Genomic DNA, 288358 nt, shown 5'->3' on the forward strand with positions numbered 1-288358 from the left:
CCTTCTTGTAATAAATTTGGGGGACATATAGCTTCTATTGGAGAGATCCATTCTGGCATTACTAAAAAAATGTTTTTTTAAATCTCATTCCATTCGTTCAATAAGGCCTTTCTAATTGTATGTCTCTTAAGGTAGGAATGTTGTTTGTAGTTATCGTACCAAACAAAAGCATGCCAACTTAACATTAGGTCGTGTCCTTCTAGATTTAATAATCTTCTATTTTCCAAAATTAACCATTCTATTATCCAGGATAAGGCTGCTGCTTGATAATATAGCTTCCAGTTTGGAAGGGCAAGGCCGCCCCTCTCCTTCAAATCTTCTAGTGCACTTTGTATTCTTAGTTTTTTCCCTTGCCATATACATTTTTTTGTAATCTTAGTCAATTATTTTTTAAAAAATACTCCCTGGTTAATTGGAATTACCTGAAATAAAAACAGTACTTTAGGGAGAATGTTCATTTCTATTGTAGATATTCTTCCAAGTAATGTTAATTGTAAATTATTCCATATTTCTAAATCTTTTTTAATTTGACCTAATTTGCACATTTTTCAATGCCAAATTGCATTTTGATATAAATTTTTTATTGTTTTTTCCTTCATACATTTTAATACAATGCCAAATATCTTCTAATTCCAGTACAATAAAATGCAGTATTTTGTTAGTAACTCTTTTATAATCCCAGAAAAAAAATTCATAATACAAAATTATTAATTTCTCTATAAATCATTTATCCCTTATTGCAAAAAAAAATTTCATATAATCTTGTCCTCCAGTAATCACAATCATCATATATTACCTCTCTTCATTAATGTTCCCTCAAATATATACTGACAAATAAACAATATTTCTAACGTAGTGCCTCCTATTTCTCTTTACTCATTTTACTTAAATCTAGAAACCCCTATATAGTCTATCAAATTACAAACATTGAAAATATTAAAAAAGAAAAAAAATACAACCAATTTCATTTTTTCAGTGCACCATAAATCATCTATTCACTAATTCCATTTTTATAAATCTTTCAAAACCATCTCTGTTGTTATATTCCAATTTTACTTATTGAATTTGACTTGCTTTATTAATATACTTCATTAAAACAAATTAAATCTATTTTGGTATAATCAACAAACCTAATATTCTCTTAATATATTTCATTAAAGTTAGTTAAGCCTGTTTTAATATGAATGAATAAAATAGAATTCTTTATTGGCCAAGTGTGATTGGACACACAAGGAATTTGTTTTTGGTGCAGATGCTCTCAGTGTTCATAAAAGAAAAGATATGGTTTGTCAAGAATCATAAGGTACAACACTTAACGATAGTCCGAGTACAAATAAGCAATTAAATCATATTAGGAGCCAGTCAATATAAACCATAAGGATACAAGCAACAAAGTTACAGTCATACAGTCATAAGTGGGAGGAGAATAGAATATGGAATGGAACGGAACCGAACGGAACAGAACAGAACAGAATTCTTTATTGGCCAAGTGTGTTTGGACACACAAGGAATTTGTCTTGGTGCATATGCTCTCAGTGTACATAAAAGAAAATATAGATTTGTCAAGAAACATGTGGTACAACACTTAATGATTGTCATAGGGGAGAGATGGGCTGCCAAAATTTTTACTGCCACACTTTGGGCGTGGCTTATTTTCTGAGTATGGCTTGATGGTCTTGTGATCAGGCAGGAGTTGCCTGGCAATCATGTGACAGGGTGGCTTAAAGGTCATGTGACTGGGCGGGAGTGGGTTACCGACCAAGATAAGTTTTCATATAGGTGCTTGGACTCTTTTTTTCAGTTGATTAAGTCACATTATTTGAATAGCCACAAAAAGGACAAATCATAGACAGCATCATTTGTTGAGGAGCACAGTAACATTTTCAGGGTTTGTATTGAACCCACAAGGTTCAGTATGATAACAGATTAGGCAAGTAGCTTGATTTTCTTGAATTGCTTTAAAAGTTCAGTCCTAGATAATGATTAAAATTATTAAATAGTTTATGGGTAAAACATACTATTTATTTCCTATTTTAAAAGTCATTAAGGATCATACTAAGGTACTAGAGAAGGAAGGACAATAAAAAACCATTACGTATTCAATAAATAGTGCATAAAGGTACTACCCCCCACTGCATTCCCCCCCCATGGGGGCGCAGCCCATCACTGCCTTTGGGGCAGTAGAATAAGATATTAACATCACACCACAACTTTTTACTTTTACATAATAGTTTTAATTGCGATGATCTGGAGGAAAAGATACCAGGTGGCAGATTCCCCCTTCCCCAAAATGGAGGGGAATCTGCCAGCTGGCATTTCTTTCCTGCAGGTCTTTGTATTTCAGGCACCCTTTCTGCAATCGGAATGGGGGAATCTGGTGCCTGAATTGTAATGATCTGGTGGCAAAATACCAGGTAGCAGATCCTCCCTCCCCCCAAATGGAGGGGGATCTGCCAGCTGGTATTTCTTCCCTGCAGATGTTCATGTTTCAGGCACCTTTGATGCAATCGGAATAGGGGAATCTGGTGCCTGAATTGTGATGATCTGGAGGAAAAGATACCAGGTGGCAGATTCCCCCTCCCCTAAAATGGAGGGGGATCTGCCACCTGAAAATGTCTTATTAAATACTTTGCTGTTTCTGTGGGTTGCCAGAGGAATGGAAAGAGAGAGGGAGATGGCAGTTTGGTCAGAGGGGTTTGGGCAGCAGTTTGGTCAGAGGGGGTGAGGCTTAAACTGCCACCTGGCAATCCACGCCACACGTTTAAATGTGGGCAGCGGAGAAGAGCAGGGTAGTTTCCACATAATCCCATCCAAAACTTTTTCCTCAGCTAGTCTTTCTTTCCTCTGTCTCCAGGTTTTTCTCTCTCCTCCTCTCCTAAGGTTCAAAGCACGATCAGCTTCCCAAGGGTGCCATAATCCTCAGAAAAGCAGGGGGGAAGCAAGGGGGCAAGAGAGTGGGCTCAGACGAGCACCTGTCAGCATCAGAGATGAGAGACTCTCCCGTGGACCCAGGGGAAAGGGTGGGGAAAAAGAACTCCTTTCGGAGGAAAACCTTCTTCCCCTCAGTTTTGCGCCCTCCTGTTCCTCGGCAGCCCCACAGCCAAGACTCACTAGAACTCTGTGTTTATTTGGTTTTTTTTGTTTCTCACTTTCACGTGTTTCTGCCATGCCTCCTTGGCACTCCAGCTAATGGATTGGAGTCGGCAGAAGCCAAGGAGCCGCGAGCTAAGATAGCAGGCAGATGGGAGAAAGGTGTGGGGGGAGGGGGTAAAGAGGAAGACTGCTTGGAGAGAGGAAAAGCCTAGCTTGTCCAGTGCCACCTCACAAGAGTAAGGCTTTGAAAATGAAAAGGTTTTGACACGGCTCCCCACCACCCGCTGCTGCTGATCGCTTTCTTTCCTCTTTTTTCCTTCCTGGCCCCGGGAGGTGGGGAAAAGGAACTCCTTTGGGAGGAAAACCTTCTTCCCCTGAGTTTTGCGCCCTCCTGTTCCTCGGCAGCCCCGCAGCCAAGACAAGGGGAGCCGGGCAGAAGAGAGTGAAGCTCGTCTGAGACCAGGAAGGAGGAAAGAGCCAAGGAGCACAGACAGCAGCAGCAGCAGGGGGGGAAAGGAGAGGCAGCCCTGTATTCACGGAAGTGACTGCTGCTAATCAGCTGGAGCTGAGCACCAGCTTCATTTTTGCTGGTGGAACAGTGTTCCACCCCGTGGTGCCTGTTGCCCGCCCCTGTAATAGGGGAAGAATAAGCAGTTAAGAAACAATCAATATTAATAAAAATCTTATGATACAAGCCACAAGTTACATACAGTCCTAAGTGGGAGGAAAAGGATGATAGGAATGATGAGAAAAAAACTAGTAGAAATGGAAGTGCAGACTTAGTAAAAAGTTTGACAGTGTTGAGGGAATTATTTGTTTAGTAGAGTGATGATGTTTGGGGAAAAACTGTTCTTGTGTCTAGTTGTCTTGGTGTGCAGTGCTCTGTAGCGACATTTTGAGAGTAGGACTTGAAGCAGTTTGTGTCCAGGATGTGAGGGGTCAGTAAATATTTTCACCGTCCTCTTTTTACTCATGCAGTGTACAGGTGAACAAACCAAATATTTCCCTAAATTCTAAACAAAAACTTACTTATTTAGTGCATTTCATTAAATTCAATTAACCTATTTTTATATAGTCAATAAACCTAATATTTAACCAATTTCATTCATTTTAAACAAGATGGTTTGAACCTATTTTAGTATAGTCAACGAAACAAATATTTCCCAAAATTCTAAGCATACATTTCATTAAATTCAATTAAGCCTATTTTAATATAACCAATAAACCCAATTTTTCCATATATTCTGCACATCAAATCCTAAATAATACATCTAATAAAAGCTGATAATTAGAAATTAGTCTAAACCTAATCAACCATTTTCATAATCCCAACCCTTCTCATAATCCCAAATCTCTTGTGTATATCCAAATTTAAACTTCTTTCTAGTCATTTTATATCCTTATTTCCTTCCCTTTGTTTTTTATTCTATCTTCTTTGCTTCCTTCAGAATCCCAACAGATCAATTTCATTTTTGACTCCTCTTTTATTCTGGAAATTCCAGTGCTTCTGATCACATCTTTTCCTTTTGTATTTGTGTTTATCTGAATGTGCTCATAGTAAAATCTGTGATCATCAACCCTTTCCATATCCAGGCAATTCTTAAAATTTTTTGTTATATCATCACTCAAAATTTGATAATCAAAGTATTTAATATCATGTCCATTAACTAGTACAACTTCATTTTTATCATTGTTTAATTGTCCATAGTATCTTGTTATTTCCACCATCTGCACATCCATTATTATAATATTTCCATCTTCAAATGTCTCCTTTGATTCTGTCACGTCCTGTAGTTTTCTATTAGCTTCAATTGTAAGCTCCTTAATAGTTTGAAAAGATTCATTCATCAATTCTCTCAGCTCTTTAAAGTCTCCAGCCAGGTCTTTACACAATTCTCTTGTCTCTTGAATTTCAATTTCCATTTTGGCACGGTCTGCAAGGGCCCCTCTGGTATCTCCAGCTGTCCCAGGTTCTTCCCAACAGCCTAGTTATATTTTGCAAAACAGTTCAGCCAATGTTCAGGCTCACACAAGATTTGCAAATCCTCCTTCCATCTCTTCTTAGTCTCCTTTGCAGACAAAATATCAATAATCCAGATAGTTTCTCTTTTCCAAGACCAGTGCTGAGATATCAAATTCTCTAAGTAAAAGAAGATTCTCATAACAATAAAGCTTTGACCAGCAGGTGGCTCCACCAATTCGTTCTAAAAAAACACTTAAAAATCATTTAAAACCAAAAAGATTCCATTTTAATTATTTAAACTCTTAAAGTTCTTTTTTTTCTTTAAATCCAATTTCAAACCCTCAGACCATCCAATTTTTATACAAATGGGTTTTAAAGTCGCTTCCTTATTCTCCTTAATTTTTGCAAGTTAGAAAGTTTTGGTTTCAATTTAGCTGCTTAACCCAATTAAACAGAAAGTTTCTTTATCATAACACAGTTCTTTAACAAAATCTCTCTTCCGGCCCAAGTGCATGTCTCAGTCAACAATTTTCTGTTTATCTTCCTCCAGCACAATACTTACTTTCCTTTTTCATTCCAGATGACATCCATCACTTTCACTTCAATCTTCCTGATCGTAGTCACCGCGGCTAAAGGCACCAAGCTGCTTCCACTCTGCTGCTGGTGGACGCTCTTAGACAATGCCTGTGGGGTGTGCAGACCCCAAAACAGACACCAGACCGGATCCCCTTCTTCCCCTCCCCTTCAGACAGTGGGGATTCGGCAATTCCCCCACGGGAGGAGAAAATGCCGTGGATGACCACACCTTTGCCAAATTGCATTTCATTGTCTCTGCTAAACTCCTCAGTGCTTTTCAAGAGTGAGCTCAATTCAGCTTTGTTTACCAAACAATTTAAAATCATCCATGTAAAGCAAGTGGGAAATTTTCAACCCCCTTTTAGCCAATTCAAAATGCTTGTTAGTTATGCCATGAAAAGTACAAATAACAGAGGTGACAATGAGTTACCTTGGAAGATCTCTCATTTGATTTTAACTTCACCAAGCTCTTCTCCACAGGCCATCAACTTAGATTGCCATAGTTTCATCGGAGTCTTCAGGAATTTCTGGTTGTTGCTGCTAATTCCAAAAATATCTAAGTATTTCTCAATCCAGCCATGTGGAACAGAATCAAATGCTTTCTTATAATAAATTAAGGCCATGAACTTACCGGTTTATCTTTTCTCTGAATTCTTCAAAATCAGTTTATCAATCATCAGTTGGTCTTTGTTTCCTCTTGAATTTTTGCAGCACCCTTTTGTTCTACAGGCAGCAAACTCTTGTTTTCCAAATATCCATAAATTTGGTTTGCAATAATGCCTGTAAGAAATTTGTATAGTTGGCAAGCAAGTTATTTGTCTATAATTTTCAGATTTATTTCCCTTTTATGCATCCTTCTGAATCAAAAACGTTCTTCTGGTTGTAAGATATTTTTCACTTTCTGGTGTTTTCAGAACCTGGTTTATCTGGTTGGCTAATCTTGCATGCAAAAGTGCATAAACTTACTACTGCCCCTGCGTCCCTCGCCCTGTGGGGGCAGCAGCCCATTACTGAGGATGCTGCCATTCTAGTGGGGTCTATGTTTAACCTTTTATTGCCTATACTTTGACTTACTTTCCTGGGAATGTAAGAAGGAGGGATTGAATTGAGGGACATCTGTTTTGTCTGAGCACCGGAGCCTCCAGCAAGCAATGCCTGAGAATAACTTATCACTTTCTCCGCCTGAGGTTCTCAAAACAACTCAGAACTCCAGATCAGACAGGAGAGATGCGACTCTCCTCGACCTCACAGGGTGTCCCTCTTTGCTTCACTACCCCTACAAGGCAGCTTTGACTCCTCTCAGAGCTCACCAACAGCACAGGGAATGCGTAGACCCATTCCTTGTGTCTAATATTGCTGTGACGTCAGCCGTTATCACCTTCTCAGCCTGAAGTTCTCAAAACAACTTTGCACTTGTCCTACAACAGACTGAGGGAGGGGTTCTATCTTTTTAACTTAATGGAATTACATGGGAATCCTCACATCCTGCTTTCTTAGTTTTTCTATCACTTTCTCTCAATAAAAGTTTCCTTTTGAAATGCCAATCATTTCACTACTTCTACTTTCTTGAGTACAGAGGAGAGGCAAGTCCTTACAGGCACTCCAATTTTTTTTTTAAACATTTTTTTTATTTTTCTCCACAAACAATTAGAAAAACAGATTGGCCTGCTAAAACAAGCAGGGTGACCAGTAAAGGAACTGGTATGGGAATTCAGACAGGCTGCAGGGAAGCTGAGAGAATGCCCAGAAAGACTTTTAGTACATACTTTTAAAAATGCCCTTGACCCAGAATTAAGAAGGGCTTGTGAAAGCCCGAGAGTCCCCTGGGCCATTCAGAACAGATATGTCATGGCTATTTAGATTTAGATTTAGATTTAATTGGATTTGTATGCCACTCCTCTCCGAGGACTCGGGGTGGCATATACAGAAAACAGGAAACAATAATAACAATCCAATTTGTACCACAAAAAAACAATCTTAAAATTCTAATTAAAAACTATCAATATCATTCATTCAACAGTCAAACTAAAGCATTCATTGGTCAGAGGGGAAGATCTAAGGAACCCCAGGCCTGGCGACAAAGATGAGTTTTTAAACTTTTTCGGAAAATGAGGAGGGTGGGGGCAGTACGAATCTCCGGGGAGAACTGATTCCAGAGGGTCGGGGCCCCAACAGAGAAGGTTCTTCCCCTAGGTCCCGCCAGCTGACATTGTTTGGTCGACGGGACCCTAAGGAAACCGACTCTGTGGGACCTCACCGGTTGCTGGGATTCATGCGGCAGAAAGCGATCTCAGAGATAGTCTGGTCCTATGCCATGTAGGGCTTTATAGGTCACTTTGAATTGTGTCCGGAAACAAATTGGTAGCCAATGCAGTCCGCAGAGTGATGGTGAGATGTGGGCATTCCTTGGAAGTCCCAAGACTGTTCGCGCGGCTGCATTTTGGACGAGCTGAAGTTTCTGAACACTCTTCAAAGATAGCCCCATGTAGAGAGCATTGCAATAGTCGAACCTTGAGGTGATAAGGGCATGAGTGACTGTGAGCAAAGACTCCCTGTCCAGATAGGGTTGCAACTGGTGCACCAGACGGACCCGGGCAAACGCCCCCTCGCCACAGCCAAAAGATGGTGTTCTAATGTCAGCTGTGGATTGAGGAGGACACCCAAGTTGTGAACCCTCTCTGAGGGGGTCAATAATTCCCCCCTCAGGGTGATGAACGGACAGATGGAAGTGCCCTTGAGAGGCACTACTCACAGCCACTCTGTCTTGTCTGGATTGAGTCTGAGCCTGTTGGCACCCATCCAGACCCTGACAGCCTCTAGACACCGGCACATCACTTCCACTGCTTCGCTGAGTGGACATGGGGTGGAATGTACAGCTGAGTATCATCAGAGTACTGATAGTAACTCACTCCATGCCCTTGGACGATCTCAAACAATGCTTTCATGGAGGTATGGAACAGCAGAGGGGAAAGGACTGACCCCTGAGGAACCCCACAAGGTAGAGACCTAGGAGTCGACCTCTGACCCCCCGCTAACACTGACTGCGACCAACCAGAGAGGTAGAACCACCTTAAAACGGTGCCTCCCACTCCCAACCTCTCCAGTCGGCACAGAAGGATACCATGATCGATGGTATCGAAAGCCGCTGAGAGGTCAAGAAGCACAAGGGCAGAGGATAAACCCCTGTCCCAGGCCCACCAGAGATCATCCATCAGCATGACCAAAGCAGTTTCCATGCTGTAGCCAGGTCTGAATCCTGACTGCCGAGGGCATAGATAATTGGCTTCTTCCAAGGACCGCTGGAGCTGGAGCGACACTGTTGGCTTGTCTCGGTTAGCTAGGCTATGAAACCTTCGACAATACCGAGCAGAGAATTTTAACAGAGCGTGGATGTGTGATAAAGCCAAGACACAGACTTAGTTAAATAAGTATTATTTACATATAAACAAAATATAAACAATCCAGAATAAGCACGAAGCAAATACAGAATAATACGCACTGAGCAATTACAAGATTAGCACAAAGCAAAACACAATATAGATAAAAGCACAAAGCTTATACAATATAGATAAAGCACGAAGCTAATACAAGCACAACTCCCCTGTCTCAGGCAAAAGTAAAGTAAAGGAAATGACCAAGCAAAATAATGAGCTTTTATAGCTTAAATGAGGAAGTGATGAAACAGCCTTGAATATTAATTCTTCAAGTACAAATTAACCCTTTAAGTGCACATTAACCCTTTAAGTACAAGTTTGGTACAGTGTACAATATGCAGTTTACAATGGCAATCCCTAACAACCATGTACCCTGTACTAACAATCTCCCCCTTAGGTGTTGACATTTAAACACAGTCCCATTTAAGGTTTCAGGTTATACCTAGTACAATTATCAATATGCGGTTTAGTCCCCTGCACCTTGGTGAAATTGTCAGCAAGATTATCAGAACTTTCACAGTATTCTAAGTGAATTAGGCCATCTTTAACACACTTTCTTACATTGCAATACCGTAAGTCTGTGTGCTTCGAGCGTGTTTTTACAGCTCTACCCTTTGCCATGGCCAATGCTGACTGGTTGTCCTCATAAACAACAACTGGTTTATGACATTCCACCCTGAGATCCATTAACAATTGCCGGTATAGTATTAGATCCATACACAATTGTGACAAACTAGCAAACTCAGCTTCCATCGTAGACATACTGATGTGCTGCTGTCTAATGGATTTCTACCCTACTAAGGCACCTCCAAATAATATTGCTAAACCTGTAGTTAACTTCCTGGTCACACAGTCCGAGGCAAAACTAGCATCCGCATAAGCCACCAGTTTCAAACTATCATCTGGCTCTAAAAACAAACTATGATGCATAGTCCCTTTCAAATACTGTAGAATCCTCTTAACAGCCTTCCAATGATATTCCATTGGCTCCTTGCTATACCGCGCCAACTGATTAACGCTAAAAGCAATATCAGGCTGTGACCAAAGTCCCAAATACGACAAGCTAGCAACCAGTGAACGGTACAGTTCACTATCAACAGCCTTCCCTTCTGCATATCCGTGCACAAAGCTACTTTCCATTGGAGTCCTTGCAACCTTAAAGCTCTCCATGTTATACTTTTTCAGTAGACTGTTAATTTTCCTAGCTTGTGACAACTTAAAACCAGTCTTGGTTTTCTCAATGTCAATACAAATAATGGCTAATTTCTCCAAGTTTCCTGATCCTAAATCACTTTTGCAGATCCCATTCAATCCTATGTACAGCTTCAACAGCTAGCTATAATTGCAATGTCGTCTGTAAACAATAACTACATTTCCTTGGAATCTTTCCTATTTCTCAGGAACATACAGGGATCAGCCTTACTCGCACAAAATCCCATACTTTCTAATGTTTTCACAATCATGGAGTTCCATTCAAAACCAGATTGTCTCAATACATATAAGCTTTTCTTAAGCTTCCAACATCGACCCTTGTCATGCTTGACACCAGGCGGAATGCTCATAAAAATTTTATGCTGCAACGGCGCGTGCAGATATGCCGTTTCCACATCAACGTGGTACACACAATACTTGTGTTTCGCAGCCCACACTAATGCTGTCCTCAGAGTTGCCGCTCTCAAACTTGGAGCAAATACTTCATCATAGTCACCCTCCATCTGGGAAAAACCCTGCGCTACTAATCTAGCCTTATACTTCAGAGCACCACTGGACTCAGTCTTAACTTTATATACCCATCGAGATCCCACCATATGCTCTCCAGGAGGTAACTGTACTTCTTCATAAACATCCAACTCCTTCGTGGCAGCTAACTCTTTATCCATAGCAGCATGCCAATGCCTCTTCTCTTTCTCTGGAAACATTTTAAGTTCTCCATAATGCAATGGTTCCACACCTGCACAAGCTACTAAAGCTATCCGGCTCTTTCCTAATCCTAGAACCTCTCCTTGGAACAACAACATCGCTAGTACATGGCATTGGTTCCTCTCTCACTTCACTCTTAACATCCACTGGATCACTTTCACATATACCAGGAGTTTCCTCAGATACTAACTCCTCACTACCTGACCCATCAGATTCATCTTTAACATTGCAGCTATCCTCCTTCTCTACAAACAAAGGAGACTGAACAATAACTTCTTTCCTTATTTCTTCACAATGTTCTACTCTATTCCATCCGGTCTGTTCTAGGAACTTGGCATTTGCACTATACCTGCAAACACCAGTATTCCTATCCCAGAATTTAAAAGATCTGTGGTTATTATGATAACCAACAAAATACAACAACCTTGCTCTGTGTTGTCCTTTCTTTCTGATCTGAGATGGAATATGCACCCATGCTGGTGCTCCAAATACATGAAGGTAGCTCAAGTCAGGCTTCCTACCATACCACCTAGTAAATGGTATCTCTCCAGTAGTTGAGTGAACTACATTGTTCAAAACCACATTTGCACATAATAGTGCCACAGACCACACCTGTCCTGGCAAACCAGAATCCCTAATCATGGTTCTCATCATGGCCTGTAAGGTCTGGCGTCTCCTCTCAACAAATGCATTGTGCTGTGACCTATAAGGTGCAGACAGCCTGTGTTCTATTCCACAATCCTTCAACAAACCAACAAATCTCTTGTTTGTGAATTCTGTTCCATTATCAGAGACCACACTAATAACCTTTCCACAAATTTCCACAAATTTCAGCCAGTCACTAAACAACTTATAGACATCTGCCTTTGTCTTCATTGCATACACAAAACCAAACCTCGAATAATGATCCACAATGCTTAAAATAAACCGTGAACCATCATAACTAGTTACTCTCATTGGACCTATTACATCAACAAACACTAGCTCCAAGATAGCTTTAGTTTTAAATCCTCCATAACGGTTTGCAGAGGTAACCTTGCTTTTCTCTTCAAGACAAATATTACATTCTACATATTTAGAACATGGTTTAAGTTTGATACCATCAACAAGCCCAATTGTCTTTTTTACCAATTGAAAATTCAAATGCCCCATTTTTCTATGCATAAGATGAATACAATTATCATGAGGTTTTACATTACTAAGCATGGCATTTGCCTTTGCTTGTTTCTTCACATTAATTACATATAAACCATTTTAAACTCAGCAACAATTTTACACCCCACTTTTTCAACAATGCAATGATCATCTGTAAATAAAACAATGTAACCCAATTTTGTCAGAACACTTACAGACAGCAGATTATACCTTGCTTGAGGAATATACTGTTCCTTTAAGAAATAAACAGTGTGCATTCCCTTCCCCAGAAGCATTAATTTTCCAGCCATTAGCTAAACAAATGCTTTCCCTATTGGCATTTAGCTTCTCAAAACATTTCTTATCATTGACTAAACAATGGGTCGCTCCACTGTCAACAACCCACAAACCTTCTTTAACATTCCTGGTTTGTAGATTTTTGGTAGTCACTGAGACCTCACCAGGTTTCTTCTTCTGTTGACAAAACCTTGTGATATGACCTTTTTGTCTACATATATAGCAGGTCCTAACAGAAATGTTTTTAGCCACAAAAGTCTTTTGCTGAGGCTTTTTGTCCTTGAACTGCAAACGGTCTCTACAAAGATTCTCTTCTTCCAGTAAACGCCCTGGAACCTCATGCACAATAAGTTCATCTTTGGACAATTGTAGATGTGCTCCGACACTGTCTTGCACATATCTCAGTCGCAAAATTTCCCAACACTTGGCAGCTGAACTCTCACCACGAATGTGAGCTAATTGCTGGTCTGCGAGTGTAAGTCCAATCATACTGCGAGCTCTTAAATTGTCCTGGTTAAAGTACCTTCTTGGCATCCTCCTCAACCTCAGGATCAGCCACATTGGGGGGTTCAGCAACAATATCCCACAGTCCCTCACATTGCAACAACATAGAGCATCTTTCAGCCCATATGCTGTAGTTGCTTCCATCCATCTTAGCAATGGAGAAATTTTTAGAGGACTGAAACGTTGCCATTTTTTTCTCTTCTTGTTTCTTCTCCAACAATACTTGCAACAACAACTAACCTTCTCAACAATCTTTCCCATAAAGGGGAGGTTGGACACAAGACAATAGTTGTTAAATATGGCTGGGTCCTTGTGCCTCCTTGTATGGAGCTGGAAAGGACACCTCCCTCAGAGAAGCATTAGTAATCTCCTGGACCCAGCTCCGTGTCACCTCCCTGCTGGCCGAGACCAGCCAGAAGAGACACGGGTACAGCAAACAGGTGGTGGAACTCACAGCTCCAATGGCCTTGTCTACTTCATCAAGTGTCACCAGATCAAACTCACCCCAAACAGATGGACTAAGACGGTCTCCTGTCACCTCAACTGACTCATTGTCAGCCGACTCTGTACTCCAATTGGAGTCAAAGTCAGTCCGGATATGAGTGATTTTATCTGCGAAAAATTGATTAAAAGCCTCGGCACTACCCTGCAAGAGCTCCCCAACTCCCCCCTGATTAAGAAGGGAGTGAGTCACCCTGAACAGGGCAGCCAGGCAGGATTCCATAGATGCAATCAGGCCAACATTATATGCTTGTCTTGTCGACCTGATCGCCACTTTGTAAATCTTAATATGAGCTTTTACAAGTGTTCAGTCAGATTCAGATCTGGTCTTCCTCCAATGCTTCTCTAGACATCTCTTCTGGCATTTCATTCCCCGGAGCTCCTCAGTGAACGAAGGAGACCTCTAGGGTGTTTTGCCAGAGAGAGGTCGCAAAGGTGCAATTTGGTCTAGAGCCAAAGAAGGATTTTCTTGGCTAATTGCCACTCCCCTCACTTCCCTGGGGTCGTGGCTGGTGCCACACCTGAAACCCGGCTGGGCACATTTCTGAGAGAGGAAATCCTCCCTCTGTGCCCAGCCAGGTCTCAGTCACACATGCCAGGTCTGCCTCCTCCTCCAGGAGTAAATCCTGGATTAGGGGAGCTTTATTTAAAGCAGACCTGGCATTGAGCAGCAACAGCCTGAGCCCAGGGTCTGGATTTCACTTGTCACCAGTTCTCTGGGTTTTGTCCATGGGGCCGGAACAAGGAACTGCTTTCAAGCAGTGGTCCCTTCTTCCCCGCGAACAGCCTACCCCATTACTTTGGATGATGTTGTTTGCACTGAAAATAAACCTCCCCTCCCCCGCCTACCTCACACAGACCTTCAGGACACCGCCCTTTCTCTCACCAGCTGGGGCTTTCTCGTTTAGAGGTAATGAGGGGAACTAATTACTATCAATGCAGTAAACCAGGCCATCAAGCATCTGAATGCGTGGCCCCAGTCCCCATCTCTCTCCCAAGAGCCAAATCTCGCTCAGTGGCAAGGAGAAAACCTGGAAGAGCCTCAGAGCCAGGTTGAGAGACTTTCCAAGCAACAGAGCTGTTCCCTCCTGAGGATCCTCCTGAAGGCAAAGAAGCCATTCCTTCAGACCCAGCCCAGAATGGAATGAGGAACCCGGTGGAGAAGACGGCCCAATGGTGAGTGAAACCATCCCCCCATTCCTCTTTAAGGTGAAGATTAAAGTAATCACCACAGAAGAGGAGGGTGAAGTACAGGCCCTGATTGACACGGGATGCTCAAGATGCCTTATCAGCAAAGCAGTGGTGCAAAGATTAAGAATCCAAACCAGACCTTTAGCCAACCCCATCCATTTCCAGCAAGTGGATGGTTCCCTTGTAGGCAGAGCTCCTGCCACACTCTGACAGAACTAGTTGAATTGCAAATAGGCTGACATCATGAGCTCCTGCAATTCATAGTCACCCCCAGTATATCAGAAGCAATCATATTGTGGTTGGCCTGGTTGGACTAATGGACCCCCACTATCAAGTGGGAGGATGGATATCACAAGCTTGTCCTCCACATATGACCTACCCCTCCCACAGAGACTGGCAGGAGGGATCCCTTTCCTGGGTGAGAGCAGATGGCCCATTAGTAGCAGCTACGATGAAGGAGAAAGTAACACTACCTGGCCTCCAAAAAGTACCCCTCGAATACAGAGACTTGGAAAAGGTTTTCACTGAGGAAGATTGCAATGAACTGCCCCCTCACAGATCAACAGACTGTGCAATATAATTTGAACCAAGGGCAACTCTCCCAAAACCTAGTATGTATGCAATGTCATCAAGGGAATTGGAAGAGCTGAGAAAGTGCATAGACACCAACCTGAGGAGGGAATTCATTCAACCTGCCAATTCCAGGACAGTAGCCCCAGTTTTCTTTTAACAGAAGAAGGACGGAGGGATCCATCTAGTAATCGATTTCCGAAATTTAAACTGCTTGTGCATGCAAAACACTTATCCCCTCCCCCTTATGAAGGACTTATTCAAGCCAAGAGGAAAATATTCACCAAACTGGATTTGAGACAGGCTTATTTAAAAAAAAAAATTTTTTTTATTAAATTATATACATATTAAAAACACAAAAACAGAGCATTGTATTGTCCATTTGTAAGTATAACTGTAAGATGTCTGTTATATGACAGTACAACATATATCCCCTTCCCTCCCCCCTCCCCCACTGTTTCTTCTACAATTTGTGTTGTTGTATATTCGCAGTCAATCGTATCAGCGTAATTATACACATCTTATTAATAGTAATAATGATAATAATACAAGTAAAAAGAATCTATCAGCAAATAAATAAAGTGTTGGATTTGGATTATATTTGTATTTGTAAATATTTGGATTATATTTGTATTTTCTTTTGCTTTTTATTTTGTACAGCTATTCTTTTTTCAGTTTTTGACCCAGTTATAAAAATTTTTCCATGTGTCTTTATCTCGTATTTGTTTATTGTTTTTAAGTTTTTGTGTTAGTGTTTCATATTCTGCACAATCGAGTATTTTTTTAATGATGTCTCTTTCCGTTGGTACATCTTCTTTCTTCCAATTTTGTGCTATAGTAATCCTGATTGCCGTAATTAAGTGTTGTATTAAATGGTACTCTTCTTTTTTGATTTTCATATCTATGATACCTAGTAGGAAGATCTCTGGTTTGAGTTGTAGTTTAACTTTGGTAATTTCATGTATCCATTTTCCCAGACAAGACGGAGTGGCTGTGGGTTTTGCCTCCCAAGGACAATTCTATCTGTCCGTCCATTACCCTGGGGGGGGAATTATTGACCACCTCAGAGAGGGTCCGCAACTTGGGCGTCCTCCTCGATCCACAGCTCACATTAGAAAAACACCTTTCAGCTGTGGCGAGGGGGGCGTTTGCCCAGGTTTGCCTGGTGCGCCAGTTGCGGCCCTATTTGGACCGGGAGTCATTGCTCACAGTCACTCATGCCCTCATCACCTCGAGGCTCGACTACTGTAACGCTCTCTACATGGGGCTACCTTTGAAAAGTGTTCGGAAACTTCAGATCGTGCAGAATGCTGCTGCGAGAGCAATTATGGGCTTCTCCAAGTATGCCCATATCACTCCAACACTCCGCAGTCTGCATTGGCTGCCGATCAGTTTCCGGTCACAATTCAAAGTGTTGGTTATGACCTTCATGGCACCGGACCAGAATATCTTCGGGACCGCCTCCTGCCGCACGAATCCCAGCGACCGGTTAGGTTCCACAGAGTTGGCCTTCTCCGGGTCCCGTCGACTAAACAATGTCGTCTGGCAGGACCCAGGGGAAGAGCCTTCTCTGTGGGGGCCCCGACCCTCTGGAACCAGCTCCCCCCTGAGATTAGGATTGCCCCCACCCTCCCTGCCTTTTGTAAACTCCTTAAGACCCACCTTTGCCGTCAGGCATGGGGGAACTAAAACACCTCCCCCTTGCCCATGTTGTTTTGTTGATTGATTGACTGTGTGCCTGTTTTTTATATATACTGTTTTTTATGAGATTATTAATTTAAATTGGAACTGGATGGGTGGGCATTGGATTTGGTATTGTGTACTGTACTGTTTTTTATTATTGTTGTGAGCCGCCCCGAGTTTGCGGAGAGGGGCGGCATATAAATCCAATAAACCTAAAGCTAAACCTAAACCTTCTGATTTTATTCCATATTTTTTTAATTTTTGGATAAGTTCACCACATGTGAAAAAACGTTCCGTTGGTGTTAGAGCATCTCCAACAAGTTGGTTTTAATTTAGGATAAATTTGGGCTACTCTTGATGGTGATATATGCCACCTGTAGAACATTTTTATGATGTTTTCTTTGTATGCTGTTGATTTGGTTATTTTCAATTTTTTTCCATACTGCCTCCCATTGATCAATGTATATGTTATGACCGATGTTTCTTGCCCAGCTAGTCATATTCCCTTTCACCAGTTCTACTTCCATTTCATAATGTATTAAGAAGTTATATATTTTTGTTATACATTTTTTTTCTCCTCATAGTATCAATATATCAAAGTCTGTGTCTTTTTCTTGTATCCCTACGTTTTTTAAAATCATTTTGCCATTTTGAATATATTAACGTATAAGGCCACCATTCAATTTTGATGTTTTGTTCTAATAAACGTTCTCTTGTTTTAATATTCCCTTCTGCATCTAGTATTTGATTGTAGGTTACCATTTTTTAAAATTGTGTTGTGTTAGGATGTGTCAAGGCTTCCATGCTGGAATACCATCTGGGAATTTTTATGTAATGTTCTTTTTTTATTTTTAGCCATGTTGCTAACAGGGAGTCTCTAATCAAATGATTTTTGAAATATGTTGGGATTTTTTTGTTTTGGTTCCAAAGCATATTATGCCAACCGGTTAGCATGTCGTGGCCTTCCAATGTTAGTAATCTTTCATGTTTAATTTCTATCCAGTCTTTGATCCAAAGAAGATTGGCTGTTTGATAATAAAATTTAAAATCTGGTAGAACCAATCCTCCTTGTTTAGTTTTATCTTGCAGCCATTTCATTCTTATTTTAGGTTTTTTATTATTCCATACAAATTTGGAGATTATTTTGTTTAATTTGGAAAAAAATTGGTAATCTAATTTTATAGGTATCGTTTGGAAGAGATAGAGGAATTTTGGCAAAATTGTCATTTTTATTGTTGCTATTCTTCCTAATAAAGAAATTTGAAGTTTATTCCAATCAGTTAATTGCTTCTCTGTTTTTTTCAATAATGCCTCATAATTATTTTCTTTAATTGTACTACATTTCTTTGTTAATGTAATACCTAGGTATTTAACCTTTTTGGCGATTTTAATTTCCAACATATCTTCTAATTTCTTCCCTTGTTCCTTATTCATATTTTTTGTTATAATTTTAGTTTTTTGCATGTTTATTCTTAATCCTGCTATATTACCATATTCCTTTACCACCTCCGTTATATGTTTTCCTGATTCCATCAGGTTTTCTAATATAAAAACTAGGTCGTCTGCATATGCCTGCAATTTAAATTCTTGTTTCTTAATTTTCAGACCTTATATTTTTGGGTTTGCCCTAATCTGATTTAACATTGTCTCGGTGGATAAAATATACAATAATGGACATCCCTGTCGGACCCCTTTTTCAATTTGGAATTGCTCGGTTATATCCCCATTAATTGTGATTCTTGCCTATTGTTTTTGGTAGGTAGATTGATTCAATCATTGTAGTAAATTTAGGGCCCGAATTTCATTTGTTTTATCAGTTCTTTCATAAATTCCCAATTCAAATTATCAAACGCTTTTTGAGCGTCTAGAAAAATAAGGGCCATTTGTTTTTCCAGATGTTTCATAAAATTCTAGTATGTCCAAAATTGTCCTTGTGTTGTTTCTAATAAATCTACCTGGTAGGAAGCCATTTTGGTCGATGTGTATTCTGTTGTTTAAGATTGGTTTTAGTCTATTTGCCATAATACTCATAAATATTTTGTAATCTACGTTCAGTAGGGATATGTGTCTATACAGTGGTCCCTCGAGTTTCGCGATCTCGATCTTCGTGAAACGCTATATCGCGATTTTTCAGCAATTGCTACCATCTCGTTTTTCGCGAACGCTATATCGCGATTAAAAAAAATTTTTTAAAAAAAAAATACGTGCTTGGCGGCGCGGAACTAAAAGCACTATCTGAGCATGCGCGATCTTTTTTTTTTTTTTTTTTTTTAAATGGCCGCGCATGCGCAGATGGTGGGGCGACGGCAGTTCGGAGGCTGGCAATGGTTACTTTCCATGCCGGCCACCCCCCCCCGCAGCGCCTCCGGGCTCCTCGGCGCTACAACCCGCCCGCCAGATTCGCCCCTCTCCCCGATTCGCCCCGTTTTTTTGCCCTGTCCAAGTTGCTGGCTCTCAGTGAGAAGTCTTCATTTTGTGTTTGCAAACTTATTTTTTTAACGGGGGGGTTTGTCCTAGCCAAGTTGCTGGCTCTCAGTGAGAAGTCTTCATTTTGTGATTGCAAACTTATTTTTTTAACGGGGGGTTTGTCCTAGCCAAGTTGCTGGCTCTCAGTGAGAAGTCTTCATTTTGTGATTGCAAACTTATTTTTTTAACGGGGGGTTTGTCCTAGCCAAGTTGCTGGCTCTCAGTGAGAAGTCTTCATTTTGTGTTTGCAAACTTATTTTTTTAACGGGGGGGTTTGTCCTAGCCAAGTTGCTGGCTCTCAGTGAGAAGTCTTCATTTTGTGATTGCAAACTTATTTTTTTAACGGGGGGGTTTGTCCTAGCCAAGTTGCTGGCTCTCAGTGAGAAGTCTTCATTTTGTGATTGCAAACTTATTTTTTTAACGGGGGGGTTTGTCCTAGCCAAGTTGCTGGCTCTCAGTGAGAAGTCTTCATTTTGTGTTTGCAAACTTATTTTTTTAACGGGGGGGTTTGTCCTAGCCAAGTTGCTGGCTCTCAGTGAGAAGTCTTCATTTTGTGATTGCAAACTTATTTTTTTAACGGGGGGTTTGTCCTTGCCAAGTTGCTGGATCTCAGTGAGGACAGTTTTAGTTTGTGATTTCCAATTTAGTTTTTAAGCAGCTTTTTTGGGCTGGCCAAGTTGCTGGACCTCAGTGAGGACAGTTTTAGTTTGTGATTTCCAATTTAGTTTTTAAGCAGCTTTTTTGGGCTGGCCAAGTTGCTGGACCTCAGTGAGGACAGTTTTAGTTTGTGATTTCCAATTTAGTTTTTAAGCAGCTTTTTTGGTCTGGCCAAGTTGCTGGACCTCAGTGAGGACAGTTTTAGTTTGTGATTTCCAATTTAGTTTTTAAGCAGCTTTTTTGGGCTGGCCAAGTTGCTGGACCTCAGTGAGGACAGTTTTAGTTTGTGATTTCCAATTTAGTTTTTAAGCAGCTTTTTTGGTCTGGCCAAGTTGCTGGACCTCAGTGAGGACAGTTTTAGTTTGTGATTTCCAATTTAGTTTTTAAGCAGCTTTTTTGGTCTGGCCAAGTTGCTGGACCTCAGTGAGGACAGTTTTAGTTTGTGATTTCCAATTTAGTTTTTAAGCAGCTTTTTTGGTCTGGCCAAGTTGCTGGACCTCAGTGAGGACAGTTTTAGTTTGTGATTTCCAATTTAGTTTTTAAGCAGCTTTTTTGGTCTGGCCAAGTTGCTGGACCTCAGTGAGGACAGTTTTAGTTTGTGATTTCCAATTTAGTTTTTAAGCAGCTTTTTTGGGCTGGCCAAGTTGCTGGACCTCAGTGAGGACAGTTTTTTAGTTTTTAAGCAGCTTTTTTGGGCTGGCCAAGTTGCTGGACCTCAGTGAGGACAGTTTTAGTTTGTGATTTCCAATTTAGTTTTTAAGCAGCTTTTTTGGTCTGGCCAAGTTGCTGGACCTCAGTGAGGACAGTTTTAGTTTGTGATTTCCAATTTAGTTTTTAAGCAGCTTTTTTGGTCTGGCCAAGTTGCTGGACCTCAGTGAGGACAGTTTTAGTTTGTGATTTCCAATTTAGTTTTTAAGCAGCTTTTTTGGGCTGGCCAAGTTGCTGGACCTCAGTGAGGACAGTTTTAGTTTGTGATTTCCAATTTAGTTTTTAAGCAGCTTTTTTGGTCTGGCCAAGTTGCTGGACCTCAGTGAGGACAGTTTTAGTTTGTGATTTCCAATTTAGTTTTTAAGCAGCTTTTTTGGTCTGGCCAAGTTGCTGGACCTCAGTGAGGACAGTTTTAGTTTGTGATTTCCAATTTAGTTTTTAAGCAGCTTTTTTGGTCTGGCCAAGTTGCTGGACCTCAGTGAGGACAGTTTTAGTTTGTGATTTCCAATTTAGTTTTTAAGCAGCTTTTTTGGGCTGGCCAAGTTGCTGGACCTCAGTGAGGACAGTTTTAGTTTGTGATTTCCAATTTAGTTTTTAAGCAGCTTTTTTGGGCTGGCCAAGTTGCTGGACCTCAGTGAGGACAGTTTTAGTTTGTGATTTCCAATTTAGTTTTTAAGCAGCTTTTTTGGTCTGGCCAAGTTGCTGGACCTCAGTGAGGACAGTTTTAGTTTGTGATTTCCAATTTAGTTTTTAAGCAGCTTTTTTGGTCTGGCCAAGTTGCTGGACCTCAGTGAGGACAGTTTTAGTTTGTGATTTCCAATTTAGTTTTTAAGCAGCTTTTTTGGTCTGGCCAAGTTGCTGGACCTCAGTGAGGACAGTTTTAGTTTGTGATTTCCAATTTAGTTTTTAAGCAGCTTTTTTGGGCTGGCCAAGTTGCTGGACCTCAGTGAGGACAGTTTTAGTTTGTGATTTCCAATTTAGTTTTTAAGCAGCTTTTTTGGTCTGGCCAAGTTGCTGGACCTCAGTGAGGACAGTTTTAGTTTGTGATTTCCAATTTAGTTTTTAAGCAGCTTTTTTGGGCTGGCCAAGTTGCTGGACCTCAGTGAGGACAGTTTTAGTTTGTGATTTCCAATTTAGTTTTTAAGCAGCTTTTTTGGTCTGGCCAAGTTGCTGGACCTCAGTGAGGACAGTTTTAGTTTGTGATTTCCAATTTAGTTTTTAAGCAGCTTTTTTGGTCTGGCCAAGTTGCTGGACCTCAGTGAGGACAGTTTTAGTTTGTGATTTCCAATTTAGTTTTTAAGCAGCTTTTTTGGTCTGGCCAAGTTGCTGGACCTCAGTGAGGACAGTTTTAGTTTGTGATTTCCAATTTAGTTTTTAAGCAGCTTTTTTGGGCTGGCCAAGTTGCTGGACCTCAGTGAGGACAGTTTTAGTTTGTGATTTCCAATTTAGTTTTTAAGCAGCTTTTTTGGTCTGGCCAAGTTGCTGGACCTCAGTGAGGACAGTTTTAGTTTGTGATTTCCAATTTAGTTTTTAAGCAGCTTTTTTGGTCTGGCCAAGTTGCTGGACCTCAGTGAGGACAGTTTTAGTTTGTGATTTCCAATTTAGTTTTTAAGCAGCTTTTTTGGTCTGGCCAAGTTGCTGGACCTCAGTGAGGACAGTTTTAGTTTGTGATTTCCAATTTAGTTTTTAAGCAGCTTTTTTGGTCTGGCCAATTTGCTGGACCTCAGTGAGGACAGTTTTAGTTTGTGATTTCCAATTTAGTTTTTAAGCAGCTTTTTTGGTCTGGCCAAGTTGCTGGACCTCAGTGAGGACAGTTTTAGTTTGTGATTTCCAATTTAGTTTTTAAGCAGCTTTTTTGGTCTGGCCAAGTTGCTGGACCTCAGTGAGGACAGTTTTAGTTTGTGATTTCCAATTTAGTTTTTAAGCAGCTTTTTTGGTCTGGCCAAGTTGCTGGACCTCAGTGAGGACAGTTTTAGTTTGTGATTTCCAATTTAGTTTTTAAGCAGCTTTTTTGGTCTGGCCAAGTTGCTGGACCTCAGTGAGGACAGTTTTAGTTTGTGATTTCCAATTTAGTTTTTAAGCAGCTTTTTTGGGCTGGCCAAGTTGCTGGACCTCAGTGAGGACAGTTTTAGTTTGTGATTTCCAATTTAGTTTTTAAGCAGCTTTTTTGGTCTGGCCAAGTTGCTGGACCTCAGTGAGGACAGTTTTAGTTTGTGATTTCCAATTTAGTTTTTAAGCAATGACAGAATAAAAACCCCCAGCCCTCACCTGTGTTTGAATTTCATTCATTCACTCAGTCAGTCATTCATTCATTCTTCTCTATGCCACTCAGTCCCAACACTTTCAACCCACAAATTACCATTTCCCATCCCCTTAATGTACTGTACTGTACCTCCACCTGTACCTGTACCTGTACTGTACACATTTAATAACACACTTAGTCATCCTGATAGAAATAATAAAAATATTTATTTACTGTACATTTTTTTGGGGGGGGGGTGTAAGCATAACTAGGATAAATCGGGATCTTCTTCTATCACCATGTCTACAATGGACGCTGCAGGTGATGGTGTGACAGACCTCGCGGTTTTCGTGACAAACATAGTTATGGGCAGTTGTTGGCGCTTTTTCTTTTCCTTGGCTAACATGGCTCTGTATGGTGCAATGGTGTTGTCAAGGGAGGCCTTAAATTGTAAAGAGCGAGTCATGTGGGGATCCCAAAGTTCCACCATGCGTTGGAGATTTGCAGCAGCTCTGTTCACTTCTGCAAGCCGCTCAAGCGTTAGGCCAACATCTTCTTCTTCCTCAGCTTCTTCAGCTCCCTCCTCTTCTTCACTCGCTGACCTGGTCAGCTCCTCCAGATCTTTGTCTGTCAGCGGTAGGCCATGCTCATCAAGCAAACCATTGACTTCCTCTGGTGTCATGTCAACGAAGCCTTCTCCACCCACTGCCTGTGCCAGCTTCACAGAGTTCTGGACTGCAGCATCTTGAATTTCTTCGGGAGCAAATCCCCTGTGAGCATGCACCACTTCTGGCCACAATTTCTTCCAGCAGGCATTCATTGTCTGTGTCTTCATATCTGTCAAGGCACTCTGAATGTTCTTCAGACAAGATGCAATTGTGTACTGACGCCAGTAGGCCTTCAATGTGAAGTTTTGATCAGCTTCCATTGCTTCCACAATGCTTGCAAGAGAATTGTGCGTGTACAGTGCCTTAAATGCGCGGATAACACCTTGATCCATCGGCTGGATAAGCGATGTGGTGTTTGGTGGCAAGAATTCGACTTGCACCCCATCACGTTCATGTTCCAGGTGATCATGGCCTCCAGCATTGTCCATTAGGAGAAGCACTTTGAAATCAAGTCCTTTGCCAGCCAAATACACCTGCACCTGTGGGATGAAGCACTGGTGAAACCAGTCCCGCGTGAGGGGTTTTGTAATCCATGCTTTAGGATTATGCATCCAGTACACTGGCAATGAATTCTTGTTTCTGTTCTTGAGGGCTCTTGGATTTCGTGACTTATAGATTAGCCCTGGCTTCATTAAAAAGCCTGCTGCATTCCCGCACATGATCAAAGTCACTTGATCTTTCATGGCCTTAAAGCCAGGGGCTTTGGCTTCATCTTGCATCAAGAAAGTCCTTGAAGGCATCCTCTTCCAGAACAGGCCTGTTTCGTCCATGTTGAACACCTGTTCTGGAAGGTAGCCCCCTTCTGCAATTAGGTCTTTAAACGTGCGCTGGACAAAGTTTTCTGCTGCACCTGTATCTGCTGAGGCAGCTTCTCCGTGCAATGACACACTCTTCAGGCCATAGCGCCGTTGAAATTTATCGAACCACCCTTTGCTTGCTGTGAATGTGGCTGGGGCTGAGGCTGAAGAAGCAGAAGATGTTGACGGCTGGGGGTCTTCAGGGTCATCAGCGCCTTCACCTACAGAGAATGACAGGAAAGGGAGAGAGAAGTGACTTGAATGAAAGCATACAGTCCTTCCCTCCATCCCTCCCCCTCTCCTTTCTCCCCTCCCCCCTCCTTTATCTCCTTCTTTCCATCCTTCCCTCCCCTCCCTCCCCCCCTCCTTTCTCTCCCCCCTTCCCTTCCCTCCCCCCCTCCTTTATCTCCTTCTTTCCATCCTTCCCCCCTCCTTTCTCTCCCTCCTTTCTCTCCCCCCTTCCCTCCCTCCCTCCCTCCTTTATCTCCTTCTTTCCATCCTTCCCTCCCCTCCCTCCCCCCCTCCTTTCTTTCCCCCTTCCCTCCCCCCCCTCCTTTATCTCCTTCTTTCCATCCTTCCCCCCTCCTTTCTCTCCCTCCTTTCTCTCCCCCCTTCCCTCCCTCCCTCCTTTATCTCCTTCTTTCCATCCTTCCCCCCTCCTTTCTCTCCCTCCTTTCTCTCCCCCCTTCCCTCCCCCCCTCCTTTATCTCCTTCTTTCCATCCTTCCCCCCTCCTTTCTCTCCCCCCTTCCCTCCCTCCCTCCTTTATCTCCTTCTTTCCATCCTTCCCTCCCCTCCCTTCCCCCCCTCCCTTCCCCCCTCCTTTCTCTCCCTCCTTTCTCTCCCCCCTTCCCTCCCTCCTTTATCTCCTTCTTTCCATCCTTCCCTCCCCTCCCTCCCCCCCCCTCCTTTCTCTCCCCCCCCTCCTTCCTTTAAAAACACTTAAATATAAAAAACACCAGCCCTTACCTGGGTCTCCCCCATCTGCATCTTCAAGACGGTTGTACAATTGCTGCGCCTTGGTTCGGATAGTGTTCGTATCCAAAGCAATGCTTTTTTTTCTGCAGTCTTCTACCCACACAGACAAAGCAGCTTCCATCTTCATAAGCCGTTTGTTTCTAGGCGTCACCATTCTTTTTGCAGCCTTGTTGAATGATATCAGAGAAGTTTGCCTTATCTTCTTCTCATCTTTCTTAATGTATCGCACAGTCGATTCGTTGATCCCATAATGGCGACCAACCTCTACATTAGACTGTCCCCGCTTTCAGCATGTCCAACAGTTCAATCTTCTCCTTGATTGTCAGCATTTTCCGGGTCTTTTTAGCATCGCTGCCTCCACTAAGCATGGAACGTTTAGGTGCCATCTTCAGAGAAGTCTTCACAAACACCTCCAAGACACAGATCCAAGAAACAGATCCCAGACACAGATCCAAAACACAGATGCAACACACAGCAACACCAAGACAGAGATGCAAGAAACGACTCGAAGAAACGGCTCGAAGAAACGGCTCGAAGAAACGGCTGCAAAAGTTGCAAAACTTTCAAAGCAAAGCACTCTGAGCAAACAACACTGATTGGCCGAGATTTCTGCCCATCAGCAATCTCAACGCTGATTGGCTGAAAATTTGCTGTATCACCATTACCGGGCAAACTGATTGCAATGGCAAAGCTGATTGGCCGAGATTTCGGCCAACCAGCAATGCTACACGTCAGTTTGTGTGACGTCATCAAGGCAGGGCCAAAAAAGGAAAAAAAAACCCGTTAAAAAAATAAGTTTGCAATCACAAAATGAAGACTTCTCACTGAGATCCAGCAACTTGGCAAGCCCAAAAAAAGCTGCTTAAAAACTAAATTGGAAATCACAAACTAAAACTGTCCTCACTGAGGTCCAGCAACTTGGCAAGCCCAAAAAAGCTGCTTAAAAACTAAATTGGAAATCACAAACTAAAACTGTCCTCACTGAGGTCCAGCAACTTGGCCAGCCCAAAAAAGCTGCTTAAAAACTAAATTGGAAATCACAAACTAAAACTGTCCTCACTGAGGTCCAGCAACTTGGCCAGACCAAAAAAGCTGCTTAAAAACTAAATTGGAAATCACAAACTAAAACTGTCCTCACTGAGGTCCCAGCAACTTGGCCAGCCCAAAAAAGCTGCTTAAAAACTAAATTGGAAATCACAAACTAAAACTGTCCTCACTGAGGTCCAGCAACTTGGCCAGCCCAAAAAAGCTGCTTAAAAACTAAATTGGAAATCACAAACTAAAACTGTCCTCACTGAGGTCCAGCAACTTGGCCAGCCCAAAAAAGCTGCTTAAAAACTAAATTGGAAATCACAAACTAAAACTGTCCTCACTGAGGTCCAGCAACTTGGCCAGCCCAAAAAAGCTGCTTAAAAACTAAATTGGAAATCACAAACTAAAACTGTCCTCACTGAGGTCCAGCAACTTGGCCAGACCAAAAAAGCTGCTTAAAAACTAAATTGGAAATCACAAACTAAAACTGTCCTCACTGAGGTCCAGCAACTTGGCCAGACCAAAAAAAGCTGCTTAAAAACTAAATTGGAAATCACAAACTAAAACTGTCCTCACTGAGGTCCAGCAACTTGGCCAGACCAAAAAAGCTGCTTAAAAACTAAATTGGAAATCACAAACTAAAACTGTCCTCACTGAGGTCCAGCAACTTGGCCAGCCCAAAAAAGCTGCTTAAAAACTAAATTGGAAATCACAAACTAAAACTGTCCTCACTGAGGTCCAGCAACTTGGCCAGACCAAAAAAGCTGCTTAAAAACTAAATTGGAAATCACAAACTAAAACTGTCCTCACTGAGGTCCAGCAACTTGGCCAGACCAAAAAAGCTGCTTAAAAACTAAATTGGAAATCACAAACTAAAACTGTCCTCACTGAGGTCCAGCAACTTGGCCAGACCAAAAAAGCTGCTTAAAAACTAAATTGGAAATCACAAACTAAAACTGTCCTCACTGAGGTCCAGCAACTTGGCCAGACCAAAAAAGCTGCTTAAAAACTAAATTGGAAATCACAAACTAAAACTGTCCTCACTGAGGTCCAGCAACTTGGCCAGACCAAAAAAGCTGCTTAAAAACTAAATTGGAAATCACAAACTAAAACTGTCCTCACTGAGGTCCAGCAACTTGGCCAGACCAAAAAAGCTGCTTAAAAACTAAATTGGAAATCACAAACTAAAACTGTCCTCACTGAGGTCCAGCAACTTGGCCAGACCAAAAAAGCTGCTTAAAAACTAAATTGGAAATCACAAACTAAAACTGTCCTCACTGAGGTCCAGCAACTTGGCCAGACCAAAAAAGCTGCTTAAAAACTAAATTGGAAATCACAAACTAAAACTGTCCTCACTGAGGTCCAGCAACTTGGCCAGCCCAAAAAAGCTGCTTAAAAACTAAATTGGAAATCACAAACTAAAACTGTCCTCACTGAGGTCCAGCAACTTGGCCAGACCAAAAAAGCTGCTTAAAAACTAAATTGGAAATCACAAACTAAAACTGTCCTCACTGAGGTCCAGCAACTTGGCCAGACCAAAAAAGCTGCTTAAAAACTAAATTGGAAATCACAAACTAAAACTGTCCTCACTGAGGTCCAGCAACTTGGCCAGACCAAAAAAGCTGCTTAAAAACTAAATTGGAAATCACAAACTAAAACTGTCCTCACTGAGGTCCAGCAACTTGGCCAGACCAAAAAAGCTGCTTAAAAACTAAATTGGAAATCACAAACTAAAACTGTCCTCACTGAGGTCCAGCAACTTGGCCAGACCAAAAAAGCTGCTTAAAAACTAAATTGGAAATCACAAACTAAAACTGTCCTCACTGAGGTCCAGCAACTTGGCCAGACCAAAAAAGCTGCTTAAAAACTAAATTGGAAATCACAAACTAAAACTGTCCTCACTGAGGTCCAGCAACTTGGCCAGACCAAAAAAGCTGCTTAAAAACTAAATTGGAAATCACAAACTAAAACTGTCCTCACTGAGGTCCAGCAACTTGGCCAGACCAAAAAAGCTGCTTAAAAACTAAATTGGAAATCACAAACTAAAACTGTCCTCACTGAGGTCCAGCAACTTGGCCAGACCAAAAAAGCTGCTTAAAAACTAAATTGGAAATCACAAACTAAAACTGTCCTCACTGAGGTCCAGCAACTTGGCCAGACCAAAAAAGCTGCTTAAAAACTAAATTGGAAATCACAAACTAAAACTGTCCTCACTGAGGTCCAGCAACTTGGCCAGACCAAAAAAGCTGCTTAAAAACTAAATTGGAAATCACAAACTAAAACTGTCCTCACTGAGGTCCAGCAACTTGGCCAGACCAAAAAAGCTGCTTAAAAACTAAATTGGAAATCACAAACTAAAACTGTCCTCACTGAGGTCCAGCAACTTGGCCAGACCAAAAAAGCTGCTTAAAAACTAAATTGGAAATCACAAACTAAAACTGTCCTCACTGAGGTCCAGCAACTTGGCCAGACCAAAAAAGCTGCTTAAAAACTAAATTGGAAATCACAAACTAAAACTGTCCTCACTGAGGTCCAGCAACTTGGCCAGACCAAAAAAGCTGCTTAAAAACTAAATTGGAAATCACAAACTAAAACTGTCCTCACTGAGGTCCAGCAACTTGGCCAGACCAAAAAAGCTGCTTAAAAACTAAATTGGAAATCACAAACTAAAACTGTCCCTCACTGAGGTCCAGCAACTTGGCCAGCCCAAAAAAGCTGCTTAAAAACTAAATTGGAAATCACAAACTAAAACTGTCCTCACTGAGGTCCAGCAACTTGGCCAGCCCAAAAAAGCTGCTTAAAAACTAAATTGGAAATCACAAACTAAAACTGTCCTCACTGAGGTCCAGCAACTTGGCCAGACCAAAAAAGCTGCTTAAAAACTAAATTGGAAATCACAAACTAAAACTGTCCTCACTGAGGTCCAGCAACTTGGCCAGACCAAAAAAGCTGCTTAAAAACTAAATTGGAAATCACAAACTAAAACTGTCCTCACTGAGGTCCAGCAACTTGGCCAGCCCAAAAAAGCTGCTTAAAAACTAAATTGGAAATCACAAACTAAAACTGTCCTCACTGAGGTCCAGCAACTTGGCCAGACCAAAAAAGCTGCTTAAAAACTAAATTGGAAATCACAAACTAAAACTGTCCTCACTGAGGTCCAGCAACTTGGCCAGCCCAAAAAAGCTGCTTAAAAACTAAATTGGAAATCACAAACTAAAACTGTCCTCACTGAGGTCCAGCAACTTGGCCAGACCAAAAAAGCTGCTTAAAAACTAAATTGGAAATCACAAACTAAAACTGTCCTCACTGAGATCCAGCAACTTGGCTAGGACAAACACCCCGTTAAAAAAATAAGTTTGCAATCACAAAATGAAGACTTCTCACTGAGAGCCAGCAACTTGGCTAGGACAAACCCCCCCGTTAAAAAAATAAGTTTGCAAACACAAAATGAAGACTTCTCACTGAGAGCCAGCAACTTGGCTAGGACAAACCCCCCGTTAAAAAAATAAGTTTGCAATCACAAAATGAAGACTTCTCACTGAGAGCCAGCAACTTGGCTAGGACAAACCCCCCCGTTAAAAAAATAAGTTTGCAATCACAAAATGAAGACTTCTCACTGAGAGCCAGCAACTTGGCTAGGACAAACCCCCCGTTAAAAAAATAAGTTTGCAATCACAAAATGAAGACTTCTCACTGAGAGCCAGCAACTTGGCTAGGACAAACCCCCCCGTTAAAAAAATAAGTTTGCAAACACAAAATGAAGACTTCTCACTGAGAGCCAGCAACTTGGACAGGGCAAAAAAACGGGGCGAATCGGGGAGAGGGGCGAATCTGGCGGGCGGGTTGTAGCGCCGAGGAGCCCGGAGGCGCTGCGGGGGGGGGGGTGGCCGGCATGGAAAGTAACCATTGCCAGCCTCCGAACTGCCGTCGCCCCACCATCTGCGCATGCGCGGCCATTTTTTTTTTAAAAAAAAGATCGCGCATGCTCAGATAGTGCTTTTACTTCCGCGCCGCCACTTCGCGAAAAATCGATTATCGCGAGGGATCCTGGAACGGAACCCTCGCGATAATCGAGGGACCACTGTAGTTCTGTATTTTGTGTTTTTCGGTCTCACTTTTTGGTATTAAGCTCATTGTTGCTTCTGTCCAGGATTTAGGGATTAGTCCTTTTTCTAATACCTCATTGTATACAATTAATAGAAGTTGTCCTAACATAGTATTAAATTCTTTATAGAATTTACTTGGGATGCCGTCGGGCCCTGGTGATTTGTTGTTTTTCTGATTCATTATTGCATCTTCTAGTTCTATCATAGTAATTTCCTTATTTAGTATTCTTCTGTCCATATCCACTAATTCTCCTATATCCGTTTTTGTTATATGTTTTTTGATCTTCTGTTGGTTTGACTTCTTTTTTATATAGTTCTTTAAAGTAGCTGATAACAATTTGTTTTTTTGCTTCTATTGTGGCTTGTTTGTTTCCTTTGTCGTCTTCTAAAAATTGTATATATCATTATTCTTTTTTAAGTTTATAGCCTAGCCATATACCAGGTTTGTTAGCATTTTCAAAATAGTTTTGCTTGGCCATTTTTTTTTTCCCAAATATTTTTATTAATTTTCTTTAAAATGACAAACAAACTTACAAACATTTAACATACAATGTAGGGATGTATCATCCCTGCTCTTCTCAAAAGTATAATTGCAGATACAGAAAAAGGAATACACAATTGAATATCTAATTCAATGCTACTAATACAAAAAATATCTAGTAAAAAAATTTAATGTCATATAAAAATTTCTAATTAATTTCAAGTCAAGAAAAATCTTTAGAAAAAACAAATTTCTATTCTATCTATGTAAACTAAATCTAATATAAATCTTAATAAGGAAAAATCATCTAAAATATCTATACTTTTTGCTACTCTTCTTTCTTTATTTTTTTATTCTTATCTATCCATTCATAAACATTGTTCCATGTTGCGTAAAATTTGGTTTCTTCCTGTTCATTCAAGCGTCTTGTCATCATGTCCATTTCCGCGCAGTCTAATATTTTTGCAATAACTCCCTCTTCTTTGGGGATATCTTCCCCTTTCCAGTTTTGCGCGTATATAATCCTTGCCGCTGTAAAAATATGTATAATCAAGTACAAAATTTCTTTTTTATAATTTTGGTTAGTAATTCCTAGCAAACAAAACTCCGGGGTGAAATCTATTTTCTGCTTTGTAATTTCTTTTGTCATTTTTTCTATCATTTTCCAATACATTTTAGCTTTATTACATGTCCACCATTGATGGTAATAGGATCCTATTTCTTTCTTACATTTCCAGCACAGAGGTGATGTCTTTGGGAACATTTTTGCTAATCTACTTGGTGGGAGATGCCATCTATAAAACATTTTAATTTGGTTCTCTTTCAAAGAAACTGATTTTGTCATTCTCCAGTTACACATCCAAACTTTCTCCCATGTATCTAAATCAATTTCTTTACCTATGTTTCTACACCAATGTATCATACTATCTTTTAATGTTAATTCAATATTCTTGTGGGTAATCAAATATTTATATATTTTTCCAATTACTCTGTTATGGTTTTTAGTGATTAACTCACTTAACAGGTTTTTACTTTTGTTAAATATGTAGAGTGTACTATCTTTCTGATATCTGGATCTAATCTGTGCATAATGCCACCAATCAATTTGTATCCCTTCATCTTGTAATTTAATTCTAGATTTTAATTTCATTTGATTGTTTAACAAGTCTTTATATCTTATATTTCTTGTGTCATTAATGGAATTTGGATGTATTATTGCGTCCAAGGGGGTAACCCAATCTGGAGTTGTTAAAAAGTGGTTTTTCTTTATGTCTTTCCAGACATCAAATAAGTATTTTCTCAGCGTGTGTCTTTTAAAGTAAGAATGGTTTTTATCTTTATCGTACCACACAAATGCATGCCAGCCAAGCATGAGGTCATGTCCTTCTAATATTGATGTTCTCATGTCCTCTAAAGTTATCCAATTTTTAATCCATGTTAAAGCGGCTGCCTGATAATATAATTTCCAATTTGGGAGTGCAAAACCCCCCCTCTCTTTTATGTCTTCTAACATATTTATCTTAATTCTTGCCTTTTTCCCTTGCCATAAAAATTTTTTAACCACATTTGTTAAGTTTTTAAAAAAGTTGGCCCCTGGATTAATTGGGATCACTTGAAATAAAAATAATACCTTAGGGTAAGATATTCATCTTGATCGTAGCAATTCTTCCCAAAAATGATATTTTTAAATTGTTCCATATTTCTAGATCCTTTTTAATTTCATTAATTAATTTTATATAATTATCATTTTTTAATGTTATTGTTTTGGCTGTTAGCCATATTCCCAAATATTTTACTTTTTTAACTATTTGCATTCCAGTAATACATTCTAGATTGCTTTCTTGTATTTTACTCATGTTTTTAGTTATAATTTTTGTTTTATTTTTATTTATTTTCAAACCTGCCACCTTACCATATTGTTCTATTGTTTGGATTAATCTTGGTGCTGTGACTAACGGATCTTCCATTATAAAAGTCAAGTCATCTGCAAAGGCCTGGACTTTGTATATCTCTTTTCTAACTGTTAAACCTTTTATCTTTGAGTCTGATCTTATTTTTATTAAGAGTGCTTCTAAATCATAATGAAAAGAAGAGGTGATATGGGACATCCTTGCCGCACTCTTGCTTGGCCATTTTTAATTTAAATGCTATTTCATCTTGTGTTATTAGATTTATTTTGTTTTTAAGTTTATCTTTTTCTTCTTTTAATTCCTCATTTAATATGTCTTTTTGCATATCTAATTCTATTTGTTTAATTTTTGTTTGATAGTCTTTTAGCTGTTGAGTTTTAATTTTCTTTAATTTAACTGAATGTGATATTGTCATTCCTCTTATATATGCTTTCGTGGTGTCCCATAAATTTGGTATCAATGTTTCTTCGTTCCAATTGTTTTGGGGGGAAAAGTTTAATTTCTTTTCTTTGTGCTCAATATATTCTTTTTCTTTGAGGAGTGTCTGATTTAAAGACCATTTGAAAAAATCTTTTTTAGGTTCTTTTATTTTAATTATAATTGGGTGATGGTCTGCCCATATATTGGGTCCAATTTCGGCTTCTTCTATAAAATTATCAAAAACATTATCTCCCCAAGCCTTGTCAATCCTTGACCACGATTTTTGAGGTGGTGAGAAAAAAGTGTAGTCCATTTCTTTTGTGTGTCTTTCTCTCCATAAGTCTAAAAGTTTGAGTTCTTTCACCATTTCAAAAAAGTTATTTAGTAAGATTTTCCTTTCTTGGGTCTTTTTGTTAGCTGTTTTGTAGTCTTTTTGTGTGTTGTGTATTGCGTTGAAGTCTCCTATAATACACATATTTTTTCCTCCTGACTGTGTTATTTGATCTGATACTTTTTGATAAAATTCTGTCTGGTTTGTATTTGGGGCATAAATCACCATCAAGACTGCTGTTTTATGTCTAATTTTAATTTTCACAAATTCTTATTATTATTGTTTTTTGCTGCCACTCTTGTTGTTACTCTTTCTTCCTTTCTTGATCTATTATTTTTCTCTTTTTCGTCGTTTGATTGCCTTTCTTCTCTCTCTTCCTGTCTGGTCTGAGATCTCACTTTGGAACCGCTTTCATTATCTCCTTCTAGATGTTGAAATATAAAGTTATCCGTTTTTTCAAATGAGTCTACCTTGATTTTTTCCCCTTTCCAGGTTATCAGCAGTCCCTCTGGTATTAACCACCTAAATGGCATCTCTCTTCTCATCAATTTTGCCATTAGGTAATGGAAATCCCTACGTCTCTCTCTGATTCTTTTTGGTACTTGTTTTAGTGTGATTATCTCTTTGTCGTTACACATTATCTGTTCATTTCTCTACATCTGTAGATTTTTTTGGTAAAGCATATGTGTACCTCTCTCGGGACTTCTGGGGGCGGGGCGAAGCCGTTGCAACGTGCAGAATAGGGGCTCCTGATCTGCATTCGAAATTTTCTGTTTTGTAACCGTGATAACGGTGACAGTTCCTCACGGTCAAGAGAGCTAACCTGAGGGGAAGTCTTGAGTGGTGGGTGATTGTGCAAACACCCCCAGCAAGAGACACAATCCCCGTGACCAGACGGAGAAAAAAGCTGAGGTTCTCCATCAGCCCAAAGGCCCAGCACGCCGAGCGAAACATCGGGGAAGTCAAAAAAGAGCAAGCAGTAGTATCAGTGAGCGTGGCAAATACAGCTATAGAAACATAGAAACATAGAAGACTGACGGCAGAAAAAGACCCCATGGTCCATCTAGTCTGCCCTTTTACTATTTCCTGTATTTTATCTTACAATGGATATATGTTTATCCAAGGCATGTTTAAATTCGGTTACTGTGGATTTACCAACCACGTCTGCTGGAAGTTTGTTCCAAGGATCTACTACTCTTTCAGTAAAATAATACTTTCTCATGTTGCCTTTGATCTTTCCCCCAACTAACTTCAGATTGTGTCCCCTTGTTCTTGTGTTCACTTTCCTGTTAAAAACACTTCCCTCCTGAACCCTATTTAACCCTTTAACATATTTAAATGTTTCGATCATGTCCCTCCTTTTCCTTCTGTCTTCCAGACTATACAGATTGAGTTCATTAAGTCTTTCCTGATACGTTTTATACTTCAGACCTTCCACCATTCTTGTAGCCTGTTTTTGGACCCGTTCAATTTTGTCAATATCTTTTTGTAGGTGAGGTCTCCAGAACTGAACACAGTACTCCAAATGTGGTCTCACCAGCGCTCTATATAAGGGGATCACAATCTCCCTCTTCCTGCTTGTTATACCTCTAGCTATGCAGCCAAGCATCCTACTTGCCTTTCCTACTGCCCGGCCACACTGCTCACCCATTTTGAGACTGTCAGAAATCACTACCCCTAAATCCTTCTCTTCTGAAGTTTTTGCTAACACAGAACTGCCGATGCAATACTCAGATTTAGGATTCCTTTTCCCCAAGTGCATTATTTTACATTTGGAAACATTAAACTGCAGTTTCCATTGCTTTGACCATTTATCTAGTAACGCTAAATCATTTACCATATTACAGACCCCTCCAGGAATATCAACCCTATTGCACACTTTAGAGTCATCGGCAAATAGGCAAACCTTCCCTACCAAACCTTCCCCTATGTCACTCACAAACATATTAAAAAGAATAGGACCCAGAACGGACCCTTGTGGCACACCGCTTGTAACCTGTCTCTGCTCAGAATACTCGCCATTAACAATAACTCTCTGATGTCTATGCTTCAGCCAGCTTGAAATCCACTGAACTATCCAGGGATTAAGTCCAATCTTCACTAATTTATCTATCAGCTCTTTATGTGGAACCGTATCAAAGGCTTTGCTGAAGTCCAGATAGGCAATATCCACGGCACCACCTTGATCCAACACCTTTGTGACATAGTCAAAGAACTCAATGAGATTAGTCTGACACGATTTGCCTTCAGTAAAGCCATGCTGATTTGGGTCCAATAAGTTATTGTTTTTTAGATGCTGATTTATCCTCTTTTTGAGTAGAGTCTCCATCATTTTAACTACAACTGATGTCAAGCTAACTGGCCTGTAGTTTCCAGCTTCTTCTCTACTGCCCTTCTTGTGGATAGGCACAACACTGGCCATTCTCCAATCCTCAGGAACATCTCCTGTTAACAGGGATTGGTTAAACAAATCAGTCAGGGGGGTAGCAATGACAGATCTGAGTTCTTTAAGAACTCTGGGATGGATGCCATCTGGACCCATTGCCTTATTTATCTTTAATCTTTCAAGTTCTTCTAAGACATCGGCTTCTAAGATCACTGGAGCTGAATCCGTACAGCTGGAAGCAATGCTATATCCCTCTATAGTATTATTTTGTAAGGTGTCCTTTGAGAAAACTGAACAGAAGTAGCTATTGAAATGGTCAGCGATCTCCTTATTCCCATTAATGCATGTATTATTCCCGGTACTAAGCTTTGTGATGCTGCAGTTTTTCTTCTTCCTATCACTAATATATCTGAAGAAGGTTTTATCCCCCTTCTTTACAGATTTTGCTATTTCTTCCTCTTTTGAGGCTTTAGCAGCATATATTATCTGTTTCGCCTCCTTCTGTCTCATTTTATACACCTCTCTATCAGCTATACTTCCAGACTCTTTATACCTCCTATAGGCAGCCTTTTTTTCATTGACTATAGCCCTTACATCATTGCTAAACCATAGCGGTTTCTTCTTCCTTTTACCTTTAGTTACTTGCTTTACATAAAGTCTTGTGGCTTTTAAGATGGCCTTTTTTAATACAGTCCACTGGGTGCTCGCTCCTGCCATTTTATCCCTCCCCTTTAATTCATTATTTAAATATTCCCCCATTGCATTAAAATTTGTTTTTCTGAAATCCAATACTTTGGTTGCAGTATAGGATTGCTCACAATCAGTTTTTACATCAAACCACAAACATAGATGGTCGCTGCAACCTAAATTTTCTCCCACCTTGACCTCTGAAACCCGATTCCCATTTGTAAAAACTAAATCTAGAATATTCTCCCCTCTAGTTGGTATCTTAACTAGCTGTGCCATAGCTGCTCCTGTAAAGGCCTCTACTATATTCTTACTTTTGCATGTAAGGGCACTGGGGATATTCCAGTCAACATCAGGCATGTTGAAATCACCCATAACCACAATATCTCCCTTTACTGCCATTAGGGTAATCTCATCCACCATCTTGTTGTCATGTTCCTCAGATTGCCCTGGAGGCCTATAGATCACCCCAATTCTAATGACAGAACCGTCTTTATTTTGCATGCAAATCCAGAGGGTCTCCAGATCTTTACATGTATTTTGAATTAGTATTGTTTTTAGACTTTCTTTAACATAAATGGCTACTCCACCTCCCCTTCTCTCTATAACCTACTTACCCAAACCAGATGAAAGTGTAAATTTGGTGTTGGTTTTCTTTTGGGAAAACTGTGAGCCTCCTGAATTGTAAAAAAGCGGCAAGCGTTGTGAGCAGAGCAAAGACACGAGAAAGGAAAAGGAAGTTGAAGTTGGTGAGCGGAAGTGAATGGCGGGCGGCGGGAGAAGGAGAGTGGAGAGTGGAGAGTGGGGTGAGAAAACAAAATGACAAATCCCTGAAAACGCCCTGTGTTTCCTGGTGTTGACCTGTGGAACCGGTGGAACATCGATCAACGCCAGAAGGTGGGAGACGGAGTGATGGAGGGACTGAGATTGGTGCGACGGTTGGAGGCAGCAAGGGATCCAGAGAAAGATCAACACAGCAGTGTGAGAGGAGGAATTTGCCAATTTGTTTTGCCTTTTGGAAGGAATTGGAAAGAAAGTCGGGTGTGTGTGTGAAAGTGTGGAAAGTCAGCCAGGAGGGATGACAAACAGCCAGAAGGGACGACGAACAGACTGAACAGGGACGATCGACGACGAGAGAACAGCGGGAGCACAGGAAAGATCGGAGACACCAGCGCCACGTGAAAAGTGGAAGATTTCTTCTCTCTTTCTTTTTCTCTTATAAACTCAAATATAACTTAATTTTATCTCGTTATTAGAGAGTTAATTTAAATCAATTTATAATCCATTTATAATCTATTAGCCGCTTAAATATCTCTATACATTAATCTATTATTAGAGTACCTGACGACTTGATTACTATATCTATCTTATTTCATTATTTTATTAGAGTTACTTTGTTTAATTAGATAATACATAAAGCTTATTTTATAACTATTTTATACTATAGTTATTTATATCTACAATAGTGATAAGCTGATAAATTGGTTAAGCTGTTGATAGACAATTCGTTTAATTGTCAAATTAACTACTTGATCAATTGGAAATTTGATAATTTGATTGCCTGATAAAGTGATTATTGATTATTGATTATTGAGCATTTGACTATCGGAAGTGATAGACTGATAAATTAATATTTGAATTGTGAGAGCGTATAGCTATTATCATCTACAGTATATTGCTATATTTGAGATTTGAGATTTGATACTTTTAGATACCATAGTATGAGGAAATAGGAAAAAAAAGATTGGTCTGAGATAGTATTGAGGACGGTCCAAACATAAAGATAAATATAATTTAAATTTAAATATAATTAAATACATTCAGAAATATATTTAATATTTAATATTAAGCACATTTATATGAATTTGTGAATATTATGTGATATTAGTGATAGTATACAGTGATCCCCCGTTTATTGCGTCCCCAACCATTGCGAACAGGGTACTTCGCTATTTTTCAACCCGGAAGTCAAAATACCATCTACGCATGCGTGCCCGTGGGCACGCATGCGTAGATGGCAACCGGGAGATCAGCTGCTGGGCGCTTCCCTGAGTCTTCCCCTCTTGCTGGCGTCAGCAAGGAGTTTCCCCACCGCCCACGCAAACTCCTCGCTGCCGCCCGCCCTTCGCCCGCCCACGCCGTTCATTCTCGCCGCACGGGCCCTGTCCACGCTGTCTCTCGGCGCTTTCGAGCTGAGTCCGGGAGCGAGTTCGCTCCCGGACTCAGCACGAAAGCGCCGAGAGACAGCGCCAAGGAACGGGCCTGTCCACGCTGTCTCTCGGCGCTTTCCAGCTGAGTCGGGGAGCGAGTTCGCTCCCGGACTCAGCACGAAAGCGCCGAGAGACAGCGCCAAGGAACGGGCCTGTCCACGCTGTCTCTCGGCGCTTTCCAGCTGAGTCGGGGAGCGAGTTCGCTCCCGGACTCAGCACGAAAGCGCCGAGAGACAGCGCCAAGGAATGGGCCTGTCCACGCTGTCTCTCGGCGCTTTCCAGCTGAGTCGGGGAGCGAGTTCGCTCCCGGACTCAGCACGAAAGCGCCGAGAGACAGCGCCAAGGAACGGGCCTGTCCACGCTGTCTCTCGGCGCTTTCGAGCTGAGTCCGGGAGCGAATTCGCTCCCGGACTCAGCTCGAAAGCGCCGAGAGACAGCGCCCCCCGGACCCCCAACCCGGGTTTGGGGGGCTGCTAGGAAGCCCCCCATGCCGGCGGCAAACAGCCGCGCCGCCCCCAATCTTCGGCTCCTCGCTAGCGCTGTGGGAGTAAAAACACCATCTGCACATGCGCAGAAGGTGTTTTTACTTCCGCATCGCTACTTCGCGAAAACCCGCTCGTTGCGGGGGCTCCTGGAACGGAACCCTCGCAACGAGCGGGGGATCACTGTAATTGATATTAATTTGCATTAATAACTTTACTATATGTGTATATAATACATATTTATATATTATTTAATATTTATACTTGGGTTTACTACTACGAATATTACTTATATTGTTGATGATATTGTGTAGTCAGGTGGATAGGATAAGAACAGCATAGAATAATTGTCTCAAAGTATTTATACCTAATTGACTCATAACTGATCAAGTTTAGACCCAACTGTTATTTATTCTAAAACTCTTGAAGAGAAGCACTAAGTACTAAGAATAAGATACTAAGAAAGCATGGAACATTTCTTTAATTATGTCAACAACCTTTACTAAAACACTAAAAAAACCAACTCCATCAGGAAGCCCAAACGTCTCAAGCTCTAAATTAAACACCGAGATGGCAACCACAGATAAACAGGGTCAGCTACCTACCTTACATTCGATTCAGGCCTCACTAGAACTCATACAAGAATTTATGGCAAGAAGCCAAGAATCAGCAGCTATAACACAAGAAACAATGAAAAAAATCAGGAAGAAACTAACAAAAACTTTGACAAAATGGTGGGGAAGATCGAGGGATTGGAGGCTAGAATGGAAGGGGTCCAAGAAGGTATTAACAATCATGAACAAAGGATCAAAAATATGGAAATTAACACAGTTAAAATAGATGACAAGAATGAACACACAGAAGAAAGACTGAAGGCGGCAAATAAAGAGCTAGGTGGTGCAATGGTGGTTTTAGAAATGGAAAAATCCTCGTATTTTCTCTGTTTTCAAAATATGCCAGAGCAAGCAGAAGATCTACCAAATAAAATGGTGAAGATATTAACAGACAATTTACAATTAGACGAAGATGAAGTTAGAAACCACATAGATGAAGTCTACAGAATCCAGACTAATTATGCAAAGAAAAATTGAGACAGGCTTATTAATGCACCAGAATAAAGGAAGCGGATGAGTGGAAAACAGTTTTCAACTGCCTGTTGGGGAGTTTCCAATTCTGTGTCATGTTGTTTGGCCTAAAAGAAGCCCAGCGGTATTCATGCAGTACATAAATTAAGTCCTACATAACCACCTTTACAATGGAGTTTTGGTGTATTAAGATGGCATTCCTATCTACAACCAGAATCTGTCTGACCATGTCAAATTGGTGAGACAAGTTTTGAAGAAACTTTTGGCTGCTAAGTTCTATGTAAAACTTTCCAAATGCAAATATCACAAAACATCAGTAGACTATTTGAGATACCACATCTTGAACCGAGGCATAGAGATGGATCCAGCCAAGATGAAGGATGTATTTCATTGGCAAGCCCCCTGCACAAGCAAATAATTGCAGTTTCTTAAGATTTGCAAACTTCTACCGACAGTTCATTCTAGCTTTCGCTGAAGTTGCTTTGCCCCTAACTGAACTACTAAAGACTAGGTCTATCCATACGAAGGCCAAACTTTCTCAGTCTATTAGGTGGACAAGGGAATGCCAGAAGGCTTTCAAAAGGCTCAAAAGACTTTTTGCCAAGGAGCCAATCCTGCAACACCGTGACCCAGAGTAAAAGTTTGTGATTCAATCAGAGCCAGTGATGTGGCAATAGTGACTGTGTTGTTACAGGAGAATGGGAAGGGACAGCTCTTATCATGTGCATACCTTTCCAAAAAGCTGACCCCCACCGAGAGGAGTTGGGTCATATGGAAGAAGGAAGCTTTTGCTATATGTGAGGCAGACATGGAGACATAGAGGCATTTCCTAGAAGGGGGGACAATTCCTTTAGAGGTTTGGACTGATCATAAGATCAGGCATTAAAGACCCCTCAGAAACTTTCTCCTAAGCAAGTATGATGGGCCCAATACTTTAAACGATTCAACTCCACACTGAAGCATATCCCAGCCAAAAAGAATCTTCTTGCTGATGCAATGTCATGTAAACCCCAGTATAACAGCCACAGAGAGGAAGAAATCCATCCGACCATTCCATGTTTTCCCCTCCCCTTTGGAAAGTACAGAGAAAGGTGCTCCGGTCCACACCAGAGGTCAGACTAGGAGACAACCGTCACCAAGAGAAAGGCAGTGGGAAAACTAATTGAAGTCTGCCTTGCCAACTGACCCGTGGTTCATCGACCACAAGGAAATCCTAACACTGAGGGAAGGCTTAGCTTGGAAGAGAACAAAATTATATGTGCCAGCCAGCCTGTGATTAGAGATTCTCCAATGGAGTTATGACTCCAGAATAGGGGGTTACTTCAGGTTCCTGAAAACATTGCACCTAGTGAGGAGGCAGTTCTGGTGGCCTAGAATGTGAGCAGAAATCGAAGATTATGTGAGAAGTTGTGCCACCTGTGCAACCAGGAAACATGGACCTGGAAAACCTCTAGGGTTGCTGCAGCAAGTTGCCAATACTAGCAGACCCTGGGAAGAAATAGCAATGGATTTCATCGTAGAACTCCCCGAGAGCAAGGCCAACACTGTTATTTGGACTGTCATCGATTTATTTTCCAAACAACTTCATTTCATCACTTGTTTGGGTCTACCCACAGCCAGACATCTGGCTAAGTTGTTCCGTCCGCACCATTGGTTCCACCCAAGAACTTAGCTCTGCATTCCATCCTTCTACAAATGGAGTAGCAGAGAAGGCTAATGCCCTAGCGGAACAATACCTCAGATGTTATGTGAGTTACCAACAACCAATTGGGCTGAACTACTACCTTTCACAGAAGTAGTGTACAACAACTCTGTACACAGCAGTATGGGACTAACTCCTTTTCTGGTCACCAGTGGACAAGATTTCGTTCCCATGCCGAAACTACTGACAGAACTCCCTCGTCCATCACATTGGTGGAGTGGATGGAGAAATTAAAGAGAGGATGGGAGGACACCAAGAAGGTGCTGGCAGAAGTAGTGCAAGCTTACAAGAATCAAACAGACAAACACCGATCTCTCCAAACCCCTTTTAAAGTGGGAGATAAAGTTTTCCTATCAACCAAACACATTTGACTAAAGCTGCCTAGCAAAAAGCTAGGTCCTAAATTTCTGGGCCCTTTCCCAATTGTGAAAGCAATCAACCCAGTAATGGTGCAGCTTGCATTGCCTAGAATCCTAGGGAGTATACACCATGTATTTCACTGCAGCCTGCTTAAGCCAGTGATCAGGTTCAACATCAGACCACGTGCACAATTGCGCCTCTCTGTTCTGCTGAGCTCAACGGCACGAGCCCCAAATTAGGTGCAAAGATATGAATTCAAACACATACACTTGAAAAGTCAAGACAAAGTTTTTATCGAAAATAAAAGGAAAGCAAAACATCCTTTTTGCAGTCAAAGGGCACACTTTCAAAACAACAGACTTGAAGGCAGTGAAAAGCAATAAACAAACACAAATCAATTAGCAAGCAGCTGTGAAAATGTCACAGCTACCCTTCTTCAACCATTGGCAACTCACACATGTAACTATGATTTAATGTCCAAGTCCTGGGATCGATGCAAAGAGAGTCCTTGAGATGAAAGCCACTTCCTCTTTCTCTGAATAGATAATCTTCCACACTGAGAGGCTGGCACCAGTGTTCCCTCTAATTTTTTGGGGGGGTGGGCGGAAAAGTATAGTGTCTGAGCGGCAGTCCCTTTGGGACTGGGCGGCACAGAAATAATAAATAAATAAATAAATAAATAAATACTGTGTGTCTATAAGTGAGCTCATAATAGGGCAACTCTATCAATATCAAAATGCCACTTAAATAGTTGAGCTAGTTTCAAACTAGATTTTGATTTTCTTTCTCTCTTCCTTACTCGCATTCTTTTTCTTTCTCTTTTCCTTCCTCTCTTTTTTCTATCTGTTTCTCTCCTTCCCTCTCACTCTTTCCCTCTCGGCTTCTGGGCAGGTTTGGAAAACTCTGAGTTGATGATGATTTTAAGTGAGCGATTGCTCACTGCTCAGCTTAGAGGGAACTATGGCTGGCACTCTGCCCATTTAACAGCAGCTCTAATTAGTTTAACCACACCCAACCACAGGTGAACTCTCTTATCTCTTGTAATACCGACGTAGCTGCTCCTTTCTATTCATTGCCCTGCGCCTGCTTGAATGAATGCTTCTTCATCTGAGTCCAGTGAAGAAGATAAGGAGGATGATGAATTGCTTCCTAATTGGCTGTCTGCCAGGCTCTCCTCTGAGGATCCCAGTTCACATTCACTCCCTGTGTCGCTGTCAGCAGCAGACGGCAGTAACACTGGCCTCTGACACTGCGAAGATTCACCCACATCCACCCCCACAGTCCTTAGGGCAGGAGCTGGCCCAGAGCTAACCACAACACTTCCCCTGTAGCAATACAGGAGGAAAACCATTGTGAAGTGAATAAATATTTGGATTCCCACATTTTCCAGGGTAAATTGCAGTACCTAGTTCATTGGAAGGGATACCCTCTGTTGGAGGTCACCTGGGTTAAGAGTCGGGATGTCACGGCTGATAGATTAGTTAAGCAGTTCCTTGAAAATTACCCAACCAAACCAAAGTGTCCCCCTGGGGATGGAGGGTCTAAGAGTAATACTAACTCCTATGTTTTATTATATGTTACAGGAGATGGTCCAGGCCAAAGCCACAGTATTTTAGCATTAGGGGCTTTGGGAGGAGTAATGAGAGGGAAAGTTACTAGACACAACAAATTCCTTTCTTCGAGCAAAGGTAATCTTTTGTTCTGCATCAACTGAAGAAAAGAGGAAATTGGTGAAATCCCTGCACACGGACTGGGTCTTGTGGGTGTGGAGGATGAACCTGAAACTGGGTGGGAACTGGGATCTTTCAACCATATTAATATTGCTGCTTGATAATACAATTCAAAATTTGCTAATCCAAAACCTCCTTGTTTCCTATTGTCTTGTAAACATTTTAGTTGGATTCTTGGCCTTTTCCCTACCCATATAAATTTATTCACCATTTTAAAAAAATTATCAAATATTTTTTTATTTAAGGTAATTGGTATTGTTTGAAAAAGATGAAGTATTTGAGGTAGGATGGACATTTAATGAAATTACTAATTTATTCCAGTTCTCTAATTTCTTTTTTATTTGTTTAATTAGTTCTAATTTATTTATTTATTTATTTGTTGGATTTTTATGCCGCCCCTTTCTGGGAATCAGGGTGGCTCACAACATATAATAAAACAATGCGTAATATCCTAAATCCAATTAATTAAATAGGAAATCTAAAAAGTCTAAAAAACCCCAAAACCATTAAAAGAAACCCCAATCATTCCTATTCGATCAACTTTCTCTCACACATTCATCGGCCAGGGGGCAAGGATCTAATGGTCCCAAGCCTGGCGGCATAAGTGAGTCTTAAGACTCTTGCGGAAGGCAAGGAGGGTGAGGGCAGTATGAATCTCCAGGGGGAGCTGATTCCAGAGGACTGGGCCCCCCACAGAGAAGGGTTTCTCCCTAGACAATCCCTTGTCTAGTTGACAGGATTTGGAGAAGGCCAACTCTGTGGGACCTGACTGGTCCCTGGGATTCATGTGGCAGAAGGCGGTCCCATAGATATTCTGACCTGATGCCATGCCAATTATTTTCCTAATTGTTATGCATTTTGATGATAGTTTTATACCCAAGTATTTAACTTTTTTTACCCTTTAGATTCTTAAATTCCCTTCTAGAGTTTGATTTTGTATGGTTTTTGGTTATTATTTTGGTTATTCTTGGTTATTATTTTGGTTTTCTGCTTATTTATTCTTAAACCTGTGACATTTCCGAATTTGTTAATTTCCTCAAATAGTTTTTTCCCTATTTCTAACAGTTCCTCTATATTAAAGACTAAATTGTCCACAAATGCTTGCTGTTTATATTCTTGCCCTTTAGTCCTATGACTTTTAATTTCTTTGTTCATACATATTTGTATCAATAATATTTCTAATGCTGTGATAAATAACAGGGGAGATAATGGCCAACCTTTCCGAACTCCTTTCTCTCTATTGATATTTTCTGTAATTTCTCTGTTGATAATAATTTTGACTACCTGTTTAGAGTAAATGGTTTGAAATATTCTAATATTTTCCCCAAAATTCATTTTAATTGATTTATTTAAAAATTCCAATTAAGATTATCAAAAGCTTTTTCTGTGTCCAAGAATATGAGTGCAACAGGTTTGTCTGGGTGAATTTCACAATATTCTGGGATACTCAATATTATTCTCACATTGTTTTGGATGTTTCTATTTGGCAAAAAACCATTCTAGTTGGTATGTATAATCTCATTAATTGTATTTTTTAAGGGTTCTGGATTATTGTGGCAAAGATTTTATAATTTGTGTTTAACAGTGAGATTAGCCTATAGCACCGAATCTTGTGCCTAATAGAATTGTCTTTAGGGATCAATGTAACCAGTGCTTCTCTCCATGATTGTGGCATTTTGACTTTAATACTTTGTTAAATGTTTTCAATGGTAAATTTAAAAAAAACTTCTTGCAGCTCTTTATAATATTCTGCTGGAATTCCATCTGGTCGTGGTGTTTTATTATTATTTTTTTGGTTTTATAATTGCCCTTTCCAATTCAGTTAGGGTTATCTCTTCTTCCATTATATCTTTATTAAATTGTGATATCATTTGGTACATTAGCTTGGTCCATATCTTGTTGGTCTATTCTAACTTCTTTATATATATAATTCCTGAAAATATTCCATTGCTATTTTTTTCCTTTCTATATCAAATTGTCTAATTCCTGGTTTATCTTCCAATTGCTGAGTGTATCTCTTTTCCTTTCCTTTTCTTACTTTATAAGCTAATCATCTACCCGGTTTGTTAGTGTGTTCGAAATAATTTTGTTTAGCTGTTTTAATTTTGAGAGCTATTTCTTCTTGTGTCACTAAGTTCATTTTATGTTTGAGTATTTTTCTTTCTTCACTGAGTCTCTTATTACCTTATTCTTTTTGCATTTTACTTTCTAATTCTTTAATTGTATCCCAAATATTTTGTATCTTTGTTCCAATTTACTTTTAGGAAAAAATATTTCCTTCTCCATATATTGCTTATATACTTTTTCTCCTATCACCCTTTGATTCATTGTCCATCTTTTTCTTTTCTTTTGATCTCATTTAAATGTTACCATGGTAGGATTATGATCAGCCCATGTGTTGGGTTGAATTTCCACTGTTTCAATATTTCTTTCCAGTTCTGTTGGTTCAGACCATATCCAGTCTGGACCATGATTTGTGTGGTTTGAGTAGTATGTATACTTTCTTGTTGAGGATGTCTTTTCTCTCCATAAATCTTTTAATTTAATTTGAATCCAAATATAATAGTTATATAATTCAAAAATCATTAAGCTCAAATTCATCTTCTAAATTCCCATTTACATAAACCTATTATTCTATAGATTTATCATGTAAAAAGTCACCTAGTTCCAATCCACTAATTGCCCCAGGTTCAGTTGGCCATAATGACTGTTTCTTTTCTTTATTTATTGGGTAGGTGCCTCTGATCCCTCAGTTCCCCCCTGCTGCTCTTTCGCAATCAGCAAGAGATCCTTTCTTTGTTAACTCTCCAGGGTGACGTTGGCCCCTTAGGGACCCCCAATGAAGAGGCATTGGCCAGGATTTCATGGAGCTCTGCTATCCTGACAGTGTCACCACATGCCAGTGTGTGAAGAGCAGGGGGAAAGTTCAGAAACTCAGCTTTGGGGGAAAATTCCTTCCTTGGCTTTCTGGTGATTGCAATGGCTGCCCAGAGCAGGTAGGCAGTGACTTAGAGGCCATCCCAGAGAAGCTGCCACGTCTAGCACCAGCAAGTCCTTCCACATCTCAGGGGCTCTTGCGACACTTTCCCAGTGCTTCTACCCTCTCCTTCTGAGGCCTGGGCATCTCTCAGTACATCAGGTAGCCTAAGGAGAAGCAGCAGTGCCTCCCTGTGCTCAATTGAGGATTTCCTGCCACAAATCCTCCTCCCACTTACAGCCATGTCCTCTTCCAGCAGCCCAGTTACCCTCCAAACTCTGCCTACCCCAGGAGCCATGTGCCTCCTTGCCCAGGATGGCTTAGCTGCGGACCAAGCATTGCCTCTGTGATCCAAACATAAGCGGTATGAAGGATTCTCCTGCAAGATCTGTTCTTTTCCCCAAAAAAAGGAAGGCAAAGGGCACCCACAACCACTCAGTCCCCATTGGCCCTGTATTTCTCTGGTGACCAAGTGGCTGCATCTTTCCAGTTACAAATCAAATCAAATCAATCAATCAATCAATAAACAAATAAAACAAACAAACAAAATAATAAATATAAATAAATTTTATTTATTTTTATTTAGTCAAAACATGTACAAGATAGCAGGTACAGTGATCCCCCGCTCGTTGCGAGGGTTCCGTTCCAGGACCCCCCGCAACGAGCGGGTTTTCGCGAAGTAGCGCTGCGGAAGTAAAAACACCATCTGCGCATGTGCAGATGGTGTTTTTACTTCCGCAGCGCTAGCGAGGAGCCGAAGATTGAGGACTCAGCTCGGAAGCTGCACGGGTGTTTTAAAAGGTCTCCGCCGGCATGGGGGGCTTCTTAGCACCCCCCCAAACCCAAGTTGGGGGTTCGGGGGGTGGTAGGAAGCCCCCCATGCCGGCGGAGACCTTTTAAAACACCCGTGCAGCTTCCGAGCTGAGTCCTCAAGCCAAGCGCAGAAGTTAGCCTTGAATCCCTTTGAATCCCGCCGCTTCTGCTGGATACAGGCGATGGGGGGGCGAGCTGCCACAGCCCCTGGCTTCCGCGCCGCTCGTCCCACCCACCGCCCGTATCCAGCAGAAGCTGCTGGATTCAAAGTGCTGCTGGGAGCCGCAGGCGAAAGGAGCTCGGGCATCGGAGCGCGGCGCCAGGCATTGTTCTCCGGACCCCGCCCGCTCAGCCCCGCGGCGGCCCTTTCCCTCTCCAGGCTGCGGGCGGGGTCCGGAGAACAATGCCCGAGCTCCTTTCTCCTGCGGCTCGCAGCCCACCGCCTGTCTCCTGCTGCCCGGTTTAGCCAGGACACGAGCGGCGAAATGACTTGGAGGAATGTGAAGCTGAAACCGGCCGGTTTGGACTTCCCATTATTCCAAGTCACTTCGCCGCTCATGTCCTGGCTAAACCGGGCAGCAGGAGACAGGCTTTGAGTTTTGGCTGCGGGGGGGAGAAGTAGGACTTTCCTATCTGATTCCCTCTCTGTGCTGATTCGCTCTCTGTGCTCAAGATAGCCGCTACTGCAGCTTCAGCCCCTGCGGGCTGCCGAGGAGCACCCTGCTCCTTCGCCCCTTCTGCCTGGCAGCCACTCTGTGCAGCGGCTGAAGCCTCTCTGCCCCGCGTGCTGCTAATCCCACCCAGCTTGCATCCCCCGGCCCCCACTTGCCCGCAGCAGCCACACTATGGCTGTGAGTCAACAGGGGCCATGGGGCGCAAACCAGATGGGCGGCAGCTTGTTTAAGGTTGCGGCCGATTCCACCGGGATTGGCGGGGCGCCGCTCCTGATCCGGCTTTCCACGCGAAGGTAGCCTCTGCTGCAGACGGAGGCAGAGAGACGAGAAGTAAAAAGAGAGGGGGGAAGTGCAGCAGCGGCAAGGCAAGGAAGGCTTCGGAGGTGAAACCATGACTTTCCCATTGGGCGCCCGCGAGCCTGCTCGGGTGGCCTCCAGCCAGCTGCTAAAGCTCCGAGCCTGCTACACCGGGCGGCACTCAATTTGCAGAAGTTTCTCCTTTGTTGGGGAAGTCGCGCGGCTTCCAGGAGAGGGTACATTTTTCCCCCTCCCCCCAAAAAGCAGATTGCAATCTTTCTGATAGGATTGCTTCCCAGAAAGCTGTGTTTTGCTTAAAGTATTAAATCTGGACGGACTCCTGGCTGCTGGGTTAGTTCATTGCTAGCTGCGGAAACGATAGAAATTCAAAACTACAAAAGGATATGCTGTCTTCCGTTAATATAAATGAGAGATTTGGGCCACAGAGAGTGCTGCTCCGGACTACGTACAGTACAGGAAGTTTTGGCTGCGGGGGGAGAAGTAGGACTTTCCTAACTCCCTCGCCCCGCAGCCAAAACTCAAAGCCTGTCTCCTGCTGCCCGGTTTAGCCAGGACACGAGCGGCGAAATGACTTGGAGGAATGTGAAGCTGAAACCGGCCGGTTTCAGCTTCACATTCCTCCAAGTCATTTCGCCGCTCGTGTCCTGGCTAAACCGGGCAGCAGGAGACAGGCGGTGGGCTGGGAGCCGCAGGCGAAAGGAGCTCGGGCATTGTTCTCCGGACCCCGCCCGCAGCCTGGAGAGGGAAAGGGCCGCCGCGGGGCTGAGCGGGCGGGGTCCGGAGAACAATGCCTGGCGCTGCGCTCCAATGCCCGAGCTCCTTTCGCCTGCAGCTCCCAGCCCACCGCCTCGCTGGTTGGCTTCTCCTCCTGCTCAGCCTCGCCACGGCCTTTGTGCGCGGCTTGTCCCGACAGCCCCCCACCCCAGCACTTTGAATCCAGCAGCTTCTGCTGGATACGGGCGGTGGGTGGGACCAGCGGCGCGGAAGCCAGGGGCTGTGGCAGCTCGCCCCCCATCGCCCGTATCCAGCAGAAGCGGCGGGATTCAAAGTGCTGGGGTGGGGGGTGTCCTGACAGCCCCCCACCCCAGCACTTTGAATCCAGCAGCTTCTGCTGGATACGGGCGGTGGGTGGGACCAGCGGCACGGAAGCCAGGGGCTGTGGCAGCTCGCCCCCCCATTGCCCGTATCCAGCAGAAGCGGCGGGATTCAAAGTGCGGGGGGGGGGGGTGTCCCGACAGCCCCCCACCCCAGCACTTTGAATCCAGCAGCTTCTGCTGGATACGGGCGGTGGGTGGGACGAGCGGCGCGGAAGCCAGGGGCTGTGACAGCTCGCCCCGCCCATCGCCCGTATCCAGCAGAAGCGGCGGGATTCAAAGGGATTCAAGGCGAACCTCTGCGCTTGGCTTGAGGACTCAGCTGGGAAGCGGCACGGGTGTTTTAAAAGGTCTCCGCCGGCATGGGGGGCTTCCTACCACCCCCCGAACCCCCAACCCGGGTTTGGGGGGGGTGCTAAGAAGCCCCCCATGCCGGCGGAGACCTTTTAAAACACCCCTGCCGCTTCCCAACTGAGTCCCGAAGCCAAACGAACCCGGGTGGCCGGGCGAGCAGCGAGCAAATGGCGGGTGGCCGGGCGAAGGGCGGGCGAAGGGCGGGCGAGCGGGTGCTGGGGGGGGCTTCTCGCCCTCCCGCCAGCAAGAGGGGGAAGACCCAGGGAAGCCGCCCAGCAGCTGATCTGCCCGGCGGGGAACACCATCTACGCGTGGCCATAGGAAAAAGGGCGCATGCGCAGATGGTGTTTTTACTTCCGGGTTGAAAAATCGCGATGTAGCCCGTTCGCAATGGTCGGGGACGCAATAACCGGGGGATCACTGTATTGCTATAAACATAAACAAAAGCGAAGCATGTACAAGTAAATTTGGACAATAGAACAGTATGATAGGGACGATAGGCACAATGGTGTGCTTATGCATGCTCCTTACAGACCTCTTAGGAATGAGGTGAGGTCGACTGTAGACAGTCTAGGGTTAAAGTTTTGGGGGTTGGTGGAAGAAACTACCAAGTCAGATAGTGCAGTCCAGGCACTGATCACTGACTTGGGATAAAGCTACTGTAAGCACCAGATGACATTGGTTAAGGTACAATGTTCAAATACACATAAACTAAATTTTATTTTCAAAGTAATTGCCACTCAAAAATGTAAAATAAAAATGGACTGCAAAAACCTAAAGCCCTTATTATATTTGAACAGGAAAAGATACTGAAGATCTGAGATTTAAATATATCCTCATAGAATTGCCATGAGTCTAAGAAGTTATCTATATGAGACTATTTGTTTTAGCATTAACCTCAAGAGGTTGAAACACTCCATAAATCCAATTTTCACTATGAAAAAATCTGAATTTTACTTAAAATTGTAAATTAAAAATAGGTTTTTTGAATTTGGAAAACATATGCTTGAGAAAGTGAATCATGCTTGAACCATCAATCCAAACTATTGGTAAAAGTCACTGCACTACTAATCAAGGAAGTTTCATTGGAAATGCTAGATGTTTAATATGCCTCTATTTATTTATTATTGATTGATTGATTGATTGATTGATTGATTGAGTTGGAAGGGGCCTTGCAGGTTTTCTAGTCCAATCCCCTGCCAGTGCAAGAAACCCTACACCAACCCAAACAAATAGTCCAATCTTTTCTTGAAAATCTCTGGTTGATCACATTCACCGTCAGAGAGTTATTCCTTATATCCAGGCTGAATCTCTCCTTGGTCAGCTTTCATCAGTTGCTCCTTGTCATGCCCTCTGGTGCTCTGGAAAATAGTGTGAACCCCTCCTCTTTGTGGCAGACCTCAAGCCCAGTTCCTGCAACCTTTCCTCATATGTTTTAGTTTCTAGTCTCTTGGTCATCCTGGTTGCTCTATTCTGTACTTTCTCTACAGTTTCAATATCTCTTTTGTAGTGTGGTGCCCAAAACTGAATGCAGTACTCTAGGTGTGATCTAACTAGGGCATTATAGTGTGGTGTTAGTCCTTCCCTTGTCCTGGAGTGTATCCCTGTTTATGCAGCTCAGGATTGTGTTGGCTTTTTTAGCTGCTGCCGCACATTGCTAGCTCATGTTTAGTTGGTTGTCCACCAAGACTCCAAGATCTCTCTCACATTCATTGCTGTTGAGTGTGCTTTCACCCAGTTACTCTGTATGTTTTGGGTTTTTCTTACCTAGGTATAGGATCCTACTTTTTTCTGCATTGAACTTTATTTTGTTTGCTTGGGCCCATTGTACTAGTCGGTGCAGAGCCCTCTGTATCTTGAGCCTATTCTCTGGGGTGTTGACCACTCCTGCCAGATTGGTGTCATCTGCAAATTTAATTTGTTCCCCTTCTACTCCCTCATCTAGGTCATTGATGAATATGTTAAAAAGTACTGGGCCTAGGGTTGATCTTTATGGTACCTTGCTACTTACTTCTTTCCATGTGGACATTGACCCATTTAGGACCACTTGTTGGGTGCGATTGATAAGCAATTTGTCAATCTTCCTGGTTGTGTTGCTGTCTATTCCACTTTTCTCTAGTTTGTGGAGAAGTAGATTGTGGTCGACCTTGTTGAATGCTTTACTGAAATCCAGGTATACTAAGTCCACTGTGTTGCATTGGTCAATTTATTTGGTCACAGTATTGAAGAATGGGATGAGATTGGTTTGGCATGATTTGTTCCTGACAAATCCATGTTGGCTGTTAGTTATTACATTATTTGTCTCTAGGTGGTGGCAGATATGTTTCTTGATTATTTTTCTTCCATTTTCCTGAGCATTGACATAAGGCTGATCGGTCTGTAGTTTTGGGGATCAGGTTTTTTGCCTTTTTTGTAGATGGGGACTACACTGGCTCATTTTCAATCATCCTATAGTTATCCTGTGAGCCAGGCTCTTTGGTACAGTGGTTTGGTGATGACCTCTGTTGGTTCCTTTAGGACTCTGGGGTGTAGTCCATCTGGTCCTGGTGATTTATACTCATTGAATTCCAACAGGTGATCTTTTACTGAGTTTTTGTTGATGTGGACCTGAGTTCCAATTCTATTTCCTGCAGCTGTGTAAGAGGTTTGCTGGTTTACAGTTTCTTTATGAAGACAGATGCAAAGAATGTTTTGCGTAATTTTGCTTTGTCTTTGTTATCTGTTACTTCCTTGCCATCTGCTCATTTTAGTGGGCCAATTGGTTTTTTTTGTTTTTTTTAGGTTGTTTATGTGTTGGAAGAAACTTTTTTTTTATTGTCTTTGATTTTTGTTGCTAGGCTTACTTCGTACTGGGCCTTTGCTGCCCTGATTTTTTCTTTGCAGAATCTGGCTGTCTGTTGGTATTCTGCCTTAGTGTGTCCTTCTTTCCATTTTTTGTGTTTGTCTTTTTTCCTTTCAGTTTATCTATGAGGTCTTTGTGTAGCCATGCTGGTTTCTGTTTGGATTTTATGTATTTCTTTTTCATTGTGATAGTGTTGTTCTGGGCTTCTATGATTGTGACTTCTATGACCAAGCTTTTTGCCCTTTAGGGCTTCTTCCAAAGGACTGCTTTCAGGTTTCTTCTAAGTTTGTTGAAGTCCGCTTTTCTAAAATCTGGGACTTTGGTGTTATTGGGTCCTATTGTTTATGTTAGCATTATGTTGAAGTTTATAATGGTATGGTCGCTCTCACCTGTTCTGTCTGGGTTCCCCCAGACCTCAACACCAACTGGAAAAAACAGCCAGACACTCTGGTAAAAGCAAAAGTACTTTATAGCTGGAAAAAATAAACACAGAGGAAAACCTGTTCTTCCCAACAGACAGGCTATAATACTTTACAGCAGAGTCCTGATGTCCAGACAATACAGCAAGCTTCTTGCTGGCACACCCACCCCAAGGTTTCAGTAGTCAAAGGCACAAACCAGGATTCCAAGACGCCAAAGTTCACAGCCAGGTCCCAAAACTCTCAAAGATAAAACTCCACAAGCCAGGAAGGGTGGGTCTGCCTTTTAGCCTTTCCAAAGAGCACCACACCTAAACCCAGCTGTTGCCTCTTTAATGCTGAAAGTACCTAGCCAATTGGTCCCTTCGCTGTGTAGCTCTTCTCTGTCGCAGATCAATTATGGCTTGTGCATTTTCCTCTAAGGAATCCAGGCTGCTTGCTGGGGAGAGCTCCCTCTGGGGGGACTCTGGCTGTCCTCCCTCTTCTTCAGCCTGGGATTCCTCCTCCTCGTCTGCCTGCACCTCCTGTTCCTCATCCTCTCCCTCTGAGCTGGAAACCGACAGAAGATCAGCCGTTCCCTGAGGGGCCTCAGACGGAGCCACAACATCACCCAGTGCCCCTTAAGTTTTGACTCCCTCTATCGCTTCTTCTCCTCTGTGACTATTAGCTCTAGTGTGGCTGCCTCTCTTGTTCTTTCCTCCACTTTTTGGACAATTAAATTGTCTGCAAGGCTGGTTAGAAATTTGTTTGGGTTTTCGCTTGGTGAAGAGTTGGTTTTCCAATTGATGTCTGAGTAATTGAAGTCTCCCATTGTTACTGTGTTGTTTTTCTTACATATGTGTGTTAGCTGGTTGGTAAAAAGGCTGTCCATTATTTATGTTTGGTTTGGTGGTCTGTAGTATACTCCTATTGCTCAATAGAAAACTACAGACCACCAAACCAAACCATTGAACTATTATTCAATGCTCAAATGTGAATTTGCATAGTTAAATGAATCAGTGATTTTGCTCAAATAATCACAACTTCTCTCCAATCACAAGGCAATTAATTAATACATTTGTTCAAATGCAAAAAAAATGTAAAAAGTTGAATTTAGGCCAGTTCACTTTTGTTTTTTTCATTTCCCAATGAATGACGAAAATTAGATTCTTCTACTTCACTTGATTTTCCCTTGGGATCAAAACGACCCATTTCTTGGATTTCCAGAGGCATTTTCCTCTTGGCAAATGCCTGGTTGATTTCAGCAAGTGTTTTCTTTTTTGTTTCAGGTAAAACACAGAAAAGGAAAGTGGCTCCAACAAGACAGATGACAGCAAAAACCAGGAAACAGTATGTTTGCAATCCTTCCTAAAAACATAAAGCAAAATGAAACCTGGATTATCAGGATCCTTACACAGATATAAAACCAGTCTTGGTCTACAAATGTATAAGAACATCTTCCTTTGACTAAACACATGCCTTCTATTATCAGCATTTCATGTGCTTTGAAGCTGAGCACCACATTTTGATCTCTAACTTGAAAAAAATAAAATAGCCCAAGCTATTTTGGATTTCCCCCCACAAATTCTTAATCACTAGCTCTGGTCATATTAAAACTATGCTATTTAATTGCATACAAAATTATGTAGGAAAGTTGATCAGAACTGGTCACAAAAATTAGGGTGAAAAATGGGTACAAGTTGTAGTTAAATGTAAGGAAAAACTTTCTAAATTAACATTTGTATAAGTTACCAAGAAAGCTTGTGGGTTCTCATTTTTGGATGTTTTAAAGGGTTTTAACCTTTGTGTATTTTATGCAAACTGGCACTTTTTTACATTAAGTTGCCTCATAAACTGGAACAGATCAACATGCTCTATATCTTTTCAGAGCCTCATCTTTTCCTGTGTATTTTTCAATTAATTCTTCTGTTAATTTTTCTTTACATTACCCTATGTTTTTATTTTTATGTCCCCAACCCATGGTGTTATTACATGATGTAATGATTTAAAGTTATTCTTTTTTGAATAAATAAATAAATAAATCATAAATTTTAAAACACTAAAAAAAGACACTATAAATAGATCAAGAGGGTTACATATTGATTTCACTGAAAATCATACTTTACCCTTTTTAAAATGTTCTGGTACCATCTGTAATTCGAAGCCCATACCTGAATGAAAGGGAAAAGGAGTCCAACTATGAAATTGCAGAGCCAGTTGGTTATTCCTGCAATCATAAACGCTGCTGGCCTTTGAGACTGTGGAAAGAACTCTGCGGTGAGGATAAATGGAATTCCACCTGCAAGAAAGAGACAAAAATTAAATGTTTCCTAAACCTATTCCTAACAAGAAAAACAAAGACTTGAGGCCAGGAACCTATTGCTAAAGAATATTCAGGAGTGTGCTGCCATGAGGCCTTTCATCCTCTTGTAAATAAGATCAAATCTGATTAGACATATTGGATATTTTGTTAGAAAAGATGAAATAATATGAAAATAATAATATGAAAAAAGGAGCTGTGATGTTTCTTCAATATACCAGGGTGATTCGACAAAAAAACCCATGTAACTCTTCCCTGGTGCAGAGCTGAAGGGATTGGATACTGTAGCCTAGAGGTAAATTATCTTCCTTACAAGGCAAAGGTTGCAAGTTCAAATCCCAGTGAGGGTATGGCTAGCTGATGAGGCCAAAATAAGGCCGAAATAGATCTATCCTAGTCTCTCTTAATTTTCAAATTCAGCAAAAACATGTGACACATACAGAACATAGTTTGTCGGCTATGAATAAATTAACTGTCTTGGAAATGGCCCTGGGTTGTGCCGAGAGGCAAAAAAGGAGCTGTAATGTTCTTTCAATATATATATTATATCACGTTTTTGCTGAATTTTTAAAATTAAGGGAGACTAGGATAGCGCTATTTTGGCCTTGTTCTGGCCTCATCAGCTAAGCATACCCTTACTGGGATTTGATCCTGGGGCTTCTGCCTTGTAAGGCAGAGAATTATATATATTATTAATTATAAATATTCAGCAAAAATATGTGACACACACGTACACACACACATATATATTTTGTACACATAGCAATCATCATTCTTTTTTTAACATTATTTTTATAAAGAGAATTTTATTTCAAATATATATATATTTAAAGGACATTTTCTCGATCATTGCATCTTCACATTCATCATCAAAACGGGAAAAAAGGGGTAAGTGAAAGAGAAAACCATAGACAAGACAAAAACAGACTATACATAACCCACCCCACCCCTGCTTTCTCATTGATAGCTTAGTTTAAACTTATCAGTTTTGAGGACTTCTGGTGGCAGCGGAGCCACCGGGGATGGGGACAAAACTCCATCCCTGGACCTCCGTTTTCGCCCTGGCGGTCGCGCCTTAGCGATCTGACTGGACCTGGAGAGTCCAATCTGAGAACAGTAGGTTTGCTGGCACCCGGGGGGTATTTCGCCACTACCCCAAAGAGAAAGGATTGCCCCACAGAGTCAGGAGCAAATATCTGGGTCCTGGCGATGTCTGGTACCCGGCCATAGCGGCACGTCCACAAAGAAGGGAGGAAAAACATCAAAAGAAGTATATAGATCATCGGAGAAGAAAGGAGGTAAAGAGATTAAGATATTCCTACAAGTTCAACTAATATGAGAAATATATAACAGAATTAAGGCGAAGAAGAAAGCTATAAGCAATTTGCTAGTGTGAGCGGATCTTTTTTTTTTATAGAAACTTTATTGATTTTTCATAAAAATCACACACAAATATACAAACATTTAACACATAGTAGGGGTTACAATTACCCCTCTCATCTTAGAAGTTAATTTTTAATACAGAAAAAGAATATATTCTTGATACATTAAATCAACATATTAATCTAGGTGAAAAGAAGAATTTTGTTCAAACCTTATAATAACATAAAATTAAGTTAATAAAGAAGAGAAAATATAAAGTCATTTTGATATATTCTTCTTTTCTATTGTCTCCTTTTTCTGCAATGCTGAAATTATTTCAAATTTTAGTTCTTCTTCTTGTTGTCTTCTTTGCTTCCCACTGGTGAGGTCGGGCTGCAATGGCCGATACCTCTAAAATAGAGGCTCAGTTCTCCGCTCTCCAAAGCCGCGGGGTGGTCCTTTCCCTCCGGAACCTTGGCGATGGCTCCTCGGGTGCAGGAAAACCCCATGTTCTAGGACCGGTCCATCCGGGGCCGATCCGATCGCTAGGGGCGACCTTTGGAGGGGTAAAGGGGGGCCTCAGGGACAGAGCCCTATCCCGGAGCCTCCACTGCAGCCCCGGTCCAAACTGGAAGTTTTGAGCGATCTTAATAAGCTGGAAAAAGCCTTAGATCACATGATTACTGAGACTATATTAAAAGAATAAGATCTAATTTGCCTTAAAACAATTCGTTGTGTGACTTTATTCCTGGAAGGTTTTATCAAATATATTAGAAACGAGGGGAACTGAACTTTATTTCTATAACTAAAGAGAACCAAAATAAATTTAAAATTACCGGCTCCCTTTTTTTTCTTTTTTTTTTGGAATCTACGTGGTGGTTGTATTTAAAGCAACAGCAGGAAAATATTTTACAAGATGGAGGTTTAATGCTTAATGAAGACAAAGGACTAGGCACATTACATTACATCTGGATTTACTAAAGAAAACAGGATATTGTGACTGAAGTATTTTAAATTAGGTTTATCATGGACTGAGCTATATATGCTTCTGAAGAAATTCTTTATCCTGAACAGAGCATTATTTGGACATTATTTGGACTTTACTTTTGGATTATAATTTGGATTATTTGGACTACAATTAATTGGATTACATTGTACTACTTAACTGGACATTACAGGACTAATTAATTATTGGAACATTGATTTATTTCTGAACAACAACAGGACTGAATTGGTTTACTTTTAACTATTTTTAACTACTAGAAGAAGACAGGATCGCTCTGGACTTTACAGAAAAATTGACTTAAGTACTTTTAATTATTGTGGTAGAAATTCTTTTAATCAAATCAATTTAAAGCACAAATGAACTGCTAGATTTTCTTTCCTCCCTCCCATTCTGGTATGCCCCTATTCCTCATTGCATTTAGGTTGTCATATTGTCTCTCTTTTATAATTTAGTATTATATAAATATTTGTCTAATTATTTCCTCTTGCTTTGTTTCACCCCTTTCCCTCACTTTCTTTACTTTCTCTTTCTTTTAATTTTTCTTTCTTCCCCTTTTTTCCCTTTGAAAATATATTTGAGCAGATAAGTTTGATTGATTGCACAATATTTGATTAATTATATTGGATTAATATCAATTGCATAAATAGTTTTAATATAGTAATTTTTATATTGAATAAGCTGCATATTTTGAAAGAAAATTCTCATATATATTTGCTATTTTAAGGGTTTTTGTTATATTTTCTGCTTTCTTCTTGATATATTTTGATATGTTTTAAGTCTTTTCTTCTTTCCTTACATTTTTAAGAAGAGAGCAGTATTTTTAAGTAATTAGAAGCATAAAGTATTTGACTCATATTTTATATAAATTTTATTATTCCTTTTTATACTCATATATTTAGTATATCTTAGCATTTTATTATATTTAGCATTTTTATCATATATACTAGATTATGTGTCAAGTCAAATAGTAGTGGTTTGAATAATTGATTTTAAAGTATTAAGTAAAATAGAAGACAAAGTATTTTTCAATCTTTAAGCTGTTAAGTTGATGTCATTTTGGAAGAAGATAAATTTTACAGGTGTTAGGAAACTTAGAAATTCTTTTAAGATGTCTACTACGACTGCTATCATAAAAACTTAAAAAAAACAGACTTTAACTCCATCTTCCACCCCACAAAGGTCTCCATCTCCATCACAACAAAGAACAATAACAAGTATGTTGGGCAAAGAGAAAGAAAAGGAAAAGGAGAAGACTTTGACACAACCAACTCTGCAGACTATTCAGGATTCTTTAGCTGTCATCCAAGATTTTATGCAAAAAACTCAGATCTCAATTGATACAAATAGAGAAGCACGAGAAGAAGCCAAAAAGCATTATGCAGATATAAAAGCAGAAATGGGAGATCTGAAAATTGAAATGGGAGACGTGAAAGGAAGCATGAAAGCAATGGATGGGAAAATAGAAGTTGTACAACAAACTTTAAAAGAAAATGAACAAAGGATTAAAATGGTGGAAGACAAAATGAAGAAAGCAGAGCAGAAAATGGAAGAATTTGAAGATCATAGTAACATAATTAATAGAGGGTTTGACGAAGCAATTACACATTTAGAATTACAATGTGCTTCTTACGGATTGAGATTTCAAAATGTGTTAGAAGAAAAAGATGAAGATCTGTGCTTAAAAATGGCAGAGATAATAGGGGAGATTCTAAAGACAGATCCACAAGAATTAATAAAAGAAATTGATGAAATCTACAGAGTACAGGCCAGCTTTGTCAGGAAGCATAACCTGCCGAGAGAGGTCCACATTAAATTCATCAGGAAGACTATAAGAGATGATATTTTAAAATGGACAAGAAATCAAAATTTGAACTACAAAGGAAAAGACATCATAATATTAAATCAAGTTCCAAAAAGAGTATGGGAAAGCTGGAGGAAATACTATTGTTAAACCAGAATTTTAATTAGTGAAAATATAACCTTCTGTTGGCTTATCCCAGAAGGTATCTCTTTATATTGGCAAGGATTCAGAATAAAATTGGAGAAGGTGGATGAAGCTAGGGCCTTTTTTTGAAGACACTGGCCTGAATAGGTCAGAACAACCTCACAAAGAAATTAAAGAAAGAGAAGAGGAACAGGGGGCTGCCTGTAAAGAGAGGAAGGAGGCCCAAGGTGCTAAGAGAAAACAACCACAAATACAACAAGAATTGGTGCTAAGTAGCAGACTACGAGAACCCAAAGAAACCAAGAAATACTACAAATAGATATGTGGTCCGATATAAAAAAAAATTATGTTAACATAAATGGATTAAATAACCCAAGAAATCAAATATTTTCTAAACTTAAAAAACAAAGAGCGTAAATTATTATTATTATTTATTATTATTATTATTATTATTATTATTATTATTTTTATTATTATTATTATTATTATTATTTATTTATTAGATTTGTATGCCGCCCCTCTCCTCTATAATTTTACAAGAAGTCCATATCAAAAAATTGAATAGAAAACTATTATGCAACCCAAAAACTAGGTAATATTTTTAACAGTTTAGCTGACCAAAAAAAAGAGGCATTGCAGTTTATATAAATGAAACAATTGAGAGTGCCAGGCGGTGGCAACGGACAGCACTAAAGAGATCTTTCTTTCCCCCAAGGACTCATTATTTAAAGACTTGGACATTTTATGCTGGACTTTTTCCAGAACTTAATTGACTCAGAGTCTGGCGCCACCTAGCTGTTGATGATCTAAGAACTGCTAACTACTTGATTTTTAACTGATTTTTTCCCCCTGTAATTTGGTCTTTAAAAATATTTAATAATTTGACATCCAGTACTAGTTTTAGAGTAATTGATAATTAATTAGTACATTTAGGCTATTTTTATATTTCTGGTATATGTATTATGTATTTTTAATTTTTTAACTATTTTTTAGGGATTAATGTATTTATGGTATGAATGAATGGGATTATGTTAGTAATTATTGGAATGAATGGAATATTGTGAATGGAAATGAATGGGAAGGGGGTGATAGATGGAACAGGGTGGGTGGGTGGGATTATAATATGTATGAAATGAATGAATATGATATGAATGAAATTTCAGGCACACCTGAAACTGGAAGGGCAGGAGGTGGGGGAACACTTATCTCTGGGGTGGCGGAGGGTCAAAATATCCCGGTCTTGCTGGGGAGAGGCAGATATGGCGGAAGCCATGGAGCTAGCCGTTCCAGGGGAAGGAGGGATCACTGCTTAATAACAATCCCTTGTTCCGGCCCCATGAGCTTAACTCAAGGCACTGGTGATGAGTGTAAGTCTGGCCCTGGGCTCAAGCTGTTGCTACTCAATGCCAGGTCGGTAGTAAATAAAGCTCTCCTCATCCGGGATTTGATCCTGGATGAGGAGGCCGACCTGGCTTGTGTGACCGAAACCTGGCTGGGCCCGGAGGGAGGAGTTCCTCTCTCTGAAATCTGCCCAGCCGGGTTTCGGATATGGCATCAGCCTCGACCCCAGGGAAGGGGGGGGGAGGAGTGGCTATTATAGCCAGGGAGAGCCTGTGCTTGCGTAGACTCACTGCTCCAGAGATTGCGGGTTGCGAGTCTCTCCTGGTGAAGTTGGACCTAGGGGTTCAGGTGGGCTTGTTACTCACGTACCTGCCTCCCAGCTGCATGTCAACAGCCCTGCCTGTGCTGCTGGAGGAGGTGGCCGGGCTGGCGGTGAGGTTCCCTAGGCTTATGGTCTTGGGGGACCTCAACCTGCCGTCGCGCGGCGGATCCTCTGGGCTGGCACAGGAGTTCATGGCCACCATGTCAGCCATGGATCTGACTCAAGTAGTGCAGGGTCCGATTCATAAGGGGGGGCACGCACCTGACATGGTATTCCTCTCTGAGCAACTGAGTAATGATCTGAGATTAAGGGGCTTAGAGGTATTGCCTTTGTCATGGTCAGACCATTTTCTACTGCGGCTTGACTTCCTGGCTCCAATCCTCCCTCGCAGGGAGGCGGAACCGATTAAGTTGTTCCGCCCCAGGTGCCTGATGGATCCAGAAGACTTTCAGAAGGCGCTTGGGGCTCTTCCAGATGCACTCGTCCACAGTTCGGCAGAGTCTCTGGCTGAGGCCTGGAACAAGGCTGCAGCAGAGGCCCTTGACCGAATTGCACCGCTGCGACCTCTCTGCGGCACTAGACCCCGTAGAGCTCCATGGTTCAATGAGGAGCTCCGGGAGTTGAAACGCCAGAAGAGACGTCTAGAGAAGCGATGGAGGAAGAGTAAGTCCGAATCCGATCGAACACTTGTAAGAGCTCATATTATGACTTACAAAGTGGCACTCAAGGCGGCAAGATGCGCGTATCATGCCACATTGATTGCATCAGCGGAATCCCACCTGGCCGCTCTGTTCAGGGTAACCCGCTCCCTTCTTAACCAGGGGGGAGTTAGGGAGCCCTTGCAGAGTAGTGCCGAGGATTTTAACACGTTTTTCGCTGATAAAATTGCTCGGATTCGAGCGGACCTCGACTCCAATTGTAAAACAGAGTCAACTGACAACGAGTCAGTCGAGGTGACGGGGGCTAAACGTCTTTGTCCATCTGTCTGGGAGAGGTTTGACTTGGTGACACCTAAGGAAGTGGACAAGGCCATTGGAGCTGTGTGTTCCGCCACCTGTCTACTGGATCCGTGTCCCTCTTGGTTGGTTTCGGCCAGTCGAGAGGTGACACGGAGCTGGGTCCGGGAGATTGTCAACGCCTCCTTGGGGAGTGGGTCCTTTCCGGCTCCTTATAAGGAGGCACTTGTGCGCCCCCTCCTCAAGAAGCCTTCCCTGGACCCAGCCATACTCAATAACTACTGTCCAGTCTCCAACCTTCCCTTTATGGGGAAGGTTGTTGAGAAGGTGGTGGCACTTCAGCTCCAGCGGTCCTTGGAAGAAGCCGATTGTCTAGGTCCTCAGCAGTCTGGATTCAGGCCCGGCTACAGCACGGAAACTGCTTTGGTCGCGTTGATGGCTGATCTCTGGCGGGCCCAGGACAGGGGCTTGTCCTCTGTCCTGGTGCTTCTTGACCTCTCAGCAGCTTTCGATACTATCGACCATGGTATCCTTCTGCACCGACTAGAGGGGTTGGGAGTGGGAGGCACTGTTCTTCAGTGGTTCTCCTCATACCTCTCTGGTCGGTCGCAGTCGGTGTTAGTAGGGGATCAGAGGTCAACCTCTAGGTCTCTCCCTTGTGGGGTGCCTCAGGGGTCGGTCCTCTCCCCCCTGCTATTTAATATCTACATGAAACCACTAGGTGAGATCATCCAAGGGCATGGGGTGAGGTATCATCAATACGCCGATGATACCCAGTTATACATCTCCACCCCATGTCCAGCCAACGAAGCAGTGGAAGTGATGGGCCAGTCCCTGGAGGATGTTAGGGCCTGGATGAGTGTCAACAAGCTCAAACTCAACTCAGACAAGACGGAGTGGCTGTGGATCTTACCTCCCAAGGACAACTCCATCTGTCCATCCATTACCCTGGGGGGAGAATCACTGGCCCCCTCAGAGAAGGTTCACAACTTGGGCGTCCTCCTCGATCCACAGCTCACATTAGAGAAACATCTTTCAGCTGTGGCGAGGGGGACGTTTGCCCAGGTTCGCCTTGTGCACCAGTTGCGACCCTACTTGGACCGGGAGTCACTGCTCACGGTCACTCATGCCCTCATTACCTCGAGGCTTGACTACTGTAACGCTCTCTACATGGGGCTACCTTTGAAAAATGTTCGGAAACTTCAGATCGTGCAGAATGCAGCTGCGAGAGCAATCATGGGCCTTCCCAAATATGCCCATGTTACACCAACACTCCGCAGTCTGCATTGATTGCCGATCAGTTTCCGGTCACAATTCAAAGTGTTGGTTATGACCTATAAAGCCCTTCATGGCACCGGACCAGATTACCTCAGGGACCGCCTTCTGCTGCACGAATCCCAGCGACCAGTTAGGTCTCACAGAGTGGATCTTTTTCCGGGTCCCGTCAACTAAGCAATGTCGCCTGGCGGGACCCAGGGGAAGAGCCTTCTCTGTGGCGGCCCTGGCCCTCTGGAACCAACTCCCCCCAGAGATTAGAACTGCCCCCACCCTCCTTGCCTTTCGTAAACAACTTAAAACCCACCTCTGCCGCCAGGCATGGGGGAATTGAGATCCTCTTTCCCCCTAGGCCTTTACAATTCTATGCATGGTATGTATGTATGTTTGGTTTTTATATTAATTGATTTTTAATCATCAATACCAAATTACTATTGTACACTGTTTTATTGTCGCTGTTAGCCGCCCCGAGTCTCTGGAGAGGGGCGGCATACAAATCCAATAAATAAATAAATAAATAAATAAAAAACTATACAGTGATCAAGAGGGTAGAATCTTAATGTTACAACTAAAATTAGAAACAGAACCTCTCGTCATTGTATCAATCTATGCACCAAATGAAAATCAAAAACAATTTTATAAGAAATTAAATGACAAAATAATCAAGTTATCTATTGAAAATATGATAATAGTTGGAGATTTTAATGCTATTTCTAATAGTCAAATGGACTATTCAGGTAAAAAGGTAAGAAAAAGAAAACAATTTTACCAACAACATTCTGGAAAATGATTTCAGAATTATTATTGCACGACATTTGGCGTGAACATCATCCATCAAATAAACAATACACTTTTTATTCAAATCCTCATAAAATTTGGACCAGAATAGATATGGCATGGGCCCCAGCACACACTTCAGAATATATCGTGAATACTGAAATAGAAACAAACAACCAGGCAGATCACAATCCATTAGTAATTTCATGGAAAAGAAATAAAAAACCTAGCAACTGGTGAATAAATAGAAATATTTTACGAGATCCCCAATATACAGAATGGATAGAAAGAGAATTAGAAATATTCTTTAATATAAATAAAAATACAGAAACACCACCACAAAATTTGTGGGACACAACAAAGGTATGTATATGCGGCCTGACAATTTCTTATACGGTAAAAAAAAATTAAGAGAAAAAGAAACAATTCCAATAATTAGAAGACGACTTAAAAGATTTAGAAGCAGTATCACAAAGTAACCAAGATGATAACACAGTTAAAAGGAAAATGGATTTAATAAAACATAAAATAAATTTGATAGAACAAGAACAAATAGCTGAAAAAATAAAAAGCGCTAAACAGGAATATTTTGAACATGCAAATAAACCGGGATGTTGGTTAGCATACAAATTAAGGAACCATAGAGAATCTAAAATAATAAAGAAATTAGAAGATAGTAAAGACATAATTAGATATAGAACAGATGAAAAGAAGGAGATAGTGTCGGAATTTTATTAAAAATTACCGTATTTTTCGCTCTATAAGACGCACCTGCTGATAAGACGCACCTAGATTTTAGAGGTTCGGGGGGGTGCTGGGAAGCCCCCCAGGCCGGCTGCGATCTTTTAAAACAGCCGCGCCGCTTCCCAGCTGTCTCCTGAAGCCAAACGCCAAAGGCGAACTTCCGCATTCGGCTTCAGGAGTCAGCTGGGAAGCGGGTTCGGGGGGGGTGCTGGGAAGCCCCCCAGGCCGGCTGCAATCTTTTAAAACAGCCGCGCCGCTTCCCAGCTGACTCCTGAAGCCAAAAGCGAACTTCCGCGCTTCAGGAGTCAGCTGAGAAGCGGCGCGGCTGTTTTAAAAGATCGCAGCCGGCCTGGGGGGCTTTCCAGCACCCCCCCCGAACCCCCACCTCGGAACCGCGCGTCCCTCCCGCCGCCAAGCCCCGCCCGCCGCCAGGCTCCTTCCATCCACTCGGCCCGGGCGGCCGCTTTCCCGGGACGCAGGCGGAGCTGCTGCTCCAGTTCGCTGCCAGTACTGTAGTATCCAGCTTGCACGCATTAATCGCTTTTCCATTGTTTCCTATGGGAAACAATGTTTCGACATACGAGCTTTTCGACTCACGAGCCTCCTTCCGGCACCAATTAAATTCGTATGTCGAGGTTCTACTGTATATCGCTGCCCCCCTCTGCTCCAGCGCCTCCCCCCCTCCCTGCCTGCATCTTCGCTCCATAAGACGGGGCTGATTTTTCATCCTACTTTGGGAGGAAAAAAACTGCGTCTTATGGAGCGAAAAATACGGTATACCAAAAAGAAGAAATAGCAGAAGATAAGGCCTTTGAATTTTTAAGTTCAATAGATTTACCAATAATAACAGTACAGTAATACCTCATGATACGAACTTAATTGGTGCAAGGAGGAGGTTCGTAAGACGAAAGGTTCGTAAGACGAAACATTGTTTCCCATAGGAAACAATGTAAAGTCTATTAATCCGTGCAACAACAACAACAAACCCCCCCCCAAAAAATGCTGCCGCCCGGCTGTCACCTTTTAAAACAGCCGGGGGGGTGGGGGGGCAGCAGCTGCCACAGCCACCAGCTTCCCCGCTGCTCGCCCGCCCAGGATGCTGACCTGCTGCCTCGCGGGGAAGCCGGGCAAGAGCGATCTTCTGCCCGCCATGGGCGACTCCCCGCCGCTCGCCCATGGCCGGCAGAAGATCGCTCTTGCCCGGCTTCCCCGCGAGGTTTCCCCCCCCCCGCCGCCCGCTGGCTGCGAGCGCTCTGCCAAGCGGCCAAGAAGCATTCAGGGCGAAGTGACGTGGAGGAATGGGGAGCTGAAACCTGGCGGTTTCAGCTTTCCATCCCTTCACGTCACTTCGCCGCTAAATCGTGTGGCAGCAAACATGCTTTGGGGTTTTGGCTGGGGGGGAGGGAGTTAGGAAGGTCCTACTTCTCCCCCCAGCCAAAACCCCAAAGCCTGTTTACTGCCACACGATTTAGCCAGGACAGGAGCGAAGTTTGGGTTTGGCGTTGGGCTTCGGGAGATGGCTGGGAAGACGCGCGGCTCTTTGGGGGGGGCTGTCGGGACAAGGAGTGAGGGGGCTGCGAAGGGGTGCGCGGCAGAGCTCCGGCGGAGGAGCCGCGCACAAAGGCTGAGGCGAGGCTGAGCAGGAGGCGAAGCCAACCAGCGAGGCGGTGGGCTGGGAGCCGCAGGCGAAAGGAGCTCGGGCATTGTTCTCCGGACCCCGCCCGCAGCCTGGAGAGGGAAAGGGCCGCCGCGGGGCTGAGCGGGCGGGGTCCGGAGAACAATGCCTGGCGCCGCGCTCCGATGCCTGAGCTCCTTTCGCCTGCGGCTCCCAGCCCACCGCCTCGCTGGTTGGCTTCTCCTCCTGCTCAGCCTTGCCTCGGCCTTTGTGCGCGGCTTGTCCCGACAGGCCCCCACCCCAGCACTTTGAATCCCGCTGCTTCTGCTGGATACGGGCGGTGGGTGGGACGGGCGGCGCGGAAGCCAGGGGCTGTGGCAACTCGCCCCGCCCACCGCCCGTATCCAGCAGAAGCGGCAGGATTCAAAGTGCTGGGATGGGAGTGTCCCGACAGTCCCCATCCCAGCACTTTGAATCCAGCAGCTTCTGATGAAGACGGGCGGCGCGGAAGCCAGGGGCTGTGGCAGCTCGCCCCGCCCACCGTCCGTATCCAGCAGAAGCGGCAGGATTCAAAGTGCTGGGATGGGGGGTGTCCCGACAGTCCCCATCCCAGCACTTTGAATCCAGCAGCTTCTGATGAAGACGGGCGGCGCGGAAGCCAGGGGCTGTGGCAGCTCGCCCCGCCCACCGCCCGTATCCAGCAGAAGCGGCAGGATTCAAAGTGCTGGGATGGGGATGTCACGACAGTCCCCATCCCAGCACTTTGAATCCAGCAGCTTCTGATGAAGACGGGCGGCGCGGAAGCCAGGGGCTGTGGCAGCTCGCCCCGCCCACCGCCCGTATCCAGCAGAAGCGGCAGGATTCAAAGTGCTGGGATGGGGGTGTCCCGACAGTCCCCATCCCAGCACTTTGAATCCAGCAGCTTCTGATGAAGACGGGCGGCGCGGAAGCCAGGGGCTGTGGCAGCTCGCCCCGCCCACCGCCCGTATCCAGCAGAAGCGGCAGGATTCAAAGTGCTGGGATGGGGGAATCCAGCAGCTTCTGCTGAAGACGGGCGGCACGGAAGCCAGGGGCTGTGGCAGCTCGCCCCGCCCACCGCCCGTATCCAGCAGAAGCGGCAGGATTCAAAGTGCTGGGATGGGGGAATCCAGCAGCTTCTGCTGAAGATGGGCGGCGCGGAAGCCAGGGGCTGTGGCAGCTCGCCCCGCCCACCGCCCGTATCCAGCAGAAGCGGCAGGATTCAAAGTGCTGGGATGGGGGGTGTCCCGACAGTCCCCCACCCCAGCACTTTGAATCCAGCAGCTTCTGCTGAATACGGGCGGTGGGTGGGACGGGCGGCGCGGAAGCCAGGGGCTGTGGCAGCTCGCCCCGCCCATCGCCCGTATCCAGCAGAAGCGGCGGGATTCAAAGTGCTGGGGTGGGGGGTGTCCCAGACCTGCTGCCTTTTCCCATGCCCGCCGCCGGCCCGATCCTGCGCCTCCTGCTTCCCCCCCAGCCAAAAATACAAAGGGGTCTCCGGCGGCACACCGTCTTTGTGTTTTTCACTGGAAGGGGGGAGCAGGAGGACCTTCCTGACTCCCTCCCCCAGCGCCGGACCTCCTCCCCTCCCTCCCAGCCAAAAAACCAAAGCGGCCTCCCGAACGTTTTCAATCTTACGAACCTGCCGCCGCCGCGGAGAAGCCCCGCCGCCCGGCTGTCACCTTTAAAACAGCCGGGGGGCTTCCCAGCAGCCTCCCGAAGCCGAACGCCAAACCCGAACTTCCGGCTTCGGCTTCCGGGAGGCTGCTGGGAAGCCCCCCGACTGTTTTAAAAGGTGACAGCTGGGCTGCGGGGCTTCCCAGCAGCCTCCCGAACGCCGAACCCGGAAGTTCGGGTTTGGCGTTCGTAAGACGAAAAAAGTTCGTAAGAAGAGGCAAAAATTTTCTGAACCCCGGGTTTGTATCTCGGGTTGTTCGTAAGACGAGGGGTTCGTATCTTGAGGTACCACTGTACTTAAGAACCAGAAAAATAATAAAGCTACCGGACCCAATGCTATACCGGTGGAATTTTATAAATTAAATAGTAACATACTTACTACAAATATGTTAGAGATTTTTAATAAGATAATTGCAGATGGCAAAATACCAAAATCCTGGTCGGAAGCCTTAATAACTTTAGTACACAAACCAGGAACAGAGAAGGAAAAAAATTCAAAATTATAGGCCAATTTCCTTATTAAACGTAGACTACAAAATTTTTGTCTCTGTATACGCCTTCAGACTTAAAAATATTATGAATGGAATAATACATGAAGACCAAAATGGATTTTTACCGGGTAGACAGATTAAAAATAATTTCAGGACAATTATAAATATGCTAGAATACTATGAACAACATCCAGAAAAACAAATGGCATTAGTATTCTTAGATGCAAAAAAAGCATTTGCTAATGTTGATTGGTCCTTTATGAAACTGCAATTAAACAAAATGAATTTTGGTACCAAATTTTTTAGTATATTTGATGCTATATATTCAAATCAAACGGCTAAAATTATTTTGAATAACGATCAAACAGAAAAGTTTGAAATACAAAGAGGAGTTAGACAGGGTTGCCCAATTTCACCACTGTTATTTATTTTAACATTAGAAACTTTATTAATAAAAATAAGAACAAATAATAATATTAAAGGTCTATAGATTAAAAAAGAATCCTATAAAGCACAGGCATTTGCGGATGATGTTGCTTTTATAATAGAAGATCCCTTAACTTCAATATCAAAATTAATAGATTTAATAGAAGAATAGAAGGAGCATAGCAGGTTTGAAAATTAATAAAAATAAGACACAATTATTGACCAAAAATATGATGGATTTTCAGATAAAATAATTAGAAAAAATGAAGATTACAAAGAAAGTAAAATACAGTGGTACCTCAAGATACGAACCCCTCGTCTTACGAACAACCCGAGATACGAACCCGGGGTTCAGAAAAATTTTGCCTCTTCTTACGAACTTTTTTCGTCTTACGAACGCCAAACCCGAACTTCCGGGTTCGGCGTTAGGGAGGCTGCTGGGAAGCCCCCCGGCTGTTTTAAAAGGTGACAGCTGGGCGGTGGGGCTTCTCAGCGGCCTCCCGAACGCTGAACCCGGAAGTTCGGGTTCGGGAGGCCTCTGAGAAGCCCCGCTGCCCAGCTGTCGTCTCCCCCCAGCACTTCTCCCAGGACAACAGGCAGGGCGAAGCAGCATGGGGGCAAAGGGAGGCTGAAACCGCCGGCAGTTTGTGTTTTGTTTTTTTGTGTTTCTTTGTGTTTTTCACTGGGGGGGGAGCAGAAAGACCTTCCTGACTCCCTCCCCCCAGCCAAAAACACAAAGACGGTCTGCGACGGGCGCGGGGCGAGGCAGCAGGTCAGTATCCTGGGCGGGCTTCCTTTTTTTATCTAATATCTATGAATATCTGACCATTTTATCTAAGCCTATGGTATTGGGATGTATTATAACCTCCATTCCTGAGAACCAAACTGGGACTTCTCTATAATGTTGTCTTTTAATTTTGTTCCATGTTTCTAATAACCATTCTTTAATTTTATGGTTCCTAAAATATGAATGTGTTTTGTGTTTCCCATCCCAATGAAAGCTGTGCCACCCCGTCTGCAGATTGTGCCCTTCAAGCACCAGGAGTCTGGTATTCTAATATCAATGGTTTAAATTCGATAATCAAAAGAAGACAAATAATAAATAAATTACAAAAAAAAATGTGGATATAGTTTGTTTGCAAGCAATCATCATTCTTGATCATTATATATTGAAATTAATTTTATTTTACCATGATTCCATTAAAAAATGATAAACACAAAAAAGATCTAATAGGGTGGATTCCTTGTAAATGGTATGTGGTATCCTGCTATGAGTATGAATACTTGGCATACTGACTTGATATTAATAATTCAATGACATCATACTAATAATAGTAATAATCCATGCACCCCTCACCTGCTTATCTTAGGACCGCCACAGACAGGCCTCCCACACTCCAAAACCTGTCCACGCCTGCCTGATTTCTTCTGCAACCATTTGCAGCTGGACACCATGTGGCACTGTGCAGTGCTGCTGCTCACAGCAGGAGGCTGCACAGCATGTTGAGCCAGTGCCATTGCTTGAGGCAGGCATGTGTCGCTTGTGGCTGGATACCACTCCCGCTCTTGGAAGGAGACCACATGACTTATTGCACTAGTGCCTCTGCTCACAAATTCAATATCTCAACATGCCATGTGGCCTGCCAAGTGTGGCAGTACAGCAGTACTAAAATATAATGGGATCTTGATTCTATTCCTCTATTGATGCAACCCAGAACTGAATTGGCATTTTTAGCAGCTGCACACAGTTTACTCATATTTAAGTGACTGTCCACTAGACTACTGGATCTCTCTCATAGTTATTACTCTAGAACCTATTCTATACCTGCGCATTTGGTTTTTCTTTCCTAAGTCTAAAACCTTCTTGCCACTGAATTGCATTTTGTTACGTAGGGCCCTGTCACGCTGAGGATTGACAGCCTCCAAAGACATTAAGAAACATCCTGTAGTTAGATAGTTAACTCTGTTTATTAATGTAGCTCCTCCCTCTCTATGATGTAACTGCTTTTCTCACTTCCTCCTCCTTGCAGGAAGAGAAGCTGGCAGACGTTTTATTGTGGTCTTTGTCTTTAGAGATGTAGACACACTTTCAGCCGCTCCAGGCTAAACTTATTTTTTTATACTTTTCTAATAAAAAGTTTGATTCATTTTAATATGGATGCTTGTGCTTTAATATCCATTGACCTCCGGAAAGCCTTACTTCAGTTCTAACGGACTGAGTTCTCTGCTGGTAAGATTTTCTGATCCAACATGGTACTGAGAGTTTGGTTCCTAATTAAAGCAACAAGAGCTTACACTCCGTAAGCACACTGGCTGTTTTCCCGATGCCGGCAAAAAGGAAGAAGAATCCTTTAACTCAGAGTTACATCGATGCAATTTCAGAAGGGCAGCTAGCTGACCTCAAACAAATCATCTGTATCACGGAAGAGAAAAGGAATTTCATCATGTCTCAGCAGCGAATGCTGGAAGTCTCTGAGGCCGACAACCCTCCTCAAATCGTAAGTCATTCTTACTTATTTGAAACCGGGAATGAAGAAGATGTTAGAATGGTCCTTGGGGTCCCCATAGACACTACTTCTACCCAGCCAAGTGACGACGAGGTAGAGGATAAAACTCTAACCCCCTCCCAGACTCAAAGCCATCAGTCATCAACTCTGCCGTCTAAAGCTACTGCTAAGACAAAGCACATTGATGATAAGGGTTCTCAAGCTTCCACCAGAAGTAGAACCCCCCCCCCCCCGCCTTTGGATAAAATCGAGGGCATAATTGATAAGCTTGAATCTGAAATCCGGAGTTTAGAATCATTCTGTGTTCACCTTGATAATCTACCTTGTGGCAAAACAATAGAGCAGCAAGATTCGTATCTGTGTTATTTGCAACAAGTTACTGAATCCAGAAAAGAGTTACGGGAATTAAAGAAATTGCAGTTTAAATTGCTAACTGAAAACATGGAGTGTGTTTCTCTGGCAAATCGCACGCATGCGCCATGCAAACAAGCTGATAGCGATGGAATTCTATTGTCTAACCCAGCCGATGGCAGTCATGTGCACCACAGTCAAACCACCCACTCAATTTCTGCGGATGACCCAGTTAATACTGCGCATGCCTCAATAATTTCCCATTACTTCCCAGCTGCCACGTTGCAAAGAGAAAATTCTTTGTTTCAAGCCAAAAGAGAAAGGGGGGCAGAATCACCCAGAGAAGCTGCAAGCAGGGAGGCTAGTCAACCCACCGCAGCAGCAGATTATGCAACAGCGGCCTCTAGTGGATGGTATGCTCACAAAGCAAAGGCATTTCCTGAAACTAGAACACATGAAATGTTTCATTTTGATGCTAAACCAAGTTTCTCACAAGCATTTCAGGCTGCACAAATGCAACGGGACCCACCTCCTCAAATTCCAGGAACCTCTGCATCACAACAGAGACCTCCAGTCCTGACTCCACAGATGCCAACCCAGCTTCCCCAGCTATCTCAACCTTCACTTTGCCAGTGGGTGCTGTGGCCCAACCACAGCAGCCGCAAGCAGCAATGCCAGCTGCATCTACAAGGCAAGCTATCACCTCATCAATCCTGAAAGGTGAGTTCATGTTGAAGGGGAATGGGCAGAACTATAAGATTTGGCTCCATAGGATAAGATTGCTCCTACTGGCCCATCAGATAGATCAGATTGCTCTGAATCCTCCAGTAAGGCGCTGGACTGAAGAAGAAAGAGAAGATGACATTAAAGCAACACTTCTCATTCTTATGAGCATAGACTCAGAATTATCAACCAGGTATTCACCTGACATTACTTCTTCTGAGCTGTTAGAGTCATTAGATGGCATGTTCAGGCCAATTTCAGAAGAAGGCAACTTCATTCTGCTATCCAAATTTCATAGCATCAAACTTATTACTGGGAATGAATTTGCTCCACACTTGTCCAAGATGTTATCTATACATAAGGACTTGGAGGAGAGAGGATATCACATGGATTTTGCTCAAGTCAATGCTGCTATCATAAATTCCCTTGGCCCTGAATGGAAGGAAGCAATTTACAAGTTTAATACCTTCCCATTGCCTCTTAGAACTACTCAGAGACTCTGTAACATGCTAACTGAAGAACAGTTGCTGCACACTAACTTTAGGCCAATGTCAGCAACGTACAAACCTAGCTTGGCCAAGAGCGGTCAACAGAAAACCAGTACACCGAGATACACACGCCAGAAGCAATCCAAGAAGGATGACACTCGTAAGTCTGCCGATTTGCAAAGTGTTCAATCTGGCGAATCTGATTCTCCCACATATCCAACTCAACCCAAGGCGGCACAGAATAAAGGATCCAGAGGAAAGAGTTCTGGGACTGCAAAGCCAACTCCCAAAGACTCCAAAGGTGAGAAACGTGCTTATGTTAGCACTCTCCTCCTCAAAGCTGTTCCTGACAAGAGTCCACTCTACGACATACGTCAATTATGGACCCTAGACAGCGAAGTGGCCGTGCACATCACATACCAGAAGGAATCCTTCACTGAGCTACACCAGACGGACGTCAAAGAGGTGATTGGAGTTGCAGAATGCCTCTGCAAAGTGGAAGGAGAAGGAAAAGTCTACGTCAAAGAACTGGACTGCCACATCTCAAGTGTTTTCTACGTTCCAAGTGCCAAGAACAACATTCTTAGCGTGTATCGCCTGAGAGAAGAATTAGGGACTGTAGTAACCCATGACCTTTCAGAGACTTACATTACCAAGAATGGCAAAATTCTTGCTACTGCCATTCCCATTAGAGGTGTTTTTTATTTAAAACCTAAACCTCCAACCACAGGTGATGTAAGTATAAAAGTTCCAATGGGTGAAAGCACAGGTCCAGAGAGACAACCTGGTGCAACCATAAGTTCAGAGGCTCCTAAAGCCAATGAAGTCTCCGAGGTTCCTAATACTGTTACAAATGTTAAACATGTATTAACAAACAAATCTTTTCATTCCAGGTGTGTTCACAGATGGCACCGTCGCTTGGGGCATGCTTCTTACCCCGTTTTAGCAAAGATGCCTGAGTTTGTTGATGGTTTCAAAGTCGATGGGGCTTGCAAAGTTCACCTAGACTGTAAAATTTGTAACACAGCAAAATCTAAGGCAGCTCCTATACGTAGGTTTGCTCTTAGATTGTCGACACGCATCTTTGAATTGGTCCACACCGACGTTGTCGGTCCATTTCGGCCTACTAAAGGTAACTGTAAGTATTTCTTAACTGTAGTTGACAGTTACTCACGCTATGGCTTTATTTTTCTAATGAAGCAGAAATCTGAGGCGTTTCAGGTCTTTAAAGACTTTGCTGCAGAGGTACTTACCCAATACGATGTCTGGATCAAGTGAATTCAAAGTGATCGTGGAGGCGAATTCATGTCGCAACAGTTCCATGGATGGATGACCAGGAATGGAATCCGTCAACAGACCTCAGCACCCTCAACGCCTTCCCATAACGGTATTTGTGAACGGAGGAACGGAGTTTTGCAGACAATGTTTCGTTGTCTCCTTGAGGATGCAGGCATGGACTTTTCATACTGGGGCGAAGCTTTAAGGTATGCTAATTACATTGTTAACAGAACATGGAGTAGCGCAATACAAGAGACTCCTTATTACTTGCCTCATGCTAAAAAGCCTGATGTTCAAAACATCTACATTTTTGGTTGTTATGCCACTGTTAACATTCCACTTGATCAAAGAAGAAAAGGAGGTCCTGTGTCAGAAAGATTGAGATTCATCGGCTTTGATGAAACCTCTAAGTACTACAAATTTGCTGATACTCACCATAGAGCGTATATTTCTAATTCAGCCAAATTTGAGGAAGACACAAATTGGTCCAGTATACATAGTAATGATACTTCAGTTTATTTTCCTAAGGATGGTATGGCGGAACCTGATTCTCAGGCAGCTGTTCCAGATGATCCTGATGTTCCAGATGATGAACAGCCTTCGACAGTCGCAGAGGAAATCCCTGACGATGAACTTGAAGGTAGAGATGATGATGAACAATGGACCAACGTTCCAAGGCATTCAAAGAGAACCACCAAAGGAACTCCTCCAAAGAGATTTGCACAGCAAGTATCTCAATCTCCTTTTCCTTTCTTGTGTAACAATCTTACACTACCACCTGATCCTTTTCATCAGATTAGACTTTTGCCTGAATCTGAACAAGAAAAATGGTATGAGGCTATGGAACGTGAACTGGACTGTTTAAAGAAACTTAAGGTGTTCCAACAGGTGGAGCCTCCAAAAGACAAGAAAGTCATTGGCACACGTTGGGTGTATAAAGTCAAACAAAAACCTAATGAAGGAAAGCTGTACAAAGCTAGACTTGTAGCTCAAGGATTCTCTCAGATTTATCCAGATGACTACACTGACACATTTTCACCCACAGTCAGAAATGAGTGTCAAAATTGCTCTGATCACTGCTACTGCTTTGAACTTAGAGGTTTTTCAGTTCGATGTAGAGACTGCCTATTTGAACGCTGATCTGAATGAAGAGATCTACGTCAAGGGTGCTCCTGGGTTCCAGGACCGAGAAGGTGATGTCTGGTGCCTGCACAAGTCTTTATACAGCCTGAAACAGAGTGCCCTCATGTGGTACCGCCTCTTAACCCAAAAGCTAAATTCAATGGGCTTTATTAAGTCCGTCTCAGATGAATGCGTGTTCACAAAAGGGCAAGGTAAGACTTATGAAATTGTTCTTGTTTATGTTGATGATATTGTTTACATTGGTCCCAATGAACGCATGAGTCAAACTTTTGCAAAGGGTCTTGAGAAACATTTCACTTTAAAAAGCCTAGGGCATATTAATGATTATCTAGGTGTTCAGTTTGAAAAAACTGAGAAGGGGTTCTCTCTTTCACAAGAAAGTAAGGTTGACCAGCTTTTGCAGAATTGTAACATGTCTGATGCGAACACTTGTTGTTCCCCTATGCAGACTGATTTTTACAGGTTAACCCGAGAACATCCTGAATTTGACAACCAAACGCTGTATCGGTCAGTGATTGGATCACTACTGTACATCAGCAGTTGGACAAGACCTGACATTTCACTGAGTGTGAATCTACTGTCCAGATACGTTGGAAAGGCAACTATGTTTCACTGGTCTTGCATAAAGAGACTGTTGAGATACATGAAGCTTACTAAGGACATGAAGTTGTTCCTTGAGCCGAAACATGATAAGTACCCTGAAGTGATTTGCTACGCAGATGCTGACTGGGCAGGTGATGTAGAAACACGAAAAAGTACTTCTGGTTACATACTGTTCCTAAATGGTTGTCCTATCTTTTGGAAAGTTAGGAAACAGAAGTTTATTTCTTGCTCTTCAACTGAGGCTGAATACGCATGTGTTTCTGATTGTTGTAATGCATTAACCTCTGTTTCTGCTCTCATTGATAGTATTGGGAATGTCCAAAGAAACCAATTGTTATCATGGAAGATAATGTTTCAGTCACATATATTGCTGAAGCTGAATGTGTTGGAGCTTGTTCACGGCACATTGACATCCGGTATAGAAATACCAGAGAGTGTGTGAAAGCAGGATTCGTGAAAATCCAGTATGTGCCTACTACTGAGCAGATCGCTGACTTGCTGAATAAGCCGTTGCCAGCTGATCAACATGAATACCTCTCCAACAAAATGTGCCTTAAATGAATTGATGCCTTGATGTCTTGATGTTCCTTATGTCTCTGATGACTGCCAAAGAAGGGGTGTCACGCTGAGGATTGACAGCCTCCAAAGACATTAAGAAACATCCTGTAGTTAGATAGTTAACTCTGTTTATTAATGTAGCTCCTCCCTCTCTATGATGTAACTGCTTTTCTCACTTCCTCCTCCTTGCAGGAAGAAAAGCTGGCAGACATTTTATTGTGGTCTTTGTCTTTAGAGATGTAGATACACTTTCAGCCGCTCCAGGCTAAACTTATTTTTTTATAATTTTCTAATAAAAAGTTTGATTCATTTTAATATGGATGCTTGTGCTTTAATATCCATTGACCTCCGGAAAGCCTTACTTCAGTTCTAACGGACTGAGTACTCTGCTGGTAAGATTTTCTGATCCAACAGGCCCAGTATTCAAACCCATCAAAATCTTTCTGGATCTTATCTTTAAAGATCCCATCTTCAAAATATTGGTTATTCCTCCTAACTTGGTGTCATCTTCAAATTTGATGATTCTCATTTTATTCCCTTATCTAAATTGTTTATGGAGATGTTGATGGGTATTGGGCTTAAGACAGAACCTTGGGCCTTTTTCTATTGCATATGTCCCTTCATGTAAATTGAAGACCACAAGTTGAGTACAATTTGTCAGCCAGTTAGGAATCCACCTGGTGGTGATGCTATCCCACATTTTTCTATCTTACCAAGAAATAAGTTATGGTCTATTTCTTCAAATGCTTTATTGAAGTCCAAGTATATTGTGTCCACATCTTTTCACTTGTCCACTAATTTAATCACTTTATCAAAGAATGCAATAAGATATATTTGGTATGATCTGTTTTTGACAGGCTCATGGTCAATGTTCCCTCTAATATTTTTTTTGCTGTGTGCGAAAAAGTATAGTGTCTGAGCGGCACATTTTCATATCTGAGCACCTGAACTTTTTTCACAGATGTCACCCAAGACAACAACAAAATCAGTGTTATTTGAAACTCAAAATTATGTTTATTCAATGTACCCATTTTATTATTATTATTATTATTATTATTATTATTATTATTATTATTATTTAGATTTGTATGTCGCTCGTTATATATCAGTATCACTTATAATACTGCAAATCTGCAATGTTATAATACTTGTATGGTATTTAGGGTAATGTGCATGGTGAGTCACTGAAAGTCTGTCTCATCTTACATTGGCTTGTCAGAATATCAATGATTGCATAAATGATGGCACATCTATTTCTAATAAACAGTAAAGAAAGCAGACAGAAATTTTAGACCAAGGTGAGATAAGTAAACAGCCATTAAACACTGCTGCTCTGTGTTGTTCATTTCAGTGGGACCTTAATTGGTTTGCCTATGAAATGAAATAAAAGGTTCAAACATCATTTTTGGCCTATTTATATATATTATGCCACCCTTCTCAACATTCATATACAGTGGTCCCTCGATCATCGCGAGGGTTCCGTTCCAGGACCCCAAGCGATGATCGATTTTTCGCGAAGTAGCGGTGCGGAAGTAAAAACACCATCTGCGCATGCGCAGATGGTGTTTTTACTTCCACTGCCGCCCGCCCTTCGCCCGCCCACCCCGTTGCTCGCGCCTGGGGTTTCCCCGCGCGCGTGCCGCCCGCCCACGCTGTTGCTGGGGCCGCTTCCCAGCTGGGGAGCGGAGCTGGGGTTTCCCCAAGCGCGCGCGCGTTGCTGGGGCTGCTTCCCAGCTGGGGAGCGGAGCTGGGGTTTCCCCAAGCAAGCGCGCGTTGCTGGGGCCGCTTCCCAGCTGGGGAGCGGAGCTGGGGTGTCCCCAAGCGTGCGCGCACCGCCCGCGCCGCCCACGCTGTTGCTGGGGCCGCTTCCCAGCTGGGGAGCGGAGCTGGGGTTTCCCCAAGCGTGCGCGCGTTGCTGGGGCCGCTTCCCAGCTGGGGAGCGGAGCTGGGGTTTCCCCAAGCGCGCGCGCACCGCCCGCCCGCCCACGCTGTTGCTGGGGCCGCTTCCCAGCTGGGGAGCGGAGCTGGGGTGTCCCCCGCGCGTGCCGCCTGCCCGCCCACGCCGTTGCTCGCGCTGCCGCTGGGGTCTTACCGGGGCAAGAGGGGGAAGACCCAGGGAAGCCGCCCAGCTTCCCAGCTGGGGAACTCCACCATCTACGCATGCGTGGCCATAGAAAAAAGGCACGCATGCGCAGATGGTGGAGTTTACTTCCGGGTTGAAAACTCGCGAAATAGCCCTTTCGCGATGCTCGAGGACGCGAAACTCGAGGGTTCACTGTATATTCTATTTATATATATTCTATGCCGCCCTTCTCAACAGACTCAGGGCGGCATACAAGATAATTAATACAATACAAAGTGTACCGTGGTCCCTTGACTTTCGTGGGTCTGACTTGCGTGGAAAGTCTATACCACGGTTTTTCAATAAATAAATAAATAAATACAAATTTTGAAAACCCGTGGTATTTTTTTTATTTTTAAAATTTATTTAAAGAAGCCGTCTTTAAATAAAAGCTCTGCTTCTGCCCCAGCCTCTCGATCCTTCCCCTTTAATTTTTGGAGCGTTGGTATGCTCCACTTGAAGCCAAGCCTTATTGCCGCCCGCTTCAGCCAATTTTGCTGCCATTGATTTTGCCGCCGCAGGGCCTCTCAGCTGTTTGGCGGCACAATTTTCTTCTGTCGGCCACGGCGGCGGCAGGAGGTGCAATCTGGGCAGCAGCGGCCAAGGCTGGACCCCCTCGCTGAACCCGTCTTCTTTCGGCTCTGGCCCCGCTCGGGGAGGAGCCGTTGGTGGCCATGGGCTAGCCTCCGGATCCGGAGGCACAAGGCAGCCTGACGGATGGGCGGCTCCCCACCCGCAGCAGAAAAGGGGGCCGACGATGATGGGCAAGCTGGAGGGATATTCCGGGATCTGCTACTCTGCTTTCGGGATGCCGAGCCACTGGGGCATCGTCATGTAATAGAGGCAGCACTTTGCAAGGAAGCGCTTGGAGCAGTTCAAGGCAAGGAAGTGGACTTCCAGCAGACGTGGTTGGTAAATCCACAGTAACTGAATTTAAACATGCCTGGGATAAACATATATCCATTGTAAGATAAAATACAGGAAATAGTATAAGGGCAGACTTGATGGACCATGAGGTCTTTTTCTTCCATCAGTCTTCTATGTTTCTATGTTTCTATGAGGGTTCAAATGGCTTTTTTTTCTTCATGAGGGAAATCAGGCCGAGCGACCCCCGCCCACCCTTTTCTTTTTCTCTTCAGCCCGGGATGCCCGATTTCGGTGCTGGTGGGCCTCTCAGCTGTTTGGCGGCCCAGTGTTGGCCGTCGCTGTGCAGATTGCGTCTTCTGCAGCCGCGGCAGCCGACAGAAGACACGTGGGCCGCCAGAGAGCTGAGAGGCCCAGCGGCAGCAAGATCTGCAGCAGTGGTGGCGGCAAGGGTCCCATCAGCCACCAAACAGCTGAGGGGCCCAGCAGTGGCAAAATCGGCGGCGGTGGCAGTAGCAGGTACATGTGGGTTGCCAAGCAGCTGAGATGTGTGGCCACCACTCCAGCCTCTGCCACCACCCACCACATGCACCCTAGAGCACAGCAAAGCCCCCAGATAACCACCCCATTGCCCCTGCGGGTTCTGGGGTTAAGTAAAACCAGGAATGGAGGAGGGAGGGGGAGGAAGAAAGGAAGCATCTCTACTTTGCGGAAATTTGACTTTTGCGGGATGCCTCGGAACGCATCCCTCACGAAAATTGAGGAAACACTGTATAACAAAATCTAATATTAAAAATTTAAAAATTCTAAAACCCCATTTATCCTAAACATAATTATCCACATTCATCCAGCTAGGTCTAGCCACTCATAACATCGGCCGGAGGTAGCTCTCAACACTCATTTGCTACTAGAGTCATAAATCCTTTAAAAGAGTAAATGTGAAGATTAGAATGTTCATTGATTTACAACTAAATAATTGATTTCAGTAAGATTAACACTGTTGGATTATGCTTTGATTTCATTGTCTCTGTAATTATACATAATATTGCATTATACTACTGTATATATGCTGCAGAAATCCAGATGAACACCAGATTTTTGAAATTACAGACAGTGTAGGCATGATCTTTTGGCACTTTAAAGGCTTGGGCCTGTTGTCACTTGGAAGACCCTCTATTCCAGCCCACATTTCTTCTTTGATTCTATGTCCTATATCTACTTAGAAGAGACTCTTCCATTCAGTAAATGGAAAATATTTCTCTATTAACACCAACTGCAAACATATCTTAAAAGAGTCATTTATCCTGACATATACAAGAATAAAGCCATTAAACTGAAGGAATAAATTACACACATAAAATATATTGAATAGAGTTAAGTTCAAAGTCTGCATTAATTTGCACTGAAAATACCAGCGGCAGAGCCGCAATGCCTTTTTTAAAAGAGTAATCATCAATCCTACAAAGCAAAAGGGCACCCACACTTTGCTCTCTTTGTGTGTGTTGCATGCGTTCCCACTGTGATATGAATCAAAAGATAAAAATAATAAATAATAAACTATATCCAGTATTTGAATTGAATTGTATTAAAGAAATGTGGATCTCATACCTGATTGCTCAATACGTTTCAGTCTTCAAATATTTTAATTTTCAAATAGCTTTTTCAAGTGTCTAACTTGAAACAAATTACATGCTTCAGAGTTTTCTATCAAATGTGATATTTTAAATTGAAAGGAGTTTAAAAAAAAAAAAAGACAACACCTAGCCTAGACAACACAAGAAGGGATTTAATTCATGATAGAAGAATACAATAGTTTATATTGCCATCTTAATGAGTATATCCAGGCCTGGGGTAAGGGTGCGAGTCCCTGTTAAGTCTTCTTTTTTTTTTCTATTTACAGACTATTGCCCTTTTAAAAAATATGCAATTATCATTTGTCTTCACTTATGTAATAAAAGAAAGAAAAATGGGAAACTTACTTCAATCCAAAAAGAAAGATATTAAAATAGAAAAAAAATTGTGAGTACAATACATATGTATTTACAATAAGCCATTTGAAGAAAAGGTTGTCAAATATTTCGGTACACCTATAGTCTGAAGTTAACTATCATTCTATCTGGTGTCTTTTTTGAATCCCTTTGGGCCATTTCTCCCATATTTTATTTTTTTTTAAATAGTTTTTATTAAATTTACAAAAATATACAAAGGAAGGAAGAGTAAGTACATCGTATTTTACATCATTATGTCGACATATATTCACCATGCCCTTATTATATTTATATCATATACCGTATATACTCGAGTATAAGTCTCTCCGACTATAAGTCGAGGCGCCTACTTTTGCCACAAAAACTGGGAAAATTTATAAACCCCTGTATAAGTCGAGGGTGGAAATTGCAGCGGCTACTGGTAACTTATAAAAATGGAAACCAATAAAATTACATCAATTGAGGCATCAGTAGATTAAATATTTTAGAATATTTATTTCAAAGAAAGCCAGTAAACTAGCTCTGTAAGTTTAAAAGAGGGTAAACAGGTATATATCCCCCAAGGCAGGTATAGGCAAAAAAAATGCAAGTACCTAGGTACTTACCTCAATCCCCTGCTCCTGCTGGTTTGGGTTAGGGTTAGGATACTTGACCTCTCCTTGCCTCAAAGAGATACAATTTCCCTCTATATTTACAATTACTGAACATCCAAAATATACTTAATTCTATGTATATATGCCATATGTGTAAATAAATATTACACACAGGCACACAAAAATATACTGTACATTATCTACTATATAAACTGTATGTGTATATACAGAGAGAGAAAGAGAGAGAGCTCTTGTAAAATTATATATGGTACATTCAACCTCACTTACTGTAATAGGAAAACAAACCCAGAGTCCACTTTCTGCCACACAGTTAACCATAACTAGAACATTACACATGTCTTCAGATGTACCGGTACTTCCCTAGCTTGCACATCACTGTTAGAGCTAGGAAATGTCATGGATTGAGTAAAATGTGGTGATTTTCACTTAACAATGCTTTTGCTTAACAACAAATTTTGAGCTCAATTGTGGTCATAGGTCTCTGTCTGTCTGTCTGTCTGTCTGTCTGTCTGTCTTCCTTTCCTGTCTGTCTGCGCCCCCCTCCTGTCCCCTCCCCGGGTAAATTACAGAGTCAATACTGTATTGTTTTTTTATTTAAGGTTACAAAGCAAATGAAGAATCATTTTGAGTATTCTTTAAAATTTCTTCAGTGAGATCCATAGCTAATCTGGCAAAAAAAAATTCACCTGGCAAAAATTTTTATTGTTGACATTAGGCACAGCCAGAGAGATGTCTTAAAAGGCAAACAAACTGTCAAAAAAGTATGTTTTTTAAAAATATAATATTTTGGTTGTTGAATTTAATTCTGCCTTGGCGCGGGGCAGCCCCCGCAGATGGGTGGCTGGCGAGGACCACGCATCCCCATCTTTGTGTCCGCTGGGGTTAAAGGAAAGTTTAGGGACCCCCGCCCCTTGGAGAAATGCCTCGTTGGTGACATTCTGAGCGTTTTTGCCTCCCCACTCCGAAAACCCCACTTCTCGGCAGCTTGCCGAGGCTGAGAGGAGAGTGATTTTAAAAGGCACTCTCAGCTTCGGGTTTTCTCCCCGCTGAAATGTTGCTCGCCCGCCGCCCTCAACACCCGCTTTGTCCTCGACCCGGCAGAAGAAAACCGCGTCCTTTCCTGTTGCTCTCTTCCCGAGAGGTGGGGTGAGGGGGTGTTGAGAAGACAAGCAAGAATCCACCACCCCCCACACACACCTCATCGGCTTTCCCCCCCTCTAGCGCGGCATTGGAGTGTTTGGCTGGCTCCTTTTCTTGCGGGGAGAGGGGGAAAAAGCTGGGGGGGTGGATTCTTGCTTCTATCTTTTCGCCACCCCCCACCACACCTCACCGGCTTAGGAATGTCGTTGCCTCCCACAGCCACTTCCCCACGCGCTTCGGATGTGCCTGCCTTTCCTACAGCGAAGACAGGCGGCACCTTCCCGAAGGGCTCAGCTAAGCGGGTGGGGGAAGGGCTGGCCATTTGCCGCCTCTCTCCGCTGTAGGAGGGGCAGGCGCAAGCAAAGCAACGTTCCAAAGCGGTCTCCAGGAAGCGACCGAGGGAAAGGCAATCGTCTGCCTTTCCTTCAGCTCCAAAGAGGAGGCAAATGCCCTGCCTTCCCCCAGCCGGTTAACCGAGCGCTTCAAGTTAACCGGCTGGGGGAAGGCGGGGCATTTGCCTCCTCTTTCGGGCTCAAGGAAAGGCAGACGATTGCCTTTCCCTCGGTCGCTTCCCGGAGACCGCTTTGGGACATCGCTTTGGGAGAGGGGCCAACTGCTCCCGGTTTAAGAAGCAAGAATCCCTCCCCCCTAGCCAAACGGCTTTTTTCTTGTTTAGCGCGGCGTTCGAGTGGTTGGCTCTTGCGTGCAAGCAAAGGAACCTGCCAACCACTCGAACGCCACGCTAAACCAAATATATCAGAGCTAAGAGTTAAATTTAAAATGTTCTGTCTAAATAAATTGTTATCTTATGACTCTTCCTCCCCCCCCCCCCAGTGAACTGTTGCTAACAGTTCTAAGATACATTAGATTGAATGTTGAGCGGCATATGGTTGCCGCGGTTTTTCCAATATTTCCCCCCCCCCTACACTTGAATTAAGGTCCGATTGAATTGAAAAAAGATGTTAATAACGATCCAATAAAAATATTCAGAGCTTTATAGTTGGTCAGTAGTAATCCTTTTTTTCTCCTTATATATTAGCCTATCTTTAGTTTACATTTTGTCTTTTTTCTTTTCGTTACCCACTCATAGAATTTTTCCCAAATCTTGTAGTATGTTGAATCTTCTTTGTTTTTAAGTTTTTGGGTGAGTCTGTCCATTTCTGCACAGTCATATATTTCCTTAATAGTTTCTCTTTTGGTTGGTGTGTCCTCATTTTTCCAATTCTGCGCAATTGTGATTCTCGTGGCTGTAATTATGTGTTGAATCAGATAAAAATCCTCTTTTTTACATTCTAGATCTATTATGCCCAAAAGAAAAATTTCTGGTTTTAGTTTTAATGTGATTGCCGTGATCTCTTGAATCCATGTTTGGATTTTTTTCCAAAACTTTTTTATGCGTGGACATGTCCACCATAGGTGGTAAAAGGATCCAGTTTTGTTGTTACACCTCCAGCAGTTTGGCTTCAGATTGGGATAGATCTTAGCCAATCTGGCTGGAGCTAGATGCCACCTATAAAACATTTTTTGTGAGTTCTCCTTATATGATACTGATTTTGTTAGTTTCAAATTTTTCCACATTTGCTCCCATTGTTCTACATAAATATTATGCCCTATGTTTTGAGCCCAACTAATCATATTTTCTTTTACTATCTCGGTTTCCATGTTATATCCCATTATATAATTATACATTCTGGTTATAAATTTTTTTCCATGTCCTAGTAGTAATTTATCAATTAAACTATCTTTTTCTTGAATTCCCTCTTTGTTTTTATCTTTGTTTCATTTTGTCCAAATTTGGGCGTAGGACCACCAGTCAATATTAATATTTTGGTTTTCTAATTGATACCTAGTTTTTATGCTTCCCTTCTCATCCAATATGTTAAGTCTTCTTTTTTACTGCTGTAAAAGCAAAGGGCACCCACACTTTGCTCTCTTTGTGTGTGTCGCATGCGTTCCACTGTGATATGAATCAAAAGATAAAAATAATAAATAATAAACTATATCCAGTATTTGAATTGAATTGTATTAAAGAAATGTGGATCTCATACCTGATTGCTCAATATGTTTCAGTCTTCAAATATTTTAATTTTCAAATAGCTTTTTCAAGTGCCTAACTTGAAACAAATTACATGCTTCAGAGTTTTCTATCAAATGTGATATTTTAAATTGAAAGGAGGTTTTTTAAAAAAAGGGAAATCAGGCTAAACTGAAAAAATCTTTAAAAAGTCATGTTAGATAACTTCAACATATATAGGCAGATTTTCATAAAAAATTGATGGTAGGTAGCATTCACTATGGATTACCTACAGTAAGGAACACTCCGTTCCTGCCTCCAGTGATAAATAAGGGAAGAGAAGCTAGTCCTGAATATCTGGTGTTAGCTATGATTAGAACACTTGAAACCTTACAAGCTTTGTTCTGACAGAACTCAGAACCCAAGGAAAACCATTTTGAGTTTTCATGAAACACATTTTGAGAAAAGCAGTATCATTCCCAGTTGGAAATACAGTAACACTCTTTTTTTGTTCTGTCCACATTCCTAACAATTTCTAACAATCCCACAAGATTGATCACTGCTAGCCTCCATGCAGGCAGTGCAGTAAGATCAGTGCCTAAAGTTGTGGATGATGATTCTTCTCACAAACAGGGTCCCCTCACCTCTGCTGTATCACTTCATACTTGAATGTCTATGAATGTTTAACTAGCATGAGGTGCCATTGGTGAGGTTGCTCTTCTGCCCTTTTACTCTTCTAAGCATAGTGCTGAGCAAAATGATGCTCCATCCTATGCTGCTGCCTGGATGTATTTAGTCCTCATTCATGAGTCTGTATGCTAAATATACAGACTGCCCTCCTAAATATTTTAGAATTAAAAAAAAAGATTCACAGACAAACCAACTGGATTATACCCCTTTTTAATCATATCTCTTCACTATCCACTTAGCCATATTTTTTTTTACTCATCTGACTTTCCTTATGGCAGTGCTTCTCAAATAGTGGGACGGGCCCCTAGGGGGGCACAGAGCGATGCCAAGGGGAGCTTGTGACCCCAGTGAATGTGGGTTTTTTTGCCACAGCGAGTAGTGGGTTTTTTTGCACCAAACAATAGCACACAGCACAGAGCAGGAGATATGAAGTGCAGATAACAAACCCTTAAGAGACACCATGGGAAAGTATTAAACAAGAATGAAAAGAAAGGAGGAGACAGACAGAGATCATGAGACAAACGTAAGTCTCCCGAAAGCTAAGAGGAGGAAATATGACAAAGAAGCATAGGTAGTGCTTGGCTTCATTGTGACTACGGTGGGAGATCAGGAAAGACCAGTAGGTTGACTGGGTCTAAAAATGTTGGCAGCGGACAGCATGAAGCCAAATAAATTAAGGCATCACTCAAACATGTTACAACCCACTCATGCTGATAAGCTGCTTGAGTTTTTTCAGTGAAAACGTGCCGAATATTGCAAACAATCGTCCTGGCGGAGAGTTGTTCACTTCTTCCTGGGGGAGGGGTAACAGAAAATAATTGAGAAGCACCTGTCTTATGGGAAAAGGTTTCAGCATCCTTTAAGTTTATTTATTTTGAATCAGCTCTTTTGACAATAATGTGATCTATAAGTATCAGCAACTAGATTTATCTTCACATTTTGAGAAAAATTAAAAGCTGTGCTTGTTGATTTTTGCATACTGGGACACAGCAGAAAATTATAGTAATTATTTTCTGATTAATATTATATTTTTGTGTAGATAAGACTGTGCTCCAAGGTCTGTTTATTGATCAATGTATTGTTATTTGTCTCCATATCTTACTTTTTTATACAGCTTAAGGTGCTCCCGAATATTTTCTTCCTTAACATAACTTGAGATATGGTTAGTTGCATTTCTCCTCCAACTTTGTTTTCAATTGTCCAAGTAAATTAATTTTACAATTTTAGAAAGTAAATTAATTTGACAATTGAAAAAGGGAAAACATTTGTACACATACTTGTTGTGGTTGGCTCTGGCCCAGCTCCTGCCCCAAGGGATGTGGATGTGGATGTGGGGGAAACATCCACATGCCACAGGTCTGTTTTGCTCCCGATAGAATCTCCCGACGAAGGCTCCTCTGACGAAGGAAGCAGGGAAGGGGGGAGTTTGGAAGACAGCCCAGGAGGAGATCAATCATCCTTATCATCCTTGGATTCTGAACAAGAACTTATGACAGATGCGTAGAGTGATGCATAGGAGAGAACAACTGGAGGATTATTACAGGAGATAAGTGAGGCCACTTGAGGTTGTGTGGGGCTGCTGTAATTAGTGCTACAGATAAAAAGAACAGTGTGCTGGTTTAGCCTTGTGGAAGTTTATCTGATTCATAGTTTGTCAAGATCGTGGTTTTGCTGTTTCCCTGTTCAAGATTGTGTGTGTACTTTCTGGACTTTGGAATTTGGACTCAATTTCCCAGTTACTGGGTGAGAAATTGGATTGCATTTAACCTGTGCCTTGTGTGTACCAGAAAATCCCTTTGACATTTAAAAAGGGAGTTTTTTCTGCTTTTCTGTTGATAAAGACTTTTGGTTTTCTTTCTATTGTGTGTTGTGTGTTGTTCTGGACTAATTACCCTGTAATTATGGGTGGTTGGGACACGCCGGCAGAACACATACTAATCTATTCAACTATTATATGAGAGGGAGATGGTGCTGCAGTAGCTATTTTTTCTGACCTACAAACATTTCTCCCTATAATAAATTATTTATAAGTAAATAAATTATTTTTATTTATAAACAAAAATAAATGTATTGCCAGAATTTTAAAACGCTGGTGTGAGAAGCAATTTTGCAGCTTTAAAATAGCTTCAACCATGACACTTTCACAAATGCAAGCTTCTATTTGCCATTTTCCTCAACCAGACACTTCAACTGCTTTTCTCCAGCCTCCCCACTCCCCCCAAGGTTTTTAGCTGTAGTTGGGAAAACAGGTATTTAAGGAGTATTGGAAACATTGAGGGCTGCAATCAGAAAGAAATCCATATATTTTGGACAGCAGAAGCAGTCCCCCCCCCTCACTGTCCCCTCCTTTGTGCGTGCTTGGATGGGCTTGCCTGGTCCACAGTGATAGTGAGAGCTGCCGCAGTGGCAAACAGGCTGGCAGGAGTAGTGGGCAGCAGAGCCCCACAGGGTTTGTGAGCCCCTTCCCTCTCTCCTTCTGTTGAATACTCTAACTATAGCTGTTAAACTGTATCCAGGGAAAATATGTAAATAGGTTGCGCCTGATTGGTTGAGGCGCTGACAGCTCGTTTTGAGCGGGGGGGAAAATGTATAAAAGGAGCCGAATATCCTTTGCCCAGCTGAGACGCGTTCCAGCTGGTAGTCACTTCCTAAAGAGCTGAAAATAAAGAACCGTCTCGTTTACTCTCTGTGTCAAGACTCTTCACCTGGCGACGACGGAAGAAAGAGCCTTCGCGTGCCGCTATGGATTCCCTGCCTGTCGGGAGAGCTCCGGAATTCTTCGACCCGGAAAAATCTACCTGGGATGCCTACCTCGCGAAATTCGACATATTCCTCGAGGCTGCCGGCATGAGAGACGCCGACAACGATCGGAAGAGAGCAATCTTCTTAAATTACTGCGGCTCGGAGATGTTCGATCTCGCCCAAACATTGACCGACCCAGTACCGGCAAATACCATCGCCTGGGATTCACTGAAGATGAAACTTTCAGCCCATTTCAAACCCACGAAGCAGGCGATCGTTTTCAGACACCAGTTCTCGCGAATGGGACAGCTGGAGTCGGAAAGCATCAATCAGTACGCTACGCGCCTACGGACCGTGCTGTCAAAATGCCGTTTTGACAACCTGGAAGCACGCCTCATTGACGCCCTCATCTTTGGAATGAGAAATTCTACAGTCAGGAACAAACTCCTGACCGAAGAGGAACCTTCACTTCAAACGGTCATCAAATTAGCCCAGACCGCCGAGGTTGCTGAGGCAGCTGCAAAAGAGCTTAAACAAAACGACAAGCAAGAAGTCGTGGCTCACATCACATCGCCTACTCAACGTGCCGAGTCGCCAATCAAAGTGAGCCCATCTACAACCTCCGAAGACGACTGCTTCTTGATCCACCAAGACCAGTCTCGCTCCCTGAGGCAACCTCGCTCAACGCTTCCGTGCTCGGGCTGCCGGGGAAACCATCCGCGCCACCGTTGCCCTTTCCGTGATGCCAATTGCCACCGTTGTGGCCGCCGGGGGCACATAGCCGAAGCATGCAGAGCCCCCATGCCGGAAGAAACATTCTCCAACCAACGGGCACCACGATTTCAGAATCAACAGCGCGAAAACTGAGAATTCAAGTCTTTCGGCCGAAATAATCACTCCAACTTTAACAGCGACTACTTAAGAGGTAACCGGGACATTTCAATTAATAACACAATAACGGCCAACAAAGCCAAAATCAATATTTCCTTACTTTTAAATTCAAAACCATGCCAGATGGAACTGGACACTGGTTCTAGATATAGCATAATGCCTTGGAAAAAGGTCAAGTTGTATATGCCACATATTGGCAAAACTGATTTAAGGGATTCGAATTTAATTATTAAGGATTTTCAAGGGGGGTTAATTCCTGTACTGGGTATATTGACTGTACCAATTGTTTTTAAACGTGTTAAAGCTAATCTTCCATTAATAGTGGTGTCAGGGCCAACTCACTCCCTTTTAGGCTTAGAGTGGATGGCTCCCCTTGGTATAGAAGTCTCGGGCATTCACAAATTAACACATACTGTCATTCCTGATTTTGTCAAAGAATTTCCAGAAGTTTTTAGCCCAACTCTGGGGTCCTACAAAGGACCACCAATATCATTTTCACTTGACCCTACAGTGCCTCCTGTCCGCCTCAAACCAAGGAGAGTCCCCCTGCCACTACTTCCTAAATTAGATATTGAATTAGATAAACTCATCCATCAAGGCATCCTGGTCCAAGTTGACCAAGCACCATGGGAAACACCAATAGTAACTCCTCTCAAACCAGATGGCTCCTTGCGAGTCTGCGCAGACTATAAATCTACCCTAAATAGAGCCTTGCAACATCATCCATACCCCATACCTGTCGTACAACACCTGCTTCACTCCCTAGGGGAGGGGAAAGTATTCGCAAAAATCGACCTCGCGCAGGCATACCAACAACTGCCTGTAGATGAGCCAACATCATTGGCACAAACTATCGTCACCCATAGAGGGGCTTTCAGATGCACCCGGTTGCAATTTGGCGTAAGTGTAGCCCCGGGGATTTTTCAGAGTCTAATGGAGAGGTTATTAACAGGTATCGGGGGAACCATACCCTACTTTGATGATATTTTAATTTCAGGGAAGGACCAAACCCAGTTAAACACAAGGATAAGGGAAGTTTTAACTAGACTGCAGGGCAAAGGACTCAGAGTTAAACCAGGAAAATGCGTATGGGTGTACCAAAAGTGTCAACTTTTTGGGGTATACAATAGATGGCGAAGGAATCCATCCCACCAGTGATAAGGTCAAGGCAATCCAGGAGGCCCCCGAGCCCAAGAGTAAGGCAGAATTGCAGGCCTTTTTAGGCCTACTAAATTTTTACTCTGTTTTTTTGAGACAGAAGGCCACAGCAGCAGAACCTCTACACCGGCTGCTTCAGAAAGAAGTTCCTTGGAAATGGGGGAGAATTGAAAGTGAAGCTTTTTCTCGAATAAAGAACCTGTTAACTTCTAAAAGCGTAGTGGTACAGTACAGTACATTACTCCCCCTACGTCTTACGTGCGATGCTTCTCCCTATGGGGTGGGTAGTGTCCTGGCTCATGTGCTGCCTAACAGCACAGAGGCCCCTATAGCGTTCTTCTCAAGAACGTTGTCCAGCACAGAAAGAAACTACAGTCAGCTGGACAAAGAGGCTTTAGCCTTGGTAGCAGGGGTAAAAAAGTTCCACAATTACATTTTCGGGAGAAAGTTTGAGTTGGTTACCGATCACAAACCCTTATTAGGTCTTCTAGCCCCAGACAAACCAACTCCGCCCTTCATGTCCCCACGGTTAATTAGATGGGCTATATTTTTGTCAGGATACCAATATGAGCTAACACATAGGGAAGGAACAACCATAAACCATGCGGATGGCCTTAGCAGGTGCCACATCCCTGAAATGGTAGAAGACCCTGCCCCTTCTACTGATGTCTTACTGATAGAGTTAGAAGATAAACCCCTGACAACTGCCAAGGAGGTGGCTGAGCATACCAAAAAAGACCCTATTCTCATAAAAGTTATTAATTGTGTTCTAAAGGGATGGAATAATGAGTATAATGGAACAGATTTGTCTGAATTTAAGACTAAGAGATTGGAGTTATCCTATGTTAAAGGTTGTCTATTGTGGGGTGACAGGGTAGTAATTCCGGAGAGTCTGAAGTCTAAAGTTTTGAATATGTTGCATGTGGGGCATCCAGGCATCGTGAGGATGAAGGGGTTAGCAAGGGGTCATTTCTGGTGGCCAGGACTTGATGCCGAAATTGAGAGGTGGGTGGCCAAGTGTGACCCCTGTCAGGAATCAAGGCCCAAACCTCCTAAAACTACACCCATGGATTGGGAGCAACCCAAGGGGCCATGGTCCAGGATTCACATCGATTTCGCTGGTCCCATTGATTCAAAATATTTCTTAATTGTGGTAGACGCTTATTCTAAGTGGGTCGAGATAATTGTAATGCATAATATCACCACATGTGCAACTATAAGAGCTCTGCGCCATCTCTTTACCACACATGGCTGTCCAGACGTATTGGTATCTGACAATGGGCCCCAACTGACAGCCAGACAATTTGAACTATTTCTAGACCAATTAGGGGTAAGGCACGCCCTCATCTCTCCTTTTTCGCCATGGGCGAATGGGTTGGTAGAAAGATATGTTCGTGTTGCCAAGGAGGCCTTAAGGAGAGCTGGCCCTGGAGAGGTGCAAGAGCATTTAGACAAATTCCTATTGGCCCAACATATAACTCCAAATGCAGTAACCCATAGAAGCCCAGCAGAAATCCTGATGGGCAGAAAGCTCAGGTCAACTTTAGACAGGTTAAACCCTATGTTTTGTACAAATAATTACATGTCTGAAAATGCTGAAAGACGTATGTTTTTGGGGCAATGTGTGTTTGCAAAAAATTTCAGTGGGGGCCTTAATTGGCTTAAGGGCACCGTGGTGCAACAAAAAGCACCTAAAACTTATGAAATAATGTTAACCGATGGCCGAGTATGGACTAGGCACATCGATCATTTAAGGAGGTGCCCTGAAACAGAGCCTATGGCTAAACGACCTGATGAAAAAACCCAAAACCCAATTGTAGACGACGCAATACCAACGTTAATGGAATTGAACTTAGACTCACCGCAACGAAGCTGCTCTGCCAGCACCCCGGAGCCATCTTCGTCAGCAGAGGTCGGTGATGTGCCAGCCAGCTCGACTCTGGGGGCCGGAGCTCAGCCTCGGCCCTTAGAAACCAGAGGAGGTACCGACAAACCGACCTCCTCTTCTGCCGACATCGAAAGACCAACTGAACTGCGCAGGTCGGCAAGAAACATACAGAGACCGCCCCGATTGGACGACTACGTCACATGGCTCTCTGATTAATATGTATTTTTTTTTCTAGAGAGGGAGGGGTGTTGAATACTCTAACTATAGCTGTTAAACTGTATCCAGGGAAAATATGTAAATAGGTTGCGCCTGATTGGTTGAGGCGCTGACAGCTCGTTTTGAGCGAGGAAAAAAATGTATAAAAGGAGCCGATTTTCCTTTGCCCAGCTGAGACGCGTTCCAGCTGGTAGTCACTTCCTAAAGAGCTGAAAATAAAGAACCTTCTCGTTTACTCGCTGTGTCAAGACTCTTCACCTTCCATTGCCACTGTCTGTGAGCTGGAGGAGTCAAGCTAGGTGGCAGAATTGAAGAGCAGATGCAAGAGAGGGTGGGGCGAAGGTGACTGACTAGAAACGGGTGTGCAAAGCTCAGCTGCAGGGGAAATGAAGTGAGTCATCAAGACTGCACAGCACTTGAAAGTGCTGCATGAAAGTTTGATTTCATGTGCGTGGCCGTGCAGCTGCGCAGCCTAGAGGGAACAATACCCATGGTTTGTCTTCATGGCTTGCTTACTTCTAGGTGTTTGCAGTTTGGTTACTTGATTACTTTTCCCAGGATCTTCCCAGGTATTGATGTCAAGCTGATAGGTCTCTAGTTTCCTGGATCCATTTTACACCCCCCCCCCCATTTTTTAAAAAAATGGGAACCACATCAGCTCTTTTCTAGTGCCCTGGGGCTCCAGGTTCTTTGAAATATATGGTTTATCGTTCTGAAACCATATCTGCCAACTTGAGAAATGTGGTCCTGGTGATTTGAATTCTTCTTAGGTGGAAAGGTATTGTTTTACTATTTTAACTTGTACACCTAGTCTGCCTACTAACTTTGGTAGATTAGGTCACCTTAAACACAACCTAAGCATAGCCCATAAAATCATCTGCTACAATGTCCTTCCTGTCAACAACTATTTCAGCTTCAACCCCAACAACACATGAGCACACAATAGTTACAAACTTAAACTACTCTAAACTCGACTGCAGGAAATACCACTTTAGTAACCGAATAGTTGATGCATGGAACTCATTGCCTGACTCTGTAGTATCATCACCTAACCCCCAAAACTTTACCCTTAGATTATCCACTGTTGACTTCTCCCGATTTCTAAGAATTCAGTAAGAGGCATGCATAAGTGCACCAGCATGCCTTCCATCCCCTGTCCTGATGTTCCTTTCTTACTACTATCATATATATAAATATTGCTATATCTTTGTATACCACCAATATGTACTTGATAAAACAAATAAAAAATAAAAAATAAAACTTCTGATTTGCCTATTGGGCCATTTTTTGCACTTCGGGCCTCAGTAAAGCTTCCCTGAAGCCCGTGGAGGGTGAAAGAGCCTTTATTGTTTCTTTCATATGTTGTAAGCTGACCTGAGTCCTCAGAGAGGGGCGGCATATAAATCCAATAAACTTAAATTTCCCCAAGGCTGAAAACCAACTGGCCAGCATGCATATGCGCTGAAGCTAACATAGGGCAATGCCTTGCGTGCCCTCTGAAACGGCTCTGCATGCCTATGGCATGCATGCTATAGGTTTGCCATTACTGGTATAGATCTCCTGCTTAAGTGGAGGATTGAACTAGAAGACCTCAAAAATTCCTACCAACTCTGTTTTTCTGCCTTCTGTAAATAATATAATAAATTTTAATTTATATATTTAGATTTATAATCATATAATATATGATTACAAGGGCAACGGGTACACCATTGCAAGATCTGAAGGACCAAGTGGGTGATTAGTCATCCTAGGGAAGATCTACAAGCTGACACTCTCAAAAGTCTACAATAATCTAATCATTAAAATAACATAATATATAGAATTTGCATCAGTATTGGGTTTCTACTGGTATAAATCATTCTATAGTGTGTGAGAAAAACATGGAGATTTGGATTCTACGTATGTGCAGGAAGTGAAATCTTGCGCACGAAAGATTTCACCGATTTTTGGCAATTTTTTTGCTTCTGCGTAAAAAAGCAAAAAACTGCCAAAATCTCCCACGAGATTTCACTTCCTGTGCATGTACAGAATCCAAATCTTATGGGGCATGCATCTGCCCGCCGGTCACATGGAGCTACACACACAACCACACCAGTAGAGGCTGTGATGGGGAATTCTTGCCTGATTTGCATATAATGTTATACAGTACACATATATCCTTAGATATAGGTAACCTAATAAGTATGTTTTCTCAACTGCCCCAATATATATCTATTATCACCTGTAGAACGTACTAAATACTATTTCAGAGATTTATGAACCACGGTGGCACAGTGGTTACAGTGCAGTACTGCAGGTTACTTCTGATGATCGGTTTTCCGTCCTTCACCAAGCTAAGCCTTCCGTCCTCCTAAAATGAGGACTCAGATTGTTGGGGATAATATGTTTACTCTGTAAACTATTTAGAGAGGGCTGTAAAGCACTATGAAGCGGTATATAAGTCTAAGTGATATTGCTATATTATTATTTACCCCAACCTAATCCAACTTTACAGGACATATGAGCGGTTTAATTATTTTAGAAAAACCATCACAACTCTTTGTCAGAGCATCTTTGAAAAGACAGTTATTACAGTTTTGAAAAGACAGTCATAATTGAAGAATTTGGCGAAGTAGCGGGAGTAAAAATTAATAAAAATAAAACAAAAATTATAACAAAGAATACTACTAAAAATCAAATTGGACAATTGGACAAATTGGATAAATTATGGATAATTAACAATCTAAACTTTTTTAGAACTATCACAGTTCAGTGGGGGGAAGGGGATGGGAGGAAGACCCAGAAGACTTAAAGGATAACGAACTATAAAGATATCGTATTTCAGCCATAATAGGTTATGATTCTGATATGTATATTGATTAGACAAAGTGTAACTGAATAGAATAATCATATTATGCCCGCGGGTATATGTTATCATAATGTTATCAATTAAGATGCATCTTCCTCCCTTTGTATATAACTCTTTGTAAATTAATAAAAATTATTAAAAAAAAGTTATGGATATACAAATAGTTAAAAATTCAAGTACTTAAGAATATGGATCATGGCAAAATCTATGACCCTAAATAAGATAATTATACTAAATTATTAGATCAATTAAAAAAAGATTTGCAAAGTTGGAAAAATTTACAACTATTGCTATTGGGAAAAATTAATTATATTAAAATGAATGTCCTACCAAAGTTACTTTTCTATACCGATAAATGCATGTAAGACCTTTTTCAAAGAACTGATTAAATAGTAGCAAATTACATTTGGTTAGATTAAAAAAATCTAGAATAAAATTGAAATCACTAAAGGACGTAAAAGAAAGGGGAGGCTTAGGACTGCCAAATTGGAGATTATATTATAATGCAGCTGCATTAACATAGATTAGTGACTGGATTACATTAGATAACAGAAGGATATTAACCCTAGAAGGGCAGGACCTTCTATTAGGTTGGCATGCCTATTTGTGGTATGAATAGTATAACACACATACGTATTTCAAAAAACATATATTAAGAAATTTGTTGATCCAAATTTGACAAGAAATTAAAAAAACAGCACCACTGTTCCCTCTAACCTGCGCTATGTGCTATAGCGCAGCAGATTTGAGAGCTCAGCACACGAATTTTAAATTCTGGCACCGAGGTCTCAAACCTCTTCCCCCCCGCCCCCGCACCCACCGGTGTTCTGCCGGACTCTCTGATAGGAGCCTCCCGAAAACTCAAGGATACAAATTTCAGACACACACACGTTTGAAAATTCAAAACAATGTTCTTTATCACAAAAGTCAAAATAAACTAAGCACTCTTTTGTATTGCAAAGAGCACTCTTCCCAAAACAACCAGGTAGTCTGTACAATTTCCCTTAAGCAGTCATTAAGTACTTAGCCAGCAGCTGTGGAGAAACTTCACACCCCTTCTTCTTCCAACGAAGGGACACACACACACACGCACACGCTGCTCTGCTTTGGTTTCAAAGGCATGAAAAAGCAACAAAATCCAGCACACAAGATTCCTGACGAAACTGCAACAGATATTCTTCCACAATGGCCAAACCCACATGCTGCTATTTATAGCAGCAGCCCTAATTACTGGAGCCCCACCCAAACACAGGTGGCTTCCCTTATTTCCTGTAATATGTTCTTACTTGGTCTCTTCTATGCATAATTCTGTGCTTGTGTGGGTCCAAAATGTCATCATCTGAAGCTATAGAAGATAAGGAAGATTGACTGCCTTGGCAGTGTGCCAAGCCCTCCTCTGCCGAGTCATTCCCACCTTCCTCCTCGTCCGAGGAAACTAAACTCTGAACTGATTCTGTCGGCAATAACACAGGCCTGTGACACGTTGAATTTTCCCCTGTATCCACCTCCCCATTCCCTGGGGCAGGAGCTGGGCCAGGGCCAACCACAACAGCCAGTGTCTGGAAAAATTTGGAAGGTGCGAAGAAGGAAGCTCAACTTCCAGTCTCACAACTTTTTGCTGAGGGCGCAAAGAGCAAAAAGTTCCGAGACTGGAAGCTGAGCTTCCTTCCTCACGCCTTCCAAATTTTCCCAGCTACCTTGTTCCTCCATAGAAAACCACTGACAGAGGGTGGAGGGGGGGAACAGAAGGAGGGGGATGGAGCAGTCACTCCTCCTCCAAGATGGCCGAGGAGATGCCACTCCTCCATTCCCAGAGCGGCAGCTGCCGCCGCAACAACAACAACAACAACAATGTCACCGTGGCGGCCGCTGACACCAAAAGCCACATGCCTGCTCTCAAGTGTCAATGCTGGGCTTCGGCTGAGGAAAGCCACACAGCAGCGACGGGAGCCGGGGGGAGGCAGATACGGCGCCTCTGTCAGGAAGGGCTGTCGAAGAGGCCATGAATGGGGACAGGTTGGTCCCCACCGCCTGTTGAGTGGAAAGTGGCACCCACTGGTGAGGCCTGGTCCGGGAGGAGCCACCGCTGTAGCCGCACCAATGGCAGCTGTCACGGGGCCAGAGCCAAGTGGAGGGCGCGGAGACGGTGCCGCCGATGGCTGTCTGTGGGGGGCGGATCCACCGATCACCATCCGTGGGGAGAGGGCGGATCTGCTGATCACTGTCCATAGGGGGGAGGGCAGATCCACCGGCCCATCGCCAGCCCGATGTCTGTCCATGGGGGTGGCGGATCCGCTGAAGAAAGAAAGAGAAGGAAGGAGGGAGAGAAAAGTGAGAAAGAGAGAGAGAGAGAGAAAGAAAGGGGGAGAGATAGAGAGAGAAAGAGAGAAAAAGGGAGGGAGAGAGGGAGAGAGAGAAAGAAAGGGGAGGGAGAGAAAGAGGAAGAGGGGGAGAGAGAGAGAAAGAAAGAAAGGGGGAGAGAGAGAGAGAAAGAGAGAAAAAGGGAGGGAGGGAGAGAGAGAAAGGGAGGGAAAGAGAGAGAAAGAAAGAAAGAAAGGGGAGAGACAGAAAGAGAGGTAAAGAGAGAGAGAAAGAGAGAGAAAGAAAGGGGGGAGATAGAAAGAGAAAAATGAGAAAATGATGGCGGGAAGAAACGAGGGAGAGGAAAAAGAAACAAATGAGAGAGAAGGGGAGAGAAGGAAAAAAAGGGAGAGGTAAGGGAGAAGGGAGGGAGGGAAGGAAAGAAGGAAGGAAGGAAGAAATGGACGGAACAAGGAAGGAAGAATAAAATGAATGGAGGGACGGAGGAAGGAAGGACTTTGGGGGGGAGTGTAAATTTTTTAAAATTTTCTCTCAACATACATTCAAACAATACAGTGTACCATCTAATTTTCCATGAATAAAATGCAGTATTTTATTAGTAACTAATATCAATCATCAAAAAAGTTGCAAAAGGTTTTTTTTTCTAATTTTGTCATCCAGGTACATAATTTTCTTTTAATTAAATTCCCTCCTTAATGTTCCTTCAAAAAGTACACCACCAATTATATTTCTAACTTGTTAACCATTATACCAAAGTGCTTTCTTCTTTCTATATACATTTTTCTATAAACCAAGAAAACCTTGTATAGCCAATCAGATGTTAACAAAATAAAATTAAAAACAAAACATAAATCTATAGGAATTTCAGACTTTTACCTCCCTCTCTAAATAGCACATTTACCTAATCCCAAATTTAAAAATTATTTCAATCCATCTAACATTTAGCCAATTAATATTTATCTACATTTCATACTTAATTATTAATCTTAAATTTCAGTCAATTTGAGAAAAGAAAAAAAGGAAATAAAATCTAAGTATTCTCCATTTTCAATCAATTAAAAATAATTAATATCATTAATCTCCCCAACAATTCTAAATTCAATTCCATTTATGCATTAATCCAAATCAGTATCACCTACTACATATCTTATTATAATCAATACTTCTAACTTTATTAAAACAGATCTGCAATTCCTAAATTCATATATCTAAATAGAAAAAATAATTAAAGTTAAAAAAGAGCAAACAAAACAATACAAGCAACCTCCAATTTCTTTAATCTGAGCAGAATTTTGAACCAAGCCCTTTTCTTTTTTCTTTTTTTTTGTATCCCCTTTTAATCTCCTTTTCCATTTTATTCTTTCTATTCTTAATCTCCATTTATGCATTTTATTCTTTCTATTCTTCCTTCTAGGAAGGAAGGACTTTGTTAGAAAAATAAAGCGGTTATTGGATCAAACTTTGGACACTTGACAACGTAGTTATAATGGTGGCAATGTCCCAGGGTTATGTGAACATCTTTTGGGATCTTCTGACAAGGAACTGTAGGGATTTACTTAACGACTGTGGCAGGAAAGGTGGTAAAGTGAGGCAGAACTCACTTAATAACCGTCTTACTCAGGAGATAGAAACATTGGCCTCCATTGGGGTCAGAACAGAAGTCGACCAGTGCACTTTTAGAAGCAGACCAGGAGTCGATTTCGAAGCTCCACAGAAAACATCTAGGGGGGAAGGCAGGTTGTCCTTGATTTACAATGGTTCATTTACTGACCGTTCAAAGTCGTAACGGCCCTGAAAAAAGTGACTTATGTACCCTTTTCACACTTAGGACCTTTGCAGGACCGATGATCGCAGGATCAAAACTTGGCTGCCATTTCATATTTATGACCGTTGCTGTGTGTCCTGAGGTCACGTGACCCCCTTTTGTTTCTAACCGATCCAAGCCAAGGCATGAAAATGGGCCACTCAAACATTATATTTTTCCGTCCACACCGGGGGGAAAAAATAGAGGGAACATTGAACAGCACTATTCAAAAATACCAGAATAGATCTCACCAATAGAACTAAAATGTCAGCCAAATGTAATACGATCAGAAAATACAATTAGATATAAAGAATTATTGAACTATTAAATTTGAGATCCAAGGATGAATTGGAAGAAAAAAGCAAATTATTGGATTGGTGGACCTACCTTCAAATAAAAGATATCTTTCAAAAAGATAAGAAAGGACAAGGATTTCAAATGGGAAGGGGAGGCCTAGATAGGACACTCATGGGGAGCGAGGAAAAACTAATTGGTAAAACATATACTTTTTAAATTAGATTTGAAATAGAGACGGATATAGTAAAAGATAATATAATTAGTTGGGGGGAAAACTTTAGGCAGTCAATAAAATTAGATAAATGGGAAAAACTTTGGTCTGTTAACTGGAAAATTACTCGATCTAATGCATTCAAGGAAAACCAGTGCAAGATGTTTTACAGATGGCATTTAGCACCAGAAAGATTATCAAAAATGTTCTCGAATTTGTCTCCCAAGTGTTGGAAGTGTAAAAAGGTAAATGGAACATTTTACCACCAATGGTGGATCTGCCCAGAGGCAAAAATATACTGGAACATGATAGGAGAATGCCTAAAAGAAATCACCAGAGAAGAAGTTGAGAAAAAAATAGAATTATTTTTATTGGGTATTTTTAAGAAGTATTTTTAAAAAATCCATATTTGATTATCCACATCTTAACAGTGGCAAGGATCATATATGCCCAACACTGGAAAAGTGAAAAGATACCTGAAGAAGGGGATGGTAATTAAAAAGGTGATGGATTGTGCAGAGATGGATATGCTGTTAAGAAAACTAGAAGGGAAGGAGGATTCGGGCTATTATGAAATATGGAAGAATTTCTATAATCGGGTAAAAAAAAGAAAGAAATAAGCTAAAATAAGCTAAAATGTATATCTGACTGAAATTCTGAATGAGAAGGGGATGTAAATATCCCAAATGTATGTTTTCTTTGTGTCTGTTTTTTCCTCTTCTCTCTTATTTGTTTTTGGCTTTTCTTTTTCTGCTCTGTTTTTTATTTTCTTAGCATTTATAATGTTTACAAATTTATTGAAAGTTTAATGTGGTTGTTGCTATTTAATGTTTAATTTTCTTTTTTAAAATTCAATTAATTTTTTTTTAAAAAAAGATGGTCATTACCTGGTCCGATGCAAAATGAGGCAATGATTGCAAGAATGCAGACTATACTGAGATATCGAAGCCAGACTGCTTGATCCTGAAAAATATATGATGACATTAAAAATGATAAATCTACAGTAATTTAGATGGTGTTTTATTTTATATTTTATTGTTTATCAAATTATATCTTTTTATTATGCTTGATTTTAAATCATCCAGAATAGTTATTGGGCAATTTAAAAAAAAAACCACAAATCAAATACAAAGAGATCCTCGGACTGCTTGTAGAAAGCAAGAATATTTGCCAAGTGATACAAAGACCACTTTGCTGATATCTTATCTTTGGAAATTAATACCTGCTTAAAATAATAAACTCTAGTTATTAATAGAAACATAGAAGACTGATGGCAGAAAAAGACCTCATGGTCCATCTACTCTGCTCTTATACTATTTCCTGTATTTTATCTTAGGATGGATATATGTTTATCCCAGGTATGTTTAAATTCAGTTACTGTGGATTTACCAATCACGTCTGCTGGAAGTTTGTTCCAAGCATCTACTACTCTTTCAGTAAAATAATATTTTCTCATGTTGCTTTTGATCTTTCCCCCAACTAACTTCAGATTGTGTCCCCTTGTTCTTGTCTTCACTTTCCTATTAAAAACACTTCCTTCCTGAACCTTATTTAACCCTTTAACATATTTAAATGTTTCGATCATGTCCCCCCTTTTCCTTGTGTCTTCCAGACTATACAGATTGAATTCATTAAGTCTTTCTTGATACGTTTTATGCTTAAGAGCTTCCACCAATCTTGTAGCCCGTCTTTGGACTCGTTCAATTTTGTAAATATCTTTTTGTAGGTAATATGTCATTGGTAGCAAATAAATTACATCTTCATTACTCAGATTAAAGGAACAATAATCGAAACACTCCCTATAGACTAATCAGTGGAAGAAATTTGAAGGGAGCAGACAGGCCCCTTTTAGTTCAGTGGCATCCAAGCTCTGTCTCCTACTGTCAAAATCAGCCAAGGTCATACCTAATCATAGTCTCTGATTACCCAGAATTAAGACTGTTGGACTGCTTAGCAGTTTTAATTATAGTTCCCCCCCTTGTTATTCAAAACTGATGAAAGTGCTCTGACATTCAAATGTCATAAAAATATGAAAACAAATCAATATTCACAGGCAAGAATGGCAACTCGCTAACACAGCATGTCACATGTTTGTTAAGATTTGTACAATCAGGCCAAGGGCTTTTGGGCAGACAGCTATGCAGAACAGTCCTAGATCTTTGGAAAAGTGGAACAAATATATATGCTTCAAAGCAGTTTTCACTATGCAGTGAAGCAAAAAACATTGCCTGCATGAGCATCCCTGTGTGCGCTTTTGCTACCTACACAAGTGCGGGAAGCGTAATTGCGCTCGATCCTGCACACACATTCCAGAGCCACAGAGCTATGCTCAATTAGACGTTTTGGCATCAGCCAACCTCTGGGTGGAACACTTCATTTTTATACCTCAGTTTGTTACACTACATATCCTGAAAACTACAGTAATATTTTTAAGTTTGGACTTGATTCTTAAATGCAGTTCACAAAAGAAAATTAGTATTTGTCCATTATTCTAATTCAAGGTTGCACTGAAAAGATCTAATATTTGTTGCATGTAAGAATGATTAAAAATAACTTTTAAACCTGATGATTTCACATATTTAAAAGAAAATAGATCACTTAACATTTACAGACCTGTAAACTCATACACATAGTAAGTATGATGAAGAAGAAAACCATCAAACCAAATCCCCCAATCAAAAGAGGTCTGCGTCCAACTCTTTCAATCACTAAACCCTGAAAAAAAAAGATGGTATTATTACAGTATTGTGGATGGATTTATCCTAAGACCCTAGTAGAACAGAATCATCCTTAGACAACTCATTGAATTCACAGTACTAAGCTTTTTACAAGGCAAATAAAGAGTACCGTATTTTTCGAAGTATAAGATGCACTAGAGTATAAGACACACCTTAGTTTTTGGGGAGGAAAATAGAATCTGCTTACCAGATTCTGTTTACCAGAATAGATGCTAGCCAGATGCTATCATCTATTCTGGTAATATTGAATATTCATATGGCTAGCATCCTTAATCTGGTCAGTTTAAGCACATTATTTTATCCCCTGGTTAGGACTTTAAACAACCTTATTTGGAGAGAGTAACAATGAAAGAGCTTGCAAGCCAGTACAAGCTGGGAGCATCATTAGCAGCTGGTTAGGGCTGGAAAGAAACATTTGCAGCAAGTAGAGCCATGATAAAAACCTTCAAAGACTTAGGGCTTGGAAAAAATTAGTCGCAAAAAGTAACAATGAAAGAGCTTGCAAGCAGGTAAGAACTGGGAACATCATTAGCACCTGGTTAGGGCTGGAAAGAAACATTCGGAGCAAGTTAAAGCAATGAAAAAAAACCCTGAAAAGGCATAGGGCTTTGAAAATATTCTTTGCAGAGAGTAACAATGAAAGAACCTGCAATGAAAGGTCATTAGCATTAAGTTAGAGCTGAAAAAAAAAGCTTCAAAAGAAAGCTACATTCAAATTATAAGAAGCACCCAAATTTTCAGCCTCTTTTAGGGAGGAAAAAGGTACATCTTATATGCCAAAAAATATGGTAGTTTCCATATATAAACTGAAAACCTATCTGCTCTTAAATCAATGTATAAACAGAATGCTTGGAATTTTGGTTTTCTAAATTTATTCCTGCTTTAGCAGAATCTGTTTCCTAAATCAAATATTATTATGCACTTGGTTCAAAATTAGAATTTACTTTGAGCTTCTAATTTCCAATTCAATGTATAAGAGTTCCAAAGGCTTTCATATTCCAACCTCTATTGTTTTGTAATATAGAATATATCACTAACTCAGTTGCATACTGCAGAGTGGGTGGGACACCATAGGGCAGTGATGACGAATCTATGGCATGGGTGCCACAGGTGGTACACAAAGCCATATCTTCTGGCACACGAGCAGTTGCCCTAGCTCAGCTCCAACGTGCATGTGTGGGCCAGCCAGATGATTTCTGGCCAACACAGAAGCTCTGGGAGGGCATTTTTGGCTTTCAAAGAGCATCCAGGGGGATGGGGGGGGCTGTTTTCCTTCCCCCTGCTCCAGAGAAGGCTTTGGAGCTGGGGAGGGAGAAACACGAGCCCACTGGACAAACCAGAAGTTGAGAAACAGGCAATTTCCAGCCTCTAGAAGGCCTCTGCGGGGGCAGGGGAAGCATTTTTTGCCTTTCCCAGGCATTGAATTATGGGTGTGGGCACTCATGCCTGTGCAATAGCGCACACACATGCTTTTTCGGCACCCAAGGAAAGAAAGATTTGCCATCACTGCTATAGGGGTTAATGGCTAATAAGATTGTGCAAGGCTTTGATTTAGAATAAATTTGATCATAGCTGTTTGAATCAAGTCTGAATAACTTAATCAATGTGATACATCAAATTTAACTAGGTACATTATTCAGTAAATTAATGTGCTTTTACACTTTCATGCTTCATCAAAATGAATCAAATTTGTGGATAAAACTGATCTGATTATTTGAATTCATCACAGCAAAGCTCAGAGTCAAATATACTAAATCAGAACAAAATTCTAATTAAATCTTGGCTACTTTTGCATGCTTGCAGTGCTTAAAACCAGCAAGTTTACAACCAGCAGCAGACCCAAACTAATATCAAGTACTGTATATACTCTAAAAATAGATGATCTTTTAAAATTTCTTTTTGCTCCTACATACTCATAACTTCACATTCCATCTTTACCTACATTATTATAATGTACACTGTATATTAATACTTTATTAGAATAGCAATTATAATAACAATGTATTAGTAGCAACATATAACATATTTTTCAGACTATAAGATGCACCGGAATATAATATACACCTAAATTTTCAGAAAGAAAACAAGAAAAAATTGGTTTTGGCCTCCATGCATCTTATTTTCACCACTCCCTAGCCCACAGAAGCACTCTGCAGTGCCCCGCACAGCCCAATTTTATTAAAAAATGCACCTGTTTTTGACCTGCAGATTACTTTCTGGGGAGGGCAAAAACCTGATGCATGGAGAGCTTGGGAGCCCCCAGAAGTCCGTATTCAGTCTATAAGATACATCTAAATTTTCACCACTTTTAGGGGAGGAAAAGGTACACCTTATACTCTGAAAAATATGATAATTATTTTTTGTAAGTAGATTGAGTTGTCAGTGGCAACCTCAATACATATAAAGAAGTTAAGTGTCAGCATTCAACAAATGGCAGTTTCATACGAAGTACAGTGATACCTTGTCTTACGAACTTAACTGGTTCCAGGACGAGGTTCGTAAGGTGAAAAGTTCGTAAGACAAAACAATGTTTCCCATAGGAATCAATGGAAAAGTGATTAATGCATGCAAGCCCAAAGTTCACCCCTTTTGCCAGCCAAAGCGCCCATTTTTGCACTGCTGGGATTCCCCTGAGGCTCCCCTACCTCCAGACTTCCGCGTTTTTGCGATGCTGCTTACACATTTCTTTGGGTTTTCCAATCCACTATACACTTACTGAGAAAAGAGCAGCCAAGATCTCCACAGCTCCTGTGCTTAAGATAACATATGGTATCATTTCAGGACTTAGGCCAGCTCCCTTGAAAATGTCATTCGTGTAGAACCAAATCTGGAAAAGAAACCACCTTCCAGTTACTGGGTTTCAAAAAAATTATTTGGCCATATCAAATTCTAAGTTCTACATATATACATACATTTAATAATGATCTAAAAAATGTCGAAATAGTTCTCCTTAACCTCCAGACGCCCAGCCTATGGAGCCTCAATTGTGCAGTGGTTAGAGTGCAGTACTGCGAGCTATTTCTGCTGATCACCAGCAGTTTGGCAGATCGAATCTCAGTAGGCTCAAGGTTGACTCAGCCTTCCATCTTTCCAAGGTCGGTAAAATTAGGACTCAGATTGTTGGAGGCAGTATGTTTACTCTCTGTAAATCACTTAGACAGGACTGTAAAACACTGTGAAGTGGTATATAAATCTAAATGCTATTGCTATTGCTATCACACTGTTGAAAACATTTGTATCTGGGTATATTATTGAAGACTGTGAAATATTTATCAGGTTGCTTCAAAATAGCATCAAAATGAATAGAAAAAATACTATTCACTCTAAGCTTGAGTTTTTGTTTTTGTCCATTTTCCAGTGTCAGCACATTGATGTCCCCCCCCCCCCCAAAAAAAGTAAGTGGCTCTTCTTAAAGGACATTTTTGTGAGATGCTACCCTTATTTTCTTTTTTAAAGTTTTATTTATTGTGTTTTATACATTTAAAACAGAAAACATCTATTTACAGATCACCCATTTTTAGTATACAATTACATAACAGGAAAGTGAGAAACTTACTTTGATTCAAAAAGAAAGATATTAAGATAGCAAAAGTTGTGAGCGTATACATATATTTACAATAAGCCAATTGAAGAGAAAATTGTCAGATATTTTGGTACACCTTTAGTCTGAAATTAACTGTCATTCTGTCTGATATCTTTTTTGAATCTACTTGTGTCATTTCTCCCATATTTTAGCAGTTTCATTATGTTTTGTTTCCTTAATATCCCTTGTCATCTCATCAATTTCTGCACATCTGTATACTTTTTCTATAATTTGACCTTCTGAAGGTATGTTTTTATTTTTCCAGATCTGGGCATGAACTATTCTAGTTGCGGTGATTATGCATGTGATTAAATATAATGTATGTCTTGGGTATTTTTTGTTCCAAATTCCAAGTAGGAAGCCTTCAGAGGTAAATTCTATTTCTGTTTCTGTGATTTCTGTCAACCACCTGTGTACAGTCTTCCACATCAGTTTTACTTTAGAACATGTCCATCATATGTGGTAATAAGATCCGATCTCTTTATTAATTTCCAACATAATGGTGTGGATCTTGGGACATTTTTGCAATTCTTGATGGAGAGAGATGACATCTATAAAATAATGTATAAAAATTTTCCTTATAGGCTGCAGATAGTGCAATTTTAGTGATATTCCATGTTTTCTCCCATTCTGTTAAATGAACGTTACGGCCTACATTTTTAGCCCATGCAAGCATGGGTCCTTTTACTACTTCTTCTGGGTAATCATTTTCCAGGAGATAATTTTATATCATCGTTATATTTTTCCTGTCTGATCCTATAAACATTTTATCTAGTCGATTAAAGTAATACATATTAATCACTGCTTGAACACCAACTGTAAAAGTCCTGGAGGCCTTTACCATCCAGGTGAGACAAGGATCCAACTGGCAGATGGTAACACTGACAGCATCAAGGATCCTGTTCATCGTGATCAGCAGAATAAAACTGTCCCCAGATAATTAGGCATAATTATGAGATGTTCCCCAGACATCTCATAAGGACCTGCCTCACATGGGTCTCAAACTGAGAATGAATCTGAATGACTTTGTCCATCAGGTGTTGAACAAATTTTTCTGTATGGCCCTAAAGATGACCACTTGAGTCCCCCCCCCATCCCAGGAGGGATTGCATGATCTGGAACAGGTCTACTGAGAAACACTATGTGGACATAAGAGACATGAGAACAGAGAAATAATGCTATTTTGCCATTCTTGCTGCATTCGATGGGCATGGTTAGTAACTCTTAAGTTGTGCCTTGTCGGCATCATCCTTCATTATCCTCCAGTAATGCCCTAGGCATTTCTTAACCCTTTTCAAAACTCACAACTCTTCCCTGAACCACAGGAAAAGTCAGAAATGATGGGTGAAGAGAGGTTGAATAGAAGCGACCTCTGTCCAAACCCCCGGTGGCCTGTTGGTTTCAGGAAATAACCAAGGCTTTGACAGGGCTATGAAGTTGAGCTCCTGAGATATCTCTCAGTTCACCTGGAAACCAATTGGGTCCATCAGTCATTAGGGATGAACCATAAAAATAGCCCTAGTTTCCCTGTATAGGGGGGTGGAGACAGCAACAGAGAATCTCAGGGACATCAGGGCATGATCTGACTATGACAAGGGGGATAATGTTAAATCCAACCCAGATCATATTGCCATTGCTGCAACAAGAAAATCGTATCTGACATGTGACCACTGTCCTTGAGCCAGGTCTGAGATGATCTGGGATAGGTCCATGGCTGCCTTCGAGCCATGATCTCCTGGGTTGCTTCTGAGCACATACCCAGGTGTGCCAGGTTGAAATCATGCAGAACTATAAGTCTGAGAAATTCCAACAACCTTAAGATGGCCTCTAACAGATCAGGCAGGGAAGTTGCCACAGAGCAGGGAAGGTGGTATACTAGCATCAGTCCCAACTGATCTCATAAGCCCAGCTGCAGAATCAGGGTCTCACAGAACCATGGGGAGCAGGGTTCGATGGCCACTAACACCCCATCTCCCCTGCCCTGGGGACTCAGCTGGTGCCAAACCCTAAACCCTGGACACATCTCTGTAAGGGAACTTCCCCCCTCCCTTCAGATTTAGCCAGGTCTCAGTAATGCATGCGAGGTTAGTTCATTCATCCTCAATGAGATCTTAAGGGGAGTCTTATTATTGACCAATCTGGCATTCTCCAGCATCAATCAAATCTCAGGTTCTCAGAGGGTGTGCTCTGAAGGAACTAGGAATGAGCTCAGGGGTCCAGAACATGCCACTGATAATACATCTTCCCCTGTAATGGACTGTCCCCGATAGTCTGATGCTTTGTCCTACTCTACATCTCCCAAGAATATCAGCCCTCTCCTGCCCAGCCTCCCTTTTTCCAGAGTCAGGGGCTGTGCCATTCCATTCCACCCATTCTCATTCACCTGGAGGGTAGGAGAAGGGAACCCTTCAGAGCTATAGAATTAGTAAGATAGAAAAATCTGGGTTAGAAAACTTCACCACCATATGGATTTGTAACTGGCTAACAAACCACACTCAACATGTAGTCCTTAATGGAACTGCATCTACATGGAGGGAAGTATGCAATGGGGTACTCCAAAGCTCTGTCTTATGCCTGGTACAATTAAATATCTTCATTAATGATTTAGATAAGAGGACAGAAGGGGGACTCATCAAATTTGCAGACAAATTTGGCAGAACTAGCCAATACTCCAGAAGATAGGTTCCAGATACAGATACAGTTTGATTTACTTGAATGCTAGCCCCTATTTAACAATGAAATGCAATGTAGAGAAAAAGAAGGTTTTACTAGCACACAGACATATAACAGATGGCACCTGGCTCAATAATAGTAACTGTGAGAGGGATTTGGGGAGTCCTAGTGAACAATCACTTAAGTATCAGCCAGCAGTGTGCTGCAGCTACCAAAAAGGCCAACACAATCCTAGTCTGCCTTAAGAGGGAAGGGTCAGTAAAATGAGGACCCAGATTGTTGGGGGCAATATGCTTGTTCTCCATAAACCACTTAAAGAGGACTTTAAAGCACTATGAAGCAGTACATAAATCTTATTGCTATTGCTGTCAAGGTTACATGAAGTGTTAATACTACCTTCTAATGGCTTGGTAAGTCCACATTTAGAATATTGCACCCAGTTTGGGTTGACAAAATATAAAAAGATGTTGAGACTCTAGAAAGAGTGCAGAGAAGAGTAACAAAGATGATTAAGGGATTGGAGGATAAAACATGTGAAGAATGGTTGCAGGAATTTTTATTTATTTATTTTATTTATTTATTTACTAGAGATGGAAGGGACCTTGTAGGTCATCTAGTCCACCCCCCTGAACCCTACATCACCCCAGACAAATGGCAGTCCAATCTCTTCTTGAAAGTCTCAAGTGTTGGAGCATTCACAACCTCCACAGGCAAGCCGTTCCACTGGTTGATCGCTCTTACCATTAGAAATTTTGTCCTTGTTTCCAGGTTAAATCTCTTTGGTCAGCTTCCATCCATTGTTCCTTGTTTAGCTTTCTGGTGCTTTAGTAAACAGCCTGATCCCCTCTTCTCTGTGGCAGCCCCTCATGTATTGGAAGACTGCTATCATGTCTCCCCTGGTTCTTCTCTTCGCTAGACTATCCATGCCCAGTTCCTGCAACTTGTCTTAATATGTTTTAGTTTCCAATCACCTTATCATCCTGGTTGTTCTCTTTTGCACTTTTGCACAACTTGGTATAATTTAGTTTAATGAAAAGGAGGACTAGAAATGATATGATTGCAGAATTCCAATAACCAAGGGCCTGCCACAAAGATAGGGTCAACCTATCTTCCAAAGCATCTGATGGCAGGACAAGAAGCAATGGATGGAAACTAATCAAGGAGAGGACTAACCTAGAATGAAAAAGAAATCTCCTGATGGTTAGTACAATTTAATCAGTGGAATTACTTGCCTCTAGAAGTTGTGGGTGCTCCAATATGAGATATTTAAGAAGAAATTGGATAATCATTTATTTGAAATGCTATAGAGTTTCCTGCTTGAGCAGGGGATTGGACTGGAAGATATCCATGGTCCTGTTCAACACTGTTATTCTGTTAATTGCAGATTTGCAGTTCATACATTTTCAAGAAGAGGAGGGGGAAAGAGGAAAAACAGAAACAATTGAGGATTTGTATGTTCAGTGGTTTAGAGCTGGAGTAAAAACTGGAAGGGACAGGTATCTTGGCCAACTGAACTCCCACATTTTGATATTGAAGGAGCGCTATTATAAATTACTTGAGATTCTAAAGAAAAGGGGAGCTGTGAAAGCAATAATTAAATATATATTTTATATAATGACTTACAGCATTAAGGCCACAAAGTTGATAGCAAGCCATGGTTACAACTACAGTGAGAATTTGCCACCGCTTAGTGTTGTCACACAAAAGTTGAAATACAGATGCTACTTGAATGTTTCTCTGTACTCGACTCTCTTCCAGAACTTCTTCTATTTCAAGTGACACATCAGATTTTCCAAGGAATTTCTGAAATGCTGCAAGTCCACAGTTCATACAATTTATACACAATTATTATTATTATTATTATTATTATTATTATATGAAACTATACTTTACACCAAATTGTACATCAATTACACATTTTACGCATCAAATTGTAATTTACACCAAACATTTATCTTTTTATCTTTCAAAAACAGACCCTTCAGCAAAATATGCCAGCTTCATGTTTGGTTTTACTCAAATAAATTCCACATTACTCAATAATACTTACTTGAGGAACTTACTATTTCACATTATTCAATAATAATTCCACAAATATTTACAAATTTCATTTCAGGACCAACATATTGCAATTTTGTATATTTTAAATCTGCTGCTCTTGTTCATGCATTTAAAATAACAGCATATGGTAAATATTATGTTACATATCCTATTTCCAAAATATTTCTAAATATTACTAACTGTACACATCTCATTCACATCTTTTTCATTATTATGCAGCAAAGTAACATGATTTTATATCTTTATTTGTTGGCAAAATCAGGTAATATAATAACTAAGATGGTCCCTTGTAAGTAGAAATGTCAAAGCACAATGAAATTCAAACTACATTCTTATATTTACTTCTCCTGAAATTAAATTAAAGACATTTATTTCTGACTAGATTTACCATATTTTTCAGAGTATAAGATGCACCAAAGTATAAGACATACAAATCTAATAAATTATTATTATTATTATTATTAGTTTTGGGGGAGGAAAACAAGGAACAAAGGCCTCCCTCCTTCCTGGTCTCTCCACAACACACTTTTAACTATCTGCCCCCACCCCCCATGGCTTTGTCGGCTGTTCTTCCCACCTCCATTCCCCCTCTCCTTGGGTGATACTGCCCTAATAATGGAGGCTTTTGTGCTGCAGCATTACCATTTCCAAAACCTTCCCCTTTAAGAAAAACTTGTGGAACAGCTGCAGCACTTTAAAAAAAATCTAGCATCACATGCTGCTCCCCCTATAGCCCTGCAATTGCCAAATCTACACTAACCCTGCAGCACCATTGCTTCTGCCTGCCATTCAATTGGCTGGGGGCTATTTGTTCTGTGCAACCAAAGGCTTGGGTCAAACAGTGTCTGGGCAAATGTGCCAGGCCGAAGAGTGAGGGATGGAGGGCCAGGGGCCATTGACTGTGGAGAATGGTCAGAGAAAGATGACCAGCAGAGAAGGAAAACTGGCTGTGAATAGGCTGAAGTGGGTGGCTGGAGGTGAAGGAGGTGTGGCCAAGGATCCGTGCCTAAACAGCTCATTCCGCCTTTGGGACAACCATGACCTGGATGACTGAGAATCTCCATAGATAAAAATAAGGGATTGTTTCCTACAGGAGACAATATGCAAAAATGCCATAATGCAATGACAATCTCCTTTTCCTTTAGGCAGACCAGGGGTAATTTTTAGCATGCCAGTGCTGTTTTATTGTTGATATTCATATCTAAAACCTAACCTAAAAGATTGGCAAACCACCCTAGAGGCCAGATATCAGCATGTAGTGCTTCTGAAGACTGCCACCCATAACAATATTGTATTTGTGCTTATGATCTTTGCATTTAAACCAGGCGAACCAGGATCAATTGAGATAAAATATGAATGTGACCTGTTTCTGCTGCTTTTGTGTCATTTTTTTCAAGTAAGAGGAAGTGAGGACTTTCTGGAAGAAAAGGCAGGACTCCAATTTGGAGAGTTGATGGAACAATAATCATTGCAAACAGATAAGGCCACAGGAACTCCTGTAATCAGTCAAGAAATTAGTATTGGTATTGCTGCATTTCATGTAAAAATGTGATACTAAAAACATGAGCAAAATTCACAGTTCAGTAATATAACAGATGCTCTATAGGCAGAAGAATGCCAATGTAACACAAATTTTGTTCCCAGCTTTTAAATGTTATATTCCAATTGTTTATGTCTAAAACAAATTAAAAATTGCTTACATCCATCATAAACTTCATTTTTGTGACCACGGCAATGAAAATTATGCATTTTTACTATAGAAACAGATGGTTTTGCATCTTCTCATTTATACAGTTAGACTAAGAACACTATATGCATTGCAAATTTACACAGATTACCAAAAACTGTTCAGAAGTGTGCGGTTTTCTGAGATTTATCACTGCAAATCAGTTTCACGAATCAATCCCCAAATATAGTCACCCATCATGTTTTCGTTATATTGTCCTTGGTAACGGCGTTCAAAGTTCATAATGTCCTGGTGAAAACGCTCACCTTGCTCCTCTGAATAAGCTCCCATGTTTTCTTTGAACTTATCGAGATGAGCATCAAGGATATGGATTTTGAGTGACATCCTGCAGCCCATTGCAGCATAGTTCTTTATCAGAGTCTGAACCAGTTGTACATAGTTTTCATCTTCCTCTGATCTGTGACTTGGACGCTTTCATCTAATAAGTTCCATTGCTTGAGCCTTGATGTCAGAAGCTCAGCGTTAGACCAAGGTGAGACCAAGGTCTCTGATCAGATCGTTGAGGTCTTTTTGGTTAGGGTAGTATGGCTTCCGCTCCTCATCTGAATATGAAGAGAAATCATGATCTTCAACGTCTTCCATGGTGTCTGACCTGCTGCTTTCTTTTGAAGGTGGTGTAGCTCTGTCTGGAGTTGTTGGTACAGGAAGTTCAGGGCAGTGTGGTACTGGGAAGGAATGTCAGGATACGTTACAGGTGGTACATTTTTGCCAGTGTGACGTTTGGAAGGCTCCACCATGCAGAAGTAGCAATTTGTTGAGTAATCAGTCAGTTCACGCCAAATTCTTGGGATAGCAAAATGCATGGCTCTCTTCTCTCCTCTGTACCAACCTATAAGCCAGTGTTTCCCAACCATTTTTGAGCCGTGGCACATTACTCACATTTTACCTCCGGAACTGCCTGCTATCGCACGAATCCCAGCGACCGATAAGGTCCCACAGAATTGGCCTTCTCCGGGCCCCGTTGACTAAACAATGTCGTTTGGCGGGCCCCAGGGGAAGAGCCTTCTCTGTGGTGGCCCCGTCCCTCTGGAACCAACTCCCCCCAGAGATTACAAATGCCCCCACCCTACCTGTCTTTCGTAAACTACTCAAGACTCATTTATACCGCCAGGCATGAGGGAGTTGAGATATTTCTTCCCCCTAGGCCATTACAAGTTATGCATGGTATGTTTGTATGTTTGGTTTTATTATAAGGGTTTTTAGTTGTTTTATTATTGGATTGTCACATGCTGTTTTTATTATTGTTGTTAGCTGCCCCGAGTCTACGGAGAGGGGTGGCATACAAATCCAATAAATAATAATAATAATAATAATTATTATTATTATTATTATTATTATCATTATTATTATTATTATTATTTACAAAATCCTGGGGAACATTGAACGGGGGGGGGGCTAAAAAAAGTTTGGACAAAAACCCCCTCTCTCTTCCTCCCATTCACCCTATTTTTCTCTCCCTCCCTCTTTCTCCCTTTCCCTTCCTTCCTCTTTCTTTCCCTCTCTCTCCATCCCTCTTTCTTTCTCTATTCCTTCCTTCCTCTCTTTTTTGCTCTTTCTCTCTCCCTCCTTCCCTCCCTCTATGTCTTTCCCTCTCCCTCCTTCCCCCTCTCTTTCTCTCACTCTTGCTTCCTCTCTCTCTCTCTCTTGCATTCTTTCTCTCTCTCTCTCTTTCTCTGTCTCTCTTGCTATCTCTCTTTCTCTCTCTCTTTATTTTATTTATTTATTTATTTATTCGATTTTTATGCTGCCCTTCTCCTTAGACTCAGGGCGGCTTACAACATGTTAGCAATAGCACTTTTTTAACAAAGCTAGGCTATTGCCCCCACAATCCTCTCTCTCTCTTTCTCTCTCTTGCTTTCTCTCTCTCTTGCATTCTTTCTCTCTTTCTGTCTCTCTTGCTCTCTTTTTTTCTCTCTCTCTTGCATTCCCTCTCTCTCTTTCTCTGTCTCTCTTACTAACTCTCTTTTTCTCTCTCTTGCTTTCTCTCTCACACACACTCTCTCTCCCTTGCTTTCTCTCTCTCTCTTGCTTTCCTTCTATCTTTCTCTTTCTTTCTCTCTTTCTCTCTCTCTCTCTTCCTCTCTTGCTTTCTTTCTCTCTCTCTTTCTCTCTTGCTTGCTTTCTCTCTTTCTCTCTCCCCTCCTTTCTCTCTCTCTCTCTCATACACCACGCCGGCAACAGAGAGAGAAAGAGAAAGAGAGCAGAGAGAGAGTGGTGGGCAGCTTGCCGGTCCGCGGTCCCCTGGATGAGCGGCCCCACATGGCCCCAGCACGGACTCCGCCATCGCCTTCGTCTCTCTCTCCGCCTCCGTCCGGCTATGCAACTAAGAGGCAGCAGCCACATCCACCTCTTCCCCCTCCCAGGCATCCACGGCGCCCAGCACCCAGCCACGCGCTGCCTTCGCCTCCCGGTAGCGCGCCCAACTTCTACCTGCAGGAACGGGTGGTGGGGCGCCATGAAGGGCAGCCCTTAAAGGCCGCCAAGGTGCCATTGTTGTCGTCACGGCGCAAAGCCACGCAGTCCCAGATTGCTCACTTCGCTGGCAAGCAAGCTGGCTGCCCGGGAAAGCTGGGCGCTTTTTAAAGGCGCGCTTTTCAAATGCGGTGCTTTCCTGGGGAGCCAGCTTTGCTGGCTGGAGAAGGGAGCAATTTGGGACTGTGTGGCTTTGTGCCACTTCAAAAGTTTCTGCAGGGGGGGGGTTCCTAATGGCTGTGCTGGTGCACGCCCACTCAGCTTAGAGGCAACAGTGGCCGGCGCCCTCCCACCGGGCCCCAAAGCTCACTTGCCGTCACCGCCAGGGAAGCTCCAGCCTGGCTGGGCTCGCGGCACACCTGACCATGTCCTGTGGCAAACTAGTGTGCCGTGGCACACTGGTTGAAAAATAATGCTATAAGCAAACAAAATAAAATTTGGATTGAGAATTTGATTTAGGCCTATTTTACACTAATGACTAGTGATATTTACAATATTAACACAATTCATCTGCTATTTAAGAGAGTAGCATTTATCCACTTACCTTCAAGAGTTTTCTTGCAGTGCTCACATGTGAAATGAGGAGCCCATGGTTTGTCTTGGTCACCAACAGGCATGCCGAAGTATGCTTTGTAGGCCTCACACATCTAAGCAGATGCTTCCACAGAGTACTTTTTCGCTCTTGTCTTTATAAACTGGCCACATATGTAGCAAAATGCAACCTCTTGATACCATCTAAATTGACTAAGTTGCTGTGTACTGTAAGGAAAAAGGATTTCTCTCCAAACTTGACAAAAATGGTCTTTATTCCATGCAGTATTAAAGTACAAGAGTGTACTGAGGATTCAGCAGAGCAAGATTGATCACCCGGTACCAGAGTAACACACAATATATACATTTACATTCGTAAGCTCCCCCTGTAATGGGTGTGCAGTGAAGTGTGAATACCGTCGTTATCAGAATCTGAATCGATATTGAATTCACACCTGTCTATCTAGGTCAATTCCCCTTTGTCTGTGATGGCCATTGCCCACTTGCTGCTGCTTAATGCCAGGAGCTCCGGGAGTTGAAACGCCAGAAGAGATGTCTAGAGAAGCGATGGAGGAAGAGCAAGTCTGAATCCGATCGGACACTTGTAAGAGCTTTTATTAAGACTTACAAAGTGGCGCTCAAGGCGGCAAGATGCGCGTATCATGCCGCCTTGATTGCATCAGCGGAATCCCGCCCGGCCGTTCTGTTTAGGGTGACCCAGTCCCTTCTTAATGAGAGGGGAGTTGGGGAGCCCTTACAGAGTAGTGCCGAGGATTTTAACACGTTTTTCGCTGATAAAATCGCTCAGATCCGGGCGGACCTCGACTCCAATTGGAAAACAGAGTCGGCTGACAACGAGTCAGTTGAGGTGACTGAGGCCCGTACTTGTCCATCTGTCTGGGAAGAGTTTGATCTGGTGACACCTGATGAAGTGGACAAGGCCATTGGAGCTGTGAGTTCCGCCACCTGTTTACTGGATCCGTGTCCCTCATGGCTGGTTTCGGCCAGCAGGGAGGTGACACGGAGCTGGGTCCAGGAGATTATCAACGCTTCCTTGGGGAGGGGATCCTTCCCATCATCCTATAAAGAGGTGCTCATGCGCCCCCTCCTCAAGAAGCCTTCCCTGGACCCAGCCGTACTCAATAACTACCATCCAGTCTCCAACCTTCCCTTTATGGGAAAGGTTGTCGAGAAGGTGGTGGCACTCCAGCTCCAGCGATCCTTGGAAGAAGCCGATTATCTAGGTCCCCAGCAGTCGGGTTTCAGGCCCGGTTACAGCACGGAAACTGCTTTGGTCGCGTTGATGGATGATCTCTGGCGGGCCCGGGACAGGGGTTTATCCTCTGTCCTGGTGCTTCTTGACCTCTCAGCGGCTTTCGATACCATCGACCATGGTATCCTTCTGCACCGGCTGGAGGGGTTGGGGGTGGGAGGCACTGTTCTCCAGTGGTTCTCCTCCTACCTCTCCGGTCGGTCGCAGTCGGTGTTAGTGGGGGGGTCAGAGGTCGACTCCGAGGTCTCTCCCTTGTGGGGTGCCTCAGGGGTCGGTCCTCTGCCCCCTGCTATTTAATATCTACATGAAACCGCTGGGTGAGATCATCCAGGGGCATGGGGTGAGGTATCATCAGTACGCTGATGATACCCAGCTCTACATCTCCACCCCATGTCCAGTCAACAAAGCAGTGGAAGTGATGTGCCGGTGTCTGGAGGCTGTTGGGGCCTGGATGGGTGTCAACAGACTCAAACTCAACCCGGATAAGACGGAGTGGCTGTGGGTTTTGCCTCCCAAGGACAATTCCATCTGTCTTTCCATTACCCTGGGGGGGGAACTATTGACCCCCTCGGAAAGGGTCCACAACTTGGGCGTCCTCCTCGATCCACAGCTCAAATTAGAGAACCATCTTTCAGCTGTGGCGAGGGGGGCGTTTGCCCAGGTTCGCCTGGTGCACCAGTTGCGGCCCTATCTGGACCGGGACTCACTGCTCACAGTCACTCATGCCCTCATCACCTCGAGGTTCAACTACTGTAATGCTCTCTACATGGGGCTACCTTTGAAAAGTGTTCGGAAACTTCAGATCGTGCAGAATGCAGCTGCGAGAGCAGTCATGGGCCTACCTAGGTATGCCCATGTTTCACCAACACTCCGCAGTCTGCATTGGTTGCCGATCAACTTCCGGTCACAATTCAAAGTGTTGGTTATGACCTTTAAAGCCCTTCATGGCACTGGACCAGAATATCTCCAAGACCGCCTGCTGCCGCATGAATCCCAGTGACCGATTAGGTCCCACAGAGTGGGCCTTCTCCGGGTCCCATCAACTAAACAATGTCGGTTGGCGGGCCCCAGGGGAAGAGCCTTCTCTGTGGCGGCCCCGGCCCTCTGGAACCAACTCCCCCCGGAGATTAGAACTGTCCCTACTCTCCTTGCCTTTCGTAAGCTCCTTAAGACCCACCTGTGTCGTCAGGCATGGGGGAACTAAGACATCTCCTCCGGGCATATACAATTTATAAATGGTATGTGTGTATGTATGTGTGTTTAGAAAATGTGTTTTTTAAAATGTTTTTAGTAGAAATTTAGATTTGTTGTAAATTGTTTTTCACTTTGTTGTGAGCCGCCCCGAGTCTGCGGAGAGGGGCGGCATACAAATCTAAATAAACATAAACAAACATAAACAACACTTACTATGCAATCCCAATCAATTAGATCCTGACTCTCCATCTCTCAGGAAGAGCAATAGTGGCCCTATATGACTGTAATTATACAGCTACCTACAATTCTGTACAGTCCCAGAAAGTTCTAGATAATTCTGGACAGTTCTAGAAACTTCTTGATAGTTCTCACAATTCCAGAAGCTTGAAATATTGCGAATATCCTTAAAAATATATCAGTTTCAAAATATCATTGTGCTGACCACAAAAGCAAAGTTTACAGGGATTAATAACTTTTTTCTATTAATTTAAGGTACAAACAATCAGGAAAACACACATAACAACTGGGAACAATTTTTTTTGAAAATTGTTACATGATAGTAAGTACTTTTAATTGTGAATGTCAACACCAACAATAAGTGTAAAGTTAGGAATGCAGATGTGTGTAGTTTCTATCCTTACCTTCTCTCTTAAAAATTGACAGGAAAAAGAAATTTTATTTTTTTTAACAAAACTCATGGCTTATCAAACATTCTCCAGCAAAAGTGAACAAAAGTTGTTCAGCTTCTACTTATTTACACAAGACTGTGTTATTTGATATTATAATAAAGAATATCTAGACATCATTTATCTGTTTATAATTAATGGGTTTTCAACCTCAATTTATACAGTGCAAAAATGAATAAATAATTCAGAATTATTACAGACCTTTCCAAATATCTCAGGTAGACCCAAAACCTGGCCACTAAAAACCCCAATACAGATGAAAATTGCTGTAATTTGTCCTAGTGACCCACGGATCTGCTTGGGAGAAATTTCATTCAAATACATTGGGAGTGCACTCAGAGATACTCCTGTGTAAAAGAAAAACATTGAAAGAATATTTACCAACAACAAAAGAAAAATTGTAGGCAGACAGACATATCCTGGAAGAAAATATTTGCAGGCTCAGGGTCAAACTATGGGATTCTTGGTGCTCTTGACCTTGGTTGTTTACTTGCAGACATTTCATTAACAAACTACGTACCATCATCCACATTAGAGGGAAATTTGCTCTCATTATATATATTAGTGGTTTATCCTGTCAGTATTATTGGAAGTGGTCTTAGTAGATCCTTGATTGGGGTATTGTTTATTTCTTGATTGTTGATCTACTGTTAATCTTGGTGTTAACGTCTGCTCATCTGGCTGCTGCTACTGGTAAGGTGGTGTTTTGGTCTTTTGGATTGCCTCCTTTGAATAGTATGTAGATGTTGAATAGTATATTCCTGTTGGTGGCTGCTTTGTGTGAGTGTCTGTCTTCTAGGAATTCTCCAGCATTTTTGGACTTGACTTAGTTAGAATGCTCATTTTCCCAATTAAAACTATGGTTAAGTCTGTCCATATATTGCAAAATTAAGGAATTTTTAATGTCTTCTGACTACTAATTGGTATTCATGGATCCACTCTGCTAGTCCTCTTATCTTGTTTCTCCTACATAATGGCTATTGCAGTTCTTACACTATTGTAGATAACTGTTTTTTCTTCTGAAGTTGCTAGGTCTTTTGGTTTACCTATGTTGTTTTGGAGGGCTTGTTTGGTTTGTGTGGTACTTTGATATCATGTGATTGTAATTGTCTATTAGTGCCTTCTGATATATATTTTATGTATGGCAGTGTTATGCTCAGGGCCGCCGATACGGCGGTACTACTGGGAGTGGCGTCACGGGCCCCGCGAAATTGACCAATGAGGGGGGCCCGGTTTTGCCCGCCGGCCTCCTGGCGCCTACAGTAATTTGTGCCCAGTGAGCAGCTCCTCGCACATACGCAGTACCAGCCCTATCTTGCTGGCCGCCTGCCTCACCAACGAAAAAGGCGGGCCCTCTGGCCCTCGCGAGGCAGGACTCGAAGCCCCGACGGAGCCTTTGGCAGCGCGGTCCTCCAGTCCCAGAATAAAGCGTGCGGCGAAGGTAGGAGCCCCTTCGGGGTAGCGGTTGCGCTTGTGTTAGTTGCGCTTGTGTTAAATTTTGTTTCTTTCCTAAGCAGCCTTCTGTGTAAAAAAATCCATTTGGGAACGAGTCGTTCCCAAATGGATTTTTTTACACAGAAGGCTGCTTAGGAAAGAATCAAAATTTAACACAAGCGCAAGTTGTAGGCTTCGCACGTGTGCGCCAGCGTCCCCCAAAAGGCCCCCCCGCGCCCCCTTTTCCAAGGGCACGCACGAAACCGCGGCTGCCCCGGCCCCCCCTCGTGCCTCTAGCCCCCTCGCGCCCCCCCTGGCTACTCGCCGCTGCCCTTGCCCGCCCGCCCGCTCCACCTCTCTTTCTTCTCTGCAGGCATTCTCACAGCGGGGGCCACCGGCCGGCGAAGGCGATTTTCAATGTCGGCCGTGCGGGCTGACACGCGCTCTCTCCATCTCCCTGCTAGCCTGCCCGGAACATTCAAAGTAAGAGCGAAGGTTTTTCTTACTTTGAATTTTCCGGGTTGGGCTGGCAGCAGGGGGATGGGGACAGCGTGCGTCAGCCCACGCGCCTGACATTCCAGGTGCCATCCCGGTGCGACGCCCCAGAGACCCCTGACCCCGGATTCCTGGATTCCTGGTGGCAGCGACCAAGCCCTGACCAGCGGGCTCCCGACCGAGCCCTGCTGCGGGAACGAAGCAAGTGGGGCGCTCCCTGCCCGGCTGCGGCTCTTTTAACTCGGCCCGGGATGGGTGTGACTCTACGGGCTGCCCTCATCGGGGAAAGGGAGGGGAGGGGAAAAGAGGGCCAGGAGGACACAGAAGGGAAGGAAGGAAGGAAAAATAGGGAGGGAAGGAAGGGAAAGACGGAGGGGAAGGAAGGGGAAGAGGGAGGAGAAGGAAACAGGAAGAAGAGATAGGTTGGTTGGAATGAAGGAAGAAGGGAAAGAAGGAGAAAGGGGAAGGGAAGGAAGGAAAGGAAAAGAGGGAGGGGGAAAGGAAGGAAGGAGAGATAGGTTGATTGTAATTGAAAATTACAATTGAAAGTAATTGAAAATTACTTTTGCCAGCCTCCGGAGAACGAGAGAGAGTGAGAGCGACGACAGAACAAGATAGAGAGAAAGTGAGAGAGAGAGAGAGAGAGAGAGAAATGGGAGAGAAGGAGATAGCAAGAGAAAGAGAACGAGAGAGAGAAAGAGTGTGAGAGAGAAAGCAAGAGAGAGAGAAAGAAAACAAGAGAGGGAAAGTGAGAAAAAGAGAGAGTGAGAAAGAGGGGGAGAGATAGAGAAAGAAAGAGAGAGAAAGAAAAGAGAGAGAGATGAGAGAGGAAGGAAGAGTGAGAGAGAGGAAGAAAGCAAGATAGAGAAAGAGAGAGAGAAAGAAAATAAGATATGAGAGAGGAAGGAAGAGTGAGAGATAGGAAGAAAGCAAGATAAAGAGAGAGAGAGAAAGAAAGAAAGAGAGGGGGGAAGAAAGCAAGAGAGAGAAAGAGAGAGAGATAGAAAGAGAGAGAGAGAAATGAGAGAGGAAGGAAGAGAGTGAGAGGAAGAAAGCAAGATAGAGAAAGAGAGAGAGAGAAGGAAAGAAAGAGATGAGAGAGGAAGGAAGAGAGGAAGAGAGAGGAAGAAAGCAAGATAGAGAAAGAAAGCAAGAAAGAGATGAGAGAGGAAGGAAGAGAGTGAAAGAGAAAGAAAGAAAGAGATGAGAGAGGAAGGAAGAGAGTGAAAGAGAGGAAGAAAGAGAGAGAGAAGAGTGGAAGGAAGAGAGAGAGAAATGATAGAAAAAAGGGGAGAAAAAAAGAGAAATGAGAAAATAATTGAGGCAGAGAATGACAGAAAAGAGAGAGAAACAGAGAGAGAAGTGATTCTTGATTTAAAGCATATGGTAAAAGCACTTAAATAATAACAGAGAAAAAAAACCCAGCCCTCACTTGTTTTTATTAATAGTTTTGCTGGTTGTTTTAGTTTTAATAGTAATGGATTTTGGTTTTTTTTAATTATTATTGACAAAATTGAACGGGTCCAAAGACGGGCTACAAGAATGGTGGAAGGTCTTAAGCATAAAACGTATCAGGAAAGTCTTCATGAACTCAATCTGTATAGTCTGGAGGACAGAAGGAAAAGGGGGGACATGATCGAAACATTTAAATATGTTAAAGGGTTAAATAAGGTCCAGGAGAGAAGTGTTTTTAATAGGAAAGTGAACACAAGGCAAGGGGACACAATCTGAAGTTAGTTGGGGGAAAGATCAAAAGCAACCTGAGAAAACATTATTTCACTGAAAGAGTAGTAAATGCTTGGAACAAACTTCCAGCAGACGTGGTTGGTAAATCCACAGTAACTGAATTTAAACATGCCTGGGATAAACATATATCCATCCTAAGATAAAATACAGGAAATAGAGGTCTTTTTCTGCCATCAGTCTTCTATGTTTCTATGTTTCTATTAATTTATTTTAATAAAAAAGAAGGGATTTATTTATTTATTTATTTATTATTTATTTCTATGCCGCCCAGTCCCAAGTTTTTCCTTATTTCCAGATTGCATTTCTTCTTGGTGAGGTTCCACCCATTGCTTCTTGTACTACCTTCAGGTGGCATGGAGAATAAATAGATGCCATCTGCTCTGTGGCAGCCCTTTAAGGATTGGGAAACTACTATTATATTCCCCCTCAGTTTTCTATTTATTGAGCTAAACATACTAATTCTCTTAGCCCTTGTTCATAGGATTTAGCCTCTAGGCCAGGGGTGTCAAACTCAATTTCATTGAGGGCCACATCAGGGCTGTGTTTGACCTCAGAGGGCCGGGGGAGGGCTTGCCCAGGGTGTGTGGCCATGGTGGGCATGGCACGGGATTTGGGGGGCAGTAGTTTTAAAATGGCCGGGGGGGGGCAGACACTTAGGCTGTATGGGGCCCCAAAATTCCTGATGGTGGCCCTGGTTATGCTTATGGAAAAAGTTGTGCTATATTGGGTTGAATCAGGAGTGAAATGCTATATGTTCGGCTTGGTTTCCCCGAACTGGTAGTAAATGCTTCCAGTTCATCGAACCAGTACTAAAAATGCTTTTAAAAAGTAAAAAAAAAAATTCCCATTGGGTGGCACAGTTGATTGTAATGGCTGATGAAATGCTTTAAAAAGCATTTTTACCACTTATTTGCCCAACTATGGCCCTGTAAGATTCCTGCTTGTTGCCTGGGCCATTTTGTGTGAAGGCCAGCTTCTTCTGCGTTGTGTGTCAGTTGTGTAGGAGTAAGTTGTGCAGCTTTTGTGTTATTTGTATATGAAGTATGAAAATTGTTTTTTGAGCTATTTGTGGCTCTGTTCTTGCTTGTTGCAGGGGCCATTTTGTGTGAAGTCCAGCTGCTTCTGCATTGTGTGTCAGTTATGTAGGACAGTGATTTTCAACCTTTTTTGAGCCGCGGCACATTTTTTACATTTATGAAACCCTGGGGCACATTGAGCGGGGCAGGGGGGGGAGGCTAAAAAAAGTTTGGAGAAAAAAATTCTCTCTCTCCCTTCCTTCCTCTTTCTTTCTCTCTCTCCATCCCTCTTTCTTTCTCTTCCTTTCTTCCTCTCTTTTTTGCTCTCTTTCTCTCCCTCCTTACCTCCCTCTATGTCTTTTTCTCTCTCTCCTTCCCTCTCTCTGTCTTGCTTTCTTTCTCTTGTTCTCTTTCTCTCTCTCTTGCTTTCTCTCTCTCTCTCTCTCTCTTGTTCTCTTTCTCGCTCACTCGCTCTTTTTCTTGCTTTCTTTTTCTCTCTCTCTTGCTTTCTTTCTCTTTTTTTCTCTCTCTTGCTCTTTCTCTCTCTGAGCTTCGCGGCACACCTGACCATGTTTCACGGCACACTGGTTGAAAAACACTGGTGTAGGAGTCAATTGTGTAGGTTTTGTGTGTGTGAAGATTGATTTTGAGTTTTCTGTGAGGTTCCTGCTTATTGCAGGGGCCATTTTTTATGAAGTCAGCTGCTTCTGCATTGTGTGTGAGTCAGTTGTGTAGCTTTTGTGCTGTTTGTGTATAAAGTGTAAAAATTGGTTTTTGAGCTCACCTGGTCACATGACCATGACCACCAAGCCACGCCCACCAAGCCACTTTCATAGAATTGGTAGGGAAAATTTTTAGATTTCATCACGGAGTTGAGTGGACTTTAATTCCCCAGAGGGCTTCAATTTGGACCAGAATTGATTTTACCTGTCCATTTTGCTCCAAATAAATGAGGTTTTGTTCTGAATTACTTACTGGAATCATATTTCAACTACATTTGGTGCACAGCTGCAGCTACTGCAAAAATAGTTCATATTTTTTCTAAATACCTTAGAAAATAACAGAATAACAGAGTTGGGAAGGCTCTTGGAAGTCTTCTAGTCCAACCCCCTGCTCATGGTGGAAACCCTATACTATTTCAGACAAAATCCAATCTCTTCTTAAAAACTTCCAGGGTTGGAGCATTCAGAATTTTTGGACACAAATTTTTCCACTATTTAATTGTTTTGTCAAGAAATTTCCCCTTAGTTTTGGATTGAGTCTCTCCTTAACTATGATAAAGTGTATGTTAACACGAAGAACCATTAGAAGAACCATGCAAGAATATTTTACTTTCAAGCATTTAATTAAATATAGGCTATTTAGGGGAAGGCTGCTGATGACAATTTTCCTTCATTTGTGTTACCTAACACCAAGGGACCATACATGTACTACAGAGAGATAAAAGAGAAACCTGAAGACACAGCGGGTGGGTATTGGTGAAACAGAGAAAGAAGACTATTGGAGAACTAAAGTAATCATTTGTACTTAGGTGGAGGAGGTGAAACAAAAGCAGATGATGAAGTAAGCAAAGAGAGTCAGAAGCTACTATACCTGAAAAAGGAATAATAGTCTTAAAATCTTCCAAAGGTGGATACTAACTGCAGCTGCAGCGAATAATTATTTTCTCTCTTTCAAACTGATAAGGACTGAGAGACAAAGAAACAACTCAGTCAAAGGGAGCAATGACCAGGCTACTTCAACCTCCAGCATGGCCTACTGTAGTACAAGGGCTGAGAAAAGAGAATAATATAGGTAAGCCTTGAATTATAACCACTTGTCTAACAACCAATTAGATCATGATTATTCTAAACAAGATAGACTTACAACTGTTCACCATTACAATATTATACTGAGCTGCAGTTATGTGATCACAATTTCCAACATTCCTTGCCAGCTTTCAATATGCAATTTGAAGTCTCTCATGCCCCTTTTGTGCTACAAAATGCTTTCCCAAAGCCCCCGTCCCACCTGCTGACTTCCTTGCCTGGGACTCCTGCCTCTTCCTGGAGTGGTGTGATCATGTAACTTCAGGACTATCAGTGTACAGTTAAATGTAAGGTAAAAAGATATAAACTCTCATTCCTTAAAGGGAAAAATGAGAAATTCAGTCCTAGGCTATAGCAACAGAGAAATAGTATCAAATCATATGAAGTCTTAGTACTACTATACAGTGCTTTGGTAAGATGACTTTTGGAATACTGTTTTAGGTTTTGGTTATCATGACACAGGAAAAAAAGATGTCGAGACTTTTAGAGCACAGAGAAAAGCAACAATGATGATTGAGGGCTGGAGACCAAAATATATGATGTAGGATTCAGGAACTGAGTATGATTAATCTAATGAAGACAAGGACTAAAGGTGACATGCTGGTAGTCTTTCAATATTTCAGGGGTTGTCAACCCAGGGCCAAAGCACTTGACAGTAGGACAAGATATAATGGATGAAAATGTATCATTGGATGAAAATGTATCAAGAAGAAATTCCACCTGGAATTAAGAAGAAATTTCCTAAAAATGAGAACAATTAATCAGTGGAACAGCTTTTCTCCAGAAGTTGAGAGTGCTCTGTCACTGGAGGTTTTTAAGAACAACTGAACAGCCATTTGTCTGGAATGGTATAGGGCAGTAAAGGGCCCTATACTGTTTGGCACTACCAGTGCGCTTCCTGAGACCGGCGTGGGCGCAGGTGCATCTGACGTGGGCACGCATGCATCGGTGCAAGATTTGGCTTCTGCTCATGCACCACAAGTGATATATTGTGCGAGGACACTCATGCGCATGACATTTCCACATATGCACAGTAGCAAAAAAACCACAGAAAATAGGTGAATCTCATGCGAGCATCCTCACGCGAGATTTTGCTTGCGGCACATGGTCAGAAGGGGGCTGACTGCTTGCCCTTTCCTCCCCCCAAACCCAAGCCATGCTCAGTAGCAGAATGAAAACTGGAGAAGCCTCAGAGCCAGGTCGCTGGGCCTTTCAAACCACGGAGCCGTTCCCTCCTGAGGATTCTCCTGAGGGCGAAAAAGCCTTTCCTTCAGGACTCAGCCCCAACTGGAATGAGGAGCCCAGTAGAGTAGATGACCCCATGGTGAGTGAACCCATCCATCCATTATTCATTAAAGCAAAGATTAAAGTAATGGCTATGGGGGAGGAGGAAGAAATATGGGCTCTGATTGATACAGGGTGCTTGATATGCCTTATCCGCAAAACAGTAGTAGAGAAATTAAAAATCCAAAGCAGACCTTTAGCCAAACCCATCCGTTTCCAACAAGTGGATGGCTCACTAGTAGGTGGAGTTCCAGCTACACTCCTGACGGAGTTAGTGGAGTTGCGAATAGGCCAACATGGTGAATTTCTAAGATTCATAGTCGCCTCCAGGATGTTGGAACCAGTCATATTGGGTCTGGCCAGGGTGGACAAATGGACCCCCACCATTAGGTGGGAGGATGGATATCACAAGCTCCACATTGTTCCTCCTCCTCCTCCTCCAGAGACTGGCAGAAGGAATTCCCCACTTCAGGAGGAACCAGATGCCCCCACACCCAGGTCTCCAAAAAGTGCCCCTTGAATACAAAGACTTAGAAAAAGTTTTGAGGAAGATTGCAATGAACTGCCCCCTCACAGACCAACAGACTGTGCAATAGCATTTGAACAAGGGGGAACTCTCCCAAAGCCTAGAACGTACACAATGTCACCAAAGGAATTGGAAGAGCTGAGAAAGTACATAGACACCAACCTAAAAGGAGGATTCATTCGGCCAGCTAATTCCAGAATAGCAGCCCCAGTTCTCTTTAAAGGAAAAAATATGGAGGGAGCCGTCTAGTGGTGGATTTTAGAAATTTAAATGCATTGTGTGTGCAGCACACTTACCCCCTCCCCCTTATGAAGGACTTACTCAATCATCTAGCCAAGGGGAAAATATTCAACAAACTGGATTTAAGAGAAGCTCATTACTACATCAGTATAAAGGAAGGAGATGAGTGGAAAACCGCTTTCAACTCCGAGTCTTCGGAGAGGGGCGGCATACAAATCTAAATAATTAATAAATAAAAATAATAAATAAATTGGGGAGTTTCCAATTCTATGTTTGGCCTGAAGGGAGCCCCAGCTGTGTTCATGTAGTACATAAACAAAGTCTTACATGGCCACCTTTACAATGGAGTTTTGGTGTATTTAGATGACATTCTTATCTACAGCCAGAATTTGTCTGATCATGTCAAATTGGTGAGAGAGTCTTGAAGAAACTTTTGGCTGCTAAGCTCTATGTAAAACTTTCCAAATGCGAATTTCATAAGATGTCAGTAGACTATTTGGGATACTGCATCTCAAAGGAAGGCATAGGAACCCCACTAAGGTGAAGGCTGTGATTGATTGGCAAGCTCCCTACACATGCAAACAATTACAGAGTTTCTTAGAATTTGCAAATTTCTATTGACAAGTTAATTCCAGCTTTCACTGAAGTTGCTTTGTCCCTAACTGAACTGCTAAAGATTGGGTCAATCCCTACCAAGCCCAAATCATCTTGGCCTATTGGGTGGACAATGGAATGCCGAAGGGCTCAAAAGGAGCAAATCCTGCAACACCCTAATCCAGACTGAAAGTTTGTGTTGTTACAAGACAATGACCCCCACCGAAAGGAGATGGGCCATATGGAAAAAGGAAGCTTTTGCTATATGTGTGGCACTGGAGACATGGAGGCATTTCCTAGAAGATGGAACAATTCCTTTCAAGGTGTGGACTGATCATAAGAACCTCAAGATATTAAAGACCCATCAGAAGCTTTCTCCTAAGCAAGTACGATGGGCCCAATACTTCAGATGTTTCAACTTCACACTGAAACATATCCCAGCTAGGAAGAATCTCTTTGCTGACGCTTTGTCACGAAAACCCCAGTATAAAAGCCAAAGAGAGGAAGAAAGCCATCCAATCATCCCATGCCTTCACCCACCTTCGGGAAGTAAAGATAAAGTTGAACCTGTCCACACCTGAGACCAAACTAGGAGACAACCCTCACCAAGGGAAAAGGAATGGGAGAATAAATTGAAGTCAGTGTTGCCAACTGACCAGTGGTTCAACAACCACAAGGAAATCCTAATACTGAGGGAAGGGTTGGTTTGGAAGGGAACCAAATTATATGTGCCTTCCTGTCTGAGATTAGAGATTCTCCAACAGAGTCATGACTCCAGACTAGGGGGCCACTTCAGGTTCCTGAAAACATTGCACCTGGCACAAAGGCAGTTCTGGTGGCCTAGGATGAGAGCAGAATTCAAAGATTATGTGAGGAGTTGCGCCACTTGTGCCACTAGGAAACATAGACCCGGAAAACTCCCAGGATTGCTGCAGCAAGTCGCCAACTCTAGCAGACCCTGGGAAGAAATAGTGATAGATTTCATTGTGGAATTCACGCTGCTAGCTATTGTGGGAGGGGGGATAGTGAAACTGATTCTTTGACAGCTGAAAAGGCTCTCCTTTTACCCCCGGTATCCCAGTAGGCAAAGGCAAACCGCAAACTTAAAGCTCTAGCAGTTACTGAGAACTCCAATGAAAACTAGGGAAACCTCCCAAGACCCCTTCCAATTCCCTCCAGCTGGTTTTTTTCCTTTTTTCTTTGTGATTTCGGGAGAGCACTGGAGGAAAGAGAGGAGGGAAGTAATGTCAAGCGGCTATAGAGAGACTCAACAAACAGAGTATAGGTCTCTCTTTGAGCACAGTGTCTTGATTACTGTGAAACATTTCGTCTAACATTTATTCCCCTCAGGGAAACTAACGAAATCTCTTTAATCTTAATTAAAGTATTAATTATTAATTAATTCTAATTAATCATCTATTAGAGATCTGTGATTCAGATTATCACCTTTTAGCAACCCTATAGGAATTTGTATAGTTAAAATAAAGACTACAAAAACTTCAGAAGAATACCAAAAAGAGCCACTGAGATTCTCAGGAATTGCTACAATTACTTTATAATCTATAAGGTTTTACAATTTGATATAATTGATTTCATAAGGTGAATTTAATCAATAAGTACTTATATGGGCAAATAATAATTAATAATTAAGATTTGCTAAGAACTATTATAATTTACAACTATAGTATTAGGAATCTATATAACCTGTTAGAATAATTTTACTGTGTATATTTTATAATTTAATAATTATAAGCTAAACTAGTAATTGGTGTCATTGATAGTGCTTGATATGTATTGCTTCTATTTATTAAATTTTTGATTGATAGATATAAGAGTCTCACTTTACCATATTTAAAGCTTATTATAAATTAATTGTTTAGTGAAATAATATACATTATTATTAAGATAATATAATCATTATTTTAGAAAAGAGCAGTTAGAAAGCAATCTAGTTTGCTGATTTAACTTTAAGTTTAAGGATTCATAGAATATACATTAAGGATTGTAATTCATTTTATATAATATTTTTTTTTATAATTTACTTACTTACTTACTGTAATTTACTTTAAATTGTCACCCATATTATTTTCCTTTACTTCTTCCTATCTTTGCCTCCTGCTCAAGGTTTAACAACTTCTTTCTTTCTTTCTTTCTTTCTTTCTTTCTTTCTTTCTTTCTTTCCTTCTTTCTTTCTTTTCTTTCTTTCTTTCTTATTGATTAACCCTATCCTACCCTACCCTACCTTACCTTACTCTATTCCAATCTATTCTAATCCAATCTATTCCAATCCATTCAATTCATTCTAATAGTATGAATTTTGGCATTAATCATTTGTAAATATATTCAAATCATTAATAATTTGAATATATTTACTTTTTTTTTAGGAGTGTGGTTTCTCTTTGTACAAGATAAATGTCTTCTTGTAGAAGAAAGATTTTACAATTAATGATTGATTAACCCCGAATTGTTATTTAGTGTTCTATTGAGATAGTAATGATTTTAACTTATGGAATATGTTTTAAATGGAAAATCTGAATATTTATCATATGGAGTTTTGATTTAAGCAATTGTTTTGAAATAATGTATGAAATCCCAATTATTAAGAAAATTATAATGATATTGTAATGAAGATGAAGATAACAGGTTTGATTACATACCTAAAGATATTTTTAGAGGTTTTTGGTTATACCGTGTTTCCCCGATAGTAAGGCAGTGTCTTACTATCTTTTTACCCCCAAAAGCCCCACTGTGTCTTACTTTGGGGGTATGTCTTACATTGTCCTGGGCACCCGGGGCCGGCTCGTCTTCGGGCTTCGGCCCGGGCGAGGCCTCTTCTCCTCCGGGCGGGCGGCGTTAGGCGGCGTTGCGCGGCGTCGGGCCTGGCCTCCATCCCTCCTGCGCCGCGGCGGGGCCGGTCCGCGATGCGCGTCCTGGGGGCGCCCGGCTGGCCGGCTCCGGAGGCTGCAGCTCCTCCCGCTGCTGCCCAACACCGAGAATGCCCCGCGCCCAGGCAGGCAGGCAGCCCCAGGCGCGGCGGGGAGAGCAAAGGCGGCTTCGGCCCGGGCGAGGCCTCTTCTCCTCCGGGCGGGCGGCGTTGCGCGGCAGGCGCGGCTGCCTGGAGGAGAAGAGGCCTCGCCCGGGCCGAAGCCGCCTTTGCTCTCCCCGCCGCGCCTGGGGCTGCCTGCTCTCCCCGCCGCGCCGAAGCCGCCTTTGGTCTCCCCGCCGCACCTGGGGCTGCCTGCCTGCCTGCTGCCGTAGCCGGGCTGGTCGCGGGGCATCCTCGGCATTGGGCAGCAGGCAGGCAGGCAGCCCCAGGCGCGGCGGGGAGACCAAAGGCGGCTTCGGCCCGGGCGAGGCCTCTTCTCCTCCGGGCGGGCGGCGTTAGGCGGCGTTGCGCGGCAGGCGCGGCTGCCTGGAGAAGAGGCCTCGCCCGGGCCGAAGCCGCCTTTGCTCTCCCCGCCGCGCCTGGGGCTGCCTGCCTGCCTGCTGCCCAATGCCGAGGATGCCCCGCACCCAGCCCGGCTACGGCAGCAGGCAGGCAGGCAGCCCCAGGCGCGGCAGGGAGAGCAAAGGCGGCGGCGGGAGTAGCGGACGCCTCCCTCGCTTTTAGTACCGTGTTTCCCCGAAAGTAAGACATATGTCTTACTTTCGGGGTATGACTTATATTAGCCGACCCCCCTGAAACCCCCCATATGTCTTACAATCGGGGGGGTCTTACTATCGGGGAAACACGGTAATAAAAGAAGGAATTAAAAAAGGTTACAAAAGGGGATCATATAACCCCTGGACACTGCAACTATCATAAATATGAATGAGTTGCTAAGCATCTGAACTTTGATCATGTGAGGATTCTGCAATAGACTTAAGTGTGAAAAACAGTCATAAATTACTTTTTTCTGTGCAGTTGTAACTTTGAACAGTCACTAAATGAACTGTTATAAGTCATATTGTAAAAGTGGGGCAAGTTTATATAAAGTGTGCTGGAAGAAGGGAGAGATAGAGAGGGAGAGGGGGAGAGAACCATAGAGAAATGTAGAAAGGAGGAAAGATACAGAAAGAGGGGGAGAGAGAGGGGGGAGAGAGAGAGAAACAGAGGGGGAGAAAGAGAAATAGATAGAAGGGGAGAGAGAAAGGGGTTTTGTGGTTCCCAATACTCTGTCCTAATGATTGGCTTGGTAGGCGTGGCTGGGGAGGTTTCATGTGACTGGGTGGGAATGAGTGGTGTTGAGTTGCCACGTCCACTCAGGTTTTGTGGCTCCCGGTGGTTTTTTTCTGTGGGAAACGGGTCCAAATGGCTCTTTGAATATTTAGGTTTGCCTATCCCTGCCCTAGTGGAACAATACCTCAGATGTTATGTGAGTTACCAGCAAAACAATTGGGCTGAACTGCTGCCATTTGCAGAAGTAGCATACAACAACTCTGTACAAAGCAGTACGGGACTAACTCCTTTCCAGATCACCAGTGGACAAGATTTCATTCCCATGCCAGAACTACCTACAGAACCTCCCTCATTCATCCTGTTGGCAGAGTGGATGGAGAAACTAAAGAGATGATGGGAGGACACCAAGAAGGGGCTGGTGGAGGCAGTGCAAGCCTACAAGAAACAAACAGACAAACACTGATCTCCCTAACCCCCTTTTAGAGTGAAATATAAGGTTTTCCTGTCAACCAAATGCATTCGGTTAAAGCTGCCTAGGTCCTAAATTTCTAGACCCTTTCCCAATTGTGAAAGTAATCAACCTGGTCACGGTGCAGCTTGCATTGCCTAGAATCCTAGGGAGGATCTACCCTGCATTTCACTGCAGCCTGCTTAAGCCAGTGATTGGGTCCAACATTAGGCCATGTACACAGTCGCCTCCCCCCCCTGTAGTAATACACAGAACTATGAATTTGAGTAAGAAAAGGAGGAGAAAGGAGGGAAAAGGCCATTCTCCAATCAGTTTGAATTTACAGAGGCTGGGGAAAGAGCAACTGGCTGAGAACTGTGGATTTGAGTAAGAAAAGAAGGAAAAAGGAGGGGAAAGGGTAGGGGGAGTTCTTGTAGTGAGCAATTCAATTATTAGAAATATAGAGAGATGGGTTTGCGATGGAAGTATTGACCACATGGTAAACTGCCTGCCGGGTGCAAAGGTTGCGGACATTAGGTTGCTAGGTAGGTAGAAAATTAAAGTCCAGGACCCCCAAGGTTGCATTCTCAGAAATGCTACCTGTTCCATGCACAGGGCCAGCTAGAGAGGCAGAGCTGAGGAGCTTCAATGTGTGGATGAGGCAGTGATGTCAAGAGGAAGGTTTTAGATTCATTAGGAACATTTTGGGACAAGCCCCACCTGTACAAAAGGGACGAGTTACACTTGAACCATAATGGAACCAGACTGCTGGCGATTACTATTAAAAAGGTTTCAGAGCAGCTTTTAAACTGATCTGTAGGGGCAAGTTGACAGGAACTGGGCAGCTTCTGGTTCGAGAAGGCACACTGCCAAATATGGAGGGTGGAAGTTATGCACACATTGGTTAGTCAACAGGAAAACTAAATTTTAATAGTCAACAGAAGGACATGGTAGACCATCTATAAGTTCTACAGTCAAAATCTACAATCAAAGTTGAAAGTGCACCAGAAAATTACATATAAATGTCTGTACACGAATGCTAGAAGCCTTCGAGCAAAAATACGGGAAATAGGGAGCTTTTGAGGAGCATATAGCAAAGAATATTTAAAATAATAACAAAACCTTTTTTAAGTACATCAGAAGCAGGAACCCAACCAGAAAAACAGTTGGGTCACACAATGACAATTGTCAGAAAGGGATAATCAGAGAAGGCAAAGAGATTGCTGAGAGGATAAATGACTTCTTTGCCTCCGTTTTCACTGAGGAGGATAGAGAGCATTTGCCTGCCACTGAATTAGTTTTCCCATGGAGTGAATTAGAAGAATTAAACCAGATACCTAAAATAAATAAAATAATTTCTAAATTTATCTGGTGCAATAAAAAACCAAGAATAAACATGAAAGCCCTACAAGATTTAAGAACAAGAGGAGGATTCGGTTTACCCAACTTAGAAATATACCACCAAGCCACTAAATTACTGTGGATTAAAGAATGGGTCAACCTTGAAAATCCTAGAATTCTAACAATAGAAGGCCACGATATAAATGAAGGATGGCACGCACATTTGTGGGAAAAAGAACATTCAAAACATTCTCAGTTTAAACAACACCAAATTCGGAATACACTATTGACAGACTGGCGGAAAGTCAGGAAAAAACACTATAATGAAATAGCCAGATGGCTATCCACTCTAGAAGCTCAAATTCATCCAAATATAATAAGCCAAGAACAAAAAATAACCTACGAAGTCCTATTAAATACTAAAGGAAGTCTTAAAACTAGAGAAAGACTTAAAGAGGAAGGCATAGTAATAGATTGGCTTCCATATTACCAAATTCAAAGTAGATATAAAAGGGACTTGGTAAAATTTGGAATATGTAATAAACAAAATGAAATAGACAAAATATTGACAGGATCTGACAAAAAATGTATAACCAAAATGTATATTTATCTATTAAACTATGAAAACGTCGAAGAAATTGTTAAACCTAACATGATATCTTGGATGACTAACTTTGGATATGCAATTCAGCTAGAAGACTGGGAAAAACTATGGTCAGTTAATTATAAGATGACTTTGTCAACACCATATAAAGAAAATCTTTATAAAATGTTCTTCCGATGGCATTATGCGCCAGCGCGCCTAGCCAAAATGAATGTAAACATTAGTAACAAATGTTGGAAGTGTAAAAAAGAAGTGGGAACATACTACCACATATGGTGGCAATGTAACTAATTTGGATTCAAATTAGGGCATGGATGGAAGAAATATTGGGCTATAAAATTGAAATAAAACCGGAAATGTATTTATTAGGCATAATTAGAGGCAAACATAGCAAAGAAAATTACTACTTAATAAATCACTTACTTACTGCTGCAAGATTAGCATATGCACAAGTCTGGAAACAAGATAAGATTCCAAACAAAGAAACGGTAATTAAAAAAATATTAGACTGCGCCAAATTTAGCAAATTAACATATGAAATTCAAAACCAACAAAATAAGGACTATTACAAAGTGTGGGAAAAAATTTACAACTGGGTGGAAATTAAGAAAAAGGTATAGTAAATAGAATTGTTAAAAAATAAATTTTGTAAATATATCAAGTGTATATGTTTAATGTTGTATTGTTTGATGTCTAAATGTTTGTAAGTCATATAAAATAAATAAAAATATTAAAAAATAAAATAAAATAAAATAAACCAGATAGAGATAAACAAGGAAGATGTTCTTGCATGCCTCTCTAAACTAAATGTCAACAAATCACCGAGTCCAGATGGCATCCACCCTCACTCAAGTGTGAAATTGCTAAACTTCTAGCTAAATATATATAATCTTTCTCTAAGATCAGGCACTGTACCTGAGGATTGGAGGGAGGCAAATGTAACCCCAATCTTCAAGAAAGGATCCAGAGGTGATCCAGGAAACTATAGACCAGTCAGTTCCAGATAAAGTGATGGAAACCATTATTAAAGATAAAATTACTGGGCACATAGAAAAACAGGTATCACTGAAAGAAAATCAACATGGTTTCTGCAAAGGCAAATCATGTCTTACTAACTTGTTAGAATTATTTGAGGGTGTAAATAAACACATAGATAAAGAGGACCCAGTTGATATTATATATCTTGACTTTCAAAAGGCTTTTGACAAAGTTCCTCATCAAAGGCTCCTAAAAAAGCTCTTCAGCCATGGAATTAGAGGACAGGTCTTGTCCTGGATTGGTAACTGGCTCAATTGTAGGAAGCAAAGTGTGGTAATAAATGGACAATTCTCTGGATGGAAAGAAGTGAGAAGTGGTGTACCCCAAGGTTCAGTTTGGGGACCTTTACTTTTTTAATTATTCATAAATGATCTGGATGTACAAGTAAATAGTGAGGTAGCAAAGTTTGCTGACACTAAATTGTTCTGGATAGTGAAAAGTGAAATTGATTGTCGGGAGCTCCAGAAGCATCTCTCGAAATTGAGTGAATGGGCAACAAAGTGGCAAATGCATTTTAACCTAAACAAGTGCAAAGTTATGCACATTGGGGCAAAGAACCCCAATTATACCTACCAACTGATGGGGACCAAACTTTCTGAGACAACCCAAGAAAGGGATCTTGGGGTTTTAGTGGACGGCGCAATGAAGATGTCAACCCAGTGCACAGCAGCAGTAAAAAAAAAAAAATCAAATTACATGCTTAGCATGATTAAGAAGGGAATCGAAAATAAGTCAGTAAGCGTTGTATTGCCTCTGTACAAATCAATGGTGAGACCACACTTGGAGCACTATGTACAGTTCTGGTCACCGCACCTCAAGAAGGATATAATGGAACTGAAAAAGGTGCAAAAAAGGGCAACAAGAATGATCAAGGGAATGGAGCATCTCCCATATGAAACCAGGTTGCAACGCTTTGGTCTCTTCAGCCTTGAAAGATGGCGTTTAAGGGGTGACTTGATCAATCTGTATAAAATCATGCATGGGATAGAAAAGGTGGCTAGAGAAAAATTCTTTTCTCTATCACACAATACTAGGACAAGGGGGCACTCCCTAAAGCTCATAGGTAAGAAAGTGAGGACAAATCAAGGGAAATATTTCTTAACCCAGAGGGTCGTTGGTTTATGGAATTCACTTCCAGAAGAGGATGTGACAGCTGTCAGCCTTGATAGCTTCAAGGCAGGATTAGACAGATTCATGGATGCCAAGTGAATCACTGGTTACTGAAACTGATGTCCACGTGCCGCCTCTATATTGATTGAGGCAGACAGGATTCCCTTGAGTACCATTTGTTGGGGTCGAGGAAAAGGGAGTGTCTTGCCTTCTCTTTCTGCTCAAGATCCCCATGGACAATTGGTGGGCCACTGTGTGACACAGAATGCTGGACTCAATGGGGTTTGGCCTGATTCAGCACTGCTCTTCTTATATTTTTATGTTCTTAGCCACACACATGGAAAACAAACCAACCACACACTTGGAAGACTTACCAACCACGCACATGGAAGACAGACCATGTGCGTTCTATGTACACACTTCTGCCCTCAAACCTCCTAAACATTACATGCAACAAATGTAAATTAATCTAACTAATTGAGGAAAAAAATAGAAAACCTAGAGAAAAACCTAAAAACCTTGAAGCACAAACATCAAAACAAGAAAGACCAACAAACTCCTAGTAGAACCAACACCTCAGAGGAGCAAAACAGAATCAACTCCCCAGAGCAGGGGTCCCCAAACGTTTTACACAGGGGGCCAGTTCACTGTCCCTCAGACTGTTGGAGGGCCGGACTATAAAAAAACCCCCTATGAACAAATCCCTATGCACACTGCACATACCTTATTTTAAAGTAAAAAACAAAATGGGAATGTACTATTTAGAGGGAGGGAAGAAGTCTGAAATTCATATATGTTTATGTTTTGTTTTTAATTTTCTTTTGTTAACATCTGATTGTAGGTTTTCTTGGCTTATAGAAAAATGTATAAAGAGAGAAGGAAGCACGCACTTTGGCATAATGGTTAATAAGTTAGAGTTATAATTGGTGTACTTTTTGAAGGAACATTAAGGAGGGAAGTTAATTAAAAGAAAATGAATGTAACTGGATGATAAAAGTAGGGAAAAAAACTTTTGCAACTTTTTTGATGATTGATATTAGTTACTAACAAAATACCACATTTTATTCATACAAAATTAGATGGAACACTGTGTTGTGTCACTTACCCGTGGGCCGGATAAATGGCCATAGTTTGGGGACCACTGCCTCAGAGGATGAAAAAGACACATGTCACACAAGGAAGGAAAAACAAACCAAATACAAAACTGCTACCAATTGCAACCCACCTCTCCCAACCCCACTGCAACAAATACCTGGGACTACTAACACAAGAGAACCCAGAGATACCGTGTTTCCCCGATAGTAAGGCAGTGTCTTATTTTCTTTTTACCCCCAAAAGCCCCACTGTGTCTTACTTTGGGGGTATGTCTTATATTGTCCCGGGCACCGGGGTCGGCTCATCTTCGGGCAGCCTGGTGCCAGCTTTCTCTTTCCGCGGTGGCGGCGGCAGGCTCCGGAGGGAGCTCGGGTGGTGGCGAGAAGACGGGATTCCGGGTGCCGAGCGCCACCTGCCCGCCATTCACGCCAAGGACAGGCAGCCCCAGTTCCAGCGCCTCGGCCTGCTCGCCCAGCGGGGAGAGCAAAGGCGGCGGCGGGAGTAGCGGAGGCGAGGCGGAGAAGAAAGAAGCGGCGGATAGCTGGCGAGGTGCCGGCTAGAGGGCTGGACCCCGCCGCTTTGCTGGGGTCGAGCGCCACGCCCGGCGGCAGGAACTGCGGGGGGTAGCCGGCGTGCGCTCCGGCTAACGAGCCCTTGCCGCAGCTATCCGCTTCTTCTTTCTTCTCCGCCTCGCCTCCACTACTCCCGCCGCCGCCTTTGCCTCTTGCCCGGCGGGGAGAAGTACAGAAGGGCCGGGTGTGCCACGTAGACGGCAAAGAGCCCCACTGCCAGCCCCGTCAGCAAGCTGCGCCTCGGCAGCATCGCTCCCCAAGACTAGCACCGCGGCCGCCACCGGCATCGACCACCCCGCCACGGAGAGCAGCGTACGACACCGAGCGCTCCGAATCCCGGGGCCGTTGCCCGAGACAAGCGCGATCACCTCCCCGGCCGCTTCGCTTCTTCGGATCTCCCTTCTTTCGACAACGGAAACGGAGGCGGGCCGCGCGGAGAGTGCTGGGAAATGTAGTCTCTTAGAGAACAACGGCATATCATGGTGAACGCGTGCAGGAGTAAGCTGGCTGCAACGCGAGCGCTAGAAGTACATCAGCAAGGTAACAGGAATGCTAATCTTAACAAGCTACCGTGTTTCCCCGAAAGTAAGACATATGTCTTACTTTCGGGGTATGGCTTAAATTAGCTGACCCCCCTGAAACCCCCCATATGTCTTACAATCGGGGGGGTCTTACTATCGGGGAAACACGGTAACTGACAAAGAATCACCAGAAAGAAAGCACAATAAAACAGCACTACCAGATGCCATCACCACAACAAAAAAAAGACCCCCCACACCAATCCAATCAAAAATAAAAGGAGAGTGCTGGTGATTGGTGATTCAATTCTCAGGGGAACTGAACCTACCATCTGCAGACTGGACAATCAAACCAGAGAGGTGTGCTGCCTCCCTGGAGCTAAAATCTCAGACATAACCTAACAAAATAATAAAACCCACGAATTACTACGCCCTGCTGCAGCAGAGAAAGCCAACACTATAGTGGAATAGTACCTCAGATATTACGTGGACTACCAACAGGACAACTGGGCGGAATTGCTGCCTTTTGCAGAAATGGCTTATAACAACGCTGTCCATAGCAGTACAAGACTAACCCCTTTCCAGGTCACCAGTAGCCAGGATTTTGTTCCTATGCTAAGTTACATACAGAACTTCCCTCTTTGATGTCCCTAACCGAGTGGCTGGAGAAGCTAAAAAAAGGGTGGGAAGACAACAAGGCATTTGTTGAAGAAGCAGAAGCCTACAAGAAACAAGCTGACAAACATTGGTCGCTCCAACCTCCTTTTAGAGTGGGGGACAAAGTCTTCTTATCACCCAAACATTTAATTGAGAATGCCTAGCAAAAAGCTAGGAACCAAAATTTTGGGCCTTTTCCCAATAGTGAAAGTGATAAACCCAGTCACAGTGCAACTTGCATTACCTAGAATTCTAGGGAAAATTAACTCTATATTTCATTGCAGCTTGCTTAAGCCAATAAATGGGTCCAATATACCCAATCACCACCTCCCCCAGTAATAATACAGGGGGAGATGCACTATGAAGTGAAAAAATTTTTAGACTGACGTATATTTAGAGGTCAATTACAATATTTAATTCATTAGGTTAAAAGCTGGAATGTAAAAGCTGGCAAACAGATAAACAGTTCCACGAAAAATGCCCAAACAAACCAAAGGGATACCCTGGGGGGAGAGAGGGGGTTGAAGATTATATTAACCCCCTGTGTTCTCTCCTTTTGCAGGACACAAGTTTGTCTTGGGAGGGGGGGGGGTGTCATTGTTTTGAATTAGAAACTTTGGCCTGCCACAAGTAGAATAGTACCAATTAGACTGATAGATCCTTATAGAAATGGCTAGTTTATATTATTTATTATATATTATTATTGTTATTATCGTTATCATCATCATCATCATTATTTATTAGACTTGTATGCCGCCCCTCTCCTTTTATGAAAAAAAATGTAATTTGATGTTAATGCCTTATTTTACTGCAATACAGTCGGAAGTCAATGCTTCTTTTTCTTAATCCTTCCTCAATTTTCTCTCCCCTTCCTCCCCATTATTTTGATATTTTCTTTTGTATTTTGTATCTTATTTTATCTTATAACTCAATAAAAATGACAATGAGAAAAAAATACAACAAAACATTTTTAAAAATTCAGCCTATTTTTCCAGGTTCAGTTGAGACATTAAAATACTAGAGTGCAGGGACTGCAGAACATTCACTAAATATCAGTATCTTGCACTAATTAAATCATACCTCCATTAATGCCCATCATGAATCGGCCCAAAACAATCATTTCCAAGATTCCTGCCAGCAGTGAGAAGGCCATTAACAATGCAGCCACGATGGCAAATATATTATTTAGCAGCAGTGTTCGCTTTCTGAAAAGAAACAAATTACTTATTGCCAGATAAACAGTTTTTCAGAAAAATAATTTTAAAAGTTGTCACAACAGATAGAGTAAAGCAAAAGTATGCCCATAATGCCAAAATTAAGTATATATAAATATACTTCAAACTGCTTAGGAGAAGGCAGTGGAAAACAGACAAACTTAAAATCCATGGATAGAAAGGATAAAGATAGTTAAAAATCATGGATAAAAAATACTTGTCAACTCAATTGTCGATTAGAGTATCTATCAAAACATTGACAATACTGTAGATCAAATGAGCCTGACTGAAACTCTCTTGCCAGGGACTGTGCAGGTTTCAGAATAACAGTTGTAAGGGATGTTGGAAGTCTTCTATGGGGGTAGAGGATGCAGTGCAGACTATCCCCCAAGTCCCACTTTTTGTCAAAGTAAATCCCTGGTGCTGCGCTGCAATGGACAGTGCAGTTTTTGTCTGAAGGTGGAGGAGGAGCAGGGAGAAGAACGCTGGAAAGTGGTTGAGTGAGAATGCCCCACTGGCTAGGCACTGAAGCACACCACCAGAAGCCCTGGTATAATTCTATTTATTTATTATTTTATTTATTTATTTTGTCCAATACACAACAATACACAATGAAGGTTATAGAGGTTATACTCAAGTAAAGTATATTAGAGAAAGAATAGAAGTGAAAATTTATTTTATTTTTATTTATTTATTTATTTTGTCCAATACACAATTAGGGTTTTAGTGGGTATATATCTATATACACATAGTAAAATACATGATGAAGGTTATAGAGGAGATACTCATAGTAAAATATATCTAAGAAATAATAGAAAAGAAGGTATAGTAATAGAACATATCAATGAAAGAATAGAAGAAGAGATATAGGAATAGAAGAAAGGTATAGGAGATATAGGAGAGCAATAGGACAGGGGACGGAAGGCACTCTAGTGCACTTGTACTCACCCCTTACTGACTTCTTAGGAATCTGGATAGGTCAACAGTAGATAATCTAAGGGTAAAGTGTTGGGGGTTTGGAGATGACACTATGGAGTCCGGTAATGAGTCCCACGCTTCGACAACTCGGTTACTGAAGTCATATTTTTTACAGTCAAGTTTGGAGCGGTTAATATTAAGTTTAAATCTGTTGTGTCTCTTGCGTTGTTGTGGTTGAAGCTGAAGTAGTCACCGACAGGCAGGACGTTGCAGCATATGATCTTGTGGGCAATACTTAGATCTTATTTAAGGCTTCTTAGTTCTAGGCTTTCTAGGCCCAGGATTGAAAGTCTAGTCTCGTAGGGTATTCTATTTCGAGTGGAGGAGTGAAGGGCTCTTCTGGTGAAGTATCTTTGGACATTTTCAAGGGTGTTAATGTCTGAGATGCGATATGGGTTCCAAACAGATGAGCTGTATTCGAGGATGGATCTGGTGAAAGTTTTGTAAGCTCTGGTAAGTAGTGAGAGATTGCCAGAGCAGAAGCTACGTAGGATTAGCTTTACAACTCTTGAAGCCTTTTTGGTTATGTTGTTGCAGTGGGCTTTGGCACTTAAATCTTTTGTTATTAGTATACCGAGGTCTTTAACCGAGTGGGGATTATCTGTGATAATTTGATTATTCAGTTCGTATTTGGAGTTCAGATTCTTCTTCCCAATGTGTAGGACAGAGCATTTGCTAGTTGAGATTTGGAGTTGCCATGTGTTAGACCACTCAGAAACAGCGTCAAGGTCTTTTTGGAGAATAATTTAGGAATAGAATACTGTATATCAATTAGAGAATAGAAGGATATTATGAGAGTAGTATAAGAGGATTAGAATAGAAGAATAGCAGATATAGTGTATGAGATATAGGAGAGACAATAGGACAGGGGATTTGCATTTGCTAGTTGAGATTTGGAGTTTCCATGTGTTAGACCACTCAGAAACAGAGTTCAGGTCTTTTTGGAGAGTAGTTGTGTTATCGGTGGTGTTGAAGAATTTTACATTGTCGGCGAAGAGGACATAGTTGCTTGTGATGTAATCGCAAAGGTAATTGATGTAGAGAATGAAGAGCGTTGGTCCCAGTACACTATCTTGGGGAACACCGCTTTTAACTGGGACGGGGATGGATATGATGCTTCCTATTTTGACCACTTGTTGTCTGTTTGACAGGAATGCTGTAATCCAGCTGTGGAGGGATCCTGAGATGCCATAGGATTTGAGTTTTAGGAGTAGTTTGTCGTGGACCACTGAATCAAAGGTTTTGCAGAAGTCTATATAAATTGCATCTATAGATTTCCTTTGATCTAGATGAAGTGGACAAGGCCATTGGAGCTGTGAGTTCCGCCACCTGTTTACTGGATCCGTGTCCCTCTTGGCTGGTTTCGGCCAGTCGAGGGGTGACACGGAGCTGGGTCCAGGAGATTGTCAACGCCTCCTTGGGGAGGGGGTCCTTTCCGCCACTTTATAAGGAGGCGGTTGTGCGCCCCCTCCTCAAGAAGCCTTCCCTGGACCCAGCCGTGCTTAATAACTACCGTCCAGTCTCCAACCTTCCCTTCATGGGGAAGGTTGTCGAGAAGGTGGTGGCACTTCAACTCCAGCGGTCCTTGGATGAAGCCGATTATCTAGGTCCTCAGCAGTCTGGATTCAGGCCCGGCTACAGCACGGAAACTGCTTTGGTCGCATTGATGGATGATCTCTGGCGGGCCCGGGACAGGGGCTTTTCCTCTGTGTCCTGGTGCTCCTTGACCTCTCAGCGGCTTTCGATACCATCGACCATGGTATCCTTCTGCGCCGGCTGGAGGGGTTGGGAGTGGGAGGCACTGTTCTTCAGTGGTTCTCCTCCTACCTCTCCGGTCGGTCGCAGTCGGTGTTAGTGGGGGGTCAGAGGTCGACCCTGAGGTTTCTCCCTTGTGGGGTGCCTCAGGGGTTGGTCCTCTCCCCCCTGCTATTTAATATCTACATGAAACCGCTGGGTGAGATCATCCAAGGGCATGGGGTGAGGTATCATCAATATGCCGATGATACCCAGTTGTACATTTCCACCCCATGTCCAGTCAACGAAGCAGTGGAAGTGATGTGCCGGTGCCTGGAGGCTGTTGGGGCTTGGATGGGTGTCAACAAACTCAAACTCAACCCAGACAAGACGGAGTGGCTGTGGGTTTTGCCTCCCAAGGACAATTCTATCTGTCCATCCATTACCCTGGGGGGGGGAATTATTGACCCCCTCAGAGAGGGTCCGCAACTTGGGCGTCCTCCTCGATCCACAGCTCACATTAGAAAAACACCTTTCAGCTGTGGCGAGGGGGACGTTTGCCCAGGTTCGCCTGGTGCGCCAGTTGCTGCCCTATTTGGACCGGGAGTCATTGCTCACAGTCACTCATGCCCTCATCACCTCGAGGCTCGACTACTGTAATGCTCTCTACATGGGGCTACCTTTGAAAAGTGTTTGGAAACTTCAGATCGTTCAGAATGCAGCTGCGAGAGCAATTATGGGCTTCTCCAAGTATGCCCATATCACTCCAACACTCCGCAGTCTGCATTGGCTGCCGATCAGTTTCCGGTCACAATTCAAAGTGTTGGTTATGACCTATAAAGCCCTTCATGGCACCGGACCAGAATATCTTCGGGACCGCCTCCTGCCGCATGAATCCCAGCGACCGGTTAGGTCCCACAGAGTTGGCCTTCTCCGGGTCCCGTCGACTAAACAATGTCGTCTGGCGGGACCCAGGGGAAGAGCCTTTTCTGTGGGGGCCCCGACCCTCTGGAACCAGCTCCCCCCTGAGATTAGGATTGCCCCCACCCTCCCTGCCTTTCGTAAACTCCTTAAGACCCACCTTTGCCGTCAGGCATGGGGGAACTAAAACACCTCCCCCTTGCCCATGTTGTTTTGTTGATTGATTGACTGTGTGCCTGTTTTTTATATATACTGTTTTTTATGAGATTATTAATTTAAATTGGAACTGGATGGGTGGGCATTGGATTTGGTATTGTGTAGTGTACTGTTTTTTATTATTGTTGTGAGCCTCCCCGAGTTTGCGGAGAGGGGCGGCATATAAATCCAATAAACCTAGATTCCTAAGAGGTCAGTAAGGGGCAAGTACAAGTGCACTAGAGTGCCTTCCGTCCCCTGTCCTATTGCTCTCCTATATCTCCTATACCTTTCTTCTATTCCTATATCTCTTCTTCTATTCTTTCATTGATATGTTTTATTCCTATATCTTCTCTCCTATTCTTTCTTAGATATATTTTACTATGAATATATCCTCTATAACCTTCATTATGTATTCTACTATGTGTATACCTACTAAAACCCTCATTGTGTATTGGACAAAATCAATCAATCAATAAATAAAATAAATAGAATGAGTTGAGGAGGTTAGCTTTAGATGAATCATCATGGTATTCTTTGTTGTTGGGACCTTTGAGAGGTGGAATAGGTCTAGAGTCTTTTAGTTTGTTGTCGACATAGTTGTAGAAGGCTCGATTGGATTTGGTGCGTAGGAGGTTTTCCTCTTGTATGCTGTGGTAGTGAAAACATTCTGCTTTTATTTGGTTGCATATACTTTTATAATGGTTTTTGAAGTTTGCTACTTGTCCTTTTTTGTTTTTACGCCAGAGGGATTTTTTCTTTGTAATTTTCTTATTGAGATGGGGAGGCTATTTTTCTTGATTGGGGTGGATGTTAATGGTACATAAAGTCTGATTATTGTTTTCATCTCTAGCATGATTGTGTTGTAGAGGTCATCAGTAGAGTGGCAGTTAGAGAATATAATTTGCCTGTTTAATGTTGAGAGATGGGCATCAATGAGTTCATAGCTTTTTTGAAGTTGAATTTCGATGTCACATTGTTTGGGTGGATCTTAGTGTGGCTTAGGTTGAGATTGAAGTTGATCATGCAGTGGTCACTGTTGGAAAATGGTTCTTTTAGTTGTAAGCCATATATTGCACTCTTGCTGTTGCAGAAAATGAAATTCAGACAGTTATCTAATCTAGTATTGTTAGTTACTAGTTGGTCAAGTCCCAGACTAGTGATGGTGTTATATATAGTAGAGTGGATAGGTTCGGTGCTACATTCATTTAAGGTCCAGTTAATGTGTGGTAGGTTGAGGTCTCCAAGGATGATGATGGGGTGTGGGCAGTGGGTAGCCCATATTAGTAGTGCTGATAATTTGTTTGCATGTGCAATGTCATAGTCAGGAGCTCTGTAGAAGAGTAAGAAGCAAACTGTGGTATTTAGGGATAGATCGCAGACAATGGTTTCAGGGAGTAATAGATTCTGCGCAACTTTGATGTTTTTTAGATTCAGAGATTTTGTGTAGAATATAGCTACTTCACCTCCTTTGTGGGATTCACGGTCATAACAAGAAACAAGATAGTTCCTTGTTTAAATAATGGAGTCTGGGTAGATGCATTGAACCATGTTTCACAAACAAAGATGATATCAAAGACTAATCCAAGGTTGGATAGCATCTCTCCTCCCTCCCTCCCTCTCTCTCTCACACACATACAGGAGGACAATCACAATGCTGATCTAGTCCTCAATGAAATCCAGTTTGACACCCCTGACCTAAGAAGTAAACAAAGTTATAACCAAAAGCCAACATGCTTTTGTCAAAAACAGATCATGCCAAACAAATTGTTTAGTATTTTTTGGCAAAGGGACTAAATTACTGGAACTGTGAAATGCCATATACTTAGATTTCAGTAAGGCATTTGACAAAATAGACCACAACCTACTTCTTGCTAATCTAGAAAAATGTGTGACAGCATTACTACCAGATGGATTTGTAACTGATAAACAAACCATATTCAACATGTAGTCCTTAATGGAGCTATGTCCGTATGAAGGGAGGTGGACAGTGGGGTACCCCAGTATTCTGTTTAGGCCCAGTACTCTTCAATATCTTCATAAATGATATAGATGAAGGAATAGAAGAGAATCGTCAAATTTGCAGATGACACTAAGCTGGCAGGAATAGCCAATTGCACAGATACAGACTAGATGAAACTTGGCCAGCAACTATGAGAGGGATCTTGGAGCCCTAGTGACCTAGATGGCCATTTAAATATAAACCAACAGTGTGAGACAGCATACACAAAGGCCAATGCAATCCTAGGCTGCATTAATAGAGGGATAGAGTCAAGATCAATACAAAAGATGTTAAGAGAATAGAAAGAATTCAGGAAAGAACAAGAAAGATGATTGGGGGTGGAGAGGTGGAAGCTAAAATTTATGAAAAATGGTTGCAGGAATTAGATATGTCTAGTTTAGTGAAAAGAAAGACTAGGGGAGACATAATACCAGTGTTCTAATACTTGAGGGGCTAGCACAAAGAAGGGGGGGAGGGTGAACTTATTTTCCAAAGCACCAGAAGGCAAGACAAGAAATGATGGATGGAAATAATCAAGTAGAGAAGCCACCTAGAAATAAGGATAAATTTCTTAACAGTGAGAACAATTAACAAGCTTTTTTAAAAAATAAATCCTCCATAAAATATTCTTTATTAAGTATTAATATTTAAAAAGGCTTTTAAGATGGGACTGGACTTGTCTGAAATGTTATATCTCCTGCTTGAGCAGGGGATTGGACTATACCTCCAAGGTTCCTTCCAACTCTATTATTCTGTTGGGGTGCAGTGGTTAGACTCCAGTGCTGCAGGCTAAGTCACTGCTCACTCCAGGAGTTCAATTTGACTCAGTCTTCATTCCTTCTGAGGTCAGCAAAATGGGGACCCAGATTGTTGAGTGCTATATGCTGACTCTAAACTGCTTAGAGAGGGCTGTAAAACACCATGAAGCAGTATATAAGTCTAATTGCAGTTGCTATTCTATATTCTAGTACCTGTACCAGTAGAGCCTGTGAGAAGGACCTAGAAATCCTAATGGATACCTGCTTAAGTATGTGTGAGCAATGTGATGAAGTTGCCAAATAAGTCAATGCAGTTCTAGGCTGCACCAACAAAATCAAAATCATGAGAAGTGATAATACTACTCAATAATCAATATTATTCAAATGAGGCTACACTTGAAATAATGGGTCCAGTTCTGGTCACCATGATTCAAAAAAAGATGCTGAGGCCTAGAAAGTGTAAATTGTAGAACGAACTACTAAGAACTAGGTGCATTTATCCTAACTAAAAAAGGCTTAAGGGTGATAGCCAAATCTGACTCTAGATCATGCTTCAATGTATCTTTTCCAACATGCAACCAAGTCAGAATATCTTTTAAAAGCAATTTACTAGAGTACTCTTATAAAATGGAGTCTCCCTATAAAGGATAAACTAGGGAAAATGGCTTATGTTTACTTTTATATTTAGTACAATGAAGAATTTCAAAGCAAATGTTGATTGGTTTAGAAATAGCCATCTGTCCAGTTACATCACAAGAATTAAAGCCTCAAAAACATGTGAGCATAGCCATAGAAAAGCCATACAGCATTTATTCTAAGTAAAAGTGAAAAAAACATTTGCAAAGAAAAAACATAAAAATGGGTATGAGTAAGATACATTTTCAGCGCTTCCCAAAGTTAGACTAATGCAATTCCCAATCTGGTAGCCCCAAGCCACCTCTATTTTTAGAATTTTGCAATGTTTTCAAACTTATCGTTGTTTATTTCCCCCTTGTCAAATATATTTTAATATTGTCTTATTTAATTCTTCGAAGTATTTTTTCCAGTTTTATTGATATTGTTTGAAATAAATATAGTAATCTTGGCAAGATATATTTTCCTAATTAGATCTTTTTTCTGTATTCTACAACACTTTTAACTATTCTTTTGGTTTTTCCTTTATTTTCAATCCTGCAACTTCCCCATGTTCTTCTATTTTCCTAATTAGTTTAAGTTCATTTTCTTGTGGGTCTTCCAAGATAAAAACAAAATTATAATTTCTATATTTCTATTTAACACTTCCAATCTCAATATAAATAGTAGTTAATGGAGAAAATGTGAGAGAAACTGTCTATATTTGGTATAGGATATAAACCAATCCTCCTGCATTTGGTTTGAGGAAAATTATGGGTTCATATATCAGCTCATTCTTGTTGGATTTATAATATAAATACTATAATCAATTATGATTACAAAATAAATACTGTAATCAATTTCGTCATAAACAGAACTCCTATAACTAGATGGCCAATAGATGGCAGCAAAGAGTTGCAAAAATGTCCGTCCCAGATTGCTACTTTAGACTTCTAAACAATATTTTTTAAAGTGCAAGAACTTTTTTTTTAAAAGCCTAATTTATACAAAATTGTATTGCATACATTATTACTTACATTACATACATTATTACATACATACTTAATCACAACTGTTTTATCATGGGAAGTATCCTATTTGATATTTTAAATGCAGGTGCAAAAATATTATAAGCTAGAGGAAAAGAAAAGAAATGCATAGTATTGTTTTCAATATAATGCTTACCGACCAAAATTCTTGACAGCTGGAGTAACAATTAATGCACCCACAAGTCCACCAATAGCAAAAATGGAGACAGATAAAGTCCACAGCAAGGTAAGTGACTGTTCAGTGATTGACTGATTATATCTTCTTTCCCAGGTTTCATTGTAAAACTTCTTAATAAACTACAAGAAATCCCAATAAATACATAATAAGTAAGTAAGTAAGTAAGTAAGTAAGTAAGTAAGTAAGTAAGTAAGTAAGTAAGTAAGTAAGTAACTAAATACCTATCAGTGTAGACAAATATAATTACAAATTAACATTCATTTAAAAAATCACTACAAGGAGCTTTTTTTTAAAAAGGGGGGGGGGTGCATTTTACACCTACTATTGCCTATTGACAGAGTGTTATGCAACATGTGGAATGGGAACCCCCTCCTTGGTCGTATTTTTGAAAGTTTAAAGGTTGGTATTGTTTGTTTCTTATGTTTGTGTAGGAAAGCCCACTCCCACTCCACTAGTCATCAGGGGAAGGGACAGAAGGGCACTAGGCTCTGTCCTTCACCTCTGTATGATCATTACAACATTTGTAGAGACTACAGACAAAAAGAATTCAAAGGTTCCTGATTAGTACCTGCATCCTCCTTCCCAGTTTTCACATGATCATTATTGCAGTGAAAATAGCAGGAGAAGCATTATGTACACTATCTTGGGTTGAATAAAATAGAGGTGGGATATGATGATAATAACGATGAATTGCTCCTATTCTACTGTGCCCTGGACCAATAGGATCTCTCAGTGTCATAGATTTTCCTATAACCCTCTATTTTCAAGGACCTTAAATAGTTCCTGAAATATTGAGTCTGAAAGTTGGTCATACACTATGGCCTCAACTACAATCCTTCTCATGGATAACATCAACTCTCTAAAAGTGCTCCAGAAGCAATGCAGGTAAACATGCAAACTCTTTTATCATTAATTATATAGTGGTACCTCGGTTCCCATCAGTAATCTGTTCCGTAAGACATGCCAAATATCCAAACCAACTAGTAGTGAGAAAACCATGTGACTTATCATTTCAGTTGGAAGAAATAGTGAGACTGTCTTCTACCGCATAGCTCCCAGCAGGGTCCACAGGGTTGGCCTTTTCCAGGTTCCATCGACTAGGCCAGTGTTTTTCAACCAGTGTGCCGCGAGCCCGGCCCGGCTGGAGCTTCCCTGGCGGTGACGGCAAGTGAGCTTTTGGGGTCCGGTAGGAGGGCGCTGGCCACTGTTGCCTCTAAGCTGCGTGGGCGTGCGCCCGCACAGCCATTAGGAACCCCCCCCCCCGCAGAAACTTTTGAAGTGGCGCAAAGCCATGCAGTCCCGAATCGCTCCCTTCTCCGGCCAGCAAAGTCAGCTGTCCAGGAAACCGCCATGTTTGAAAAGCGCGCCGCTTTCCCAGGCAGTCGGCTTGCTAGCCGGAGAAGTGAGCGATTCAGGACTCTGTGGCTTTGTGCCGTGATGACAACAACAGTCGAGGGGTGACACGGAGCTGGGTCCAGGAGATTGTCAACGCCTCCTTGGGGAGGGGGTCCTTTCCGGCCCTTTACAAGGAGGCACTCATGTGCCCCCTCCTCAAGAAGCCTTCCCTGGACCCAGCCGTGCTTAATAACTACCGTCCAATCTCCAACCTTCCCTTCATGGGGAAGGTTGTTGAGAAGGTGGTGGCACTTCAACTCCAGTGGTCCTTGGAAGAAGCCGATTATCTAGGTCCTCAACAGTCTGGATTCAGGTCCGGCTACAGCACGGAAACTGTTTTGGTCGCGTTGATAGATGATCTCTGGCGGGCCCGGAACAGGGACCTGTCCTCTGTCCTGGTGCTCCTTGATCTCTCAGCGGCTTTCGATACCATCGACCATGGTATCCTTCTGCGCCGGCTGGAGGGGTTGGGAGTGGGAGGCACTGTTCTTCAGTGGTTCTCCTCCTACCTCTCCGGTCGGTCGCAGTCGGTGTTAGTGGGGGGTCAGAGGTCGACCCCGAGGTTTCTCCCTTGTGGGGTGCCTCAGGGGTCGGTCCTCTCCCCCCTGCTATTTAATATCTACATGAAACCGCTGGGTGAGATCATCCAAGGGCATGGGGTGAGGTATCATCAATACGCCGATGGTACCCAGTTGTACATCTCCACCCCATGTCCAGTCAACAAAGCAGTGGAAGTGATGTGCCGGTGCCTGGAGGCTGTTGGGGCCTGGATGGGTGTCAACAAACTCAAACTCAACCCAGACAAGACAGAGTGGCTGTGGGTTTTGCCTCCCAAGGACAATTCTATCTGTCCGTCCATTACCCTGGGGGGGGGAATTATTGACCCCCTCAGAAAGGGTCCGCAACTTGGGCGTCCTCCTCGATCCACAGCTCACATTAGAGAAACACCTTTCAGCTGTGGCGAGGGGGGCGTTTGCCCAGGTTCGCCTGGCGCGCCAGTTGCGGCCCTATTTGGACCGGGAGTCATTGCTCACAGTCACTAATGCCCTCATCACCTCGAGGCTCGACTACTGTAACACTCTCTACATGGGGCTACCTTTGAAAAGTGTTTGGAAACTTCAGATCGTGCAGAATGCAGCTGCGAGAGCAATTATGGGCTTCTCTAAGTATGCCCATATTACTCCAACACTCCGCAGTCTGCATTGGTTGCCGATCAGTTTCCAGTCACAATTCAAAGTGTTGGTTATGACCTATAAAGCCCTTCATGGCACTGGACCAGAATATCTTCGGGACCGCCTCCTGCCGCACGAATCCCAGTGACCGGTTAGGTCCCACAGAGTCGGCCTTCTTTGGGTCCCATCGACTAAACAATGCCGTCTGGCGGGACCCAGGGGAAGAGCCTTCTCTGTGGGGGGGCCGACCCTCTGGAACCAGCTCCCCCCTGAGATTAGGATTGCCCTCACCCTCCCTGCCTTTTGTAAACTCCTTAAGACCCACCTCTGCCGACAGGCATCGGGGAACTAAAACATCTCCCCCTTGCCCATGTTGTTTTGCCATTTGATTGATTGACTGTGTGCCTGTTTTTTATATATATTGGGACTGTTTTATGAATTTATGAATTTTAAATTGTAATTAGATTGGTGGGCATTGGATTTGTTATTATGTACTGCTTTTTATTATTGTTGTGAGCTGCCCCGAGTTTGCGGAGAGGGGCGGCATATAAATCCAATAAATCTAATCTAATCTAACAGTGCCATGGTGGCCTTCAAGGGCAGCCCTTCGTGGCGCACCACCACCCCTTCCTGCAGGTAGAAGTCGGGCGCGCTACCGGGAGGCAGAAGTGGCATGTGGCTGGGTGCTGAGCGCCGTGGACGCCTGGGAGGGCGAAGGGCTGCTGTCTCTTAGCTGCAGAGCTGGATGGGGGTGGAGGCGAAGGCGATGGCGGAGTCCACGCTGGGGCATGCGGGACCGCTGATCCAGGGGGCTGCGGACCGGCAAGCCACCCTCCACTCTCTCTCCGCTCTCTCTCCGCTCTCTCTCTCTCTCTCTTTCTCTCTCTGTTGCCGGTGTGGTGTACAAGAAAGAGAGAGAGAAAAAGGAGGAGAGAGAGAAAGAGAGAGAGAAAGAAAGCAAGAGAGAGAGAAAAAGAAAGCAAGAGAGAGAGAGAAAGCAAGAGAGAGAGAAAAAGAGAGAAGAAAAGCAAGAGAGAGAGAAAGAGAGAAAGCAAGAGAGAGAGAAAGCAAGGGAGAGAGAAAGAGAAAGATTGTGTGTGAGAGAGAAAGAGAGAGAGAGAAAGAAAGCAAGAAATAGAGGAAGAGAGAGAAAGAGAAAGAGAGAAAGAAAGCAAGAGAGAAAGAGAAAGAGAGAAGGAAAGCAAGAGAGAGAGAAAGCAAGAGGAAAGCAAGGGAGAAAGTGTGTGAGATAGAAAGAATAAAAGAGAGAATAAAAGAGAGAGCAAGAGAGACAATGAAAGAGAGAGAGAGAATGCAAGAGAGAGAGAGAAAGCAAGAAAGAATAAGAGGGGGGAAGGAGGGAGAGGGAAAGACAGAGGGAGGGAAGGAGGGAGAGAGAAAGAGCAAAAAAGAGAGGAAGGAAGGAAGAAATAGGGATGGAGAGAGGGAAAGAAAGAGGGAGGGAGAGAGAAATAGGACAAAAGGGAGGAAGAGAGGGGTTTTTTGTCCAAACGTTTTTTAGCCCCTTCACCCAACGCTCAATGTTCCCCAGGATTTTGTAAATGTGAATAATGTGCCGCGGCTCAAAAAGGTTGGGAAACACTGGACTAGGCAATGTTGTTGTTGGTGTAATGGGGAGGGCCTTCTCTGTGGCAGCACATGCTCTCTGGAACCAACTACCTCTGGAGATTTACACTGGCTTTCTGGAGACCATTGAGCAACTGATACATCTCCCAGATCTGGCCACAAGAAGTGTGAATGTTTTTATTAGGGGTTTTAAATATGGTGCTTTAAAATTGTTTTTAGTGATGATATTTTTTCTGTACAATGCACAGAGTCCTTCAGGAGTTGGGTGGCATATAAATCTGATATACAAACAAACAAACAAAAAACAAATGTCACAAGGTAGCTGACATCAGCAAGTTTTTTGCTTGCATGCTGACTACCAAGAGAAAGATGAGCACCTGGACAAGATTTCTGCTTCAAAACATGGCAAATACTAAATTTGAGAGTTTTGAACTAGTTGAGTGCCAAGGTATGACTGTACTGAGATTCCAGCTGGAATGTAGTGAATCTATCATTACTAAAACCAAAATTGGTTGTCAGACTGTCAAGACTGAGCTGCTTTGCTTCTTTCAAACCTAATACTTTTCAACTTGTCAATGAACTGGGGGTAGGGAAATGGAATGTGGAGAATGTATTCAGAGATTGTAAGAGACTGGAGCTAGCAAGGTCACCACTGTAGGTGCTTGAAACAAAACTCTCATAATTGGACAACGTTATCAATGAGAGGTGGGGAGTAGGAGAAAGTATTGTTTAATAGGGAAACTAAAGCTGGTTTTGTTTCTTCAGTATGTATCAGGACTTCCCCCCCCCCTTTGCTAAACTAGGCATGGAGGGGACAATAACATGATCCATCTGGCCTGCAAGTCACAAGTTTGACACCCCTGCTATAAAGGAAGAAAGGAATTGAATTTACAACAATCTCCAAGTTAGATTATGTTGTACTAATGGAAGAATATGAGGTAAGAGTTAGAGATAATTACAGGGTGTCCAGGGGAAAACATTTTGAAATTCCCTGATATTCCCCTGACATTTCCCTGTAACTTGCAATCTAGTTAAGGCGCGGTCATAGATGATGTCGTACCAAACAGCTAAGCCGTGGAGAAATAACAGTAGCTGAGGAAGCAAGTTGTTGCCACAGTTATGCTCATTTTTACTTGACTCTGCCAGGCAGTGCAATCCGTTGTTGTTGTTTTTACATGATTTTTTTTAAAAAACATTTTAATACAGTTTGGTTTTTTCTCCTGATTTATTCTGTTTTTTTCACGAATTCCCTGATAATTCCCTGATATTTCCCAAACTGCAGATTTCCCTGATAATTCCCTGATTTACCTGTTTTCCAGGTTTGCTGGACACCCTGTAATTAATTGATTCAATCAACCTGAAGAGAAGAAAAAACATCAAATCCTATTCAGGAGGACAGAAGTCAATGAGCAAAGCAGTAATTTTAGACCAGAGTGGAAGTGATGTATTTTTTTGTCTTTGGCACCTACCCTACAATTTATTTACTTGCTCTACCTGGGAAGATCAAACTGGATGAAAATATCACAACTGGGTGCCAAGATTGGTTTCAGAAATGAAAAATTCCTTTCTGTTTTTAAAGGTGCTTTTAAAAAAATATTTTCTAAGCAAGTAAATGCATTTTGAATGTTTTTAATATTAAATAGTGGGCTAAAATTACATAAATAAAATTCCTCCAAACTTCTGAAAAAAAGAAGTTGATTCTTCCTTTAGTTCCAAAAAGCAGAATTTCTAAGAAACTAAGAAAGACTTTGAGAGAGTATTTCAACATTGTCATTCCCATCCATACTTTTCTTTTTCAATGTGCCATAGTTACATAGCCTGTCTTTGTTGATTCACAGAGGCCCTTTTAAAGTCACCAAGATTCTGAGATTGTCCCATGAATTCTGCAATTTAAACAGGTAATGCTTGCACTGCAGACTTTGAAAAAGTTGGAATCGCAATTGTTTTTACATTTCAGAGGAATTTCCAACATTTGAGATAAACCTGTTTTTCTCCCTCTTCTCTTTAACATGTATTTATTATGTCACTGAAAATTCAGTAATTAACTTCCCTTGGAAGAGGTAAATTTTTAGTTGCTCTTTTTTTATTTGCAATGTACAAGTAGTACTCGGCTTACAACTATTTGTTTAGTGACTATTTTAAATTACAAAAGCATGCTGAAAAAAGAGTCTTATGACCATTTTTTGCACTTAAAACGTTTGCAGTATCCCCATGGTCATGTGATCAAAATTCAGACCATGGCACTGGCTCATATTTATAATGGTTACAGTTTCCTGGTATTATGCAACCATCTGGCTGGCATTTCTTTTTATTTCATCGCAGGAATAAAATACCTACTTACTTTAAGCATTATATAAGAAAAAAAAATCTAATAGAATCATGGCAGACCATTAAAAAAAACCATTATATACAAATAACAAGGTAAAATACCAGATGTTACTGCCTTTATATCCCCAATAAAGGCAGTAACATATCTAAACACACTTGACCCAGGTAAAATACTAACATACAATCAAATATTGGATGACCAAAACCAAGTACAGTGATCCCCCGTTTATTGCGTCCCCAACCATTGCGAACAGGGTACTTCGCGATTTTTCAACCCGGAAGTCAAAATACCATCTACGCATGCGTGCCCGTTTTTTCTATGGGCACGCATGCGTAGATGGCAACCGGCTTCCCTGGGTCTTCCCCCTCTTGCTGGCGTCAGCGAGGAGTTTCCCCACCGCCCACGCAAACTCCTCGCTGCCGCCCGCCCTTCGCCCGCCCACGCGGTTCATTCTCGCCGCTTTCGAGCTGAGTCCTGAAGCGAATTCGCTCCAGGACTCAGCTCGAAAGCGCCGAGAGCCAGCGTGGACAAGCCGTTCGCTAGCGCTGGCTATCGGCGCTTTTGAGCTGAGTCCTGGAGCGAATTCGCTCCCGGATTCAGCTCGAAAGCGCCGATAGCCAGCGTGGACAAGCCGTTCGCTAGCGCTGGCTATCGGCGCTTTTGAGCTGAGTCCTGGAGTGAATTCGCTCCCGGACTCAGCTCGAAAGCGCCGATAGCCAGCGTGGACAAGCCGTTCGCTAGCGCTGGCTATCGGCGCTTTTGAGCTGAGTCCTGGAGCGAATTCGCTCCCGGACTCAGCTCGAAAGCACCGATAGCCAGCGTGGACAAGCCGTTCGCTGGCGCTGGCTATCGGCGCTTTTGAGCTGAGTCCGTAAGAGAATTCGCTCCCGGACTCAGCTCGAAAGCGCCGATAGCCAGCATGGACAAGCCGTTCGCTAGCGCTGGCTATCGGCGCTTTTGAGCTGAGTCCGGAAGAGAATTCGCTCCCAGACTCAGCTCAAAAGCGCCGAGAGCCAGCGCGGAGGAGCCGTTCGCTAGCGCTGGCTATTGACGCTTTTGAGCTGAGTCCGGAAGAGAATTCGCTCCCGGACTCAGCTCGAAAGCGCCGATAGCCAGCGTGGACAAGCCGTTCGCTAGCGCTGGCTATCGGCGCTTTTGAGCTGAGTCCGGAAGAGAATTCGCTCCCGGACTCAGCTCGAAAGCGCCGAGAGCCAGCGCGGAGGAGCCGTTCGCTAGCGCTGGCTATCGGCACTTTTGAGCTGAGTCCGGAAGAGAATTCGCTCCCAGACTCAGCTCGAAAGCGCCGAGAGCCAGCGTGGACAAGCCGTTCGCTAGCGCTGGCTATCGACGCTTTTGAGCTGAGTCCGGAAGAGAATTCGCTCCCGGACTCAGCTCGAAAGCGCCGATAGCCAGCGTGGACAAGCCGTTCGCTAGCGCTGGCTATCGGCGCTTTTGAGCTGAGTCCGGAAGAGAATTCGCTCCCGGACTCAGCTCGAAAGCGCCGAGAGCCAGCGCGGAGGAGCCGTTCGCTAGCGCTGGCTCTCGGCGCTTTTGAGCTGAGTCCGGAAGAGAATTCGCTCCCGGACTCAGCTCGAAAGCGCCGAGAGCCAGCGCGGAGGAGCCGAAGATTGGGGGCGGCGCAGCTATTTTAAAATGTTGCCGCCGGCATGGGGGGCTTGCCAGCACCCCCCGGACCCCCAACCCGGGTTTGGGGGGCTGCTAGGAAGCCCCCCATGCCGGCGGCAAACAGCCGCGCCGCCCCCAATCTTCGGTTCCTTGCTAGCGCTGTGGGAGTAAAAACACCATCTGCACATGCGCAGATGGTGTTTTTACTTCCGCAGCGCTACTTCGCGAAAACCCGCTCGTTGCGGGGGGTCCTGGAACGGAACCCTCGCAACGAGCGGGGGATCACTGTAATCCCAAAACCAAATTTATTAGAAAAAAGGAATTAATGTAGATTGGCTGCATTACCTCCAGATTAAATCTAAATACAACAATGATAAAAACAACACGGTTTTCAGGAAGCAAATCAGTTAGATAAAATACTATTGGGCCCTGAAGAAAAAATAATTTCCAAAGTGTATAAATACCTTTTACAATATGAAATGGTTGAAGATGAAGTGAAAGGCAACATGATAGTGTGGGCAAAAAACTTCGGCCATATAATAAATCTATCAGAATGGTAGATTATGGAGGCCAATTATGGAGTACTAACTATAAATTAACCTTGTCAACATCATATAAAGAAAATATTTATAAAATGTACTACCGTGGCATTTACCCCCTGCCTGCATGGCCAAAATGTATCCAAATATTTTCCCAATTTGTTGGAAGTGCAAACAGTCTATAGCAGGGGTGGGCAATTAATTTTGCCATGGGGCCGCGTGAGAAATTGGGATGGTTTTAGAGGGCTGGAGTAATATATTTAACTCAGTTCTACCCAATACTGTATGTAGTGTACATATGCTATCTTTTCATAAACAAACAGTATGTTAAACAATGCAAAGATTTACAAAACAATGAAAATATGGAGGATCTAATTACATCATTATTTAATGATGAGATGATGAACTGCAACCAGCAGGGGATACAAAAAAAGAAAAAAGAAAAGGGTTTGGTTCAAAGTTCTGCTCAGATTAAAGAAATTGGAGTTTAAGAAAGGTTGATTAAGCTTGGAGTATTGTTTTGGTTGCTCTTTTTTAACTTTAATTATTTTTTATATTTAGATATATGAATTTAGGAATTGCTGATCTGTTTTAATAAAGTTAGAAGCATTGATTATAAGATAAGTAGTAGGTGATACTGATTTGGATTAATGCAGAAATGGTATTGAATTTAGAATTGTTAGGGAGATTAATAATGTTAATGATTTTTAATTGATTGAACATAGATAATATTTTTTTAAATTTCCTTTTTTTTCTTTTCTCAAATTGACTAAAATTTAAGATTAATAATTAAGTAAGAAATGTAGATAAGTATTAATTGGCTAAATGTTAGATGGGTTGAAATAATTTTTAAATTTGGGATTAGGTAAATGTGCTATTTAGAGGGGGGAAGGTCTGAAATTCATACCGTGTTTCCCCGAAAGTAAGACAGCCCCACTATGTCTTACTTTCGGGGTATGTCTTATATTGTTAAAGGGGCACTGACAGCTAAAAAAACCTGTGTAAAATGTGTTTTTTTAGTGTATATGCATTTTACCTTCTGTGACGGGCGGGGGGGGAGGTTTCTTTGGAGTAGGGACGTGCCCGAGTAAATTTGCAGAGGCGGCAGTGACAAGTGCAGGAGACGGCGCGGCGACGTATGGAGAGGGGGACGGTGCGGACGTGGGCAGGAGGCGTCGCGCAGCTAGATGAGAGGGAGGCGGCAATACCCCCCCGTGTTTCCCCGAAAGTAAGACATATGTCTTACTTTTGGGGTACGGCTTATATTAGCCGACCCCCCTGAAACCCCCGATATGTCTTACAATCGGGGGTGTCTTACTATCGGGGAAACAGGGTATATGTTTATGGGGTTTTTTTAACATCTGATTGGCTATACAAGATTTTCTTGGTTTATAGAAAAATGTATAAAGAAAGAAGGAAGCACTTTAGTATAATGGTTAATAAGTTAGAAAGATAATTAGTGGTGTAATTTTTGAAGGAACATTAAAGAGGGAATTTAATTAAAAGAATATGTATGTAACTGGATGACAAAATAAAAAAAGACCTTTGCAACTCTTTTGATGATTGATATTAGTTACTAACAAAATATCACATTTTATTCATGTAAAATTAGATGACACACTGTATTGTTTGAAAGTATGTTGAGAGAAATTTTTTAAAAAAATTACCCCCCAAAAAAGTCCTTCCTTTCTCTGTCTCTCCATTCATTTCATTCTTCCTCCTTTCCTTCCTTCCTTCCTCCTTCCTTGTTCCCTCCATTTCTCATTCCTTCCTTCCCTCCCTCCCTCCTTCCTCTCCACTTCTCTTTCCCTCTCTCTCTTTCCCTTTTCTTTCTTTCTCTCTCTCTTTCCTCTCTTTTCTCTCTCTCATTCTTTCCCTCCAGGTCTCTCTCATTTCTGTGTATTTCTCCCTTCCCCCCTCCCTTCTGTCTCTCATTTGTTTCTCCTCCCTTTTTGCTCTCATTTCTCTCACCTTAATTTCTGTTTTTCTCTCCTCTCCCTTTTTCTTTCTCTTGTCCTAATCCAGAAGCTGCAGGACCCAGAAGAGGCAGGCTCTCTTTGGGTGGAGGGGTGCAGCTGCGGTGGCAGGCAAAGAGCCATTTTCTTCAGGGAGGGCCCATGTGCCTCGGGGGGGGAGGTTGAGCATGAGCTTTAAAAATAAAGGCGGAGGGAGGGCGAGGAAAGAGCTCAGGTTTGGGCTGTGCTGTCACCCGAGTAATGGGAGTGACTGACCCTTTTGCCCCACAGGTTACACACACACACACACACACTCACTCCTATGGCACTGCCCAAACCGGAACTCTTGCCTTGCCCGCCCTCTGCCTTTCTCTTTAAAGCTTGCGGCGGAGTGCTCAGCTTTCTTCCCCGCCGCACATGGTGAGGCGCAGAAGTTTGCCCTGAGGCAGAAAGCCCACGGGGGTTTCTCCCCAGCCAACAGCTTGAGAGGGGCAGATCAGCTGTTGGGTGGGGAGAAATGGCACCGGCTCCACTGCGTGGGGGTGGAAAACCCCACGCGGTATTTGTTTTTTTGCTTGCGCAGCCCCAGATAGTGGATGGGTCGGTCACAGACAGCGGGCGGACCACCCCTTGGCCAGGTCTGGTCTATAGGAACATACTACCACCTTTGGGTTAAAGGTTAAAATTTTTTGGATTAAAACAAAAAATTACTTGGAGCAAATTATTCACAAGCAAATGCCATACAACCCAGAATTATTTCTCCTGGGTATTTTCAAACAAAAAATAATAAAGATAGATATTTGATCATACATATATTAATGGCTACAAGATTAATCTACACTCATGGAAAACAGACAAGATATCATCAACATTAAATTTAATTAATAAGGTACAAGAAACAACCGAAATGAATAAGATGACATTAGCGTTCCAGGACAAAGACGAAACATAATAAAACATGGAACAGGTGGTACAATTGGTTGAAGCAAAAAGGATACTCAAAAAATATAAAACAGATTTTTTTTTATTCCACATGATTCAGAAGAAATTATGAATGGAAATATAGATATGTAATCTTACTATCCCAAAGAGAACAAACTATAAAAGAGAAGATAAATTGTTGTTAAATTCAAATTATATCAACTCAAAACCTTTACAATAAGGAACAAAGAGTATTGAATAGAAATATACAGGCTGTTCAAAAGCAATAGTCATAATTGACCCATTTTTGTTAATTGTTATACTTATGATAAGATAAATATATATATATATATATATATATATATATATATATATATATATATATATATATATATAAAGAATAGTCCTAAAAATGCGAGTTCCAGGTACATACGTGAATGATGAGGCAGCAGCCATCTCGATCACTGGAACATAGAAACTTTAATAAAACCACTTAGCTTTCGTTAGCGTGCTGCTAACTTCGTCAGAGTATTAAAATGCCGTGGGAGACAAACATCTTTATAAAGCATTACTCAGTTTGCTCATTGCCCGCGTCACGGGGCCACACCCTTCCCTCCCCCCTGCGGTAAGCCTAATTGTGGGTTTAATCCTGCTGGCTGAAGGGAGATCTACCGCTTTTGCTCGTGTTTGTTGCCTTTTTCCCTCCCCAAGGGAGGGGGTGGAATTGTGAGGCTTAATCCTGCTGGCTGTAGGGAGATCTACCGCTTTTACTCGTGTCTGTTGCCTTTTTCCCTCCCCAAGGGAGGGGGTGGAGTTGTGAGGCAATGCTTCGGAGGTGTTTGGTATTCCTTTCTTCCCCCCATTGTCGTTGTTACTTTCTATAGTGGTACATGTCTGCTCTTGCAATTTTTTTACCCATGTCCTCGTCCTAGGTCTACACTGTTCTAATCCACCCTTGTCCTCTATGTTAGACTTAAATTGTGCCCCTCCACCTCTACCTCCGTAGTGCTCCAGTATGTTCCCTTGTTTCTCGTGGGGGGTTATCCCACCCTCATTTGGCTGGTTTCTATGTCTGGCCTGGGGAATTCTGCTGGGGGCTGTGTCCAATCTTAATGACCCATCTCCTTTAAGCCGTTGTTGGTGCCTTAAAGCCTGGTATGCCGATGGCATATCGATGTGTCTATTTAAATAATTTTCATTCGAGAACCAGGCTTCTTTTAGGAGGCGACCTCCCTTGGTTTCATCCCGTGCCAGAATCTCAGTTCCCTGGAAATCGAAGCCATGACATTGCTCCTCCATGTGTATCCAAATCTGGGAGCGCTGTTCCTGACGCCGGACCGCTAATTTGTGTTCGTGTACACGAGTTCTCAACCTTTTAGCTGTTTCACCCACATGGTGGTGTGTACAATTACTGCAGTTTATACGGTAAATTACCGAGGAAGACTCCTCCTTCACTAGGGTTTCCTTCGGGCGCATTACTGATTTTCTCAAAGTTTGATCAGGCCTATGCGCTACTTTGACCCCGTGGGGTGCCAGTATGCGTGCAGCTGTTTCGGATACCCCTTGTATGTACGGGAGTACCCTCCACGCTGATGTTTCGTTTGTGCTTTCAGTAGGCTGCCGGAGTCTAGGTGTAACGCACCGTTGGATAAAATCCCTCGAGTAACCATGACGTATACAAGTTTGGTAAAGATACGCTCGTTCTTTTTGTTTGGCTGCCCGTGTACTACAATGGGTATTTATCCTGTTGAATAATGTCCGTATGCAGCTGACTTTATGTGCGTTGGGGTGGTTGCTTTCGTTGTGTAACATGCGGTCCGTGCTGGTGGTCTTGCGGTACACCTCCGTGTCGATGCTTCCATCCGGGTTCCGGTTAATCTGTACATCTAGAAAGGCCAGTTTGCCATTGGCCTCCTCCTCCGTAAACTGAATATCCGGATATATGGAATTAAGAATTCCCATGAACTTGATTTTATCCCGTTGTTTGATGATGGTAAACGTGTCATCGACATAGCGTGTCCAGAACTTAGGTTTGTATATTTCCATGGCTTCTCTTTCCAATTGCTGGAGAACTGCTTCTGCAATCAGGCCCGAAATTGGGGATCCCATCGGCGTGCCCTTTACTTGTTCGTATATCTGGCTTCGATTTCCAGGGAACTGAGATTCTGGCACGGGATGAAACCAAGGGAGGTCGCCTCCTAAAAGAGGCCTGGTTCTCGAATGAAAATTATTTAAATAGACACATCGATATGCCATCGGCATACCAGGCTTTAAGGCACCAACAACGACTTAAAGGAGATGGGTCATTAAGATTGGACACAGCCCCCAGCAGAATTCCCCAGGCCAGACATAGAAACCAGCCAAATGAGGGTGGGATAACCCCCCACGAGAAACAAGGGAACATACTGGAGCACTACGGAGGTAGAGGTGGAGGGGCACAATTTAAGTCTAACATAGAGGACAAGGGGGGATTAGAACAGTGTAGACCTAGGACGAGGACATGGGTAAAAAAATTGCAAGAGCAGACATGTACCACTATAGAAAGTAACAACGACAATGGGGGGAAGAAAGGAATACCAAACACCTCCGAAGCATTGCCTCACAACTCCACCCCCTCCCTTGGGGAGGGAAAAAGGCAACAAACACGAGCAAAAGCGGTAGATCTCCCTTCAGCCAGCAGGATTAAACCCACAATTAGGCTTACCGCAGGGGGGAGGGAAGGGTGTGGCCCCGTGACGCGGGCAATGAGCAGACTGAGTAATGCTTTATAAAGATGTTTGTCTCCCACGGCATTTTAATACTCTGACGAAGTTAGCAGCACGCTAACGAAAGCTAAGTGGTTTTATTAAAGTTTCTATGTTCCGGTGATCGAGATGGCTGCTGCCTCATCATTCACACACACACACACACACATATATATATATATATATATATATATATATATATATATATATATATATATACACACACATATATATATATATATATATTTCTATGTGTATGTTTTTTATGGTTTGTATCTGTGTGTGTGTCTGTCTTGTCTGTCTTGAATGTAAATATTTAATAAAGACTACAAGGGTCGCCCAGAAAGTAATACACCATGTTTTTTTTCTCATCCTACAGTAATGGTATGAATGCAAAACTTTAGATATACTTTATTTGGATTGTCAGGAGTGCATGTGTAAATTTTGCGTTCTTCAGATAGATAGTGTAGTGTTTCGAAATGGCATCTCTAAGTGATGCACATTACAAGGCTCACCCAGAGGGTAATGTACCACATTTTTTTTCTTCAACAATTATTTACTGAACACAATGAAACTTACACACAAGAAAGAATGATGTTTCTTTTACACTCCCTATGTTTCCACGTAATCTCCATCCCGTTCTATGGCCTTCTTCCACCAAGACACAAGGGCATGTATGCCTATCGATACCACTCCTTGTTCTGGTCACGAAGTCATTTCTGCACTTTGCGAACCACCTCTTCCACACTTCCTTTGCTGATTGACAGCTTCAGCACCAACTTCCGAGTCGTTATTCATCAATCCTCGCGAATGAGCACATCAGCAAGCTGCATATTGTCAGGTGTGATAGCCATGGCTGGCCACCCGCAATGCTGCAAATTTTGAAGCTCTGCTGAACCGTCTTCTAATGGCCTCACCCTCTGTGCCTGGCAACTAACCATACTTCTGTTGACTGCAGATTCTCCATAAACTGTACACAAACGTTTGTGAATGTTCCCAACAGTTTCTTTCTCCACAGTGAAAAATTCAATGACACGCTGTTTGTAACATCACTTACAGACACCATTTCGAAACACTATTGCAGCTATGCTATCTGTCTGAAGAAATGCAAAATTTACACATGCACTCCTGACAATTCAAATAATGTATATCAAATAATGCCTTTGTACCATTACTGTAGGTTGAGAAAAAAAATGTGGTGCATTACTTTCCAGGCAACCCTCATATTAAGAAAAAAAGAAAATGTGACATGACAATTTTTTGCACTTAAAACAATTGCAACATCCCTATGGTCATGTGATCAAAATTCAGACCTTGGTACTGGCTCATATTTCTGATAGTTACAGTTTCCTGTAACTTACGACCTTCTGACAACCAAAGTCAACAGGGAAGCCAGATTCATTTAACAACTATGCTACTAAGTTAGCAACTGCATTGATTTACTCAACAACTGTGATAAAAAAATATTATAAAATGGGGCCAATCTCACTTTACAACTGTCTTACTTAGCAGTGGAAATGTTGGGCTCAGTTATGGCCATTAGTCGAGGACTATGTATATTTTGAATAGTTCATTTCCAAATTAAAGAACTTAATTACCTCTTTGTTATTTGAGGGGAAAAATAATTGACACAATAGGTCAATTACCATTTAGGAACTGGTTTACACTCATCAAGCACAATACACACAATTTTTTTCCTTCAGAAGACATTTCTGAAGTCACGTTTGAATAAAATGTCTTGTCAGTGTTGACAAGATCAATTGCTGAAGCATGTAATGGATTTCATCAGTGACCAAAGTGCAAGTAATGGGGTCAAAGGTGCAAGATAAACACAACTTTACCGTGACTAATTTAGTGCTCCAGTGAAAAATAATAACCTGCACTTTGAATGACTGTCATGAACAACCCTCAACAATTTTGGAACACTACTATGAAATAACTATGTAACAAATACTCATTTCTCCTAAAAACTAAGGTACGTCTTATAAAGCGAAGGGCTCCACTTACTTTTTCCTACTGGTATGGGATCCTGAGGCCAGTGCGTGTGTGCCTGACATGTGTGCGCATGCCCCAGTGCGATATTTCACTTTTGCACCTGAAGTGATATCTCACACGAGGATGCCTGCGCGGGTGAGATTTCAGTAATTTTTGCCCCTTTTTTGCTTCTGTGCAAAGAAGAGGGGGAAAATTGTTGAAATCTTACCCACGCAAGCGTCTTCACGCAAGATTTCGCTTCAAGTGCATGCACAGAAGCAAAATCTCGTGCAAAGGCACCCGTACACATGTTGGGCGCACGTGTGGCTGGGCCGGCCGCCAGAACCCATCAAAAGTGCTAACGCTTTGAAATGAAATGAACAGATACAAATGGAAATGGAATGGAAGAAAATGAAATGGAAGAAAACATGGATAGACTGTAAATAATAAGGTCCAGCAAAACAGCTGGCATTTATGTTATTCATTAGAAGTTCTGATACCAATGTAAATTATAGTATAAAGCAGTATGCTTTATTATGTTACGTTGTTTGCTTGTATATTCTCGGATTTCTTTGTTCATTTTTTCCCCTTTTTTGTTTTTTCTCTCTGTGTGTCTATGTTTTCTTTTTGTTGTTTTAAATGTAAATAATTAATAAAGATTTTTTTTTTTTTAAAGCGCTAATGGATCTCCAATCCCATCCGTACCGAGTGGGGCCCATCACTGGTCTTATACTCTGGTGCATCTTTTACTCGGAAAAATATGGCATATAAACAATGTTATATCCATGTATATTACAAATATATACTTGACTAAACAAACAAACAAAAGATTTTGAGTGGTTCAGAGAATCGGCAAATACCACCTCTGGCTGGCCCCAGAGTGGGGTGGGAATGGAGATTTTGCAATATCCTTATCCCAGGGGTGAGGAGGGAGTGTGGATTTTGCAGTATCCTTCCACTGCCATGCCCACCACGCCACACCACACCCATCAAGCCATGCTTATAGAACAGGTAGTAAAAACTTTTGGACTTCACCTCTGACCTGGACTCAGCACAGCAACTTTGTAAGGGCTCTGAGAAATATGGTTGCAATGTACCTTCAAGGTGGTCCATTTGTAGATAACCATGACACTGATAAGTATCAGAATTTTTTTCCCTCAGACTTCTGACTGTAGTGACTTTTTTCTTTTCTGTTTAAGACAAAATTCCTTAACCTTTAGTTCTCATGACCCCTTCCTGATTTTAAAAATGATGGAGGACCCCATAAGAGCTTTTATTTTATGGGTTGATATCTGTCATATTAAAAATTAAAATTGACATATTTGTAAAATATTTACTGAATCAATCATGTTATAAATCCACTAGATCAGTGATGGCGAACCTATAGCATGTGTGCCACAGGTGGCACATGGAGCCATATCTGCCAGCACACAAGGGAAGCCTCTGCCAGCACACAAGGGAAGCCTCTGGAACCTCAGGAGAAGGAAAAAAAGGGCTTGCCGGGGCCACCAAAAGTCAGGAAAAAGACAATTTCCAGCTTCCAAAGGGCCTCCAGGGGGGCAACAGAGGCCATTTTTGTCCTCCCCAGGCTCCAAGAAAGCCTCTGGAGCCTAGGGAGTGTAAAAAACAGGCCTACTGGGTCCACCTGAAGTTGGAAAATGGGGGAGCGGGGGAATCGTGCGTGCATACACAGTGGGCATGACAGCATGGGGCGGGGGTCATGCATGAATACGTAGGGGTTCAGGGGACATTGAATTATGGGTGTGGGCACTTGTACCTTTGCAATAAAGCGTGTGCACACACTTTTGGAACGGGGGAAAAAAAGGTTCGCCATCACTGCACTAGATGTTAGCATAAATAAAAACCCTATATATTTTTTTTTAAAAAAACAAGAACTGTTTTAAATTTTTACAATTATCTTCAATACCTAGCAAATAATTTTGATTTCCTGAAGAGTCTATACTTTAAGAAATTCTTGTCTAATAGGCCCTTTCTAAAAAGTCATGATCATTATGACTTGCTATTTGTTCAAATAGTTCAAATCTAAATCTTTGCTTAATGCCAAACTTTGTTAATAATGTTAAGAGTAAGAGTTTATGTCAACTTTTCTTTTATACCTGTTTACATATCCAAATGATATTGGAACTATCCATGATTGGTGATGGTACATTAACCTCTTTGGACAACTGTCAGGTAGCTGTTATTATACACAACCTCAGTTGAACCGAACATTTCTATTACTAAACAAGATCATAGTTAAGTCAATTTTGCCCCATTTCACAAATTTCCTGCCCTAGTTGTTAAGTGAAGTGAATGACAGCACTGCAGTTAGTAATAATTCTGGCTTTCATATTCTGACTGATGTCAGAAGGTTGCAAAAGTTTTCTGAGGACACTGCAATCATCATATATACATACCAGTTGCCAAGTGTCTGAATTATGATCACATGAACAAAGGAATGCTACATAATGTAGCATAAGGTAAAAACAGTTGTAAGTCACTCTTTTCATTGCTGTTGTAACTTTGAACTATCACTAAATGAATGGCTGTAAGTCAAAAACTGCTTGTCGCCACAGTCTGTTTAAGAAAATTTCAGTTAATTTTAAAGATTATCTTGAGAATCAGATAATCTGTATACCTGGTATTTCTAAGCATCTGCCTAATTTTAAATGTATAAGATATCTAGTCAATGTATTAAAGCACTTAGGTGGAGAAGGATTTCAGCTTTAAAAAAATGAGAAGCAGGTGAAGCCAAGGAATTTCTAGCAAGCCACCTACAAATAAATAAAGCTTGTGTCTTCCCATCGAAACAGCTACAGTATTCATATCCAAAGTGTGAACTCAGTATATCTATAAATAGCAATAATACTAGACTTATATACCGCTTCACAGAGCTTTACAGCCCTCTCTAAACAGTTTTGAGTCAACATATTGCCCCCAACAATTTGGGTCCTCATTTTACCCACCTCTGAAGGATGGAAGACTGAGTCAACCTTGAGCCTGGTGAGATTTCAACTGCCAAATTGCAGTCAGCTGTCAGTCAGTAGAAGTAGCCTGCAGTACTGCACTCTAACCACAGTGCCACCATGGCTCATCTATAAAGATGAAACATATGGAACTTGATTTTCCCTGTCCAACAAATATTTTTTGTTATAGCTACAATAATGTGTGAAGCTTACTGACCATATCACAATTTATGGACTTTTATTTCAAAATGTTAACAGGTAGAGGTAATCCTTGAGTTACAAATATAATAGAGCCAGCCAATTACATTTGTAACCTGAGGATTAATTAACTGGATCACGTTAAATGAATGTGATCCTTTCCTGCTTTACCCATTGCATTCGTTAATCAGAGGCTGTTAAGTGCACATGAGATATCTCAGGATGGGGAAGACCATGGGAGGGTCTAGTGCAGGGGTCCCCAAACTTTTTACACAGGGGGCCAGTTCACTGTCCTTCGGACAGTTGGAGGTCTGGACTATAAAAAAAAACTATGAACAAATCCCTATGCACATTGCACATACCTTATTTTAAAGTAAAAAACAAAATGGGAACGTACTATTTAGAGGAGGGGAAGAAGTCTGAAATTCATATATGTTTATGCTTTGTTTTTAATTTTCTTTTGTTAACATCTGATTGGCTATACAGGATTTTCTTGGTTTATAGAAAAATGTATAAAGAAAGAAGGGAGCACTTTGGCATAATGATTAATAAGTTAAAAATATAATTGGTCTTGTACTTTTTGAAGGAACATTAAGGAGGGAACTTAATTAAAAGAAAGTATGTACCTGGATGACAACATTAGAAAAAAAAACTTTTGCAACTTTTTTGATGATTGATATTAGTTACTAAGAAAATACCACATTTTGTTCATGGAAAATTAGATGGTACACTGTATTGTTTGAATTTATGTTGAGAGAAAAATTTAAAAAAAATTAGCCAAAAAAAAATAGCAAAAAATGTTTCTCTCTCTCTCTTTCTCTCTCTTGTTTTCTTTCTCTTTCTCTTTTTCTTGCTCTCTTTCTCTCTCTCTCTCTTCCTTTCTTTCTCTCCCTTGCTCTGTCTCTCTCTCACACTTTTCCTCACTTTCTCTCTCCCTCTCTCTTTCTTTTTCTCTCGCTCTCTGTCTCTTGCTCTATCTGTTGCTCCCTCTTTCTCTGTCTTCCTTTCTTCTCTCTCTCTCTATCGGTGGCGGGCTTCCAAGGCGGCGCCGACCCAGAGGAAGAAGAGCACACTCAGTCGCTCCATTGGTGGCACTGGGGTGAACGCTCCCATCCTGCCATGTGCCGGGGGGGAGGGTGAGTCTCTCACAGCAACCGCAACTGGGAGGCTCAGCAGCGGGAGCGGCCACTGCTCCCTCTCCTCCTCCTACCGCCTGTGTCAGGGAGCGGCAAGGAAAGTGCAGAGGCTGGCGAAGGTTTTTCTTGTTCTGCCAGCCCGCCTGGAGGTGTGGGCAGGGAGGCTCGGCAGCGGCCCATCTGTGGTGGGCAGGGGTGGCCGCGGCTCCCTTTCCTACTCCCACAGCCTGTGTCTACTGCCGGAGCCTCCTACCAAACTAGCGGCCGTCACTGCGGGTTCCTCGGGCGGGAACTGCCACTTCCCTCCGGGCAGCCCAGCCAGGCGCCCATAGAAAGTGCAGAGATTATTGCTGCCGCCTCTGCCTCCACTCAGGGAGCCACCGTCGTCGAGCTGAGCGAGAGGAAAAGGCATGGCAACCACGGTGGCTCCCTGAGTGGAGGCAGAGGTGGCGGCAATAATCTCTGCACTTTCTATGGCCGCCTGGCTGGGCTGCCAGGAGGGAAGTGGCAGTTCCCGCCCGAGGAACCCGCAGTGACGGCCGCTAGCTTGGCAGGAGGCTCCAGCGGTAGACACAGACGGTGGGAGAAGGAAAGGGAGCCGTGGCCGTCCCCACCAGCCATGGACGGGCCGGTGCCAAGCCTCTCGGTTGTGCCCGCCCCCCTCCCGGCAGGCTGGCAGGGGGATGGGGAGCGCACGCACACACGCATGTGACATTCAAAACAACAGAAACCTTTGCCAGCCTCCACACTTTCTTTGTCGCTCTCCGATCCCAACTCTAATGCCCAGCTCCTTTGTGTGGCCTTGGAAAAGACTTGACGGGTAGTTGTTTTTGCTTGCACAACCATGTGGCCGCACGTCTGAGAAGACGCATTCTGTGCTCCTGTCACTCACCCGCAGGCCAGATAAATGGCCTCAGTGGGCCGTAGTTTGGGAACTGCTGGTCTAGTGCTACTGACCATTCAGGGCTCCCACAACCCACTGAGATATCTCATGATTCCTCTTCCCCCATCCTGCCGCACCAGGTCACTTACCTTTCAAAGATATCTATGATCAAGCGATCTGTCTCCCCTCCAGCCTCTCTGCTATGGTTTCTTTGTCTACTCAGGCCACTTGACATTGAAGCAGTGAGAGCAGAGGCAGAGCAGGAGGAGCCTGCCCTGCTCAGCTTGGCTGATCCACTGAACTGCCTATGCAGGATACCCAATTCACTTTTGGAATGCCAGGCAGCCTCGGTGAGTCTGAATGCGTACAAGACCAAGCCCCATAGACTTCTCTTCTCTGTGCCAAAAGCTTTTGCAAAAGGATGGAAGGCTTCAGGAGAGCAATCTCGCACTGCTTGAAATCTCCCCTTCCTCTGTGAAAGCTTTTGACATGGAAAAAAGAAGCCTAAAGGACCTTGAGACCATGTCTCAAAGGCTTCTCCACTCTGCTCTAAAAGCTTTTGCAAAGGAGTGGAAGGTTTTGGGGGAAGCAATCTTGTACTGCTTGAAGCCTTCCATTCCTTTGCAAAAAAAAGAAGCAAATCGAGTATCCTGCACAAGCAGCCTTGGCAAGTCAGCCAAGCTAAGCAGGGTGTATTTGTCCTGCTCTGCCTCTACTCTCAGCTCCCAGCACCATGCTGATGCACAAACAGTGAGACAGCTCACTTGAGGAGAGAAATTGGGAGTTCTCGGACTGTGTCCTGGAGCCAGTCCTTAACAGATCTTCCTGACTGTTTTGGATGCCTACCTGTAAGTGGAACGCTCCCTAAGCAAGGTTCCCAGGCCCATGAATGGGCATTGAAGGCCCCTGGGGATCCTTATACTGGACAGCAACAATGAGAACGAGTGCTGCCTTCATCTGACCAGCTGCCTTCCCCTTCCAGCAGAATGGGACTGAGACGAAGCCTCAAAAGACTGCAGGCATGTTTTTTTGGTGTGGATAAAGGCAGCAATCAATAGGAAGCCTGAGCTTCTGAAGGAAGCTTTATGGCTTTGGCCTAATGCCATGGTAGCAATCCCTTGGCCATTTGACAGGCTCCAAAAGGAAGGCTTGAAAAAACCAGTCTGATCAAGGAATGGCCAAGGATTAAATTGGAAGGGTTAGGCAAACCATGAATGGTGCCCAGGGCCGTTTCTCAAGTAGTGGCCAGAGCTCCCGAAGCTAAGGCCTGCCAGACTTATCACTCTGCATTACCACCATCCATTGTGAAGCTATTCTTCTCCAAGCCAAGCGTCATCACATTTCCCCCTATCTCACAGCCGGCATTTGGCAGTAACGAATGTGCGGGCCTTCGGCTGAAGTAGTGAGCAACAGCTGGAATTCCAAATCCCACGTCTGTCTCAACCCAACTATAGGCCAGATTAGTGTTGGGGAAGCTCGCAAGGGGAAGGAACTCATGAGCAAAGATGGTAAAAATAGATGACAGGAAGATGCAGAAAGGAACTCTTGACTGAAGTGATTGCTGGAAGCAAAGGCACGCATCCTGGGCTAGGATTGAGTTGAAGAGGGGGAATATAAGATGGAGGGTGCCATTTATATTTTTCTAAGACTCAATCCTGATTCCTCCTACTATGCAGAAAGGGTTTTCAGTGAAGAAGATTACAATGAACTGCCCTCTCACAGACCAACAGACTTTGCAATAGAAATTGAACCAGGGTAACTCTTCCAAAGCCCTGAATATACATGATGACACCAAAGGAATTGGAAGAGCTGAGAAAGTACATAGACACCAACTTAAAAGGGAGATTCATTCAGCCTACTAATTCAAAGATAGTAGCCCCATTTCTCTTTAACCTTCGTGTTCTGTTTGTGTCTAAATGACCTGAAATGAAATTTGAGATCATGTACATTATTTTTCATGCAGATCTAAAACTTGTGATTAAATGACTTTGCCTCATTTGAGGGTTCTTACTAAGAGTGTTTTTGGTTATTTTTTAAAAAAAACCTTTTTGCTGCATGCTGATTGTTACACTTGTACTGTTCGGTTCAATATGACCCAAACAGTTTTATAGGTCTGAAACTTGTGATTAATTGACTTTTACAAGTCTGAAACATCTGATTAATTGACTTTTCCTCATTTGGGGGGTTCGTATTATGAGTGTTTTGGGGTTTTGGGGGTGGTGGTTACTTTTTGCTGCACGCTGATTGTATTACTTTTTGCTGCAAGCTGCACACCTGTACTGTTCAGATCAATATTGATCTGAACAGATTTACAAGTCACTAATTATTTCTGCCTGCAAAATGTATTTGTTTTCCTGTGTACTTCATCTCATTATTCAAAAGGTTGAATAATGTAAAGTCATTTTGGATTACTGTGCCATGAAGTAAGCTGATGCTTGCTGCTACTACCTTGAGCAGTTGTAACATTGTCAGAACTGAGCAAGCCAGCCGGATCCTCGCCATTGAACCGGATGGTCCTGGGAAGCCATAGCACCAGATGGTGGGGGCGCCCGGTATCAGAGGGGCCATCGGAATAGGTGGACTTACAAGGAAGGAGGGGACCGGGACGGAGATTGAAGCTCATCCTACTGAGACCACATGGAGTTTGTATTAAAATCATATAAGACTGCAGAGGGACTGGAGACTTAGAAATACCGTAAGAGCAGAGGAGCAAAAGTGATTGTGGATCCACAGAAAGACCTGAGAGTGCCAGCCAGTGGAAGAACAATATGCTAGGACTTCTCCTTGGTCATTGAATCTTTCTCTCCAGAACTCACTTTTTAGAACTGGTGCTGTATTGTTTGTCGTGCTGGAGATTGCCAGCCTCCAAAGACATTGAGAAACATCCAGCAGTTAGATAGTTAACTCTGTCTAGTAATGTAGCTCCTCCTTTGTGATGTAACCTGTTTGCTCACATCCTCTCTTCTTGAAGAAGAAGGCGGTCTCTAACTTTAGAGATCCACCATTACGGTTCATCTTCTCTAGCTATAAGATGTGCCATCTTGTGTCTCTTCAGACATTTTCTATTTTTATACTTTTCTAATAAAAGTAATTTGTTCATTCGAACATGCTCTGTCTGTACTTCAATAACCATCACCTCCGGAAGGTCCTGGCTCAATCCTCACGGGCTGAGCGCCTTGATAAGGTAACGGTTCTTCTAATCCCAACATTGTTGATCTGATGGAAAATCAATTTAATTATTTCCTATATTTTCTGCACTCTATAACTTTAGCACTTTATAATTTTAACAATCTTTTAATAATTATATGTTATTCTATTAAGATCTTGAGAATAACTTAGTATTAATTGGTATTTTAATATTAGTGTAATTGATGTTTATACTGTTTATTAATAGAATTTATATGGAGTTTTTAATAATTAACATTTAAGCTAATTTAGTAGAAGGGGGTTTCAAAACTGATGAATTATAGGGGTGGGTGTGACAATATGTATGAAATGAATGATTGCTATGGGTGAGCTGGATGGGACTTTGGTATGGATGAAACAAATGGAAATGGTATGAATGATTTGATTAGCCTACCTGAAACTGGAGAGGCAGGAGGGGAGGGGGCACCGATATCTGGGGTGGCAGAGGGTCGGAATATTCCGGTCTTGCTGGGGAGAGGCAGATATGGCGGGGGCCACAGAGCTAGCCGTTCCAGGGAAACGAGAGATCGCTGCTTAATAGCGATCCCTTGTTCCGGCTCTGTGAACCCAATCCTGGGTACTGGTGATGAGTGTAATTCTGGCCCTGGGCTCAAGCTGCTGTTACTCAATGCCAGTTTGGTAGTAAAAAAAGCTCTCCTTATCCGGGATCTGATCCTGGATGAGGAGGCCAACCTGGCATGTGTAACTGAAACCTGGCTGGGCCCAGAGGGAGGAGTTCCTCTCTCTGAAATTTGCCCAGCTGGGGGTTTCAGATATGGCATCAGCCTCGACCCCAGGGAAGGGGGGGGAGTGGCTATTATAACCAGGGAGAGCCTTGGCTTACGTAGACTCGTTGCTCCAGAGATTGCGGGTTGCGAGTCCTCCTGGTGAAGTTGGACTTAGGGGTTCAGGTGGGCTTGTTTCTCACGTACCTGCCTCCCAGCTGCGTGTCACAAGCCCTGCCTGTGCTACTCGAGGAAGTAGCCGGGTTGGTGGTAGGGTTCCCCAGACTTATTGTCTTGGGGGACTTTAACCTGCCGTCGCTCAGTGAAACCTCTGGACTGGCACAGGAGTTCATGGCCACCATGACAGCCATGGACCTGATGGATCCGCCCGGCTGCTCTGTTTAGGGTGACCTCCTCCCTTCTTAATCAGGGGGGAGTTGGGGAGCCCTTGCAGAGTAGTGCCGAGGATTTTAACACATTTTTCGCTGATAAAATCGCTCAGATCTGAGCGGACCTCCACTCCAATTGGAATACAGAGTCGACTGACAACCAGTCAGTCGAGGTGACTGGGGCACGTACTTGTCCACCTGTCTGGGAAGAGTTTGATCTGGTGACACCTAATGAAGTGGACAAGGCCATTGGAGCTGTGAGTTCCGCCACCTGTTTACCGGATCCGTGTCCCTCCTGGCTGGTTTCGGCCAGCAGGGAGGTGACACAGAGCTGGGTCCAGGAGATTGTCAATGCTTCTTTGGGGAGGGGGTCCTTCCCAGATCCCTACAAGGAGGCACTTGTGCGCCCCCTCCTCAAAAAGCCTTCCCTGGACCCAGCCATTCTCAACAACTATCGCCCAGTCTCCAACCTTCCCTTTATGGGGAAGGTTGTTGAGAAGGTGGTGGCGCTCCAGCGGTCCTTGGAAGAAGCCGAATATCGAGGCCCTCAGCAGTCAGGAGTCAGGCCTGGCTACAGCACAGAAACTGCTTTGGTCACGCTGATGGATGATCTCTGGCGGGCCCGGGACAGGGGTTTATCCTCTGTCCAAGTGCTTCTTGACCTCTCAGCGGCTTATGATACCATTGACCATGATATCCTTCTGCGCTGGCTGGAGGGGTTGGGAGTGGGAGGCACTGTTCTTCAGTGGTTCTCCTCCTACCACTCCGGTCGGTCGCAGTCAGTGTTAGTGGGGGGTCAGAGGTCGACCTCTAGGTTACTCCCTTGTGGGGTGCCTCAGGGGTCGGTCCTCTCCCCCCTGCTATTTAATATCTACATGAAACCGCTGGGTGAGATCATCCAAGGGCATGGGGTGAGGTATCATCAGTACACTGATGATACCCAGCTTTACATCTCCACCCCATGTCCAGTCAACGAAGCAGTGGAAGTGATGTGCCGGTGCCTGGAGGCTGTTGGGGCCTGGATGGGTGTCAACAGACTCAAACTCAACCCGGATAAGATGGAGTGGCTGTGGGTTTTGCCTCCCAAGGACAATTCCATCTGTCCGTCCATTACCCTGGGGGGAGAATTACTGACCCCCTCAGAGAGGGTCCGCAACTTGGGCGTCCTCCTCGATCCACAGCTCACATTAGAGAAACATCTTTCAGCTGTGGCGAGGGGGGCGTTTGCCCAGGTTCGCCTGGTGCACCAGTTGCGGCCCTATCTGGACCGGGACTCATTGCTCACAGTCACTCATGCCCTCATCACCTCGAGGTTCGACTACTGTAATGCTCTCTACATGGGGCTACCTTTGAAAAGTGTTCGGAAACTTCAGATTGTGCAGAATGCAGCTGCGAGAGCAGTCATGGGCTTACCTAGGTATGCCCATGTTTCACCATCACTCCGCAGTCTGCATTGGCTGCCGATCAATTTCCGGTCACAATTCAAAGTGTTGATTATGACCTTTAAAGCCCTTCATGGCAGTGGACCAGAATATCTCCGAGACCGCCTCCTGCCGCACGAATCCCAGCGACCGATTAGGTCCCACAGAGTGGGCCTGCTCCGGGTCCCGTCAACTAAACAATGTCGGTTGGCAGGCCCCAGGGGAAGAGCCTTCTCTGTGGCGGCACCGACTCTCTGGAACCAACTCCCCCCAGAGATTAGAACTGCCCCTACTCTCCCTGCCTTCTATAAACTCCTTAAAACCCACCTCTGCCGTCAGGCATGGGGGAATTGAAACACCTCCCCCGGGCATGTTTAATTTATGCATGGTATGTTTGTGTGTGCGTCTGTTAGTATATGGGGTTCTTTTAAATCTTGTATAAATTTTAAAGTTTTCTGATTATTTATGATTTGTTCTATCTTGTTGTGAGCCGCCCCGAGTCTTCGGAGAGGGGCGGCATACAAATCTAAATAATAAATAAATAAATAAATAAATAACCTCGAGGCTCGACTACTGTAATGCTCTCTACATGGGGCTACCTTTGAAAAGTGTTCAGAAACTTCAGATCGTGCAGAATGCAGCTGCGAGAGCTATCATGGGCTTTCCTAAATACGCCCATGTCACACCAACACTCCGCAGTCTGCATTGGTTGCCAATCAGTTTCCGGTCACAATTCAAAGTGTTGGTTATGACCTATAAAGCCCTTCGTGGCACCGGACCAGAATATCTCCGGGACCACCTTCTGCCGCACGAATCCCAGCGACCAGTTAGGTCCCACAGAGTTGGCCTTCTCCGGGTCCCGTCAACTAAACAATGTTGTTTGGCAGGACCCAGGGGAAGAGCCTTCTCTGTGGCAGCCCCGACCCTTTGGAACCAACTCCCCCCAGATATCAGAGTTGTCCCCACCCTCCTTGCCTTTTGTAAGCTCCTTAAAACCCACCTCTGTCATCAGGCATGGGGAAATTGAGACTTTCCCTCCCCCTAGGCTTATAAAATTTATGCATGGTATGTTAGTATGTATGATTGGTTTCTAAATTGGGGTTTTAAATTAACTTAAATATTAGATTTGTTTACATTGTATTATTATTGCTGTTAGCCGCCCCGAGTCTGCGGAGAGGGGTGGCATACAAATCTGATAAATAAATAAATAAATAAATAAATAAATAAATAAATAAATAAATACATACATACATACATACATACATACATACATACATACATACATAAATAAATAAGATATGTGCCATAGTGCAAAGTAGAGTGAATGATTATTTAGGAGGGGGTGTATTCTCACTGCTGGGATATATTGATTGCACGGATGAGCTTTGAGCACAGATTTGAACAAGATCTGTTTCAGGGCCCCATCACACACATATAGATGCACCCTGCAATTGTGATGCAAGTGGAATATGAAGAAGAACATGGTACCCAGAAAACTAGTCAGATGCAAGAAATCCATTCTAAAAACAAGGATGTAATTTGGAACTTGCAGCCTAGTCATGTGTGCAGCCTCCACTTTCACAGCGCCCCCCCCCCCCCCGAGAAGGAGGGCTGCGTGGACAACTGTCGGTTCAGGAAGATTACATGCAGTTGAGCAAAAAAATAACAATTTTGATCTCTCTGTATCAAATTCCTATAATGTTCTTGCGGATTTAAATAGTAAGAATGTTGTAGGTATTAGCAAGGCCCCTCAGGCGGAGAATGAGGGGATGTTCAAAGGAGAAGTTGTTGTAAATGAGGTGCATAGTGTCACCAAACCATCAAGTGCAGTTAGTAGAAATAAAAAGAGGACACATTTTCTTGTGGGTGACTCAGTCGAGGTGTTGATTTGGTTAGAGGTGTTGATTTGGGACAGAGTAAGGATGTGGTGAAGCTGATGAGGTGTCTCCCAGGGGCCACTGCCAGCAGGGAAAGTAGACAGATTACAAACATTGTCAAGGCTGTGAGTAAAGGTAATAATGGTGGTGCATCTTGGCACAAATGATTTGTGCCAGAGAAATGTTAATGTAGTAAAAAGAGATTTTCAATCTCTAAGTGTGGAGCTGGGTAAAATAACTGATTCAGTGACTTTCTCAGAGATGTTACCGGTTTGTGCCCAGGAGGATAAAACAACTTGTATCAGAGAGTTTAATGTGTGGTTAAGGCAGTGGTGTAAAGCTGAAGGTTTTGGCTATGTAAGTCATGATGTCAGTAGGTGGTCTAATAGGGAGTTGTTTAAGAGGGATGGTTTGCATCCATCATACAGAGGTACCCAGGTGCTCGGTGAGGAATTCAGAACTATTTTGGACAGGCATTTAAACTAGGTAAAGGGAACAGCGATGTAACTGATGTGGATGATTTCTGTCCCCGACCAATGAGGATAAATCAGTTTCTGGAAGCTTATGAAAAGGGAGCTGTAAATAAAAAAGAAGTAGTTGTTGATGATAAGGGGCAAACTAATAATGAAAATAATGTTCTTCGGGTAATGCTCTGTGAGTTAATGGCCATAATATCTAGAGATAATTTGGATCTGGTTGCCATAACTGAGACATGATTTAAGGATTCTAATGAATGGGAAATATCCATACCAGGATATACACTGTATAGGAAGGATAGAATAGAGAGAAGGGGAGGTGGAGTAGCCATTTATGTTAAAGAAAGTCTAAAAACAACACTAATTCAAAATACATGTAAAGATCTGGAGACTCTCTGGATTTGCATGCAAAATAAAGATGGTTCTGCCATTAAAATTAGGGTGGTCCATAGGCCTCCAGGGCAATCTGAGGAATATGACAACAAGATGGTGGATGAAATTACCCAAATGGCAGTAAAGGGAGATACAGTAATACCTCATCTTACAAACTTAATTGGTTCTGGGAGGAGGTTCGTAAGGTGAAAAGTTCATAAGATGAAACAATGTTTCCCATAGGAATCAATGGAAATCAATAATGCATGCAAGCCCATTAGGAAAATCCAAAACATTAAGGCTTTAAAAAAAAAAAGCGGGGGGGGGGGCAGACTAAGCTGAGGCGAATGGAGTGGGGGGAGGGACAGCGAGAGGTGGCAAGAGGTGGCAGTCCCAACAAAGCAAGGCAAAAAGAGCCTCTCTTGAGCTCCATGGGTCTTTCCCTCCTGTTTTTGCCCACCCCGTTCTGCTCATTTTCCCCACACCTTTCTCCTCTTGAGCTCCATGGGTCCCTCCCGTTTTTGCCCACCCTGTCCTGCTCATTTTCCCCACACCTTTCTCCTCTTGAGCTCCATGAGTCCCTCCCGTTTTTGCCCACCCCGTTCTGCTCATTTTCCCCACACCTTTCTCCTCTCTTGAGCTCCATGGGTCCCTTCCTTTTTTGCCCACCCCGTTCTGCTCATTTTCCCCACACCTTTCTTCTCTCTTGAGCTCCATGAGTCTTTCCCTCCCGTTTTTGCCCACCCCATTCTGCTCATTTCTCCCACACCTTTCTCCTCTCTTGAGCTCCATGAGTCTTTTCCCCATGCAGTTTGGAAGGGGGGAGTTTGTCGCTGGGATTCAAAGCAGCGCTGGCAAAAATGAAGGGAATCGAGGAGCCTCAGGGAAAAGGTGGCTGCTCGGGTTCATAAGGTGAAAATACTTCGGAATAAGAGGCAAAAAAATCTTAAACACTGGGTTCGTATCATGAAAAGTTCGTATGAAGAGGCATTCGTAAGATGAGGTATCACTGTATTGTGGTTATGGGTGATTTCAACATTCCTGATGTTGACTGGAATATCCCTAGTGCCCTTACATGCAAAAGTAAGAATATAGTAGAGGCTTTTACAGGAGCAGCTCTGGCACAGCTGGTTAAGACACCAACTAGAGGGGAGAATATTCTTGATTTAATTTTTATGAATGGGAATTGGGTTTCAGAGGTCAAGGTGGGAGAAAATTTAGGTTGCAGTGACCATCTATGTTTGTGGTTTGATGTAAAAACTGATTGTGAGCAATCCTATACTGCAACCAAAGTATTGGATTTCAGAAAAACAAATTTTAATGCAATGGGGGAATATTTAAATAATGAATTAAAGGGGAGGGATAAAATGTCAGGAGTGAGCACCCAGTGGACTGTATTAAAAAAGGCCATCTTAAAAGCCACAGGACTGTATGTAAGGCAAATAACTAAAGGTAAAAGGAAGAAGAAACCGCTATGGTTTAGCAATGATGTAAGGGCTATAGTCAGTGAAAAAAAAGGCTGCCTATAGGAGGTATAAAGAGTCTGAAAGTATAGCTGATAGAGAGGTGTATAAAATGAGACAGAAGAAGGCGAAACAGATAATATATGCTGCTAAAGCCTCAAAAGAGGAAGAAATTGCAAAATCTGTAAAGGGGGATAAAACCTTCTTCAAATATATTAGTATAGGAAGAGGAAAAACTGCAGCATCACGAAGCTTAGTACGGGTAATAATCCATGCATTGATGGGAATAAGGAGATCGCTGACCATTTCAATAGCTACTTCTGTTCAGTTTTCTCAAAAGACACCTTACAAAATAATACTATAGAGGGATATAGCATTGCTTCCAGCTGTACGGATTCAGCTCCAGTGATCTTAGAAGCCGATGTCTTAGAAGAACTTGAACAATTAAAGATAAATAAGGCAATGGGTCCAGATGGCATCCACCCCAGAGTTCTTAAAGAACTCAGATCTGTCATTGCTACCCCTCTGACTCATTTGTTTAAACAATCCCTGTTAACAGGAGATGTTCCTGAGGATTGGAGAATGGCCAGTGTTGTGCCTATCCAGAAGAAGGGCAGTAGAGAAGAAGCTGGTCACTACAGGCCAGTTTACTTGACATCAGTTGTAGTTAAAATGATGGAGACTCTACTCAAAAAGAGGATAAATCAGCACCTAAAAAACAATAACTTATTGGACCCAAATCAGCATGGCTTTACTGAAGGCAAATTATGTCAGACTAATCTCATTGATTTCTTTGACTATGTCACAAAGCTGTTGGATCAAGATGGTGCCGTGGATATTGCCTATCTGGACTTCAGCAAAGCCTTTGATATGGTTCCATATAAAGAGCTGATAGATAAATTAGTGAAGATTGGACTTAATCCCTGGATAGTTCAGTGGATTTCAAGCTGGCTGAAGCATAGACATCAGAGAGTTATTGTTAATGGCGAGTATTCTGAGCAGAGACAGGTTACAAGTGGTGGTGCCACAAGGGTCTGTTCTGGGTCCTATTCTTTTTAATATGTTTGTGAGTGACATAAGGGAAGGTTTGGTAGGGAAGGTTTGCCTATTTGCCGATGACTCTAAAGTGTGCAATAGGGTTGATATTCCTGGAGGGGTCTGTAATATGGTAAATGATTTAGCTTTACTAGATAAATGGTCAAAGCAATGGAAACTGCGGTTTAATGTTTCCAAATGTAAAATAATGCACTTGGAGAAAAGGAATCCTCAATCTGAGTATTGCATTGGCAGTTCTGTGTTAGCAAAAACTTCAGAAAAGAAGGATTTAGGGGTAGTGATTTCTGACAGTCTCAAAATGGGTGAGCAGTGTGATTGGGCAGTAGGAAAAGCAAGTAGGATGCTTGGCTGCATAGCTAGAGGTATAACAAGCAGGAAGAGGGAGATTGTGATCCCCTTATATAGAGCGCTGGTGAGACCACATTTGGAATACTGTGTTCAGTTCTGGAGACCTCACCTACAAAAAGATATCGACAAAATTGAAAGGGTCCAAAGACGGGTTACAAGAATGGTGGAAGGTCTTAAGCATAAAACGTATCAGGAAAGACTTAATGAACTCAATCTGTATAGTCTGGAGGACAGAAGGAAAAGGGGTACATGATCGAAACATTTAAATATGTTAAAGGGTTAAATAAGGTTCAGGAGGGAAGTGTTTTTAATAGGAAAGTGAACACAAGAACAAGGGGACACAATCTGAAGTTAGCTGGGGGAAAGATCAAAAGCAACATGAGAAAATATTATTTTACTGAAAGAGTAGTAGATCCTTGGAACAAACTTCCAGCAGACGTGGTTGGTAAATCCACAGTAACTGAATTTAAACATGCCTGGGATAAACATATATCCATTGTAAGATAAAATACAGAAAATAGTATAAGGGCAGACTAGATGGACCATGAGGTCTTTTTCTGCCATCAGTCTTCTATGTTTTATTGTCATGCTGATAGATTGGACATTGAAAATATCATAAAAGCTACTCATGGTCCTACTACATACACTATATCAAGAATATCTGATGTAGGATAGGTCAGGTCATATTGACCTGAAAAAGTACATGGTACCCAGACAACTAGTCAGATGCAAGAAATCCATTCTAAAAAGAAGGATGTTATTTGGAACTTGCAGCCTAGTCTATGTATAAAGTGAACATAATTGCAAACAGCCCGTGTTACCTTTTTCTGAAAAAAATAAAAATAAAAATTAAGTTTTATTTTTATTTTTCATTTGTTTATGATCAACCATCTTCACATACAGTTTAATAATGAAATAGGTATTAAATTTTTTTTAAACAGTATCTAACATCAACATTTTAATAGGTTGGGTCATATAGACCCAAAATAATACAAGTGTATAGTAAAAGGAAACAGAACAGCAAGGATAGAAGCAGCCGTCTAGTGGTTGATTTTAAAAACTTAAATGCATTGTGTGTGCAGAACAGTTATCCCCTCCCGCTTATGAAGGACTTACTCAATCCTCTAGCCAAGGGGAAAATATTCACCAAACTGGATTTGAGAGAGGCTTATTACCGCATTAGAATAAAGGAAGGGGATGAGTGGAAAACCACTTTCAACTGCCCAATGGGGAGTTTCCAATTCCATGTTATTCCATTTGGCCTAAAGGGGCCCCCAGCTGTGTTCATGCAATACATAAATGAAATCTTACACTCCCACCTTTACAATGGCGTTTTTGTGTATTTTGATGATATTCTTATCTATAGCCAGAAAATCTGCATGACCACGTCAAATTAGTAAGGCAAGTTTTAAAGAAACTGTAAAACTTTCTATGTAAAACTTTCCAAATGTGAATTTCACAAAACTTCAGTAGACTATTTGGGATATCGCATCTCAAATGAAGGCATAGAGATGGACCCAGCTAAGTTGAAAGCTGTGCTTGATCAGCAAGCTCCCCACACGTGCAAACAATTACAGAGTTTCTTAAGATTTGCAAATTTCTATCGACAGTTCATTCCACCTTTCACTAAAGTTACCTTGCCCCTAACTGAACTACTAAAGACCGGGCCAATCCCTGCCAAGCTGAAACCATCTCAGCCTATTAGGTGTACAATAGAATGCCAAAAGGCTTTCAAAAGACTTTTTGCAAAGGAGTCTTTTTTCAAAAGACTTTTTGCAAAGGAGCCAATCCTGCAACACCCTAATCCAGAGCAAACCTTTGTGATCCAGTCAGATGCAGCGATGTGGCAATAGCAGCTGTGTTGGAAGGGGACAGCTATTACCATGTGCATTTCCAAAAAGCTGACCCCCACCGAGAGAGGGTGGGTCATTTGGGAAAAGGAAGCTTTTGCTGAATGTGTAGCACTGGTGACATGAAGACATTTCCTAGAAGGCGGAACAATTCCTGGACTGATCATAAGAACCTCAAGGCATTAAAGAACCTCAGAGGCTTTCCCCTAAGCAAGTACGATGGGCCCAATACGTCACACATATCAACTTCACACTGAAACATATCCCTGCTGGGAAGAATCTCCTTGCTGACGCTTTGTCTCGAAAAGCCAGTATAACAATCAAAGAGACCAAGAAGTCCATCCAATCATCCCATGTCTCGCCACGCCTTCTGAAGGAAGAAAGAAGGCCGCACCTGTCCACACCCAAGGCCTGTCCACACCCAGACTAGGAGACAACCCTGACAAGGGGAAAAGGAGCGGGAGAACAAATTGAAGTCAGCTTTGCCAATTGACCCATGGTTCAATAACCAGAAGGAAATTCTAACACTGAGGGAAGGGTTGGTTTGGAAGGGAACCACTCCCTTCTTAACCAGGGGGGAGTTGGGGAGCCCTTGCAGAGTAGCGCCAAGGACTTTAACTCATTTTCGCTGATAAAATCGCTCGGATCCGGGCGGACCTCGACTCCGATTGGAAAGCAGAGTCGACTGATAATGAGTCAGTCGAGGTGACTGGGGCACGTACTTGTCCACCTATCTGGGAAGAGTTTGATCTGATGAAGTGGACAAGGCCATTGGAGCTGTGAGTTCCGCCACCTGCTTACTAGATCCGTGTCCCTCCTGGCTGGTTTCGGCCAGCAGGGAGGTGATACGGAGCTGGGTCCAGGAGATTGTCAACGCTTCCTTGGGGAGTGGGTCCTTTCCAGCACCCTATAAGGAGGCGCATGCAGGCTGGGAGCCACCTGGCCATCCTCCATGTGTTTGCGATGCCGCTGAGAAAGGTGCCAATGACCCAGTAGGCCTCTATCTCTCTCCCTTTCCTCCTTGCATTCTGGGAGAGTGAAGGCACCACTTCCACAAAGAAACAAGTCAGTCTTTATGACTTGCTTAACTTTCTTCCTTGACTTGCTTCCATCCTCCCCCTGCTCACACACACACAGCTTCAGCAAAGGAGCCCAAGATGGCCACCTCTTCTGTCGCTTGTTCCCACCCAGAAGATAGGCATGGAAGGGGCACTGAAGAAAGGGGGTGGATGCATCAAACTAGAGGCCTTTAGGAAACGTGCATTGTTTGGAGGCGGAAAAGAAATGTGGCCAGGCATTACTCTTGTGTTTATTCTTTCACTTTACTGGGGCTGGAGTTGCCTTGAGTCGCATTCCTCACTTTATCCAGCAAGAGAGATGGTACCCTAGGAAGCCATATTTTAATTACAGCATTCGGCACATGATGGAATCTTGTTTTTCTCATCACTTTTCTTGGGGGAAGGAAAGGCATCTGGGGGGTGGGGGGTGGCGCAGCCTCTGTGGCACAGCACTGCACTGCAATGAAGAAATGGGCAACAGAGCGGCCAGTGCAAAGGAAAGAGGAGGCCGCTTTCCTTCTTTATAGAAAGAGGTTCCTCCTTCCCTCATGCAATTTCTCTAGAATCCACTTTGATATGTGTGTGTGTATGTATAATTTAACAACCAGTTCACCCAGTCAGGTTGACCATTGCAGGAGGCTCGTCCCACATGTGTGGCAGAGCTGGAGGATGGGGATGGGCCAGGCCTGCCATGACAGCCAACCTGATCCTGGGCAAACTGGTTGTTAAATTATTTGAATCCCCTCTTGCCTGAAAGCATCTTCTTTGGTCTTCTGCTGACAAAGAGCCAATTTACAGTTGGACAAGGAAACAAGGAACACAGAACAAGTGTAGACTAATGCTGCAAAATTTTTCTCTTACTACATCCAATTGCTGCACCAAACTGATTTTAGATTTTAAAAAATCATTTTCTCACCACTGTTGGAGCATTCACCACAGACAGATTATAACCATAAAGGAAGGAGGATCCAAAGGCTCCAGCCAAAGATGCTGTTATAAGACTAATAGACCAGTCCTGAAATGAAAAAAGAATACTGTTAAGAGTATAGAGAAACAACAGAAATATTAAGGAAACACTACTTGTAGAAATAGAGGTTGGAAAATCTTATTTTTCTAAACCAAAAACAGAGAGAAATTGTCTTTCTTAAGGAATTTACATTCCTTAAGAAATCAAGCAATCTATCTATTCCAATCTGTTTATGCCAGCCTTCTCCAAATTCTCCAGCTTGAAGAACTATTGATGGTCTAAGTCAGGGGTGTGAAACTGATTTGCCAGTGGGCCTGATGCGTCACACACGACACACTCACCCCAGTTCCACAAATGGAAAAAAATGTCAGAAAACATTATGTGACAGCAATCTAACATGGCAAGTTTGACACCAGTGGTCTAAGTCTACAGTTCCCCCAAAAAATCAATTCAGATGTTCATGATGGGCTGCTTGAAATTCTTGGAGTTGTACCTGGGGGACAAGATATGGGAAAAGTTGAAATATGAGTCAGAATCAGAATTCCTGAAATATGCTGTTATATGCTCTCTATAGCATTTTTTCTTAATCATTTCCAGAAAATCATTTTCTTATTTTAATTCTTAGGGAAAAAGATTCAGTTTCTAGCAAGTGCACCAACTTGTAACAATTCATATTTTAATAATTTTGGTCAGCCTCCACACAATGCCCACAGGTACAAACCCCCTCACTTCTAGATACATGAACAAGTGTCACTCTCTCCTAGTATAGTCAAAATCTAGAGCAATTATAGAACTCTTTGCACAGTAATGGGTCTCAATTAAAACAAAAACAGAACAGAATAAACTAAAAATGGCCAGGGTTAAATTACTTATTTACAATTACAAAAAATAATGAATTGCCCTATTCTACACTAAGCCTGAGCCCATCCTTGACACTGGATGATTATTTGATTATTACCCATTGGATATTCAGATATTCACACCAGAGCCAAGGTGGACCAGTGGATAGAGTGCAGTACTGCAGGCCACTAAAACTGACTGCTAGATCTGCAGGTCAGCGGTTCAAATCTCATTACCAGCTCAAGGTTGACACAGCCTTCCATCCTTCCAAGATGGGTAAAATGAGTACCCAGATTGTGTGGGCAATATGCTGGCTCTGTTAAATAGTGCTACTGCTAACAAGTTGTAAGCTGCCCTGAGTCTAAGGGCAGCATAAAAAATTGAATGAATGAATGAATGAATGAATGAATGAATGAATGAATGAATGAATGAATGAGATGTTCACAAAATGCAGATTTCCAGTAGGGTGCTAGACTGTGGTAGTGGTGGTGATGGTGGGGTAAATCTCATTAATTAACTAATTAACTAACTAATTAATTAATTAATAACAATGCTGCTCACTGAGCTCAAAGACTGAGTAGCTGTGGGGTAAGGATAAGTGAACATTACCTAGGGATAACATTTTGGTTGTTTTGATCCAGATCTAGTCATCATTATATCCCACTGATTACTCAATTGTGTGTAGGAAACCCTATTTTTTCTTTTATGTTATATTTTATGTAACTTCATAATTATTCTCAAGTGTACCCAATGTGCCTATATTTTCACACTACTTCAGCTTCAACCACAACAACACAAGAGCACACAACAGATTTAAACTTAATATTAACCGCTAATCCTATGTAGCTTCTGCTCTGGAAATCTCACACTACTTACCAGAGCTTACAAAACTTTCGCCAGACCCATCCTCGAATACAGCTCATCTGTTTGGAACCCATAGCGCATTTCAGACATTAACACCCTTGAAAATGTTCAAAGATACTTCACAAGAAGAGCCCTTCATTCCTCCACTCGAAACAGAATACCCTACAACACTAGACTTACAATCCTGGGTCTTGAAAGCTTAGAACTACGACGCCTTAAACATGATCTAAGTATTGCCCACAAGATCATATGTTGCAACGTCCTGCTTGTCAAAGACTACTTCAGCTTCAACCACAACAACACAAGAGCACACAACAGATTCAAGCTTAATATTAACCGCTCCAAACTTGACTGTAAAAAATATGACTTTAGTAATCGGGTTGTTGAAGCGTGGAACTCCTTACCGCACTAACCCCCAATATTTTACCCTTAGACTATCCACGGTTGACCTCTCCAGATTCCTAAGAGGTCAGTAAGGGGCGTACACTAGAGTGCCTTCTGTCCCCTGTCCTATAGTCTCTCCTATATCTCCTATTTCTTCTCTACTATATCCTCTATAACCTTCATTGTGTATTACTGTGTATTGGACAAAATAAATAAATAATAAATAAATAAATAAATCTCTCTTTCTCTCTCTCTCTCTCTCACTTTTTCTTGATCTCACTGTCTGTTCCACTCTCTCTCTCTCTCTCTCTTGTTCTCACTTTCTCTCTCTTCCCTTCTTCTCTGCAGAGGCCGATGAAGGTTCTTCTTAGTTTGAATGTTCCGGGCGGGCTGGCAAGGGGATGGGAAGCACGCGCGCACGTGCATTCAACATTCAAAATCACCTTCGCCGGCCTCCGCTGTGAGTAGAATGCCTGCCCCACCTTTCCTGCAGCCCTTTCACTGACAGCTTGGGACGAAAGCGCTCTCGGCGAAGGGAGGGATGGTGCAGGCATTCCCAAAGCGCTTGGAGCAGCTAGTGGCCGGATCAGGAGGACGAGAAGCCGCAGCCACCAGCGCTGCTGCAGCCACCACTGCGGGAAGAGCCGCACCTCAAGAAAGCCAGAGAGAGGGGTGGATTGGGCGGGTGGGGGGCAGTGGTGAGAAGCCAGAGGTGCGAGGGGGCCAGAGGCGCTGGGGGGGCAGAGTTTAAAGTAACCTTCGCCCACCTCCGCACTTTCCTTGCTCCCCGCCCCCAACTCCAACGCCCGGCTCCTTGCGTGGCCTTGGAAAAAAGTGTGGGGGGGTAGGTTTTGGGCACGCGGCCGCATGGCTGCACACCTTAGAGTGAACATACGCCCAGTGTCCAATTTTTATTCATAAAACTATGAGGATGCTACAACAGTTATAAGTGAAAAACAGTCAATTTTTTCAGTGCCACGGTAGCTTTGAACTGTCCCTAAAACAAATGGTTATACAGTGGTACCTCTACTTAAGAACTTAATTCATTCCATGACCAGGTTCTTAAGTAGAAATGTTCTTAAGTAGAAGCAATTTTCCCCATAGGAATCAATGTAAAAGCAAATAATGCGTGCAAAGCCATTAGGAAAGAAATAAAAGCTCAGAATTTGGGTGGTAGGAGGAGGAAGAAGAAGAGGAGGAGGACAGTCACTGCTGAAGGAAGAAGGTGAGGTGAGGTGAATAAAAAAACCCCAAAACTTTAAGGCTTAAAAAACAAAAGAGGGACTCTGAGGCGGCGAGGAAGAGCACACGCCTCCCATACACCTGGCGCGAGGCTTCCTCCCATACACTGTGCCAGAGAGAGAAATGGTAGGAAGCTGGCCGGGCCTTCGTGCCACTCAAATTTCCTGGGAAATTTTCCCAGGCTCGGGTTCTTAAATAGAAAATGGTTCTTAAGAAGAGGCAAAAAACTCTTGAACACCTGGTTCTTATCTAGAAAAGTTCTTAAGTAGAGGAGTTCTTAAGTAGAGGTACCACTGTACATTGAGAACTATCTGTAGTTCTTTCTGCTCTTCTATTAGCATTGCTCATTACTATACATGTCCTTGCTCAGCCTGGAGACCATGACACTCCACCTAAAGAAAGAAGTTTCTCCCATAGTTGGAAGCAAATGTAAAAGATAAGGGATAGCTCTCCCATGGAATAATAAATCCATTTGCCTCTGCTTTAAAACATGTTTTCTGAATCTGGGATTTATCAGGCATACTTCCTCAGCTACTGCCCCCCAAAAGGACAGAACACCTGTATGATTTCACTTTTCATGATACAGATTCATTTTTATGTGAAACTGAAAATGAAGAGAATTAATGAAGATAATTGGATTGTCATTTAGGCCCCTGAAGAAGTTTATGTGGGAAGAATATGAGAAGGCTTTTGCAAGGCTACCTGAAGAATTCTTAGGATAGCAAAGAAAAAGCAGTATGTCTTGTAATACAGAGATTGGGCACTTTTAGGACTGATAATCATGTATACCCACTCCACTCAAGAATGATTAGGACTAGCAAGATTCCCTTTCCAAACAATGATACTTGGGTGGGACTTGGGAGGGAGAGAGAAGGGAGCTAGGGCTGCAGAAAGTGAAGCTAGAAGGCCAGAGGGCCAGGGGCAGGCTGACATTCAGGCTGGGATGCAAACCATAGCTTCCACCGCTGTCCTGAAAAATGCAGACAGAATACTGTAAGGCAGTACAGGGAGTCCTCGAATTATGATCATAAATGAGCCCCAAATTGATTTTGCTAAGTGAAACATTTGTAAAGTGAATTTGCCCAATTTTATGACTTTTCTTGCTACAGTTGTTAAGTTAATCACTGCATTTGTTAAGTTCGTAATGTTAAAAATCTGGATTCCCCATTGACTTTGCTTGTTCAGAAGTTCACAAAAGCTGATGACTTGAGCCCCAGGACACTGTAATCATAATTAAATATGAACAAGTTGCCAGCTATTTGAATTTTGATCATGTGACCATGGAGATGCTTCAACAGGAGCAGTTGCAACAGACTGCTGCAACACTGGTAAGCCTGAAAAATGACCATGTCACTTTTTTTCAGTGCCATTGTAACTTTGAATGGTCACTAAGTGATCTGTTCTAAGCTGAAAACTACCTGTATTCTGCAGGGCTGCCTTCTCCCCCTTTCCATCCAGCCAATAACCCTGGATCACCTTCCTGGAGATCTTCAATACTGTAAGTTGGGTAGTATTTTTAGCTATGAAACCAAAAGCTGCAGTACAAATTTATCTTAAACTTTGCTGCTCCCTCTCTAACCCTCCTTTAACCTCTCTAACACCCTTCTTTCTGCTCCCTTTTTAACCTCCTCCCTTCTTCTATCTGGAAGGTAGAAACTCAATTCTCTGAGTGTTGGTCAGCCGTAAGACCCTCACCCCGCGTGCGCGAGTGCCAGCTGGACTATCACTGTATCTCCCCGTTTTCCCGGTAATCGGTCCCGCGATTCCGAAAGGGCAGTCAAGCGTACGTCCCGGAGTCGAGCGGACACAGAGCCTGCTCTTCTCCTTCCTGGCACTTGAGAGACCCCGGCCTCTTGCAGAGGAAGGGGGCGAACCTGCGGGTCAAGAGGAAGAGGAAGCGGCACCTGCCACCGGAGACTCCAACTTTGTCGCCAAAGCCGGAGCTCTCAGCTTCTTTCCCAGGAAAAAGCGAATGCCGTCGGTCACCGCTTCCTTGGGAGCGATTTCTGGACGGCTCACTTCCGAGGAAGCGGGCGCGTACAGGTTGCGCTGTGCAGCCAAGCCACGTGGATTGCTGCGCAAGATGGCTCTTTTCCCCCGAGATTCGCGCTTAGTTACTCACGTTTCTCCCTCTTTGGCTATGCCGTGCGACAAGGGGCACTAGGCTGGCCATGTTGGACGGCTACTCTGGCCTCGGTTGTCGGCACCCGCGACTGCCAGCTCCTCTACCTGTGCCCCCGGCGTACGGGCGGGGCGCCGAAAAGGTGGAGCCCGGAGCCAGTTGCCGCCAGCTACGAGAAAGAGCGCGGCTCGGATCCCAGACAGAGGTCGCAGGCCTCTATTGCTGAGGTGTCGAGTAGAGAAAGGCAAGCCGCCGCCTTATTAGGCAGTTTGGCCAGGAGAGAGTGTTTTCTTCAGAAGATTGGGATTCTCCCAGCTTGAAAAAGAGTTTCAGTGTCAGAATTTCTTTGCACTTGGCTTCTACATTGCTTTCATTCACCTAAAATTTGCCACTTTAAATACAGACCATAGGAGCATTCCAACTGCCAATTGTTCATCGAATCCCAAAAATCTGAAATATAAGATGAAAATCATACCTATGCTAGCTAGTGATGAGTGGTGCATTGCCTCTTGTGGACTGTAAGGTACCCAAGTTTGCTGACAAAACCAAATTATTTGATGAGTTTCAAATTGAGACTCTGAATACTTCCAGAAGACGTTTTTTAAGAATATGGCACATATTGGCACACAAACAACTTTAAAATTGACTCTTAATTTCCTTAGTAGTTTTTAATTTTAAATTAAAACTTCAATCAACGATAACAAGAAATTTAAAGTTCATGCTAGTCACTTTTGGCTGATGTGCCAATTTCCACTTTCTTGACTACTACCAAGGAAATTTAAGAGCCAAAGGGAAAGTATGTTAAGGAAAGTAAGTATGTTAAGGAAACGAAACCTTAAACTTTGAAAATCAAAAGAAATAGATGAGGAAGGACTGAAATGTAACTGGTTAAAATTAAAAATGATTTCTATTTTGAGTGTTAATTATCAGTAATTGTGCTTGTAAATTAAAAGAATTCCCACTTTACTCAGGCCTGGCACCCTTAATTAATCCTTTTATCTATGGATGTTTAGGCACTACCATGAAAAATCCAGCAACATTTTATCAAATAAATTGTTCTTTATCTGTGAAAACAAAATGCAACAAAACTTTCATTACGACCTATAAAGCATGTTAATAAAGGAAAGATAAACAAAGGAGTTATTGAAATGATCTGAGGATGTCTCAACTTCCCTTCAAATATGTCTCAAAGGAGTTTTTCCCCTAGAAGAAATAAATATTAAGGAAGCTATAAGGGAAGTTTATTTCATTTTGGATAGTGTAGCTGAAAGTAGTGGAGGTCTCTGGTTGCTGCCATCTCATTCAGATAAAATTCTCTTGTACAGCTACCCCAGTGTTATTCTCACTCCAGTGTGCATTGTTATCAAGCACATGAAATCTGGTCATATATGTGCGTGTTGGTCAGAAAATGATGTTTTACATTGCTAAGGTAGTTATTAAATGAGGCATGAGTATACTATAATTGTTATGTCCTGAGAAGCTGGGAGGTTTTCACTCCAGTCTGACTGGAATGTTGAGCAGGGAAATTCTGACTGGCTCCTTCCCAAAAGGGCTCCCTATTTAACCCCCTGCCAAAAGCAGGCAGATGCTGATGTTTGCTCACTGTAACCAATAAAGAGCTGAAGTCACACTACCAGTCTCCTGCATCTTCAGTATCGGAACACAACATTGGTGACAAAGGTTGGATGCTAAAGAGGATTTTAAACAAAGACAGTCCAGCCTGGATGGAAGGAAGCATCAGAACATGAGGCACCAGATTCAAACCAAACAAAGAATAAAGCAACCAAGTAGAGCATCATGACCCCATTTGATGGAGAGAATGAAACTTGGGACAGCTATATGGCAAGATTCTTCTGCTTCCTGGGAGCTAATGATTTGAAGGATCTTTCAGATAACAGGAAGAGAGATATGTTCCTGAGTCATTGTGGGCCCAAGGTTTTGGTAGGTTAATGGACCCCAAAACAATAGAAAGAGTTTATTTATTTAATAATAATTAATTTAATAATAATAATTTATTAGATTTGTATGCTGCCCCTCTCTGAAGACTTGGGGCGGCTCACAACAGTATTTATTTATTTATTTATTCATTCATTCATTCATTCATTTATTAAATTTGTATGCCGCCCCTCTCCGTAGACTTGGGGCAGCTCACAACAGTAATAGAAAAAACAATGTACAATACAAATCTAATAATTAAAACTCAAAACGCATAATTTAAAAAACATGCACACAAGATACCATACATAAACAATATAGGCCTGGGGAAGTTATCTCAGTTCCCCCATGCCTGATGGCAGAGGTGGGTTTTAAGGAGTTTACGAAAGGCAAGGAGGGTGGGGGCAGTTCTAATCTCGGGGGAGCTGGTTCCAGAGGGTCAGGGCTGCCACAGAGAAGGCTCTTCCCCTGGGACCCACCAAACGACATTGTTTAGTCGATGGGACCCGGAGAAGGCCAACTCTGTGGGACCTAATCGGTCGCTGGGATTTGTGTGGCAGAAGGCAGTCCCGGAGATATTCTGGTCCGATGCCATGAAGGGCTTTATAGGTCATAACCAACACTTTGAATTGTGACCGGAAATTGATCGGCAACCAATGCAGACCGGAGTGTTGGTGTAACATGGGCATACCTTGGGAAGCCCATAATTGCTCTCGCAGCTGCATTTTGCACGATCTGAAGTTTCCGAACACTTTTCAAAGGTAGCCCCATGTAGAGAGCATTACAGTAGTCGAATCTTGAGATGATGAGGGCATGAGTGACTGTGAGCAGTGAGTCCCGATCCAAATAGGGCCGCAACTGGTGCACCAGGCGAACCTGGGCAAACGTCCCGCTCGCCACAGCTGAAAGATGGTTCTCTAATGTAAGCCGTGGATCGAGGAGGACACCCAAATTGTGTACCCTCTCTGAGGGGGTAAATAATCCCCCGCCAGGGTTATGGATGGACAGATGGAATTGTCCTTGGGAGGCAGAACCCACAGCCACTCCGTCTTATTTGGGTTGAGTTTGAGTCTGTTGACACCCATCCAGACCCCAACAGCCTCCAGGCACCAGCACATCACTTCCATTGCTTCGTTGACTGGACATGGGGTGGAGATGTACAACTGGGTATCATCTGCGTACTGATGATACCTCACCCCATACCTCTGGATGATCTCACCCAGCAGTTTCATATAGATATTGAATAGCAGGGGGGAGAGGACTGACCCCTGAGGTACCTCACAAGGGAGTAACCTTGAGGTCGACCTCTGACCCCCCACTAACACCGACTGCAACCGACCGGACTGGTAGGAGGAGAACCACTGAAGAACAGTGCTTCCCACTCCCAACCCATCCAGCCGGTGCAGAGGGATACCATGGTCGATGGTATCGAAAGCCGTTGAAAGGTCAAGAAGCACCAGGACAGAGGATAAACCCCTGTCCCGGGCCCACCAGAGATCATCCATCAACACGACCAAAGCAGTTTCCATGCTGTAGCCGGGCCTGAATCCTGACTGTTGAGGGCCTAGATAATCAACTTCTTTCAAGGACCGTTGGAGTTGGAGCACCACCACCTTCTCAACAACCTTCCCCATAAAGGGAAGGTTGGAGACTGGCCGATAGTTTTTAAGAATGGCTGGGTCCAGGGAACGCTTCTTGAGAAGGGAGCGCACAAGTGCCTCCTTGTAGGGATCCAGAAAGGACCCCCCTCCCCAAAGAAGCGTTGACAATCTCCTAGACCCAGCTCCATGTCACTTCTCGGCTGGCGGAAACCAGCCAGGAGGGACATGGATCCAGTAAGCAGGTGGCGGAACTCATAGCTCCAATGGCCTTTTCCACTTCATCAGGTGTCACCAGATCAAACTTTTCCCAGATAGGTGGACAAGTACAGGCCCCAGGCACCTCAACTGACTCATTGTCAGTCGACTCTGTTATCCAATTGGAGTCGAGGTCTGCCCGGATCCAGGCAATTTTATCAGCGAAAAACGTGTTAAAATCCTCGGCACTTCTCTGTAAGGGCTCCCCAACTCCCCCTTGGTTAAGAAAGGTCACCCTAAACAGAGCGGCTGGGCGGGATTCTGCTGATGCAATCAAGGCGGCATGATACGTGCATCTTGCCACCTTGAGCGCCACTTTGTAAATCTTAATAAAAGCTCTTACAAATGTTCGATCGGATTCAGACTTACTCTTCCTCCATCGCTTCTCTAGATATCTCTTCTGGCGTTTCAACCCCCGGAGCTCCTCATTGAACCATGGAGCTCTACGGGGTCTAGTGCCGCAGAGAGGTCACAATGGTGCAATCCGGTCAAGAGCCTCCGCTGCAGCCTTGTTCCAGGCCTCAGCAAGAGACTCCACTTAACTGTGGATGAGTGCATCTGGAATAACCCCAAGCGCCTTCTGAAAGCCCTCTGGGTCCATCAGGCATCTGGGGCGGAACAACTTAATCAGTTCCGCCTCCCTGCAGGAAAGGATTGGAGCCAGGAAGTCAAGCTGTAGTAGAAAATGGTCTGACCATGACAAAGGCAACGCTTCTAAGCCCCTTAGTCTCAGACCATTACTCAATTGCTCAGAGAGGAATACCATGTTGGGTGCGTGTCCCCCTTGGTGAGTCGGACCCTATATTACTTGAGTCAGGTCCATGGCTGTCATGGTGGCCATGAACTATTATTATTATTGGATTAAAAATCAAGTGAACAGAGCCAAGCAGAAGGGAAGAAATCTTATTTTTGCAGGCTTATATACTGATGTGGAGAAACAATGATGGGAGCGGTCGCTGTTTCATCTGCGTTGCTTCCGCTTTTCTTTTCTGCTGAGCTTCAGGTCATGGAAGAATTAAGAATTAAGAACTAAGGAATATTGTACCACCCAACCTCTTTTTTTTTACAGGTTCAACTCTACTAAATTCATTGAACTGAGTATGGTGAGATTTATTTCTATTTCTCTTGGAGAAGGGGATTGATGCAAAATTGGACTGAACTGGATTGAACTTTGATTCTGGAACTAAGAATACAAAACTAGATGTAAATTGGACAGAAAGAAAGAAAACCTTGCTGAACTTTAATGAATTGAACTTTAATGAACTGAATTTTGATATTTTTATTACTTTATTACTGATACTAATATCATTTCCCCTTCCTATTAAAAGGCCAACTTTAATTAATATTGACTAACTTTAATCAACTTTAATTAACTTTAATTGAAGATATAAAGTAGAATTTATTAGATTGACCTTAAGAAAGTTAAAAATTTGATGAACTGTAAAATATTAAATAAGAAATCATTATTCTTTCTGTACTATAATTATACTATATATTTGTTGACTATTGTTGACTATTATAGTTTTTTATTTTTTTCTCTATCCTTTTTGAAATTGATATCTACTGCACATATCGGTTTTACTGTTAATCAACTGTTAAATAATTAAGTGGAATTAGATTTTGTACTTCCTCTGACATATATATATATATATATAAATTGTAAAGGTATATTAATTAATTGGTGGCATATTAAGTTATAATAGGATATCTGTTAGTTGATTTGGGATTAGTATAATAATTAATATAATAATTGAGCTGTGATTGAGAGTGAAATATCTGGGTAATATTTTTTAACTATAGAAGAAGGAATGGCAACTCAACAAATGATAACCAAGTCTATGAGAAGGGGTAATTTAACTCTATCATCCCCAGTAGTTCATAAATCATCTTCAGCTTCAGTTATTTTATTTATTTATTTTATTTATTCATTTGTCCAATACATAATACATATGGAAGAGAATAGACATGAAGTAATATATATAAAGATAATATGTAAAAATAGAGGAGAAGATATATGAAAGGAAGAAAATATATATGATATATGAGATAAAGGAAAGACAATTGGACAGGGGACGAAAGGCATACTAGTGCACTTATGTACGCCCCTTACTGACCTCTTAGAAACCTGGAGAGGTCAATCGTGGATTGATATTGCTACAACAGAAGGTAAAGAGCAGACCCCCACTTTACAAACATTACAGAACTCTTTAGACAAAATTCAGGAGTTTATGCTCAAACAACAAGAGGCCACTAATAAAAGCCAAGAAACAATTTTGTAAAACCACCAGGAAACAAAAAAAAAATTTTAAGAGGTGTGTGAGAATTTTATTAAACTTAATGCTGAATAAATTCTGATTGGCTCCTTCCCAAAAGTGTTCCCTATTTAAACCCCTGTCAAAAGCAGGCAGATGCTGATGTTTGCTCACTGTAACTAATAAACAGCTGAAGTCACACTACCAGTCTCCTGCCTTTTTGGTATTGGAACACAACAATAATGATCTCCATTGACTAATAGTATCATAATTTATATTCACATTCTGAGCTAATGTAACACAAGTCTCAACATTCAGAATAACAGAGTTTGAATGAATCTTAGAGATCTACTTTCTCAAGCATGAAACCCTATAACATTTTTTCAACATTCTGAATGTTGAAGAAAATTACCAATGTTCTAGGTTGTGCAACACTTTTGTTGCCCTTGTCATCAAATCAAAGCAACCTTTATTATGATCAAAGACCAGTATAAGAGGGATGGGATACAAGGAAGTTAAAAGCATAAAATATAAAACTAAAATTATATTAAAAGCTAAAAAAATATTTTTAAACCTTTTTTTTTAATTTAAGAAAAGTTAAAAGCAGGGACAAAAACAATAGGTTTATAAAAACATGGCAAAGTAAATTTGTCTTAATACAAATAACACAGTAAGTTTAATATAATAAACTAATAAATAAATAAACTAAACAGTCTAGATCAGGGGTCCCCAACCTTTCGGACCTCAAGGACCACCAAGGTCATGATTTTAAATCCCACAGACCACCAAATTCATAATTTTAAATCCCATGGACCCTAATTCATAATTTTAAGTCCCGTATGCCACTAATATGAATTTGTAAAAAAAGATAAATACATTTGTAAAATAATAATCAGAGAACTTCAATTTTATAAATGTGAAATGCACCTTTTTAATATAACAAAATTGTAAATGTTTATTTAATCATTACAAAATGTAATAGTAACAAAATTATTAAAGGTAGTGTAATTATTACAAAATAATTGTATCTTATCTGATGGTGACTTGCTGATGTTGTTGGGAAAGTCATTCCCATATTCTTTTTTTTCAGGCAAGATTTTTTTTTAATTTTTCACTCCAATCACATATGCAAATTAACATACCATCAATCTTGAAATACATTACAATAATTATTTCTTTTAACTTTGGTATTCATGATCCATCTAATGCTGCCTCCAATACAATTGATATCTGGACAAGAATAATTACTCAAATTTCTTAAGTGTGTTTTTAAATGCTATTAACTAATACAATTTTTAAATTGCTTCTTTTCTAATCGAATCTAATCATTTCAGCCATAGTCCTTCAATCTTCTCCATATATCCTTAACAACAATTTTGTAATATTTATTAGTTACTTTTATAATAATTGCCCTTAAAAAAGAAACAAATATTCCCAATCATGACAACTAAATTCTAATAGCTATCAACTTTTACATGGATCAAGAGTATATTGTACATTGTTTTATTATTGTTGTGAGCTGCCCCGAGTCTGCGGAAAGGGGCGGCATACAAATCTAATAAATAAATAAAATAAATAAACATTAATTCAAAGGGGGAAAAGAAAGGTCCAAATAATTTATCACATATGTCCCAATTAGCCCAATTAATAATAATTCCTTTTAAAAGATAAAACAAAAAATAAAAAAATTGAAATGGAAAAAATAGAAAAAGAAAGGAAAAAAGTAAAAAAAAAATAAGAAGAAAAGCAAAAAAATGAAAGAACAGGTGAAAAAAACTTTTTCCCCTTTCTTCCATCTGTCCCATATAGTACCCAAATCTTCATATCCCATGTATCACTGTAAGCTCGGTGAAATCATCAAACCCTACTCTTATTTATATCACTGCAAACCCAGTGGAATCTTCATACGCTACTCTAAAAAACCCCCACTGTATTTATTTTTTTAAAAGTTTTCTTTACAATTATAAAACAAAAAAAGACAATACAAAACATGGTACATCAAAAACACATAATAAAATGTAAGCGAGTACAAGATCAGTCTATGTATTCTTTCAAAACTGTGTATATTTTCTTTAGCCCAGTTATAGTTATTGTCAGAAATCAATTTATCTCTTTTAGATAACACCAAAAAAAAAATAGAAGCAAAACATATATGTGCTGTCCCCAGAGACAGAGATAGTTGGACTGTATTTAGGCATGTCTCTTTAAGATATTGCATTAGGGGAAATGTAGTGAAATTGCACTCTGGGTAATGTGCACATTTGTGTATTCCTATTGGCTCTGACTCAGGATGAGGGGTAATTGGAGAGAACATTCCAGAGGGTCTTCACCCACTAAGCCACTAAGCCACCACCCACTAAGCCAGCCAGCATGTAGATGCTACACCAAGAGCCCGGGTCAATTCAACCTCTTTTTACCTGCACAATGGGAAAGATTATACTGCAGAAGAATCGCATCATAACTGTGAGTTATTGTGAGAATTCCTGTAATAAAATTATCTGTGATACCTTATTGTGCTGAGTTATCTGACTGGGAAAAGTTGATTTGTACCAGAACAGTAAAAAGAGGTTGTAAAAAGAGGTTGAAAAAGAGGCAGTAAAAAGAGGGGAAATTCATGTCCCCTGGCACAGCTGCAAGCCTTCAAAGCAATCACTGCTGCCTTAAAGAAGTAATCAGCCTACTAAAAAGGATTAAACCTCCCTCTGGCTCCCGGCAAACTTAATAGCAAGAAAGAGGTCTGATCCCTCTTTTCCTAATGACCAGAAGCCTTAAATTCTCATCCTGAGGGTGCTGCATGCTATGTTACTGCCTTCTGAAGCCTTAAGAATAAGAGAAAAGAAATCCCCACCAATTCTTTCCCCTCAGTTACTGCCTTGGAAAAGTATTGCTCTAATCTGTTCAGCATAAGGGAAGAAGGGAGGCATTAAAAGCCAAACTCAGAGTCTTTGCCTCTCTCCACAACACTAACTAAGAAGTCTATATTCAAGTTATGCCTGAGAATTGAATGCTTGTTCTAGAAAACAGCATGTGGCTCCCTTTAGACAAAGGAAGGGCCAGTGCACCTAAGCCTTTACTAGCAAACGGCGCCATCTACTGGTTGAAGTGGAAATCCACTTGAATACGCCCAAGTCTTAGCAAAGAAGCAGCGCCATCTGGTGGTCACACTCTGAATCTCAGTTAAAATACGCCAAAACTTAGAATACGCTTGCCGCCTCCCTCTACTGGCCACCAGCTGAATTTTGCTAAAGACACTAAAGCCAATAAACCAAGTGTAGCCCACTACCAAGCCTATAGCGCGCCCTGTTGTTCAAAGCAAGCCAAGCCAAGCCAGAGCAAGCGAAGCAAAGTAAACCAAGCCTAGCAAAGCAAAGCAAAGCAAGCTCAGCATAGCCTAACAAGCCAGTACGGCAAGAAGCAAAGCAACAGCAAGCAGCGGACAGCAAATAACAAAGCCCAAGTACCTCCCACTCTCGAACACCAACAGCACCTTCTAGTGGCTGTGGACAAACAACTAACTATGGAGTGGGAACAATTCAACTCACAGCAGAGCCTATATGAGGAGGGGAACAAGTACTACCAAAACATGGAAAAACTTTGGAAGAAATTGTTATATCTCTCAAACATCAAGAAAGAAGATCTTTCTTCATGTCGCATTCGGTCACTACATGAAAAGTGCAAGGGAACTCGCATACTTTGGAAAAACTGTGAATGGGAGCTAATCGACATTCAGCAGAAGTTACAAGATGAGGACCTTCTGAAGGACACACAAGCTATCCAGCAGAAAAACAAAGAACGAGTGAAGTTCCTCCTACACAGATTTCATTTTTTCAAACCCATCGAAGATGAAGAGGCACAACTTGAAGCAAAATTAGCCACACTAAAGGAAGAAAAGGCCAGATCATGGGCTAACCATGAGAAAGAAATGGCCAGAGCACAGGCCAATCATGAGGCACAAATGGCCAAACTAAAAGAAGTAGCCAAACAAAAGAAAGAAATAGCCAAACTTGACCATTTGATGAGTAAGAAGACAGGCCCAAACAACAGTGGCAAGGCCTATGAAAAAGAACAAGATTCGCTACAGCAGGGAGGTGAATCTCAACATCCAGAAATACCAAAAAGTCAGGCATGTGACATCGCACACTCTGTATCACAAGATCCCTCCCTCACCATTACAAAACATAGCCTGATGGACCAAGACACTAAGGGTAACCAAGGTGATCCTTCAGCAGCGGTGAAGGAGTCCCAGCCAGAAAGTTCACAAGCAATTGTGAAGTGTAACCTCAATGCTGAAACTGAGACATTCCCGTCAAACCTGCAAGACCCCTTGAATGTGGGACACCAGATATATCCAGAGGTATGTCTGGAAAAGGCCGTGAAACCATATGCAATGATAGACACACAAAGCAACCAATCATTATCTAGGTCTGCGTTTCTTGACCTCTTTGACATCCAGACCGAGGAAGCCTGCTACACGATGTCAGCATGCGCTGGATACCAGCGCATGGCGGGGAGGAAAACCACTGGATACTGCGTAGAATCATCAGATGGGAGTGCAACATTCACACCACCACCATTGTCAGAATGCGACACGTTGCCAGGTGATCGCAGCCAAATCGCGTTGCCTGAAGCCCCACTTGAAGCCATGCCAAGAAGAGCTCATAACTTTCAAAGACAATCCTGTCCTAAAAGTGACAGTACTCCAGACCAACAAGGAAGACAATGATGTAGACATATCAATAGAGGACAACAAGGAGGACAATGACTTAGCCACCTCAATAGAGGACAAATGTTCTCCACAGCTCATAGAAGGAGAATTTAAACAAGACACTAGCGGAAGCTGGGTTGCACCACTGCCCTTTCAACACTCTCCTAACAACCATGAGCAAGCTTCCTCTCACCTTTTTAACTTGAGAAGACTTATGAACAAGAAGCCTGAAATCAAAGCTCATCTAGTGGAGTTCATGGACAAAGATGATCCAGAATGGACATGCTCAACTTACCCCATCTCCTAAAATGAACAACAAATGGTGGTACTTGCCATTCTCTGGAGTGTACCTTTCAAAAAAGCTAGAGCACAAACAAAAAAGGGAGTCAAGACATACCTCCCTGAGCAGTCTTCAAGGCATCAGTGTACAATGTCCGCCTGCCACCATGACAAAAAGAGAGCTGCATGCTTTCTCAGATGCATCCACGTAAACAATAGCAGCCATGGCATATACCAGAATCTACAGCGGGGAGCATAACTTCCAAGCCCCTTTTCCAGCTTCTGTTCCTACTCCTGCTCCTGTTCCTATGGAACCTTTTCCACTTTCTCTTCTAGTTTCTATTCCAGGTCCAGGTCCAGGTCCAGTCTCTGATCCTGATCCTGGTCCAGGTCCAGGTCCAGGTCCAGTTTCCGATCCTGATTCTGTTCCAGTTCCTACGGCATCTGCTCCTGTTCCTGATCCTGTGGAACCTGTTCCAGGTCCAGTTTCCGATCCTGATCCTGTTCAAGTTCCTATGGCATCTGCTCCTGTTCCAGTTCCTATGACATCTGCTCCTGTTCCTGATCCTATGGAACCTGTTCCAGTTTCTCTATTCGGTCCTGGTTGCACCTGTTCCTTGTCCTGTTGCAGGACAAGAACACATCTCCAAACTCTTGGCACATGGGACTTGTGCTCCAAGTTCTGCCCAGCGCAAAAGATGTTCACCAAGAAGATCTATGCCATACCAATCACTAATCTAGTCTTGCTGAAAAGACAGATCGAGCTTCAAGACTGAACCTCAAGCTTTGCATGCCTCGTGTCTACCTCAGTGTTTGCATTGTTTGATGATATGCTTCATTTACCTTTGTCATTTAGTTTGGATAGACTGTTATTCTATGCCCTTTATTTAGTCAATTAGATAGTTATATTACATCGCTTATGCTATGCATTGTTTACCTTAGTAAGATAGTTAAGCTGCACTATTTAGCCTATATCTTTGTTTATTTCAATTTATTCGCTAGTTAGTAGTGGAATTTTACAAATTCCAGGCGGGTAGTTTGCTATCCCCAGAGACAGAGATAGTTGGACTGTATTTAGGCATGTCTCTTTAAGATATTGCATTAGGGGAAATGTAGTGAAATTGCACTCTGGGTAATGTAGTTCTACATGTGACCACATTTGTGTATTCCTATTGGCTCTGACTCGGGATGAGGGGTAATTGGAGAGAACATTCCAGAGGGTCTTTGTCTTCACCCACTAAGCCAGCCAGCATGTAGATGCTACACCTAGAGCCCAGGTCAATTCAACCTCTTTTACCTGCACAATGGGAAAGATTATACTGCAGAAGAATCGCATCATAACTGTGAGTTATTGTGAGAATTCCTGTAATAACCCACCTCTGTCGTCAGGCATGGGGGAATTGAAATTCTCCCTTCCCCCTAGGCTTATAGAATTTATACATGGTATGTTTGTATGTATGATTGGTTCTTTAAATTGGGGTTTTTTAGATTATTTTTAATATTAGATTTGTTTACATTGTCTTTTTATTGTTGTTAGGCACCCCGTGTCTGCGGAGAGGGGCGGCATACAAATTTGATTAATAAATAATAATAATAAATAAATAAATAAATAAATAAATAAACTTATCTGTGATACCTTATTGTGCTGAGTTATCTGACTGGGAAAAGTTGATTTATACCAGAACAATATAATTAACATGGAAAACAAATAATAGTCTAACTTGATAGTTCATAACTTTATTTTATTTACTCTATTAAGCTTTCATCAGGTATAGTTTTTTTTACATAATTAAATGTTCCCAATGTACTTAGCAAGAATTTTTTCTATTTTCTAACCAATGGTAGAGTAAATTCCAACAATCATAAAATTGTGATTCATCTTTGCCTTTGATTTCAAGGGTAAATTTAGACATTTCCGCGCATTGAGTTATTTTTTCTAATACTAACTCTTCTTGTGGGATTTCTTCTTTTTTCCACATTTGGGCAAAGGCTAGTCTTGCTGCAATGGTAATATGAATAATCAGATAAATGTAATTTTGATCAAACTGTTGGTGAATAATCCCTAATAAGAAGCATTGTGGAGTTTTTTCTAGATTTATCTCTAAGATTTCATCAATCCATGTCCCAATTTTTTTCCAGAAAATCTGGGCTTTTTCACACTGTCACCATATGTGGTAGTATGATCCGTATTCTTTTTGACACTTCCAGCAAAGGGGTGATAATTTTTTCTTGATTTTTGCTAGTTTAGTTGGCGTTATGTTCCATCTGTAGAACATTTTGATTAGATTTTCTTTATAGGACGTTGCCAAGGTTAATCTGTAGTTCCTACTCCATAGAAGTTGTCATTCTTCCATTTTTATCTCAGATTTAAAGTTAGAGTTCCAATTATCCATATTGGTTTTTGTTTCGGGTAAGTTTGTTTTGTTATTTAATAGACAGCAGTATACTTTTTTATTAATTTGTTTTGTGCCCCTAGTAGAACTTTATCTAAGGGTTTTTCTTTCTCTATTCCTGTTGAGTTTTTATCTTTAGCAATTCTTGATTGAATTTGCAAATATTCCCACCATTCTGTATTGAAACCCTCATCTGCCATTTCTTGCCTTGTTTTTATTTCCTCGTTTGTTTTGATTATATCTTTATATCTAATTATACTACTTTTTTTAAGTTTGGGTGAACGAGAGCCTCTAGAGGTGCATACCAAGTTGGTATACCCTTGTAGAATTGATTTTTAATTTTCAGCCAAGTTATTAGCAAGGATTTTCTTATAAGATGATTTAAAAATATTTATGGATTGTTGTTTTGTTTTTCCATTTATCCCATTTCTCTATATCTTTTTTAATTTTGATTACCAATTTGTTGTAATTGTAAAAATACCAACCGAATTGGAGGTCATGTCCTTCTAGAGTGAATAGATAGTTGTATCCAGTCTTGGATCCAGGCAAGAGATGAGGCGTGATAATAGTCTTCCCAATTTGGTATTGCCAATCCTCCATCCTCTTTTTTATCTAACATATATTTTAAGCGTATCCTGGGGCATTTATTTTGCCAAATGAATTAATTTGTTAAGTTTTTTTATTTTTTTGAAAAAATATTGAGTTAAATAGATAGGAATTGTTTGAAAGAGGAGGTTTATTTTTGGTAGAATGTTCATTTTAATTGTTGCTATTCTTCCAAGAAAAGAAATTTGTAATTTATCCCATTTCTCTTTATTATTTAAAATTTTGATTACCAATTTGTTGTAATTGTCCTCTTTCAGGCTTGGGATCTTCGCCGTTATGTTTATCCCTAAGTATTTAATGTTTTTAGCTATTTTTAAATTTAATTTTTTGGTGAGAATTGTTTTTTGTATATTGTTCATATTTTTTACTATCATTTTTGTTTTTGTTTTGTTAATTTTTAAACCTGTCACTTTGCCAAACTCTTCCAATACTTTTAAAAGATTCAGTCCTGATTCCATCGGGTCTTCTAGCATAAACATCAGATCATCAGCGAAGGCCTGGAGTTTATAAATTTCTTTTTTTACATCTTAGCCCAGTTATTTCTTCATTGTTTCTAATTATTCTGGTTAAGACTTCTAGAGTCAAGATAAAAAGGAGGGGCGAAAATGGACAACCTTGTTGAATGTTAATTTTTGTCGAAGCGTCGTCATTTATTATAATGTGGGCGTATTGTTCTGAATAAATTGCTTTAATTGCATTTATAAATTTTGTACTAAAATCCATAAATTCTAATTGTTTCACCATAAATTTCCAAGAAACATTATTAAATGCCTTCTGTGCATCTAAAATAATTAGGGCTATTTGTTTTTCGCTATGCAGTTCATAATATTCCAAAATATTTAGGATAATTCTTATATTGTTTTTTAATTGTCTACCTGGGAGAAATCCGTTCTGATCTGAATGAATGAATTGATTTAAATAAATTTTAAGTCTGTTAGCAAGAATAGAACTAAAAATTTTGTAATCCACATTTAGAAGGGAAATGGGACGATAGTTAGCAATATCGGTTGAATCAGTATCTTTTTTGGTATTAAGGCTAGATTAGCATCTTTCCATGAAGATGGAATTTTTCCTTCTTCCAGAACTTCATTATAAAGCTCTAAGAGAGATTCTACAGCTTCTTTTGGAAGAACTTTATACAATTCGTTTGGAAGGCCATCTGGGCCAGGTGCCTTGTTATTTTTTAGCCTTTTAATTGATTCTTCTAATTCTGTCATTGTAATCTTTTTATTTAGTAGCATTTTTGTTTCCATTGGAATTTTAGGGAGGTTTGCTCGTGTAAATATATCCTGTATCATTAAATACTGAGCCTCATCAAATCACTGTAAGCCCAGTGGAATCATCATACCCTACTCTAATTATATCACTGTAAACCCAGTGGAATCATCATGCCCTGTTCTAAAAAAAAATCATTGTGAACCTTTTTTTTCTTTTTCTTTCATGTATCCCTTATAAAACCCAAATCCTCCTACCCCATTTATCATTGCAAACCCAATGGAATCCTCATGCCCTATTCTAATAAGTTCACTGTAAACCCAGTGGAATCCTCATGACCTACTCTAATTATATCACTGTAGATCAGTGGTTCTCCATCTGGGGGTTGGGACCCCTTTTGGGGTCGCACGACTGTTTCACAGGGGTCACCTAAGAGCATGGGAAAAGACAAATCTCCTATGGTGTTAGGAACTAAAGCTTATATTCTGGCGCCTTGGAACATATTTTTACAAACCGACCAATCAGGTGTTTACAGTGGGGGTTCCCTCTGACCTTCCTGCCAATCAGCTTAAAGCTCTATTGGGAGAATTGGCACTAGACTTATGGTTGGGGTCACCACAACAAGAGGAACTGTATTAAGGGGTTGTGGCATTAGAAAGGTTGAGAACCACTGCTGTAGAAAAATCCAATGAAATCCTCATAACCTAATCTAATGTATCACTGTAAACCCAGTGGAATCCTTGTGCCCTTTTCTAAAAAAAAATCATTGTAAACCCAGTGGAATCATCAATAAAACCTAATCTATTTTATGGGACAGTAAACCCGGTAGAAACCTCATATCCTAATCCAAAATAGATCACTGTAACCCTAGTTGAGACATCATGCCCACTCCATTTTATATCAGCATAATTTATATCTTTCTGCACATTTAGAGAAACCCATAAACTATATATTATAATCCAAAATCTTACTTAAATTTTGTAGTTGTAAAATTTCTAGAATCAATATTACATATAATCATTAATAAACTTTCTTAAAAGAAAGGGGAAAAAAGATAAAAAAACATCCATTACAATTATCATTATTTCTTACATTTGTAATTCTATTATCCCATTATATTATAATTCATCCATATAGACAATTCTCATGAAAAGTGCTTATCTTATAGTTAAACCTAAACCAAATTTTGTATTAATAAACTTAGAGAAAAAAAATAAAAGTCATCCATTATAATCATCATTATTTCTTATTTTGATAATAGAATTTTAATAATCCTATTATTGCATTATATCATAATTCACCCAAATACATTATTCTTATAAACTTAACCTATCTTATCAACTATCTTATCTTATAGTTAATCCTTCTCACATATGAAATTCCTTCTCAAAATTTTTCACCTTTGTTCTGCTAATATTAAAAATAATAAGAATATTAATCATCCAGAATAATTATGACCATTTAAATTTTTCACTTCCTTATTCTACCATTCCAGTTTTACATTGTTTACCCTTAAAATAATAATAATAAAAAACACATCTTGATTGAACATTGTTACATACATCACATAGTTCTTACTCATTAATTTTCCTTCCAAATTTCCCAATACTATCACCCATTCTATATTTGTTTCTTTTTCCCCATATATTTAATAATGTATTTAATAAATTCCAAGTAAATTTCAGATTCATAATTTAGTTCCCATAATTCTAATTCATCATTTTGCATAGTCTTATTCTTTTGTAGATTTATAACTTTATGGTAAGATTCAGTCTTCTTCTTTTTATCAATACTGCTGCTATCTGTATTTTCCATATCCATATTCTTTAATCTATTGTATCATAAACTTCTTTTCTAGTAATATTATCCAATATGTCCTCAGTCAGTTCAATTATCTCATCTCTCAAAAATTCTTTCCTTCCAAGCCAAAGCTGATGACCTCCTTTCTTCTCAAAAGTAAATATGTAACAAAAACATTCTTGTCTTCGGAGAGGGGTGGCATACAAATGTAATAAATTATTAATATTATTATTATTCCATCTTCATAGCAAAAACAAAAAAGATACTCCTCCACCAAGGCCAGCATCTATTAAAAACATGCTTAAAATAACTCTTTGCAATAACTCCTCCAACCAAAAGATGGCAGTCTTTCACATCTTCCACTGTAAAATATTCCTCTTCATTTAATGTAAAAAAGAAAGAAAAAAACAGCTTTCATAAAAATAAGAATATAATAAAAATAAAATAATTTATTATTTTGACAATCCAGATGCAAAATCATTAAGAATAGAATAGAATTTTATTGACCAAGTGTGATTGGACACACAAGGAATTTGTCTTGGTGCATATTCTCTCAGCATACATAAAAGAAAAAGATACATTTGTCAAGAATCATGTAGTACAACACTTAATGATTTTCATAGGGGTCAAATAAACAATGAAGAAACAATCAATATTAATAGAAATCTTAGGATACAAGCAACAAGTTACAATCTTACAGTCCTAAGTGGGAGGAAAAGGATGATAGGAATGATGAGAAAAACTAGTAGAAATAGAAGTGCAGATTTAGTAAAAAGTCTGACAGTGTTGAGGGAATTGACCTGGCTGGGCCCAGAGGGAGGAGTTCCTCTCTCAGAAATGTGCCCAGCTGGGTTTCAGGTGTGGCACCAGCCAGCACCAGGAAGGGATGGAGGAGTGGCAATTATAGCCAAAAAGACCATCAAACTGCGTAGGCTTGCTGCCCCTGAGATTGTGGGTTGTGAGTCCCTTCTTATGAGGTTGGACTTAGGGGTACAGGTGGACTTGTTGCTCACGTACCTGCCTCCCAGCTGCGTGTCAACAGCCCTACCTGTGCTACTCGAGGGGGTGGCCGGGCTGGCGGTGGAGTCCCCCAGACTTGTTGTCTTGGGGGATTTTAATCTGCCGTCACTCGGCGGATCCTCTGGGTTGGTGCAGGAATTCATGGCCACCATGGCAACCATGGATCTGACCCAAGTAGTTCAGGGCCCGACCCATGATAGGGGGCACACTCTTGACATGGTTTTCCTCTCAGGACAGTTGAGTAATGATCTGATATTAAGGGGCTTAGAGACATTGCCTTTGGCATGGTCAGATCATTTTCTATTGCGGCTTGATTTTAAGGCTCCAATCCTCCCCCGCAGGGAGGCGGAACCGATTATGAGGTTCCGCCTCAGATGCCTGATGGATCCAGAAGGCTTTCAAAAGGCGCTTGGGGTTTTGCCGGATTCACTTGTCCACATCTCAGCGGAGTCCCTTGCTGCAGCCTGGAATAGGGCTGCGACGAGGGCTCTTGACTAAATTGCGCCTTTGCAACCTCTCTCTGGCAACAGACCCTGGAGGTCTCCTTGGTTCACCGAGGAGCGCCGGGGAATGAAACGCAAGAAGAGAACTCTAGAGAAGCGTTGGAGAAAGACCAGATCCGAATCTGACCGAACACTTGTAAAAGCTCATATTGAGAATTACAAAGCGGCGATCAGGTCGACAAGGCGTGCATACAATGTCGACCTGATTGTGTCTGCGGAATCCCGCCTGGCCACCCTGTTCAGGGTGACTCGCTCCCTTCTTAACCAGGGGGGAGTTGGGGAGCCCTTGCAGGGTAGTGCCGAGGCTTTTAATCAGTTTTTCGCAGACAAAATCACTCAGATCCAGACTGATCTTGACTCCAATTGGAGTGCAGAGTCGGCTGACAATGAGTCAGTTGAGGTGAAAGGGGCCCGTCTTAGTCCATCTGTTTGGAGCGAGTTTGACCTGGTGACACCTGATGAAGTGGACAAGGCCATTGGAGCTGTGAGTTCCGCCACCTGTTTGCTGGACCCGTGTCCCTCCTGGCTGGTTTCGGCCAGCAGGGAGGTGACACGGAGCTGGGTCCAGGAGATTATCAATGCTTCTCTGAGGAAGGGGTCCTTTCCGGCTCCGTACAAGGAGGCACTTGTGCGCCCCATCCTCAAGAAGCCTTCTCTGGACCCAGCTGTATTCAACAACTACCATCCTGTCTCCAGCCTTCCCTTTATGGGGAAGGTTGTTGAGAAGGTGGTGGTGCTCCAACTTCAGTGGTCCTTGGAAAAAGCTGATTATCTAGGCCCTCGGCAGTCAGGATTCAGACCCGGCTACAGCATGGAAACTGCTTTGGTCGCGCTGATGGATGATCTCTGGCAGGCCCAGGACAGGGGTTTATCCTCTGTCCTGGTGTTTCTTGACCTCTCAGTGGCTTTCGATACCATCAATCATGGTATCCTTCTGCGCCGACTGAAGGGGTTGGGAGAGGGAGGCACCGTTTTACAGTGGTTCTCCTCCTACCTCTCTGGTCGGTCGCAGTCGGTGTTAGTGGGGGGGTCAGAGGTTGACTCCTAGGTCCCTACCTTGTGGGGTTCCTCAGGGGTCGGTCCTCTCCCCTCTGCTGTTCTATATCTACATGAAACCGTTAGGTGAGATCATCCAAGGGCATGGGGTGAGTTACCATCAGTACGCTGATGATACTCAGCTGTACATCTCTACCCCATGTCCACTCAGCAAAGCAGTGGAAGTGATGTGCCAGTGTCTGGAGGTTGTCAGGGCCTTGATGGGTGCCAACAGGCTCAGACTCAATCCAGACAAGACAGAGTGGCTGTGGGTTCTGCCTCCCAAGGACATTTCCATCTGTCCATCCATCACCCTCAGGGGGAATTTTTGCCCCCCTCAGAGAGGGTCTGCAACTTGGGCATCCTCCTCGATCCACAGCTGACATTAGAACATCATCTTTCGGCTGTGGCGAGGGGGGTATTGGCCCAGGTCCACCTGGTGCACCAGTTGCGGGTCTATCTGGACTGGGAGTCACTGCTCACGGTCACTCATGCCCTTATCACCTCAAGGTTCGACTACTGCAATGCTCTCTACATGGGGCTATCCTTGAAGAGTGTTCGGAAACTTCAGCTCGTCCAAAATGCAGCTGCACAAGCAGTCTTGGGCCTTCCAAGAAATGCCCATATCTCACCATCACTCTGCGGACTGCATTGGCTACCAATTTGTTTCCGGACACAATTCAAAGTGTTGGTTATGACCTATAAAGCCCTACATGGTATAGGACCAGATTATCTCCGAGACCGCCTTCTGCCGCACGAATCCCAGCGACCGATGAGGTCCCACAAAGTTGGTCTCCTTAGGGTCCTGTCGACCAAACAATGTGGGCTGGCGGGACCTAGGGGAAGAGCCTTCTCTGTGGGGGCCCTGGCCCTCTGGAATCAGCTCCCCCCAGAGATTCGTACTGCCCCCACCCTCCTTGCCTTCCGAAAAAGTTTAAAAACTCATCTTTGCCGCCAATCCTGGGGTTCTTAGACCTTCCCCCGACTGATGAATGCTTAGTTTGACTGCTGAATGAACGATATTGATAGTTTTTAATTACAATTTTAATTGTTTTTAAGGTATAATTGGATTGTTATTATTGTTTCCTGTTTTTCTGTACATGCTGTGAGCCGCCCTGAGCCCTCAGAGAGGGGCGGCATAGAAATCTAATTAAATAAATAAAATAAAAAATAAATAAATTATTTGTTTAGTAGAGTGATGGCTTTCGGGAAAAAACTGTCCTTGTGTCTAGTTGTGCAGTGCTCTGTAGCAACGTTTTGAGGGTAGGTGTTGAAACAGTTTATGTCCAGGATACGAGCGGTCAGTAAATATTTCCCCGCCCTCTTTTTGACTCGTGCAGTATACTGGTCCTCAATGGAAGGCAGGTTGGCAGCGATTGTTTTTTTTTTGCAGTTCTGGTTATCCTCTGAAGTCTGTGTCGATCCTGTTGGGTCGCAGAACCAAACCAGACAGTTATAGAAGTGCAGATGACAGACTCAATGATTCCTCTGTAGAACTGTATCAGCAGCTCTTTGGGCAGTTTGAGTTTCCTGAGCTGGCGCAGAAAGAACATTCTTTGTTGTGCTTTTTTGATGATGTTTTTGATGTTAGGTGACCATTTTAGGACTTGAGATATGATAGAACCTAGAAATTTGAAGGTCTCTACTGTTGATACTATGTTGTCTAGTATTGTGAGAGGTGGAAGGGTGGAAGGGTTTCTACTAAAGTCTACCACCATTTCTACGATTTTGAGTGTATTCAGTTCTAGATTGTTCTGGTCACACCACAAGGATAGTTGTCCAACTTCCCATCTGTATGCGGATTCATCGTTGTCTTGAATGAGTCCGATCACTGTTGTATCATCTGCAAACTTCAGTAGTTTAACAGATGGATCGTTTGAGATGCAGTCATTAGTGTACAGAGAGAAGTGGTGAGAGTACACAGCCTTGGGGGGGCACCTGTGCTAATTGTACATGTATTTGATGTGATTTTTCCTAGCTTCATCTGCTGCTTCCTGTCTGTTAGGAAGCTTGTGATCCACTTACAAGTGTGTTCAGGTACCACTAGCTGATTTAATTTGGTTAAGAGAATGTCCGGTATAATGGTATTGAATGCTGAACTGAAGTGTACAAAGAGGACCCTAGTGTAGGTAATTGGAAATTCAAGATGTTGAAGGATGTAGTGTAGAGCCATAACAGCATCATCTGTTGATCTATTTGCTTGGTATGCAAATTGCAGGGGGTCTAACAGTGGATCCGTGATGGTTTTCAAGTGGAACATCACTAGCCTTTCAAAGGTTTTCATAACTACAGATTTTAGAGCAACTGGTCCGTAGTCACTGTTTACTGTAAGCTGCGCACGTGTGCGTGTGCATGCTCCAAAATACCCCCCTGCACGCCCCTTTCCTTGGGCGCGCGCTCCCCATCCCCCTGCCAGCCCGCGGGGGGGCGGGCGGGGAGGCGCGGGCAGTAGAAGGGAGCCGTGGCCACCCCTGCCTCTCCATAGTCCCTCTTCCTGGAGCTTCTCACTGTTCCCAGCGCTTCCTGCGCTTACCGGAACTTCCTGCTCACCGGCTGGGAGGACGCTCGTGCCCCCCCCGGCTGAGAATCAGCATGGCCATACTGCCTGGGAGGATGCTCACTTCCTTGGCCAAGAAATCACATGGGCGCGCTAGCCAAGAATATACACAGCTTACGGAGAACGGTGCTCCGGCCCCCTCGCGCTCCTGGCCTCTCGGCCCTGCCTCGCCCACCCGATCCGCCCCCTCTCCTCCTCCTCCGCCTCCTGCCTTGGGGTGTGACTTCTCTCGCGGTGGCTGTGGCTGTGGCTTCGGCTTCTCGGGATGAAAGAGCTCCCAGCCAGGGGGCTGGGAGAGGGGCGGGGCGGGCTTTCCCGAAACGGACGGAGAAAGCCCTTTCTCGCAGTCCCCTGGCTGGGAGCGCTTTCACTGCGAGAGAAGGCTTTCTGTTATTGGAAATGGTTCAAGAGTTCACACACACACGCACACACACACACATAAGGGGGAAGGAGACAGGGATGGAAAAAGAGAAGATAGTAATAATAGTAATAGATTTTGGTTTTGTTTTATTATTAATTTCTTTTAATAAAAAAGGGAATTTTTTCTTATTTATTTATTTATTTATTTACTTACTTACTTACTTACTTACTTACTTACTTACTTACTTACTTACTTATTTATTTTTTTATTTGTACTTCTATGCCGCCCAGTCCCAAAGGGACTGTCGCTCAGACACTATACTTTTCCGCCCACACCGAAAAAAAATTAGAGGGAACATTGTCCGTAGTCATTCATTTCCTTGATGGAGGACTTCTTCAGCAATGGGATGATAGTTGAGCATTTGAAGCAGAAAGGGACATAGCACAACTCTAGTGATTTGTTGAAGATTTGGGTGAAGATGGGGGCCAATTGGTCAGCACAGAATTTTAAGCAAGAAGGAGTTATCTTGTCTGGGCCTGGTGCTTTTCCAGGCTTCTGTCTGTGAAATAGATCTTTCACTTCCTTTTCTGTGATCACTAGGGGTTGTAAACCCAATGGAATGGGTTCAGTTGTGGAAGATTTAGCTATTGTTGGTGTGTCTGGGATGGAGATTGTGCAGATAAGTGGTTGTGGGTTTTTTTCAAACCTGCAGTAGAACACATTCAGGTCATCTGCCAATTGCTGATCTCCTTCAGCTTGGGAAGGTGGTTTGCTGTAACCGGTGATGTTTTTGAGAGTTTTCCACATGTTTGCCGGTTCATTTGTTGAGAATTGATTCTTTAGCTTTTCAGAGTAGTTCCTTTTTGCTGCTCTGATCTCCCTTGTTAATATATTTCTGGCCTGATTGTACAGCATTCTATCAGCCTCTTAGTAATCCAATCTTGGGCAATTTGCTGAGCTCATAAGCTTTTCGCTATTTGCCCCATTGCCAAACAGCTCCTTCTGCTTTCATTTCTGGCAACTTTAGTTCCATTGAAAATAAAAATCAGAAAAAAATAAATTTTGAATCCCTTCGGCTGTCCTCACTCACCAGCACATCGTTCGATCCTTTCTTCATCTTGCCAGCGCTTTGAACCATCCTCTTTCCAGGTGTTACCACTCGTCTTCCATCCCTGCATTGCCTTGTCTCCACGGCTGGTGCCTTCTTTGCACCACCGCCAGCGCAAGACTAGGCCAGTTCATCTGGTGGGGTATGCTGACCCCTAACCAGACACCCAGTAGCATCCCCTGCATCATCTCCCATCCAGAGAGAATTGGGTCTGGTTCAGAAGAACCAGAACCCCCGGACAGTGGGTATTCGGAGCCCCCCTAGGCAGCGAGGAGGCTCCATGCTGCTGTGGCCATTTGACCCCGCCTCTCTTCCTCCAGTCCCATATTCCAGAGCTGTAGCTATAGTCCCTTCCCACCCCTCCCTTCCTCCTTTCCTTTCTTTTCCTTTCCTTTCTTCCTTTCCTTCTTTCCTTTCCTTCTCTTTCCTTCTGTTTCCTTTTCTCTCCTTTGCTAATTTCATCTCCTTTCATTTCCTCCTCTCCCTCTCCTTTTCTTTTCTTTTCTTCTTCCTGGACTGGATTAATTGCTCTCTGCCATATCCAACCCAGGGGTCAAGATTTCTCCATGGACCACCAAAATTTTCTCATGGACCACCACTGGTCTGCGGACCACAGGTTTGTGACCTATGGTCTAGATAAGTAATGTGAACCTTTTAGGGCCCAAGTGCCAAACTGTAACTCAAAACCCACTTATTTATCATAAAGTGCCAATATGGCAATTTAATCTCAATAATGACATTCTGTGAGGAATTTCAATCACTCTTTCACAACTTAACTTCTCCCTGGTGGCACTGGATTTCTTTAACAGCACAATTCAGGAATGATGGGAGTGTAGTGCAGTAGGCTCTAGAGGGCCATCATATCTTCCTTCCTTCCTTCCTTCCTTCCTTCCTTCCTTCCTTCCTTCCTTCCTTCCTTCCTATTTCATCAATCCACAGGTGTGAAATATTCTTTTACTAGCTGCCCTGAGAATCGGATAAGTATACATTCCCATGACAATCTTCCATTGGCTATCAAAGTGGAACAACCTGCATAGCCATATCTCCTATACATTCCTCAGGAGGTGAGAAGATCTCTAGATGCTTTGATACCAGGATACAAGTTATAAAATACCACTTGTCATAGGCAATACTAATGAATCAAATCCAAGCCTCCCCCCCTTCTCCCAATTGAATGGCAGAATCACTTTTAGGAATCTGAAACCTGGGCTGAAACCTGAAACACACAATACACACACACCTATTTTTATTCCACTTCCCCTGGGTCCATGGGAAAGGAATGGCATCTTTTCCCCATCCCTGTCTTTATTAAACCCTAATCCCCATTGCAACCTTTGAGCTACAATTGTCCCTCCTTGCTTCCTCCTACCCTTAAAATGAAGTTAGGGAAGAAAGCTGGGAGGGGGGAATCTAAGGGGGGGAAGAACAGACCAGGCAGATTCTTCTCTGAATAGCCTCCCTCTCAGATTTCAACTGATTACCTCTCTGATCCTCTGACAAACAGAAGCCTCCCCTTTTGGGACTGTATCACCAGGCCTTTATGATTCCCTATTTATTGGGGGAAATTGGATTTCATTGGGTCTTCCCACCATTCCACGCCAAAAGGAAAGACATCCAGACTTCTCCTCCTAGAAGCCTCCCTACCCTTCCCTCTGCTTCCTGCTCCTTTCTCCTCCCCCCCCCATCCTACTTTGGGACAGAAGAGTGTGTGCTGGAAATAAATGTTAGAGTGATGTGGGAGCATGCCTCTGATCCTTCTGTTCTGGATCTGGGTTAGAATCGGCTGACTATTCCAATAAATAATAATAAGAGTTTTACATGCTGGTAATTTTCAAAAATAACATTCCTTTTATTCCTTTCCTCTCCAGTTCTCTCATTATAGTTCTGGTATGAGAACAAGCATTCAACTCTTTCAGGTTAAATTAAAAAGTTATAAATCTTTTTTAATTAACGTTGTCTACTTTGAAACATTTTTTAAAATCTCTGGGTCAGGTTTCTGCTGTTGAAAAGCAGTATATCATGCAATAAAACACTCACTTATCTGGGAGAGAGATTACATAAATTACCATCTTGGTTGATTTCACTTTGGTGAAAGCTTCTTCTCTTCCATTAAATTCTGGAAGTGATGTAATTAATTAATTAATTTACACACTCTGAAATAGCATATTAAAATTCTTCCCCCTCAATTTATTCCTTTCTTTTCTGCAACCTTCTGAACTTTGGGTTTAAGCAAGGAATGCCTTCTAAGCTTGAACTTGTTATGCCGGGCTTCACCTTACGAGCCCCAATTAAGTCCGAACTGTAAATTCAAACACACAGACTTTTGTAAAGTAAACAAAAAGTCGGTTTATCAAAAGAAAAATACTGTACACACGCACTTTAATCAGCCAAAGTGCTTTCCCACAAACCACAAGCCTGGAATGCTGTGAAAAGCAAAACCAAAAGCAGAGCAGATAAAGGCAGCTGTAAAGTTGTCACAGCCACCCCCCTTCAAGAGTCCTCAAGATGTACTTAACTGTGAAATATTCAAAAAGTCCTGGTAAATCCTGAAGCAGTCCAAAGTGAAACAGCACTCATCTCTCACCAAATGGATAATCTCCCACATATGCTCTCAGCGACGCTGGCAATTTATCAGCTGCCCCATTAGCCGCAGGTGTTGTCTCTTATTTTCTATAATACTGCGCTGTTGTTCCCTATTCGTCATAAACCTCCACCTGCAAGCATCTATAAATCCCTCTTCCTCTGAATCTAATGATGACTCATCAATGGGGTCATTAGCTAATGGGCTGCCTGTAACTACCTCATCATCCAATCCTGCTTCACTTTCAGAATATGCCCTTGACACAGAATCCTCACTGTCCAAAGCTATTGGCAGCAAAACCGGTCACTGATAATGTCAAGATTCTCCCAAACCAACACCCACAGTCCTTGGAGCAGGAACTGGCGCAGAGCCAACCACAACATCACTATCAGAAGAAACATGAGTCTTCATGCTTTTGTCTGACGGCTGTTTTGTTTCACTTTCATCCTCACTAACTTCCCCCACATCTCTTAAATCAGGGTAATTAACAGCTTCTATGTCATCTCCGTTCTTCTAAATCTGACAATTCTAAAGGCTGACAGGGAACACACACAACACCTTCAGTGTTTGGCCCACAAACTCTCCGCCATCATCCAGACCTGGCTTGCTGAGGAGGAGAGGAGCAGCCCTGACGCCTACACAGCTACAGCCATTTCTGGGGTATGGCACATTTCAAAGGTGGCAGCTCACATCTCAAGGAGCCGAACAGCATCCAGCTGCAAGAGCTGGGATACTCCTCTCCACTGTTCAACTCACCAATGGGAGGGTAGCTGTTGGCCAGCCTGCAGTGGAATTACCATGGGTATATAGGTTCAAGTGATGCCAGATGGCAGTGTTGAGTTTAAATGCAAGATTGGTAGCAATGGGTTGTACACGGAGCATGGCTGATGCTTGTGTATATAATAAAGGTTAAGGAGTTGACAAAGTCATTTAAAGTTAAGGATTTGGGATATTTGAAATACTATCTAGGCATAGATGTGTAGATGGAAAGAATTTTGTGTTGAATCAAGGTAAAAAGATTCAGGAAATAATAGATAACCTTAACATGGTTAATGTAAAAGTTGTCAAGATTCTGATGGTTGTGGATTTTAACAAACAGGAATGTAATGAAATGTTTAGTCAACCAAGTTTGTACAGATCAGTGGTTGGAAGTGTGTTGCATATAGCCAATTTTACAACACCCAATATATCTTATGCAATCGGGGTGCTAAGGTATTGAAACCAACTGTAAAAGATTAGCAAGGATTGAAAAAAGTACTTAGATACTTAAAAGGGACTGCAACATATGGATTAAAAATTGAACCAAATCAAAAATGGTACTATGAAATGTATGGTAAATAGTTCATTTGCTAGTTTAACTGATCATAAATCACATACGGGTTTCATTATATCATATGAAAATGTTTTGATAACATGGAAGTCAACAAGAAAGCAGACAGCAATCAGTTTGTCAAAGGCGGAGGCAGAATATGCAACATTGTCTGAAATTTGTTGTGAAATGATCTGGATTGATTAAATTGCTGAAGGACTTTGGAAAAAGAATTACAATGTCCATACCAGTGTTCGAAGATTTGCAAACATGTATTCATCTTGGGGAAGCAGAAGTATGAAGGCAAGAACTATATATATCGCTGTAAAATTCCAAATGTACAAGACATAGTTAAAAATGAACTGTTAAAATTGTATTATGTAGAGTTGGAATATAATATAGCTGATGGATTAACAGGCCTGGCTGCCATTGAATCAGTTTCCAGGCTTGGAAGAGGTGGTAGGAAAAATAGGGAGACTGGTAAATACCCATCCAGGAGATTATATTTCTACCAGAATAGTCCTAACAAATAGATCTCTCTGACAAATTAAAAGACAAAAAGGACAAGTTAAAAAAATGGAAAGCACCACTAAGGCAGAATAGAATATCAGCAGATAGCCAGAATATGCAAATACGAAGCTCAGAATGAACAAAGACTTGAAAGAAAAGACAAAAATAATTTTAAAAATATTTCTTCCAACATATAAATAACAAGAAAAAATTCAAGGAAACAATTGGCCCAATAAAGCAGAGATCTGCAACCTTAAACACTCAAAGAACCATTTGGACCCGTTTCCTACCTGGATGGGTGTAGCCAACTCAACATCACTCCCACCCAGTCACATGACCTCCCCAGACATGCCTTCCCAGGTTTTGTGGCTCCGGGTGTTTTCTCTGGGAAACAAGTTTGTGTCTGTCTGTCTCTCTCCCCCCCCTTCTCCCTCTTCTGTTTTTCTCTTTTTCCTCTCCCTTCCTTTTTCTTTCTTTCTTTCTTTCTTTCTTTCTTTCTGTCTGTCTTTCTTTCTTTCTTCTTTCTGTTCCTTTTCTCTTTCCCTCTCTCTTTCCCTCTTTTTCCTCATTATCATTCTCTTAATCCAGCTCATTTCTCTCTACCACTCCCTCTCTACCTATCTCATTTGTTTCTCTCTTTTTCTTTTTTCTCATTCTCTCCCTCCATCATTTTCTCATTTCTCTCTTTTTTCCTCTTTTCTCTCTCTCATCTCTTTCTCCCCCTTCTCTCTTCTTCCCCCTCTTTTTCTTGTGTGTGTGTGTGTGTGTGTGTGTGTGTGCTCCCTCTTGAACCCTTTCCAAAAACAGGTGAGATTTTTTTTTCTGATGTTCTTTCTTCTTCTTTGGGTGCTTTTTTCCATATGATTTAAATCAAGAGTGATTTCAGGTTTCCAGATAAACAAATTCTTTCAGAGAGGGGACATGGCCAATATCCAAGCAACACAGGTGTCTCCCATGCTCCACAGGAAACACTAAACCCCAGCTGTTGGGAGCTCTGGAATTGAATTGGAACCAGATTGGATCTGCCCTGGAGGGGCAATGAAGAAGAGAGGCACCAATCAGGGATCAAGGGGGCTTGCAACACTAGCTTCTCGCCCAACAGCTGACAGAACGACTCAGTTGCCATAGCTGAGGTGGTCACACACTGACTAATAGATTGGAGAGATTGTGGATTGACTGGGTGATAAGATCTAAGTGTTTGTGCTGGAGAGAAGTGAAGAAGAACTGAGTTGGGTGAATGTTTGGCCGATTTAACAATAAAGAATGGAACTTTAAATCTAAAGGAACTAAAAGAGGCTTCAAAATGAAGTGAGCAGCTAGCTATCTAGTATTGGAAATACTATAGAGCAGTGGTTTTCAGCCTGGGGGTTGGGACCCCTTTGGGGGTTAAATGATCGTTTCACAGAGGTTGCTGAAGACCATGGGAAAAGACAAATTTCTCATTATGTTAGGAATTAAAGCTTTTATTCTGGCGCCTTGGAACATATTTTTTTCAATCCTACCAATCAGGCATTTACAGTGGGGTGTTCCTCTGATCTTCTTGCCAATTAGCTTAAACCTCTGTTTGGAGAATTGGTGCTAGACTTATGGTTGGGGGTCACCACAACATGAGGAACTGTATTAAGGAATCATGGCATTAAAAAGGTTGAGAACCACTGCCATAGAGATTTAAAGGAAAAGCTCAAAAGCCCGAATTTGAGGATATTTTAATAAATGGATTTGATGGGAGTTAAAGAGAATGGAAAAGAAAAAGAATGAGAATTAGAAGAAAATATTTTATAATTTACAAGGGGATTAAAAATACAGTTTCTTATTAAAGAAGAAAAAAGAAGGGAAAAAACAAAGAGACATTTTGGGAAGTGACATAGTCATCTTCTGGTTAAAAGAAATATTGCAACAGATGGTGGAATATAATCTGCTGACAGCTGGAGACTGACCTTGCTTGTGAGATAACTAGAAATCTGAAAGAACTTTAAAGTAGTCTGTATCTTGCTATTCTACTTGATGGTGTACTATTTTGATGAAAAAAGATAAGAGGACTTTGAATTGGAAATAAAAAGGGATATATGGACTTAAATACTTTGTGAATTGTGATCTGGAAAATGTTTATTTATTTATTAGATTTCCATGCCGCCCTATTCCTCAGAATATGGAGACATGTATTTTGAAGATGTTAGAACACTTTTATGAAGAGATAAAAAACTGTCTTCTAGAAACTAGGGGTGAAAAGAAAGTAGGAATGAAGTTTGAGTATAAAGATTATACAGAATATACATTGAAGGGAAAGTAAAATGAAGAAAATGAAAACCAAGGAGACAGCACAGATGAAAGGAAAACAGAAAAGAAAAAAGAGACTGATGAAAATGCTGGGACTTACAGTGATAAGGAAAATGAAAATATAATTTAAAATTATAAAAAACTGATGTAGATAATTATGTATAATTAATTAACATAATTACTATATTAAGAGTAGTGTTGGGCGAACCCATTGAAGTTTGGGTTCGGTGGGTTCTGCCTAACTTGCCGTCGGAGTTTGGGTAGGTTTGCCGAACCCGAACCCCTTTTGCCTGGTGCAAATTATTTCAGCTTTTTTCAAGGTGACCCCCCTGGGAAGGAACATGCATTTTGGCTCTTAGAAACCATCTCTGCCGAAATTAATTTTATTTATGGGCAGCTGCAGTTATCAAATTGTCAGAATTTGAACCCAAACTATACACAAATATTTACATAAAAATAAATCTAAATATTTACATACATGAATTTTACAGCTGTCTTGGGGGGGAGGTATGTAGGTGGAAGTGGCAGAGGAGGAGGAGGTGGTGGTAGAAAATGCTCTAACCACTCACTCAGATAGTGGCACAGCCAAGTCCTGTGGGATCCACGCCTGGTTCATTTTAAGGAATGTAAGTATGTCCATGTTGTCTGTGCATAGGCAGATCCTTTTGTCAGTGATGACCCCTCCTGCAGTGCTGAACACACGCTCGGACAGGACACTTGCCACAGGGCAGGCCAGCACCTCCAGGGCATAGAGGGCAAGCTCTGGCCACATGTCCAATTTACCTACCCAAAAATTGAAGGGGGTGGAGGCATCACTAAGTACCATGAGGCACGTGGACAGGTAGTCATCCACCATGCGTGTCACATTCTGCCTTCTGGTATTATGGTCCATCACATCCGATGGTGGGGGATGTGTGGGCTGATGTAATAGGTTTTTCCACATTGTGGCCATGTTCACCCTCCCCTGCTGCATTGCCGACTGCATCTTCCTCCTACTCCACGTGACACCACTGAGCCCTCTAAGTCCTATGGGAACTCTGCCACTAGTGCGTCCACCAGCGCATGCTTGTACTCTTTCATTTTGTGCTCCCGCTCGAGTGCTGGGATCAAGGAGGTGATGTTGTCCTTATATCAGGGATCCAGCAGGGTAGCCACCCAGTAACTGGCAGAGGTGACAATGTGGGCTACCCTTGGGTCATTGTGCAAACACTGGAGCATGTAGTGGCTCATGTGATCCAGGCTGCCCTGAGTCAAGGAGAGGTTGTCAGTAACAGGTCTCTCCTCCTCCTCCTCCCCCAAAACTCTCTGCTGGCTGGACAACGGAGTACCTGGCTGCTGTCGGCTCAGCCACCCACCCTGCGAGCCACGTATGCGCTCCCCTGCTGCCTGAGAAAATGGGCCTTCCTGCTCCTCCTCCTCCGCTTCCTCCTGTGCCATCATCACATCCTCCGTCATGGCCTGAAGGGTTTTTTCCAGTAGGCAAAGGATGGGGATGGTAGCGCTGACAATGGCATTATCAGCGCTGACCATATCAGTGGTGTACTGGAAGTACTGCAGCATGGCACAAATGTCCCTCATGGAGGCCCAGTCATTGGTGGTAAAGTGCTGTTGGTCTGCATTTCTACTCACCCAGGCATTTTGACGCTGGAACTCCACTATTGCCTGCTGCTGCTCACACACCCTTTCCAGCATATGCAGCATGGAATTCCACCTGGTTGACAAATCGCATATGAGGTGGTGGGTGGGAAGGCCAAAGTTCCTCTGCAGGGAAGATAGGGTGGGAACAGTGAAAGTGCGTGCACACGGCATGCACTTTATGCAGCAGCGCTGACATGTCTGGATAATGGGCCAGGAACTTCTGCACCACCAAGTTGAGCACATGCACCAGGCAAGGGAAGTGCGTCAACCCCGCTTGACCCAAGACTGCCACAAAGTTCCACCTGTTGTCACACATCACCTTGCCAGGCTTCAGGTGCAGCGGCAGCAACTACTCATCTGTCTGCCCCTGGATGCTGGTCCACAGCTCCTGGGTGGTATGTGTGCAGATGAGTTTTAGCACCGCCTGCTGCCGTTTCCCCATGGCCATGCTCAAATCAGTGGTTGCTGCGCTTACTGCATGGGGAGGGTGAAGAGGAGGAAGCAGAGGAGGAGGAGGTGGCAACAGGAGGCACCGACTGATGTCCAGCAATCCTGGATGGTGGAAGGATATGTGGTAAATTGCTTCCCGCCTCATTCCCAGCCGCCACTACATTCACCCAGTGGGCAGTGAGAGAGATGTACCAGCCCTGGCCATGTTTACTGGTTCATGTGTCATTGGTGATGTGGACATGGGAACTGAAAGCATTGCGCAGTGCACACCTAACTTTCTCCACTACCTGTTACTGCAGGGCAGGGATGGCCTGGTGTGAAAAGTAGTAGTGGCTGAGAACGGCGAATTGTGGGACAGCCACTTCCATGAAATTTTTGAAGCTTTCTGTCTCGACCAGGCAGTAGGGGAGCATTTCAAATGCCAGCAGTTTTGAAATGCTGGCATTAAGGGCCTGGGCTCATGGGTGAGATGGGCAGAAGGTCCGATTTCTCTCTAAAGTTTGGAGGATGGACAGCTGAAAGCTTCCCTGGCACGGTATGGACAAGCTTGGTGATGGTGGTGGTACTGCTGCTGCTGCTGCTGTTGATGGAGGTGGTGTTGGTAGTGATCCTACATTGTCCCTTTGGGGAGAGACAGGTAGCCTTGTTGTTGGGGAGGCAATGGCAGGGGCTGAGGCAGCCAAAGCAGAAGAGGAAGACCCAGGCATTTGAATACTTTCAAGGTATTGCTGCCACCGAAGCTTATGTTTTGTATTCAGGTGCCTGGTCATGCAGGTGGGGCTGAGATTATTAACACCTCTCCCTCACTTCAGGGACTGGTGGCAGAGCATGCAAGTGACCTTTGTGTTGTCATCTGTAAACTGTTTGAAAAAATGCCACGCTGGTGAGATTCTTTGTGGCACATGTGGCGCGCTCAGTCCCTGGCCACGGTGGGCAGTAGTACCAGCAGACTGAGGGCTGAGGGTTTGCACCTTTCTCCCTCTTCTGCTGGCTGCCTGGGGCCGTGGGACCACCATAGCCTCTTCCTCCTCTGAACTTTGCCGGCCTTCGGTCCAGGTGGGATCTAGCACCTTGTCATCATTCCTGGCATCTTCTTTCACCCACTCCTCCCCACTAGCCTCCTTCTCAGCCTCAACATTGCGGTAAGCTGCAGTGTTTCATCTTCATCTATCATGATCTCCCCCGATGATGCCCTGGACACCTCCTCATTCTCCAGCAGAAGCTCTTGGGCATCCAGAAGCCCAAGGTCTGCAACTGGGGATGGGGCAGGTGGACAGCCCATGGCATCCCAGTTAGAAGTGTCATCGAAGAACATTAAAGACTCCACTGCTTGTGGCTGAGGCAGCCCTGCTGCTTTGAAGGGGGGGTGATAAGGAGGGCTCTGAACTCGCGGTTGAGGTGGAGTGGGTGGTAGGCAATCCCATGGAACTGGTAGCACTGCGTGCCATATTATCTACAACTGCCCCGACTTCTTCTTGCCTCACCACTCTGGAAGCAGTTTTGGGGCCTGCCAATATAGGCACCAAACCCAGACACCTGTTTGCCCCCCAGGAAGGTGTATCAGGTGCAGATGTTACATGCCCTCTCCCAGCAGCACCATGACCACATCCCTTTTTTGCAGCTTTCTTCAGAGTTAAAGCCCTGCAGTGACACTGGCCCAAGAAATTTGGGAACAGAAGATGGTGCAGCATTCAGGTGGACCTAGACTTCAAAAATTAAATGCCCTGTAAAAATTAAATGCTCAGACAGCACTAGTGGCCCTGTATTTGACAGAAAACATAAATGCACAGATAAAGGAACTGGCCCTGTATTTGACAGAAAATGTAAATGCGCAGACAGCACTAGTGGCCCTATATTTGACAGAAAACGTAAATGCACAGATAAAGGAAGTAGCTCTGTATTTGGCAGAAAACGTAAATGCACAGATAAAGGTAAAGATGATATGTCACTCAGGTGAAGCAAGACTGGCCCCCCACTTTAAATGTCTAGGATGCCTAGATGTTGGCCTCGCTCTTAGCACTTTCCTTAGGTGATCTTCCCTTGCAATGACAATGGCACAGTTGAAATATATTCAGCACGTACCAGAACTATGCAAGTTTGGTTCCCCTTTCATTGGCAGCCACCACCAGATGCAGTGAAACTGCCCCCCAAAAAATCTTCACTTTTTTTGTCTTGGATGCCTAGGTGATCTGCCCTTAGGAAGACAATGGCACAGTTGAGATATGTCCTCTTACAGTGGCAGCCACCACCAGATGCAGCCTAGGTGGTGTGCCCTTAGAAATCTCCCCAATCTATCTCTCCCTTTTAGCAGCAGTAGCAACAGCAGCACTGTCCATAGCTATTGCGGCACTCATTTAATGGTGCTGGAGTGCGTGGTCCTGCCTTTTATACAGGTAGGGTCAGGTGTCCCGCGGGACAATCACAGCCATGCATCCGGCTGGCTAATCACTGGCAAGCAGGATGCATGGCCAATCACAGCCGGTCCTTATATTTCCTGCCTGGATACAGCATGGCTTCGGCTTATAACACAGCTGTTGATTGGTGTATCGCGGTGTTCATTCGAATGCCGAACCTGAACACGGGCTTCTGGAAAAGCCCGGAATCGGGTTCAGTATACCAAACCCGCCAAAGAGGGAGGGAAATAGAAGTGGAGAGGAAGGAGGGAGGGAGGGAAGGAAGGAAGAGAGAGAAAGAAGGGGGAGAAAGAGGGAGAGAGGGAGGGAGGAAGAGAGAGAGAAAGAGAGGGGGAAGAAAGAGGGGGAGAGAAAGGGGGAGAGAAGGAGGAAAGGAAGGGAGAGAAAGAAAGAGGGGGGAAGAAAGAGAGGGAGACAGAAAGGGAGGGAAGGAGGGAGAGAGAGAGAGAAAGAGTGATGGGAGAAAGGAAGAAGGGAGAGAAAGAAAGAGAGGGAGGGAGAAAGAGAAAAGAGAGAGAGAAAGGAAAAGAAAGAAAGAAAGAGGAAGGAAGGAAGGAAGAAGAGGGAAGGGGGGAGAGAGGAAGGGAGGGAGGGAGGAAAAGAGAAAGAAAGAGAGTGAGAGGGAAGGAGGGAAGGGAGAGAGGGAGAAATAAAGAGGGAGGGCAAGAGAAAGAGAGAGGGAGGGAGGAAGAGAGAGAGAGAGGGAGAGAAAGAAAATAAAAATCTAGTTTGAAACTAACTCAACTATTTAAGTGGCATTTTGATACTTAGCAGAGTTGCCCAATTCCAAGTTCAGTATTATAGACACACAGTATTTTATTTTGAAAGTCTCTGAGGCAAAATATGGTGGGTTTTTTAAAAACCAAAATATCTTTACTGCAGATTAAGATCAGCAAAACAATATCAATCATCCAATTTCTTAATATACTTTAATTTTCATATCTGTCAGCTGCGTAAAAACCTTTGGTAGTTTATAATTAAAAAGAAAAATAACAAATATCAAAAGAAAAACGCAGGTTACTGAAAAACAACATGGTTTCCTCCCTTTGGCAAGAGTGGTGGAAATTTGAGGAGAGATGATTGATTATTAAATATGGATTGACTATGGAATGATGGTAAAAGATATATTTAGATGTTATTTAATATTAGGGTATATTAATTCATAAAATTGGATTAAAATTTTAGAACTATATAGAATTACATAGGTAAAATTACTAGAAGATATATAGGATAAATAAGGGATTTATGGTATGTACAATATGATTTTATGAGTTTGCATTATGAATTTAAAATATTTTTGGAAATGTAGAAGATTGATGAAAGTTAATAATAGTAAATGCCAAGTGCCTGAAAATTAATTGAGCTTGGAAATATTGAATGGAATTATAGAAAAGTAAATATGGAAATATATAAATTGATGTATTGGTGTTCAGATAGATTTTCATAGTATTATTAGATTACTATAATACTATGATATATATTTAAGAAATGAAGATTTTAAAGCCTGGATATATTAATAGTTGTGTTTTTGATTATGCTGATTTTTAAAGTTTTAATAGTAATCAATTTTGAGGTTTTTATTATTAATTTCTTTTAATAAAAAAGAAGGGAAATTTCCCCCCATATTAATTAAGAAAAGGTTGTATAAAAGTTTTTAGTTTCTTTTAAGAAGAATGTATAAGAAGAAGGAGTAGGCATGACAGCCTATCTGGATTTGTAAGAGGATAATGATATTAATTGAAATATAAAATAACAGAATAACATAGTGGGAAGGGATCTTTTTCTGCCCCAGCACCGAGCCCCAAATAATTATGCAACAAGTTGTCTTGGGTGACATCTGTGCTCAGGCATAAAAATGTGCAACTCAGACACTATACTTTTCCGCCCACACCGGAAAAAAATTAGAGGGAACTGACTACAACCTAAAGTACTTCTATGTAGGCTAGAAAAAAGAGGGATAGATCGTATCAATACCAGATGGTTAGTAACTAGCTGATAAACTGTACTCAATGAGTAGTCCTTAATGGGTCTACATCTAGATGGAGGGAAATAAGAAGGGGCAGGATTCTACAGGTTTGCACATGTTCGCTAGATCCTGTTGTTAATTTTCTAAGAAGTTTTACGAACAAGTTGTTGGAAACATAGAAACATAGAAGACTGATGGCAGAAAAAGACCTCATGGTCCATCTAGTCTGCCCTTATACTATTTCCTGTATTTTATCTTACAATGGATATATGTCTATCCCAGGCATGTTTAAATTCAGTTACTGTGGATTTACCAACTACGTCTGGAAGAAATCTTTTGTTTTTTCCCCACTTTACAGGACTAATCCTGTAAGAGACCAGCTGGCATCTTTAAGTGGTGCAAATGAATCTAAGGATCTAAGAGAAATTGTTGTTAAATGATTTGAATCCCACCACTGGAAGCATAGTTCCCTCTAAGCTGAGCAGTGAGCAATCGCTCACTTAAAAATCAGCATCAACTCAGAGTTTTCCAAACCTGCCCAGAGGCCGAGAGGGAAAGAGTGAGAGGGAAGGAGAGAGAGAGGAAGAGAGGAAGAGAGAGAAACAGATAGAAAAAAGAGAGGAAGGAAAAGAGAAAGAAAAATAATGGGATTAAGGAAGAGAGAAGGAAAATCAAAATCTAGTTTGAAACTAGCTCAACTATTTAAGTGGCATTTTGATATTGATAGAGTTGCCCTATTATGAGCTCACTGTTATAGACACACAGTACAGTATTTTATTTTGAAATTCTCTGAGGCAAAACAGGGTGGGTTTTTAATTTGTTTGTTTGTTTGTTTGTTTGTTTGTTTGTTTGTTTGTTTGTTTGTTTGTTTATTTATTTATTTATTTATTTATTTATTTATTTATTATTTCTGTGCTGCCCAGTCCCGAAGGGACTGCCACTCAGACACTATACTTTTCCGCCCCCCCCCCCCAAAAAAAATTAGAGGGAACACTGACTGGAAGTAAGCAGTGGGGTACCACAAGGCTCGGTCTTGTTGTGGTTGACTCTGGGCCAGCTTCTGCTTCAAGAACTGTGGGGGTTGATGTGGGTGAATGACTAAAAGTGTGTTTGGCTCGTATTTTCCTTTCGATAAAACAGTGTTATTGACTTTACAATTGTGTATGTCTGAATTCCTACCTTTGAACTTAATTGGGGGCTCATGTCAGGAAGCCCGGCAGAACAGATCTTAGGCCCAGTACTCTTTAATATCTTCATAAATGACTTAGATGAGGGATTTGAAGGGAAACTTACCAAATTTGCGGATGATGCTAAACTGTCAGGAATAACTAACACGCCTAGATGATAGGCTCAAAATCCAGATGGATCTTGACAGACTTGAACGCTGGGTCCTATTTAACAAAATTAAATTCAATGTAGAGAAAAGTTAACTCTTACGCCTAGGCAAGAAAAACCAAAAGTACACATATAGCCTGGGGAAAACCTGGCTTAATAGCAATAACTGTGAGAGGCATCTTGGAGTCTTAGTGGATCACCAGTTAAATGTGAGCCAGCAGTGTGCAGCGGTAATCAAAAAAGCCAATGCAATCCTAAAGTGCATTAACAGAGGGATGCAATTAAGATCAAATGAGATACTAATACCATTCTATAAAGCCTAGAATCCTGCATCCTGTTTTGGTCACCACATTATATAAAAAAAGTTGAGATACTGGAAAAAGTGCAGAGAAGAGTAACCTAGATCATTAGGGGACTGAAGACTAAAACATATGAAGAATGCTTACAGGAACTGGGCATAGATGAAGAGAAGAACCAAGGGAGATATGATAGCAGAGTTCCAATATTTGAAAGGCTGCCACAGAAAGGAGGGGGGTCAAGCTATTTTTCAAGATATCTGAAGGCCAGAAAAGGAATAATGGATGGAAATTGATCAAGGAGAGATTCAACCTAGAAATAAGGAGAAATTTTCTGACAGTGAGAACTGTTAACCAATGAAACAGCTTACCTTCACAAGTTGTCAGAGCTTCATCACTGGAGGCTTTCAAAAAGAGATTGGACTGCCATTCGTCAGAAATGGTGTAGGGTCTCCTGCTTGGGCAGGGGTGTGTGCGTGTGAGGTTGAACTAAATGACCTACAAGGTCCCTTCCAACTCTGTTAATCTGAATCTAGCATATGCAAAATAGGGCCCCTGGTACTGGAAGGAAGGAAAGAGTAATGTCTTTAGGAACTTGTGACTTTTCCTGCATTGACAAAAGTAACTGTTCATGAGACCAATATCAAAAGAATGTTGAACAACAGTTTGCACAATAGTGTTGTAAGAGAAAAGTCACCATTCTCTAAAAAAGAAAATTGCTACCCATCTAGAATTTGGGGAAAACCTCATAGATAAGAATGTTCTGTAGACCAAAGTATAATTTTTTTGCTTTAATGAAAAGCATTATTTTTGGCAAAAGGCAAACATTGCATTCCAGCATAAGAACCTTATTTATGAAATATGGTGATTGCTATTCCATAGTTTGGGCCTGCTTTCCTGCCTCGACCTAGATGGCTTGTCATCATTGATAAAACAATGAATTCTGAATTGTATCAGTAAATTCTATAGGAAAGTGTCATGTATCTGTCTGCAACCTACTGCATAGAAAATGAATCAAGCAGCAAGACAATGAACACAAGCTGAATGACCAAATAAGGGTAAAATGGAAGAGAGTTAATGTTTTGGAAAGCAGGTCAAAGTCCTGATCTTAATCCTATAGAAATGTTGGGAAGGATCTGAAGTAGGCATTTCATGCAAGGAAGCACAAAAACATCCTGAGCTAAAACTGTTTTGTAAGGAGGAAATGAACTGAAATTCTTCCTAGGTGATACGTAGGTTTGATCAATAATTATCAAAAATCTGGGCAAAAGGCACATCAGTTATAGAAACCAAGTTTCACATACTTTTGCCACACAAAAACATGGATCATTTTGGTTTGGGATTGAATTTGAAATGCCATAGAGTATTAAGGATGGCTAGGGACAATAGGGTGGATATTGTGGTTTTAACAGAAACGCATAAAGGACACCAAGAAAGGGATAAATTGATAATGGATAAAAATTGGAAATAGATATATGAGTCTCGGGGTAGTAAAAATAGTAGAAGCACTGCAATTTTTATTCATCAGAGTGTCCCGTTTGAGGAGGTAGGAGTTTGAAGGGATAGGAAGGAAGATGGTTATTTGTTAAAGGGAAAATGAATCAAAAGAAATTAACATTGGCGACAATTTATGCTCCAAATACAAATCCAAAACAATTTATAATAAATACAAAGAGAAAGTTGCATAATTTTATGGAGGGCACAACATTTTGGGCAGGAGGTTTTAATATGCAATTAATAATGGGAAATTGGCATTTGAACAGACTTAATATGGTGGATTTTCATGTAGATTTGCCAAAGAGAAGTACTTATTATTCAGCACTGCGATTTTTATTCATCTGAGTGTCCCGTTTGAGGAGGTATGAGTTTGAAGGGATAGGAAGGAAGATGATTATTTGTTAAAGGGAAAATGAATCAAAAGAAATACATTCAGCTGCATAGATTATATACTAATAAATAGGATGGGAAATGCACAAGTTAAAAAAAATCAGAAATTAAAAGTATATAGTTATCAGATCACGCCCCACTACTGTTGTGGTTAGCTCTGACCCAGCTCCTGCCCCAAGGACTGTGGCTGTGGGGGAGACATCCACATGCTGCAGGCCTGTTTTGCCCCCGGTGGAATCTGCTGATGAAGGCTCCTCTGACCCAGAAGACATGAGTGACAGGGAGGAGGAGAGTGTGGCAGACAGCTCAGAAGGAGATCAATTATCTAGCTCCTCCTTGGATTCAGAACAAGAGTTAATGATACAGCGACGCATGCGGAGAGCGACGCATAAGCAACAACAACTGAGAGATTATTATCAAAGAAAATGAGGCCACCTGTGGTTGGGTGGGGCTGTGGTCATTAGTGAGGCTGCTATAAAGAGCAGCCTGTGGGTTTGGCCATTGTGGAGGATTATCTGATTATTGTGTTTCGTGACTGCTTTACTGACTTTGACCTTTTGTGTACTGATTTTTCCCCACTTTGAAACTAAACCAGAGCAAAGTGTGTTTCACTTTGTGAAAGAAGAAGGACTGTGAATTGCCTCACAGCTGCAAGCTAAGTATCACAGAATTGATAAGGGACTTGTACAAATTACCAGTTTGTTTGGAGACGAGTGCTCTTTGCTATACCAAAAGAGGGCTTAGGTTAAGTGAATTTTCATTATAAATAACATTGTTTTGAATTTTCAAATGTGTGTGTGTCTGAAATTTGTACCTGTGAATTTTTGGGAGGAGTCTACCAGAGAGCCCGACAGAACAACTATTAGCAGTAATAAAAATGGGTCAGGGAAAGAAAAAAGAGAATTTGGAAATATAATATGTTTGTAACCTCAAATGAACATGGTAAACTTAAATTGCAAACAGAACTACGTGAATATTTTAGAATAAATGATGTAGGTGAAATACAGTAGTTTTGGGATGCATGTAAGGCATTTATGAGAGGGCAATGTATTAGTATGGATCATTTTCTCAATTAAATAAATGAACAAATATGTTTTCACTCTCTAGCTTTAAGACTTCTGTAGTGAAAAGGTCACATTCTATGTCAGTGATGGCAAACCTATGGTACGTATGCCATAGGTGGCACATGGAGCCATATTTGCTGGCATGAGAGTCGTTGCCTGAGTTCAGCTCCAATGTGTATGTGCATCCTGGAAACTGATTTTTGGCTTGCACGGGGGCTCTGGGAAGGCATTTTTGGCTTACAGAGAGCCTCTGGGGATGGGGGAGGGTCTTTTTACCTCCCCCCCAGCTTCAGGGAAGCCTTTGGAACCTGGGGCGGGTGAAACATGAACCTACTGGGTCCACCAGAAGTTGGGAAACAGGCCATTTCTGGCCTCCGGAGGGCCTCCGGGGGAGAGCTATTTTCACCCATTCAGGTGGTGTCTGTATGGGCCAGGTGGGGTTGGGGAGGGAATCCAGGAGTTTCTGGTGCGTGGGAGGAAAGAAATATCCAACCCCCTCCATGTGTGTGAGTCTGAGAGAGAGCACCATTGAATTATGGGTGTGGGTACTCGTGCATGCACGATAGTGCATGAACATGCTCTTTTGGCACCCAAGGAAAAAAAGGTTCACCATCACTATAGTAGGGGGTCACCACAGTAAAGGGTAGTCATTTGCGGCCATACTGGAATGCTCTGGTGGTGGTGGGGTATGTGTGTGCGTGCGCGCATGTGCGTGCACATGCCCCTTAGCTTCCTGTGCATGTGCAGAGTCATGGCTTGAAGCACAGCTCCACTGAGTCCAGACCCAAATCCCCCCCAGCCATGGCCCATGGCACCCATGGCGGTTGCCCCTCCCCAGACTTTGGCTCTGCTTTTCTGTGGCCCTCCTGATGCCTGTGCCCGGCCAAGGGCAGCCTGGGCTCCAGTAGCACCTCACCGGTCTCCTCCCTGGACTCCTGTGGCTCCTTGGCAGGCAGGCGGGTGTGGCTGGCAGCGGATAGCAGCAGAACACCAGCCAGTGCGAGAAGCTCCCCATGTGGTGCCTGGCCATCCATTACATCAGGCACCTCTCTGAGCTGCTCAGCCATGAGATGCACCTGCTGCCTCGCCTGCTCGACCCACCCTGCCACAGCCAGAGTGGGGGCATCCCACTCCCACCCCGAGCTGCACGCAAGGCAGCACAGCCAGTGCCGTGCTGCTCCTGGTGGAGCCACCCACTGCACTCCACATTGCTCGCTTGCCAGAGTCTCCCCAATGACTGCATAAGTGCATCAGTATGCCTACCATCCCTGTCCTAATGTTTCCCTCTTATTAGTACCAATGTCATGTATATAAACAGTGTTATATCTTTGTATATTACCAATATATATTTGGATGCAACGTTCCCTGTAAGCTTCATGCGTGTGTGCGCGCCCGCCCCCCCAAAAGACCCCTTGCGCACCCTTTTCCACGGGCGCGTGCTCCCCATCCCTCTGCCAGCCTGGGGGGGGGGCGCGGGGAAGTGCCGGCAGTAGAAGGGAAAGGAGCTGCGGCCGCCCCTGCCTCCCCATGGTGCCTCCGGCCCCCTCGCGCCCCTGGCCTCTCGGCCCTGCCCCCTGCCCGCCCAATCTGTCCCCTCTCCTCCTCCGCTGCCTCCTGCCTTGGGGCGTGACTTCCCCCGTGGTGGTGGCGGCTGCGGTGGCTGCAGCTTCTCAGGACGAAAGCGCTCCCAGCCAGGGGGCTGTGAGAGAGGACTTTCTCCGTGCACTTCGGGAATGCCCGCACAGTCCCTCTCTCAGCCCCTTCGCTGAGAGCACTTTCGTCCCAGACTTCCAGCAAGGGTGCTGCAGTAGAGGCAGGGCAGGCGTTCCCGAAGTGCTCGGAGAAAGCGCTCTCGCAGCCCCCTCGCCGTCGGTGCCTCCGTTCCAGAGCTCCGCCTCACAGCTGATCACCCTGCTACCGCCCCACGGCTACTGCCCAATGCCACTGCTGAGAGAAAGATAGAAAGGGGGGGAGAGAGAGATAGCAAGAGAGAGAAGAGAAAGAAAACGAGAGAGAGAGAAAGAAAGAGAGCGAGAGAGAGCAAGAGGGGAAGAGAGAAAGAGAGAGAAATGACTCTTGATTTAAAGCATATGGTAAAAAGCACACAAATAATAACAGAAAAAAACCCAGCTGTTTGTGTGTGTGTGTGTGTGTGTGTGTGTGTGTGTGTGTGTGTGAACTCTTGAACCATTTCCAATAGCTCACCTGTTATTGGAAATGGTTCAAGAGTTCACACACACACACACACACACTCACACACACAAGGGGGGAGGAGACAGGGATGGAAAAAGAGGAGAAGAGAGTAATAAAATAGATTTTGGTTTTGTTTTGTTATTAATTTATTTTAATAAAAAAGGGATTTTTTTCTTATTTATTTATTTATTCTTCTATGCTGCCCAGTCCCAAAGGGACTGTCGCTGAGACACTATACTTTTCCGCCCACACCGGAAAAAAAATTAGAGGGAACATTGCTTGAATGAATAAACAAACAAACAAACAAACAAACAAACAAAACAAAACATATACTCCCTGGGCTCAGAATTCAGAAGACTCTGGATAGGGAACGGTTAAGTCTTCCAATAGAATTCAGTCTTTTAAAACATGATTTGTGAATCCTGTGGTATTCAGGATTTGTAGGTTCTGGCTTGGACTCATCTAATCGGTTACAATAGCTGTGAAATATTTGTTCAGGTATTAGCTTCCCAACTCTCCTGCTTTCCAATCTTACTTTGTTAATTTTTTACAGGATAGAGTTACATTACTACTATGCCATCCTAAGCAATATTTAAAAGTCCAGACAGCTATCTTGCAAAATCTTTGAGCATAAATCATTGAGTTATTATCAACTGAAGCAATTCTCCGTTTCTACATCAAATCTACTCAAATATTTCAAAATAAAGAAAAAGTATACACTTGCCACTTTCATAGTAATTGCAGCACTGTCTTTCGCTTCTGTTGTTTCCTGTTTAGTCTTCATTGCATTATTGTTATCTGTTGATGACATGGAAAATATTTTAATTGAATTTCTTTAAAATTAAGTAGCAGTGTAAGTTTATTCTTTGAGTCTGCTTCTATACAGCCAGCACCCCACATCCCCCAAAGTATCAGCAGTAATATATTTAGTATCCAAGAATGACCAATTTTTGAAAGTTTTCAGCTCTTGACTTTCAACTCAGAGGACATAAAAATTATTTGCTTTATTACAGATTGCAGATTAACAGAGTTGGACTAGATGACTTTGTAGGTCATCTAGTCCAACCCCTCCCCCCAAGAAGGGGACCCTGCACCATTTCTGACAAATGGCAGTCCAATCTTTTCCTGAAAGCCTCCAGTGATGAAGCACCCACAACTTTCAAAGGCGAGCTGTTCCATAGGCTAATTGTTCTCACTGTCAGGAATTTTTCCTATTTCTAGGTTGAAAATTTAATAATTGGATTGGATTGAATTGGATTGGATTTGTGAGCTGCCCAAATCTTTCGGATCCATTTCCATCCACTATTCCTTGTCTGGCCTTCAGGTGCCTTGGAAAATAGCTTGACCCCTTCCTCTTTATGACAGCCCTTCAAATATTAGAACACTGCCCTGTCCATGTCTCCCCTGATCCTTCTCTTCACTATACTAGCCCAGTTCCTGTAACTGTTTTTCATATGTTTTAATTTCCAGTCCCCTAATAATCTTGGCTACTCTTCTCTGCACTTTTTCTAGTGTCTCAACATTTTTTTTATAGTGGTGACCAAAACTGAATGTAGTATTCTAGGTGTGGTCTTACTAAGGGTATATAGAGTGGTATTAGTATCCCACTTGATCTTGATTGTATCCTTCTGTTAATGCAATTTAGGATTGCATTGGCATTTTGGGCTACCATTGCACACTGCTAGCTCAAATTTAACTGGTTGTCCACTAAGATTCCAAAATGCCTCTCACAGTTACTGCTATTGAGCATGGCTTCACCTAGTTTATATGTGTACTTTTGGTTTTTCTTGCCTAAGTGCAAGAGTTTATTTTTCTCTACATTGAATTTAATTTTGTTAAACAGGGCCCAGTGTTCAAGTCTGTCAAGATTCATCTGGATCTTGAACCTATCATCTAGGGCAGTGTTTTTCAACCAGTGTGCCGTGGCACACTAGTGTGCCGCGAGACATGGTCAGGTGTGCCGCGAAGTTCAGAGAGAGAAAGAAAGGAAGAGAGAGAGAAAGAAAGCAAGAGAGAGAGAAAGCAAGCAAGAGAGAAAAAGAACAAGAGAGAGAGAAAGAAAGAGAGAGAGAAAGAGAACAAGAAAAAGAAAGCAAGAGAGAGCAAGAGAGAGAAAGAAAGCAAGAGAGAGAAACAGGGAGGGAAGGAGAGAGAGAAAGACATAGAGGGAGGTAGGGAGGGAGAGAGAGAGAGAGCAAAAAACAGAGGAAGGAAGAGAAAGAAAGAGGGGTGGAGAGAGAGAGAGAAAGAAAGAGGGAGAGAAAGAGGGAGGGAGAGAGAAATAATGCGAAAGGGAGGAAGAGAGAGGTAATTTTTTTGTCCAAACTTTTTTTAGCGCCCCCCCCCCCGGCTCAATGTGCCCCAGGGTTTCGTAAACGTAAAAAATGTGCCACGGCTCAAAAAAGGTTGAAAGTCACTGATCTAGGGTATTAGCTATTCCTGGCAGCTTAGCATCAACTGCAAATTTGGTAAGTTCCCCTTCTATTCCCTTATCTAAGTCATTTATAAAGATATTGAAGAGTACTGGGCCTAAGATGGAATCTTATGATACCTGACTGCTTACTTCCATCCATATTTACACCTGTCACCACAGTTTTGAAATTAAAATAATTCCATTCATTCTGGCTGTCAGTAATTCTACAAATAGACCCATCAGGGACTACTCATTGAGTATGGTCAGCCAGTTATGAATCCATCTGATGGTGATGCTATCTATCCTACATTTTTCTAGCTTACTAAGAAGTAGGTTGTAGTGTACTTTGTCAAATACTTAGCAGAAGTCTAAGTATATTATGTCCACAATATTTCACTTGTCTACTAATTTAGTCACTATGTTGACTAAATAAGATTGGTTTGGCATGGTCTGTTTTTAACAAACCCATGCATTCTAGATGTTGCCAGATATGTTTTTTAAATTATCTTTTTTTAGTATCTTCTTGATGCTAGGCTGATTTGTCTATAGTTTCCTGAATCTGCCCCCCCGCCCCTTTTATTTGAAGATGGGAACCACATCAGCTCTTTTCCAGTCCACCAAGTAGTTTCCTGGTGCTCCAGGATTTTTAAAAGAAGTGGTAGAGTGGTTTTGATATTCACAAAGACCATTTCAAAGATCACCACAGTTTTGAAATAAAGATAATTCCATTCATTCTGGCTATCAGTAATTCTACAAATGGCAAAGAATTTTTATTGGTGTAAAGCTGTATTTCTAAAATAGTGGGGCAGCTTCCCTGAGGGGGATATGAAGTGATGCCAGGGGGGGGGGTCCTTCTTGATCAATTCCCCTGGACAAGGAGTGTTTTTCCAATTGCACATTGCTCTGAGCCTAGAAGAGAAGGCAGCCAGGCAGGGAGGGGTGGCTGCGTAGGTTCTTGCTGTTCTTGGCAGGTGTAATATCTCTCAAATTAAGCTGAATCAATTAACATGTTTATTGTTCTGACAGGAACAAGGTATCATGACATAGTTAATTAGCAAGTGTGTATTGAGAGCGCAATACAATGTCAGTTTCAGTATTTATACAAACTAGCCCCAGCAACAGGCAGCTTTTACTTTGCTACAATTTTAGCGCCAAAAGAGGCTAACCAATCAACAGGTAATAAACAAATCCGAACTTTTGACTTAAAAAAAAAATATATTGAATTTTCAAAAAAACAAACAAAGACATACAACACTAAACATTTAAGGAGCTACCATTACTCCTCTTGTCATAGAAGTCTAACTAATACAAAATTGTAAAAAATCCTAACTGTAATCAGATCAAAGCAGAAATGTCACACATGTAAGTTACATTCTTGTTAAATTTAACTCTATATTTTTAATATTAAACTTATCAATTAAATTCATTTCTTTTTAAAAACATTCTATGCTTATACAAAAGAAAAGAGAAAAGGAAAAAAGTTATTAGTAATACTATTTACTATTTCATTCTATATTATAATTAATTGTTAATACCATTTTTAAAATTCCACCAATCATATACTTTATCCCATATTTTATAATATTCTGTTTCAGTTTGATTATTTAAACGTTTAGTCATCATATCTAGTTCTGCACATTCTATAATTTTTTAAAATACTTCAGTATCTTTTGGTATTGTTTTTTCTTTCCATTTCTGTGCAAATACTATTCGATCCGCAACCAATATACGTATTATTAAATAATAAGTTTCTTTTTTATACTTTGTATTTGAAATACCCAATAAAAAGAGTTCAGGAGATTTTTTGATCTTCTCCTTGGTTATTTCATTTATCCAATTCTCTACTTTGTTCCAGAATATTTTTGTCTCAGAACATGTCCACCACGCATGGTAATATGTACCAATTTCTTTTTTACATTTCCAACAGATAGGCGATACAGACGGAAACATTTTAGAAATTCTATATGGTGGAAGGTGCCATCTGTAGAACATCTTAATTTGATTTTCTTTAAAGGAAATTGATTTTGTTATTTTCCAATTATACATCCATATTTTTTCCCATGTATCTAAATTTATCTCTTTGCCTAAATTTTTGCACCAACTGATCATATTGTCTTTCAATATCCAACCTATCGTTCTGTAATTTAATAAATATTTATACACATTTCCAATTGTTTTTGGTTGATTTTGAAATAATAATTTACTCAATACATTATTTTCTTTAAAAAAAATATAAACCTTTATATCTGTTTGATATCTAGATCTGCATATATTGCCACCAGTATAAGTCAATACCTAAATCATATAATTCTTGTTTTGTTCTTAATTTAAATTGATCATCTAACAAATCCCTATATTTCCAAATCTTACCTTTTTCTTTAAGATTCGGGTGTGTAATAAGCTTCAATGGGTGAAACCCATTCTGGCATTACTAAAAAGTGGTTTTTCTTTATTTCATTCCATACTTCTATCAATGCTTTCCTAATAATATTATTTTTAAAATATGAATGTGTTTTTAATTTATCGTACCATATAAATGCATGCCAACCAACCATCAGATCGTGGCCTTCTAGGTTGAGCATCCTTTGATTTTCTAGGGTCAACCATTCTTTTATCCATGTCAAAGCGGTGGTGTGATAATATAGTTTCCAATTTGGGAGACCTAGGCCTCCTCTTTCCTTATGATCTTCTAATGAATTTTGTTTTATTCTTGATTTTTTACCTTGCCAAATAATTTTTTTTATTATCTTATTTAATTCAACAAAAAATTTCGGTCCTGAGTTTATTGGAATAACTTGAAAAAGAAACAAAATTTTAGGAAGGATATTCATTTTAATTGTAGAAATTCTTCCTACCAATGATAGTTGTAAATTACTCCATATTTCTAAATCTTTTTTAACATGACTTAATAATTTTAAATAATTATCATTTTTCAAAGATACAGCTTTAGAGGTCATCCATATCCCTAAATACTTCACTTTTTTTTCAATTTTCATGTTTGATAAATCTCCTAAATACTTTCTTTCTGTTTCAGTCATATTTTTTATTAATATCTGCGTCTTTTCTTTATTTATTTTCAGTCCTGCCACTTTCCCATATTCTTCAATTGAGTTTATTAAGTTTAAAATAGATTCTGTTGGGTCCTCTAAAATGAACACCAGGTCATCTGCAAATGCTTGTGTTTTATAAGTTTCTTTTTTAATCTTCAATCCTTTTATTTCCTTATCTGCTCTTATTTTTATCAACAATACCTCTAATGTTAAAATAAATAATAATGGCGATATTGGACAACCTTGTCTTACTCCTCGTTGTATATCTACTCTTTTGGTCTGTTCACCATTTATTATAATTTTAGCTGTTTGTTCAGAGTATATAGCATCTATTATGTTAAAAACCTTTGTTCCTACGTCCATCTTATTTAGTTGTATTTTCATAAAGTTCCAATCTACATTGTCAAATGCCTTTTTCGCGTCCAAAAATATAAGCACTATTTGTTTTTCTGGATGTTGCTCATAGTATTCTAATGTATTTACTATTATTCTTACATTATTTTTAATTTGTGTTCCTGGTAGAAAACCATTTTGATCACTGTGCATCATATTATTTATAATACTTTTAAGTCTATTAGCAAATATTGATATAAAAATTTTATAATCTACGTTTAATAGTGAAATAGGTCTGTAATTTTCAATTTTTTCTTTTTCCATATCAGCTTTATGTATTAAAGTTATTAAAGTTTCTGACCATGTTTTTGGCAATTTACCTTCTACCAATATTTGGTTATATGTCTCAAGCATATTTGAAAAAAGTATTTCTATCTCCAATTTATAAAATTCCGCTGTATTGCATCCGTGCCAGTTGCTTTATTATTTTTTTGGTTCTTTATAGATTGTTTTAATTCCATATCTGTAATAGGTTTATTCAATCTTTGCTGTTGTGCTTCGGTTAATACTGGTAACTCTATTTTTTCCAAATATTTGGAAATTAAATCCTCAGTTATTTTTTCTTTCTTATATAATTTTTTATAAAATTCCAATGCTATTCCCTTTTTATCTTCTATTCTATGTTTTATTATACCCTTTGAATCTATCAACTTTTTTATAATTCTATTTTCTCTCTCTTTTCTTAATTTATATGCCAACCATCTTCCAGGTTTATTCGCATGTTCGAAATATTCTTGTTGTGCTCTTTTTATCTTTTCTACAACTGGTTCTTGTTCTATTAATCTCAGTTTATGTCTTATTAATTCTCTCTGATTTTTTAACTTGTCATCCTTATCCTCTTTTTGCATTAACATTTCTAGACTTTTAAGTTCTTCTAGTAATTTTTCATAACATTTTTTTCTCTCTTTGTTTTTCCCCGCTACAAATGATATTGTTAACCCACATATATAAGCCTTAGTTGTATCCCATAGGTTTTGAGGGGTAGTATCAATATTTTTATTTATTTTAAGAAAAAACTCTAATTCTTTTTCTATCCATTTTTTTATACTCTGGATCTTTTATTATAATTCTGTTCATTGACCAGTTATTTATTTTCCTTTTGCCTTTCCGTTATGATCTGCCCAGATATTTACTCTATTTCTATTTTACTAATTTGTTCCATTATATGAGAAGGGGCCCAAGCCATGTCAATTCTAGACCAAGTCTTGTGCGGGTTAGAATAAAAAGTATATTGTTTATCTTTTAAGTGTTGTTCTCGCCATACATCTTTTAATGATAATTCCGTACACATTTTCCAGAACGTCCCGGGCAAAATTACCTTTTTTTTCTTTTCCTTTCTTTTCCCAGTATAATCCACTTGATCATCTGAAATTGCATTGAAATCCCCTATTATTATCATATTTTCAATTAATAATTCATTAATTTTTTCATGCAGGTCTTTATAAAATTGTTTTTGGTTGTCATTTGGTGCATAAATTGAGACAATTGCAAGAGGTTTTGTTTCTAAGTCTAATTGCACTATCAACATCCTTCCATCACCATCATTATATATTTCTTTAGATTCAATTGATTCGTCAATATACATTGCTACACCTCTTTTCTTTTGATTTGCCAAGCTGGTATATAATTTCCCCAATTTTGAGTTTTTAAGAAGATCATTTTGATTTTTTAATATGAACTTCTTATAAAATATTTATCTGAGCTTTTTGTTTAGTAAGTTTAGTTAATACTTGATTTCTTTTCCTCAGGTTGTTCAATCCATTTACGTTAATTGAAAATATTTTCAGTTCTTGTGCCATCTTTATTAGTAGTATTTTTTAACTTCTTGTTCTCGAAGTCGAGTTTCCAAAATTAACTCCTGTGAAGCTTGCGTTTGTTTCTGCGCCACTGCCAGTAATTCTTCCCCTCCACCACCTGTGGCCCCCATCGTATCTTCAGTACTCCTTGGTTCTATCTGAATTTGTTCAATTCTATCCAATCCGGTATGAGCTAGGAAGGATCTTGCTTGTTCCACATTTTCTATTTTCACTCTCGTTGATTGCCAAGTTAAAGTCAAACCTTCTGGTACCAGTCATCTAAAAACAATATTCTTTCTAATCAAGATGCTTGTAAGAAAGTAGTATTGTCTTCTACTCTCTCGAACTCTCTTTGGAACCTGTTTGAGGATCGTAATTTATTTCCTATTACGTTGAATGGTCTCATTTTTGGTTAGTCTCAGTATCTCGTCTTTAAAGACTCTTCTCGAAAACTTAATATGAACTTCTCTGGGTAAGTTATGGCGTCTTGCATAGCCAGTCTGAACTCGATAAACTTCATCAATTTCTCTTATCAACTTTGCTGGATTGGCCTGCATAATATCTCCTATAACTTCTGCCATTTTTGCGGATAAATCTTCATCTCTTTCTTCCTCAATGTTTTGGAACCTCAGACCATGTGACGCGGATTGGAGTTCTAAGTTAGTTATTGCTATATCAAAATCTCTGTGGGCTGCGTAGTTACGGTCTTCATATTCTTCCACTCTCTGTCCCATAATTTGAATTTTTCCCTCTGTCATTTGTATTCTTTTTTCATTGTCTTGTAGGTTTTGTTGCATGACTTTTAAGTTTCCATCCATTTCAGCAACATTTCCCTTGACTGCGTTCAATTCAGTCTTAAGTTCAGCAATTTCTTTTTAAATCTCATCTTTAACCTCATCTTTCATCTCCTTCATTTCTTGTCTCATTTCTTGTGGATACTTTTTCATTTCTTCCTTGTTCGTTTCGAGTTGAGTTTTTGTCTGTGTTTGTGTCGTTTGTACAAGCTCTTGAATGCCTGCTAATGCCTCTTGAATAGTCTGAAAGTTAGTGTCTGTAGGTGGCTTTTCTTTTTCTTTCTCTTTGGCCAACATTGTAGTGATGGTTCTTTGTTGTAGTGGTGATGAAGTTGGAGAAACTTTGGGCGTGGGAGTTGAAGTCGAAGAAGAAGAAGGAATAGCTGTTTGTTTCCGTGTCGTTGTTGTTGTTGTTGTTGTCACTGAAGATGCACTCTGTGCCCTGTAAGAACCTTTCATATTCCAAAATTTCCACTATATTCAGCAATTACTTAAATCAATATCTTGTAATATTTTTAAGTATAAGAAAAAGAACAGAATTTATTTCTTTGATACTATTAAGGAGAAAGAAGAAACAAAAAAAGAAAAAAAGAAAAGAAAAGAAGAACAAAGAAGAACAGAAAAGTATCAATATACAATAACGGATTATTTGAATTAATTAGGAAAAGAGGATAATAAGAAAAAGGGAAGAAAAAAGTAACTCAGTCCTCTAAAATCTTAAACTCCTGTAAGGGGGACCAGGTGGGGAAGGGAAGAAAGCAAAGCTTCTAGCACATAGTTAAGTATTAAAAGGAAAAAAGAAAATATAATATAGTATATAAAATAATTGTAATTTAAAAAATTATATAAAAATTAAAAAGAGGAGGGAAAAAAAGAGAAGAAAAGAAAGGAAAGAAAGAGGAGAAAAACCTGTTACAGATTATTTAAAGAAAAAGGAGAGAATTTATTTTAAAAGGAAAAAAATGTTTTTATCTAGTATTCAAAAAATGTAGGAAATTACGAAAAAAAGAAATTAATCAAATTAATCAAACAGTAATTGTAATAATCACACTTTGAATTTAAAAAGGAAAGGATATCAAAAAATCTAAGACAGAGGTCCAAAAAATTCTAATAGATCCAAGTGAACTAAATCTAAATTATGCTCTATTAAAATTGTCCAAATAAAAAGTAAAAGTTAAAATAAATCCAAAAACCAGTGTCCAGTGTAATCTCCAAGTTCAAATACTTATAAAATAATCCAGGTCTCTTTATCACACAAAAAATAGTCCCAGTAAATCCAAGAAAGGAAAAAAAAGAAGTAAAAATAATGTCCAAAGTTTTAAGAATAAAAAAATAAAGTAGATAGTCCAAACTTCCTTCCAAATAATTATAGCTTCAGTAAAATTCCATCCAAATAACGTAGATTCAATTCAGTTCAGTTCATAGGTTCATGTATTCAATTCATTAATATATTTTACTTCATCCTCCCATATAGTTATCAAATCAAACTTTAATTTTTATTTAAAGAGAAGAAAAAAATCTATCTATCAAAAAATATAGCAAGAGAAAGTAAAAAAAAAAAAAGAATAGTGTAATTGAAAGGACCGCAAGTTTTTTTTTTACCTTGAAAGACCGAGGAATTTAAAACCACACGTTGCGAAACTGACAGCTAATTGAAATTAAAATTTTCACTACTTTTTTTTTTTTATGGACTATAAGTTAAAAATAATTAGTAGCTTTATTTGGAAGAAGACTGAATATCTATAGTGCGAAGAGGAGGCTGAAAAGAAGAAACGGAAAGTGTTAAGGAAGTTGCTGGTTGTGGACGCCATTGCAACATAATAACAGCAAGAGAGTGACTGAGCAGAAAACGAAAGTTGTCAGTGTAAGCGGAAGAAAGTGAGACTGGGTTTTTGGAAACGAGAAAGAAATATATTTTTTTCTCTTATTTTTTTCTCTTATTATTATTATTAATAAATACTTTTTCTTTCTCTTTAGCTCGCTACATTTTTTTTTGAAATAATTTTTACAGATACAAAAATATTTTTACTTTAATTCATATTTTTTGAAATATTTACATTTTTCTCTTTTTTCTCTCTCTTTCAAATCTTTTACTGTTCTAGACTCTTTACTTCTATTAACTATTATTGCCACTTCTCACTCCTATCCCATTTTTCTTACTTTTTGTAGTTTTGATATGAATAGTAATTAAATAACCTCTTTTTCCTCCTGGCTTGTATTAAAATTTATTAGAGTACCTTATCTAGATTAATTTAGTTTTGAAGTTGATTGTGATTTGTCTCTATTTCTGATAAGTATATTCATTACATTAAGTAAAAATTTATTACTTTATAATAGTTGAAAGGAATTAATAGTTTAAATAAGTAAACAAGTAAATAGTGAAATAAGTTAAGATTGATTACTGTATAAGAGTGTCTATAGTACCTAGTAAATATTAATTAATTACAGATTAAGTATAGGGAATGTATTAAATGTATTAAATATCCTCTTATCTACTGAAATTGATAAATTTAATATTGTATTATTGTGGTCATTACCCTTCTTATTATCTTTTCGCATCTGTTCTCCTATCTTACTTACTTCTATAGTTTGCAAATATCTTAGAAGTTGTATAAAATTATTATAAGTAAGAAATTTTCTTTTCTTGATTACAAGTGTAGGTTATTGTGCAAAAATTTAAGAACTTTGTTAAACATGACTAGTATAACTACAACAATGAAGACCACCAAAAAGCAAAATGTAGATTCACCAATACACCAAAAGACATTAGATACGATGTTAACAAAAGACAAGGCCAGCTCGACAACTAGTCTACAATCAATACAAGATATGATAGTACAATTACAAGATACAATGACAAAAGCTTTAGAAAGCAACAGAGAAGAAGCTAAAAAACAACACGAAGAATTAAAGACAGAGATGGGAGAAGTAAAAGACAAGATCAAGGGGATGGATGAAAGGATTGTAGATATGCAACAAACATTAAAAGAAAATATACAAAAAATAAAAATAATAGAAGAGAAGGTAGAGAAGGTAGAAAAGAAGGTAGAGAGGATAGAAGAGAAAAATGAGTTGACAGTCAAGAATATGGACCAATCTATTTCACAATTGGAATTAGATCTTTCCTCATATAGTTTAAGATTTCAAAATATAATTGAAGAACGAGATGAGAATTTAGGTGAGAAAATGATAGAAATTTTATCAAAAATTTTACATAAAGACTAACAAGAGACGGCGTGGGATATAGATGAACTTTACCGGATACATATCAATTTTGCAAGAAGGCATCATCTGCCGCGCGAAGTACATATTAAATTCACTAGACGGATGGTGAGAGATGAAATATATAAATGGTCACACAGCCAATCAATATCATACAGAGGTAAAGAAATAATAATTCTTAAACAAGTGCCATGTAAGATTCGTGAAATTAGAAAACAATATCAATTCTTGGCAAGAAAATTGATCCAAAGGAATGTAATGTTTAGATGGCTGCTACCAGAAGGGATGATGATAACTTGGAAAGAAAGGAGAGTTAGAATAAATACAGTGGAGGAAGCAAGACAATTCTGTGAAGAAAACAATTTACTATATAAGGAACAAGTTAGCAAGGAAAGTAGGGGAAGTAGAGAGGAATTAGAGACAGCAAGTCGGGAGGAAGAGGAACCGAGGGAAGAAAGAGAGAAACCAAGGTTGGAAGAAGGAAAACAGGAACAAAAGGAAGTGCAACAGGAGAGAAACTTAAAAGAAACAAGGAATTGGAAATACTACACATAGTTAATGTCAGAAGACACAAAAATAACATCTATTAATGTAAATGGACTTAATAATCCTAATAAAAGAAGATTGATATTCACAAAATTAAAAAAATTAAAAATGGACGTGATTGCTTTGCAAGAATTACATATACGCAAACGAAATGTAGACCTATTAGTAAATAAGAAACTAGGAATTCTTTATACATCTTTAGCAGAAAAAAAAGGGGGGTGGCAATATATGTGAAAGAAACGATTAATGCAAAAGAAATATACAAGGATAAGGATGGCAGAATTTTAATAATAGAATTAGAAAAGAATCAGAAATTGCTAACATTAATAGTAATATATGCACTGAATGAAAATCAATTAAAGTTTTATAAAAAACTACATGAAAAAATCATTGAATTAGATTTAGAAAACATAATTCTACTAGGAGATTTCAATGCGGTAGCAGATAAGAAATTAGATTATAAAGGAAACAGAAATATTAAAAAAAAGAAAAACCTCCCTAAAACCTTTTGGGATATAGTTAAGGAGCTAAACTTGAAAGACTCTTGGAGAGAAAAACATGAAAAATACAAACAATATACATATTATTCAAATCCACACCAGAGTTGGTTGCGGATAGACATGGCTTGGGCAACACTGGAGATAAATAATGAAATTGTAAAAATTGAAATAGAAGCAAACACTTGAGCAGACCACAACCCAATATCATTAATTTGGAGAAAGGGAAATAATAAAAAACAAATAAAATGGATTATGGACAGAAAAATAATAAAGGAAAAGCAGTACACTGAAATGTTAGAGAAAGAATTACAGATATTTTTTGAAATAAATAAAACAGACGAAATTTTACCACAAACACTTTGGGATACGACAAAAGCTTACATCAGAGGTTTAACAACATCATATATGGCAATGAAACATAAACAAAAAAAAAATAAACAGGAAAAATTAGAACAAGAATGAAAACAAATAGAAACAGAGCTACAATTAAATCCAAAAAGTAAAAAAATTAAGGAGAAAAAAGATCAAATTAGACATGCAATTAATTTGATACATCAGGAAGAAGAAGAAAAGATTAGAACAGCCAAACCGGTATATTTTGACCAAGCAAATAAAACAGGAAGGTGGCTAGCACATAAACTAAGAAAACAAAAAGAAAAAAAATCATAGACAGATTAGAAGATGAACAAGGTAACATAAAATATGAGAAGGAAGAAAAGAAAAGAATAGCAGTACAATATTATAAGAAATTATATACACAGGAAGAAGTAAAAAAAGAAGAAATAGAAAAGTATATTGAACTAACAAATATGGAAGCATTAACAAAAGAGCAACGACAAGAACTAAATAGACCAATTACCTTAGTTGAACTTCAGTCAGCGATAAAACAACAAAGAAACAACAAAACAACAGGCACAGACGGCATACCAGTAGAATTATACAAACAAGAAATAAAAATATTAGAAAATAATATATTGGATATTTATAATCAAATAGCCCGAGATGCAAAGATACCCCAAACATGGACAGAAGCATTAATATCACTTATACCCAAAACAGAAACACAAAAAGAAAAAATTCAAAATTACAGACCCATATCGTTATTAAATACAGATTATAAGATATTTATCACAATCTACGCAGCAAGGTTAAAAAACATTCTGAATCAATTAATACACAGTGATCAAAATGGCTTTCTCCCCAAGAGGCAAATTAAAGATAATTTGAGGATAATAACAAATGTACTAGAATACTATGAGGAACATCCTGGAAAACAGATGGCATTGGTTTTTCTTGATGCACAAAAGGCTTTCGACAACGTAAATTGGAAATTTATGATAACACAATTAGAAATGATGAATTTTGGACAACACTTTACAAATTTAATAAAAACAATATATCTGGAACAAAACGCCAAAATTATAATTAATGGAGAGCAAACGGAAAAAGTTAAAATTGAGAAAGGAGTGAGACAGGGATGCCCTATCTCTCCACTTCTGTTTATATTAACGATGGAAACACTACTAATTAAAATAAGAAAAAATGAAGACATAAAAGGCCTAAAAATAAGAAAAGAAATTGATAAAGTCCAGGCCTTTGCAGATGATTTGGTATTTATAATTGAGGAACCATTAACAACCGCACCAAAATTAATTAAACAAATCGAAGATTTTGGTGAAGTAGCAGGACTCAAAATAAACAAACAAAAAACGAAAATAATCACCAAAAATTGCACAAAAAACCAAATAAAACATCTAGAACAAATATCCAATATGCAAATAGTCAAAAAAATGAAATATTTAGGAATATGGCTTACAGCCAAAACGTCGACATTAAAAGAAGATAATTATACAAGTTTACTAAATCAAATCAAAGTAGATTTTAAAAATTGGCAAAAATTACAACTCTCATTAATAGGTAGAATTAATTCGATTAAAATGAGTGTCCTTCCCAAGCTCCTCTTCCTTTTCCAGACAATTCCAATAAACCCAGGTAAAAATTTCTTTAAAGAATTAGACAAGGTAATATTAAAATATATATGGTTAGGTAAAAAAGCAAGAATCAAATTAAAGGCATTACAAGATGTGAAGGAAAGAGGCGGTCTGGGTCTACCAAATTTTAAACTATATTATTACGCAACATCATTGGTATGGATCAAAGAGTGGATCACATTAGAAAATAAACGTATATTGACAATAGAAGGGCACGATTTATTATTAGGCTGGCACACCTATCTCTGGTACGGAAGAGACCGTACAGTGAAGCAGAAGCAGAGGCAGAGAAAGACAGTGAGCAGGAAGAGCAGGAAGAGACAGACAGGGGAATGGGTTCAAAAAACATATATTACGAAATTCTCTTATCCAAATATGGAAAATAATAAAAAAAACAACAATATACTAAGGTACCAGAATGGGTGTCACCAATAGAACTAACATACCATCCAAATTTAATTGGGCCTCACAATACAATTAGATATAAAGAATTATTAGATCAACAAATGAATATGAAAATAAAGGAAGAATTGGAATATAATGGTAAGAAATTAGATTGGTGGACATATCTACAATTAAAAGACGCATACCAAAAAGACAAAAAGGAATATGGTTTTCTGGTGGGGAGGGGTGAATTGGACAGGACACTATTAAAAAATGATGAAAAATTAATCGGTAAAATATATAAATTTTTGATCCGTTATAAGACAGAAGTGGAAATTGTAAAAGAGAATATGATAAGCTGGGGAATGAATTTTGGCTACACAATTGAACTAGAAAAATGGGAAAAATTATGGATTAACAATTGGCAGATGACAAGATCGATCGCATTCAAAGAAAACCAATTAAAAATGTTCTACAGGTGGCACCTATTGCCAGAAAGACTTGCAAAAATGTTCCCAAAACCCTCTCCAATACGTTGGAAGTGTAAAAAAGAAAGAGGCACGTTCTACCACCAATGGTGGACATGCACACAGGCAAAAAAGTTTTGGAATAAAGTAACAAATTGGTTAAAAGAAATAGCAAATGAAGAAATCGAAAAAAACCCAGAATTATATTTATTGGGTATTTTTAATAAAAAAATAGAAAAAGAAGTAAGATACCTAGTTATACATATACTAACAGCTGCCAGAATAGTATATGCCCAACAGTGGAAAACAGATAAAATACCGGAAGAAAACATAATAATTAAAAAATACTAGACTGTGCGGAGATGGACAGGCTATCCAAAAGATTAGAGGAAAAAGAAGAATCAGATTACTATAAAACACGGGCAAAATTTTATGACTGGCTAAAATAAATAAATAAATAAAAATTTATGCAAAGCAACACGTCAAATAAAAGAATTCAAAAATTAATATTATGCAAAAGAAGTGTAATTCTCTGATCAAATATCCAAAAAAAATAGTGGGGAAATGTTCATTTCCCAAATGTTGTATATATGTATGTTTTTTTCCTTTGTCTTGTATGTCACATTTGTAAAATAAAAATAAATAAATAAATGTAATGGGTACCCTTGCCCTCCCTAAAATTTGAATAGGATTTCCCTGGAAGTCCTTAATGGCCGTTTCCATGGGTTCAAGCTGTGCTACAGTCAGAGAAGGCATATACAGCTTCAATTTATGCCATGGCATGAGGGAATATTTTGACCCTGTGTCCAGTTCCATTTGGCAAGGTCTATTGTTGAGAAGCAAAGGCACCACAAGTTTTGTGGGGGCCAGACTGGAATTGACAGCTGTTCCGGGGTATGGTTTACCTTGGCTCCAGTCATGGGAAAACGTTCCTGAGGCGCGGCGGTTTCCTCTGGCAAGTAGACACGGCGGGCAGTTGTCTCTTGGCTGGGGTGGCGGTGGGTGTTGTCTTGGGTATGCTGGAGCCATCGGAAGGTTATCCGGTAGGCAAGCCTGACAGGCTTCCGCGATATGCCCTCTACGGTTGCAACAGCGGCAAAAAAACATCTTGAAATGGGCAGTGGGAATGGGGATTATTTCCTCAGCAGTCAGCACAGTAGAAGGTAGAAAATTGAGATCTAGAAGGTCTCGGCGGAGGGGCTTTGATCTGGCAACAGTAGTCATCATAGGATTCAAATTCTGGTTCTTGGAATTCGGCAGGAGCAGAAATTTGGGAAGAGGCATCGGTTATTTTGAAGACTGTGGCATGCCTGTCATTGCTTTTGAGCTCCGCAGCCGCAGCTTGTGCAACCTCAAAAGTCTGTGCGGCTTTAATCACATCTTGAAGGGTGGATTCTTCTTCGGATAGGAGCTTGTTTCGGATTGCTATGTTGTGCATGCCGAAGATTAAGGCATCAGTGAGGCGGAATTGCCGAATTGGCATTTTGAGAGTACAGTTCTAAGGTGGGTCGCGAACTGATTGATTGATTCTCCCTCGGCTTGTGCCATCCGGGAGAATTGATGGCGAAACACTCTGGCTGCCTTCGTTGGTTTGAAGTGAGCGGCCAGCTTTGTCAAAAGAGTGTCCCACGAAACAGAGTTTGCTGGTTCTGGGTCTGTGAGGGTTTCTGCTAGATCAAAAATCTGTGTGTCACAGGAATTCAGGAAAAGGGCACGTTTGCGGCCACTTTCGGCATCTTTCATTCTGGCTGCCTCCAAAAATATTTCAAATTTAGCTATGTAGGCTGTCCAGATTGTTTTTTCTGGGTCGAAAAATTCTGGTGGCTGGACTACAGAAGGAGTAGCCATGGTAGCACACGGAGGGTCGACCTCCTCGTCGCCAATGTAATATCTCTCAAATTAAGCTGAATCATTTAACACATTTATTGTTCTGACAGGAACAAGGTATGACACAGTCAATTAGCAAGTGTGTATTGAGAGCGCAATACAATGTCAGTTTCAGTATTTATATAAACTAGCCCCAGCAACAGGCAGCTTTTACTTTGCTACAATTTTAGCACCTAAAGAGGCTGACCAATCAACAGGCAATAAACAAATCCAAAGTTTTGACTTTTACCCTGGTAACTGGGCAGCATATCTAACAGCAGGCACTGCGGTAATCATGAATGGCATAGCAAACCTGCTGCTGGACAAGGAGGAGCATCCTCTGCAGCCAGGAGAAAGCTTCAAACAGCACCCTAAAGCCTCCTTCCACACCATTTGCTGTGAGTGCTCAGCAGAGACGGCACTTATGGGCTAGGCCAGTGACCCCAAAACGTTGGCTTGATTAAGCTGGCCTGGCCCCGTGTCAAAAAAGGCCCTAACCATGGTAGCCTATGCCTGCCTTAATCAAAAATAGGCTTCACTGACTTATTTCCAGGTAAGTGGATAGAGCGGCCTTCCCCAGCCAATACTTTGCTTATAGCTTATAATAAGTAAAATAATGAATATTAACCCTAAAATTCCATTGCACCCCAGATTTAAGAGTTGGGGGCATACAAAATGTTCATTATTTCCTGGGCAGGGTGGGTGGGGACATAACAGAAAATAATTTAGAAGCACCAGTGTAAAGTAATATTACATGGACAAATTATACACCTTTTTGTCTTTTCAATTCAGAACACCAGTTCTAAGAAGAGTTACTGCAAAGCCTGTCTTTTTAAATACCAGAATTCTAAATCCCTGTTCTGATAGTGAGGATAACTAAGCAGAGGCTTGGAAAAAGTTATAACATTAACATCTGACTTCCGACTCTATTAAAAGGTACAATATACAATGTACAAATGCTATCTTCAGTACTCTTAACTTTCCGTGTATACTAAATTTGACAATTCTTGGTTGAAGCAAAGGAAATCTTTACACCTGAGGAATTGCTCTTGATACAGATAGGAGCCCCCATCCAAGTTAGCTGTCTCCATTTCAGGGTGTACGGAGACCCATGTACACTGGCCACTGGCCTGGAGGCCTCTGTAAAGATTAATAAACTGCAAGTTTGGATTCTGCCCATTTTGCCTTTGACTAAGTCAGGGATCCATCTGAACTACTCTCTTCTCTGTTTGTTACTATTGAAGTCATAATGCTTGTAGCTATTATTTTAAACAGCTGTAAGTATTCTACTTATTAATGGACAAAGTGTTCAAGAATAATGATAATTAAACTAACTATTATATTTACTGACATTAAAATAACAACCAAAAGAAAGGCTGTAATTAATTCCTGTGATTTTTAGAAGTGATTAAATCAGTAAAGCACTGAAAGTGATGTACCGGTGTCTGGAGGCTGTAAAAGTTTGGATGGGTGTCAACAAGCTCAAATTCAACCCTGACAAGACTGAGTGGCTGTGGGTTCTGCCTCCCAAGAACAATTCCATCTGTCCGTCCATCACTCCAGGGGGAATTTTGACCCCCTAAGAGAGGGTCCACAACTGGAACAAATTGCAATTGTCATTAGTAGGAAGAATATCAATATCAAGAATATTAATTATTAAGATTTGTTTTCTTATTTTAAACTATTCCTATTAAATTAGACTCTAAATTTTGTGCAGATTTGAATTTATATGGCAAGGGAAGAAACTGAGAATTAGATGATCCGATTTACAAGACAATAAGAGCAGAGGTGGCTTTGAACTACCAGACTAGAAGAAATACTATAAGGCTGCTTCTTTATCATGGATAAAGGAATGGATAGATTTGAAAAACAAATGCATATGCCTATCCCTGGGACACTGGAGCTAAAACACAAAAATATTTCAATAGGCATATAATTAAGAACTCCTATTAAATACCTGGAAAGTTTTGTGGTTGGCTTCAAGCCAGCTCCTGTGGCTGGGGATTTTGATGAAGAACATGGGAGTCACCTGTTTCCAGAAGATCAGTCTGGCTGCAGCCAGATACGTCATACAGTGAAGCAGAAGCAGAGGCAGAGAAAGACAGTGAGCAGGAAGAGACAGACAGGGGAATGGGTTCAACAAGCCCACCAGCCAGGGGTTCCTTGGACTCAGAAGGGGAAGACATTATGAGTAATCCTATCCTGAATTCTCAAGTGAGTAGAATGTTGGGCAAGCAGGAGTAGCTGCACAAGTGTAGAAACAATGATAGAGCACAGCTGTTAGGATTTAATGACGCTGCTGAAACCCTGATAAAAAAAGGGAGTGCATTGCATGGGTGATTATCATTTGCATTTGGAAGAAAGAAACATTGTTGCAGCGTGGTTTCATTTTGGTTTAGATTTCTGTGAACTCTGACACTTAAGCAGGAAAGGCTGTGTGGACTTGAGTGTGTAATTCTGACTTTCTCAACTAGTAAATCAAGATTGCCCTGGCACAAGCCTGAACATATCAGGTGGACTTTGAGTGAGTAACCCTGACCTTCTGGACTCGTAAATCAGTGTTGGTCTTGCATTCAAGCAGGTGTTTAGCCTCTGTACATAAAAGAAACCTATTTGTTTTATTGCTCTCCTGTCGTGTGTTTGATTTATTACTTTGCTTGTGGATGGTTTAAAGCCAGGCAAAACAGAAAGAAATTAAACAAAAACACTATCTGAAGGTTCCAAACTGGCTGTCAACCATGGAGGCCCTAATATATCCAAATACAATTGATATACAGTGATCCCCCGGTTATTGCGTTCCCGACCATTGCGAACAGGCTAATTTGCGATTTTTCAACCCGGAAGTCAAAACACCATCTGCACATGCGTGCCCTTTTTTCTATGGGCACACATGTGTAGATGGTGCCGGGCAAATCAGCTGTTGGGCGGCTTCCCTGGGTCTTCTCCTGACTCCTAAAGCGGGGAAGTTCGCCAGGAGTCAGCGGAGAAGCGGCGCGCCTGTTTTAAAAGATCGGAGCCGGCCTGGGGGCGCTTTCCAGCAACCCACGAGCCCGGGTTGGGGGCTCGTGGGTTGCTGGAAAGCCCCCCCAGGCCGGCTCCGATCGTTTTAAAACAGGCGCGCCGCTTCTCCGCTGACTCCTGGCGAACTTCCCCGCTTTAGGAGTCAGCGGAGAAGCGGCGCGCCTGTTTTAAAAGATCGGAGCCGGCCTGGGGGGGCTTTCCAGCAACCCACGAGCCCCCAACCCGGGCTCGTGGGTTGCTGGAAAGCCCCCCCAGGCCGGCTCCGATCCCCCAGGCCGTGTCTCCTTCTCCCTCCTCCTCCTCTTCTTCCCCGCTCTTCCATCCTTCGCCGCCGAGGTCGCCAGGAAGGGAGAAGAAGAGTCAATGAACGGTGCCAGCCGCCGCCTCGCCCAACGCAAAGCGCAAGAGCCCAGACCCGGAGGCAACCCGCTCGCTGTCTGCGGCGCTTCGAGTTTCTCCTCCCGGAGGCGCGCTCACCGCTCGCTGCAGCAGGGGAAGACCCAGGGAAGTGTCCTTCGTCCGCTGCCCATGGAAAGGGGAAACCCGGATCTTCGGCTGCAGCGAGCGCCGAGCACGCCTCCGGGAGGAGAAACTCGAAGCGCCACGGACAGCGAGCGGGTTGCCTCCGGGTCTGGGCTCTCGCGCTTTGCGTTGGGCGAGGCGGCGGCTGGCACCGTTCATTGACTCTTCTTCTCCCTTCCTGGCGACCTCGGCGGTGGAGGATGGAAGAGCGGGGAAGAAGAGGAGGAGGAGGGAGAAGGAGACACGGCAGCCAGAGCAGCGCGGACTCCTCTCTCGGTTGGAGGTGAGCTTGACGACGACCCCCCGGGAAAAAGACTGAAGTGGCCGCTTTCTCCGTCGTATGTGTGTGGGGGCTCGGGAGGAAGCTGCCGGAGGGGGGTCGACGACGGGTAGCCCCGCAGCTGCGGTCCCCGCCGGGATGGAGGCGCCTGGGTGCGCGCGCGCGCACATACACACGCGGATGGGGGGAGAGCGCGAGCGAGCGAGAGGAGGGGGGGAAGCCCAGACGGGATGAACCGTTTCTTGGGTGGCGCGTGTGGAAAAGGGGAGCGAGGGGCCGGGCGGGTTGAGGGAATCAAAGAGGGGTGGGGGTGCTGCTCTGAGGCGCTCGGAAAGAGTTTTCGGAAGGCTCTCGTGTTACGGCGAAAGGGCGTGTGGAGAGCCTGATGTTGGCGGAATTGGGGACCAGTGAGGAGCCAAAGATCCGGGTGGGGAAACCCGGATCTTCGGCTCCTCGCTGGTGCTGCGCTGCCGAGCAGATCAGCTGCTAGGCGGCCGCTCGAGAGCAAGAGGGGGAGAGATAGAAAAAGATCGGAGCCAGCCTGGGGGGGCTTTCCAGCAACCCACGAGCCCCCAACCCGGGCTCGTGGGTTGCTGGAAAGCCCCCACAGGCCGGCTCCGATCGTTTTAAAACAGGCGCGCCGCTTCTCCGCTGACTCCTAAAGCGGGGAAGTTCGCCAGGAGTCAGCGGAGAAGTGGCGCGCCTGTTTTAAAACGATCGGAGCCGGCCTGGGGGATCGGAGCCGGCCTGGGGGGATCGGAGCGCAGATGGTGTTTTTACTTCCACAGCGCTACTTCGCGAAAACCCGCTCGTTGCGGGGGGTCCTGTAACAGAACCCTCGCAATGATCGGGGGATCACTGTAATTAAAACAATTAAATATAAAGAAATCCTAGACCCATTTGGTAAATTAAAAAGCAGGGAAGAATTGGTGACACAAAATATTAACATAGATTGGCGACATAAAATATTAACCTACCTGCAAATCCAAGCAAGATATTAAAAAGACTCAGAAGGGATGGGTAATTAGGTATGTTGGAAATGCAAAAAAGAGAAGGGCACTGTCAGAGAACCAAATAGCATCTAAGAGAATAAATCAACTTCCACGTCTTATTTTATTTTAGTGTAGAGTCCGATTTATTAACAAAGCCAATTTGGATTCTGCATGTTTTATTCCAACTTAAGGTCCCTTAAGATTACATCCAGGTCAAAAGCTCATCTCCCATCCCCACACCCACAAGTGCAATCATGAGGACAAATCCTATGCAGGGATTTCTAATTCCTTCCTGTGTTCAGTTTACTTTGGATTCTGCGTAAAGGAATGTGTGCTGCGTGGCATAAATCTCTCACTGTCTCACTCCTCCCTGTTCTTTTCTTACTACCAAAACTGTGTCAGGCCAGCCTTTGACTTCACATATTGACTTTGGGCCTGACAGGCACCTTCTTTCATTTATGATGGATGTGTCCTGAAGCAAAAAAATATTGGAGGAAACTCCATAAATGGCTACAGGAAATGATGGACACTGTAACTGAATTTACACCAAAATTCTTTCTCACAGAAAAAATGAGGCATGTCTAGAGAACCTGAGACCATTATGTTGTGAGGCCAGAGCTGCATCTTGTATGACTATTACTAGTACAGAGGGTCTGAAATTGATGATTATTGGTGGTTCTGGGATTGGGGTAATGTGGCAGAGTCTTTTCTTCTGTGTCAGCTGTGTTGTGTGTGTTCCCTGTCAGCATTTAGAATATTCAGACTCAAAAGATGGGAATGAAATGGAAGCTATCAATTTACCTGATTTAAGAGATGCAGAGGGAGTTAGCGAGGAGGAGGAAGCAGACCAGCCATCAAATGAAAGTATGCAGACAGATGTATCTTCAGATAGCTGGAGTGTAGAAGATAGCAGATGGATTAACCCAAATTTCAGAAGGGTGCAGAAAAGAATGGAAGAATTTTTTGGGGGGGGGGAAGAGAAAGTTTTGAGATGCTATTTTAGAGTGTAAGTTAATTAATTAATTACATCACTTCCAGAATTGAACAGAAGCAGAAGCGCTTTCATCAAAGTGAAATAAAGCCAAAATGGTGATTATTGTCTTTGCTTCCCGATAAGTGAGTTTTCTGTTGCATGATTTATTGCTTTGTAATCAACAGAAATCGGCTTAGAGATAAGAAAATATTTCTAAGCAGATTATAGAGATAAATAACTTTGTATCCAGTCTGAAAGACTTGAAAGTATTTTTCTCCGTAACAGAACTGTAATTTACTAGGATTGAAGTGGAAGAAGTAAAATAAGTGTTATTTGCTTGAAAATTAACCGCCTGAGAAGCCTGATTTAAACAAGCTCCACACAATGGGAGATGATGCCTAAATTCAAAGCCCTGATTTAAAAGATTCTCCAGGTTCCACACTATCTCTGTTCCTATTTAATTTCTATCAGTCGAGTGACAGCAGTATACTGTCAACACCTCTCAATTACAGGCAAAAACAGTGATGTCATCAAGGGTTTTTCCTTAGTGTCTGGAGGCCATAGTCAAATGTCTGAAAGGGAAGAACAAGCTTCAGCTTAACCCAGTGCTTCTCAATTATTTTCTGTTAGGCCTCCCCTATGAAGAAGTAAACATTTTGTACCGCCAACTCTCCATTAGGACAATTATTTGCAATATTCAGCACATTTTTGCTGAAAAATCTTAAGCAGCTTATCAGCATGATTGGGATGCAATGTGTTTAAGTGATGCATTTATTTATTTATTTGTTTGTTTGTTTGTTTGTTTGTTGATTGATTGATTGATTGGATTTGTATGCCGCCCCTCTCCGTAGACTCGGCTTCATGCTGTCTGCTGTCAACATTTTCAAACACAGTAAACATACCTTCGTCTTTCTTCGTCTCCCACAGTAGTCATAGTACAGCCAAGCGCTACATACGCTTCATCAAATTTCCTCATCTTAGCTTTCAGGAGACTTATGTTTGTCTCATTATCTCTGCTTCTCTCCTCCTCTCTTTTCATTTCTATGAAATATTTTTCCATGGTGTCTCTTAAGGGTTTGTTATATGCACTTCATATCTCTGCTCTGTGTCATTGTTCAGTGCAAAAACCCCCCTACTCCCTGCAGTGAAAAAAGCATCGCTCCACGCCCCACTGTGGGGTCTGCCCCACTATTTGAGAAGCACTGGCTTAACCCAAGTTGCAGAAAGGTTCCCCTCCCCACACTTCCAAAGTGTGCAGAGAAGAGCAACGAAGATTATTAGGAAATTGGAGGCTAAAACATATAAAGAATGGTTGATGAAATTGGATATGCCTAATTTAATGAAAAGAAGAACTAGGGGTGACAAGATAGCAGTGTTCTGATATCTCAGAGGTTGCTACAAAGAAGAGAAAGTCAAGCTATTCTCCAAAGCACCTGAGGGCAGGACAAGAAATAATGGATGGAAACTAATCAAGGAGAGAAGCCACCTAGAAATAAGAAGAAATTTCCTGATAGAACAATTAATCAGTGGAACAACTTGCCTCCAGAAGTTGTGAATACTCCAAGACTGAAAATTTTTAAGAAGATAACCATTTGTCTGAAATGGTATAGTTTCCTGCCTGAGCAGAGAGTTGGACTAGAAGACCTCCAAGGTCCCTTCCAACGCTATTATTCTATTCTAGATATGCTTGCATCTTTAGGTCTGGATTGGTAAACTCCAGACAGAACTAGTATGCAATTGGAAACTCCTCTTGGACATAGCAGCAGATGGCAGTCATAGTCCTTGTACAAATCCAAATGAGTTCTAATTGCCCTGTTCCTACATCAGAATGACCTGATCATGGTTGCTCCTGCCTTGATCACTTCTTGTTTTGTATATTGCAGTGTGGTCTACATAGGGTAGCCCTTAAATTAAGAAGCTGTAACTGACCAAGGATGTTGTGGCACAGTTAATTATGTATATTGGATATAAGAGTTATGTCAATTAGACACCACTACTTTGCAAGCTATTTAAAGCCACACATTGTGAGTTGAGGAGCCATATAAGGGAGGGGCAGCTTGGAGGAGTAAAGATTTTGCATGCTTGCAAAGGCACTGAAACGGTGTCTTTTTAAGAAAGAAAAGGGAGGGGCAGCTTGGAGGAGTAAAGATTTTGCATGCTTGCAAAGGCACTGAAACGGTGTCTTTTGAAGAAAGAAAAGGGAGGGGCAGCTTGGAGGAGTAAAGATTTTACATGCTTGCAAAGGCACTGAAACGGTGTCTTTTGAAGAAAGAAAAGGAGGAGTGCCCCCCTTGCTTTTCTTCCTTCCCACTCACCCTTTAGCCTAGCCTTGCTTCTTCCACCCGCCCCCTTTAGCTGCTCCTCCCTGCCCTCTGTTCGCCTCCCTTCTAAAGTTTGGGATTTTCCTGAAGGATTTGCACGCATTATTTGCTTTTACATTGATTCCTATGGGAAACATTATTTCATCTTATGAACTTTTCACCTTACGAACCTCCTCCTGGAACCAATTAAGTTCGTATGATGAGGTACCACTGTAAAGGGAAATTAGTATAGATCTATTTCAATATATTTAGCTCTCATCAGCTAGTTTGAAGTTTGAAGTTTTATTGGATTTATATGCCGCCCCTCTCCGAAAACTCGGGGCGGCTAACAACAATCATGAAAATATACAATAAAATCCAATACTAAAAGCAAATTAAAACCCCTTAATATATAAAAACCAAACATACATACAAACATACCATGTATACAGTTGTAACGGCCTAGGGGGAGAAAAAAGTCTTAATTCCCCCATGCCTGGCGGCAGAGGTGGGTTTTAAGTAGCTTACAAAAGGCAAGGAGGGTGGGGGCAATTCTAATCTCTGGGGGGAGTTGGTTCCAGAGGGTCGGGGCCGCCACAGAGAAGGCTCTTCTCCTGGGTCCCGCCAAGCGGCATTGTTTAGTTGACGGGACCCGGAGAAGACCCACTCTGTGGGACCTAACTGGCCGCTGGGATTCGTGCGGCAGAAGGTGGTCCCTGAGGTAATCGGGTCCGGTGCCGTGAAGGGCTTTATAGGTCATAACCAACACTTTGAATAGTGACCGGAAACTGATCGGCAACCAATGCAGACTGCGGAGTGTTGGTGTGACATGGGCATATTTAGGGAAGCCCATGATTGCTCTCGCAGCTGCATTCTGCACGATCTGAAGTTTCCGAACACTTTTCAAAGGTAGCCCCATGTAGAGAGCATTACAGTAGTCGAGCCTCGAGGTGATGAGTGCATGAGTGACTGTGAGCAGTGACTCCCGGTCCAGATAGGGTCGCAACTGATGCACCAGGCAAACCTGGGCAAACGCCCCCCTCGCCACAGCTGAAAGATGTTTCTCTAATGTGAGCTGTGGATCGAGGAGGACGCCCAAGTTGCGAACCCTCTCTGAGGGGGTCAATGATTCTCCCCCAGGGTGATGGATGGACAGATGGAATTGTCCTTGGGAGGCAAGACCCGCAGCCACTCCGTCTTGTCTGGGTTGAGTTTGAGTTTGTTGACACCCATCCAGGCCCCAACAGCCTCCAGGCACCAGCACATCACTTCCACTGCTTCGCTGACTGGACATGGGGTGGAGATGTATAGCTGGGTATCATCGGCATATTGATGATACCTCACCCCATGCCCTTGGATGAGTATAGAAATTAGTATACATCTATTTCAATATATTTAGCTCTCATCAGCTAGCCATACCCTTCTAGGATTCGAATTTGGGCTGCTCCCTTAACATACTCCTTCCTTTTGCATTTCAACTTTAATCTCTTTATCAGTTCTTTGCAAGTTTGAAAATATGGTTTGTAGCCTGGATGGCACTTGGAGTAGGGCTGAGAAGCAAAAGGAAGCAGTATGCTCCCTCCCACATTTGGGTATACCAGGTGACTCAAAACATAATATACATTCAATATGAATTACATTATTAAGAAAACTGGTTGTTCATTTATATATGTTGAAAACTAACAGAGATTTTTTCTTTGAGATTATTTTGTAGAAATTAGTTGTTGAAAATAATTTTAAACTCTAAATGATCAAAAAGTCCCATTTGTTCTAGAAGCAACAGAACTTTTGATTTACACCTCAAATTTTTCAATGTTTTTTCTTGTGTTTCAATTCCATCATAAGTATGTCCAGGATTTAATCTGTGAGATTATGAGATGCATTCCCTTACAATTTTTTAGCTTGAAATCCCACCTTTAAGGAAAAGCTAAAACAGGCAATTTAATTTTACATTTTTTTCAGATTATTATTCTACTGTATCACATCATGTTGTATCATACTACATTATAAAATACCATAAATTGCAATTTGGCAGTAATTATATTCATGTGTTTGCTTCTGCAGTATATTTGTGAAAGATGAAAAATGATATCATTTGTTGAAACATTTTTAATATTAGATGCTGAAATCGCTAAGTTTAAAAGTAGGCAGTTAACTCAAAGTTAATATTTTCTCCTTAGAATACAATCTATAACATATAAATGTGAGTGTGGTTTAATTGAAAGGAGAAAATTACACATAATTACCAAATACAGAATTGTGATATTTAAAGATTTCAAAGAACATTTACACATCACTGGATAAAATCACTGATCTGTATAGAAATAAGCAAAAACATTAAACCATAAAAATGCATTGCAGGGTACTTACAGTTTCTGAAAAGTACAATGAAAGTACGATGAATCACACCCTTCATATAAGCCACAGAGACAGAAGGAAAAAGGAATTAAAAATAACCAATGTAAAAACCCACATATTCCATCAGTAACTTTCGGTATTATGAGTAACGAATCGTTAATCACAATTTTATCATGAGTAAGAATTTCAGTATTTTGTAAATTCCCATTACTGATGTAACAGGAAATAGAATACCTCCCAAAATATTTTCTATTGTCTGATTTATGTCTTCTGGAGAAATGTAGTGCAGAATATTTACTTAAATAACAGAGCTATTTATTTTGCTTAATCTTTTGTTTAGAAAGCCATTACTTCCTATAGGCAGGAAAATTATATTCTAAAATCTATCAGAACCCAGGATGCAACACCTGTTCTCTGGAATGAGATACCTCCGATATCCGTGTGGTTCCCACCTTGGAACCTTCCAGAAACCTTAAAGATTTGGCTCTTCTCCCAGATCTTGGTAGATTGTGTCTATGTGTGGAGTTTTTTGTTTGTTTGTTTGATATTTACTCTTTTATTTTCTTGGTAATTATAGTTTGCTCTTGTGTGTTGTTGTTTTTAATGTATTCTGCCCAGAGTTTATTAGAATCAGGTGATGTCAGAAGATGTTCAGGAGTAAAATAATATTTTTAATACAAGAAAATGTGGCATTAAATAATAATTTATGAAAAATTATATAGAACAACTAAAATATAAAACCTGACAATAAAAATTAATTTTAATTAACAGTTAAATGTTTAGTGTTGTTTTGCTCTTTTCTTCCTTGGGGAGAGCCTTCCTAGCTAGGAGTCACAGAAGAAAAAGTCACCTCCCAGATACTGGAGCCCCAAATATTAGAGAGTGAAGGCATCTTCAGATGAGCCTCCTCCACCTCTAGTGTATAAGTGGGCCTTATACATTTGGAAGAACGAAACATTGTTGCAGCGTGGTTTCGTTTTGGTTTGGATTTCTGTGAACTCTGACACTTAAGCAGGAAAGACTGTGTGGACTTGAGTGTGTAATTCTGATTTTCTCAACTAGTAAATCAAGATTGCCCCGGCACAAGCCTGAACGTATCAGGTGGACTTTGAGTGAGTAACCCTGACCTTCTGGACTCGTAAATCAGTGTTGGTCTTGCATTCAAGCAGGTGTTTAGCCTCTGTACATAAAAGAAACCTATTTGTTTTATTGCTCTCCTGTCGTGTGTTTGATTTATTACTTTGCTTGTGGGTGGCTTAGAGCCAGGCAAAACAGAAAGAAATTAAACAAAAACACTATCTGAAGGTTCCAAACTGGCTGTCAACCATGGAGGCCCTAATATATCCAAATACAATTGATATAATTAAAACAATTAAATATAAAGAAATCCTAGACCCATTTGGTAAATTAAAAAGCAGGGAAGAATTGGTGACACAAAATATTAACATAGATTGGTGACACAAAATATTAACCTACCTGCAAATCCAAGCAAGATATTAAAAAGACTCAGAAGGGATGGGTAATTAGGTATGTTGGAAATGCAAAAAAGAGAAGGGCACTGTCAGAGAACCAAATAGCATCTAAGAGAATAAATCAACTTCCACGTCTTATTTTATTTTAGTGTAGGGTCCGATTTATTAACAAAGCCAATTTGGATTCTGCATGTTTTATTCCAACTTAAGGTGCTTTAAGATTACATCCAGGTCAAAAGCTCATCTCCCATCCCCACACCCACAAGTGCAATCATGAGGACAAATCCTATGCAGGGATTTCTAATTCCTTCCTGTGTTCAGTTTACTTTGGATTCTGCGTAAAGGAATGTGTGCTGCGTGGCATAAATCTCTCACTGTCTCACTCCTCCCTGTTCTTTTCTTACTATCAAAACTGTGTCAGGCCAGCCTTTGACTTCACATATTGACTTTGGACCTGACAGGTGGCCTCCCCTAAGCATAGGGGTTGCACCGTTCCAAACCATCTTACCTCCCCCCTCCAAGACCCTTTGGCTTGTTTGGATAATTTTGATGGAACTGCTTTACTAACCTATCAGCACTGACATCCTGATTCTTTACCCAGGTAGCCTCCTTCCAATGAATTGGGTACTGCAAGGTTCCCCATGAATCCAAACTTTTTTTCACTTCGTAATAGGGTTCCCTTTGAATTACTACAGGGGAAGGGGGTGGCTGTGCGTGTGGCCTAATGTTGGATCTGATCACCGGCTAAAGCAGGCTGCAGTGAAATACAGGGTGGATCCTACCTGTATTCTAGGTAACGCAAGCTGCACCGTGATACGGTTGATTACTCTCACTATTGGAAAAGGACCCAGGAATTTTGTACCTAGCTTTTTGCACAGAAGAAAAAGTCACCTCCCAGGTACTGGAACCCCAAATATTGGAGAGTGAAGGCATCTTCAGATGAGCCTCCTCCACCTCTAGTGTATAAGTGGGTCTTATAGGAACACTAACAATTCCTCAACATACATGCTGCAAGCCATTGAAAGTCAACAAATGCCACTTAAATTATGCCCAGTGAGTAACTGGCTGGTTGTGCAAATTCTTTCAGTACAAGCTATTGTTCCATATTACACTGGTCACTATATTTTGTACCAGTTACAATTCCTGGACATAGGTCAAGCTAAATAGTATGTAATTAAGTAATTAAGATTGGTGAGAACTAAGGAATGGATACATGTTGATGACCTTGACACAAATGATGACTATGACCTTTTCCTGCCACATTTACAGTAAATAGGAGGCTCTTGATCAGATTGCGCCTTTGTGACCTCTCCGTGGCGCTAGACCCCGTAGAGCTCCATGGTTCAACGAGGAGCTCCGGGAGTTGAAACGCCAGAAGAGACGACTAGAGAAGCGATGGAGGAAGAGTAAGTCTGAATCCGATCGAACACTTGTAAGAGCTTTTATTAAGACTTACAAAGTGGTGCTCAAGGCGGCAAGATGCGCGTATCATGCCGCCTTGATTGCATCAACGGAATCCTGCCCGGCTGCTCTGTTTAGGGTGACCCACTCCCTTCTTAACCAGGGGGGAGTTGGGGAGCCCTTACAGAGTAGTGCCGAGGATTTTAACACGTTTTTCGCTGATAAAATCGCTCGGATCTGGGCGGACCTCGACTCCAATTGGAAAACAGAGTCGGCTGACAACGAGTCAGTCAAGGTGACTGGGGCCCGTACTTGTCCACCTGTCTGGGAAGAGTTTGATCTGGTGACACCTGATGAAGTGGACAAGGCCATTGGAGCTGTGAGTTCCACCACCTGTTTACTGGATCCGTGTCCCTCCTGGCTGGTTTCAGCCAGCAGGGAGGTGACACGGAGCTGGGTCCAGGAGATTGTCAATGCTTCCTTGGGGAGGGGATCCTTTCCTTCATCCTATAAAGAGGCGCTCATGCGCCCCCTCCTCAAGAAGCATTCCCTGGACCCAGCTGTACTCAATAACTACCGTCCAGTCTCCAACCTTCCCTTTATGGGGAAGGTTGTTGAGAAGGTGGTGGCACTCCAGCTCCAACGGTCCTTGGAAGAAGCCGATTATCTAGGTCCCCAGCAGTTGGGTTTCAGGCCCGGTTACAGCACGGAAACTGCTTTGGTCACGTTGATGGATGATCTCTGGCGGGCCCGGGACAGGAGTTTATCGTCTGTCCTGGTGCTTCTTGACCTCTCAGCGGCTTTCGATACCATTGACCATGCACCGGCTGGAGGGGTTGGGGGTGGGAGGCACTGTTCTCCAGTGGTTCTCCTCCTACCTCTCCGGTCGGTCACAGTCGGTGCTAGTGGGGGGCCAGAGGTCGACCCCGAGGTCTCTCCCTTGTGGGGTGCCTCAGGGGTCGGTCCTCTCCCCTCTGCTATTTAATATCTACATGAAACCGCTGGGTGAGATCATCCAAGGACATGGGGTGAGGTATCATCAGCACACTGATGATACCCAGCTTTACATCTCCACCCCATGTCCAGTCAACGAAGCAGTGGAAGTGATGTGCTGGTGTCTGGAGGCTGTTGGGGCCTGAATGGGTGTCAACAGACTCAAACTCAACCCGGATAAGACGGAGTGCCTGTGGATTTTGCCTCCCAAGGACAATTCCATCTGTCCTTCCATTACCCTGGGGGGGGGGGAATTATTGACCCCCTCGGAGAGGGTCCACAACTTGGGCATCCTCCTCGATCCACAGCTCACATTAGAGAACCATCTTTCAGCTGTGGCGAGGGGAGCGTTTGCCCAGGTTCGCCTGGTGCACCAGTTGCGGCCCTATCTGGACCGGGACTCACTGCTCACAGTCACTCATGCCCTCATCACCTCGAGGTTCGACTACTGTAATGCTCTCTACATGGGGCTACCTTTGAAAAGTGTTCGGAAACTTCAGATCGTGCAGAATGCAGCTGCGAGAGCAGTCATGGGCTTGCCTAGGTATGCACATGTTTCACCAACACTCCGCAGTCTGCATTGGTTGCCGATCAATTTCCGGTCACAATTCAAAGTGTTGGTTATGACCTTTAAAGCCCTTCATGGCACTGAACCAGAATATCTCCGAGACCGCCTGCTGCCGCACGAATCCGAGTGACCGATTAGGTCCCACAGAGTGGGCCTTCTCCAGGTCCCGTCAACTAAACAATGTCAGTTGGCGGGCCCCAGGGGAAGAGCCTTCTCTGTGGCGGCCTCGACCCTCTGGAACCAACTCCCCCCGGAGATTAGAACTGCCCCTACTCTCCTTGCCTTTCGTAAGCTCCTTAAGACCCACCTTTGTCGTCAGGCATGGGGGAACTGAGACATCTCCCCCGGGCATATACAATTTATGAATGGTATGTCTATATGTATGTTTGTTTAGAAAATGGGGTTTTTTTAAAAAAATATTTTTAAACTGTAATTTAGATTTGTTGTAAATTGTTTCACTTTGTTGTGAGCCGCCCCGAGTCTGCGGAGAGGGGCGGCATACAAATCCAAATAAAATAAATAAATAAATAAAAAAAATAGGAAAATAAGTGCATGAGAACTTCCTCAGGAACATGGTGGCCCGAAGATGGTTTTACAACTGCAGCTAAGGACAAGAAAATGAGCAGTCCTTTGGTTCTCTCTAGACAAAGAAATAATGTGAGATCACAGTAATGCTCCTCCTCATTCAATGCATGGCAATGTCTTTGGAAGATGGGATAACCAGGTGAGAAGACAATTTATTATTCTTGTTCCAGCCACAGTTGGAGCCTTCAAAAGATATTAGATTCACATTTCCTTTGCTAACCGCTTCACAAAATTGTCTATTAACTGCCTTAAAACGGGACCCTTCAAAGTGACACAATTGGAAACAGTGTCTTCAATCTGTAAAACTAAAAAAGAAAGAAAGAAACTATGTTTATAAACTTTTAACTATTTAAAATAAACAGCAAAATGCAAGACAAGATTTTATGTAAATGGATTAAGGCAGGGGCAGGCTGCCCCGGACCGATATGCCTGGGATTGCTGTTCCAGTAGCGAAAATGGTGATGTGTGTGCATTTGCACATCCCCACCATGTCCCCACATGCCCCTGTGCAACCCTGTATGAGATTTTGTTTCCGTGTATGCGGAGGAAATTGGCAAAAATTGGCAAAAAAGAAATTGGAAAAAATCACCAAAATCTTGCGTGAGGATGCGTGCAATTATGAGATTTTGGCAATTTTTGGCGTTACTTTGCTTCTGTGCATGTGCGGAAGAAAAGAAATTGATGAAAATCACTGAAATCTCACACATGTGAGCATCCTTGTGCGTGATTTCAGTGATTTTTGCCAATTTCTTTGCTTCCACACATGCATAGAATCAAAATTTCATGTGGGGGTGCACACGCCTGCCACTGTTTGCGCACACCGGCACCATCCCCCAGGACTGATCCAGTAGGTAAAGGTAAGTGCGGCCCTTCACTGGATTAAGAGTTTAGAAAATGTTGGAATATTTAATTTTGATTATTAAGAATTTGACATTAATGTTAAAGAATAAGTGCATCCAGTGAGAAATAAAAATTACTTTCAATATTGGAGACATAAATAAAATAAGTACCGTATATACTCGAGTATAAGTCGCTCCGACTATAAGTCGAGACACCTACTTTTGCCACAAAAACTGGGAAAATTTATAAACCCCTGTATAAGTCGAGGGTGGAAATTGCAGCGGCTACTGGTAACTTATAAAAATGGAAACCAATAAAATTACATCAATTGAGGCATCAGTAGATTAAATGTTTTAGAATATTTATTTCAAAGAAAGCCAGTAAACTAGCTCTGTAAGTTTAAAAGAGGGTAAACAGGTATATATCCCCCCAAGGCAGGTATAGGCAAAAAAAATGCAAGTACCTAGGTACTTACCTCAATCCCCTGCTCCTGCTGCTTTGGGTTAGGGTTAGGATACTTGACCTCTTCTTGCCTCAAAGAGATACAATTTCCCTCTATATTTACTATTACTGAACATCCAAAATATACTTAATTCTATGTATATATGCCATATGTGTAAATAAATATTACACACAGGCACACAAAAATATACTGTACATTATCTACTATATAAACTGTATGTGTATATACAGAGAGAGAAAGAGAGAGAGCTCTTGTAAAATTATATATGGTACATTCAACCTCACTTACTGTAATAGGAAAAACAAACCCAGAGTCCACTTTCTGCCACACAGTTAACCATAACTAGAACATTACACATGTCTTCAGATGTACCGGTACTTCCCTAGCTTGCACATCACTGTTAGAGCTAGGAAATGTCATGGATTGAGTAAAATGTGGTGATTCTCACTTAACAATGCTTTTGCTTAACAACAAATTTTGAGCTCAATTGTGGTCATAGGTCTCTGTCTGTCTGTCTGTCTGTCTTCCTTTCCTGTCTGTCTGTGCCCCCCTCCTCTCCCCTCCCCGGGTAAATTACAGAGTCAATACTGTATTGTTTTTATATTTAAGGTTACAAAGCAAATGAAGAATCATTTTGAGTATTCTTTAAAATTTCTTCAGTGGGATCCATAGCTAATCTGGCGAAAGATTTTTCACCTGGCAAAACTTTATATTGTTGACATTAGGCACAGCCAGACAGATGTCTTAAAAGGCAAACAAACTGGCAAAAAAGTATGTTTTTTAAAAATATAATATTTTGGTTGTTGAATTTAATTCTGCCTTGGTGCGGTGCAGCCCCCGCAGATGAGTGGCTGGCGAGGACCACGCATTCCCATCTTTGTGTCCGCTGGGGTTAAAGGAAAGTTTAGGGACCCCCGCCCCTTGGAGAAATGCCTCGGTGGTGACATTCTGAGTGTTTTTGCCTCCCCACTCCGAAAACCCCACTTCTTGGCAGGTTGCCGAGGCTGAGAGGAGAGTGATTTTAAAAGGCACTCTCAGCTTGGGGTTTTCTCCCCGCTGAAATGTTTCTCTCGCCACTGACAAATTGCTCTCCTGCCGCCCTCAACACCTGCTTTGTCCTCGACCCGGCAGAAGAAAACCACGTCCTTTCCTGTCGCTCTCTTCCCGAGAGGTGGGGGGGGGGTATTGAGAAGACAGAAGCAAGAATCCACCCCCCCACACACACCGGCTTTTTTCCCCTCTAGCGCGGCATTGGAGTGGTTGGCTGGCTCTTTTGCTTGCGGGGAGAGGGGGGGGAAAGCTGGTAAAGTGGGGTGTGTGGATTCTTGCTTCTATCTTCTTGCCACCCCCCCCCCACCTCACTGGATTAGGAACATCGTTGCCTCTCACAGCCACTTCCCCACGCGCTTTGGATGTTCCTGCCTCTCCTACAGCGAAGACAGGCGGCACCTTCCCGAAGCGCTCAGCTAAGCGGCTGGGGGAAGGGCTGGCCATTTGCCGCCTCTCTCCGCTGTAGGAGAGGCAGGGGCAACCAAAGCAATGTTCCAAAGCAGTCTCCGGGAAGCGACCGAGGGAAAGGCAGTCATCTGCCTTTCCTTCAGCTCTAAAGAAGCGGCAACTGCCCTGCCTTCCCCCAGCCGGTTAACCGAGCGCTTCAAGTTAACCGGCTGGGGGAAGGCGGGGCATTTGCCTCCTCTTTTGAGCTGAAGGAAAAGCAGACGACTGCCTTTCCCTCGGTCGCTTCCCGGAGACCGCTTTGGAACATTGCTTTGGTTGCTCCTGCCTCTCCTGCAGGGGAGAGAGGCGGCAAATGGCCAGCCCTTCCCCCAGCCGCTTCCCCGCACGCTTCGGATGCGCCTGCCTTTCCTACAGTGAAGACAGGCGGCACCTTCCCAGGGCAGTTGCCGCTTCTTTAGAGCTGAAGGAAAGGCAGACGACTGCCTTTCCCTTGGTCGTTTCCCGGAGACCGCTTTGGAACATCGCTTTGGGAGAGGGGGCAACTGCTCCCGGTTAAGAAGCAAGAATCCACCCCCCACCTCACCAGCTTTCCCCCCTTCTTCCGCGCAAGCAAAGGAGCCAGCCAACAACTCGAACACCGCGCTAGAGAGGAATAAAGCCGGTGGGGTGGGGGGTGGATTCTTGCTTCTGTATTCTCGCCATCCCACCGGCTTTTTTCCTCTTTAGCGCGGCGTTCGAGTGGTTGGCTGGCTCCTTTGCTTGCACGCAAGAGGGGGAAAAAGCCGGTAAGGTGGTGGTGGTGAGAATACAGAAGCAAGAATCCCCCCCACTGGCTTTTTTTCCCCTCGCGCGCAAGCTACCTCACCCAGGAAGAGGCGAAAAAGGCTCCCGCGGGCGCCCTTTTGTGGCGACTTGTCAGTCACCCGAGTATAACTCGAGGTCGGGTTTTTCAGCCCATTTTTGGGGCTAAAAAACTCGACTTATACTCGAGTATATACGGTAAGTTACATTGGTGCTGAAAGATATTTTTAAGGAATTGCACTGGGACAAATTCAGCTATGTTATGTGTTCTTATGGACAGTCTCTCCCCAGAAGAAGTTTTTATGAAAAAAGATTTGTAACAAAACATTGTTACATGTGGAGAGCAAAGTGAAGAAAAAATTCTTACTGGATATAAGAAAAAAAATTGAATGAAGCTTTAAAAATTAAGAAGGAAATAAAATGCCAATCTGAGAAAACAGTTGGAATAATTTCTTCTTGCTAGGGCTAGGTTTTAAAGAGTCTTGTTAACATTTCTGAAGAAATTCAAAACAAGTATCAATAATTATTTTAATGCATTAAAGAACAAGAGTATTTTACCCAAAAGGAAGGAAGGAAACCTAAAATTGGTTTATTTGACCAAGGTTAAAATGGGACATGTTTATTTTTCACAGTTTTATAGCTGCCCATCTCACATGTTATTTTGGGTGGTTCTTTCTGGCTAGCTGATATCTAGACTGGAAAAATACTGTTTGCTGACACTTTACTTATAATTAAAAGTTGAGATAAGATTAATAATGAGCTTCATGTTTGTTAAATAATGTTATTATTTAGGGCTTTGCTTGAACTTTTTGCTGATAACAGGATTGGACAAGATATTGCTTACAGTACTTGGCAAAAGTTAAGAATTGAATTATGAGATGCAGAGTTTTATGTCTGTCACTTAGAAGGTAAAGAGAGAGTGAAATTGTACTTGTGCTGAGGGTAAGGGGTTGCTTTCTTCATTTCATTTCTTTTTTATTTCTTTCAATTCCTTTATCTTTTTTTGTTTCCTTGCACAGGTTTGCCTGATGCACCAGTTGCGGCCTATTTGGACAGGGAGTCATTACTCACAGTCACTCATGCCCTCATCACCTTGAGGTTCGACTACTGCAAAGTAGTGAAAAGTGTTCGGAAACTCCAGATCGTGCAGTATGCGGCCGGGAGAGCTATCATGGAGCTACCTAGATTTGCCCATGTCTCTCCAAGACTCCATGGCCTGCACTGGCTGCCGATTAGTTTCCGGTCACAATTCAAAGTGTTGGTAATGACCTATAAATCCCTACATGGCATCGGATCAGAATACCTCCAGAACCGTCTTCTGCCACACGAATCCCAGCGGCCGATAAGGTCCCACAGAGTTGGCCTTCTCCGGGTCCCATTAACAAAACAATGTCATCTGGCGGACCCCAGGGGAAGAGCCTTCTCTGTGGTGGCCCCAGCCCTCTGGAATCAACTCCCTCCAGAGATTAGAACTGCCCCCACCCTCCTTGTCTTTCGTAAATTGCTTAAGACCCACTTATATCGCCAGACATGGGGGAGTTGAGATACCTCCCCCGGGCTTATATAGTTTATGTATGGTATGCTTGTGTTGTATGGTTTTAATTATGGGTTTTAGATGTTTTTTAAATATTAGATTTGTTATATTGTACTATTGTTGTGAGCCACCCTGAGTCTGCGGAATGGGGCAGTAAACAAATCTAATAAATTATTATTATTATTATTATTATTATTATTATTATTACTCTTTCTGATTCTCATTTTAGTTTGTTTTATTATTGTAATTAAACCTTTTAATAAACAATATTTTTTTTAAAGAAAATGTATAAGTATAGCATAAAAATGGGGATCATACTAAAGTATTGCTACGTGGGTAAAGGATCTTGGTGGATCACAAGCTGAATATGAGTACAAAATATGATACAGTTCTTCCTTCCCAGCTTCTTTCAAAATGGTTGCTGGTATTTTCTTAGCAACAATAAATAAGTAATTTATTACTTCTTTCTGGGGTTTTTATTTTTTTCTCCCATCTATGATATAGCTCTAATATTTCTTGGTGCTGTCCTATGTTCCATCTATCTACCAACTATGCCTAGCCCTATTTCACTTTTTGAGATCAACTATGATTGGTCCTTGGATATACTAACCAGCTCAGAAAGTAAAAACAATTAAGATCAATGAAGGAAAAAATGTCTCTTGGGACAATATGGAAGTGATTTAAAAGATATTACAGTGAAAATGGTAAGGAGCTTAATTACAATCCTATCAGAATGCAGAGAAGGAAATGCTACTTTACATTTTTAAATTATATTTTAAGGGAGTCCAAATGTCTGCAAAATGATGATAGAATGATAGAAAATGATGATAGAAAGGGGAAAGTTTAAATATCCATCGACCTTTTTCAAGCAGATCCTTTTTTCTTCTTCTTTTCTTCCCCTTTTCTCTTTCTATTAATATTTATAAATGAATAACAGAACAGTGAAGACCTTGGTAGTAAATATGTAGAATTGAACCAAATGATCTAAAATTCATATTACAAAGTAATCCATTGAATTTTGTTATTTTAATCAATGCCATTAATTACACAAAAATCCACTTGAATATATTGATTAGTATTATAGAAATTATATTCAATATTTATATATTTTTCTTCAGTTTCAAATTTTAAATTGATCTTATTTATCACATTGTTACGTTTCTATTTTAACATATAAATATCACTACACACCATATGTGATCATCATTTGCAATTTTCTCTGCTGGCTTCAATAGAAAATTAATGAGGAAACCCCACAGAGAAGATTGCAAGCTGCTGCCATCTGCTGTGGAACTAAGATTCCCTCCAAGCAGACAGCTCTTTGGGAGCAAAAAAGCTGCCTTCTGTTAGTGAATCTTAGCTGGAAAGGAATCTCAGTTCCATGTGGATCTGATTTCCCTCTACAGATATCTATAGAATAATAGAGTTTAGAGGGACCTTGAAGGTCTTCCAGTCCAACCCCAATCTGTGTCCATTATTGTTTGGTAACCTTCTGCAGAGGAATAGATGCAAGAAGACCAGCCAACATTTGACTCTGTTGGATGGTAGAAGGCACAGGGAGACTCTGCCCCTCTTCAGGGAATCCTTTTAGATTAAATGGCCTATCTGTCCTTTCTCTAGCCAGCTGTGGAAACATAGGTCAGATCCAATGTCCCCTTTAATTTTTTTTCGGGGTGGGTGGAAAAGTAGTGTCTGAGCGGCAGTCCCCTTGGGACTGGGCGGCATAGAAGTACAAATAGATAGATAGATAGATAGATAGATAGATAGATAGATAGATAGATAGATAGATAGATTGATAGATTGATAGATTGATAGATTGATAGATTGATAGATAGATAGATAGATAAATAGATAAATAAATAAATAAATAAATAAAATCCCTTCTTTTTTATTAAAAGAAATTAATAATAAAACAAAACCAAACTCTATTACTATTAAAACTAAAACAACCAGAAAATCCAAATACATAACTATTAATAAAAACAGGTGAGGGCTGGGGGTTTTTTTCTCTGTTATTATTTAAGTGCTTTTACCATATGCTTTAAATCAAGAGTCATGTCTCTCTCTGTTTCTCTCTCTTTCCTGTCATTCTCTGCCTCAATCATTTTCTCATTTCTCTCCCCCCCTTTTTTTCTATCATTTCTCTCTCTCTCTCGCTTCCTTCCACTCCTCTCTCTCTTGCTTTCTTCCCCGCTCTCACTCTCTCTCACTCTCTTCCTTCCTCTCTCCTCTCTCACTCTTTCTTTCTTGCTCTCTCTCTCTCTTCCTTCCTATCTTCTCTCTCTCTTTCTTTCTTTCTTTCTCTCTCTCCCTTCCTTTCTTTCCTTCTCTCTTCCTTCCACTTTTTTCTCTTTGTCTCTCTCTTTTCCTTCCTTCCCCTCTTCCCCTCCCTCTCCCTCTCTTTCTCCCTCTCTCTCTTTATATTTATCTCTTCCTTCCTTCCTCTCTTCCTCCCTTTCTCTCTCCCTCTCGTTCACTTTTCTCTCCCTTCCTTCCCTCTCTCCCTCCTTCCTTCCTCTCCTCTTTCCCTCCCTCTCTTTCCCTTCTTTCTCTCCACGTCTCCGGCGGGCAGCTGGCTTTGCTGACCGGCACAAGGCTCAAGCCAGCTGCCCGGGAAAGCCAGGAAGGTCCTCCTGCCCCCCCCAGCTGAAAACACAATGGAGGTCTGCCGCCACCAGCTTGAGCCTCCCGTTGCTCCACCCCACTTCGCCTGTCATCCTGGACCTCTGTTGTGTTTTTTGGGGGGGGAGCGGCGGGAAAGCCCTGTGCCGGCCAGGAAAGCCGGCTTTCCAGGAGAGCAGCGCGCTTTTCAAATGCGCTGCTTTCTTGCAACTCTTTCCTGGGCAGGGGGGAGGGAGGAGGCCACTCCCCCCTCCCCCAGGAAAGAGGTGCAGGAAAGCCGTGTGTTTAAAAGGCGCGCTGCCTTCCCGAAAAGCCGGCTTTCCTGGCCGGCACAGGGCTTTCCCACTGCTCCCCCCCGAAAACACAATGGAGGATGACAGGCAGGGCGAAGCGGGGTGGAGCTACGGGAGGCTCAAGCAGGCAGCCTCCCCGCTTTTCTTTTGGTGGAAGAGGAGGAGGGGCAGATCGGGTGGGCGGGGGCAGCACCTTCTACTGCTGGCGCCTTCCTCCCTCCCCCGCAGGCTGGCAGGGGGATGGGGAGTGCACGCCTGTGGAAAAGGTTGCGCGGGGGGGTATTTTGGGGGGGCGCGCGTGCTTACGCGCGCAATTTATGGGGAACGGTGGTCAGATCCCAAAGATCTGAGCTTTATTCCGATCTTTCAGAAGTTTCCTTCTACATATAAAGGGAGCTGAATTCAGCAGGCTGCTGTTTCAGTTTATTCACTTAGTGACTGTTGTGGCCTGTCTGCATCCCGCTCAGCTGATCATGGATTCTGAGGACTGAGACATGGGTGTGGGTCAGTGTACTTGGCACCCATGTCTGATAACCAGGAGGTCAGAGAAGATGTGGGGTCAGAGGCTGAAAGCCAACCAGGGCCTGTTGCAACTCCAGAGGTGCCCATGAGTGATTCAGGAGAAGAGGAAGAGCCTCTTCTCAATGTAACAGTATGCAGAAATATCAGCAGACAGGAATGGCTGAACAAGAAGAGGTCTATGCATGAATAGCTCTCTAGAACAATAAGTCTGCCTTCTGGCTACAGAAGGGTGAGTCTCATGGTCAGCTATTGCAGACGTCAACATTCGAATCTGAGATATGTCTGAGATGACTGTGCTTTTGGACATTTCCTGTGAATTACACAGTGAGAAGCTGGAATCTGTATCTTCACACTACCTGCCAAGTCAGCATGACTCATGATAATTAGAGATCTGTGATCAAAGAGAGACTGTGGGAATTTCCAATACTAAATGAGTCTTTAATGTGTAGCTGTGATGAATGGACTTGGCTCTGGCTTTGCTGATGTATTTTAATTCATCTTGATATTAACTATTTGAAATTATATACTTAAATCTTGTGTGGACCTATTTCTTGGGGGCTCCTTGCTTAGACAGAACAATGAATCAGGATATTAAACAATTACTTAATTACAACTAGGAGTAATTATTACATAGAGTGAAGCAGCCATATGAGTGTTGTTTAAACACCATTTCACTCAATGACTGAGATTCTGGTCTGAATTGTGGTTGTAAGTTGAGGACTATCTATATAAACTTTGCCTATCCTTGTACTAGAGGACTAGTAATGACATATATGGGAAAATAGATGAAATAAAAGATACAAAAACAAAAAGAGATAGCAGAAAAATATAAAAGATTGGAAAAAGATTTGCAAAAGTATCCACAAGATAAAACACTTAAAAATAAATTGACTCTACATAAACATAAAATAAACATACTTGAAAATGAAGAGATTGCCCAGAAAATAAAACAGGTAAAACAATTTTTTTTTGAAAACGCAAATAACCAGGACGTTGTTTGGTCCTTAAAATTAAGAGAGAAAAGAAATCTATAAACCAATTAATAAGATGTGAAAGGAAATTTACACTATCAAAACAATGAAAAAAAGAAAATAGTAGAAAATTATGAACAATTATACAAACAAGAAAACACAAAGGAAGAAAAAAATAAGATGTTATTTGAAGAATGCAAATATCAAAAATAATTTGGAGAAAAGGATATTAATGATGAAATTAATAGAAGGGATCAAAATACAGAAAAATGGGGAAATGCCAGATGGGTTACTAGCAGAATTTTACAAAATATTATTGTTGTGGTTGGCTCTGGGCCAGCTCCTGAAACGGGGAATTTGAATGAGGCTTGCAGAGAATCCTCGGGATCACAGAGACTTGTTTTATTGCCAGCAGACTTTGAGAGTGAAGTTGATTCACGGCCAAGGTGAGACAGTGGGGAAGAGGAATCAGATGGAGAGATGGGTGCAGCCAGCCTATCAGTCAGTGCTTCAAAGGTGGAGGTCCAGACGGATCAACGGAACCTGGAGTTTCTGCAAACGGCCCGAAAGTTAAACCAATGGCCGATACGTTGGTCATTTTTCTTTGCGCAATTCAACTTTTGGATCCGATATACGCCGAGTTGCCAGAACCCTTGAGCGGACACCCTATCCCGAAAACCAGAGTTTCTGCATCCCAAAGAACAGGCCTCATTGCAAAATATCTTGCCTGTGGAAGCCCTGGCTGCCATGCACAACCCTGTGGATTTGCATTGGCACATTCGGGAGATGCAGCGGAGGGATGGTTTTGTGGCTCAGTGGGTGTGGGAGATTGGGCCTGATTCTCCATGGACATTTTGAGATGGTCTGTTCCGGTACCATGGGCAGCTGTATGTTCCGGCAGGGCTGCTTCATGGCCTGACCATGTCCCAGTGTCATGACAATCCTGCGCTGGTCAATTTGGGCTGTTCAAGACTTTGGAACTAGTTGGTGGCCACGGCTTTGCGACGATGTGCAATCGTATGTGAACACTTGCGAGCGTTGCCCTGTGGCCAGGTCCATCACAGGGGCCCTACCTGGGCTGTTGCAGCCTTTGCCAATGCCCAAGAGGCTGTTCCGGGGCTGTGTCCATGGTCTTTGTGACCCATCTGCCCTTGTCTTTGGGGTTCACCACGGTAATGGTGATGGTGGACATGTTGACAAAGATGACACACTTTATTCCCTTCCACCGAGTGTCCACGGTTCAAGTCACCACCCAGTTATTTATACAACACATTTTCCGGCTTCATGGCCTTCCAGACTAGGTGGTGTCAGACAGGGGGACCCAATTCACGACATGATTCTGGAAGGAACTGATGTTGGCTTTATTTTATTTATTATTAGATTTATTTATTAGATTTGTATGCCGCCCCTCTCCGTAGACTCGGGGCGGCAGGTGCAGGTGCAAGTCTGTTTAGCATCTACATAGCACCCTCAGACCGATGGTGGCATCGAGAAGGTCATCGGCATTCTCGAACAGTACCTGTGGTGCTTTGTGTCAGACCGTCTGTCCGAACGGTCACGTTGTCTTCCGGTGGCCGAGTTTGCTTTCAATAACTCCACGCGGATCACTCCCTTTTATGCTAATTATGGTTTCCATCCCTGTTTTTCCCGCTGACCCTTTTGGATTCCCCAGTCCTGGCTGTGGAGGACTTCCTGTCTGAACTACAGTCGGTGCACAAAATGGTGAAGAGATACCTCAACAAAGCCAAGAAAGACTATAAGAGGTATGCTGACCGGTCCTGTTGTGACGTTCCTCCATTGGCTGTTGAAGATCAGGTGTGGCTGTCCACAAAACACATTGCATTGCAAAAAGAACAATATGGACCTGGCACTGGTTCTTAGAGCCCTCATTAGGGATAAAATCAATAAAGAAAAAACAAAAATTATAGTGAAAAACATGACAGAAAAGTGGAAGAGAAATTAGGCATCCAGATAGTAAAAAGATTAGATAAATGATTATATATTTAACAGCAAGATGTATAACAATAAAAGAAGATAATTATAACTAATTGAGAATTGAGAATTGACATTGAGAATGCAAATAGAAGTAGAATTGGAAAAATGGAAAAACTTACAAATGTCATTAATTTGTAAGTTTGGTGATAATTAAAATGAATATATTTCCAAGAGTATTATATTTGTTTCAAACAGTTCAAATTAAATTAGATCTTTTTTTAAAAAGTTTAATAAGATAATAAGGAAATTCATTTGGCAAGGGAGGAAAGCAAGAATTAAAATGAATTTTTTACAGGAAGCAAGATGGAGAAATGGTTTTGGTGTACTTAACTGGAAAATATATTATCAAGTAGCAGGGTTAACATGGTTGAAATTCTACTGAGGATTCTGCTGAAAAATTATTATCAATTATTATCAATTTTGGAAGGTCACAATTTTCAAATAGGTTGGTATGCTTTTTTATGCTATGAGGAGAATAAAATACATTATATATTCAAAAGCATTGTTTAAGGAACAGTTTGTTAACAGTGTGTGGAAAAGTAAAAGGAAAATATTATATGGAAATACCAATATGGTTTTTAACAATGGAAGCACACGTACATCCAAATATTTTTAACTTAAGAAATGTTATAAGGTATAACCAAAGATATAGGCTATAAGATATAAAGCTATTTTGACAGAAAAAGGAGAACTGAAAACAAAACAAGAGCTAGAGAAACGCGGCATTGGTATATACTGATATGCCCTCTCTCAAGAGGTGGAGCTAGCTTCCAAGCATATGGGTTAAGACACTGCCCAGTGGGATTGACCCCCCCATTGTCACATTTTGATGAGGGAAGTGATGATTCTGCGTGTACTTCTCCTGCAATTCCAACAATGGATACCAGTATCTCCAAATACAGGCCCTTGAAGCCAGGGCGGGTTTTGGAGGCTAGCTCCACCCTTTGAGAAAGGGAGCATGTGTATACCAACACCCCTTCTCCAAGAAGGGTGGAGCTAGGGTCCAAGCATATGGGACATACCAAAGTTATGACCTCTCTAAGGGAGGGGTACTAGGGCCTGAATGAGGCTCTTCCGCTACTGCAACATGTTGCAGCAGCCCACAACTAAAGCTGGCAAGCTCGCTGGTGAAGGTATTTATTTTGTAGTTTCTGTAGTGGAAGACTCCCACATAGCCACCTTGCAAATCTCTGCAAAGCACTTGAGGAGAGGAAAGCCCTGACAGCTCTTATGGAAGAGCAAGGTTCTGCGAAGCCAAACGCCCACCATAGTGGATGAAACCTTCCGACCGAGGGAGGCTGGTTGGAAAGAGATGAAGAGAGCCTCCGATTTACAGACCACTCTAGTCCTGCCTATGGATATGGCCAGGATTGTGCACACATCTAACTTGTACCATAGCATCTCCCGGATTGTCATAAAAGGAAGGAAGCATCACTTCCTGCTTTTTGTGAAAAATGAAGTCCACCTTAAGAGGAAAGGTGGGATCCAACCATAGGGTAACCCTATCCAGATGGAAGGTGCACAAGTCTTCCCTAACTGACAATGCCGTAACCTTGAAGATTCTGCGACCTGAGGTGATGGCTACCAGGAAAACCATCTTAAGGATGAGGTACATCACCAGGATGGATTCTACCACTCAAATGGATCCCTAGTGAGGGCTCTAAGAACCAGTGCCAGGTCCCATGTAGGGAACCCATGAACCACCGGGGGAATAAGTCTGGAGGCCCTCCTGAAGAACTGTCTGATCAGGTTGTGTCCCACTAAGGATTCCAGGGGCTGGCACCTAAGGATTTATTTATTTATTTATTTATTTATTTTTATGCCACCCTTCTTCTTAGATTCAGGGCGTCTTGCAACATGTTAGCAATAGCACATTTTAAGAAAGCCAGCATATTGCCCCCACAATCCAGGTCCTCATTTTACTCACCTTGGAAGAATGGAAGGCCAGTGATGAGATTTGAACCGCTGACCTGCAGATCTAGTAGTCAGCTTTAATGGCCTGCAGCACTACACTCTACCCACTACGCCACCCCGGCTCATCATCATCAAGTATGGTGGAGAGGGCGGGCACATGACATCATAATGTGTTATTGGATAGACCCATGGCCAGGATCAATTTGAGAAATCTGAGGATGTCCGGTCTCCTCACACCACTTGCAGACAGCCCTCCAGGTTGAAGAATAAATGTGCCTTTTGGCTGCTAAAATGACGGCCTTTTGGCGGCTAACATGATTTCTGATGTGTCACCCAGAACTCTACGTAAACTTAAATTGAGCCGCTCAAGTGTCAAGTGGTCAGTTGCAATCAACCTGTATCTGGATATGGGATGGACCCTTGTTACAGCAACCACTCTGTCACCAAGATCCTCCATGGTGGCATTATTGAGAGTGACATTAGGTCTGCGGACCACATCCTCCTAGCGTGATTGGTATGGCACCAGTAGAATGATCTCTACACTACTTTCCTCACTACTCTGGGGATGATAGGAAGTGGAGGGAAGGCGTAAAGGAGGCCCTTGGGCCAGGAACAGCGAAGAGCATTTGTCCCTTCTGCTCCTTTGGTCTGGAATTTCGTCAGGAACCTAGGTACTTGTGCATTGTGAGGAATAGAGAACAAGTCTATTACCCGTTGCCCAAACCGAGATGTCTGAACACCCCTGAATGGAGAGATCACTCTGCCTTGTCGATGCCATGGCGGCTGAGCCAATCTGCTGTGACATTGTTCACTCTGGAGATATGTTCTGCAGTGATCGATAGAAGGTGGGTCTCTGCCCAAAGACCCAGCAACATAGCCTCTTCCATTAGTAGCTTCGACACCGCCCCTCTTTGTCTGTTTACGTATGCCTTGGCAGTCATGTTGTCTTTCAGTACCAGGATGTGAAGATCCAGCAAGGACCGTTGGAAATGGTCGAGGGCCAGAACGATCACTTGCAGCTCCAGAAGATTGATGCTGCAAAGTGTCTCTTCCAGTGACCATGTGCCCTGGGCCACCCTCTTCCCCAAATGGACACCCCACCCCAGAATACTTGTATCTGTTGTGATGGTCATCCTTTCTGGCTCTAAGAAGCATGTCACCATGTCGATTGCCTGCAAAGTCCACCACTGTAGTGATGCGTGAGCTTCCTAGGCAATTTTACTCTGATTGTGGATGCTCCATATCCCACTCACTGAAAAGTGAGAAGAAACCACTGGAGGTCTCTCGAGTGGCGGTGCGCCCAGGGAATGATGTTAATGGCTGAAATCATCTTCCCTAGCAGAGAAGAGAGCATATAGAGTTATACAATGGGAGACTCTCTCACTACTCTGTCTGATTCCCAGAGGCTGTCCTTCCTTTCCTTCGACAGATATACTATGCAAGTTGAGGAGTCTATGATCGCCCCCAAATGAGTCAGACTAGTACTGGGAACCAACTGGCTCTTCTTCAGGTTGACAAGAAAGCCGTGATCTTCCAGTACCTGCTGTGTGAGGCGGACATCCTGTTCTGCCTGCTTACTAGAGGCCGACTGTCATTGAGATAACACTGGACCCTGACTGCGATGGTTCTGAGATGTGCCGCCAGCACCGAGAGCACCTTGGTGAACACCCTGGGGACTGAGGAGAGTCCAAAGGGAAGGGCCCTGTACTGGAAATGTTATATAAAGTCAACTGTTTTCAATGGGGATTTCAACACTCTGATAGTGTTAGTAGAGGACTAACTTAGTTAATTTTAGTAATTTTAAAATAAATTTTAAACATTCCTGAGATCGCAATGGCTGTTGCCTCTTCATTTATAAAAACACTCAGAACTGGAGTCAGCCAGGGAAACAGAACCTCTCTGGCAATAAGCCCTCCAACGTGTTCACAGTGGGTTAGAAATTAAAAGATAATTCTGTACCATAATGAATATGATGTAGAGGATGCTGAGCAACCCTCTTAAGGATTTGGCTCACATCCCCCTTAACACCTGACTGCTCCCTGCCCCCTATTGGGAGCACAAAGGACTAGGTCAAAGAGCCGGTTGCCAGACTGATCTCCAGAGGAAGGGACTGAATTGAATAGAATAAGGTGGGGTGGGGGGTCAAAGGAAGGAATCAAATAGAATAATGTGGGGGTCACAACGACTGCTGGGAGGTGGGTTGAGGCCATGCAGTTCCTTGTCTGAAGGCCATGAGGCTAGCGATGGGATGGCAGAAAAGCGCCCTTGTTAGATAGCATACCCACTTGAATGGCTCCTGGTGGCTCAGCTTGAGCAAAAAAACTCCAATCTGGCCCTCAACTGAAGAAGAGGGAAACCAAAACCCGAACTCAGAATAATCCACATACATATGCCCGTGAAAATCTACGAATATATATATATGTATGTATGTATGTATGTATGTATGTATGTATGTATGTATGTGTGTGTGTGTGTATAGATTGTTCTGAGTTCGGGTTTTGCCCCATGTAATATTTTGAGTGTCTATGTGACGTTTCGGTGAAATCACATTCACCATCATCAGGCTGAAGTTGTAAGCTTCGTGCTGCTGCAGATATAGTTTGTTTGCAACTGCCATTTGTTCCTTATAAATAGTGGTGGGGGTGGAGATTTGGTTTGAATGTGGCAAGTAGATTGGGTGGCTATGTTTTAATGATTTGATTGGTTGGTGGAATCACATTTAGTTGAAGGATTGACATGGTGATGATTATGATATTTTTTTTTGTTTAGGGCTGGTTTCCAAATTTCTGATAGTCGGGACGTGTCATCACGTTTATTCATGCTGAGGGGGTGTTTTTCTATCTCTATGGCTTCCATGATTATTCTTTTATATACGTGTTATGTTTTGGAAAGTAATTTAGTTTTTTCGAAGTCAATTTCATGTCCTGTTTTTTTATGTGCTGGACAAGGGAGGAAGTTTTTTCTTCTTTTTTGACTGCATTTTTATGTTCTGCAATGCGTGCATTTATTCTTCGATTAGTTTGTCCAATGTATGTGGCTGCACATGTTTTGCATGGTATTTCATAGATTCCTTGGTTTTCGAGATAGATTTTGTCTTTTGGGTTTCTTAGGATGTTTGATATTTTCTGGTTAGTGACAAATGAAGTTTTGATATTATGTTTGTGGAGAATTTTACTAATTTTGTCTGTGGTGCCTTTAATGTAAGGGAGGAGGGTGATGCCATTATCCTGTTCTTGGTCTTGATTTTTGGGGGATGTCTCTTTTTTGATTAGGTTTGTAATTGTTTTTCTTTCAAACCCATTAGAAATTAATACATCTTTGAGTTTGTTCAATTCAGTTTTTAAGTGGTCATGGTCAGCTAGGCGTTTGGTTCTGGTGATGAGGATTTTGGCTTCTGAGATGATCTGTGCAGGGTGGTGGTGGGAGTGTGCATTTAAATAACGGTTGATGTGTGTTTTCCTTTGGTAGATGGTGTGTCCTAGGGTGCCATTGGGTTTTTTATAGATTAGGACATCCAGAAAGGGAAGTTGATCATTGGCTTCTGTTTCCATAGTGAATTGTATTTGGGATGTAGGCTATTGAGATGTGTGAGGAAATTGTCCAGTTTTTCTTTTCCATGTGGCCAAATTACAAAAGTGTCATCTATATATTTCAGCCAAAGTTTGGGTTTGTGTTTAGATTTCTCCAAGGCATTGTTTTCAAAATGTTCCGTATAGAGGTTTGCGATGACAGGTGAGAGGGGTGATCCCATGGGGGCTCCTTCTATTTGTTTATATCTTTATTCATTATAGATGAAGTATGTATTTGTTAGACAGTGGTTGGTCAGATCTAAGATATACTTGGGGGGCTTGTATTTGTTTTGGATAGCTGTTAAGGCTTCTTTAATTGGTATTTGGGTGAAAAGGGATACAACATTGAAACTCACAAGTAGGTCACCAGGTTGTAGGTTTTGTTTTTTAATTATTTCTATAAAGTGGAATGAATTTTGTACATGTGAGGTGATAGTTTCTGTATAGGGCTGAAGATATTGGGCTAAAAATTTGGTGAGATTTTGCAGAGGTGAGCCTGTGTATTTTTGGGAGGCCATAGAGTTTTGGACATATGGAATATTTTTCTCTGGGGATGATTCTTTGTTGGATCGCTTCACTGATGGGAGAGGCTTTTATTTTGGATTTGGTGGTTTTTTCTAGGTAGGTGGTAGGATCTGTGTTTTGAAGTTTGTAGGCAGGGTTTTGTAGTAGGATGGATAGTTTTTCCTTGTAGTCTGATGTGTTCTTCACCACTGTGGAGTTTCCTTTGTCTGCTGGGAGGATGATTATATTGTTGTCTTTCTTCAAATTGATAAGTGCATTTTGTTCTTCTTTTTGTATGTTGCTTCTGGGTGGTTTACTGGAGAAGAGAATATTGGTGACTTCATGTCTGATTTTGTTGGCTTCATCTGGGTTGATTTTATTTAGGGTAGCTTCAACTCCACATATGATGTTTTCAATTGGGATGAGTTTGGGGCTATTGCAAAATTGAATCCTTTTGAAAGGACACTGGTTTCTGCAGTGGTGAGGATCCTGTCTGATATGTTATGTACTGTTTTTGTCATAAGTTGTTGTGGAGGGCTGGGTTTCTGCTGTTTTTCTAGTTTGTGGAGTTTCTTGTTATGTGTGTCTGTCTTGTATTGGGTTTCTGTTTCAGCTCTCCAGATTGATATTTGTTTGAATTTGTCCCAGAGTATTGGGTGCATTTTGTTGCTGAGTTTAAGGTGAAGAGAGAGAAGACTTTTGTTGATTTCATCCAGCATAAATCTTTTCTTGTGGAGTTCATTTCTAATTAGGGCTAATTCAGTTCTTTTTAGGATCCTCTCAATGGCTGGGGTTTTTGGGTGGAATTTTAGTTAGAAGTATTTGGGAATTATTCTTTTGTCCCTGCAGTTGCATAGGAATGTGAAATCACATAAGATGGAGGCTGTTCTGACTTCAAGTTTTTCATAGGTCCTAGTCAGTAGGAACGTATCCTCCCCATACAGGTAAGATATTTGTTTTCGTAGATTTTCACTGGCTGTCCCTAGACCAAGATTGACATGAGCAACAAGTCCACAGTCTATTGGGGCTGGTAGGTGCTGCAGGACTGATGAAAGACTGGGTGCACCCAAAACCATGCAGGCAAGATCAACCTGTAGACCACTGGGTTAATTATTGCTTCTACTGGTAAGGGCCCTAAGAAATGATTATCCAGTTTCCAGGATAGGTGCATTGACAGATGTCAAGTACACTATCAAGCCAGATTGCCAATTGTGAAGGGAAGAACAGACTACTGATGCCAATCCACAAACTTTTTGTAATCCTCCTTAACATTCTTCATCTGGTCTTGTAACATTCAGTGCAGTTTCTGGCAGCTGCTACTGAAGAGTTCAATGGTGCCAAAAGGAACAGATGTGAGTGATATTCATATTTGTCCATGAATGGGAACATTCACATGGGTACATGCTGCATATTGTTGTACATAAACTTTGCTACAGACAGAAAATCCATCCAATTGTCCTATTAGAAGTTCACAAAGCAGCACAGACAGTGCTCCAGTACTGCATTCATTCATTCTATGCCGCTGGAGACAGATGGTGCTCTGACAAAAGGCATACCTGTATCTCCAAAAGTTTAAGAAGGGC

At 42.0% G+C, this 288358-nt stretch overlaps 2 protein-coding genes across 3 annotated transcripts; both read right to left on the reverse strand.

Moving 5' to 3' along the window:
* Positions 1–23176: 23176 nt before the first annotated feature.
* On the reverse strand, positions 23177–25655 carry LOC139169918 (tigger transposable element-derived protein 1-like). Its single transcript, XM_070756594.1, has 2 exons — positions 25373–25655; positions 23177–24625 (listed from the first exon to the last, which is right to left on the reverse strand). The coding sequence occupies exons 1-2, from the start codon at positions 25533–25535 to the stop codon at positions 23208–23210; spliced, it is 1581 nt and encodes a 526-aa protein (XP_070612695.1). The 5' UTR covers positions 25536–25655; the 3' UTR covers positions 23177–23207.
* Positions 25656–51667: 26012 nt separating this feature from the next.
* Positions 51668–193016, reverse strand: SLC2A9 (solute carrier family 2 member 9). Of its 2 annotated transcripts, XR_011559592.1 has the most exons (13): positions 192858–193016; positions 187355–187453; positions 150751–150911; positions 142232–142356; positions 120668–120813; positions 113927–114059; positions 112126–112313; positions 106963–107073; positions 104122–104223; positions 102396–102471; positions 55945–56072; positions 54405–55141; positions 51668–53764 (listed from the first exon to the last, which is right to left on the reverse strand). XR_011559592.1 is itself a non-coding variant. In XM_070757345.1 (12 exons), exons 1-12 carry the CDS (start codon positions 192906–192908, stop codon positions 54887–54889), a joined length of 1575 nt encoding a protein of 524 aa, XP_070613446.1. In that variant the 5' UTR covers positions 192909–193016; the 3' UTR covers positions 51668–54886. The 2 variants fall into 2 exon arrangements, 1 of the variants encoding a protein (XP_070613446.1); XM_070757345.1 differs by having other exon boundaries at positions 51668–55141.
* Between the last annotated feature and the right edge of the window lie 95342 nt (positions 193017–288358).

The sequence above is a fragment of the Erythrolamprus reginae genome, chromosome 7, assembly GCF_031021105.1.
Source record: "Erythrolamprus reginae isolate rEryReg1 chromosome 7, rEryReg1.hap1, whole genome shotgun sequence".
Classification (NCBI taxonomy): Eukaryota; Metazoa; Chordata; class Lepidosauria; order Squamata; family Dipsadidae; genus Erythrolamprus; species Erythrolamprus reginae.

What these genes read in the sequence shown, in the direction of transcription:
- LOC139169918 (XM_070756594.1), bottom strand. Translation starts at nt 25,535, where the DNA reads ATGGTGACGCCTAGAAACAAACGGCTTATGAAGATGGAAGCTGCTTTG. An exon ending in TGCAGATGGGGGAGACCCAG is followed by an intron (nt 24,626 to 25,372) that starts GTAAGGGCTGGT and finishes CATTCTCTGTAG; the next exon opens with GTGAAGGCGCTGATGACCCT.
- SLC2A9 (XM_070757345.1), bottom strand. Translation starts at nt 192,908, where the DNA reads ATGGCCAGCCTAGTGCCCCTTGTCGCACGGCATAGCCAAAGAGGGAGA. An exon ending in CATGATGGGCATTAATGGAG is followed by an intron (nt 120,814 to 142,231) that starts GTATGATTTAAT and finishes TCTTTTACACAG; the next exon opens with GAGTATCTCTGAGTGCACTC. An exon ending in CTCATTTTGCATCGGACCAG is followed by an intron (nt 56,073 to 102,395) that starts GTAATGACCATC and finishes TCTTTCTTGCAG; the next exon opens with GTGGAATTCCATTTATCCTC.